Source organism: Equus asinus, chromosome 3, assembly GCF_041296235.1.
Source record: "Equus asinus isolate D_3611 breed Donkey chromosome 3, EquAss-T2T_v2, whole genome shotgun sequence".
NCBI lineage: Eukaryota > Metazoa > Chordata > Mammalia > Perissodactyla > Equidae > Equus > Equus asinus.
The window spans coordinates 69,632,044-69,862,987 of NC_091792.1; the positions used below are offsets into that span (position 1 = coordinate 69,632,044).

General features: G+C 45.6%; 3 protein-coding genes across 10 annotated transcripts; 1 reads left to right on the forward strand and 2 right to left on the reverse strand.

Moving 5' to 3' along the window:
• Nucleotides 1–2,230: 2,230 nt before the first annotated feature.
• On the reverse strand, nucleotides 2,231–22,846 carry NPM2 (nucleophosmin/nucleoplasmin 2). Of its 3 annotated transcripts, none has more exons than XM_070505237.1 (9): nucleotides 22,729–22,846; nucleotides 22,404–22,496; nucleotides 22,201–22,286; nucleotides 21,944–22,069; nucleotides 4,814–4,907; nucleotides 3,727–3,902; nucleotides 3,526–3,560; nucleotides 2,609–2,642; nucleotides 2,231–2,499 (listed from the first exon to the last, which is right to left on the reverse strand). In XM_070505237.1, exons 2-9 carry the CDS (start codon nucleotides 22,459–22,461, stop codon nucleotides 2,455–2,457), a joined length of 654 nt encoding a protein of 217 aa, XP_070361338.1. In that variant the 5' UTR covers nucleotides 22,462–22,496; nucleotides 22,729–22,846; the 3' UTR covers nucleotides 2,231–2,454. The 3 variants fall into 3 exon arrangements, with proteins under 3 accessions (XP_070361338.1, XP_070361337.1, XP_070361339.1); XM_070505236.1 differs by having other exon boundaries at nucleotides 22,625–22,739; XM_070505238.1 differs by lacking the exons at nucleotides 22,201–22,286; nucleotides 22,729–22,846 and having other exon boundaries at nucleotides 22,404–22,493.
• Nucleotides 22,847–32,569: 9,723 nt separating this feature from the next.
• On the reverse strand, nucleotides 32,570–135,717 carry XPO7 (exportin 7). 4 transcript variants are annotated; one of them, XM_044766770.2, is made up of 29 exons: nucleotides 135,550–135,600; nucleotides 132,947–133,083; nucleotides 69,519–69,665; nucleotides 66,921–67,014; nucleotides 66,207–66,373; nucleotides 64,672–64,737; nucleotides 62,152–62,256; nucleotides 60,151–60,316; nucleotides 59,485–59,558; nucleotides 57,493–57,612; nucleotides 55,815–55,961; nucleotides 54,871–55,043; nucleotides 52,464–52,657; nucleotides 51,901–52,006; nucleotides 49,501–49,636; nucleotides 48,916–48,989; nucleotides 47,695–47,775; nucleotides 46,723–46,786; nucleotides 46,245–46,353; nucleotides 45,187–45,293; nucleotides 42,806–42,894; nucleotides 41,962–42,069; nucleotides 39,423–39,505; nucleotides 38,974–39,188; nucleotides 38,615–38,753; nucleotides 36,441–36,601; nucleotides 35,896–35,994; nucleotides 35,192–35,319; nucleotides 32,570–34,170 (listed from the first exon to the last, which is right to left on the reverse strand). In XM_044766770.2, the coding sequence occupies exons 2-29, from the start codon at nucleotides 132,995–132,997 to the stop codon at nucleotides 34,077–34,079; spliced, it is 3,297 nt and encodes a 1,098-aa protein (XP_044622705.1). In that variant the 5' UTR covers nucleotides 132,998–133,083; nucleotides 135,550–135,600; the 3' UTR covers nucleotides 32,570–34,076. The 4 variants fall into 4 exon arrangements, with proteins under 4 accessions (XP_044622705.1, XP_070361344.1, XP_070361342.1 ...); XM_070505243.1 differs by lacking the exon at nucleotides 132,947–133,083 and having other exon boundaries at nucleotides 135,550–135,717; XM_070505241.1 differs by lacking the exon at nucleotides 132,947–133,083 and having other exon boundaries at nucleotides 64,645–64,737; nucleotides 135,550–135,717.
• Nucleotides 134,936–146,659, forward strand: DOK2 (docking protein 2). 3 transcript variants are annotated; one of them, XM_044766780.2, is made up of 7 exons: nucleotides 134,936–135,134; nucleotides 136,547–136,621; nucleotides 141,278–141,346; nucleotides 143,301–143,582; nucleotides 143,824–143,911; nucleotides 144,837–145,021; nucleotides 145,513–146,659. In XM_044766780.2, exons 4-7 carry the CDS (start codon nucleotides 143,553–143,555, stop codon nucleotides 146,131–146,133), a joined length of 924 nt encoding a protein of 307 aa, XP_044622715.1. In that variant the 5' UTR covers nucleotides 134,936–135,134; nucleotides 136,547–136,621; nucleotides 141,278–141,346; nucleotides 143,301–143,552; the 3' UTR covers nucleotides 146,134–146,659. The 3 variants fall into 3 exon arrangements, with proteins under 3 accessions (XP_044622715.1, XP_044622709.1, XP_070361345.1); XM_044766774.2 differs by lacking the exons at nucleotides 134,936–135,134; nucleotides 136,547–136,621; nucleotides 141,278–141,346 and adding an exon at nucleotides 141,585–142,300; XM_070505244.1 differs by lacking the exons at nucleotides 134,936–135,134; nucleotides 136,547–136,621; nucleotides 141,278–141,346; nucleotides 143,301–143,582; nucleotides 143,824–143,911 and adding an exon at nucleotides 144,268–144,330.
• Nucleotides 146,660–230,944: the final 84,285 nt, after the last annotated feature.

Genomic DNA, 230,944 nt, shown 5'->3' on the forward strand with positions numbered 1-230,944 from the left:
CTAACAGCCCAGCTGGTGCAGACACAGCCCACAGAGCCCACCTGCAGACCTGCCACTTGTCACCACCTGCTTCGATCCCAGCCCATGGTTTCCTGCTAAGCAACAGAAGGGCTAGGGCTGGGGAGGGGGAGGGGAGGGCAGAGGGCAACGCGGCCATGCAGACAGACCCCATCTTTGCTGTTTGATCCCTACTGCCTGCCAGCACATGGAAGTCAAACTACCATGGGTTTAGCTACTGAGTGCCCTTATGTGCAGCCCGCGGCTGAGCCAAGGACCTGGGGCACTGCCTGGGGCTGGTAAGGGAAGAGGGGCCTGTGGAGTACGTGCTCTGCTACAACCAGGCTGTGGCGCTGCCCCTCCGGGCACTCCGGCCCACGGTGGAGTCAGTTCTAACTCCTGCCTCAGTTTACCAGACTTCCTAGCTCTCTGGTGCTGCTTCTCTCCCTCTCGCCCATAAAGTGGTTAAAAACAAGGGCTCTGGGGAGGAACCTGGCCCCTCCACCAGCTGTGTGCCCTTGGGGGCAAGCTGTTTAACCTCTCTGTGCCTCACTTTGCACATCGGAGTGATGGGGCTAATAACACCCACCTCAAGGCACAGCAGAGAGGATTGAAGGAGTGAGTCCACGGAAGGGATGGAGCAGCCCCAGCTGAGAGCTGTTATCACTGCAATCCTATCAGCCTTCTTTCTGTCCAAACCTCCCAGCTTGGTCTGCCTCAGGCCCTTCGCACTCTCTGCTCCTGCTCCTAGAAATGTCCTTCCAGCTCCTCATGTGCCCACCACCCACTTCTTGTCGACGCCTTCTCCAAGGGCCTTCTCCAATCTCCCAGCTGAACACACTTTCCCACCCTGGCGGTTAGCCAGTTTGCCTCCTCCAGAGCGCTCGACAGTAACCAAAATTCCTTGTTGGCTTTGGTGTCTCCATGAGACGGTAGGCGACTTGAAGGTGAGGAATTTGTCTTGTCCACCCTGTATCGTGTGGCGTGAAGCCATGGTAAATGCCAGCTGCCTACCTGGAGCCAGACCTGAACTGACGTGCCTCGTCACTCTCCAGGTGACCTGAGGTCAGTAGTTCTCATTTCTAGAGGTGGGACAACAGCCACCTCTGTCTCATGGGGTGTAGAAGCAAGCAGCCACGCCAGCCCTGCCCTCCTCTCCCTCTTCTGGCATCGAGAGAGGGTGACACTGAACAGGGAGACTCAGGCCTGGTTGCTGACCTTCCCATGCAGGTGTTCAAAGACCTCCCAACCTTCTGGGACCCATACCTGGGGGTCCTCAGGAGAGAGGGCAGGGCCAGCTCCCCAGTGGCCCACTTCAGGTCTGGCCAGTAGGAGTGCAGGGAGAAGCATGGCAGAGGCCCTGCAAGTATAACCCCAAGTGGGAGCCATCTGTGTGTCCCCATGGGTGAACCTGGCTCCACAGGGGCTCTGCAGGCCTGGGAGAGGGCAGGAGGCCAGAGCCGTGGGTCACTCACTCCTTCCCAACCCTCTACTGGCCTCACCCCAACAGCTTCCTGAGCCCTGTTGGTGTGGCTCTGAGTTGCCTTGGGGGAGCCGTAGCACCGGAGGTGAAAGTGTTCACCTGTTGGCCTCCTGTAAGAGACCCTCCAGTCTCCAGACAGCCTGCCTCTCCTCCCCACCTTGGGAGGGTTTCCTTGAAGGGGCGGGCATCTGGGCTCCTGCCTGACACAGATCTTCACGCGAGTGAGGTCCTTGTGAGCAGGAGCCCGCTGGAACAGGATGCCAGCCTGGCAGAGTTCCCATGGATGCAGACCCTCAGGCTGGTCCGCAGGGCCCGGGCCCTTCCTGGGTGGCGGCGGGGCGGGGGCCGCTGTAGTCCTTCAGTTCTGTACCTGGATTACCTGGAAATCCAGGCCCTGCCAGAAAGGAGTGTGGATGCAGGAAGACCCACGCCAGCTCCAGCTCCCTCCCTCAGGCCCGAGGACAGAAGGTGGAAGCTGGGCCAGGGGCTGAGCTACTTGGTTCTCCCCCACCCTACACCTCCCGACACACACCGGGGGTGGGAGGAATGCGGGCTGGGGGGTGGTGCCATGAGAAGAGAGGGAGATAAAGAGCAGAGCAGGACAGGCTGCCTGGCTGGGACACCACAGCCTGAGTCCGGGGCCGGCTGAGCCACCAGGTGGGCTGTACTGGCACATGGCCGCCCTCTGGCGGGCACACCGGGTTCACTGCAGCCAGCAGGAAGGACAGCTCCTGGGAAGAGACTTGGAAACCTGGTCCTGGCAAAGCAAACTTTATTGAGGCCCTGAGGTCAGGCTCTTCCCTCCAGGTCCTGCTGAACCGGAGAGCTGGGGTGAGGGGTGGCTGTGTTGCCTCCCAACCCCTCCATCACACTCAGACTCAGACTGAAGGTGGGGGGGTGCCCTGGGTCCGCAGCACACCTGAGGAAGCCCACTCGCATGGTGGTCTCACTGCGGCCAGGCCACTCCTGGCTCCTCATTTCCTGGATCCTGGCTTTTTAGGTCTGAGCGTGGCTTTGGCCTATGGAGAGACGGGAGGGCTCCAGTGTCCCACTGCCTCCCTATCCTGGCCCCTTTCCCAAGACTGCCTCCCTCTGCCAGGAAGACCAGCCCTTCTTCTCAGTACTCACCTTTCCCACAGGGCTTTTTTCTTGAAGACCGGGTCTGGAATAGGGGTGGGGTTGGGCAAGGAGCAGGGCGGGTAGGAAAGAGGGAGAGCTCAGCCTGACGCCAGGAGCCGGGCCTTCCTCGCCCCCACCCTGGAAAGCTGGGCCCTGGGTACTTTGGGAAGCAGGGAGCTATGACCTGGAGAAATGGAGGCTGCCGGTTCGCCCCTCCCCCTGTCACCTGCCAGGGACCACTCTGCCTCTTTCTCTTTTGAAATAAGATATTTTTTCTTTGGCTTCCATCTGCTTGCTTTTATTTGTGTATAAGACACAAATATTTCTCATTATAAAATTAATGTTAACACATTGCACAAAATATAGCAAATATAGAAAAGAATTACTTATAATTTTCTTTACCTCCCACCAATATTAACATTTTGGTGCCTTTCCTTACAGGACTTTTTTGTTTGTTTTCTTCTAAAAACATGTGAAATAAAATGAAAATGATTTAATAGCCTATTCTTTTCAATTTTATGAACACTTTCCAGGTTGCTCTGTTCTTCAAAGGCATTATGCAACATTCCATTGAGAAGATGTGACATAGTTCAATCAACTATTATATTGGTAGATATTTAGAATGCTTCCATTTTCACTATTATTTGAATAATCCAGCGGTAAGTTTCTTGCTACATATGATTTTCCCTCTATTTTGGATGGGATTCCTTGAAAGGAATTGCTGAAGTGGAATTAAGTCAGAACATAAGAACAGTTTAATGCTTTTCAAAAAGGCCGTGCCGGCCTACAGTGGCAGCACAGCTGTGTCCCCTTGTATACATACCTGTTTGCACACATGCACATAGGCCAGGTGTACCTACTCTTTTTAGCAGTATACATCTTACCTAAAGGATTTTGGCTAAGTTAATAGAAGGGGAAAGAGTTACCTCACTGCCTCCTCTTCTTTGTCCACTTTTTTTTTCTGGGAACCAAACACAAGCGTTATTGGGAGAGTTCGGGCCAGGCCCAGGGCCAGAGCAGACTCCCGCTGAGCAGCCAGCAGGAGGCAGGGCCTCGGCTCATCCTGCGCCCTCAACTCAGGAAGCCGGGCCCAGGTTTCTGAGGAGCCTGGGAGGGCCTCCCCTCACCTTGGCAACGCTCGTCTGCTTCTGGGGCACCAGCCTCTTGACGTGTTTGACAGGGGTCTCCTCCTCCAGGGACGCGTCACCATTGTCATCGTCATCATCCTCGTCATCATCGTCGTCGTCACCCTCCTCCTCCTCCTCCTCCAGCTCCTCCTCCTCCCAGGATAGGTCTGAAGTGTCTGTGAGAGAGTCATGGCATGAGAAAGGGAGCCGGGCCTCTGAGTGACAGAGCCTCTGCCTGGCTCCTGTTCCACGATCTGTCTCGCTCCAAGAGCGGCCCTGGGGAAGTCTGAGCGCCGAAGGTGAAGGTGTTCACCTGCCCACCTCCTGGAGACCCTTTCTGGTCTCCCTGACAAAGTGGAGGCCAGGGTGGGGGGAGGGCTCTGGGACAGCTCCAGAGGGCTGAGGGTGGGGAAGGAGGGCAGGAAAGTGGCAAGCTGGAGGGAAGTGGCTGAGCGAGAGGAGGAGTCACACTGGGAAGGAGTGGGGGACAAGGTGAGGGAGGGCGGGGTGTGTGAGGGAGGAGGGAGAGAGTGGGGAGGAACCTGAAACAGCAGCTAAGGAATTCAGACCTTGTCCTAAGGGAAGTGGACACTACCAGGGGTTTGGGGCCGGAGACTACCCTCATGAGAGAGGCACAATTGGACAGAGAAGGGGGCCTCCTAAAGGGTATTGGAAGAGTCAACAGCCCAGGGACTTGGTAGGACCCGTTACCGCCGCAGCTGCATGCTTCACAGCACCTACCGTCTTAAGCACACTCTAGTACGAGGCGTTATGTTCCTGCTTTTCCTGAACATCCCATTTATTCCTCATGATTTCTCTTTGAGGATGAAACCAACTATATCCCCACACTCGTGTTATAGGCAACTGGGCTGCGGCATACAGAGGACGTGGCAGGAAGGTAAAGGAGAGCTGGGATGAGGACCTGTGCCTGTGGCCTTCCAGTCCAGGCTACTGGCAACCATGCTGCCTCTGGGGATTTTCCTGAATAATTCAGGAATCCCTCAAGTGTTTGAGTACCTATTATATCCTTGGCCCTGTGCTAAGCACTGTACTTTCCAACGTGTTTCAGGTCCAAGCTTGGACTTACCATAACATTCCTGGCCACTGAGGAACACAGGTCCAGAGCCATTCCGGAGCCGAAAAGTGACTGGAGGAGAAAGCTCCAATCCCATCAGGACAGCCTGCAGGGAGAGGGATATGGGGGCGGGGGCAGGGACAACAGGGTTACTCAGGTCTGGCACCTGGCTGGGGCTGGCCTCCCACAGAGCACTCAGAATTTGTCCCCAAACCCCAACACACGCTCCACACTTCTCTGGACCTCACTGTGCGCTCAGCCCCTGGACCTTCCTGCTGAGCTGCACTCTGTGGGAGAAGGAGGTGAAGCTCATCATCTCATTCTTGCTAAGATCATAGATGGGCTTCCAGGCTGACGGGCATCTGTTAAATAGAGAAGTCTGCCTCCTACAGACTAAATTGGGTCCCCTGATTTTTATGTTGAACCCTAACCCCCAATGTGATGGTATCTGGAGGTGGGGCCTTGGAGAGGTGATTAGGATGAGAGGAGGCCGTGAAGGTGGGGCTCCCATGATGGGATTAGTGCCCTTATAAGAAGAGACACCAAGAGAGCTTGCTCGCTCGCTCTCCCTGCCAGGTGAGGACACAGAGATGGCAGCCATCTGCAAGCCTGGATGAGGGCCCTCCCCAAAACCTGACCCTGCAGGCATCCTGATCACAGCCTCCAGAGCTGTGGGAAAATAAAGGTCTGTTGTCTGAGGCCCTCGTTTTGCGGTCTTTTGTTATGGCAGCCAAGACACTGACCAGTGGAGAAGCAGAGGCAGAGTTGCCTGTGCACTGCTCTGTCTCATAAAGAACGTGCGAACGTACACACGCAGAAGCCTTAGAGATGGATTAAAGCATGATTTTCAGTGGATAGTATTTATTTTTTTTAGAAAATTTGGCAACTTTGGGAAAGTATAGAGTAACAACCATGGTACTCATATTTCTTGAATTCCTGGTACGTGCCAGGCTCCACTACTAAGCGTTTAACCTGCCTTATCTCATTAAAATGCTCACAATGAGCCCCTGAAGGAGGTGCTATTACTTTACAGAGGAGGAAACTGAGGCTTAGAGAGATTAATTTAGCTTCTGGTCCAGACAGGAAGCAGATAAGCAAAAACTGAAACTCTGCAGCTGCAAACACCTAGAATGGTGGATAAAATGTAATCCAATGTTTTTACCACATGGCTGAGTAGTAAGACAGAAAGAGTCATCCCCATGCATCAGAAATGAAGAGTGGCGTGTGCAAGAGCTGCTGCTGCAGCAGCTGAAGGGAACGGACTTGAAAACAGTGTGGGCTTTGGGTTTGAATACTCATGTGTGGCCAGGAGACAAGGCCTTGGGCACAAGAGAGGAGAGCTGTAGTGGAGTCCACTACATGGAGGGGGACCTTCAGAGGGCTGCCCCAGGGAGGGCTGGGGAGAGCAGTGAAGAACCCCTAACTGACAAAGTAGGAAACACGGGATAAAAGAAGTCTGCTGTGCAATTCTAAACCCACAGCCATACCTCTCACTTAGACGAAGTCTGGATTTACTTGGTAGGCACTGACAAGCCAAAAATTCTGTACAAAATCCCAGGCTTGTGACATTCCTGGGGCAAATGGCAGATACAAACACAAAACCACTCTCGAGACACCCTCAATTCTTTTCACATAGAATTCTTTCACAAAACCAAACCTGAAGAAGAGCTCACCACCTAAAATTACAAAACATGCAAGAAAGAATCCTGCTAGAGTCAGCAGACAGAAACAAAGTGACTGCAGCCCAGCACAACCTAGAGCCTGGGTTGAGAGAGGAACAATCCAGACAGCTAGGAAATATGTATGATTAAAACAAAATAAATATAGAAGTAGGCAGCAGAAATACAAGAGCAAGATATTATGAAAAATAAAAACAAATGCAACTTCTAGACATGAAAAATATAAGCATTGAAATAAACTGAACAAATGGCTAAAAAGTAGAATAAACCAGCTGATGCAAGAATTAATGAACTGGAATAGTGCTGTGAAGGAATTACCCAGTATGTAGCACAGAGAGCTAGATTAACAAAACAGGAAAGAAGCTGAGACACAGAGGACGGGACGGGAAGATCCAACACGCATCTAATTGGAGTAAAGGTACCAGAGAAAATGGAGTCAATATTCAAAGCGATAACCAAGAGTTTTCCAGAAATGTTCAAAGACACAGATCCTCATTTCCAGGAAACCTAAGTCCTGAACAAATAAAAATAAACCTACACCTGAGGATACTGTGGTGGAGTGGTGGGTAACAAGAACAAAGAGATCACTTCAAAATAAACCAGAGAGGAAAGACAGCATTTCCAAAAAACGAACAAGAACCAGACAGACTTCAGGTTTCAACAGCAACATCAGAAACTGGAGGAAGAGAACGACATCTTCAAACTTTTGAGGGAAGTTACCTCTCACTCTAGGAGCACAGCCAAACTGTCATGAAGGAATGAGGATAAAATAATTTCTGGCAAAGTCCAAGCAGGTTTACAACTCCCAGACAGTCTGAGAGATGGTCCAAAAAGATGGGAGTGAAACTGAGAGGGGAGAAGGGGGCACAAGGAGCAGCGTGAGCACACTGAGTGGAAGCAGAGAAACCCTGGCGAGCACAGCTGTAACGTGAGGTCATGCCAGGGACGACGCACGCTGAGCGCGCACAACAAGCCGGAGCAAAAACACTACATGATAACAACTTTGAAGTTAAGCAGCAGGTAACTAGAAAAGCTCCCTGGATTGTTTCGGAGGAATAAAATTAATTTTAGACTTTGATCATGCATAATTGTTAACAAATTAAGGAGAAACAATAAAGATTAGAATGGGATTCTATAGCTTCCAAATCAGCAGAAAAAAGGAGAAAAGAAACGTTAACTAATCTCATAAAAGATATGAAAAGGAGAAAAAAAGGATCAAAAAATAAAAAGCAAGAAAAGCCGAAGTATAAAGTCCACACGACAAGTCAACCCAAGTGCGTCAGCAACCACAGTCAGTACACACAGACTCTGCTGCCGGAGCGGGGAAAACAAAGTCCAACCACATGCTGCTTACAGGACACACACCTACACACGAGAACACGGGACTGTTGAAGCAAGAGATGGAAACACACATACCAGAGGTCTCAGAAGCTCCCAGTTGCTTATCGAACATCCATTCTTCCCTTCTTCCATCAAAACAGCAACCTGATATTATTCAAATATTGTACCCAGCCAAAGACTGTATTCCCCAGTTTCCTTCACAATTAGCTGTGACTGTGTTACTAACGTCTGGATCAATGAGTTGTAAGCAGAATCTCGGGGTGGTACTTGTGTGAATACTCCTTAAAAGGTGGACAAAAAACTGAGAAAAGCCTCCTTGGTCTTCCCTTGCTTCTTCTTTCTTATTACCTTAAATGTGGAAGTGTAGGCTGGAGCTGCAGCAGCCTTCCCGGACCTTAAAGTGATCGTGAGGATGGAGCTCTGCACCAAGGATAGGAGAAAGATAAGAGGAGACTTGGTCTTTGTGACCACTGAGCCTCCTCACCAGCCCTGGACTACCCATCTCTGGACTCCTATGCAAGAGAGAACTAAATCTCAAAGTTGTTTAAGCCCCTGTAGCTGGGTCTCTGCTACTGCAGCCATACATAATTACAATAAAAATGAAGCTAATTGCACTATCTGGTGAGTGACTTTTTTTTTTGGCAAGGAAGATTGGTCCTAAGCTAACATCTGTTGCCAATCTTCCTCTATTTTATGTGGGATGCCGCCAGAGTGGCCTGGCAAGTGGCGCTAGGTCCAGGATCCGAACCCACAAACCCCTGGCCTCCGAAGTAGATTGTAAACCTACCCACTACACTGTGAGGCTGGCCCCTAGTGGGTGACATTGCTAATGGGGGAGGCTATGTATGTGTGGGGAAGATAGGATATGGGAAGTCTCTGTACCTTCCTCTCAGTTTTATTGTAAACCTAAAACTGCTCTAAAAAAACAAGTCCTTAAAAAAATGAAGCTGACTGTATTTGTTAGGATTAGGTTTGGTACCAAGTGGCAGAAGATCCAGTAACAGTGGCTTACACAAGGTAGAAATTTGTTTCTTTGTCACACAAACTAAGTCCAGACATCTGCTGTCAGCTGCAGGTGCACTGCCCCGCAGCACTAGGGACCCAGGCTCTCTGTGCCGTGTTGCTCCCCCATCCTCGACACCTGGCTCCCACCTCGTGGTCAAGGAGGGCTGTTCAGGTTCTAGCCATCACTGTCCACATCCCAGCAGGGAGGCGGAGGGACAAACACGCTCACATGGTCTCTCTTTAAGGACACTTTGTGGATGCTGGAGATACTACTTCTGCTCACAGTCCATTGGCCAGAACGTCGCACCACGCCTAACTCTGAGGGAATATAGTTTTTATTCTCAGTAGCCTGTGGCCAGCTAAAAGTCACGAATTTCATTACTAAAGAATAAAAGAGGGGCCAGCCCCATGGCCAAGTGGTTCAGTTCGCGTGCTCTGCTTTGGCGGCCCAGGGTTTTGCTGGTTCAGATTCTGGGCACGGACATGGCGCCACTCATCAGGCCATGCTGAGGCAGCGTCCCACATGCCACAACTAGAAGGACCCACAACTAAAATATATACAACTATGTACTGGGGGGCTTTGGGGAGAAAAATAAAGTCTTTAAAAAAAAAAAAGAAGAAAATAATGTGGATTTTAAGGGACAACTAGGAAACAAATTAATATCAGATGATATAGGCTTTAAGTCAAAAAATACTTTAGGGATAACGAAGGTCACCACACAGTGATAAAAAGTTAGTTTACAAGGAAGAAATTCTGTAAATTACGTGCACCAACAACATAGTCTAAACATACATTAAACTAGAGCTACGGTAATCAAGACAGTGTGGTATTGAAGAGACAGACACATGGATCAGTGGAACAGAAGGCCAAGAAATAGGCCCGCACAAATATGTGCAGCTGATTTTTGACAAAGGTGCAAAATTGGTTAAACGGAGAAAGGACGGCTTTTCCAACAAGTGGTGCCGCAGCCGTGGAGGCCCACAGGCAAAGAAGCGGACCTTGACCTAAGCCTCGTGCTCACACAACCATTAACCCAAAATGGATCATGGACTGAAACGTAAGACAGAAAACTATAAGACTTCGGGACAAAAAACATAGAAAATCTACATGATCTCGGACTGGACTGAGAGTTCTTAGACTTACCACCAAAAGTCATAAAAGGGAAAATTAATAAGACTAAAAACTTTTGTTCTGTAAAAGCTCATGTGAAGAAGATGAAAAGACAAGTTATAGACTGGGGAGAAAATATTTGCAAATATTTGACAAAAGACTAGTATCTAGAATATATCAAGAATTAGCAAACTCAACAGTAATAAAACAATCCAATTAGAAAATGGGCAAAAGACATGAACAGACATTTTGCTGAATATACAGACGGCAAGTGAACACATGAAAAAATGCTCAACATCATTAGCCGTTAGGAAAATGCAAATTAAAAGCACAATGAGATATCACCACACACACACTATAACTAGTGACAATATGAAATGTCAGCGAGAAGGCAGAGAAACCCAATCACCGCTGCCTTGCTGGTGGAAATGTAAAATGGGGCAGCCACTTTAGAAAACAGTTTGGCAGTTTACGAAACTAAACATGCAACCACCATATGACCCAGCAATTGCACTCCTGGGCGTTTATCCCAGAGAAATGAAAACTTGTGCTTACACAAAAACCTTTACACAAATGTTCATAGCAGCTTTATTCAAAAGAGCTCCAGGGGCCGGCCGGCCCTGTGGCTGAGTGGTTAAGTTCGAGCGCTCCGCTGCAGGTGGCCCAGGGTTTCGTGGGTTCCACTCCTGGGCGAGGACATGGCACCACTCACCGAGCCATGCTGAGGCGGCGTCCCACATGCCACAACTAGAAGGACCCACAACTAAGAATACACAACTATGTACCTGGGGGCTTTGGGGAGAAAAAGGAAAAAAATAAAAATCTTAAAAAAAAACAAAGAAAAAAAAGAGCTCCAAACTGGAATCAGCCCAGTTTTCCCACAGATGAATGGCTGAACTATGGTACATCTATACCATGGAATTCTATTCAGCAATAAAAAGAATACACACAACTCGGATGAATCTTCAGGGAATTATGCTGAGTGAAAAAAAAGTCAGTTCCAAAAAAGGTACATACATATGATTCTAATTCTATGACCAAATTTTAGAATTGGAGGACAGATTGGTGGTTGCCAGGGGTTAGGGGTTGGGGAGGGAGGTGGGTGTCGTTATAAAAGAGCGACAGAGGTATCTCTGTGCTGTTTGAAGTGTTCAGCATCTTTGTTGTGATGGTGGATATATGAATTTAGGTGATAAACTGTATAGAACAAGATTCCTGGGTTGTATCAATGATAATATCCTGGTTTTGCTACTACAGTTTTGCAAAATGTTACCATTGGGGAAAACTGGGCAAAACGTACAGGGATCTCCCTTTATTATTTCTTACAGCTGCATGTGAATCTACAACTATCTTTTAAAAATTCAGTTAAAAAATAAACATACATAAAGCAAACAATAAAATTATAAGAAGAATTCACTGACAATCCACAATCATAATAGGAAATTTTAACACACTTCTTTTGGTAATTGATAGATCAAGGAGACAAAAAATATATAGGTTTGAACACAATAAGCTTAATTTAAAGGACACACATAGGGGTTGGCCCCATGGCCAAGTGGTTAAGTTTGTGGGCTCAGCTTGGGTGGCCCAGGGTTTCGCTGGTTTGGATCCTGGGTGCGGACATGGCACCGCTCGTCAGGCCATGCTGAGGCGGCAACCCACATAGCACAACCAGAGGCACTCACAACTAGAATCTACAACTATGTACTGGGGGCTTTGGGGAGAAGAATAAAAAAAAAAAAGGACACACATAGACTTCTATAATACTACCATGTAATAGTCCACAAATCAAGTCTCACAAAACACCAAAAAATTGATTACATATACGGATCACATTTTCTGTTGTAATTACACTATGAAAAAGAGTGATAAGCCAAGTCACCCATACCTTTGTGAATTAAAAAATTCTAAGTAAGTCATACATCAAATAAATCATAGTAGAAATTAGAAAATATTGAAAATGAAATAAAGTGAAAATACCACAAAACACAAATTGAGGGATGCAACTAAAAACATCCTTAGAGGGAAATTTATAGTATTCAACATAAATAAATGAAACTTACTTGGAAAAAATAATCTAGAACATGAATGGGCTAACGATCTAACTCAGGCAGTAAGAAAAAGGGGGAAAAAAGTAGAAAATATCAGATTAACCAGAGAAATTAATAAAACAGAAAATATGGAAATGGAAAATATCAATGAAACCAAAAGTTGGTTTCTGAAAAGAAAAAAAAAATAGACTAAACTCCAGTGATTGAAATGAAGGGAGGAAGAAAGGAAAGATGATATGCTACTGGGAATTTAAAATAGAGGGATATAATAACAGATATAGTCATGATGTAAAATATTATCAGCAAGTAGCACAACACAATATTTAGAAAAATATCAATGATCAAAGTTGACTCAGAGAAGACCTTTGGTTGAGGTCAAGAAAGTAAGAGGGACTGAATATGCCTTCCAACTTGAAATAATTAAGAAACAATGGCTCTCAAGGCCATCTCAAGGAGATGAGGTATAGCTCAAGAGTCAACAGTGGAGACAAAAAACAGCATCATGAGAAAGACTTACTTAATCCAAAAGAAGGACAGAAAAGAGGGAGAAAGGAACACAGAGGGACAAATGAGAAAACAAATAGCAAGATGACAGATTTAAACCCAATTTGTTGATAATTACATTAAATACTAATGGTCCAAATACTCTAATTAAAAGGCAAGAGGTTATCAGATTGGATAAAAAAGGAAGACTCGATTATATGCTGTCTAAAAGAAACCCACTTTATATATAAAGATCAGGGGTTAAAAGTAAAAGGATAAAATAAAAAACAGGAAAAATATACCACACAAACAGTCATCAAAAGAGAGCTGGATTGACTATATTCATCAGACTAAGCAGACTTCAGAATATTTACCAAGGATAAAGAGGAACACTTCATAATGATAAAGGGATCAATTAATCAAGAGAATACAGAAATTCTAGAAGTGTACGCATCTAGAAAAAGGGCTTCAAAATACATGAAGTAAAAACTGATAATTAAAAGAACTAGGAAAAGCCACAATTATTGTTAAAGACTTCAACATTCCTCTCTCAGTAACTAATCAATCGAGTAGACAGAAAACGAATACGGACATAGAATACTCAAACACAACTAGCACCCAACTTGATATAATTGACATTTATAGAGCAATACACCCAACAACAGGAGAACACACGTTTTTTATGCAGAAACAAAATATTCACCAAGACAGAACATATTATGGGTCATAAAACAGGTCACAACACAGTTTAGACTGAAATCATATAGAGCATGTTCTCAGACCACAATGGACTTACTAGAAAGCAGTTAAAGAAAGAATCTTAGAAAATCCCTAATTATTTAGAAATTTAAAAACACACATAATTCTGAATACCCCATGGACTGAAGAAGAAAATTATAAAATAATTTGAACTGAATGAAAATGAAAACAGTATTTATCAAAATTTTTGGATAAGGTTAGAAAGGTGCTTAGAAAGAAATCATAGCATGAAATGCTTGCATCAGAAAAAGAACAAAGGTCTAAAAAATCCCAATCATATAAGATTCTGCCTTAAACTAGAAAAAGGGAAAATTAAAACCAAAATAAATAGAAGAAAGAAAATAAAGAACAGACATCAATAAAATACAAAAGTGGGTAACCAACAGAGAAAACTAAATGAGACCAAAAGGAACCAAAAGCTGCTTCTTGAAAAGACTGACAAAACTATTAAACTTCTAGTGAGACTGAGCAAAGGAAAAAGGAGAGAAGACACAAATCAACGATATCAGGAAGAAAAGAGCAGACTTCAATACAGATAATACCGAAAAGGAACAGGGAATGTTCTGAATAACTTTGTGCCAATAAATTTGACAATTTAGATGAAATGGAAAAACTCCTTGAAAATCACAAAGCTCTCTCAAGAAAAGAGAAATAACCCAAATAGTCTTATATCCATTAAAAAAATTTAACTTGTAGTTGACCAGATTGCTCACAGATGAATTCTACCAAAACATTTAAGAAAAAAACACCAAATTTACATGAACTCTTACAGAAAACAGAAAAGGAGAGAACACCTTCTTTCTCATTTTATGAGGCCAGCATTCCCCTGATACTAAAAACCAGACAAAAATGTGACAAGAAAACTATAGACCAATATTGCTTATAAACATCATGATCAAATGGGGCTTATCCAAAAACGCACAGTGAGATTAAAATTTGAAAGGCCAATGAATGTTATTTGCCAGGTAACAGAATAAAGGAGAAAAAAAAAGTTACCTCAATAGAGGCAGAAAATAATTCTTTGACAAAATACAACACCCACTCATAATATATCTCAGCATATTAGAAACAGAAGGGAACATCCTCAACCTAATATAGGGCATCTACAAAAATCCTTCATCTGTCTTAAAAGACTGAATACTTTTCCTCTGGAAAAAGGCAAGAATAGTCCTGCTCTTACCACTTTTACTCGACACTGTACATGAGGTCCTAGTAAGTGAAGTTGGACAAGAAAAAGAAATGCAAGGCATACAGATTAAAAAAACCCGAAGAAGTTAAATTGACTTTATTCACAGATGACATGCATAAATACACAGCAAATTATAAGGAATCGACAAAAAGTTGCTAGCACTAATATTCAAATTTAGCAAGGTCAGCTAATATAAAAAACAATTATATAACTATATACAGGCATACTTCGGAAATATTGTGGATTCAGTTCCAGACCACTGCAATGACGTGAATATCACAATAAAGTGAGTCACATGAAGTTTTTGGTTTCCCTGTGCAGATAAAAATTACGTTTCTACTGTACTGTAGTCTATTAAGTGCACAATCGCATTATGTCTAAAAAAACAATGTATGTGCTTTAATTAAAAATATTTTACTGCTAAAAAATGCTAACCGCCATGTGAGCCTTCAGTGAGTCATAATCTTTGCTGGTGGAGGGGCTCGCCCTGCTGCTGGCGCAGCCGACTGACCAGGGTGGTGGTCGCCAAAGGTGGGGGTGGCTGTGGTAACAAGACAACACAACAATGAAGTTTGCCGCAGCGATTGCCTCTTCCCTTCAGGAACGGTTTCTCTGTAGCATGTGATGCTGTTTGACAGCACGTTACCCACAGTAGGACTTCCTTCAAAATGGGAGTCAGTCCTCTCAAACACTGCTGCGGCTTCGTCAACTAAGATTAGGTCATATTCTAAAAGCTTTGTCGTCATTTCAACAATCTTCACGGCATCTTCACCAGGAGTAGATTCCATCTCAAGAAGCCACTTTCTTTGCTCATCATTAAGAAGCAACTCCTCGTCCGTTAAAGGTTTGTCATGAGATTGCAGCAATTCCGTCCCATCTTCAGGCTCCACTTCTAATCCTAGTTCTCTTGCTCTTTCCAGCGCATCTGCAGTTACTTCCTCCACTGAAGCCTTGCACCCTCAAAGTCACCCACGAGGGTTGGAATCAACTTCTTTCAAACTCCTGTTAATGTTGATGTTTTGACCTCTTCCCATGAATCATGAATGTTCTTGATGGCATCTGGAGCAGTGAATCCTTTCCAGAAGGCTTTCAATTTATTTTTCCCAGATCCATCAGAGGAATCACTACCTATGGCAGCTATAGCCTTAAAAATGCATATCTTAAACGGGTAGACTTGAAGGTCCAAATTGCTCCTTGATCCGCGGGCTGCAGAACGGATGCCGTGCTAGCAGGCATGAAAACAACGTGAATCTCATTCTGCACCTCCACCAGAGCTCTTGGGTGCTTTGTCAACGAGCAGTAATATTTTGAAAGGAACCTTTTTTCTGAGCAGTAGGTCTCAACAGTGGGCTTAAAATGTTCAGTAAACCATATTGTAAACAAATGTGCTGTCATCCAGGCTTTGTTGTGCCATTTACAGGGCACAGAATAGATTTAGCATAATTTTTATGGGTTCTAGGATTTTCAGAATGGTGAATGAACACTGGCTTCAACTAATGTCACCAGCTGCATTAGCCCCTAACAAGAGAGTCAGCCTGTCCTTTGAAGCTTTGAAGCCAGGCATTGACTTCCCCCTAGCTATGCAAGTCCTAGATGGCATCTTCTTCCATCATAAGGCTGTTTCGTCTACACGGAAAATCTGTTGTTCGGTGCAGTCACCTTCATTAATGATCTCAGCTGGATCTTCTGGATAACCTGCTGCAGCTTCTCCATCAGCACCTGCTGCTTCCCCTTCCACTTTTATATTACGGAACGGGCTTCTTTCCTTAAACCTCATGAACCGACCTCTGCCAGCTTCAAACTTCTCTTCTGCAGCTCCCTCTTCTCTCTCAGCCTTCACAGAATTGAAGAGAGTTAGGGCCTTTCTCTGGATTAGGTTTTGGCTTAAGGGAATGTTGTGGCTTGTTTGATCTTCCATCCAGACCACTAAAACTTTCTCCATATCAGCAACACGGTTGTTTTGCTTTCTTATCCTTCATGTGTTCACTGGAGTAGCACTTTTAATTTCCTTCAAGAATCTTTCCTTTAAAAAATTCACAACTTGGCTGACTGGTGCAAGAAGCTGAGCTTTCGGCCCATCTCAGCTTTCGACATGCCTTCCTAAACTGAATTGTTTCTAGCTTTTGATTTAAAGTGAAAGACATGCCACTCTTCCTTTCACTTGGACACTTAGAGGTCATTGTAGGGTTATCAATTGACCTCATTTCAATATTGTGTCTGAGGGAATAGGGAGGCCTGAGGAGAGGGAGAGAGACAGGGCAACAGCCGGTCAGTGGAGCAGTCAGAACACACACAACATTTATCGATTAAGTTCCACTCTTACATGTGTGTGATTCATGGCGCCCTGAAACAATTACAATAGCAACACCAAAGATCAGTGATCACAGATGATCATAACAAATATAATAAAAATGAAAAAGTTTGAAATATTTTGAGAACTACCAAAATGTGACACAGAGACATGAAGTGAGCAAATGCTGTTGGAAAATGGCACCGATAAACTCATTGGACGCAGGGTTGCCACAAACCTTCAATTTGTAAAAAACGCAAAAGCATTTACAATAGCTAAAAGATAGAAACAGTCCAAATGGCCATCAACTGCTGAACAGATCGATGAAATGCGGTCCATCCATACAACGGAACATGATCCGGCAATAGGAAGGAAATACCAATACATGCAACGACATGGGTGAACCTGGAAAACGTCATGCCGAGTGAAAGAGGCCACTCACAAAAGACTACATATTTTATGAGTCCATTTATATGATTTGCCAGAATAGGCACATCTATAGAGACAGAAAGGGCTGGGGGTGAGTGGGTGTGGGAAATGGGAAGTGACTGCTCGAAGGCATGGAGTTTCTTTTGGGGGTGATAAAAATATTCTAAACTTAGACTGTGATGGTCGCATAACTCTGAATTTACTAAAAACCACTGAACTATACTTTAACGGGTGAAGCACACTGTATGTGAATTACCTTTCACTAAATTTTTTTTTAATTTTATTGTTTTGAGGAAGATTAGTCCTGAGCTAACATCTGCTGCCAATCCTCCTCTTTTTGCTGAGGAAGGCTGGCCCTGCGCTAACATCCGTGACCATCTTCCTCTACTTTATATGTGGGATGCCCGCCACAGCATGGCTTGACAAGCAGTACATTGGTTCGCATCCGGGATCTGAACCAGCGAACCCAGGGCCGCTGAAGTGCAGCATGTGAACTTAACTGCTGCGCCACCGGGTTGGCCCCCCCTCTAAATATGTTAATACCATTTTCAATACCACCCCAAATCATGACATAAGTACGGGTAAACTTTACCAAGTATGTAGGTGACCAGTACCCTGAAAACTCCAAAACATTTCTGGGAAAAGCTAAAGACCTAAACAAATGGAGAAACATATCATATTCAGTTTCTGATGACTCAGAATTGTTACAATGCCAATTCCCCCCAAATTAATCTATAGATTCATTACACTCTTAATCAAAACTCCAGCAGACTGGTTTTTAAAGAAAGCCAATTCTGAAATTTATATGGAAATGCTAAGGACTTAGAACTGCCAACAGAATTTTGGAAAAAAATAACAAAATTGGAGGATTTGCATTATCTAATTTTAAGACTTACTATAAAAGTACAATAATCAATCAGTCTATTATTGGAATAAGGGTAAACGAATCAATGAAACAGAAGACTGTATAGAAATATATGCACACATATATGGTTAATTGACTTTTGGCAAATGCCAAGGTCATTGTATGGTGAAAGGACAGTCTTTTCAGAAATGGTGTTGGAGCACTGGGTATCAATGTGGAAAAAAATGCTCTTCCACTCTTACTTCATATTATACAAGAAAATTATCTTGAAATCAATCATCGACTTAAATATAAGAGCTAAAATAGCATTTCTAGAAGAAAACCTTAGTGACTTTAGTTTAGGCAATAATTTCTTAGGACACCAAAAGAATGAACCGTAAGAGAAAAAATGTCAAATTGAACTTTATCAAAATTAAAAACTTGTGCTCTTCAAAAAACACTATTATGAAAACGCAAAGGCAAGGCACGCACTAGGAGAAAATGTTTGAAATAAATATTTTTGATAAAGAACTTGTATTCAAAATATATAAAGAACTCCTACAACTCAGGAATAATAATTCAATTTAAAAATGAGTAAAACATCTAAACAGGCATTTTGAAAAAGAAGATATGCAAACGACCAAAAAACAAATAAGAAGATAGTCAACATCACCAATCGTCAAGAAAAAATAAATAAAAACCATAATGAGATGCCACTATATAGGTACTAGAATGGCTACAATTAAGAAGATTGGCAAGGCCAAGTATTGGTGAGGATGGGGAGCAACCGGAATTCTCATACGTTGCTGGTAGGAATGCAAATGGTACAGCAATTTGGAAACCAGTGTGACAGCTTTGTATCAAGTTTACCACATGCTGACTATGTGATCCAGCAATTCCACTCCCAGGTATTTACTCAAGAGAAGTGAAAACATATGCCCATACAAATACTTACACTCCAATGTTCACAGCAGCTCTATATTCATAATAGTCTGAAACTGAAAACTAACCAAATGTCCATTAATAGGTGAATGAACAAATATACATATATTTGCAGAATGGGGGTGAAAAAAGCCAGGCAGAAGAGACTATGTATTGTATGATCCCATTCAAATGAAATTATAGAAAAAGCAAAACTACCGTGACAGAAAGTAGATCAATGGTTGCCAGAGGCAGTGGTAGGTGGAAGGGACTGACCGCAGAGGCATGAGGAAGTTTTGGGGGGGCGATGGAAATTTCCTCTACCTTGACTGTGGTGACCGTTAGACAATTATACACATTTGTCAAATGCATCAAGTTCAACACTTAAGATGGATGAATCTTATTGCATATAAATTATATCTCAAAAAAGCTGATGGAAAAACTGACTCAGAGAAATAGAAACGTGAGTACATTTCTAACTATTAAATAAATCACAATAGTTTAAAATCAAACCAGCCCCACATAGCTCATTCACTTCTTTACTCACTCATCCATTATATACTGAGTTCCCACAGCACACTAGGCACCATTGTACAGGCAGTACGGATCATGCAGCAAGCAAAATAGGCAAAGTCCTTGCTGTCTCGGGGCTTATATTCCGGTTGGGGAGAAAGACAATGCAGAAATGAAAACAAATGTCCGTGATAGGTCCTACTGGGGAAAAAGTGATTACAGGAGGGGTAGGAAGAGGGGACGCGGTTTGTGGTCAGGGAACACCTCTTCAATGAGACGACACTGGAACAAAGACTGGCTTGAAGTGGTGGGCAAGAGTGTCCCTGGCATGAGGAAGGGTAAATGCAAAGACTGCGAGGAGGCAGTACGTTTGGAGTTTTCAAGGTACAGTCAAGGAAGCCATTGTGGTTGGAGCAGCGTTAGGGAGGAGAGAGTAGCAGAGGCTGAGGTCAGAGACTTTGCCGAGGGCCAGAACATAAAGGATCTTGGATCTCATTCTAAATGAAATGGGAAGTCAGTGACCTAAGTGTTCTGGCAGAGAAGCAACATGATCTGAATTGCGTTTAAAAGGATCTTTCTGGCAGCTGTGTATGGAATAGACCAGAGGTCAGGAAACTTTTTCTGTAAAGGGCCAGATGGTAAATATTTTAGGCTTGTAAAACATGTGGTCTCTGTGGAAACTACTCAGCTCTGCCGTTACTGAGGGAAAGCAGCCGTGGATAATAAGTAAATGAGGGAGTGCGGCTGTGTTTCAGTAAAACTTTATTTACAAAAACGGCCAGTGCACTGGATTTTATCCTGTGGTTCACCACCCCTGGAATAGACTATAGGGGACCAAGGGTGAAGGCAGGTAGACGGATTAGGAGGCCCTGCAATAAAACTCAGCAAGGGCTGATGGTTGTGTGGAGCAGGGCGGTGGTGACATGTGGTCAGACTGCGGTATATTGTTAAGGTAGAGCCAAAAGGATTTGCTGGTGGATCAGATATGCGGTGTTAGAGAAAGAGGTTTTTGTCTTGACTAATGGAAGAGTAGCAATTTACCGGGAGAAGATCAGGTTTGGCTATGGGGGAAGAGGTTATAGATAAAAATCAAGAATTTGAATTTAGACATGTAAAGTTTGGAATGTCTGTTAGATATCTATTAAATATACTGAGTTGGACAGAGGGTCTGGAGCACAGAGAGGTTGGGTTTACAGAAATAAATTTCAGAGTTTTCATTTGTACAGATGATCTTTAAAACTATGGGAATGGATGGCATCTAGGGAGATCTCATAGGAAAAACAATAGGTTTGAGGGCAGTTTTACAGATCAGTCTCTCAAGATCTTCAAAGACAGATAATCCTAGTCTTCTATTCATTGTTCTACCACACAGAAGGGGGGAATACTCCATCCCTCAGTTCCTTAGGACGCTATGCCTTGAGACCGAAATAAGGAATTTATAGACCAACCTCACTTATAAGTTGATAGAGTCTTATATTTAACAAAGCACATCTAGAAGTTTACAATATGATCAAGTAGTGTTTATCCCAGGAATGCAAAGTTGGTTGAATATTATTGTATTAATATCACTTACCACATTAATAGATTAAAGAACCCATGATTGTATGACTAGAAAAGCGTTTGATAACCACTCATGATTTTTAAAAAGAAGAAAACCTGGGGCTGGCCCCGTGGCCGAGTGGTTAAGTTCGCGTGCTCCGCTGCAGGCGGCCCAGTGTTTTGTTGGTTCGAATCCTGTTTTGTTGGTTTGAATCCTGGGCACGGACATGGCACTACTCATCAAACCACGCTGAGGCAGAGTCCCACATGCCACAACTAGATGGACCCACAACAAAGAATATACAACTATGTACCTGGGGTCTTTGGGGAGAAAAAGGAAAAAAAAATAAAATCTTTAAAAAAAAAAAAAGAAGAAAGCCTAAATTTTCAAAGTAGAGTAAGATTAGATAGAGACTTCCTTAATCTGACAAAGGGTGTCTACCAAATGCTTCATACTTAACGGAGAGATATTCCTTTAAAAGCAGTGAGGAATGAAAGAAGGATATCTACCATTACCATTTATCCAATATTCTACTGCAGGACCTAGCCAGTGTAATAGGAGTCAAAAAAAAAAAAAAAAAGGACTCGAAGACTGCCATTATTCACAAACAAAAATGACTTGCATTAAAAACTCAAGATAAATTATTAGAAATAAGAGAATTTCTGGATCTACAATCTGGATCCACAATCAATATCATTAACAGCGTCCTGTCAGCAGCAGCAAACAGTTTAAAAATGTGATTTTGAAGAGAGGTTATTTAGCTTGACCAAGGTTACACAGCTGGTGAAGGGTGGGCGGGGCTGGAGCCCGGCTGTCTGCATCCGGAGCCTGGGCTTTCAGTGCTGGCTCGACCGGCTCTCCAGCACCGCTGCGCGTCTGCAGGGAAGTACGCCCTGTCTGTGTGCATCCCACCCAGGGGCGAGGGCAGAGGAGGGCTTCCCGGGGCCAGGGCACGCAGTGTTCCCAGGCCTGCAGGGCAAGGCTCACCATGGGTAGGACCGAGGCCTGCAGCGAGGCAATGGTGACAGGCTTTGTCTTCTTGTCCTCCCGGCCTGCTGGGGGCAGGACCTCCACGAGGTTCATCTCCTCCTTGGCATTCTCCCCCAGGCAAACCTGAGGGGTTGAAAGCAGGCGGGGCACCTCAGCACCTGAGGGCAGAGGAGGGGACCCTGCTCCACCTGCTCCTCTGTAGCTGTCCAAGGCCCCCCTGCGCCATCCTTCCTCCCGTCCTGGGGGACACCCACCGTACTAAGCGACAGCCTACAGTCCTGCTTCCCCTCCCTCTGGGGTTTGAAGGTCCAAGTCCTCTTCTCCTGGTTTAGCTCACAGCCTGTGAAGGGAGGGGGCGGGCCGGCTCGCGGGAGCTCCGCTTGTCTCCCCTGCAGCCCTGACCCCGGGGGCGCCCCGCCAGCGCCCGAGTGCCTCGAGACCGCCCCGTCTCACTCACCCCACAGCAGGGCTGTGGCCGCCTTTTCGGGCGCGCTGCTGGCGCTGCTGCGGTTCATGGCGCCGGGCGGGGGGCGCGGGCCGGGCCGGGCCGCTGCGAAGCGGGGGCGCCCGCCGTCAGGGGGGTCCGCCCTGCCCCCCGCCGCCGCCCGGTCCCGGTCCCCAACGCCCACCTCCGCCCCATGCCGCCCGGTCCCCGCCGCCCGCCTCCGCCCCCCGGACCTCTTCGCCCGCCGCCCGCCGGCTCGAGCCGCTGGGCCCGGGGCTGGTCCCAAAGCCCCAGCGGGCGGGGACCGGACCGTGCTGGAAGGGAGGACGATGCCTACATCGCCCGGAGCTGTAAGGCTGCTGAGATGCCCGGCGGCCCCGCTGGTCCTGCCCGCACCCTGCGGAGAGCGCTGGGCTGCGCCTGTCCTGGTCCCAGTCCCACTTGTCCCCGGGGGCCAGTCCCTCTCGCGACTCCTCCCCCCTCACCGCCCCTACTCCGTGGGCGCCCGTCACGCCATGGACCCTCCTCGGAGCGCTTCCTCTCAGGCTCCCTCACTCGGGCCTCCTCCGACCTCACCTGAGGGCCCACCGGCCCCAGGAGGCTGTTAATGAAGCCTGGGAAGGGGGAACCAGAGGTGCCTAATCAGCCTTAAAGAAAAAGGCCCTTCCCTCCCCTTTCTTCCATTCTTTCCTCCTCTTTGCGCCTCAGAAGCACCTGGAAGGCTTGTTAAAACATACGATGCTAGGTCCACCTCCATAGTTTCCGACTGAGAAGGTCTTGGTGGGGCCAAGAGAATTTGCCTAACAGGTTCCCAGGTGAGGTTGATGCTGCTGGTCCAGGACCACACGGCCAGAAGCACTGTCGTGGCCAAGGGGATTTACTGAGGCCCGCTGCCTGAGACCCGCCAGCTTAGAGATGCTCTACTAGGCAGCAGGAAGCAGCGGCATTCATGCCCCTTCCAGCTCATTGCTTCTCTCTCTGTCCTTTACCTATCCCCTAAGTGTGGGCCTTTTCCAAGGTCCAGAAAGCCTGTCCCCTAGGGTTGTGGTCCCCAGAAAGGCAGAGCCCTGTTTCCAGAAGGATGATCTCTCTCCTGTGGCAGGGAAGGTGGGGGGATGAGGACAGTGACTACAGAGGCAGCTGCAGCAACTGGTGAGGAATGGGACACAAAGGGTGACTTTACAGTCACTCATGACAGAGAGGGCCAGTCATTTAACAAACAGCAGTTCACATACTTAAATGTTTGGGTGGGGGTAGTGAACAGGTGACACATCAGCTGACACATCCCCTTCTGTCCTGCCCAGGAGACACCTCTTGAGAGTGAGATAACCAGGGATCTCTTTCATTGCATTCTTACCCTTTACTCCCATCAGGGAAACTTCTCACTTACATATAAGGTTCATTGATTTTCAACAAAATTGCCAAGGTAACTCAACAGGGGAAAGATAATCTTTTCCAAAAATGGTGCTGGAGGAACTGGATATATCTCTCTGGAACCCTGATTGGAGCTTCTGCTGTGCAGGAATTAGCTTTTTTTTCTTTTTAAAATATCAACTTTATTGAGAAAAAATGCAGTTATTCAAAGTGTATAATTTGATGAACTTTGACAAATGTATACACCTGTGCAGCCATCCCCACGGTCAAGTTATAGTTTCTTCCATCACTTCCCACATTTACTTGTTTCCCTTTGCAGTCATTCTCCGGCCCTTAATGCCTAACTGGTATTAGGCAAACACATATCTGCTTTCTGACACTATAGATTAGTATTGAGTGTTCTAGAATTTCATATAAGTAGAATCATACAGGGTCTTTTTGTCTGCCTTCTTTTATATGTTGGATTTATTTATCCATATCGTTGCTTGTATCAGTAGTTTGTTTCTGTTTGTCGTTGAGCAGTATTCCACAATTTGCATATCCAGTCACCTGCCAGTCAGTTTTATATGTCAGCTTGGCTAGGGTATCACACCCAGTTTTTGAATCAAACACTAATGTAGGGGTGGCTGTTGATGTAGGTGGGGCTCAGGACAGGCCACCCCAAAATATGCCACTTTGGGACATTGATTATTATTTTTTTTAAAGATTTTATTTTTTTTCCTTTTTCTCCCCAAAGCCCCCCAGCACACAGCCGTATATTCTTCGTTGTGGGTCCCTCTAGTTGTGGCATGTGGGACACCGCCCCAGCGTGGCCCAATGAGCAGTGCCATGTCCACGCCCAAGATTCGAACCAACGAAACACTGGGCCGCCTGCAGCGGAGCACACGAACCTAACCACTCGGCCACGGAGCCAGCCCCGGCACATTGATTATTTTAAACTAAAGTTACTTAAGAAACAGCTGGTGCAAGAACACTGGGATCCTCCACTGTCCCCCCTGAAAGCAGAAAATAAATCTCCCATGTGAAAGTCACGCTCCCTTCACCGGGAGCTACAGAAACATCTTACTGCCAGAGAGAGGGAAGTCAGGACCAAGAGGCCATGTAAACAAACTCTACTTAGTTTCTGCACTAATTAGTACCTAAGCCTAAGTTTCTTTGTCTTGTCAGTTCTTCACAAATTTATTGTTTCTTTGTCTAAAAGGCATAAAAGCTACCTGCTTTGGTCACTTCTTTGAGTTTTCACATTTCTATGAGCTCCCGTACGTATGTAATTAAATTTTTTCTCCTGTTAATCTGTCTTACGTCAATTTAATTATTAGGCCAGCCAAAGAACCTAGAAGGGTAGAGGAAAAATTTTTTCCTCCTCGACACTGTGAAGGTTTTTTATAGATGTAATTAACATCTGCAATCAATTGCCTTTATGTGAAGATTACCCTCAATAATGAGGGCAGGACTGATCCAATCTGTTGAAAGACCTTACCAGGAGGACTACGGTTTCCCTGAAGAGGTTCCGTCTGTGGACTGCAGCTTCAGCTCCTGCCACAGAGCTCCCAGCCTGCTTTTCCTGATGACCTGCCCTACAGATTTCAGACTTGTATAGCCAGCTCCCATAATTGCCTAAGCCAATTCCTTGTAATACATCCCTGACAGATACACCTGATGATGGATATTCGGGTAGTTTCCAGTTGTAGACTATTATGAATAAAAATGCTATGAACATTTGAGAGCAAGTCTTTACATGCACATATGCTTTAGTTTGTGCTGGATATACACCTAGGAGTGGAATTGCTGGATCATTTCGTAAGCATCTATTAAACTGTTTTTCAAACTTCTGTACCGGTTTGCATTTCTAGCAGCAACGTGAGAGTTCCAGTCACTCTACATCTTCACCAGCACTTGGCATCGTCAGTCTTAATTTTACCCCTTCTAGGGGATGTATATAGTGACATCTCTTGGGGGTTTTATTTGTATTTCTTTGGTGACAAATGATGTTGAGCATCTTTTCAAGTGTTTACTGGTCATTGTTGTATCTTCTCTTGCAAAATACCCATTCAAATATTTTGTCCATTTTAAAATTGGGCTATTTTGGGTTATTCTTCTTATTGAGTTGTAGGGCTTCTTTATACATTTTGGATACCTGTTTTGTGTCCAACATATGTGTTCCAAAGATTTTTCACTCCTGTCTATGGCTCGTCTTTTCATTTTTCAAAATGGTATCTTTTAAAGGGCAGGAATTTTAAAATTTGATGATGTCCAATAACTTTGTTTTCTTTTATGGCTCGTACTTTTGGTGTATTAAGAAATCTCTGCATAACCCAAGGTCACAAAAGTTTTCTCTTTTCTTCTAGAAGCCTTGTAGTTTTGGTTTTTACATTTACAGCTGTATTCCATTTGGAATTAAGTTTTGTGTATGGTGTTAGGTAAGGGTCGAGATTGATTTTTTTCCTCAAGTGAATATCCAGATCCTCTAGCATCATTTTTGGAAAAGACTATTCTTTCTCTACTGAATTACCTTGGCATTTCTGTCGAAAATCAGTTACCATATATGTCTATTTCTGGACTTTATTCTGCTCCCTTGCTCTGTCTACCCTAGTGCCAATACCACATTCTCTTGATTACTGTAGCATTACAGTAAATCTTGAAATCAGGTAACTGAGTCTTCCAACTCTGTTCTTCTATTTCAAAACTGTTTTGGCTATTCTAGATTCTTTGCATTTTCATATAAATTTTAGAATCGGCTTATCAGTTTCTACAAAAAAGCCCTTTGGGATTTTTACTAGGATTTTGTTGAATGCATAGTTCAATTTGGGTAGAGGGGACATCACAATTTTGGGTCATCCAATCCAGGGACATGTTATCATCTCTCCATCTATTTAGATCTTTAATGTTTGCAGCAATGTTTTATAGTGTACAGATGTGGCACATATCTTGTTAAATTTATTCCCATGTATTTCATGTTTTTGGATGCAATAGGAAATAGTATATATTTTTAAATTTCATCTAAGAGTTTATTTTTAGTATATAGAAATACAGTTGGCTTTTGTATTTTGACTTCATATTCTGTGATTTTGCTAAATTCACTTATTAGTTCTAGTAGCTTTTTTGTACCCCAAATCATGACATCTGTGAATAGTTTTACTTCTTTTTGATCTGTGTGCTTTTTCTTTCTCTCTTTTTTTTTTTTTTAAAGATTGGCACCTGAGCTAACAACTGTTGCAATCTTTTTTTCCTTCTTCTCCCCAAAGCCCCCCAGCACACAGTTGTAGCTTCTAGTTGTGAGTGCCTCTGGTGGTGCTACATGGGACGCTGCCTCAGCGTGGCCTGACAGTGGTGCCATGTCCACACCCAGGATCTGAACCCACGAAACCCTGGGCCCCCAACCCTGGGTGGAGTGTGCGAACTTAACCACTTGGCCATGGGGCCGGCCTCCTTTTCTTTCTTTTTTGTGCCTATAGGTATACCTCAGAGACATTGTGGGTTCAGTTCCAGACAACCACAGCCAAAATCATAATAAAGCAAGTCACACGAGTTTCTGGGTTTCCCAGTGCATATAAAAATTATGTTTACACTGTACAGTAGTCTATTAAGTGTGCAAAAGCATTATGTCTAAAAAAACAATGTACATACCTTGATTAAAAAATACTTTATTGCTAAAAAATGCTAACCATCATGTGAGCCTTAGTGAGTTGGAATCTTTCTGCTGGTGGAGGGTCTCGCAAAAACAGCTGTACCTGTGAAGTGCAATAAAGTGCAGTGCATTAAAATGAGCTATGCCTGCATTTGCCCTGGTGAGGACGTCAGGTACAGTGTTGGACAGAAGTAGTAAGAATGGGCATCCTTTCCCTGCTTTTGATCTTAGGGGAAACATTTAGTCTTTCCCCTTTAAGTATGCTGTTGTTCGTGGCTTTTTCATAGATGTCTTTTAACCCGTTAGGAAAGCTTCTATTCCTAGTTTGTGAGAATTTTTATTATGAATAGGTACCGAATTTTGTCATGTGTTATTGACCTATTGACACAATCTGATTTTTCTTGTCTATATGGTGAATTACATTTATTGAGTTTTTATGTTAAGGCAACCTCGCATTCCTAGGATCAATCCCACTTAGTTATGTTCTGGTACCCTTTTAATATATTTTTGAAGTTGATTCGCCTATATTTTGTTAAGGATTTTTGCAGTACTGTTCATGAGGGATTACCAGTCTAAAGGGTTTTTAAAAAAATGTCTTTGTCTGCTTTTGGTATCAAAGAAATGCTAGTTTCATAAAATGATTGGCACCTCCCTCCTCTTCTATTTTCGGATTTTTTTGTGCAATTTCAGGTGCTCTGCCTGCAAGAGCAGGGAAGTCTCCTTGGAGCACACTTCCATTCCGGGTCACCAAGCGCTCTGCCGACATGCTTCTTTTGCCTTGACTCAGCTGCTGTTCTATTCTGGAACCTGGGACTCATACTAGAATCTTCTTTCCTTTACCCTCCACATCCAACTGGTCATAAAGTCCTGTTGATTCCACCCCCCCCGCCCCCCCCCCCCCGCCCACCGATACTTCTCAACTCTCTCCTCACAGCCCTTGTTTTGGTTCAAATCCTTACTGCCCACTAGCTGGTGGGTTAAAGGAAGACTGGCCACCAGGCTGCTTTGCAAAGTGGCCTTCGGAAACTTAGGGCTTTTAGGATAAAACCCCAACCTCTTTTGCCCCGCCTCTCATCCAGACATGTATGGGGCCGCACTCCCCCTCCAGTCAGGCTATTTTTGCAACTCCTAGAAAGGTACAAAACGTCTCCAGCCCCGGTGCTGTGCACGCCCTGCGTGTCCCGCGCGGCCTTCTCCTGCCGGCTCCTTCCGCGGGGGCTCCTCCTCCGCGCTCCCAGAGCAGGTGGAGCGCGCCGCCACCATCCTTTCCAGCCGGGTCTTTGGACGGCGCCTCACGACTGCCACGGCGCACGCCGGGGTGCGGCCACGCGCGTGACCTCGAGCACCCGGGACCCGGCTCGGCGAGGGTCCGAGGGCCGCGGCAGCGCAACTCCCGCCTTCCAGGAATGCCCGGCACCTGGCGCGGCGGGCCGTGGGCGCGGGCAGGAGTCACGACTGCGCCTGCGCAGGGCGGCGGCGCGAGCCCGCGCGGAGATGCGTCCGGGAACGATCCTGCGCGCGCAGACGCGACGGGGGCGGCAGCCTGTTTGGGGAAGTCGAGCCGGGTCGGGTGCGCCCCTTTCCTCTTTCCTTCGTGGGTCAGGGGCATGGTGCCAGGGGCTTCTGCTCTTTTCTTTTTGGGAGAGGCCCAAGGCAACGTGCGCGTTTCTCCCGCCCAGACCAGGCAGCCGGGGCTCTGCACGGCTCTCACCAGGTCAGGTCCAGCCCATCACCTCCCCTACCATCTTCTGCACTCTGCCCACGCCCCAGATACACATCCTTCTCATTCATCAGGACCTTTTCCGTCTGGTCCAGGCTTTTAGGGAGCACATTTTGGTTGCTAAGATGGGGAAGAACTAGGGATAGGAATACCTCAAATAGAGTGTGAGTAGGTCCTAAGACTTAGGGGCAGGGACAGGAGCGGCGAGACCTGAGAGAGGGAGTGGGCCTCTCCCTTGAGTCTTGAGAAGGGCAGGTGGGCAGAAGGCATGGAAGTTTAGACTGAGAGGGAGGGTCTGCAGACCGGGAGAAGGCAGGAGGTAGGGCGGGGAAGCAGGGAGCAGTGGCCCGTGTCTAGCTGCATGGCAGGGTTCTGCTGCAGCGTCAGTAGCTTGGCTGGTAAAGGTTCTAACTTGATTTGCTTTGTGACACATGTCCCAGACTGCAAAGTGTTCAAGGGTGGGGAATTGGTTTTCTGATAAATAGAAATGATAATGGCCTGCTATATTCTCAAAATGAAAAGTGGTTTCATTTCCATTGATTTCCCAGATGAATTAATTCAGCCTTGAGAGGATGCTGTACCTTCACCGCCCAATGTACTCTTGAAGAGCTGAGGCAAGCTTGGGCTTTCTGACTTGGATACTACTGCTCCTACACGTCCCCACCATTTTACTCTAAGACTCTGTACGGTGGCCCCTCTGAGCTTTACATAAAGCCAGATCTATTGTCCTACTAATCAGTTTTTATCCTGAGTTTGGTTGTCCTCCAGACCTTGAATCCAGACATGCATGGACTGACTTAATTTGTTATCCAATAGCAGGTGTTGTAAGAGTCCCCATTTGTCATTTTTCATTTCTTTGTAACCTAATGGTGGTTTGGGCCATATGGGTAATGCTGTATGCTTAAGTCTGAGCTGTCCGTCTTCACGGTTATCAAGCAGAATGTAAAATATAATTGTGTATGGTGCTTGTATAAGTACTGTTCATTGTGTTTTGGAGTGAGTTTGTACTGTTGAGTGGCAATGAATTTGCCTTGCAAGTGATGATTTTTGGTTTTGAGTTTCCTTTTCTGTTGCTGACTGTCAAAAAGGTGTTTGGCCTATAGTGGATGCTAAGTATTTGACAAATGAACAGAGAGCAGCAGTCAGGCTGTCCTGTAGGGTTTGCTGAGGAAGAGGGATGATGTTCCAAGCTTGATTCCATTCTCCATTCTGATCATCTACCGTCTGGCAGCTGATTCGTTTAGCTGACCCACTGCTCCTGAAATACACCAAAGTGGCTGGCCAGTGCATTCCAGGCTATCTAAGAAACTCCAGATAGATGTAATGGACCCAGGAGACAGGTGACAGAGGCGAGAATCCTCTTAGACATTATCTAGCACCTAATTGGCAGTTGTGTTACTTATGGCTGGTGAGTATACTTTTATCCTGTCAAATTTATTTTAAAAATATTTAAATAGGCCTTTTAATTAGTCATAATCATTTACATTTTCAAGGCCTTGTTATCAGATTTATGACTTTTGCAGGTTGCCTGTAATTATTTTTGCTTTGGCACTTTGGTAGCATTAGATGGCAACTTAGGTTTGTTTGTAGATCAGGCAAAAACCTTGGGTGGGGGGAGGGTTGGCTGATGGCAAATAGGATATAGAGATGTGTTTTGTCTCTCTTCATGTCATCTCATGACCAAGAGTATTTTGGAAGATAGTCTGTTTCTGCACTTGGTTGAAATTTCATACGGTACTAGAACATCTTTCCATTTGGGGGAAAAAAACAAGGTCTTAAGAATAAGTTCATGTTTGCAGAATATAAAACTTATTGGACACTCGCGTTAAAGTCCTTACTTAAAATCTAAACAGCTGAAATTTGACCCTGGGCCAAATCCCTTCTTCTTTTGTCTGATTTATACTTTGGTGGGAATAGATAACCCTTATTTGGGCAGAGCCAACAAAACACACATACATACATAATGCAATTTAATAATCTGCAGTAAAGACTTTAGGTGTTCTGTCAATGTAAGGCACAGTATGTGTCAGGAAACACTGTCTAAATAGACACTTGACATGGTGACCACAGTGCCCAGGATACTCCAGAAACTAATAAACTCTTGTTTTAACTGAATACAACCTCCACATGACTTCCTGGGGAAATTCCAAGTTTAAAGATAACTGGCTTCCCAATTATTAGCTTGAATCATGTCAAATTGCTGATAATTAATCAGAAAAGATGGCTACTTTTTGGGTACCCCCCTTATAATCGTCAATTAAGAAAGGAACAGCTTCACTGGTTAACAAATTCGATGTGGCTGGGGAAGATTTTAACTGTGGCACTTTGTCAGGACTGGACTGCATGAGGAAGCACCACCTCTGGTGAGTTTCTTGCCTCTGAAGTTGTTTTTGAGGAAAGGCAGGGAGGGGGGTCTGGGGTTTTGCTTATCACTCAGCATCTCAGGATAGTTGGAGGACAGGAAATTCTTCAAGAACCTGTGAGAAAGTTATTTTTTGTCTTATTTACTACAGAATTAGAATTCAAGGTCACTGGAACATGTCACTGGAGTGTTTTGCATATTAATGAAGCCTAACCATTTTATATTTCTTTTAGGCTTAGAGACAGACCTGGCTAAGACGAATCAATTGTATTTGCCTTCTGGCCATTAGAATACAATTTTATGCCTTCGAAATGACTTGGGACCAAGAAGGTACCCAGAAGACTGAAACAGCAGACACAGGTAGCAGGACATCTCGGTAAGGTGGACAACAGCGGCCTCCAGAGCCTGTGATTCCCTGGATATGAGTGCTTTCCAATGTTCCTGACAATTAACTTCCCTTCCCTGGGTATTACATAGTATGGGAATGAGAAGCAGGCTCCGTTAACTGTAGTGTTCTTCATTCGATAATTCTGGCCCACTGAGTACAAAAAAAGTATGTTATGGGATAACATTTATCCTTAAACTTGTGAGGATCTAATGAATGAAGCCCAGCCACATTAGAGGAGCAGATGTCAGAACATTAACAAAACTAGGCTTTCTGCAGTTATTATTCCTCTGCTTGTTGCCATGTTCTTACCTGGAAGCTAGTAAGGGAGAGCGGCTTCACTTTTATAGTTGTGGGCAACAGCAAAAATCCTTTGCAGACCTCATGGGCCAGAATTATCAAATGAAGGATGCAACAGTTAATGGGGACTGCTTCTCATCCCCATACTATGTAGTATCCAGGAATAAGAGGACTTAATTGCCAGGAACACTGAAAAGTATTAAGGTACATATTTTGTTATCAACTAAACCAATCATACTTTTAAAAGAAATTGAGTCAGACTTAGTCCAATGAAAAACAAGCTAATTGGACAAGGTTGAGGGATTGCTGTCATCTACTGGCTTTTCAGAATCCATGGTTCGGACACCTTCATGTGTTCAGAGTGGGACATGTCCCTGTAGACACACTAGACTTGATTGCTGAAACCAGGTCAGTAGAAACCATTGAAGTTTATTGGCGGTCACAATGCTTACACTGTATGCAGCAAACACCCTTACAAGTCTATCCGCAACCTGATCACGCAAGAAAGGATTCACCACACAGTTGCCAGAGGAGAAGAAAAAAAAATTAACAGGCTTGTTTCTAGGGGTAGAGGAGAGAAAAAAATGTAAAACCTAATTGGTGAGTGTCCCATGGGCAAGAGCTGAACTAGAGATGCGTACAACTAGCAGCAGCAGTTGTGGAAAAAGTACAAGGCAAAGAGCTTTCTCCATTAATTTTCCTCTGTAGGTTAATTTTTTTAATATTCAAAACATTTATTATGGTTTTCATTTTATAAAAATGTATATTTTTAAAGGGGTGGGAGAATGTTAAATACTTCATGCCAGGCAGACCTTGTTATTAAGAACCCCTCCACTGTGGTAACAACGTCCTCCAGTTCATACATTCGCCAGTGCAGGGTCCATATATAAATATCCACACGCACACCTCCACACACACTGCCTCAACGGCTGGGGAAGACTCAAAGGTGTTGGCCACACGCAGTTCAGCCTCTGGTGGACTCATCCAGACTGCTCACCAGGAGAGCAACGGGTTCAACTCCTTCTCTCTGGTCTCCACCGTTACAGAGACCAAGAGCCCTAAATCAGAGAGTTACATCCAACTTTTAAAAGCAAGAGGCATCTGTCTGAGGTTGAGGGTAAGCAAAGTGGGAAAAAGGATGAAGCCAAGAACACCAAACACTTTTAGCTGGAGTTGTCTGTCACTGCAAGAGGCCAAAGGACCTAGGGCAGCATCTACGGCTGAAGGGGAGGGACGGTGCTCCACATGGCTTAGAGTTCCTAATAACAAGGGTAATACAGTAACAGGAAGTGGTAATTTTGGGGGCAAGGAAAGGGCAATAAGAAAAAATATACATTTGGAATTTTTACTTTTTTTTTTTTTGCCTCTCTACACTGTGTCACTAAATATATCTCTGCACGTTCACACATCCTCAGTCCAGTAAAGCTTCAGGCCACCAGAATACACATTTTTTCCTCATTCGCATACACAACCCCTCACATCAGCATTGGTGCACTAGACTCTGTAAAAATTTTTCAGTCACACTTTTTGTTTTTAAACTTGAGTCAATATAAACCTTGTTCAAAATGTTATGAAAAAATGTACATGTTTATACAAGGCAGGTTGTGGCAGGACACTGGGGGTTCTCCCTCCTTGGGTGGCCCCAGGAGGAGGGGGCTGGAATCTCACACATTTGTGTCTCTGTCTCCTCCCACCACCCTTCCCACCCAATCCCCCAAGAACCAGCAGCGCCCTGCCCCCTAGTGAGTGCACTCACACCCTTATTCCCTGGGGAAATAGCTAGTTGATCTTTGCCATTCTCCCCACACCCCAGAAGAGGGAGCCAGGATCAGGCAGGCCCTCTCCCTTGTAATTGCTCGCCCCTCTGGGCCAGACCAAAGGGATGCTGCTCTGTACAGGTAGAGTCCAAGGAGGTGTCAGCTCATCATATCATTGCTATTCACGCCATAAGTGGAATTCTTCATCGAGTCGTTGACTTCTCGACGGAATGCGGACAGGTTCTGGGTGAACCTACAGAGAGGATGCATGTAGGTTGGGGGAGTAGGGTGGAAGGGAAGGTCTCTGCCTAAAATGCTTCTAGCAGACAAGGAGCTACCGAGAGACAGAATGTGTGGACTGATGGCTTCTGTTTTTAAGGTCAGCTCATGTCAGTTGTAAGACTTTAAGGGCAAGTTGGGCTAGTTCTGTGTTCCTTTTTACCTGACAACTTCATGGCAGGTCTTGAGATCTGCTCAAATCTGGGGCTTGAGGGCCACCATGGGCTCATGGCAGCACAAAAGGAATCTTACTGACAGAGGTGGGAGGTGACCGTCACAAAGTGAGGGCAGGAAGAGAGTGAAGCTGTCTCATTGCTTAATGCCAAGAGACCTGTGGTAGAGAGCTGTGCTGTCCAGCATGGTAGCCACTAGCCACATATGGCTACTGAGCACTTGAGTTGTGCCCAGTGCAACTGAGGAACTGAATCAAATTAAATTTAAAATTCAGTCCCCCAACCACACCTTAATTAATTTAAAATGCTATATTTTAAATTAACTAAAATTAAATTAAAAAATTAATTTAGAAAAACCTGACATTCAATTCAGTTACTGAACAACTTCTAAGTATGTTTGGAACAACTTGAGTATGGGAATCTACTTTGTTCATTGTAAATTTTAAGAAATCTAAATACAAATCAAGTTATTGCCAATGAAAATTTAGCATCTGAAGTGAGATGCCCCGTTAAGTGTAAAATACGCAGGATCTTGAAGACTTAGTACAATAAAAAGAATGTTAAAATCCTCAATTTTTAAATATTGATTACACATTGACATGAAAAAATTTTGGATACAGTAGGTTAAATGAATTTTGTCTCTTTCTACCTTTTTTAAAATGTGGTTACTGGAAAATTTAAAATTACTTACATGGCTTCCTTTTCCAGTGGACAGCACTGCTTTAGATGGCCTCTAAAAGATTTTCAAGGAATTTCCCTTGTTTCAATGATTTGAAAAATGACAATTGCCTAGGATTTCTTGGCAGGGCCCTCTACACTTACCTGTCTCTATTCTTTGTAAGAAGATTTCGCTCAATGCCTTCCATCAAGTTTTCAAAACATAGATGCATAGCCTGCTGCTTCTCTGGTGGCTGGCTGTTCACGATACTATTCCTTAGGTCAGAAAAATACTGTGGGGCAAGGAGTGAGACAGGGTAAGAAGAGAAGATGGGGAAAGGCAGATTAGCTCCCCATCATCTGCAGGGTTGAAGGAATTTTCTCCAAGAAGAAATGGAACACCCACTAACATTACATACCTGTTTTTTGATTCAAGCAAGTACTTGCAAGATAATATATCTTTATCTTACTTAAAAATCAAGAATTTTAAATCTCTAAACACTATAAGGGTTACCTGATCCAGATTCTTCTTTTAGAGCAATTTCTAGACTTACTTATGTTTCTGGCAGAGCTGGAACTAGAACTTAGATCTTAGCTGCTCTGATCTCCAGGTATATTCTCCCCTTGTAATACTTCCTCATCCTTTACCTTTGTCTGAACTGCCACATATGCTGACTTCTAACAGATAAGTGATTATGTGTTATTCAAAGCAATGAAAAGGACATGCTCAGAAAATGGGCCGTTTTCCCTCTGTTTTACCACTGTGGGGTGTTTCTTTAAGTATTTCACACAGTGCCCTGGAAAATGACAGGCAGACGCACACTTAGCCGTGCTTCTGGCTCTGGTCACCAGGGAGCTGGCTCGCTTACCTTTTCGTTAAGTAGTATCAAGCCAAGCAGCGGTCGGGACATAGACCACTGGTTTCTGCAGTCTTCAAAGATGATGATGTTCAGCACCGTCGACAGCATCTGGAAACGACACGGAGGCAGTGACCCGGGGTGCGGCTACCCAAGACAGAATGACAGATTCCAGACAGAGGGTTTTATCAGGTTGAAGGCTTTTTCTGTCTAGGATAAACCAGATGGATGCTGCTAGCTCATGTCCACTTACAGCAATGGGTGAGCAAAGTCGTTGTCATGGAAGGAGGACACTGGTCATGGGGCAGGCCCTGGGCATGCACGTTGGTGTGACACTCAAAAGAGCAATTCACAACCTGATTTTCCCCCCCAGATTTTCTGTATCCAATGATTACTCAGCAAACTCAAGATCCACTACAATTTTAAGGCATACACTTTACCTCGGCAGCATTAACCTGATGAGATGGTAGTCACTCATCTTGCTTCACCTACCCTCTCTGAGGGGTTCTTCCATTGTAGGACACCCCACACTGCCTCCTAACCTTCATGTTCCTTACCTGCTGTATCATCTCTGGATGCTGCTGCATAATATGCAGAAAGCGATCACTCTCCTGGTTCAGGGGTGTTGTCCTCTTCTTGGTGCTACGTGACAGCTGCTTGAAGAGGTATGTCACGATGTGGTCCAGGCAGGAGCAGCAGCCTGTGCACACCATGGTGTCTGGAAGAAGGAGGGGCAGGGGTAGAGCAGCTGGAATGCGTAGCTGTGGATGGTGACTGGGCAAACCTGGATCGCCCTGAGCTAAGATCCCAGAGGGACCCAGTCCGACTGGAATTGTGGCCAGTTCAGCCAGGGCCACTGCTTGGGATCCTTCCTGTTACCCTCTCATCCTCATCATATAGCAAGGTCCAATTCTAAGTTGGAAAGTGAGTGTGTAGTAATAGATAATATAAGGAAATAAATATTGAAATTATTGACTGGATGTGGTGTGCATGTATGTCTTTCGCTTCATTAAAAAACCCAAATAGTTTACATATAGTAAGTACTTCTATTGTGTCAGAGATTGTGCTAAAGTCTTTACAGGTATTATCTTATTTATCCTCTCGAAAACTCTAGGAGGTAGGTGTTCATTTTACAAATGACTAAAGCAAAGTTTGAAGAAGTTACGTGACTTGCCTCCAGATCGCTCTGCTACTAACTGGAAGAGCTGTGATTAGAATCCAGGAAGCCTGAGATGTGGCCTACACTCTGAGTTACCTGGGTGATGTCATTAAGCACAGCTTAATACAGCCTATCAACAGCTACAGTTTGTTGGAGTGGGCCACCATGTTCTTTATTCATCTCCAAAGCATTTCGGGGGGATCGAGGTAGGGGAGCTGCAGACTCGTCCGTGCATTTTACCCAGGGGACACTGTAGCACAGCCTGTGGACAGAGCTCTGACTAGGTGAAGCTCAGGCCACAGCACTAAGAGTAAATCATTCTGTTTCCATTTATGCAGAGGTCCCTCTATTTTTAAGAAGCTATAAAATAGTCTTCCAAAGCATGGTCTGATACTTTGACTAGATTGTCCTAGACATGGCTATGCACTTTGCTGAATGGAAGTAAATGCATACCAAAGAAGTGGCACGCAGATGCGGACAACTCACCACAGTAGACGACCCAGAAGCTCTTCTATGTGCATTTGCCCTAGATCATGATTATTTTACTTAATTGTCCTACTTATGTTTTGCTTAGCCCAACATAAAAATGTATTTTACTGGGGCCAGCCAAGTGGCTCAGCAGTTAAGTGCACACTTTCTGCTCCGGCCTGGGGTTTGCCGGTTTGGATCCTGGGTGCAGACATGGCACCGCTTGGCAAGCCATGCTGTGGTGGGCGTCCCACATAGAAAGTAGAGGAAGATGGGCACGGATGTTAGCTCAGGGCCAGGCTTCCTCAGCAAAAGGAGGAGGATTGGCAGCAGTTGTTAGCTCAGGGCTAATCTTCCTCAAAAAAAAAAAAAGGTATTTTATTTTCTGAACACACACATACCTACTAAGATCACTAGAAGGCAGTTTCTCCAGCCAGACAGGAACCAGCTGGAGCAGGATGAAAAAATATAGAGATAGCTGAGTAAAACCCTTCCACAGCTTCTACTGTCCTCCGGATGAACTCCAAACACCCTCATATGGCTTACAGGCCCCCTTCGTGATCTCCGGATTTCCTGTGCCTCCCTCTCTTTCCAGCTTCCCTTCATTCCTCTTCTGTAGGAGTGCACCAGCCACCTGGACTTCCCAACCCTTTCTTGCTCCTAGATGCTAGCACTTGGTGTTCCTGCTGTGAGGAAGCCTCCTCCACCGACCTGATAAGCCTGTTCAACTTTTAGCTTTATGCTTTCCTACCAATTCTTCTGGTCAGCCTTCCTTGCCCCCACCTCCTCAAAACCAGGAGCTGAGGTATTCTTCCTGACAGCTCCTACGGCACTTCGTACTCATGCCCACCGCAGTGTCTTAGTAGGTAAGCTGAGTCAACAGGCTGTTGTCTGTTTCACTACTGTATCCTTAGTGCCTGGCACAGCGCCTGGCCCTCAGGAGGGGATCAGTAAGTATTTGCTGAATGAGAATGTACCCATGAGTTATGTATTCTGTTGTTAGGGCCAATTCCCCAAAGCAGTATCCTTTTGGATACTGGGGCAAGATTCTCCCTTTTTGTTTAGTTAAGTGGCAAAAACAAACCAACAAACCCAGGGGCTTACCAAGTGCAGTAAGTCCTTCAGAAATGGAAGAGAGAATATACATGATGACATGAGGTTCCAGGCTTGCAATAAAGTTCATGTGGTCCTGGGTCAGGACTTCCAGTAGTGAATAGTAAGACTGGCTGAGCTTGGGGTAATCCTGTGGGAGAAGAAGATGAAAATCAGCTTAGGCACTGTGTACCTCAGCATACAGGCAGCAGGGTCTTAGATCAAATAGCTTAGTTCCCTTTGATGGGAAAAACGAAAGACCTAGTTGGAGCTGGCTTACAGTTCTCAAGAGAAACATTCAGTCATGGTCTCAGCAAAAAAAGAGAACATGATTAGGGCCTTGGATCCTGTCAATGAAGCTTAAGGCTTACCAGGAGATCACTGTGGGGAATGGAGAGGAGCAGCTTGATGAAGGTCTGTAGAGCATTGTCCAGGGCATCGTCTCCATAGAGACGGAAGACTCCAAAATTGACATAACTCCCACTGAGAGCAGCCTTTAGCATGGAGAAGCAGATGGAGACACCCTTTAGCTTCAGTGCATAGACCTGATCCTTTGGGACTTCTCCTAGTGTCAGGATGCGATTGCCTGAGTAGACATGTGATAGATAATGTATTTATTCAACGACATTATAGTTGATAGTTTATAAACCAACTCAACCCTCCTACTCCAAAGGTCCTTGGTGCCGGCTGGCACTGTAATACAAATGTTATGAGCAACATAGCACGCCTTGACAGTGCTGTCCCAGCTACTGCCAGGGTATTTGGTATGGTGACTGAGCTGGAATTCACTTCCAGGGTTCTGCTCCACTAACAAACTTACCATACATTGTTATCATCTTGCTGGTTTCTCTGAAGAGTAAGATGCCATTGGGGGAAGAAACATCAAACTGGAGTCGCTGGGATCTAAGCAGAGAACACAGGAGGAGAAAAAGTCAGAGGTATGTTGTTGGAAGATTGGGATACTTCAGGCGTTCATCTGGGTACCTCGGGTGATTCTTTTCGTCACTAAGATGTGCAAATTACCTAGCCTAATGTGAAATAACCAAGTTAATCAAAGATATTTAACCACTGATACAGCTTATATCTTGAAGATCAACATGCTAGATTCAAGTTCTGCTCAAACTGAAAACATTTGAAAGAAACAAAAAAATGAAGCAGCAGATAAAATTATTCTCTTAAAATTCTCAATTTTATTTGATTAGCATAGCTTCTGCCACAGTCACTTCTTGGTAGTACTAACTCACTGCCCTTTGGACACGAATCTGTATTTACCTTTATGGCTTCAGTGGCAGCTGAGGGAAGGGTACAAGCATTGTTACCGCTTTATCAGAAGAAAAGATACAAAGGGACTTTGAATGCTACAAGAGCAGACAGCTAGGAAAGGCAAACATTCTAAACAACTGGAGTTCTGAGTTCCTGACTGTTCCCTAGACCAGGGCATGTCTTCTTTGGTTTGCCCCACCTTTTAATGAGCTTCACTGATCTAGCTGGTGAGGCCTCAAACCCAGGAGTCCTTCATGACTCCCTCCCCACACTGAGCCCCTCAAGATTTCTCTCTACAATATGCCTGAATCCCTCCATGTCCTATATAGTCCTTCGACTTCCACCCTTGCCCCTACAGTCAGTCCCATTCTTCACCTTGTGGCTAGGGCGACACCTTTGAATCACGTAAATGAGGTAATTTCAATCCCCTGCTTGAAATACTTCCTTCAGTAGCTTCTCACTGTAACAAGAATATGTGCCCAGGCTCCACTGCTCTACTATGTTGCTCTAACATCTGGCCTCTTGCCTGCCTGTCTGACTCATAGCCTACTATGGCCTCCCCTCACTCACCACGCTGTAGCCAGTGGCATTTTTCTGTCTCAAGTCCCAGCAAGCTCCTCCTAACTTAAGACTTTTTGTAGGTGTTTTTTCTGTTTAGATTGCTTTTGCCCCTTCTCTTTGCATGGCTATCAGAAACTTAGATTCCCAACTTAAATCTCACCTTCTCTCACCCTCCTCTCCTTCAATTCCTGTTTTATTACATTATTTTATTTTATTTTATTTTTTTTAAAGATTTTATTTTTTCCTTTTTCTCCCCAAAGCCCCCCAGTACATAGTTGTGTATTCTTCATTGTGGGTTCTTCTAGTTGTGGCATGTGGGACGCTGCCTCAGCGTGGTCTGATGAGCAGTGCCATGTCCGCGCCCAGGATTCGAACTGACGAAACACTGGGCCGCCTGCAGCGGAGCGCGTGAACTTAACCACTCGGCCACGGGGCCAGCCCCTACATTATTTTATTTTTTCAGAGCACTTACCACTGTCTGAAATGATCTTCCATACTTATTTTACTGTCTTCCCCCTACAATGTAACATCTAAGAAAGCAGAAGTTTTGCCTGGCACAATAGCTGGGAAAGTGTGTGGCAAAGAGTAGATGCTCTCAAATATCTGCTTTATAAATGAATAATTCTTGAGCCAGCTATGATGGCCCAGTGGTTACAGTTCGGCGTGCTCTGCTTCTGTGGCCTGGGTTTGGTTCCAGCATTGGAACCACACTACGCATCTGTCAGTAGCCATGTTGTGGCAGCAGATAACACAGAAGAACTAGAAGGACCTACAACTAGAATATACAACTATGAACTGGGACTTTGGAGAGGAAAAAAAGAGAGGAAGACTGGCAAAAGATGTTAGCTCAGGGCAAATCTTAAAAAAAAAAATGACTAAACTCTTGACCATAAGCCTCGTGCGAGACTACAGCCTCTTTGAGTATTACCCACTCCCTCACAAAGGTAATCTTAAAAATGACTAATTCTCTAAGGAGGCCCACGAGACGCAGATGCACACACCTGAAATTCTAGTCAAGTCAAGGTGCTGGATTTTTCTTTTTCTCCATCTCTAAATTGTTGGGTAAATCTAAAATGTGATATTTTGGAAATCTTTCTTTTTAAGTAAATCTTTACTGATCCAGCTGTAATTTGCCTAAACAAATACCTTTCTTAAGAAAGAGCATTCGAGTGTGTCCTGCATCCCTCTCAACTGTCTCTACGGAGTGTGAACTATGAAAGTAGTAGGCATGGCGCCATTATTGAATGTTAACTCCGATGCGTTTGGGGAGCGAAATCAGAACCGTGCTTGCCAAACTCACTTCTCATGAGAATCTTGAGACTCTTTTTAAAGTGACTTCTTTCCTGCAAGCAGCTATGGCTTTGTATGGTTGGGGACACACTTCCTTCAAACAAACAAAGATAGACATGCATGAACTTTTAGAGGTTTTCACATTTCGATAGCAGTGAATCTTATCTGCCCATAACACAAGGTAGAGCAAATTCTTTTAGGGCTTTCTCAGATAAAAGTGCAGTTGTGCCCTGCTTCCTGCTTACCTGTTATGAACTAATTCAGCCATCAGCTTGAGCACAGGTGTGGTACAAGCTGGATCATGGTACCACAGCTCAATTGCCCGCTGGAGAATTGGCATGTAGGATGGATATCTGTAAATGAAAAGCTAAGGAGAAATTTCTGAATCCAGAAAGGTATATAGAATTTTAAATAATTTCTCAGCACTGGCTAAGTACAGTGCTGAAAATTTGAAGTGACAAATTACAGTTCTCTACTTTCCTGTCTCTTGCTTGTTAACCTTGGGGTCTTTCTAACCAGAAGGTGCTAAAGTGATTGTGTGTGCTTTAACTTGTAACAGGCATCTAATAATACACTGTAATTTACATAATGACTTTCTTTTGAAGAGCACAATGCATTTCATGTTGTTATTTTCTGTGATAGGAAAGGGAATCAGCTATTTCCATTACATAACTATTGGAGAAACAGAGGCACTCAGATTTGAAATTTGTTCAGGGTTATGAAGTCAGTAAGATCAGATTTTCTAATCCCTCGTAAAGCTGTCTCTTTTTCAGTAGACTAAATGTTTCTCTTTTCTAAGTGCAGCAAAATTCACATGCAACAGTTCCACAGTGGTATTATTCCATAGGTATTTATGTCTGGGACTCAAGAGAAACTGGGAAACTATCTCAATGCCAGAGCAGAAACCTTGCATCATTAGACCTCTATGGAATGGGAGCTTATAAGCTATATGGTAGGCCTTTTGGCTAACTCTTCACCTTCTTTGCCTCACCATTCCCTCATCACCCCTCCCTCCCCAATGACCTCCGTCACCCATTCACATTCCAGTTAAGGCTTGCTGTGCTACACTCCTAGTTTGCATTAGGATACATCCATTCAAACAGCATCATGAAGCTGGTCTTGGCATTGAAGGCGAAAGCTATCCCTCTCAGGTCTCTTACTAGGCCAACTAGAGTTCGCTGTGGTAGAAGGCAAAAATACGTTAAAACAGAAAAAAAACCAAACCTATAACCACCTGATGGGGATTTCACATATCTGTAATCAAATTCTTTCTCCCATCATTCAACAAATTCTCCTTCCCAAATATTCTAAATTGATCTCTTCCACACTATTCCATACAATGGAATCTTTTCACTTCAAAAATTTTAGAAGCTTGTTATACTAAGAAAAACGGATGGTTCCTGATCCATCACAGCAAAAATAGAGGCTGAAAAAGTTTTAAGACATTAATGTGATAAATCATATGTTAAAAAGGAGAAAAGCAAAAAAGTTTATTCAAGAGGTAGAAAAAAGAAAGAAGAGCAAAAAAGTCCATACAAGAAGAGGTAGAAGACCCATATAGCCTAAAGGTCTGGCACCACACCTAATTCTACAAAGGTGCCAGTACCATAGGAACACAAATGCAGACCCTGCCAGGAGGAAGACAAAGGAGTCTACATGATGCCTGGTCCTTTGGTTGGGGAGTCTGGAGATAAGACTGATATGTTGAACCTTGGAGCCATAACCATTAAAGTACTATGCTTTTACAGAAAAAGAGACTGAGGCCTAAAGAGGTCAAGTAACTTGCCCACAGTCATGGTGCTACGTGACAAGAGGCCCAGGCTTAGGACTCACAGCATGAAGCTCCAAATCCAATGCTTTCTTTCTCCATAGAACCTTTCCTCGTGTTCCTAAAAGCTAATACTCATCAGTAGGTTCAAGGAGGTAGCACACTTGGGTATCCTGACTGATATGTCAAAAACAACTGGACTTCTGCCAACAGCCTGCTTTAAGCAAACAGTTCTATTCCTAAACTGATACCATAGGCTCAATTTTCAAATCTAAGACATGGTCAATCTAAAAGACCTGTTATGCTGAGGTGTGACACAGATGTGGGTAACGGTTGTAGTTCACGGCCAAGGTGATTCTTTTTATTAATTTCATTTGCTTTGTATGGAACTAATGTGATGGGGAAAACGGACTGATATTCACTGGTATCCCTAAATGATCCTTGATATTGGTTGATACGCTAGCCGAAGTTACTGATTCCACACTAACTTTAGCTTTGAATGGTATCCATCTCAACTCCAAAACACTGTTAGAAAGAGGAGAAAGAGTTGGACAAAGTGGTGTTGCTCTCTGACCTCCCTGTTGATTTGGAGACAGACAACTAAGAGGTTTTCTAAAGATGAAAATGGAGAATTTTAGAATGTCAAGTAAAACCTGACATTTTTAGGTGCTCTGTAATTCAGCCTCAGTGTCACTACAAACACCACAAAAAAGCCCTACAAATATTATTAGCCCAGTGTCTTCTGGTTAGGTACAGAGATCTGTAGGTAAGGACAGCAGGTATGTGTGAAGTAAAAAGATGAAAAAAGCAAAAATCAACAACTGACAATTCTGGGAGCCAGAAATCAATAACTAAAGGGAACATTAGAATTCCATATACATGTAAATTCACAAACCCTTCTAAATGACTCGTGTCAAAGAAGAAATCTTAACAGAAATTAGAAAATACAAAGAAGAGAATGATAATGAAAAATGTGACATTAAAACTTGTGGATTCTGGGGACCTGTTTCACAGCAATGTAAATACACTTAATGCTACTGAACTGTACACTTAAAAATGGGTAAGATGGTAAATTTGATGTTATGTTTTTTACGACAATTAAAAAAAAAAAACTTGTGGAATAATATACCTAGAGGATAGTTCTAGTTTTAAATGATTACATTAGGAAAGAAGAAGGACTGAAAAGTTAAGAAGTTAGAACAACTCCAAGGAAAATAACGATTAAGAATAGAAATAAATAAAATAGAAAATATAAATAAAATAGAGCGAAAATAAGCCCCCCCATTTTTTTTTTTTTTACAAAGACTAATAAAATTAACAAATCTCTGAAAGGACTGATCTAGAAAAAAAGAGAGACAGCACTAGTAAGCAGTATTCAAAATAAAAAGGGGCATACCTAAAGATACAACAGAGATGAAAAAGGCAATGAGGAAACATAGAAAATAACTATGCTAATACATCTGAAAACTTAGACAAAAAATCCTAAGGGCTGCTTAAGAACACACTTTAACATAAAAATAAAGAGTTTATAAACCAAACTGGTTCTTCTATTTCAAAATCCCAGGAGTCTAAGAGATTAAATAAAAAGCTAAATTAGTGGACAATTTATGGATAAGCACAATTTTTCTACAGTGCTAGCTGAGCTAGTCTGTCAGGGGTGGCCTCAACCAGAAGCTGATCAATCAGTGGGTGAAGGACTCACCTTTGCCTCTTGCTCGTTGAAACTATTAGTGCTAAACATCTGGGCGACAGCCTCAAACGCTGCTGTGAGTGGCAGCATGAATTGCTCATACTGATCTTCATCCTCTCCTGTAAGGGAAACAACCCAGAGTGTGACCCCAATATAAAAAATTCAAAGCTGTATATGCCTGGAAAATAAAATGGTATAAAGAAGAGCAGACCCAAGGATAATTCAAAGGGGTCCCTTTACTATCCCAATAGGTATTAGTAGCAATTTCAGAATAAAATGTATATATAGAAACAATTTTTAAACTAGAAAATGGCAGAAATCATCTAGTTCAGTCATGTCCAAATTTTTTCCATACTGAGCCAAAATATCAAAGATTCATGAGTATAAGGTACTACATTATTTATTTTTCCTTAAGTGAGAACTACAGTCACTTGAGAAAGGACTGAGTCTGGTGTATGAGAACCAGATGAGACTCAAACTTGAATCAGGTGCTTGTGGAGGCTTTATTCACACTTCTTTTTAAACAGTCATCTCTCTTAAACCTAGAAGATTTTATAATGTCATTTTAGTAGGATGATATTTAAATTGCTCAAAATTATGATGATACCATTGAGCTTCAGTCATTAGTGGACCCCAGACTGCTAATAGCACAACTGGAGCTGGAAAGGTGCTGACACCCTCCTGGGTCACATGTGTTAGTGAACCAGCAACGAAAAGTGGTGTTGACTGTCTCAGGTGAGTTGCACTTCAGTGTGGGGTGCAGGGGTTATCTGGCCAATGAGATGCATTTAGGAATCTCAATTGCCTTATTTTACAAATGAGAAACATGAACAAAATGTTAAATCACTGCACATCAGATGAAAACTTCAGGCCATACTGTTACTGTCTTCCGGTTACAGGGACCGTGACAGCATGATCAGTTCTTGGTGAAATTACACTGTTATTTCAGATAGGTTTGTTGCTGTTGAGACAGCGGGAAAGACCTCCCCCACGTCTAGTTTTCTATCTTCAAGTAAAAATTCAGAACAATGCCAGATGCCCTCCTGAGCCTCTTGGATGTACTGCAGTACCTAAGTCCACCATGAGGAGACGCCCAAGCGCCGTGTAGAAGGTGGTCCGACACCGCATGTCTGTCAGGTTGGACTGATTGTTAATACCCAAAAACGAAAAGTGCTCGCTCTATTGAAGAAAAGAAAACAAGTTACAAGGATAAAAACAAGGGTTAGAGGCAGAATACCAGGCAGCAGTTTTAGAATTCCTGAGCCCTTTCACACTACTGGCTACATCATCATTTCCTTAAGGGTATGTGTTTTTCTTCTTATTATTACTGTTGTTGTTACCTACAACTGATTTATCTTAGTACGAGCACAAGTAGGTGACTTCAGCATCACTCAGATCACCTGGGTCCCAAAGAGCAGCTCTGATGGCAGTGAGTGTGGTCTGGCAGCATGGTGGACTCAGGGATTTGAACGTCCCCCCCGGATGCTGAGAGAGTGTGTGCGGGGTGGAGGGAGAGCAGAGCCAGGAGGAGGGGCTCCGACCACTCACCGTGTGATTGTTCAGCATGAACTGCACAGCACTAAGCTTCACTAGTTTCCGTACACTACTGTACGTAAAGACAAAGGAAGGAGGTCAAGGAAAGTGTGAGGCAAACTGAGAATCTTAATGCACAATGAAACTTTCTAGGATAAAATACAATTTCTTTCTTTACTATGAATTCTTTACTCAGAAATCTTATTTTTCTCAACCATGTGCACTGCCAAATGGGGAAAAAATGTGTTCTAAGCAGTATCTAACTGATCAATGAGAGAATACCAAACTCCTATCTGTAAGAAAATAAATAAAACTCAGTGGTTTCCCCAAGAATCATGAATATCCTAGAGGAGCTTTTCTCAAAGGGGCCTCTAAGAGAGAATTAAGCCCTAAAGCCTTGCCTAAGGCATCCACTGTGTGCGGTGAATTAACTTCTCTCCTATGCATTTAGAATGGTACTAGCTATGTAGAATCTTTGGGAGAAGTGCAAGAAAAGTCATTCAATTATTACAGGGTTGACTTGCAGACCCTCATTATGAAAGGCTGTCTTAGAGCAACTCAAACTTTACAGCATACACAGCCCAAGTCAAGAGGAAGTAGAGCCACTACTTTCACTGCAAAGCTTGTAATCAGGTCTAGCAACAGGCTGACAGACAATGAAGATGGACTTTGCTGCCGCTGAGGATGCTAAAATCTTGGCCACAAAGAATGTGTACCTATCAGACAGATCTACTGGGTATTTCTGGCTCTTAGAGATAGCAGGGATAAATCTGTAGTAAACTATTAGCTTGCGGGTTGGCTCACTTTTGGAGTCTGACATTGTTCCTGGATTCTGTGTGGGTATTGCCCTTGGCTCCAAGGAGAAGGGAAGATACTTGAGTACGCATAAAGCTAAATTAAAGTGGAAACAGCAGGAGGCCATGATTTCTCAGACTGTGGCATGCCACAGTTCCTGTTGTGCACAGAAGCTGGTTTAGAAAAGGATATCCAATGGAGAGGTCATTGAGAAGCTGTAGTGTCTTGGAGGTGATTGGTTCACAGCGGCCCCAGTACTTCAGGTTGGTGATGCTGGAGGACAAAAGAAAAAAAAAAAGCAGGAGACACTTTTGATATTTGACTCGTTTCCTTGAGGGTTGGGAGAAGAAGAAAATCATCCATCAAGAATCACCACACATCTGCATCACCAATTCACAGACATCACAACCACAAAAAATGGGTATAAAATCTCCGTACTTACATTTGGTTGACTAGAAAAATTATCCTTCAGATAATCTTCACTACTTGGTTCCAAAGCTACACTGGCCCATACCCAGGCCCTTGGAATTCTGGGGCACTCCAGGGCTGATTTCTGCAGCAAGGGTAAGAGATTTCTGCGGCAGTGATAACATGCAGTCGTATGCAATTCTGCACCTGCACATCCACTGTCAGCTGCAGAATTCTAGTAGCCCTTGCTTCTGGATTCTTGGCTGGCAGAGTCCTTTAGACCCCCTTTGGTTTTTTAATCTTAAATTATTAACCAGCACATGGATATGAGAGTTTAGGATTGGGATCGTTGGAAGGGGGCAAAATGTCACTTTGCACACAGCCCTGGGTAATATATTTGGCTCCTAGTGTGTGCTTTGATAAATTGAGGTCCTAAAAAGGGGAAAATGTAAATAAAGAGGCGTAACTTAAAAACAAAGACAAAACCAAAAAAGGGCCAATTAGGAGCTCCAACAGTTCAAACAATAGGGCTAGATTTTGGAGATTCAAAACTTTCAAAGGGTATGATGCTTCTTGAGAGGAATAGCCTGTTTTAAAGTGGGGCTCTCCTCCTGAGGGGCACACCTAGTGGAAATCAGCACCAGAAGTGAATGCTCACTCTGGGCATCCCTAGCAGCAAGGTGATTGGGTGAGAGGCTGAGCTCCAATCAATGGGGAGGGAGGTCCATTTCCTAATGCCACGACAGGGTTTCACCCGTGCTTCCAGAGGCTACAGATGAGAGTCCACATGAACAAAATTAAACCCTTGCCTATACAAGCCTGGAATGCTCTGGGGCCGGGCCATATCTCTAAGCACAGCTTGTCACACACTCAAATGCACAATTTTCTGACGCAAACGATCAATGCTGGAATACCAAGGCACTGGCAGCACAATGCCAAGATCACATGTTACAGTTGCAACAGGATTGCAAGGGACTCTTGCTGATGGCAAGCCAAAACACTTACATTTTTCCTATGAAGACACTTAGGACCATGGTCTCATCATTCAAGCCCAGAACTTCCGAGAGTCGGCGATATAACTGGTGTTGTGTTAAGGGATGAGAAAGTAACCGGAAAATATGGATTAGAAAAATCATATCCCAGTACTGTTTTTGTCCTCATTCAGGGGGTAAGATATGGGAAGAAAATCAACAACAATGCTGAGAAAGTCTTTATTGAAGAGGTGAGCTAGTTTCTAAGTATTACTCAACACCAGATAGATGCTGAGCTATCTTACTGGTCCCCTTCAACTCTGAAATAACACAAAGACTGTCAAAGCCTTCTGCTATTCTGAACATCAATTTATGTACAGAGATGAGAAGTGCCAATTCTGGGGAGACTAACATGTTTTGACTGGCCATTTGTTAAGCATATGTAGCACTACGAAAATGGACCCAATTCTTTGATGAGTCTCCCCAAATTCTACAGACTAAGAGGAGACATTTGGACTATGCTGATATGTGAAATCCAGAGATTGTATCTGAACTGTTACCTGCCGTTTCCCTCAAGCAGTGAGTGAGAACTAAATGAAGCCAATTGAGAGTCTGTTACCTTAGAGGATTTTTGCACCTGGTCCCCAATGTAGATCTTCCGAAACTGTTCAAAAAAGCTCAGCATGGCCAATTCTAGCTTCTCGTTACCCGCTTGAGCCAAGCGAGAATCTGTTAGGTTCATCAGCTGGAGCACCCTAGAGGAAGAAGAGCAACGATTCTCTCAAGAGCAGGATGTCCTGGTCACTCTAGCAAATCCAGCCTGCCCTGAAATAGTCATGTATGTCTCCTCTCCTTACTCATCAAATCTGAAAGGCATTCTCTGCAGGCTCTAAGTTCTGTTGACAGAACAAAATTCTCCATTTCTGCCCCACAGGAACCACAGCCAAGGAATAAATAAGAATGATAATTAGATATTTAAAATTTTGAATCTACTGAGGCTGTAGACTGAGGCAGAACTCATAATTGGCTTAAAAATAATGGAAAAAACAGTGGTACTGGAATAATAGTTCTTCTTTGAAACTTTTGTGAGACCTTGAATAAAGCAATTTATTTTCTGAGTGCCAGTTCCTTGTCTATACAATGAGGGAGAATGGAACTAAACCAGTGGTTCTCAACCTTTTTTCTCACATAGCCATGAAAGGAATGGAGACACCTGAAGAATGACATTCATAGGCAGGTGATGCTTCCAGGGACCAAGACAGACATGCTACCTGTGACTTCATCCCTTTTCCTTGCACCCACCCCTCCAAAAGAAAGCATATTGGAATGCAAGTGAGTGAATGCTGAATGAATAAGAATGATGTTATTACAAGTGAGTCATCTGACATTTTGATATCATGAGAACAGGTGTCAAACTATTTGTGACATATCATGAGTGAGTTAGGCTCAGTTATCACGCTGCAACACTTAAGTGGAGAACCAGTATACAAGACACTACCTAAACTTAATTTATATTATGACACACAGACAGTATCACACCAGGCTGCAGAGTCCAAAAGATACTAGATTTCCTCCTCATTAAATCTTTGCTCAACTCTTCAAAAAATGCCAATGTAAAATGCTATGGAGACTTCTGTCAGGATTAAGGCACCTAAGGGCAGATGGGCATCTGATAAACCAACTGGGTGGAAAGAGACAAATGGGGATTTTCAGAATCAGAATAAGAATTACAGACGGAAATGTCTGGGGCTAATAAATTCTAAGGCATCATGTTAAAATGAGTTGATCTCTAAGAAGAGCATCTGAAAGTTTAGAACTCTTTAGGGTAGCAGTTCTCTGCAAGGTCAAAAGATCATTTTCAGGGCCGGCCCCATAGCCTAGTGGTTAACTTTGGCAGGCTCCACTTCAGCAGTCTGGGTTTGGTTCCCAGGCATGGACCTATACCACTCGTCGGCGGCCATGCTGAGGTGGCGACCCACATACAATCTAGAGGAAGATTGACACAGATGTTAGCTTAGGGCCAATCTTCCTCACAAAACCAAAAAAACCAAAAATATTATCTGCCCTTTCACTCACATTCTCACGATGGAGTTTTCTAGAGACTACAAAATCTGTAATATCATGACTGATTGAACGCAGAAGCAGATATGAAAATCCAGCTGACTTCTACTATGTCAGACATTAAAACAAAGCCACTTTTCTCATTAATTTTTTGAAAACTAGTTCTTTAAAAACATATATTATTTATGTTGACATGTAATGGGCTTATTGTGATTTAAAAATGAATATTTAAAACATTTCTCAGTTTTACTTTCTAATACGATAAATACCAATAGATAGATATATCTCACAAAAACAGAAGCTCTTTGGAGGCTCTCGCTACTTTTTAACAGGGGAAATAATCCTGATGAAAAGGTTTGAGAACCTCTGCTGTAGGGTATTAAAAAATCCTGCCCTTTTATTTCTATGTTGGGTAAATTCTTAGAAACCAGTAAATGCTCATTTACAGATTTTTAGTAAGATGAGACTCACACAGATACAAAATAACCTGACGTCCCTTAGGTAGAAAAGTGTATGGCTGAGAGTTCTGAAAGGCTGTAGAAACTCTGTAATTCCTTCTTTGGGGATATTTGAAGAATCGCAGTTTCCTAACAGACTTACTCTGGTATGGTAAAGCAGTCCACATTTCATTAACTCTGAGATAGTGTCCTTAAACGGAACTGAAAACTACTCCCCATTTTGGTTTTCCTAATTCTGTATCCAGCATTTCCTTGCTGCATCACTGCAATGGTTTTTTAGTAAAGACTGTAGGCAGAATTCTTGCTGTACTTATAAAAGGTTTGAAGTTGGACCTGTACCAGTCCTTCATTTTCATGGGCAATCAGTTTCATGAGATTATGTTCTATAAATGGGGAGGAAAGCATAACAGAAGCATGTCAAGTTCCCATGGCCTAAGGACCAAAAAGGGGGTGGGGCGAGTCACAGGAGTGAAATGGGAAGCCTCTGTGGAAGCACTTACCGACAGACAAGCTCGCCATCCATAGCATCCTGCTCATCAGTGCTGGCAAAAGAGACACGGCCACCAATCACTGCACCAATGATGTAAACCAGCCATGTCAGCCTTCCTGCAACAGGAAGAAGACCCATTAGTGTCACCTCCAGTAATAATTTCATGAGGAAATTCCTTGCTCTGAGGTTCATTTCCTACTATGAGTTTCCTTAATCCTAGGAACACCATAGAGAAGACATAAAGTCCTACTCTTCTTACAGAGTGTAGCTACTACTCTGCTCTGGTAGGGTGATGCCAAGGGGGAAATTCATTAGATAACCAAGGTTCTCCTATCAGATGAGGTCATTATTTTCAGAGTGCACACCTTTCTTAAAGTTACATATACCCACTGCAGACAGGACTTCACTTCCTCTTCTCTAGTTCCCTGTGGCATTTATTCACAAATACTACTCTGTGTACATGGAGGTAATGGATGAAGGCAGAATCCTTTGAGGGGGAAGGTGGAAAGAGGTGGTAATGAGTAAAAGGGCACTGACAGCACTTCCTTCCGGCCCCGCCCACTGTCCACTCACCCTCCTGCACTGCAATATCCATGGGGCTTGCACTGGCGCTCTGCAGCAGCTCCTGATAGGACTGGGCTGACTGGTCAAACAGCTGCACGAGGAGTGCACATGTCTTCTCGTATTCACAACGCCCGATAGTAGACAGCTGGTCCAACTGCTGCTGGACCAGACCTGTATCCTCCAGAGGGTCCTCCAGTCCATCTCTACTCCCAAAGAAAGAAGGAAGGCAGCTCTCTTAAAACATGCCTACTCATTTCCCCACTGCAGCAGCTCTCTTTCTTCTTCATTTAGCCACTAGTTCCAACTGTAAATGCCCACATCCCAACACTACTTTTTATCAAGGAAGGAATATAAAAAAAGTTGGAAGGCAGATGCCTTCACCCTAGCATTAGCCTCCCCTACGTATATTCTGCTTTTTGGTCTCCAATCTTTCAATCTGAATTCCCCAGTCCTTTATCGTTTGTCTGCTTCGATCCTCTCAGTCCCATGTTTCTCACCCCTAGGTAGTCTTGGTTCTTAGCATCTCTCCTGCTCTTGACTATAGTAAACTTTGGGACTAGAAGTATCCTGTCCCTTGTGTGAGGCCACTGTGACCCAATACATTTTGGAATTCAGAAATCTTCAAATTTTAGGGAAGCAATGTGATGCGTCTACCATGTAATATGAACCCTCAGTGGGCTCTGCAGCATGTCAAATACAATATTCCTATAGCAAAATGTACAAATATTATCAGGAGTCATACTAAGCAGAGTTTTAAAATAAGACTATATGTAGTCTCGCATCAGCACATGTCAAGTTTTGCCACCCAATGAGTTTTGGTGCCAAACTGATGAGAAAATTTAGTCTTCACATCTTGGATTTCAGAATTGCAGTTGAGGCACTGTGGATCTATACCAGGTCTTGCCTTACCTACTGGTTCCTGGATTTAAAAATCCTGTCATATTACAAGCTCTCTGTCTACTGTTACATCATAGTATGACAATCCAGCAGCAGCAGCACCATCACTACACTAGCAGTTCACAGTTGTGTGTTTACCATGGTCCACACACTGGGCCAGGGCAGAGTAAGTTAATCCTCATAGTAACCTTGCTCAAGAGTACATAGCTATTAATTGTCTCTCTGGGCCCAGAGCCCACACATGCAATCGTTCCCCAACACAGCCTCACTGAAACCAGCTGAATCCTCAGGAACAGAAACGATGCGGCTAATAGAACAATTCCAGTGGGCTTCACAAATACTCAAGACTTCGAAATGATTCAGGTCATAAACAGTTGAGACTATAACTCTTATGACAAACACACTTGACTGAGCAAATTAAGAATCTGACTTAAAAAAGCCCCAGACCTTCAGAGTCCAAGTAAATTCGCCTCAGAAACAGCCAATAAAAGAATATACATGTAGATCTTAAAAGTTCTCGTGCAAGAAAAAAAAATTTTTGTAACTACATACGGTGACAAATGTTAACTAGATCTACTGTGATTTTGTAATATATACAAATACCAAATCATTATATTATACACGTGAAACTAACGTGACATGTCAATTATACCTCAATAATAATAAAAAAAAGGTTAAATGAAGTCGTAAGGGTGGGGTCCTAATCCAACAGGACTGGTGTCTTCATAAGAAGAAACAACAGAGAAATCCCTCTCTGTATGCACACAGAGAAAAGGCTGTGTGAGGACACAGTGAGGAGGTGGCCGTCTGCAAACCAAGGACAGAGGCCTCACCAGAAACCAAGCCCAACAGCACCCTGATCTTAGACTTCCAGCCAGAATGGTGAGAAAATACATATTTATTGTTTAAACAAAAAAAACCCCACCAAACAAGAAAGGTCCCCAAATAAAGAATAATTTCATTTTATATGGGTCATTTTTAAAAGGGTCTGACATTTTTCTTAGCTATAGGTTTCTGCTCCAGTTAACAGTCTAGATAGATACAAACCATGTGTGAATATAATGTTATCAGTGATCAGCTGCCTACAATTCTTACATCTTCTAGTAAGCTCTAGATTGTGTAATCTTATTTATCCACTTATTTCTTTAGGAGTTCACAATAAGCAGCTATAACTTACACATTATAATTCTCATCATCTATAGCCTACAAATGTTTCCCGCATGTTTACAGAAAATCAGTGGCAAGGACAAACATTATACTGATACACTTTGTATTCAAAGATACTGCTACAGACAATAATAAAGGGAGACACGAACAGGATGTTAAAGGGAAAGACTATTTTTTCATACTTTTTATGCTCTCATATGCTATTCTGCTGATATGAAAAAATGACCAGTAACAGTATTAGCTCCAGTAAGACTCCTATCAAGTATGCTTTTGCCAGTCGGGTCTGATTTCTGGCAAGTCTGACATCAGGGTACAGGTCGGGGAACAAGGGAGGCTGTCCCAGTTTCCGTACCTCAGTATGATGTGCACAGATTCCAAACGGGATGTGATGTAGGCTTTCGTGACCTCAGGAGTGTAAGTTTCCAGCATATGGGGCTCTGTGGCTTTCACATAGGGCACAGAGGCTGCCAGCCGCTGCCAAAGGCTCAGGAGATAATGCACACTATTTGGGGCAAATTCCCAGTGCTAAGGAAAACCAAAAGAGTAGGAGGCATATTTCTCATTTTTGTACACAATACATTAGTCCCATGCCACTTGACACACAAAAAAGACTTTTTTTTAAAAAAAAAGATAAAACTTTTATGAGCTTTGTTCTATGTCTGGCAAGTAGTCTAACACGTTTATTAGCATTTCAGAGATGAAGCATCGAATGAGAAGAGCTGTTCTACGTTGGTTGTGTAAACCTTTTCACAAGGAAAGCCTTGTGAAAGTTGTTCTCAAACATTATGTACGAGAATCACCTGGAGTACTTGTTAAAAATAGAGACGCCAAGGCTCCACCCTGGACCTAATGAACCAGAAATTATGGGGTTAAGACCTGAGCATCTGTATTTCTCATCAAGTTCTCCAGACGATTCTGATGCAAGCCATAAAATTTGAGAACCACTGGCCTATACTACATGACTAAGAAAAAGAGGGCACAAGTCTCTCTTTACTCTTCTGTATAGCTCTCTGTTCCACTCTTGCCTTTTCTGAGGTGATTATGAGTGGATTCTCTCTGTCCCGAATCTAAATATTATCCTTGCAATTCCCATGTGTTCCTCTAACCATACTCCTTGCACTTCTGAAATACAAAAAAGTAGGCTGCAATAGTAACTACTCTGCAGGGTTAACCCACACTTATATTCACCTTTGCCAAGAGGAAAAAAACCAGAATATTCTTATAAGGTTAAAAGCAATGAGCAAAAGAAGAGGTTCCAATGTTTAGGAAGAAAGAGACAAGCAATCAAAGACAAACCTGTAGGCTGGTCACTGTGAAGTTAGCTATTAATCGGATGACCTCAGGGTAGTTTTCCACCTTTACTAATTCTCCCAGTTGATAGTTACTCTTCAGTCGGGCCAGTAGTCTGCAAAACTCATGGTAATTGTTTGGGTCTGATAAACTCTGGCGACAGCACAGGAGGGAAATAAAATGTAAAATGTGACTCACTATACTTCCAGAATGACATCTGGGATGGGATGAAGAGAGGGGGGAGTCTACGTTAACTTCTGAGCTGTAGGTCATCATTCAGGATGACACATCTGCATAATGTTTAAAAACAATTTTTTTAAAAGTCACTTTTAAAAGAGACGGGCCCATCTATCATCTCACCTGTTCATAATAATCATCATCCCGTGAGATGGGATTATTAGCCTCAACTGAAAGAGTCTGAAACAGAAGTCCAGAAGATCACACTATTTGCTTAAGGTTGCAAAACTGATTACCAGCAGAGAAGAGGTGCGGTCTAAGGTGTGACTGGTCTGTTTGCCTTCCACCAATCAAAGGAAAGAGAATACCTATCAAATTTACCATTAAGCACAACTAAACTACAGTGGCAAAGTTACACAAATGTTTCATATATCTATATTATATCATCACTGCTATAATAAATTTATTTATTTCTATATTAGTATGCTTATATATTATATACTTATATAGCAAACACTTTTGATTTGTTTGCATATTATACCAGCAAATTTAAGTGTTGCCTTATACATATCTTCCTCTATTAGCATAGGAGGGCAGACTGTTTTGTTCACCATCATATCCTTGGTGCATGGAAGGCGTTCCATACAATTTGTTGAATGAATAAATGAACTTTAAAAAGGAAGGACAGAATTGAGTATATTTCAAATTGAACTGATTTTATGATATATCCTAGAGCAGAGAAGTGATACTTTAAAAAAAGGAGCTGTTGGCTAAAGCTCTGGGACTGAAAAAGACAAAAAGGGCAGTCGAGTTATAGAATGACTATTTTTTTTGAGGAAGATTAACCCTGAGCTAACATCTGTTGCCAATCCTCCTCTTTTTGCTGAGGAAGACTGGCCCTGAGCTAACATCCGTGCCCATCTTCCTCTATTTTACATGTGGCACGCCTGCCACAGCATGGCTTAATAAGTGGTGCATAGGCATGTGCCCGAGATCTGAACTGGCGAACCCTGGGCCACCAAAGTGGAGTGTGTGAATTTAACCACAGCACCACCAGGCTGGCCCCTAGAATGAATTTTTGAATGAGAAATACATACCTTCCCACCTAAAAGCAGCCCTATACACTTAGGTAAATAAAGTACATTCAAAAAAATGGAAACAAAAACCAAACTTTAGATTCTTAATTTCATGGGGGAAAATGACTAGCTCTATTCTTATTTTCCTGTATCAAAGTGATCCTTTCCCACAACTCCTGCATTCCTGAACCTAAAGGATACAAGTTCCTCTTTTAGGCAAACATTCTCAAGAATTTTCCTACAAATATACATTCACTTAAATCTTTTGAAGCATGACAGACTGAACTGTTTTCTGGGATTTCTGCTAAGTGTGGCCTCTAGATGTATTTCCTTCTGACTCATAACAGATACACATACACTAATCACACACACACACACACACACACAGTCATAAAAATATAGTCAAATGAAAATAAATTCTCAAATCTTACCTGTGGATTCTCCAGTATTCGTTTGACGCCATCGACAAGATGAGAGAGAAACTTGGCCCTCTCTGCATTGTTGAACAGGGATCTTCTGACGGAGGCAATCTGCACTAAGCAGGATAATACCTAAAAGCAGGTGCAACCCAAACACAAGTGATTAATCAGATGGTACAGGGGCTGGCCCGTGGCCAAGTGGTGAAGTTCCCGCGCTCCACTTCAGCAGCCAGGGCTGATGGGTTTGCATCTTGGGCATGGACATACACCGCTTGTCAGCCATGCTGAGACAGTGACCCGAATATAAAATAGAGGAAGAGTGGCACAGAGGTTAGCTCAGGGCTAATCTTTGTCACCAAAAAAATAAAATAAAAGAGATATTAAAAAGAAAAAAAGATGGTACAGCTATTTTCACAACCCTTTCCCCTCCTGGAATATTCTTCTTTACATGTGTGGCTAATTCTTCTTTAACACCTGCTACCATTACAATGATACAGAAAGATCAAAGAGGGTACAGTTTAGGGTATCTGAAACAGCTTCATTAAAAGAAGAAAGAAAAGAGCAGTAGATCCAAGTTGCTCACAACGAGTTCAATTCAGTTTGGAAATTCACTTAGGTATTATTCTTTGACCACTCCACAGCTTCTTTGATTCTTTTAAGATACATATTTAAGGCTAGAAAATATCAAGCAATTCATAGGTTAAATAAAGCTTAAGATTTACTTTTTTTCTGTTTTATTAAGCCCTTTTGGCTAATCAGGCTTTGCTATGTACTGTCATAATGAAACAACTAAGTCAGATCTGTGCCCTGAAAAATCAGCTTTTATAGTGAACACATTTTACCCTTTCTGCACTGTGCTGGATATTCATATTCTCTTTGCCCCTCCAGGTCTATTTTCTATCCTTCTCTACCCTACTCTGTTCCCTGGGAGCCTGACCTCTGTCAACTAACAAGAGCCAATCTCCCCTGCCTTCTTGCTTCTAGCTGGCTCCAACCATTGGAAAGTACCAGTAGGAGATGAAGAGCAGGAGGAAAGACATGCCCCCTCTCCAGCCCAGCCTGGGCCATGGTTGGCAGAGTTTCTCTACCTCTGCAGTGCAGCTCTCCCCTCAGCCACAGCTTCAGGGTGTCCTTCCCTTGCCCCGTGAGGCTCCCCTGATTGCTAGCCCCAGGGGGTGTACGTCAACACCCTTGTCGGATTCCCTTAATTTTGCCCACATCTTTACAAATAGTCCTTTCATTAATTACCCCCTTGAGTGCACAACCTTTCTCCTGCAGTAAACTGAATGATACAAACAACACTGAATTTATGTTTCTGTAAAAGCAAAGGTCCACATTAATTTGGAAAAGTACTACAATGAGCAGAAAAGTAGTCCACTGCAGAAACACTATGCAAAACACCCATCACTTTACTGTGTTTTCTTTGTATGTTTTGTACAACAGTATTTTATACCAACAATCTGAAATACTAAATCAACGTCTTTTAGGACCTGAATGAATTTTGAGATTTAAGGTGGTTAATCATTGCTTTAAAGGGGAAATGCACCACTCCCAAAAGCTTTCAACTATAATTCAGGATAAGTATGCAAATTTGCCTTCCCACTACAGCTCCCATTTATCACTTATGTAACATAAGCATGAGAGATTTTCACAAACTTTCTCAGTCAGGACAATCTTCAACTAGACAATATACGGTGAATTCCTACATTCTAGCCTGTGGCAATTTGAGGTATAGTATAAAGTCAGATACAAGATGAGACCAAAAGAACTTGGCATCTGCAGCAATTTGTCATTAGGCAGGAATAATTAAAAATAAATTAAGTTAAGACTTTATTGGGAGAAGCTTTAAAAGCTACAAGCTTAATCTCAAAAGGCTAGATAAATAACCCTAGGATTTCTATACTGTACTTCTATGATCTTGTATAACAAAATGAACTTAAGGCTCGTTCACTATTGTTACATTGTATAAATAGGTTTGCTTTAGAAACTGTGGTTCTGACTCACCAGAGGTGAAAATGAAGGAGGGATGGAATGATACAGGTCAAAAAACAGCTGCAGAGTTGAAGAATCTAAGAACGCTGAAAGAAAGACAACAGAGCACTTATATTGAGCACGTCTGCACACCACTCCCGGCACTACACGTTAGGGAGCACATCTTTCTGCTTTCTTATCTTATAGAAGGTTGGTTTGCTCTGAAAGTGGTTAAGCTAACAGGGGCTTTCTGTTTTCCTTTTTTTTAAAGCACTAGTTTTCAGCTCCTCTAAGAGACATGCATTCTTCTGATTCTCAGAGAACTTAAGACAATCAGAACTCTGTCACAGTAAGAATTTTTATCCTTAGGAACACAAAAGCAAACATTCTTTTGTTCGGTTTTGGTTTTAAAGCTAGACATTACCTCAAATGAACAACATGACAGTGAAGTCTCTGGATGATTGACACAAGAAGGTCAAATTCACGCCGTCAGTAACCAGTAATTGAAAGAGTTCTCCCAGACTAGGGGGATCTCTAAGATTCCTCCAACAACTTCCCCCTCACTTCATAAAGACAGATGCTGAAATTCCCAATTTTCTCCTGCAGCAAGCAAGGGACTGCCAGGAGTTCTTTAAGTCATTCTACAGACACTGTGTAGAGCGGGGCAGCAGCCTGTTTCAGATGGTGCGGGTCTGTTACCTGATCTCCAGCTCGTGGGAATCTGCACTGTGCACAGGTCATCTGAGGACTCATCAGTAGAAGTGCCGATGAAATCAAAGTTTAGGCAGTTATGAGTGAGTTTGAGCAGTTGCATGAGCAAACCATGCTGACTTTCATCGTTCAAGTTTAGATTCTTTCCTGAAGCCTGTAAAAATCACCACATAATGAGTCCCAAACAATCATTCCTCTCTTCTGAGCTCGCTCCAAGACTCATGAGAAGGCTGTTAACTGGAAAGAGGGCTATCTTTCAGCACAGTGCAGTGATGTTCCCCTCCAAAGATGCTGCACTTCTATCATCCTAACGCACTATAAAAATCCTACCTCCTTACTGACTGTCAAAACCTATTTATTGTAAAAACATGAAGCTGGTATTTAAAGAAACTCCCCATGGGGCCGGCCTGGTGGCGCAGCGGTTAAGTTCGCACATTCTGCTTCTGAGGCCTGGGGTTCGCTGGTTTGGATCCTGGGTGCAGACATGGCACCGCTTGGCAAGCTATGCTGTGGTAGGCATCCCACATATAAAGTGAGGAAGATGGGCATGATGTTAGCTCAAGGCCAGTCTTGTTCAGCAAAAAGAGGAGGATCGGCAGCAGATGTTAGCTCAGGGCTAATCTTCCTCAAAAAAAAAAGAAACTCCCTTTTGACACTTACTTTACATGCAGACATCGTGGCTACAGGGAATTCTGAAGCAACATGGAATGTGTGGTGACTTCACTTGCATGTGAGATTCTAGTTATTTCTAGACGGGGTAGGATTAAACTCTGGGAAGGAGTTTCAGTAAGTTTACACCCTGCCCTACTTTCCTTCCTCTTTTCAACATTACTATCACCAGCATCAACAAAGTCTTTCAAACCAGAATTAAAACAAAACCACCTTTGAATTTTATTTCTTCATGAGCAGTGTACCTGCCTGCAGTTCCATACTGGTCTGTAGCTACTGTGACTATCAGATTCAAAGTTCACATCAGCCAGGGCCTCAGTGACTGGCTGGCTAACTGTTTTTGACAGTATCAGCGAGGAAGATTCTGTCTCAAGTCTTCTCAAACGCTTTCCCCTCGAAAGGGGTACAATAGCTTTGGCTAGGCAGCTTGCCCATCGGAGGACTGTTTAGGAATTTGAGGTAAAACTAGGTAACTGAGGAAAAAGATGGACATCATTAACTGGGACAACAGAAAGAATCCAAACTTGCTTCTGAAACTAAAATTGGGACATAATGGAAAATGAGAACAAGAACAAGAATAAAAAACCCAAAACTCCCCAAATGAACAAAAAGCCAGAGGCTAATCCCATTTAGCTTTTTATAGGGACAAAGGATCCAAAGATCGTTATAAATGTGTAGAACTCACAGGTTAGAGTTGTTCAATTCTATCAATAAATGAATTGAAACACCAACTTTCTATTTTAAAACAGGTAATTTCCTTATGTGATACTGTCTACCCCTTCAGGTTATGAAATCTAAGTGGATGTTAAAAATTCTACTTTTCCTTACAGATGTTACTTGTTTATTTCCTGCTTTTAACTCAGCAGGGGACACGGGAGCCAGCCTAGTTTTAGTATGCTAACAATGTAGTCTGAACCTGCTTTCAGAGCACTCGAAGAATCCAAACACCATAAAGGTCACATGCTTTTACTCCATATAGGAAGATTTTATGTGGGTATAAAAAAAGTAAACAACAAAATCTCAAACTTTGTGGTAAACTACATTCCTCTAAGATAGAAGCATGGGATAAGTGGTTCACTTAGCTTTTTACCTAGGGGAACAGATCTGAAATAGGGAAATCACAATCCTTTCTCTAATGTTGGGGGTCAGTCTGCCAAGTTTCTTCAACATCCTGGATACAGGTATCATGCGAAAAAGGATGATGACTAAAGATGTGCATAAACTCTCATGGGGTCAGTTAAGAGCTGATATGTAACAAGTGTTCACTCATTCTTATCCTTTCAAAAGGAACTAGGAACAAGACTCAACCTACAATCTCACCTGTTTTAGTAAATTACAGGAAAGTGTGAAGATATCAAATAACGATGAATCTCGGAAAGAAGAGGCTATTTTTCTGTGCTTGGTTAAAGGATGGGTGGTGTCTGCCTGTGCAGAAAAATAAATCAATGCAAGTTTTAGAATTAATTGCAAAGAAAAAAAAATTTCATGGAGACTTCAAATAAACAAGAAGGATTTCCAATAAAAGCAACATAAACACAAAATACATTTTTAACATTTAAATTAATGTTAAATCATATACAGTGAGAGGATGCAAAGGACAATAAGTTACTAATAGCTAGCCAGAATATCACATCTCTGTAGCTTACAGAGGGAAGATGGAAGGAGGAATGAGCATCTTTCCTTCTTTTTAACAAAGTTTTAATCTCCTCTGCACTTAGGGAGGTAACATTTAACAAAGCTGTTGGCAGATATTGCCACTAACTATTATCATGCTGAACTGAGGCCTAGCCTCAAAAACATCAGCGCGGCTTAGGTCTTGGTAAACAACAGGCTCAGCGCTGAAGTTACTGCAGAATTCCTGAAACGGTCATGAACCAACAGCCATGAATTTAAGATAAGTGACAACAGCCTATTAATACTCTCTTCCTTCTCTAACCCATTTCAACATGTAGTCTACACCACAGAAGTGAGCACCTCAATTAAATGGTCATATCAGTCTCTCACTTATTCCTCTGTTCTTGTCTTTTCAGCCAAATTTTAAAGGTTTTTGTGGTTAATGACTAAGTCTTTAACTTCTTTAATATGCTCTCTATTCCTGACACACAGTAGGCACTCAGTAAGCGGAATAAAGGAATTTCAAGGTGGTTAAGGGTATTTTTAGTCTAACCACTTATTGAAAGCTTCAATTTCTTCTATATACTAACCAATTCATCTAACAGGGAGCTCACTTTGCTTCTGGCACATTAAAGAAAAGAATAATGCAGCAAGATTTCTGACAGACAACCAAGTTATGGACCCTCCTTGATTTTACTTCTAAGTTCAATAGAAATATTAACAGAAATATACTTCCTGATTTAAATTTGACAACCTAAAAACTAACAGGAAATTAAGTTATACAGAAATTAAAAATATTCCCCAATTCTAGCTTCAGTGTCACTGTGTTATCATAAATATCTTGGATAATAAGGTATTGCTAGATTACATATATTACATATAATCTGTTATGTTGATCATAATACAGAGAATAATTATATGTTAAATACGTTACACACATTTCTATTGTTTTCTTAAGAATGACAAGCAAAATTTTGAAAAGCTTTTTTTTCATACCAACATTGATGTATGTTGTGGGGCCAAGCTTCAAAGGGGAGAACATTAACCTCACAATCTCTGAACTTAGTTTAATACATGCTCTCCTACTCCGAAGGCAGTGGTGGTTAAATAATAAGGCAGTTGTTAAGAGCACAAGCACTGAATCGCCCTACGTGGGTCTGAATTCAGATACTGTTGCTTGCTAACTATGACACCTTTGGCAAATTATTTAACCTTTATGTGCTTCAGTTTTCTTATCTGGAAAAATGTGATAACCACAGTACCTATCTCACAGAAATATTGTGAGAATAAAATTAGTTAATATAAGTAAAGTGCTTAGAACAGTACCTGTCACATAGCAATCAGTCAAAAGTATACACATTATTATTCTGCTAACTACTGACCACAGTGGGGATTGCATGTGACAGAGAACACAATATGCATCCAGATTTTAATGGGCTATAAGCTAGTTCATTTAAAATAGTAGCAACTCAACAATTAAAATTTCTCAGGGTTAATAAAAATGTCTGCATAAATACGAGCAATAGCAACAGTGATGCCAATGTAATTAACAGCTGATAACTGAAGGGTGAGATGTTATAACTAATATTAATACTGGCCTGTTGAATAATTATAAAATTTTAGCTGGATACAAAGTAAATGACTGAAAAAAATAATAGCCAGAGCAAAAGAAAGCCACTGGTATTTCCTCTGTAGTAATCTGTGACATTGATCACTATTTAAAAAACTATTTGGTATTTAGTAGAATGCTTTATGCATTCTGAAAAGATCACCAGCAAACTCTTTCATAATAGCAAATGAAAACTGATTTTTTTAGTGATTATAAACATATATTAATATACGCAGAAGGGGTACATAAATGATGCTGGTCCCACTTTCATGATTCCTTTTTTGGACTCATTCTCTTTCACTGGCAAAGCAATTATTTCTTTAAAGTTTTGACTTATGACCACTGCTCTCATCTCTAACAATGAACGTTAACAGTGAGGAAAGCTGAGATGGGAGGATAAAATATTCTGGAGACAGAAGGGGATGAGGACAGTAAGAGTCAGGTAGACTGCTCTTACAGAGGAAAACCCAATGGAACTATTTTGTTTCAAAAGAGCATTAATCACTTACCGCAAAAGCACACAACTGCCAAAAAAGATCATCCCACACACAGCAGAAAACACCAATACTAAGAAAAAATATGGCACTTACTTCAAGGAGGAAGGCTGTAGCACTTACTTGATTAATTTCATTGGTTAGCTGAGATAAAATTGTGACGCCAATGATGCAGTATTCAACACTATCCTGGTAAAAACACGTAAGGCAGAAAGAGTTGGTGTGTGCAGGATGATTTCAGCACGTGGAATGCAGTCATACTTTTCCTTTTTGTGAGGAAGATTTGCCCCGAGCTAATATTTGTTGCCAATCTTCCTCTTTATTTTGCTTGAGGAAGATTAGCCCTGAGCTAACATCTCTGCCAATCTTCCTCTATTTTGTATGTGGGTCACTGCCACAGCATGGCTGATGAGTGGTGGAGGTCCGCACCCAGGATCCAAACCTGTGAACCTGGGCCACTGAAGCAGAGTGTGCCAAACTTAACCACTATGCCATGGGGCTGGCCCCTGGAATGCAGTCATGCTTTTAAAATGACAGAATCCTATGTCTCTATTAAAACTGCCTTGGGCCAGCCCTGGTGGCCTGGTGGTTAAGTTTGGCACGTTCTGCTTTGGGGTCCCGGGTTCGGTTCCCCAGGCATGGACCTACACTACTCGTCTGTCAGTAGCCATGCTATAGTGGTGGCTCACATAGAACAAGAGGAAGACTGGCAGTGGATGTCAGCTGAGGGTGAGTCTCCCTCTGCAAAAAAACTGCCTAGAGAAGGTAGCAAGGAATTACAGTTTAAAAAGCCGTTGTTATGCAGGACATAAAACCTAACTGCCATAAAGGTAGGCTGCTAAATCCGACTTCATCACAATGGAAACCTTTTGTATTTTAAAAATACCCATAAGTACTATACTATATACATGATAAAAGGAGAAACTGGCAAATCACATTTAAGATAAATGACAAATGAATGCATAAAATAATTTATAAAGAGACTATATACAACAATAAGAAAAAGGCAAAGAAGCCAATAAAAAAGGACACAAGACATAAATAGGAAGTTCACAGAAAAACAAAAATAAGTAGTGAATTTAACATATGGAAATTTGTTCCATCTCATGTGTTACTCAGATGCTGAGACGCCAATTCTTTTTACTGATTAAATTAGAAAAATTAAAAAGCTGAGCTCCCAGGATGGAGGTACAGGGAAACAGGAATTCTTTTTAATTGTTGGATTTTTGTTTGAGGGTAATTTGGAAGTATCCTTGAAAGCCAAAAATGCACCCATCCTTTTGACTGAATAATCCCAAGATCTGGAATTCACCTACAAACACACTTATTCAAAGTATGATAGGATTATATACTAGGATGTTCACTGAAGTATTTACCATCTAAAGTACAGGAACAAACGAAATGCCCACCTTTATTACAAGGGATTGGTGACATTACAGAATTTTAGACTGCAACAGTCTAGGCATTAGAAAGAAGGAAAGCAGGGTTTCATGTGCTGGCATGTAAACATGTAAAGCCAAGACACAGTAAGGATAAAAAAGATGGAAGATAATGTACCAAATAATTCCACTTTGTGTAATTTTTAAAAGGTAGATCAGTATATAAGTATATATATGTTGCTTCTCTCACTCCTATTACCTCAAATATGTACATCATACCTGTAAAAACCTTGTGACGTCTGTGATTGCATTTCTGAAGACATAGTCATCCTTCTGACAGTCAAACCAGCCCAGTTTTGTGATTCTGGCATATAACTGAATAAGTGCTTGTGTCACAAAAGTAGCCAACTTTGGCCGAGTGGCAAGGTAGTTGAGCACATAGTTCCCTATAAAACAAAAATACCCCACATAGTAGAAAGCTCTGCTAGGGAAGGGTGTACATCTTTAAATGTGCCACTGTCCAAGACATGGTAAATTTAGACTATTTACCCCAAACTCCCTTAATTCCTCACGCTACTGAGAAAAAGGATTTTGAATTCAAGATTAGTAGGCTTTCCAACTCAGAATTTTATACTTATCACAATGAAGACTCTGAAGTATGGCGTTGAATCTACTCCTAGAGTTAACTAACATGGTCTACACAGAATTAATAATCCTTACAATGTTTTTCTTAAGTTCCTAGTGACAGTAAAGACTGAATGAAAGAAACCTCCTGAAGACAAAAGGAATGACTCAGGCTTTATCTGGAAGCAATTAGATTGGACCCTCTTGACTTTCATAAGCCCAAAATTCTGGAAAAAACCGGATTCTAGATATTCTATAGGCTTAGCAATTTTAAAATGTTATCAAACAAGCAACATAAACTTAACTATTACTAGCAAATCATTAGACAAACTAATTTCTTTACGAGAGAACAGACAATTCTCTACTTACGAATATCTATCCGTTGTTCCAATGGTAGAGGGTTGTTTGTGCGTGATACAAGCTTTGTAAGGCAAGTAGCTGCCAGTAACTGGGAGTAAGATGACTGTGAAAAGAGGGGGGTAAAGGTCTTAGAATTCAATTTTACTGAGTTACTCAGTCATAAGATTTTTCACTTGGAAATCTGTGCTCAGATTCAAGAAAAAGTAACCAGTTTTGCTATATGTGATCCTCCAGATTTTAGGGGATCTATCATTCTAAGGAAAAATGAGTCCCACATAGCATATGTGCTCATTTAACTGATTTCAATCATGAACAGGGGCAGGATAAAGTCAATGGCCTGATCAAACAAAATCCAATACAGACATCTGCATCACTTTGAGGGGGCAGATGCCAGAGGGGATCTTTTCAGAAAGACATTAGGATCTCTAGAAGACAGATCTCTTCTGTCATTTAAACCAAGAAATCTTCTCCCTTCAATAGCCTTGTTACAGTGATGTTTCAAAAAGTTTTACCTCAGAATTCCTATAGTATAGTAGTAAAAATAAGAAAGGAAGTATTAGAGGGAACCATCACATTACACTGTATAGTTAATGCCCAAACTGTATCTTTCCATCAGCACAGCTATCAGTCAGCTACAGCTTTGGGGAACATATATGCCAGTTTTAAAGTAAATTCATAACAATTACTTATGAGAAAGGAAAATTATGCCCTAAGCAATGAAATAGCATTATCATATTCTCAAGTGTGGATTTTAATGAATTTTAACCTTACAGAGAATCAGAGTTCTCTATCTGATCATAACGTATAAGAAGGTGCTGTGTGGGAATTCTTCTGTGTGGCTATATTATATCATGTCATATAACAGGGAGAGATTCAGAACCATCAAAGTAATTTAATCAAGGGTCAAGGATAATCTTCCATCAAACTATAAATCCTTAAGACAGTAGGCCTATCCATAGGCATTATGTAATGCGACCAGTTATAAAAAAAATTTAAGCTTAGGGGCCTGCCTCGTGGCTGAGTGGTTGAGTTCACTTGCTCCACTTTGGCGGCCCAGGGTTTCACCGGTTTTGATCCTGGGCATGGATATGGCACCGCTCATCAAGCCATGCTGAGTTGGTGTCCCATACAGCACAACTAGAAGGACCTCCAACTAGAATATACAACTATATACTAGGTGACTTTGGGGAGAGAAGAAGAGGAGAAAAAAAAGGAAGACTGGCAACAGATGTTAGCTCAGGTGCCAATCTCATAAAAAAAAAATTAAGCTTAAGAAAAAATCTATGAAAGTGATTTGACATGTAATTTTTATTCAACACCCCTGAACATGGTTTAAACTGATTACAGCAGGTAAGTCAAATCACAAATAATGCAAGAAGGACTATACATATAGAACATAGTGCATAACTATACAATATATAACGCATAAATAGTTTTTACACATAATTCCAATAAATCTGTTAAGTCACTAAGAAGTCAACAGAGATTAAAAGGGAAGAACCTACTATAATTGAGTGTTTTTAGTATTGCACCAATCCTATTTTATTCCAGCCTGCTGACTGTCAACATGAGGAAGTGGAGTTAACAGTCAGGGATGATAGTGGGGCTCCAGTGGGAATCCACTGGAAGAGCTAGTGGTCTATCTCTGAAAGCACAAACGTAAGTGGATCAATTCTAAGACCGAGTGATTGAAAAGAAATATACCAACTACGTGCGAAAACAAACAGAGCAGCATACAATCTCTGGCCGTGACTCTGTAACCTTCAGATGCCTGGGAGAAGCGTTAGCTCCCTCAGCTACTAAGCGGCAATTCTGAGCCAAGTGTAATCTGTTCTATTTACTCCATAAACAGCGTAACACTACTAATGAAGACTTAACAGTGGAGCCATCTACAACTCCACCCTCTCAGCAAAGAACTGCTGTTCTTTCCACACGTCCCTCCAGAGCTCAGCACGGTGTTAGCTGCTAGTCTAGTCGCGATTCTGACTCTCTCGGTGCCCTGTCATGATACCCTGGTTGGAGTCTTACCCTTCCTAACACCCCCATCTTGCCAAAATATTAATTTAATCAAATTATGTCTCATTAAAAACATTATTTTGATCACTGCATTGCCATTTTTAAGCTAGAAGAGACTCTAATTCCATTTCTAAAACTATACTTCCTTTAATTTCATTGTCAAGATCATTTTTACCCTACATTTCTAAGGCACTAAGAAGCAGCTGTGGTACAGAGGGGGAAAAACAGAGAAGACTGGAGATCTTGTAGGGTGACACGGACTTTGTGGATAAGAAGTCATTTATATACAGCCCTGTCTTCTGTGCGAAGGATATGAAGTGGTACTTAAGTGTAGAACAGAGAAAGAGTCCCAGAAGTGTGATTCAAGATGAAAAATGACAGGACAAAATGTATGTTCAACAAGATTTTCCTGCTGAGGCTGTAGGTATTTTTTGCCAACCTCCCAGGTATGGTGCTTTTTTAAAAGTGAAATTAAGATGGCAGAGGCACCTAGAGGAACCAAGAACCAATCCCAGTCCACCCCTAAACTTAGAACCAGAAGACATTTTCCTAAGCCTCTGTTATCCTTCAGGGTTTTCAAATCTTACGTACACTTCCTCTTTCGAGGAGTAGCTGGCACTTGCTCAGGCAGTCAGGGCTGTTGGTGAATTCGACCAAGGCTTTCTCTGCCTGGAGTCGAGTGGCTGTGTCTGTTGTTTCATACAGCTGTTTGCACAGATTCTCTAGTTGGGCCAGGCTCTGGAAAAGATCAGTCCAGAAAGAAGTCAACTACACATGCAAGGTACTGTGCTCAAAATTAACGGACAAAGATAAATAATAATCAATGAAGACAGATTTGCTTCTCAACCTTAAGGGGAATCTGGGTAACCTTTATCTAATAACAACTCTTTATAGTTCTCTTTATTTGATGCTTTAGAAGACAAAATAATATTAATGCCTAAAATATCTATATACTTTCTCAGTCATTCCCTTAAAGATCAATCACAAATGATACATTTTTTGCTTGCAAATATCCATCCTCCAAAGCTTTTCCAAAAAGCTTTCAAATAAAAATTCAGAATTTACTTGTTCTGCCATCAATTTCAAAATTGTGGATACTAGAGGCACTGCTGTAAACTTAAGCACATAAACACATAATATAAATGTCACACACATCTTTATATAGTTTTAAATATTTTCCCTTCATCTAGTAATTATTAGCTTATAATTGAGTATACGAATAAAGATGGCCAGGCTCTGCGGGAAAGCTTGAATGCATGTACGCACCTTCCTCCCTGGGTCCCTCATGTCTCAAGTTCAGCAGGCTCTCTTCTCCTGTTGCACTTTAAACTCTTGCTTTGGTTCCAAATTTAAAACGAAAGGGTCAAAATAAATTCAACCCTAGCATATGCTCACACAGAGATAAGACAAGGGAAACGCCCCCAAACAAACCCTTCTCTCCAAATCTTGAACCAGTTCCAGGGAGGCAGGAAGGGGATGGGTGTGTCCTTTGGTCAAAACCCCAAAAGGATGCAAATCTACTTTTACTTAATGCCATGTTTAAAAGCAAAGAGGAAAGGAACTAGTAAGAGTTCATCTTTCACTGACTGGAAAGGAGGGCAAACATCTGTTAGTCTTTAAAGGAATGGTTTGGACTTTAAGAAGATATTCTGAGCCCATTTTCTATGGTAGCAAGCAAGATTTGATTTAAATGGTGTGAGGGATCCTACTATTAGAAACGACAATTCTGACAATAACAAAAATAATAATAATAATTAAACAAACCAACCTGCACAAATAGCCTAAGAAATATTATAGAGCCAGTCTGCCCAAGGCTTTTCATTATCACTTTATTTCATTTTGGTGTGACTTTATAAATCTCAGCTTTTCCACTAAACAGGAAAACCTCTAGGGCAGGATACCCATCTTACTCAACCTGATTAATAACTTTCAAACATTAACCTAAAGGAAACAAGAAAGACAAATACTGACACTCTAAGAGCATCCATTTCACTTCAGAGAGCCCCCAAAGAACAAAAACAACTCCCACTCCACAGCCGAACAAACGAACCGCCCTTCAAAACATGGTGGGACTCTGATTAGGCTCACATTGAATTTGTTCTCTCTGACTTCCAAGGATCCCACTTAATGCCTTCCTCAGTTCAAAACACAGAGAAAACTGCACTTACAAAGTCAGATCTCAAGTAACGATGTTCTATAAGCAGTACTTGATTCTTTCACACAGTTTATAAACACAAGGAATAGAGAATAAACCTAACTAATTACATATATCCATAAAAGACATGTGAAAGTCAGTGATATACTAGCCAATACTGGTCCAAGACCCTAATGACAAATGAATCCGTTTAATTATAAATCCCTACATTCCTAAGCAAGGGGTTAAATCTCCTTCACAAGGTTTTGTTTCAATCTAGCAGGCTGGTTTTCCCCTCCTCCTATATAAAGAGAGGGAACAAGTTTAAACAATACCTAGTGCATAAGACATCAACAGAAAGACACCCTAACTAAACTGAAAGATAGCTATAAAATCTGGTATTAGGGAGCAGCAGCAGCCTCATAACCCCCTTAGCCACCACACAACACACTGTGAGCTTTCCAATATCTTGAACAGATACTCCCTAAATAGTCATGCTGCTTAAAGTATAATGACTCTCCTTAAAGTCTGATCAATCAGTTCCAGTAGCTCCCCCAGTGCAACTCTTGTTTATGTTTATTCCAACAAAGCTGCTCACACAACAATGGCTAAGCATCTGTTACCAGTAGCTCCTTACCGCTAAAAACCTACATGCAGGTTATGGCGGGCTTTTTTGGTTGTTGTTTTGTTTTGATTTGGTTTAATTTAGCAGACAAAAACATACTGCAGGGTAAGTCTGGTAATGAGTTCTCAGCTCAGGAAACAAGATTGTTTAAAAAACAAAAAAGTAATTTGACCATTATACAAACAGTTTGAAGAACTATAGCTCTATTTCTTTGTTTCCAGAAGAACAAATGGAAACAATTTTGTTTTCCCAAACAATTAGTGGAAACATCTACCAACCACAGGTTGACAGTCACTTTATTTGGGTTGCCCACACTACCCATGGAAGGAGAGGGGAATGAGACATTTACGTTTACGTTCTTTAGGATCCAAGTGTTTCCAAAGCTCATCGAATAGCTAGATTATTTCGAATCACTTTGGGGGCCCAGAATAAAATAATTTATCCTATAATGATTTGATTAGCTATTAAAACTAGTACTTTACATTTAGAGTAGCAACACACACCACAGCATCTTCCCGCTTTGCAAAGTGATACCTATATTAAACCTGCTCCCATTCACTACTTCTTATTAAGAACATCTATTACGTGATGCTGGTTCAGTCACAGAAAAGCCTCCAGACAAGAACGTCTACTTTCTGTTCCTGAGGCTGCCAACCCTATCATGCACAGAGAAACTTCAATCTGGTACCACGGGAACAGAAAAGCACGTTTGGGTGAAATATTTCACAAAACTGGAAGGTGATCTTCAACCAGCAAAGTCCTGCTTTAGTACAAGAAACACAAGACAATCAACCCCACAAGACCACACCGATTTTACCAACAACAGTTACAATAAAGGTATTAAAAGAATTTATCTTCTTTATGTGGTGTGTATATATATATGTGTGTGTGTGTGTGTATATGTATATATATATATATACACACACACACCCCCAATGAAATACTACTCAGCCAGAAAAAAAGACAAATTCATCCCATTTGCGATAACATGGAAGGACCTAGAGGGAATTATGCTAAGCGAAATAAGCCAGTCCAAGAAAGACAAACACCAGATGATTTCACTCATGTGTGGAATATAAACAAGTACTGGGACAAAGAAAACAGTTCAGTGGTTACCAGGGGAAGGGGGTGGGGAGCCCTGGGGGAGAAGGGGAGCACTTACATGGTGACAGTCAAGAAATAATGTACAACTGAAATCTCACATTGATGTAAACTATTATGAACTCAATTAAAAAAAAGGAATTTATCTTCTTTAATATTTAGCAACAACATTATTTTATAGTCTTTTAAATCTAGATGGGGAAAATGTAGCTCAATTACTCTCATTTCAAAATAATAATTTATCCGAAGAATTGCTTCTAGATTAGAGGAAAAATGAAGATTTTGTTTGTACATTAGATGTTATACTACTCCACAAAACAGAATACCTTGGACTTTATTTTACTTTGTAAAACACTGTTTAAAAAGACTAATGGTATATACTTTTAAATTAGTCTCACTGCTTAAAAAAAAAAACCACCTGGAGATTTCCAGAGACTGGATATTCGCTTTTAGGAAAGATCTGATGACATTCCCATAATGCCGAGCACTGAACTAGAAAACAAGCACAACCCTTGAACGACCAGTGAGATACGCAAGTTCTCTGCAGAGCAGGCACAGCCTTCATCTGACAGCCACCCCAGCTGCCGGAAATGATCAGCAGGCATCATCCTATCCAAGTGTAAAGTGCAGGCTCAATCCAGAGAAGTTCTCAAGAAGAACAGAGGGGAATTACCAACTCAGTAGGGGAATTTCCATGGTTAGGATGACTTAAATATAAAAAGAACTGCTTAAAAATCAAGCCACTTTCAACCTGCTTATAAACTCCATTAATTTAGATCTTCCTTAGTTGGAATTCTTCTGTGTACTAGGAAAATACTCTGTTAGGTAAATTAAAAGATGCATACTGAATCTGCCAGAAAATGTACCATTTTAAAGATCTATAAGTAAAGTTAATAAAATTGATATACTAATTACATTTTTTTTCTTTTGAGGAAGAGTAGCCCTGAGCTACCATCCGCTGCCAATCCTCCTCTTTTTGCTGAGGAAGACTGGCCCTGAGCTCACATCCGTGCCCATCTTCTTCTACTTTATATGTGGGATGCCTGCCACAGCATGACTTGCCAAGCGGTGCCATGTCCACACCCGGGATCCGAACCAGTGAACGCTGGGTTGCCGAAGCAGAACGTGAGAACTTAACCGCTGTGCCACCGGGAGGCCCCTACTTTTTATTTTTTATCTATTCAACAAGGCATTCTTATTGTCAATAATGGGTATCTAATTATCATAGATAATTATTTTTTAAAACCTCCTAAAAATTCAGTAACAACAATTATTGTTAGGTTAAACAAGCAAGTGGCAAAACAGTACGTAGAGTATATCATTTGTGAAATATGTTAGCAAATTCAAAGAAGAAAATCTGGATGAATTCAAACCAAAAAATTATCTCTAGGAGGTGAGGTTATGGGAGACTTTCAATTTCTATGTTATATATTTCTATAACTTCTGAATTTTTGACCACAACCATATATTACTTGTAAGCAGGAAAAAAACCTCAACAACTGTATGGATAAAAATTATTTAAAAGGACAAATTTAAGCTACTTTCTTTTTCTAAATAAACTCTTCTAATTACTAACATATTACCAATTAGCAGCTGATACTGTTTCTAGTCAGAATTCACAAAACAAATTCATAAAACCAAAAAGGCAAAAGTCTATTCCAAACACTAATTTTTTAAAAAGTACATCTGTTTATTACTACTTTTCTTTTGTACTGATAATAAATGTTGATAGGTTAAATGGCCTGAAAAGAACATTCCATGCAAGGTTCCCTCTTGTTTATAAAGTTATCTAGAAGGCAATCTTGTGAGCCAAAGCTATTTTGGTTTTATACATATATCAGCAGATCTCTAAGATGTTTTTCACTGCAGCAGAGTCAATGGGGGGAAAATAGCTAGCTCTCTGAATGAAAATGTTTATATAAGCAAACTATTTATTTTTAAAAGTTAAAGGGAAAAAGTTTACAAAGACAGTGCAAAAGACATGAATCTGGACTTTATAAGAGGATATCCAAATGGCCAATAAGCAAATGAAAGGTGCTCAATCTCAATAATCATCAGGAAATGTAAATTCAAACCACAGTGAGATATATCCATTAGAATGACGGGGATGAAAAAGCCAAGATCAAGTGCTGGTTAGGATACGAAACAACTGGAAGCCATACACTGCTAGTGGAGTCTGAATTGGCTCAAACACATTGAAAAACTGGCAATATACAGATATCCTAGACCCAACCATTTCACTCCCAGGTATACACCCAACATGTACAAGAACATTCATGGCAGCACTAAATCTAATAGGTCTCAAATGGAAACCCAAATACCCATCAATAGTAGTATGAATAAATGTTTCATTTCTTAATCTGGGTGCTGGCTACACAGGCATGTTCATTTTGAGAAAATCCACTGAATTGTACATTTATAATGTGTGTATTTTTCTGTATGTACATTTCAATAAGAAGCTTTAAAAAAAGATGGATGAATGCCACAGTTCTCCCAAAATTCTCCAGGTATTTACTCTCATCTATTTTTTTCTGATACTAATGGGAAAGAAGTTCATCAGTAACTGCTAATTGTACTCTAGATTTAGAATGCTTTAGTTTTATATCAATTCATGTTTTAAGAACCGTAACTCCCATTATTTTCTTAGGAAATAAGGTAAGACTCTGGATGCATCTGGGGACATTCTATTGCTGAGAGTTCTAAGAGCACTGCAGATGCTGTGTAATGTCTACTGCCGTAAAGCAAGATAAAATACCTATTTTCAGCAAGTGATAATGCTATGAGAGCCTTGCATGCATTAGATAAGCGTAGCAAGTCTGCTAACATATGAGACTGCAAAATTCTACACATGACTTCAAAATACGAATCAATTCTAACTGGTAATAAACACATATGATCTATGTTTTGTGGGTAACATGCAGCCAAAACACATCTAAACAAATTATTTCATGAAATAAACAGCCAGACTAACTGTGCCTGGTGTATTTGTCTTATAAATTTAACTCAAGAGTTTTCATTTAACATATCACCAGAAAACTGGTCTTAGTTCCTTCTCAGAGTCACTAACGGCGCGACGGAATGAAAGCTGCACTGTAAGCTAAACCCTTTAAAGTACAGGCTCCAAACCGGTGGCCTCAAACTGGCCCTCAGACGCTTTTGTTTTATGTCTTACGGTGTCGTTTTAAAGTATGACATAGTTGTCAATATTTATAATAATATCTGCTTTTCTAGCATGAGAAGATCTGATAATACTGAACCTGCATTTTCAAGTGTCACTAATCAGATGACGTCAGGAGGGCAATGCTTCCCTGGGGCCGGCTCTCTCCACAGTTCCTACTGCTGGCCCCTGCAGACAGCTGAGTTTTCTTCCCCTGCTCGAAAGCAATTTTGTTTCATATCAGTGGTTCACTCCAAGAAGTTAAAGTTAAAAAGTAGTGAGCATGTGGTAGTACAATAGGTTTTGGCTTAACTTTGGGTACTAAATCTTTGCCACATTTGGTTAAAAGAATCTTTTGAGTACAAGGGGCTACATAAAACTTAAAGAATTAGATTGGGAGTTGTACAGTTTGGATACTGGCTTAGCAACTAACTGTGTGATTTTGGGCAAGTTAATTTCCTGGAGCTCTGGTTTTCTCCTGTGTAAAATAAGTGGATTTTATTATCTTATTTTTCAAAGGACTATCAATTCTATCATAGAATTTTATACTATCCTTCCTATTTTAATTACATAATTCAAAAATAATTCAGATTCAAAAGTAAGCAAATATTAAAATTAAAATGATCACAAAAACAAAAGCCAACGTAAATTTTTTAAAGAGAGAATTACACTTACAACATAAACCAGGTAGCACTCCCATACATCCCTCTCACTGCAGCACAGGAGCCTTACTCACAACTTCAGTAACCGACCCGTCAGCACAAGGATGCTTTTGGAGGGAGGCTCAGTCCAGGGTAACAGCAATGACCTCAGATGTCAGACAAATCCCTACTCCTCTACTGACTAGCTGTGAGGAGCACAAATAAGTGACTCCTGTCATTCAAACGAGTTTCCACTTCTTTTAAATAGAAATAACATCTGCTGCACAAGTTTGTAGAAGTCAATGAGGTAATGTATGTAAATTGTTAATGACTCAGGGTATTACTGGCTATTACTGATTACATTGGCCAGTAAAAACTCCAGACAACAACGGTTTTTACAAGCATATGCAAATCCACATAACATCCATATAACTCTAGAGGGGTTATAAAGGCCTTTCCTTGTTGGGCTAGGGGCATTAGGGATGTAACCACAGGACCAGGAACAGAATGTGCCACCCCAAAATATGCCTCTTTGGCATAAGGGCTATTCTGAGCTGATGATTATTAAAAAAAACAGCAGACATGGGAAAGGTCTGAAAACCTGGTAGAAGTTATCCTTTTGGAAGGGAAATTTAGATTTGTAAAAGAAATCTCCATTTGTAAGGCTGCCTCCCTCTCTGTGCCAAGAAGGGGAGGATGACTCTAAATCTCCAGAAACTTTTATTAATAGAGAAGGCAATAACTTAAATCTGCACAGCAACCTGCCCTTGTTCACTGTCATCTCCCCATCCCCCCCACCTCCCATAACTGACCTCAGCTTAACAACAGGACGTTAAAAGCCATTTTTCAGGAGCGGGGAGCCAGCCAGGAGCATGCGCAGAAGAAAAAATTTTGATCTGCCAATGGAACTCATCCTGCCAGCGCATACCAGCCTGCCCTCACTGATCCCTGAAACCTTACCCCATACCTTGGATCAGAAACAGAGTTCAGAGCCTGTCCTTCCATCTCCTTACCAACTGACTGCATAATAAACTGTTTCTTTTCTCAAAGACTGATGTACCACAGTATTGGCTTCTGTGCAAATGAGGGGATGAGCCCTTGCTCAGTGACAGGGATAATATAGACAATTGATCCTCATTATTTGTGTATTTAGTATTTGCAAATTTACCCACTTGCTAAAATTTATTAGTAACCCCCAAACCAATACTTGCAGCAATTTTGCAGTCACCTGCGTACACGCACAGAATGGGTCCCAGCTGAAGTGGAACAAGGGGACACCTTGCTTTCTTGTTTCAGCTCTCATACTGTAAAAAAGTGGAAAAGCCCTTTTTGTGGTTTATTTAGTGCCATGTTTTGCAGTTTTGTGTTGCTGATTTTATTGTTTAAAATGGCCCCCAAACAGTGCTAAAGTGCTGTCTAGTGTTCCTAGGCACAAGAAGGCTATGTGAAAATATGTGTCAGATAAGCTCCATTCAGGCATATTAAATAAGGTGTCTTTAAACAGAAACACAAATAAAACAAGGTTATAGGATGACTTGTTGACAAAAATGTTGTGACCAGAGGGTGGCAGGAACCTAACCCTATGATATCCTCTTGGAGCAATGGTTCAGTATCTGCGAATTCAGTGTTCTCGACGACTTGATAAAACATAAGTACCACAAGCAATAAGGATCAGCTGTATTACTGGCATCCATGGGTGGTATTCAGCACATATTTCCCCAGAGAAACAGAACTGTATTACCACTGTCATAGGCATTTGTTCAGAGGGATTTAACTTACACAACGTCCATATTAATGTCTGTAATACTCAAATCCTTCCACAAGTGATTCACATCTTTGTTTAAATGGCCATTTATAGTAATTATTTATGTATTGAGATTTTAGTTAACGAGCACCAATGCACACCCTACATGGAAAGGACAAGTGTCTGGCACACAGAAATAGCTTCATAAAAACGTCCTGCGTAAATGGGTAAGTCTAACTCTTAAAAGCTTTTAAAGGGACTTTGGGTTAAAATGGCAGATTGACCACACATCCAATTTTGCTCCTTCCCAAAACTCAACTAAAACAACACTAAAGGAATTTTTTAAAAAATCATAGTCCCACAAGGATTATGACTGGGAACAGGAGAGGGGACAATAGCAACAAAATTTTGCAATCCAGGAAAACTGGTGGTAACTGACTTCACTGACTCAAGAAACCAAATCCCTTGCCGGCAGGGAGAGGAGCTGAAAACCAAGCGATTTACACTCTGCACTTGACGCGAAGGTGAAGTGGGGTGGCCAAAGCAAGGAAGAAGAGGGCCAAAGTATTTCTGAGAAGTGAGGTTCCCAGTATCTTCCCTTACTCTACGCCTCTGAACGACTGCCCCACTTTCTCTGGACTGGGAGACATGCAGCCAGTCCAAAGCACGACTGAGAATCTGGCACCATGTAGCTGACAGGTTGATGGGGTGGCCACGTGGCACACTGAGTGCTGCTGAGTCCCTTCCAGCCAGAAATGCCAGCGACCAGACTGCGCTCTCTAGGCAGGAGGTAGGAAGATTTTCCCCTGAGAATCTTGTTAGTCACAAAGGAAATACCTAAAAATACACTAATATGGGGGTTAGCCAACAAATGGCACAGTCAGACTACCCCACTGCAATGCCTCAAGCAGACAAACCTCACCCCCACACGAAGAGCTTCTCATCAGCTCGGTTGTCTCTCCATCTCAATTATATGCAAATAAACAAGGATTACCAGAAATGTGAAGAAACTCTTTAACGTGGAAGATAGTGTTAAAAACAAGAGAACAGGGGCTGGCCCAGTGGCCGAGTGGTTAAGTTTACGTGCTCTGCTGCAGGCGGCCCAGTGTTTCGCTGGTTCGAATCCTGGGCGTGGACATGGCACTGCTCATCAAACCACGCTGAGGCAGCGTCCCACATGCCACAACTAGAAGGACCCACAACTAGAAGGACCCACAACAAAGAATATACAACTATGTACTGGGGGGCTTTGGGGAGAAAAAGGAAAAAAAATAAAATCTTTAAAAACAAGAGAACAGGCCCAAAATGGAGTCGCGTATGCTAAGCCTGTCACCAAACTGCAACTTAATTACAGTTTTGGCTCTCCCAGAAATGGAATCTTAAACTAGCCAATCAAGAATCACCTGATCAGCACCAGTTAAGTAACCTGCCTGATAGACCCCTACTGTCCTCTAAAGGAAAGCCACTTTGCAATAACCAATCCACTTTTTTGCCTAACATAACTTCCTTGTTCCTGCTCCCTTCCTGCCTACAAAAGTCTTGCATTTTGTACAGCTCCTTGGAGCTCCTTTCTATCTACCAGAGTGGATGTTGCCCAATTTGAATTGACTTTTGCTCAAATAAATTCTTAAAATTTTAATATGCCTCAGTTTCTCTAACAGTAGTGATCTAAACACACACACAAAAAGCAACCTGCAACGAACAGAAAGGGGGAGAAGGATACTTGAAAAAAAAGATAAAGCGGGAAAAATATTAAGCTCATCAAAGAGATAAAATATATTGCAACTATGTGATAAGAATAGGATGATCTAAAAAAGAAACATTCAAAATCATAAAAAGAGATTGTAGAAATTAAAAATACAATAGCAGAGGGGCTGGCCTGGTGGTGCAGTGGTTAAGTTCGCACGTTCTGCTTCAGTGGCCTTGGGTTTGCTGGTTCAGATCTCGGGTGTGGACCTATGCACCACTTGTCAAGCTGTGCTGTGGCAGGCATCCTATATATAAAGTAGAGGAAGATGGGCACGGATGTTAGCTCAGGGCCAGTCTTCCTCAGCAAAAAGAGGAGGATTGGCTGCAGATGTTAGCTCAGGGCTAATCTTCCCCAAAAAAAAAAAAAAAGAAAAAAGCCGAGACAAAAAATGTCAGAGGGTTGGAAAATAAAGTCTCTCAGAGAGTAGAACAAAAGGACAGTGATGGAAAAAAAGAGAGCAAAAATAAAATGAGAGGCTCACTCCCAGAGGTCCAATATCCAATTAACAGGAGTTCCAGAAAGAGAGAACAGACAATAGTGAAGGAAATGAAACTATCAACAAAATAATTCAACAAAACTTCCTAGAACCGAAGAACATCACTTGCCAGAATGAAAGGGTCTACCAAATGACCAGGATAATAAACGAAAATCAAGGCACATCCCGTGAAATCTCAGGAACCTGAGAACAAAAAGAGGATTCTATAAGCTGCCCCAGGGTTAGGGGGATGGGGATGGGGTGGGGACAAAAACAAAAATAAAACCCAAGCCAAGTAACACACAAATGATCAGACAGTTCTTGTCATCACAAAAGCAACACTGGAAACAAGCCAACAGAACAATGTCTGCAAGATTCCAAAGGGAAATGAGCAACCCAGACCACTATACCCAGACAAGTAACCAAGTGTGAGGGTAGAAAAAGCTATTTCAGGCATGGAAGGCCACAAGAATCTGTCACCCACACTCCTATTAAAGAAAGTGCTTCACACCAAAAGAAGAGCAATCCCATAAACAGGTAAGCAGGGGATGGAGGAAATGGGAACTCCAACACAGGAGAAGGATATCAAGGGAATCCTGGGAAGACGGTGATGGGAGAGCCTAGGATGACAAGTGTGCTCTAGCCATCCACAACAGCCAGGCCTTATTCAAGTAAAGTGGCTGAAGGGACAAGTCACGTTCAGGAAGTTGAGGGGGATCAGAATTGGCCACCCCAAAATGTGTCTCTTTGCCTTGCTTATTTTTAAGACAAGATTCTGAAAGAAACTTTGACCTTCCCCCTAACTACCTAAAAAGAATTTAAGATAGAAGGCTTGTTCCAGGAAGGACCTAATATGGTAAGATAACTATAGTATAACATAAACTAGGTGTGACAGAAAGGCACCAGCAAGCCCTTGTTTTTTTTGCTGAGGAAGACTGGCCCTGCGCTAATATGTGCCAATCTTCCTCTATTCTGTATGTGGGAGACAGCCACAGCATGGCTTCACAAATGGCACGTAGGTCTGCACCTGGGATGCAAACTGGTGAACCCTGGGCTGCTGAAGCAGAGCCTACGAACTTCACTACTACACCACCAGGCCAGCCCCACCAGCAAGCCCATTTTTATCAGTTTTGTCTCTCGGGTCACATTGTCTACAGACAGCAAACACTTGTTTATCAAACATTTGCATTTCCATCTCCATGTAAATTGCCTTCCTCCTCTTTGAAGTCCCAAAGCACTACCCCCAACATCCTCCTTTGTCTTTAGCTGAAGATGGTATTTAAGGTGGTGACTTCAGCCATTCTGGTGTGTTATTCAGTCTTCTGGGGTTTCTCCCACGTATACATGTTTTAAAACTTTGATTTTCTCCTGTTATTCTGTATCATGTATATTTCTTAGGCCAGCCAGAAGGACCTAGACAGTAGAGGAATTGTCTTCCTCCCCTACAAAGTCATCCCCAAGATCCCTGCTGCTATCAAGGATGGAATATCTGGGTGAGAATTCTTTATTTTTTTTTTTTTTACTTTTCCTTTTTCTCCCAAAGTCCCTGGGTACACAGTTGTGGGTCCTTCTAGTTGTGGCATGTGGGATGCCACCTCAGCATGGCTTGGCGAGCGGTGCCATGTCCACGACCAGGATTCAAACCGGCGAAACCCTGGGCTGCCGAAGCAGAGAGCGCGAACTTAACCACTGGGCCACAGGGCCGGCCCCTAGAGCTGTGTAATTATTTTAAACTACCATTCTAAGGACAAAGGCAGCTGTACAACATTAAAGGATGGCTTCGAAATTAATACTGCATGGTATGGTTACTTACAGCATTTAAAAGCTGTAACAGGCTTTAAGCATAAAAATTTTGCACTCTATGATTTATAAACGGAATTCCAATAAGAAAAAAAATACAGTTGGTTTTTCGCCATCTTCACTTCCTTTATAAAAAAGGTTGTATGGGGGCCGGCCTGGTGGTACAGGGGTTAAGTGCGCACATTCCGCTTCAGCGACCTGGGGTTTGCCAGTTTGGATCCTGGGTGTGGACATGGCACCGCTTGGCAAGCCATGCTATGGTAGGCGTCCCACATATAAAGTGGAGGAAGACGGGCATGGACGTTAGCTCAGTCTTCCTCACAAAAAGAGGAGGACTGGCAGCAGATGTTAGCTCAGGGCTAATCTTCCTCAAAAAAAAAAAAAAAAAAGGTTGTTTGCCTCTCAAATGCCTTTTAAGGAACTTGATTCTGCCATGCTGACAGTATTAAAAGACCAAAAAAATACACTTTGCCATGAAAATGGCTGAGTAAGAAAGTAGATTATACAGGCCAAGCAGATCACCTTAAGAAAGGAGGCAACACTCAGCCATTTGGGGAGCCCAAATTTGCAGTTTCAAACAATCACACATGTAAATAAATTTTTCTGCTATGTCACCACTTCCCTAAAACGTCGTTTTTAAAAGCAGGTCTATACAGGGAGAACAATCCCATAATAGTTCAATACTCCTGTTGAGAGTGTTAGACCACATTTCTAATTTAAATTTAAATTGGAATGAGACTGTCTACTGATATTATTAGATTTTTTCCTTATAAATTTAATAATGATTTTTACTACACAGCGGCATGGTCAAACAAGTGACTTCCAAAGGTCAGAAAGTGACAGCCTATTGGTTAAGTATTAAAGGAGCCAACATGCGAGAATTGTATAGACGTTCACTTCATTTAGTCTTGGTTTCCAAGAGTTATTTGTTTTTGAGTTCTTTATTATTTAAGTTACATGGTAGAGGGATACTGTTGGGCTACTATGCATTTATTATTTTAATGATATGTTCTTAATATCAATTTGGTATAAGAGTCAAACTTTAGAGTATTTGAGGGTATTTTATGCAGAATCATATTAAAATATTAAAAGTGCCATTTAAATACCAATTTGTATATAATAGAGGAAAGGAAGTGATCAGACACAATTACCAATTATCTGAGGTCACCAATCACCAAGCTTCATTATTACGTTTTACAATGACTAAATAAAAAGGATTTCAGAATCATGCACTTATACGTAGTTTCATTAATAGGCTAGCCAAATAAAAGCAACTGGCCTGGTGAGGATGCAAGGAAATTGAGAAATCTTAGGGTTTCCCCCCTTCTTTTTACGCTAAGTAGTTCTTCAAATTTCCAGCTGCTAGGAATTGTATTTACAAACAGAATCTCATTTGCTTAAGAGAAGAAAAAGATCAGCCACAGACTGGGAGAAGACCTTTGCAAGAGATAGATCTGAGAGAAGACTGGTATCCAAAATATACAAGAGTTCTTACAACTCGACAGTAACAACTCAATTAAAAATTTGGCAAAAGATCTGAACAGACACCTCACCAAAGAAGATACACAGATGGCAAAGAAGAGTATGAAGGGAAGCCTAACATCGTATGTTATCAGGGAACTGAAAATTAAAACAACAGTGTGATACCATTACACACCTATTTGAATGGCTAAAATCCAAAACACTGAAAACACCAAATGCTTGGCAAGGACATGGCGCAACAGGAACTCTTGTTCACCGCTGCTGAGAACGCTAAGTGGTACAGCCACCTTGGAAGACAGTTTGGCAGTTTCTTAAACAACTCAACATACTCTTACCATATGATCCAGCAATTGTGCTCCTTGGTATTTACCCAAATGAGCTGAAAACTTAAGTCCACACAAAAACCTGCACATGAGTGTTTACGGCAGGTTTATTCAGAATTGCCAACACTTGGAAGCAATCAAGATGTCCTTCAATAGGTCAATGGATCAACAAACTAAGGTACATCCAGAGAATGAAATACTATTCAGCGAAAAAAACAAATGAGCTACAGCCATAAAAAAGGATAAAATTGCCCCATTCACAACAACATGGGTGGACCTTGAGGGTATTAAGCGAAAAAAGCCAGATACAGAAAGACAAACGCTGTATGATTCCACTCATATGTGGAAGATAAACACATGGACAAAGAGAACAGATTAGTGGTTACCAGGGGAAAGGGGGGTGGAGGGTGGGCACTAAGGGTGAAGTGGTGCACCTATAATATGATTGACAAATAATAACATACAACTGAAATTTCATAAGGCTGTAAACTATCATAACCTAAATAATAATAATAATAAAAGAAATGAGCTATCAAACCACAAACAGACATGGAGGAACCTTAAATGCATATTACTAAGTGAAAGAAGCCAGTGTGAAAGGGCTACATACTGTATGATTTCAACTATATGACATTTAGGAAAAGGCGAAACTGTAGAAACAGTAAAAAGAGCAGTGGCTGCCAAGATGTGGGAGGAATGAGGGATGAAGAATAGATGGAGCCCAGGAGATGCTTAGAGCAATGAAACTATTCTCTACGATACTGTAATGATGGATACATGTCATTATACATTTCTCAAAAGCTACAGAATGTATAACACAAAGAGCAGACTTTAGTTAATAATAATCTATTAATATTGGCTCATCAACTGTAATATACCACAATAATGCAAGATATTAATACTGTAATAGGAGAACCTGTGTGTGGGGGATTAGGAGGTATGTGTGAACTCTGTACTTCCCACTCAATTTTTCTGTAAACCTAAAACTGCTCTAAAAAGTATACTAAAAAATAAAGCCTATTAAAACCAATCTAATTTGCCAGTTTAAAAAAAGTCCTACTCTTCCTCCCCAAATTTTATCTTAATATTGTCTGGTTTACTAACCAATGTTCTATAATAAAATATGACATTTTATATCCTAGCTTTCACCCCACTGGTCCATGTGACGGGGCAATAAAATAGTTAAAATTCTCTAGTTTAATACGTAGGCATTATAACACTGTCATTCATATTCAAAGATGATGTAATTGACAGTGGTTCTCTGCAGATCTAAATTAGAATTCATACTGTACCTATCTGATATAAAATATTCTTCTGCTAGAGGATCTACATAGGAAAAATCTTCAGACGTTAGATTTCTAAGGTCATTTCAAAGTAATGCTCATATTTAAATAACTTACTGTTATTTTTCTAAATTACCGCTTACCACCCAAATATAAGTGTATATGGGAAAGGTCAGCAAAATATATCTTGGTTTGCCTTATGGATCTTCTATCTTTTTTAGCACCTCTGGTGTCTGCTCTCCTTTCAAAACTTTGAATACAATTTTGGCACACTTTGACAACTGAAAATATTTCTAAGTTTCTACAGCTTAACTATGCATTTTTTTAAAAAAAGCACAACACACTTCACCTGACAAAAAGAATTTACAGTGCATCTTAGATTTGTTGCCACTAACAAAACGTGCAATTAAAAAGAAAACGGTAGTGTGTGCAACATACCAATAAACTTATTTTTGCACAGCCCTAATAAATGTTTTCATTCACAAACTTGTTGCAGGAAACGACCACAGGTATTTTACCATCTCTCTCATCTTAAACTGGTATATGTTTTTTGAGCTAAATTCTCACAAAAGAAATAGGCCAAAAGCATCTGATATCCTAGAAGACAAGAGAAGCGACATCTGCTAAACAGGTTGCTAATACCAAGGAGGAACTTTTCAACAATGTGGGGATGGTACTAGATGATTTTTATTTAAATTTGTTCAGACTGGGTTGGGCTATCGCCAGTCACTCCCATTTTGACTGTTATGGCTCCATCAACTCTAGGGACTCCTATTGCTCAAACAGCACGAGAATCTTCTCCTTCACAGTCAACCTAACTATGACTCATAATTAACTGTACACTATATACTCATAATTAACATACTCATAATTAACATAAAACCTTAATATAAGTTTCAGTACCATAAATACTCTTCAAAAGTAATTTTCCAAAACCACTGAGCTGAGACATGAGGCTCTGAAAAAACATTAGCAGTAGTTGGAGACGCTCAATAACAAACAGTTGATAACTCCCCTAAATGGCTACTGGCTTCTCCAGGTGTGACTAAATGCTGACAGGCTCCACCAATATTTAAACTAAATAGGCAAAATGCAGACTAATGAAAAGAACACTCCACTTGAAAGTTCAGACAGGAGGATTTTAATGGGTGGCTTTAAGTGCAGCTCTGCTTTAGACTATTTACATGACACTGGGACTTCTCTAACTCTTGAATGTCTCTATTCTATTACACAGGAAACAGGGGCCCTCATTCAACAACAAATATCTGAGTGCCTATTACTTGCCAAGCACCATTCTAAATGCTTGAGATGTCACCGTGAACAAAAACAAAGATCCCTGCCCTCGTGGAGCTGACATTACAGTGAGGAAAGACAAATCGTAACAAATCTAACACATAAGCTGTAGGGTATGCTAGAAGGTGAAAAATACTATGGAAAAAAATAGAGCAAGACAAGAACTGAGAGTACATGTGGGGATGGAGGTAGGAAGAGTTGCAGGCTGCAGTATTCAAAAGGTAGTTTTTCACAGAGGTGAAAAAACGAGCCAAACGTTTAGAAAGTGAGGGAGTCAACCAGAGTCAAGCACATCTACTTATGACTCCTAACAAGGATTCTCTAAGGATAAGACAATACACAGGAAGTCCTCGAAAGGGAAAGACTATCACTTTGCTGGGTACCTACTATATGTTAATCTCTGTGCTATGCAGTTGTATATGTCTCATTTTCCATACAAATTTAAGACAGAATATTAAAATCCCATTGGTAATCTTCATTTTTTTAAAAAAAATAGAAGACAAATATAAATTTTAAATGCATTTATTTAAAGAAAGGCTACCAAAAAAGAAATAGTAGTACATGTACACATACTATGATATATATGTAACATATTTAGTTCATCGAACTAATGCTGTTTGTGAAATTAACAACAGTCTGAGTTCATCCAAAGTCCATGCAACATTTGCAAGCTGACAAAGATAATCTGAAACTAAACTGACAAACTAGCAACTGAAATGAAAATATTAATAATTCCAGAAACAGACATCATGTGACCTGAACTTCTCAACATGACCTTGCTAACAAATCTTACTTATTTGATGGGGAGAACAATTTACCCTTCTCTTTTGGGGAACAAAAATCAGTTCCTATAGTTTAGGAACATGAAATATTTCTTCTAGGAACGGTACTGATGCTAATTAAACCTTCAGGCTAATGTTTCTTTGAAAATGTCCTTAAAAGCCTGTGAAACATGAGATTAATGAAACAACTTTGAAGAAAATGAAATAATTTTAGATCCACGTAGCTCAAATGGATACTGAAATATTTTAGTGTATGGCTGGGAGTTATGTCAAAAACACACCTATCTAATATGTATACTATTGTTTTGTTTAAACCTCAAACCAAACCAAACCAAACCAAACCTAGATATCAGTGAGAATGACCTTAAAAAACACATTCTGGAACTTAAACCTCTGTTCTACTTTGGTAATTAGGTTTAAAGCAAAGTTCTCATAACTATCTACATTTTATTCAGAAATTAAAGACTCCGAACTGCAATAAAGCTCTGTCTGAATTTCCCTACCAAAAATAATCAACAGTGTTCAGTAAAGTTTAGAACTGAACAATAAATAAGAGTGAGACTTGAAGACTGGGAGGTAGAATGCTTTTTTAAAACGGGGTCCTTAGCACGAGGGAGCTTTACCTGACTCCCGGAGGGTTAGAGCAGCAGCTACAACACCTTAGTTGTTACAAGGGGGAAAGAGAGGCAAGAAGCATTTTGCCTTCCAAGCTACAGTTAACACTACCTTTTTCACCACACTGCTTCCCGTCCCTCCCTGACACTGCTTTTAACCAATTATGGCACAATTAATGCACAAAAATAACTTTTTATTTGAGTGGTGATGATGGGAAGAGTATCACCATAGTAGGAATCTAATAGTTGCTTGACGTTGTTCATGTTATTCCGTATGCAGGCCTCAAGAAAGGCAGCTGTGCTAGTAATTGCCTCTGGGCAGGCAGTGAGCTGAGGACAATGTCTGGGTTGGCCTTTGACGGCTGCTGGAGAACAACTAAATCCCAAAGAGGTGGAGTTGGTTGAGCCAGGAAGATCTGTGCTAACCAAGGAAGAAAGTCACTTAATTATAAATGTGGAAACTAAACTTCACAGGGTGAGAATAAGAAGCTAATTTTGCCTATAATGTTAATTTCTGGAACTACTGTGTCAGTTTATGAGATTTTTCTGAAAAATGTAATTCAACAGTGAAACAGAAAACAGAAGCAGAGGGCATCTAGAGTTTTGAACAGAGATTTAGCAAAGCTGAAGAGAATTATTTTGAGTTGGGGAGACTTCATCTGTTCCCATCCCAGGACTCCTAACTTGCTACTGCTGCCAGAAGCTCGCAGGGCCAGGGAAGTATCTCCTGCTGATGACTCCAACATCCAAGGATGAGACCACATACCCAGATCCTTGGAGCAGCCAAACGGTCTCTTGGAAACAGTCTCACTTCTACTTTTAGTTTGAGAATGTGTCATTACCAAAGCCTGTGACGTCTTCTGGTGTGTAAAATATTAAACGAATTCAGGAAGATTTTGGCACAGATGCTTTTGATAGGATGTTGAATTATGAGCTACTAATACTAGTCTTTCTGCAGGAGGTGAATAGAAAAAAACCAACACAACCAGAAAAGCTCAATGTCTCACATTTTGTATGAGGTTGAGCTATATGAAAGTACCAAATAGCCAATCACTGTTGTCCTATAAAAAACAGCAATTTTACGTGGTTCAACCCAATATATAAAAATAACATTTTAAAACTCCTTCAAAATACTTTAAAATTTGTGTTCTGCTTCTAATTAAGGGTTGGATTTCACTTTTAGATCAATATATTAGGGTTAGATCTCTAACAAATTTGGTAAAAATCTGACTTCAAATCTACCTACTCTAAATTTACTTTCCCTTATTCCTCGATACGAACCCTCTGGTCTCTCTGGCTTTCAAACCCATCAGGTTCATTCTTCTGGGCTTACAGGACCTGCTTACCACTCTAGTGTTTTGTTTCTTGCCCATTTCTGTAGATGCTCCATGTGTGTTTAATTAGGATGTGTTTGTGTATGTCCATCAAATCCAACTTGTTAACTTGTGTTCAAATCTTCTGCAGCTTTATTCTTTTTGGCTCCTTGCCTTATCAATGAACTGAGTGATTTTTACTGTGATAGTGGATTTGCAGTTTTGCCGTACGCTTTTATCAGTTTTACATTATATATTGTGAAGCTATTTCATGAGGGGTATCCAAGTTTACGAGCGGAGTCTTTTGTTATTTAGCGACTCTTTTGATCTCTAAAAGCTTTTGCAAGTTATGTATTACAAATCTATCCTCGCACTCTGTAGATTCTTCTTGTAGTCTTAATGGGTGTCTTTCGATGAAGAGTTCTTCTTATAACTTTGCTACAGTCCAGTTTGTCATTATTTTCCTTTATGGTTGGTACTTTGCTTGTCCGGTTTGAGAATCGTTTCCTAAGATCATGAACACATCCTATACTGCCTTTTAACAGCTTTGTTTCTCTGCCCCCCTCAGATCTGGGCTGGAGGGGCTGCTTTGAAAAGCGTGTGTGCTGGGGCGGGGGGCAGGCTGTGCTTCTTCTCTAGGATTATCAATCCACTCGAACAAATTGGCTTAACTTCAAGGTTACTTAGTATCTGTCATTACTAATGGACTCATTCTTCCTTTTGCCTTTGTGATATATTTGTCCTAGTTTTCTCTCTGCTTCTTTTTCTTTCTGTGACCTTTTTTCTGAATTTTAAAAAATTTGGTTTGCTAGATTTTGAATTCTATTTTTCTCCCCAATACTAGTTACCACACTTTCTTTAAAAAGTCCAAAGTTGGCACTATTTTATGCCCCTCCTGAATAACACAATGGCCTGAGAACATGAACTAGAAACAGTTCTCCTGTGTTACACTCTGTTGTTGTCCACTATTTTGGTTTTGTCTTGTTAGCTCTAAAAATTAGACATTACTATTATTTCATACAACGTTTGTTTAGCTTTATGTTGACCAATTTCTTTGCTCACCTTTACTTTGCACATAACCAAATCCTTCTTCCACGGCATGTTCCTTCCTTTGGGTACATCCTTTACAGAAGTTCCTTAAGTAAAGATTTGCTGACGGTAAACTCAGTTTTTGTTTATCTAAAAATGACTGATAGTGCCTTCATTCTTAAAAGATTATTTTGTTGGGTACACAATTCTAAGTTGACATTTATTTTCCTCTTGTACAATCTTTTGGTTTCCAGGTTGCTGTTGTCTCTTTATAAGCCTGTTTTTATTTGTAGGTGATGCTTTTCTTTCTGGTTTTAAGAAGTTCTCTTTGTTTTTAGAGTTTATAGCTTTACCACAACATGTCTAGGTGTGATTTAAAATATCTTATCATTTGGTACATGCAGAGCACCTTTAACTTGAATTCACATTATTTCACTTCTAGAAAATTCTCAGCCAATGTCCTTCAAGTACTTGTCTCTTCCATTTTCTTTCTAGGTACATGGGGTATTCTAGCCTCTGTCTCTTACATCCTTTTCCTGTCCGTGTTTCCCTGTGCTGTATTCTGAACAATATCTTCATATCTTCTAGTTCTCTAATTTTCTTCCTCACTGGGTCTAATATTCTAACCTATTCATTGGGTTTAAAATGTCAACAATTATATTTTTAACTTATTTCTATTTGATTGTTTTCCAAATTTGCCTTTTTTTTTTTGAGGAAGATTAGCCCTGAGCTAACAGCCGCCACCAATCCTCCTCTTTTTGCTGAGGAAGACTGGCCCTGAACTCACATCCATGCCCATCTTCCTCTACTTTTTATATGTGGGATGCCTATCACAGCATGGCTTGCTAAGCGGTGCCATGTCTGCACCTGGGATCTGAACCAGAGAACCCCAGGCCGCTGAAGCAGAACTTGTACACTTAACCACTGCACCACCGGGCTGGCCTCTCAAGTATTTAATTCTTGACAAGCCTGGGAAAGCCATATTGTGTGCCAAATTCCTTAAAAACACAAGAAGTTACTTTCAAATCTTTCTCAAAAAATAACCAACATGAGTGCTAAATCTAACAGCCAGTGAGAATCCACAAAGTTCTCTATTCTCTAGTTCAATGGTTCACAAAGTATGGTCCATGGACCCCTGTGTCTCTCAGGAGGTCTGTAAGATCCAAACTATTTTCATAACCATACTAAGCCATTAATTGCCTTTTTCACTGTACTGACATTTGCACAAATAGTGCACCAATGGCACAAAGGCATTGGTAGAAAAAACTGCTGGTGCCTAAGCACAAACCAAGGCAGTGGCATCAAAGTGTACTAGCAATCATTGCATTCTCCACTGCCACACCCTTATTAAAAAAACAAAACGCCAGTTTCGCTTAAGAATGTCCTTGATGAAGGAAGCAGAAAAATCATTATTTTTTATTAAATCTCAACCTTGAGGACACGTCTTTTGAATATTCTATGTGACAAATGGGAAGTATGCATGAAACGCTTCTGCTGCATACCAGTGGGTTTTCATGTAACAGAGTGAGAAAAGTTCAGATCCAGTTTCAGATTCCACATCCCAACTAACCTCCATGGAACTGCTACTTGTCAAAGAAGCATCGAAGAAGAACATCCATAATTATATGAAAAGGTTATTTAAAGTATTCCTTCCTTTTCCAACGACATATCTGTACAAGGCTGGATTTTGCTCATACATTTCAATGAAAACAACATTTGGTAATGGATTGAATGCAAAAGTAAGTATGAGAATCCAGTTGTACTCTAATAAGCCACATATTAAAGAGATTTACAAAAAATGTAAAACAACGCTACTTCACTGAATTTTTGTGTTTTGTTTTGGAACATTCTTTTCATAAAAATGTTTTTAATGGGTTATGATTATTATTTTAAATGAACTAACCACATTCAAATTCTCTAGGGTCCTCAATAATATTAGACTGTAAAGGGATTTGTCCTGAGACCAAAAAGTCTAACCACTGTTGCTGTAGCTGATGAAAAACAGCACTTTGGGGAGCCCTGTTCCACTTTACACACAGCAGGACTTACAAACTACCTAATTTGTCTTATTTAGCAAGAAATACTTAGGAATACTATTTGCTACCTGTAAATCTTCTCCAATATTGCAATGTAGGACCTAATAAATTATTTATTTTTTAATTTTTTTGAGGAAGATTAGGCCTCAGCTAACTACTGTCAGTCCTCCTCTTTTTGTTGAGGAAGCCTGGCCCTGAGCTAACATCCGTGCACATCTTCCTTTACTTTATATGTGGGACGCCTACCACAGCATGGTGTGCCAAGCGGTGCCATGTCTGGACCCGGGATCTGAACCGGCGAACCCTGGGCCGCTGAGAAGAAGAAGGTGCACACCTAACCGCTGTGCCACCGGGCTGGCCCCTTTAATAAACTATTATAAGATGAACATCAGTCAAGTCCTGAAATAGAACTTTGCCAACCACCCCAGAAGCCTGTTCCAGTGCCCCATCCCAATCCTGACACCTCCCCTCTCTTGCTATTTAACCTGGACTTGTATAGTAGTCACTTTCTTGCCATTTTCTTGTTATGGCGTGCCTTCCTAGACACTGCAGTTTAGTGTTGCCTATTTAAAAAAACTGTGATGTCTTTTAGGCCTCTTTTAATACATGAGGTTCTCCAGCATCCCTTTCATTTCCCTATAAGTCACCTATTGAAGAACCCAGGCTGTTTGGCCTACAGAGTTCCCCAGATTTGGGTTTTGCTGATTGCATATTCTTGGTGCACTTCAGCATGTTCCTGTTTTTGGTATTTCCTACACATTGACAGATGGATCCAAAGATTGATCTAGACTCAGGTTCTGTCCCCCTTTACACAAGACTACAGGAGGCACAAAACGCCTGATTGTGTTTCTTTTTGGGATCTTAGGAGCCACTCATGCTCACTGCCTGTATCTATTCAGTCAGTCGGGACTATAAAATGGTGGTACTTTAATTCTAGAATGTTTTTCATTTATTAGTTGAAATACACTTAAAAGTGATTCTGCCTCTCATCTACTATTTGGTTATCTATTGGTTCAGTTTACACAGAAAAGGCAGGGGAAATACTTGATTCTTTTCCTTTACCAGTTTTCAAGGTAATGAATTGGTTTCCTATCATCCTCTGAAGGTGACCAATCATTTTTATTATTAGTTTTGAAATATCATTAAGAATTAATGGATTTAAACATATCTGACTAACCTCCCTGCCAAATTTTCAAACAGCACACTTTGGCCACCAAGGGCTAGATTTAACTACATTAGATTTAGCTGTGTAAAGATCAGCCTCACACCTGAAAAGGTACAACTCCATAAGCAAAGACATTTTAGTTGTGGAAAAGCTGATAACTAATCAGTTCTTAAATATATGACAAAATTCAGGGTAGATTAAAAAGTATGATTTTCTTAATAGATATGTTGAGACAATAAATTCAGATAAAATTAAAAAGACTAGCAAATGTTTGCTCTCTATATTTAAAAAAATTCTTCAATGACTTCCCCTTGGTTTTCAGAATAAAGTTAAACCTCATCAGTTCAGTTCATAAGGCATGTCATGATCTGGTTCCTTTTTTTTTTTAAGATTGGCACCTGAGCTCACATCTGTTGCCAATCTTCCTTTTTTTCCCCTTCTTCTCCCCCTCCAAAGCCCACCAGTACATAGTTGTATATTCTAGTTGTAGGTCCTTCTGGTTGTGATACACAGGATGCTGCCTCAGCATGGACTGACAAGCGGTGCCCAGGATCCGACCCAGTGAAACCCCGGGCCACCAAAGCAAAACACATCAACTCAACCACTCAGCCATGGGGCCAGCCCCATGATTTGGATTCTTTAGCATTTATTCTTGCCACCATGTCACACTTACCCTCTGATCTTTTGGGGTAATATAAATTAAAAAAAAAAAAAAGCTGTCTGTTTTGGTGATACTGTTTTCCTGATACAATGTTAAAAAAAACTACCCATAAAAATCTAGAGACACAGTTCATATTATAATTATTTTATAAGAATATAACTCAATTAACTATGGCATAAAAAACAAAACCATGACTCAGTTGTTTGAAGTAATTACAGTAGTCCCCCCTTATCTCCAAGGAACACATTCCAAGACCCCCAGTGGACGCCTGAAATCACAGATAGTACTGAGCCCTTTATACATTACGTTTTCCCTATAAGTACATATTGAGCGGTGACAGCAAAACTAGCATGAATTTCTTTGTCCTTCTTCACAACTTCACAGATAGGAGACTTGTTCTTATCATAGATCTTCGCAACCTCAGCACATGGTTTTTCTTTCCTTGTTAAGTTGAGAACTTTCATCTTTTCACGTAAAGGAAGCACTTCATGGCTTCTCTTTGGCATATCCAAGTTGCCAGCATCACTACTCTTGTCCTTTGGGGCCATTATTAAGTAAAATAAAGGTTATTTGAATATAAGTACTGTGATACTGCACCAATCAATCTGATAACCAAGACGACTACTAAGTGACTAAAGGGTGGGTAGGGTATACAGCGTGAATATACTGGACAAAGGGATGACTCACGTACTGGGCAGGGCTGAGTGTGAGGGCAAGAGATTTCATCACACTACTCACAAGAGTGTGCAATTTAAAACTTACGAATGGTTTCTTTCTGGAATTTTACATTTAATATTTTTGGAACATGGTTGATCGCAAGTAACTGAAACTGCGGAAAGTGAAAATGCAAATAAGGGTGGGCCTACTGTACTCTAAAGTAAGTTTAAAAATCCAAAAATTAGTTATTGCTTGAAAATCATAGGCACATTCTATAAGCAAAGCCTACATCCATTTTTAAATTACAAAGAATACATAAGAAACAAAATAAGAATAAAAGGGCTAAAAAGTAAATTATTTCATTTTACTATCAATTTGAAGTTTCGAAAATAGAGAAGTATTTTTCATGTTCCTACTGAAAAAAATTATGCAAATACAAATCTTGTTTTTACCTAAGTGAGATAGGAATAAGGTTTTCCCAAAAAGACATCTTCCACACTGCAGGACAATTATCCTAAAAATTTTAAAGTACAGTCATTTGTCACCTAACCACGGGCATACGTTCTGAGAAATGCATTGTTAGGAGATGTCATCATTGTGTGAACATCACAGAGTGCACTTACACAAACCTAGATGGTAAAGCCTACTACAGACCTAGGTTATATGGTACTAATCTTACGGCAACACTGTCCTACATGAAGTCCATGTTGACCGAAAAGTTGCTATGCAGCGCATGAGTGTATAACAAGAGATTTAAAATGCCCATGCTCTGCCTCATTCCAAATTAAGTACACATAAGACCTCCAGAATTATATTTAGACATCCTCACATATAGTCTCAGTGTTCCATCAGTTCTCTATGAGAATTTTACAATGATGTATTTTCATTTTTATGACTGTTTAAAAAATAATCTAACCGTATTTTGAATCATCTGGTTGGTGACCTTAATATCAAGTATTGCCTCATGATTTTGGTGCTCACATACCTACTCAGGGATATACTAGTGCCAAGCAGTTATACTTTAATAATTGAGGGCTAATAAAAGAGCAGCAGGGGTGAACTTGATACGTAAATGATACATTCTACCAACTGAAGGCAAGGTTACAGTATGAGGGAGAGTGTCCCAGTTCTTTGAATGCAGAAAAGTAGTGGGAGAATTAGGTCATCACATGGCACACCATAGTACTGGCATGCTGAACTTAAAAAGAACTTACAGAAACTTCTTAATGGCTATGAGGTTTCCTTTTGGGCTGATGATGGTGTTCTGGAAATACACAGTGCTGCTGATGGTTGCACAACACTGTGAATATACTGGAAGCCACTGAATTAGACACTTAAAATGGCGAATTTTATGTTATGTGAATTTTACAATGAAAAAGAATTTTTCAATAAAAAAGAATAGAACTTAGAGCATAGCAGTCAGTATTACAGGCATCATGACCTAGCATATTAAATGTACGTTGCCAATTTGAATGTAATTAATTTTGTGGTTTGTTTTAAATTTGTAAATTTATTTATAGTTGTGTAAGAGTGACAACTCTGTAGAATTTAAGCCTAGTTTTATGTTCGTTAATATCTATTACATTAAAACCAAAATAGGAGTGATGTCAGCATCATGGCGGAGTGAGCTTTCCCAGTAATCTTTCCCCTCCATGATACAAAGAAAAAGACATTCATACTCCAATGGAGGACATCCACACAACACAAAAGACGTCTGAGAGACGCACACAGCCACAGGTCAGGAGAGTAGAGAGGCTGGAGTCCCCCCTCGGAGGAGGAGGAATGAGGCAAGAGAAAACTTCGCTCTCTCCCCAAGACTGCAATCAAGGATTGCGGGCAGCCTCCAAGAGGGAAGGAAGGAGGGAAGGGACGTTTGTCCATGGGAACATCAAAGATCCTTGAGGGCCCTCACAGCCTAGAGGGAAGCCCTCTACCAGGGTGAAAGTTATCATGGTGGGGGGGGTGACCTCATCCAGCCAACACCCCAGTAGAGCAGACAGAGCAGAGCAAGAAAACCCTGAGAGCACACAGAAGAAAGAGCCCCAACCCCCACCTGCCCAGAGCCTGGGATCTTGACAGAATGCAGAGGGCTCAGAATATGTGGCTCTCAACCTCCATCCAGTGGCAATATGCGGTCACTGCAACCAAATAATACCACAATGTGCAAAAACAGAGCCATGGCCTCTAGCAGTATCAAAAATTATATTAAGTCTCCAGAGCAGAGAGAAAATGACAAGTAACCCAGAAATCAGTCCTGAGGATGCAGAAATATGTAACCTAAATGACAGAGAATTCAACATGGCTATCATCAAAAAACCCAACAAGTTAAAAGAGAACATAGAGAAACAATTCAATGAGTTCAGGAGCTACTTCACAAAATAGACTGAAACTATAAAGAGGAATCAATCAGAAATATTGGAAATGAAAGACACAATTGATGAGATAAAACAAAATACGATTGCCTGAACGCTTGAGCGGACATCATAGAGGAGCGAATCAGCATAATCGAGGAGAGACATGTTGAAATGCTCCAGATATAGGAGGTGAGAGAAATAAGACTAAAAAGAAATGAATCAAGTCTCAGAAATATCCAATTCAATTAGGAAATGCAACATAAGGATTATAGGTCCTCAAGAAGAAGAGGAGAATGGAGCAGAAAGCTTGTTCAAAGAAATAATAGCAGAGAACTTTCCAAACCTAGGGAAGCAGACAGAACTCCATGCAGAAGAGGCAACCAGACCTTCTAAATATGTCAATGTAAAAAGACCTACTGCATGGCGTATAGTAGCGAAACTGGCAAAAGTGAAAGACAAAGAAAAAATACTAAGGGCAGCAAGGCAGAAGAAGATAACCTACAAAGGAACCCCTAACAGGCTTTCAGTGGATTTCTCTGCAGAAAGCTTGCAGGCTAGGAGAGACTGGAATGACATATTCAAATATTTGAAGGAGAAAAACCTTGAGCCAAGAATACTCTATCCAGTGAAAAGATCCTTCAGATATGATGGAAAAAAGAAAACTTTCCCAGATAAACCAAAACAAAGGGAGTTCATAGCCACGAGATGTGCTCCCCCGCCCCAAGAAATCCTGAAGAAGGCCCTCATACCTGAAGAAAAAAAAAAGGGACAAGCTTGTTACAAAGCACAGAGTAAGGAGATAAATAGGTAGACAAAAATCAGAAAATTGTAGTCATACATCAGAATAGGTTAGCAAATACTTGAGTATGGCATTAAAGATAAAGGGAAGCAAAACACCAAAACACAAAGATAATCTTGTCATTTTAACCACAAACTCACAACACAAGATGGAATAAGATGTGAGAAAAACAACTTAGGAGGGGAAGAGGAAAGGAATGGAATCAGTTTAGTCTAAGGAAATAAGAGGCCATGAGAAAATGGACTATCGGGGCCGGCCTCATGTCCAAGTGGTTAAGTTCGTGTGCTCTGCTTCGGTGGCCCAGGGTTTCACCGGTTCGGATCCCGGGCATGGACAAGGCACCACTGATCAAGCCATGCTGAGGTGGCATCCCACACGCCACAACTAGATGGACCTATAACTAAAAATACACAACTATGTACTGGGAGGCTTTGAGGAGAAAAAGGAAAAAAAATAAAAATAAAATCTTTAGAAAAAGAAATGGACTATCTTATAACGAGGATTTGAATATGAACCTCATGGTAACCACTAAACAAAAAAGCAGAACAAAGATACAAATAATAAATAAGGAGAAAACAGAAACACAACATAAGAAACTACACAACTCAATTGGTAGACCAAATACACAGGACGAGCAACAAAGGAAATGCAGGTGAACCAGAAAACGAGTGATAAAATGGCAGCATCAAGCCCTCCCTAAAAGATGATATAATAATGACACAATAATATTAGCGGACCTCACCACTCGACTCGCACCAACAGATAGATCATACAGACAGAAAATCAACAAGGAAACAGTGGAGTTAAATGAAAAGGCAGACGAGTTGGACTTAAGAGACATATATGGAACATTCCATCCAAAAACAGCAAAATACCTTCATCTCAAGTGTACATGGAACATTCTCAAGGATAGATCATGTTGGGAAACAAGGCAAGCCTCAATAAATTTAAGAAGATTGAAATAATAAGAATCATCTTTTCCAATCACAATGCTATGGAGGTAAAAATTAATTACAAGCAAAAAGCTGAGAAAGGGACAAAGATGTGGAGACTAAATAACATGTTATTGAACAACCAATGGATCACTGAAGAAATTAAAGGAGAAATCAAAACATATCTGGAGACAAATGAAAATGAAAACATACCATACCAACTCATATGGATGCAGCAAAAGCCATATTAAGAGGGAAATTCATCGCAATACAGGCTCACCTTAACAAACAAGAAAAATCCCAAATAAGCAATCTCAAATTACACCTAACTGAAATAGATAAACAAGAACAAACAAAGCCCAAAGTCAGCAGGAGACAAATCATAAAAATCAGAGCAGAAATAAATGCAGTTGGAACAAAAAAGGCAGCAGAAAGGATCAATGAAACAAAGAGCTGGTTCTTTGAGAAGACAAACAAAATTGACAAACCTCTAGCCAGACTTACAAAGAAAAAGAGAAAACTGAGATAAATAAAATTAAAAACGAAAGAGGAGAATAACTATGGATACCAGAGAAATACAGCAGATTATAAGAGAATAGTACAAAAAGCTCTATGCCAACAAAATGGATAATCTAGAAGAAATTGATAAATTCTTAGACTCTTAAAGCCTCTCAAAGCTGAATCAAGAAGAAATAAATAACCTGAATAGACCAATCACAAGTAAAGAAATTGAAACAGTAAGCAAAAACATCTGAAAGAATAAAAGCCCAGAAACAGATCGCTTCCTTGGAGAATTCTACCAAACTTTCAGAGAGAATTTAATATCTATCCTTGTCAAGGTATTCCAAAAAATCAGGGAAGATGGAATGCTTCCTAACACATTCTACCAGGTCAACATTACTCTGATACTAAAGCCTGACAAGGACAACACAAAAAGGAAAACTACAGGCCAATATCACTGGTGAACACAGATGCAAAAATCCTCAACAAAACATTGGAAACCCAAATACAGCAATACATCAGAAAGATCATACATCATGATCAAGTGGGATGTATACCAGGGACACAGGGATGGTTCAACAATCACAAATCAATCAATGTGATACATCACATTAACAAAATAAGGAATAAAAACCACACGATAATCTCAAGAGATGCAGAGAAAGCGTTTGACAAGATCCAATAGCCATTTATGACAAAAACTCTTAACAAAATGGGGATAGAAGGAAATTACCTCAACATAATAAAGGCCAAATATGACAAATTCACAGCCAACATCATATCCATGGGCAAAAAGTGAACACCATCCCTCTGAGAACAGAAACAGGAGAAAGATGCCCACTATCACCACTCTTATTCAGCATGGCACTGGAGGTTTTGGCCAGAGCAATTAGGCAAGAGAAAGGAAGAAAAGGAATCCAAATAGGGAGTGAAGAAGTGAAACTTTCGCTGTTTGCAGGCAACACGATCTTATTATATACAGAAAATCCTAAAGAATCCATCGGAAAACTCTTAGAAATTATTAACAACTACAGTAAAGTTGCAGGGTACAAAACCAACTTAGAAACATCAGTTGCTTTTCTATACACTAACAACAAACTTACAGAAAGAGAACTCAAGAATACAATTCCATTTACAATCACAAGAAAAACAATAAAACATCTAAGAACAAATTTAACTAAGGAGGTGAAGGACTTATACAACGGAAACTGTAGGACATTACTGAAAGAAATTGATGACATGAAGGGATGGAAAGAGATTCCATGCACATGGATTGGAAGAATAAACATAGTTAAAATGGCCATACTACCCAAAGCAATCTACAGATTCAATGCAATCCCAATCAGAATCCCAATGACATTCTTCATGGAAATAGAAAAAAGAACCCTAAAATTCATACAGGGCAACCAAAGACCCTGAATTGCTAAAGCAATCCTGAGAAAAAAGAACAAAGCTGGAGGGATCACAATCCCTGACTTGAAAATGTACTACAATGACACAGTAATCAAAACAGCATGGTACTGGTACAAAAACAGGCACACGAATCAATGGAACAGAACTGAAAGCCCAGAAATAAAACCACACATCTACAGACAGCTAATCTTCCACAAAGGTGCCAAGAACACACAATGGAGAAAAGATAGCCTCTTTAATAAATGGTGTTGGGAAAACTGGACAACCACATGTAAAAGAATGAAAGCAGACCATTATCTCACACCATACACAAAAATAAACTCAAAATGGATTAAAGATTGGAAGTTAAGTCCTTAAACCATAAAACTTCTGGAAGATAATACAGGTAGTACACTCTCTGACACTGACTTTAAAAGGATCTTTTCGAATACCATGTCTTCTCAGATGAGGGAAACAAAAGAAAAAACTAAAAGAAGCGGGAGTTCATCAGACTACAAAGCTTCTGCAAGGCAAAAGAAACTAGGATAAAAAAAAGACAACTCACAAATTGGGAGAAAATATTTGCAAATCATATACCCTATATGGAGTTAATCTCCATAATATATACGGAACTCACATAACTGACCAACCAAAAAACAAACAGACTGATTAAAAAATGGGCAGAGGACATGAACAGACATTTTTCCAAAGAAGATATACAGATGGCCAATAAACACATGTTCAACATCACTAATCCTCAGGGAAATGCAGATCAAAACTACACTAAGACACTACCCTACACCTGTTAAAAATGTCTATAATCACTAAGACTAAAAATAACAAATGTTGGAGAGGGTGTGGAGAAAAGGAAACCCTCATACACTGCTGGTGGGAATGCAAACTCGTGTAGCCACTATGGAAAACAGTATGGTGACTCCTCAAAAAACTAAAAATAGAAACACCATGTGACCCAGCTGTCCCACTAATGGGTATCTACCCAAACAACTTGAAATCAACAATCCAAAGTAACATATGCACCCCTATGTTCACTGCAGCAGTATTCACAACAGCCAAAACATGGAAACAATCCAAATACCCATCAACCAACGATCGATTAAGATGATATGGTATATATATGCACTGGAATACTACTCCGCCATAAAAAGACAAAATCATCCCATTTGCAACAAGATGGATGGACCTGGGGGGAATTATGCTAAGCAAAATAAGCAAGACTGAAAGGGGCGGAGCAAAATGGCAGGGTGAGCTGACCTGGGACTCTCTCCCCTCCAAACTACAACAAAGGAGTGGAAAAACTGAATTTCAGATAATAAATCTAATGCCAACACGTCAGAGACCTACAGTACCAAGAAGACGGAGGAAGGTGAGCCTGCTGCCAGCCTCGGAGGAGCTGGAAGAGGTAGGAGAGAACTTCGCTCCCTCCCCTAGACACCGGGATCACTGCTGGGGGTGTGGGAAGGAGTGGGGCAGGGGCCGCACGCCTGCGGGATCATCCAGGACTCCCATCGCTGGTACAGTGGAAACCTGCTGATGGGGGAAAGCTTCCGTGTGTGGGGTCCCCATAAACCCAGGGCCCGGGGGGGCCAGAGAACAGAACTGATCCGAATCCCCATCAGCACGCCAGAAAAACATCCCCTCCCGCCCGGCAAAGCAAACTGGGCACCGCCATCTTGCCCAAAGGCAGAGCGCTCAGAACACGTGGCTCTTGACCCCCATCTAGTGGCGACAGGCTGTAACTGCAACCAAATTCTACCACCATGCGAAAAAACTGCTCCTCTAACATCCAGCAATTTATAAAAGCCCCAGACCATAAGGAAAACAATAAAAACACAGAATTAAGTCCTGAGGACTTGGAATTAGGTAAACTAACTGAAAATGAGCTCAGAGCAGCTATACTCAAAAAACTGAATGAGGTAGAGAAAAAGACAGAGAAACAAGCCGAGTTCTGGAGTTACTTCACAAAGAGATTGAAATTATAAAGAAGAATCAAACAGAATTACTAGAGATGAAAAACACAATGGACCAGATAAAACAGAATATGGATTCCCTCAATGCCCATGTAGAAACAACAGAAGAGCAAATTAACATAATAGAAGATACAGGCTGAATGGCTCCAGACAGAGGAAGAAAGAGAACGAAGAATTTAAAAAAATGAGGAAAATCTCCGAGAAATAGTGGATTCAATGAGGAGAAAGAACTTTAGGATCACAGGAATTCCCGAGAACGTGGAAAAGGAAAATGGAGCAGAAAGTGTGCTTAATGAAATTATAGAAGACAACTTCCCAAATCTAGGGATTGACGGAGAAATGTGTGTAGGGGAAGCTTCCAGATCTCCTAGATTTGTCAATGTAAAAAGACCTACTTCAAGGCACATAGTAGTACAAATGGCAAAAATGAAAGACAAAGAAAGAATACTCAGGGTAGCAAGACAGAAGAAAACAACCTACAAAGGAACTCCTATCAGACATTCAGCGGATTTCTCTACAGAAACCTTACAAGCTAGGAGAGAATGGAGTGACATATTCAAAGCTTTAAAAGATAAAAATCTTCAGCCAAGAATACTCTATCCAGCAAGAATATCCTTCAGATATGAGGGAGAAATGAAATCTTTTCCAGAGAAACAAAAGTTAAGGGAATTTGTAACTAAAAGTCTGCCACTACAAGAAATCCTCAAGAAGGCTCTCATACCTGAAAAAAAGAAAAAAAGGAGAAAGGGGTCACAAACCACAGAGTAGGGAGACAGATGGATAGAACCAGAACAGGATAACAAATATTCAACTATAGCATTAGGATAAAGGTAAAGAACTACCAAAGCAAAGACGATCTTACCACTCTAACTACAAATTCATAACATGAGTTGGAATAAGAAGTGAAAATAAGTATTTAGGAGGGGAAAAGGAAAGGGTCTAAATCAGTCTAGGCCAAGTAAGTAAGAGACCACCAGAGAAGAGGCTATTATACATGACATTCTAAATACAAACTTCAGGGTAGACACTAAACTAAAACACAGAACAGAGCCACAAAACATAAATAAGGAAAAATCTAAGAAACCCAGCATAAGAAATTGCAGGCTTAAATGGGTAGGCTAAAGCATACAGGAAAAGAAACGCAGGAAAGCCAGATAATGAGTGACAGATTGACAGCATTAAGTCCACATGCATCAATAGTCACTCTCAATGTAAACAGATTGAACTCTCCAATAAAAAGACACAGAGGTGGCAAAATGGATTAAAGAACAAGATCCAACAATTTGTTGCCTCCAGGAAACACACCTCAGCCAAGGACAAACACATGCTCAGAGTGAAGGGGTGGAGAACAATACTTCAAGCTAACAGCAAGCAAAAAAAGGGGCAGGTGTTGCAATTGATATATCAGACAAAGCGGATTTCAAAATAAGACAGGTAAAGATAGACACAGAGGAACAATATATAATGATCAAAGGGACACTTCATCAAGAAGAAATAATGCTTATAAATATCTATGCACCCAACATAGGAGCACCAAGATTCATAAAGCAACTATGAACAGACCTAAAGGAAGATGTTAAAAACAACACAATAATAGTAGAGGACCTCAACACCCCACTCACATCAATGGACAGATCATCCAGACAGAAAATCAACAAGGAAATAGTGGAGCTAAACGAAAAACTAAAACAATTGGACCTAATAGACATATATAGATCACTTCATCCTAAAACAGCAGAATACACATTCTTCTCAAGTGCGTATGGAACATTCTCAAGGATAGATCATATGTTGGGAAACAAGGCAAGCCTCTACAAATTTAAAAAAACTGAAATAATAACAAACATCTTCTCTGATCATAATGCTATAAGGCTAGAAATTAATTACAAGAAAAAAGCTGAGAAAGGCACAAAGATGTGGAGACTAAACAACACACTACTGAACAAGCAATGGATCCTTGAAGAAATTAAAGAAGAAATCAAAAAATACCTGGAAACAAATGAAAATGATAACATGCCATACCAACTCATATGGGATACAGCAAAAACTGTATTAAGAGGAAAATTCATCGCAATACAGGCACATCTTAACAAACAAGAAAAATCCCAAATAAGCAATCTTAAACTACACCTAACTGAACTAGAGAAAAAAGAACAAATAAAGCCCAAAGTCAGCAGAAGGAGAAATAATAAAAATCAGAGCAGAAATAAATACTATTGAAAAAGGCAGTAGAAAGGATCAATGAAACAAAGAGCTGGTTTTTTGAGAAGATAAATAAAATTGACAAACCACTAGCCAGACTTACAAAGAAAAAAAGAGAGAATGCTCAAATAAACAACATCAGAAATGAAAGAGGAGAAATAACAGACTCTGCAGAAATACAAACGATTATAAGAGAATATTACAAAAAACTATATGCCAACAGAATGGATAACCTAGAGGAAATGGATAAATTCTTGGACTCCTACAATCTCCCAAAGCTCACTCAAGAAGAGGCAGACAATTTGAACAGACCAATCACAAGGAAAGAGATTGAAACAGCAATCAAAAACATCCCAAAGAATAAAACCCCAGCACCAGACGGCTTTCCTGGGGAATTCTACCAAACTTTCCGAGAGGATTTAATACCTATCCTTTTCAAGCTATTGCAAAAAATTAGGGAGGATGGAACACTTCCCAACACATTCTATGAGGCCAACATCACTCTGATACCAAAGCCTGACAAGGACACCAAGAAAAAAGAGAACTACAGGCCAATATCACTGATGAACATAGATGCAAAAATTCTAAACAAAATTTTGGCAACCAGAATTCAGCAATTCAACCAAAGGATCATACATCATGATCAGGTGGGATTCATACCAGGGACACAGGGATGGGTCAACATCCGCAAATCAATCAACGTGATACACCACGTCAACAAACTGAGGAATAAAAACCACGTGATCATCTCAACAGATGCAGAGAAAGCATTTGACAAGATCCAACAGACATTTATGATAAAAACTCTGAACAAAATGGGCATAGAAGGGAACTACCTCAACATAATAAAGGCCATATATGACAAACCCACAGCCAACATCATACTCAATGGGCAAAAACTGCACGCCATCCCCCTGAAAACAGGAACGAGACAAGGATGCCCTCTATCACCACTCTTATTTAACATAGTACTGGAGGTCCTGGCCAGAGTAATCAGGCAAGAAAAAGGAATAAAAGGAATCCAAACAGAGAGGGAAGAAGTGAAACTCTTACTGTTTGCAGACGACATGATCTTATATATAGAAAACCCCAAAGAATCCACTGGAAAACTCTTAGAAGTAATCAACAACTACAGCAAAGTTGCAGGGTACAAAATCAATTTGCATAAATCAGTAGCATTTCTGTATTCTAATAACGAACTAACAGAAAAAGAACTTAAAAACACAATACCATTCACATCGCAACAAAAAGAATAAAATATCTCGGGGTAAATTTAACCAAGGAAGTGAAGGGCATATATAAAGAAAATTACAAAGGCTTTATGAGAGAATTGGATGACGACATAAGGAGATGGAAAGACATTCCATGTACATGGACTGGAAGAATAAACATAGTTAAAATGTCCGTTCTACCTAAAGCAATCTACAGATTCAACGCTATCCCAATCAGAATCCCAATGACATTCTTTACAGAAATAGAACAAAGAATCCTAAAATTCATATGGGGCAACAAAAGACCCCAAATTGCTACAGCAATCCTGAGGAAAAAAAGAGCAAAACGGGAGGCATCACAATCCCTGACTTCAAAACATACTACAAAGCTACAGTAATCAAAACAGCATGGTACTGGTACAAAAACAGGTGCACACATGAATTGGAACAGAATTCAAAGCCCAGAAATAAAACCACACATCTATGGACAGCTCATCTTCGACAAAGGAGCTGAGGGCATACAATGGAGAAAAGAAAGTCTTTTCAACAAATGGTGGTGGGAAAACTGGAAAGCCATATGTAAAAGAATGAAAATTGACCATTCTTTTTCACCATTCACCAAAATAAACTCAAAATGGATCAAAGACCTAAAGGTGAGACCTGAAACCATAAGGCTTCTGGAAGAAAACGTAGGCAGTACACTCTTTGACGTCAGTATTAAAAGGATCTTTTTGGACACCATGTCTTCTCAGAGAAGGGAAACAATAGAAAGAATAAACAAATGGGACTTCATCAGATTAAAGAGCTTCTTCAAGGCAAATGAAAACAGGATTGAAACAAAAAAAACAACCCACTAACTGGGAAAAAATATTTCCAAGTCATATATCTGACAAAGGCTTAATATCCAGAATAAATAAAGAACTCTCGCAACTCAGCAACAAAAAATCAAACAACCTGATCAAAAAATGGGCTGGAGACATGAAGAGACATTTCTCCAAAGAAGATATACGGATGGCCAATAGGCACATGAAAAGATGCTCATCATCGCTGATCATCAGGGAAATGCAAATCAAAACTACACTAAGATATCACCTTACACCCATTAGAATGACAAAAATACCTAAAACAAATAGTAACAAATGTTGGAGAGGTTGTGGAGAAAAAGGAACCCTCATACACTGCTGGTGGGAATGCAAACTGGTGCAGCCACTATGGAAAACAGTATGGAGATTCCTCAAAAAATTAAAAATAGAACTACCATACCATCCAGCCATTCCACTACTGGGTATTTATCCAAAGAGCTTGAAGTCAGCAATTCCAAAAGTCCTATGCACCCCAATGTTCACTGCAGCATTATTTACAATAGCCAAGACATGGAAGCAACCTAAGTGCCCATCAACAGATGAATGGATAAAGAAGATGTGGTACATATATACAATGGGATACTACTCAGCTGCAAAACAGAACAAAATCATTCCATTTGCAATGACATGGATGGACCTTGAGGGAATTATGTTAAGTGAAATAAGCCAGCTAGAGAAGGATAATCTGTGTATGACTCCACTCATATGAGGAATTTAAAAATGTGGACTAAGAGAACAGATTAGTAGATACCAGGGGAAACGTGGGGTGGGGGGTGGGCACAAAGGGTGAAGTGGTGCACCTACAACATGAATGACAAACATTAATGCACAACTGAAATTTCACAAGATTGTAACCTATCATTAACTCAACAACAAAAAAAAGCAAGACTGAGAAAGACAAACACCATATGACTTCACTCATGTGTGGAATATAAACAAACACCTGGACAAAGAAAACAGTTCAGCGGTTTCCAGGGGAAGGGGGGTTGGGGGTGGGCAGAGAGGGTGAAGGGGAGCACTTATGTGGTGACAGAGAAGTAGTAATGAACAACTGAAATTTCAGAATGATGTAAACTATTATGAACTCAATAAAAAGAAAAAAATAATTTAAATCAATACTGGAGATCTGTGAGACAACATTTGCCCCTTTAAAAGGCACTATATATTAGGGAAGTATGAAAAAATCTGATAATGAAAGACTCATAAACATTACCCACATTTCATTTCTCTCAAGCTTTAGTAACAAAAGTCTAATAAAAATGGGAACTTAATTCAAATTTATACCTTCTTTATACCTTACTCCAAGACCTTTGAAGATTCTCACGTACCCATATAACATTTCTACTTGTGAAAACTGAATACCAATTTGAACATAGTAGCTGCTCAACAAATATATGTTGCTTTAAAAAAGAGGAACAAAGATACCAAGAATCAGGCACTGACAAACAGAAATGTAGGTTTCCATGTTGGTCCAGGGTACTTCAGTTTTTGCTTGATCCTCCATAATTAAATAAAGTTCCCAGTCAGTAACTTGCAGTGATTTTAGTGAGCCTTTTAGTAATGAATAAACTCAAAAACAAAATGTCCTCCCCGTTCTGACAGTTGGTAGGCTCTATGCATAGGAATACTGGAGTGACAGGAACAGTGATGGGACTAGGACGCAAACAGTGAAGAGCCACTTCAGAACCCTAAGGAACTAGACAAGCACAGTTTGAAAAGTATACTAAGCTGAGCTCCTGTGGAGTCAGCCAGCAAAGCATGTTACAAGTCTTTCCTATTCCATGAGTACGAGGAAGTTTAATCTTTGTAGCAGAGATCAAAAGTGCTTTTACCTGAAACATAATAGATCAAGACGTTTTAAAAAACAGAGTTTAATGACCGAACTCAAGTGTGTTTTGGAAACAGATTTAATAAGCCCAAGCAAGAGTCTTCATTCACTCAATCAATATGAATCTGTGTATGCTTTATGGTGGTAATTTATAATCTACTAATGATTGTGTAAATTATAGATGCTACTCTAAAAGTTTTCCAGCCTTTTGAAAATTCCAGATGTGGAAGTCTGTAAATTTTTGAGCCTTTATTGTGCTAGGCATTTAAAAATACAGTACAATTTCGAAACTCACAGATGTGATTAGTCACAGTCTGAGTCTGTCAAGAGTGACCCAAACGTTGATGACAGATAAGTTTTTATTTTGCTGAGGCTGGCATGTAACAGCAAGGCACTTATGCAGGTAGTGAGCAGCCCAGTTAACCACTCAACATTTCTCTCTCAACTCCCATTTCATTCTCAAAACCACCCAATATGAAGTAGATATTACTTCTCTTTTTCAAATGAAAAAACATAAAATTTGATCTACAGAGCAGCGAATGTTTCACACTGGCTACTAACAGAATTACACAAATAAAAGACATTCCAGTTGGGGAACTGTCTAGTTAAACAAAGCAAAAATCATTTGTAAACCAAAGAACTTCTAAAAGTCCTTCAGTATGGCAATGTACTCCATGAATTTCTAAGAGAAAAGATACAGTATTAGTTTCCCAAATTCTAAGACCAAATAATCCTTGTGAGTGTATGGAACAGTTCATAGACCAATGAGCCATGAAATACTTCGGAAATGCTGCTGTTGTGGTCTCACAAAATTTGAAGATTAATCTTTTGAGAGCATCACAGAATATGAATGATCTAATCATTACAGTATCATTGGTTGGCATAGGCATCACACACAATCATTCTTTACAGGGCAGAAATCTAGTGACTGGATGTTATGAAAGATTGAAGATTCTGAGATTCAAACTGCCTCTGAAACAAAAGGGCAAAAATTGTTCTGCTGATTCTATCTTCTGGACAAAAAGAGAGGTCACGGTGGAAGAAATAATTACCAGTGATCCCTAAATGACTGCTAATCAGAAGCACCTGGGGGTGCTCTTAAAAAAGGTCAAATTGCCACAATCAGGATTCTGACTCAGCAGGTTGAGGTGGGGTCCCAGGTGATTCTGTTAGAGGCAGGTTTGGAAGACAGAGGGAAGAGACTGGAGAACATGGCTTTCAAGAGGATCAAACAGAAAGGCAGGCGCCGCCAGCTGCTGTCTTAGAAGAGTCAAGAACCAGTAAGTCATAGGTCACAACCATAAGAACTTGGAAACCAGATCTTTAGTGTATACTGCAGGACTGTATGACTGGAATAGTTCTGATTTGGGTTTGAATTCCTACTCTGTAATTTACTGTCTGTGTAAAACTGGGAGAGTTATTTAACCTCTCTGTGCCTCAGTTTCCCCATCTATGAAATGAAAATAGTAACATATACCTGATTGTGTTGTCATGAGGTTTAAATCTGATAATGTATATAAAGCACTTAGCAAAATGCCTGATACATGATAAGAGCTCAGTATACACTGTCCTTATCATTATTTCTGGTCAGTTTTCCAGTAGTGATTAGGAGTAAAAGTGTTAGAAAAAAAGGTCTGATGACACTGTTTCAGGAGGAAACATTCCATAAAAATATTTTGGAAAACAAAGTCCCAAAGGACAGAAGAAATAGGGGCAACTAACAAAAATGAGGAAAGCAGACTGAGCCCCTGGGATATGCAGAAACTGGAGAGAGGAGGAAAGATTCTGCCCATACGTACCCCTCTTCCTAGGGACTCTGCATGGGCATGACAGTCCATGGATTTAATTAGAAGAAGTTCCAATACCCCAGACAACACTTTACACATAAGAAAATTAAAGCTCTGAAGGTTAAAGCTGTTTGCCCAAGGTTACACTCCTAGTAAACAGATTAAAATTCAGATGACGTTTCAAATCCAATGCTCCTTCTACTAAACCATACTTTCTGAAAAAGTAAATTCCTCTTAAAGTCCTATCTATAAGAAAGAAGCAAAAGGACAAGTTATTTAGTGAAAACAAATATGCACACCCACAAATATGAGTCAAGTCTATTTGTATCTAGTGGAAAAGAGGGAGTACTGGCAAGAAACCTTAACTTGGAGCTTAATACTAGATTTTTTTTTTAAGATTGGTACCTGAGCTAACAACTGTTGCCAGTCTATTTTTTTTTCTTTCTGCTTTTTCTCCCCTAATCCCCCCAAGTACATAGTTGTATATTTTAGTTGTGGGTCCTTCTAGTTGTGGCACATGGGATGCTGCCTCAACGTGGCCTGATGAGCAAGGCCATGTCTGCGCCCAGGATCCGAACCCGAGAAACCCTGGGCTGCCGCGGCGGAGTGCGCGAACTTAACCACTCGGCCACAGAGCCAGCCCCAATACTAGAGTTTTAATCCTGGCTGTCATTTATTGTGTGACTTTGGGCAAAAAGCTTAATTTCCAATTAGTTTGCCAACCGGAGAGAAGCTTGCACCTAGACATAAAAATCAAAAGAAATAATGCATTTGAAAATACTTCGCAAATACTTTCAGACTTCAGAGCTTCAAACCTCCCTGACATAAACATCCAGAGCTACTATTTAAATAAGACAAAACTCTCCTTCTGAATGCATGGCTGCGGTAACTAAAGACAGGAGTAATCAACTAAAGCCCAAACCAGAGAGAGCTAAAAACCAGAGAAGCAAGCATAAACCTGTGACTGTCCTAGTGCAGATGGCGGGTGCTGGTGTTTGATCTTGGTCATCTGGGGGCTTACATTATTACATCTGTGCAAGGACAAGAGACGGTTTGGGCCTGCATTGGGTGAGGAGGTGGAACTGAGTCCCCAGGGGATTCTTGATTCAAACTAGAAAACACTTTCTATCTCAGAAAAAGGGTGAACTAAAAATAATAATAATGATACTAAAATGTAAGTTTAAAATCTGCCCACTGTATAGGGAAATAATAAGGAAGCTTGTCTATCTTAACCTTGAACTCTGGGTAGAGGGAAAAAAAAATCACCCAATAATTTGTAACTAGGGACCAGTATCACACTCCAGTTCTGGAAATCACAGGTCAAGAAACTATCATATAAATTGCCTCTGAGCCAATGATACTCTGTGCTAGGTGGAATTAAATGCAAAAACTCTGGAAGACAGCACCTCCAATCCAGACCCCATGAAATTCCCATAGATGAATCTCTATTCCAGTTTAGCTCCTATCTAAGAATGAAAACATACGAAGAGCAAGAATCAGCAGAGCAACAGCAGAATTAAACTCTGAGAAATTCACAGAAGGTAATGTGACAGAAAGGAGTGCAGATGTTGCAGTAATCAAAACCTTAAGAGAACAAGACACCATGAAAAAAAACCAGGCAGATTTGAATAAAGATAAAATAAAACTCGGAAAAATGGGAAATGAAGGTGATTAAAATAAAAAGACGTGTTAAATAGATGTGTTAAACAGCTGAATAATCACAGCTGAAGAATGAATTAGTGAACTAAAAGGGAAATCTGTTGAAATTATACTGAATAGAAAGAAAGACAGACACGAGACATGAGAAAGTGGTGAAGATATGCAGGAGACAGGACAAGAAGATCCTACATATGTCTAAAAAGGCTGCCAGAAGGAAGATAGAGAATGCAAAAGGCATTATTCAGAGAATCTTCCAGAACTGATGGAAAACTACAAACCCCCAATTTCAAGAAATACAACATACATTAAAAAGAATCAATAACAAGTCAATCCACCTCACTTGTAGTAAAACATAAAACAAAGAGAAGATCTTAAATAGAGTGCCCACATAATTTATTTTCCAAACTGGGACACTTTTCTCTGAGACAAATGCTAAACTACACGGGACCCCAAGAAAACAGGAGTGAAAATTGGGACTGTTCCAGATTATATGTCCCAGCCAAGACACATATTAATTTTACTAAAGAAATGACAGACTGACAGCAGAGTTACTGACAACAAAAGACAGAAGACAATGGAATAGCCTCTTCAATGGATGAGAAAAAAATGACAGTATTGTTTTTCTATATTTCTATATCCAGCTACATTATCTTTGAAAGTGAGAGCTACAGAAAAACATTTTCAGACAAAAAAAGACTGAATTTGAATTCTCAAATTCCTCAAACAATTCCTAAAGGACGCACATATCAGAAAGAAGGAAATTCATTCCAGAAAGACAGCAAAGAGATCAAAGAAATAATTCTATGACATTATGTCAACTAATTAGAAAACTTTGATGAAATGAAAATTTTTAGAAAATTACAACTTACCACAAATGACTCCAGAAAGAAAAGAAAACCTGAATAGACCTACTGCCTGACCTCCAAAAAAAAATGGGGAAAATTATAGGCCAATTTTCATTTATGAACAGTTAAGAAAATCCTAAGTAATATATTAGCAACCCGAAACCAATACAACAAATTTCACAAAGTGATCCTAAAATTTATATGGAAGAGAAAAAGGGCCAAGAATGGAGACCATTTGAAGAACAAGTCTGAGAGCACTTGTCTTACAAGAGACCAAAACATTATAAAGTTACATCAATTAAGACAGTATAATACAGGAAGAGGGACAGAGAAATAGACCAATGGAACAGAGAGGGCACCCAAAAGGAAACTTGTTATTTCACAGATACAGCAATACAGATAACATGGAGAAAGGCTCAGTGGACTACACAACAGGGAAAATCCATGTGGGAAAAAGTGAAATTACATCTCGACCCAAAATTGAATTTCAGTAGATAAAGTTGAAAATATGATAAAAATGTTTTTACTTTTTCACATAAATAGCAATATATTCAGAAGAGAATGATTTAACCAAAGGATGTCAAACATTCTTCAAGAAAACAGTTCGATTTTCTACAAATACTAGAATAATGTTCCAGCTAGTTGGAACTAAAATTACAGGTTACATATGTATAACACAACAAGGTATATACACACACACACACATACACATGACTAAAACACAACATTAAATGTATATATAACTAGCACAGTCCTTAGCAATAGCAAATTATCTTAGGGAAAAGGGTATTTTATTTAAAAGACAGCCTCCATTTATTAATGCATATGTTATTTTAGTCATATAATATCTCATGACATTATTCCAACAAATAGCCAAACTGAAAACATAGCAAGAAAAAAAAATCACTTGGATAATCACGACCTACTTTGTGGTGCACTTTCATCTTTTTTGCTATTACAACCTCTGCCTCTGCAACTGAAAATTAGAATCAAGATACTACATAAAGTTTCACTCCTTGCTTTTTCCACTTAATTTATGGAATGAGCATTTTAATAAATCATTCAGATCTCTGAAAATCTGGTTTAAATGCCTGCATAGCAATCCATCATATTCTAGCACCTGCTAACCTCTGTAGCTCCACCCCTCCTTTGGCTCACTAAGCTTCAGCCAGAATGGTCTCCTCCAGTTCTGTGAGAGGAGGTCTTCCTCACCCCAGGACCTTTAAACATGCCATTTCTTTTCGTCTGGTACACTGTCTCCTTCCTTCCCTTAATATCGCCGCCCAATAATAAAAATAATCAGCACTCTCAAAAGATTTCAGTACACCCTTTTTCTTCATATCACTTATCACAATTTGTAAATATGAAGTGAAAATACAATTAAAAAATGATTTTCTTGTCTAAACCTATTCTTGTCTAGATCTTCCTTAAGCATGTTTACTTGTACTTCTTTAATTGTGCTAACTGTATAACAAAATTAAGATTTTAATGGTTGGAAAAGTTAATATTCTTACATTATCGCTAAAAATCAATAACATACAGCTAGCTATCCTCCAAAAAGAGGGCATATGAATTTTCTCAGTTTTATCATCACACTCTAAGAATTCTTTCTAGCTTAAAAATTATGTGATTCTAATGCCATTTCATTAACCTGATAACAAACAGTATTATTGTGATTACCATGAACATGTAATACAATTATTGCATCCATAAATGAAACACTCTATTCAGTTGTGAATAAACAAAAACAGTATATTTGGTGGAGAAACATCAACTGGCTTTAAAATGCTTTCTTAATACACCCACATAAATAAATTACAATGTTAAACAGAAAGTAAGCAATTGTTTTACATCACTAAAATAGCTGTCTGTTTAAAAGCAGGGGTCAGGGCAGTACTTCAACTTTAAAACAAACCTGTGTATGTGACCAGGGAGCTAATGATCTATGCAGCCCTGAGACCTCGAGTCAGAGGCATTCTCAAACTGCAGCACATCATCTATTAAACAACGTAACAGTATCATAAACTCCAGCCAAAAGAGGAAGTTATTTCAATTGTTTCCTAAAACCTCAGAATAGGATGTACACACATAATCCTGGCAGTAAAGTGCCACAGTATACCACAGACCAATTATTATTTTCTTGCCCTATAGAAATGCATCCTTCACACTCTAAAAGAAGTCATTGTTTATACGAAATATACATTACAGTTCACTTTCCTTGAATGCCCCCACTTTGTATGTTATTTCTTTAGACCTGTATACAACAGGTATCAAGAACGACTAGCCTGTAGTTTCTGAATCTAGCTGAAATCTACTGTTCTGAGATATTAAGATAGTATATCCTCTGGCCTACTGACGTAGAGTCTAACTATTGATAATAAACATTTAAAAGTTTGTTAGTGAGAATGAAAGATTTAAGAGACAAAGGCATAAAGAGGACAGAGTTTTTTTCACTGGTTTAAAAATTCAGAAGAAAGCTTCTCAGCTTTCCTTATCTCTCTTCCCACGAGAAAATCCCAAACACTATATATAATTCTTTAAAAGACTCAACAAGAACAAGCATAAGAAATTGAAAACAGAACATTAAAAGAAAAAAGATAACAGCAATCACCCATACTTAATCTTCGAACTCTGAACTTTGATTCAGAGGAGCAAAGAATTCAGAGTTCCATATTAACCCTCTGAAAAAAAAAAAGTAAAAAATAGTATTAAGTAAATGTAAGTAAATGACACACACACATCATACATGCTGGTTTTCTGATTCTCTGGAATTCTAAATAATTTTTCCCTTAACAGTTTTGTAAAATATCAATTTGCCTTTCTAGTTTATACTACTATATGATCAATGAAAACCGCTGTTCAGGAGTTCATCATGTTGTCAAATAAAGAGGATCAGGCAAGCTGCAAAACAGGAGACTTAACAGAACCTTCTAATAGAAGACAAGGGAGATTTAAAAAGAGAAGTCTTTTCTAGATACCCCTCAAACGCTACTTATGATGGAGGATTAGAAAAACTAATGTGGTTTTCCAAAAGTTAAAAATGGGACGGGGAGACAAAGCAGATGAAGGGCAGATCAAGCAGATTTAGTTTCAGTTGCCTTAGCAATACAGAAACCTTTAACAGACATTGGTGGCTAGAGTAGCCAATCTTGTACGGTCTACTCAAACTCCTGAGGATACAACCCCTTCTTTTTTGTATTAAATGCATGCCAATTTCATCGCTGATTGTGAAAAGCATTTAACTCCTGCCACTGGTAACAGAATCTGAGGCCGTTTCAGCAAACAAACTACACTAAAATATCAGAGTTTCACTTAAGTTTTGCACTTGTCCTAAGAGTTAATAAGAAATAGGATAGGTTACATTGTCAGCAGCTAACATTTTAGATATTTACAACATCTAAAGGCTACTGAAATAGGCTTTCACTATGAAAATTTGAGTTCTAACCCACGTTGCTAACAGGTAAACAAGTGCTTACTGGACATCCACACTCAAATGTATACAAGCACCTCAAAATATGGATATTCAAGACTTACCTTACTAACTTGCTCAACATCCTGTTCATTCATTCACTCTCCACCTACCTGCCCAGAAAGGTGGGAGCCTGCCTTCTCACTTGACACAAAATCCCACCAAGTGTAACCTCCTTAACGTCAATCTCCATCCTCACAACCATTAGTCTCGTTCAAGTCCCAATTATTTCTTGCATAGACTACTGCTTCATCTCCTACCTTGTCCACATCCAAGCAATTTTCTATACCATCACCACAGTGATGTAATTATTCTGTCACTTCTACTTAAAAACCTTCAACTACACATCTACAGTACAAATTCCTTATTAAGATATAAGGTAGATATGAAGAGACATTTTTCCAAAGAAGATATATGGATGGCCAACAGGCACATGAAAAGATGTTCAATCTTCATCTTCTGGTCCCTTCCAACCATTACAGTCTCGTCTTGCACTTTACTCCTATTTCCTATACAGCAGCGATATTTAATTGCTTTCACTTTCCTGGAATGTTTCATGAACACATGTAGTTTTGCTTATGGTATCTGCTCTGCCTGGTATGCTCTGATCAACCTGGAAAACACCACATCTTTTAAGATCTGGCCTTAAGCATTCACCACTTTAAGAAGCTTTCTCTGGCTTTGCAAGGGAGGACTGACATCTGTGTCTCATTATGTTCTATGCATACGTGTGTCATATCACCTGTATCACTCTATATCCTTTACTGGTGCACAGTTCTAGCTATTGAAGTCTTTGAGCATAGATGACGTACCTCATTCACCTTTACATTTCCACTGACTAGCAACCTGGCACACAGCACACGATAAAAACAATATCAGCTGAATGAGGGAATGTGTACTGATAGTGTATTTCATTGCCATTTCTATTTCATAATCATCAAAAGGATGATACTTTCCAAACAATACTATTCTGTCAAATAAGCAAATAGGTGACATATTTAAGGTACGTATGAGACTTACAGGTCAATTTTGAGAATATGACCAGAACTGTGGTGGAAACCAGAAATGACAGAAGTTGTTTAAAAAAGGTACCTTTATGGAAACAGCTAAAATACCTATTTGTTACACATTTCCTTATATCTGTGTACAGCATCAACAGAACACCCATATGCCACTTTCTCTCAGTTTAGCTGGTGCATTTAGATTCCTATTTCAACAAAACATTTATTTTTAGGATAGATTATACTGACATGACCAATCAATCACCAAAAACTTAAAAACATCTCTATTTACGCAAAAAATAAGATAATTCATCAGGTAAAATAATTCCATATTTTTTTGCCAAGAAAAAGGACGATTATTTGATAGTATTAGTGATAATATACTTATTGACCTCTGTATCACATTCACAACCAGTTATGCCTGCCCCCAAGAGCAGAATCACACAAAACAGTTTTCAGTACCGTGAAGTCTTTAAACTCATTCTTTTTAAAAAGTTTTTTCTATTATTGTGTTGAGGTCATAGTGACTTATAACACTGTAAATTTCAGGTGTACATTATTGTATATCAGTTTCCATACAAACTGCATCATGTTCACCATCAATAGTCTAATTTTTATCCATCACCATACATATGTGCCTCTTTACCCCTTTCACCACCCCCCGCCACTCCCCTCCCCACTGCTAACCACTAACCTGTTCTCCTTATCCATGTGTTTATTTATCTTCCACATATGAATGAAACCACCCGGCGTCTGTCTTTCTCTGTCTAGCTTACTTCACTTAGCACAATAGCTGCAAGGTCCATCAATGTTATTGCAAATGGCATGACTTTGTCTTTTTTTATGGTTGAGTAGTATTCCACTGTGTGTGTGTATACACACACACACCCACCACATCTTCTTTATCCATTCATCTGTTAGTGGGCATTTGGGTTGCTTCCACCTCTTGGCTATTGTGAATAATGCTATGATGAACATAGGGGTGCATAAGTCTTTCCGAATTATTGATTTCATGTTCTTTGGATAAATACCCAGCAGTGGGATAGCTGAATCATATGGTATTTCTATTTTTAATTTTTTGAGACATCTCCATACTGTTTTTCATAGTGGCTGCACCAGTTTGTATTCCCACCAGCAGCGTATGAGGGTTCCTTTTTCTCCACATCCTCTCTAACACTTCTTATTTCTTGTCTTGTTAACTACAGCCATTCTGATGGGCGTGAGGTGATATCTCACTGCAGTTTTGATTCACATTTCCCTAAAAATTGGAGACATTGAACATCTTTTCATGTGCCTGTTGGCCATCCATATATCTTCTTTGGAAAAATGTCTGTTCATATCTACCGCCCATTTTTTGATTGGGTTGTTTATTCTTTTGCATGTGGCTATGTAGTTTTCCCAACACCATTTATTGAAGAGACTTTCCTTTCTCCCCTATAGGTTCATGGCTCCTTTGTTGAAGATTAGCTGTTCACAGATGTGTCATTTTATTTCTGGGCTTTCAATTCTGTTCCCTTGATCTGTGTGTCTGATTTGTGCCAGTACCATGCTGTTTTGATTACAATAGCTTTGTAGTATATTTTGAAATCAGGGATTTTGATTCCTCATTTTGTCAATGTGGTGTATCACATTGATTTGTGGATGTTGAACCATCCCTGCAATCCTGGAACAAATCCCACTTGATAACAGTGTATGATCCTTTTAAGGCACTGTTCTTTTTTCTCAGGATTGTTTTGGTTATTGGGGGTCTTTTGTTGTTCCATACAAATTTTAGGGTTCTTTTTCTATTTCCGTGAAGAATGTTACTGGGATCCTGATTGGGATTGCGTTGAATCTGTAGATTGGTTTAGGTAATATGGACACTATGTTTATTCTTCCAATCCGTGAACACGGAGTATCTTTCCATTTCTTGATGTCTTCTTCAATTTCTTTAAATAATGTCTTACAGTTTTCGGTGTATAGGTCTTTCACTTCCTTGGCTAAATTTATTCCTAGATATTTTATTCTTTTTGTTGCGATTGTAAATGGGGTTACATTTTGATTTCTCTTTCTGCTCGTTCTTTGCATATAGAAATGCAACTGATTATGTTGATTTTGTACCCTGCAACTCTGCTGTAGCTGTTGATAATATCTAATCGTTTCTGGAGAATTCTTTAGGGTTTTCTATATATAGAATCGTGTCATTTGCAAACAGTGAGACTTTTACCTCTTCCTTTCCAATTCGGCTCCCTTCTATTGCTTTTTCTTATGTAATTGCTCTGGCTAGAACTTCCAGTACTATGTCGAGTAAGAGTGGTGAGAATGTCTTCCTCCTGTTCTCAGAGGGATGGCTTTCAGTTTTTCATTGTTAAGTATGATGTTGGCTGTGGGTCTGTCATATATGGCCTTTATTATGTTAAGGTATTTTTCTGCTATACCCATTTTATTGAGAGTTTTTTTTTAACCATAAATGGTGTGGATCTTGTCAAATGCTTCCTCTGCATCTACTGAAATGATCATGTGATTTTTATTCCTCATTTTGTCCATGTGGTGTATCACATTGATTTGTGGATGTTGAACCATCCCTGCAATCCCGGAATACACCCCACTTGATAACGGTGTATGATCCTTTTAACGTATTGTACTCAATTTGCTGCTAATTTGCTGTAGATTTTTGCATGTATGTTCATCAGTGATATTGGCCTGTAATTTTCCTTCTTTGTGTTGTCCTTGTCTGGTTTGGTATCAGGACAATGTTGGCCTGGTAGTGAGTTAGGAAGTGTCCTGTCTTCTTCAATATTTTGGAATAGTTTGAGAAGGATAGGTATTAAATCTTCTTTGAATGTTTGGTAGAATTCACCATGGAAACCAACTCGTCCTGGACTTCTGTTTCTGGGGATTTTTTTTCTTTTTGTAAGGAAATAGGCCCTTAGCTAACATCTGTTGCCAATCTTGCTCCTTTTGCCGGAAGATTATCCCAGAAATAACATCTGTGGAGTTCTTCCTCTATTTTGCATGTGGGATGCCACCACAGCATGGCTTGATGAGTTGTACATAGGTCTGCACCTGGATCCAAACCAGCAAACCTTGGGCTGCTGAGGTGGAATGTGCAAACCTAACCACTACGCCACCACGTGGCCCTGGGAGGTTTTTGGTTACTGTTTCAATCTCCTTACTTGTAACTGGTCTATTCAGATCCTCTATCTCTTCTTGATTCAGTTCTGGGAGGTTGTATGATTCGAAGAATTTATCCATTTCTTCTAGGTCATCCAATTTGTTGGCATATAGCTTCCCATAGTATTCTCTTACAGTCTTTTGTATTTCTGTGCTATCCATTGTAATTTCTCCTCTTTCATTTCTAATTTTATTTATTTGAGTCTTCTTTTTTCCTGACTGAGTCTGGCTAAGAGGTTGTCAATTTTGTTTCTCTTCTCAAAGAACCAGATCTTAGTTTCATTGATTCTTTCCACTGTTTTTTAGTCTCTGTATCACTTATTTCTGCTCTGATTTTCATTATTTCCTTCCTTCTACTGACTTCGGGCTTTGTTTGTTCTTGGTTTTCTAGTTCTTTTCGGTGTAGGTTAAGATTACTTATTTCAGGGGGCCAGCCGAGTGGTTAGGTTCGTGCGCTCCACTTTGGCAGCCCAGCATTTCAGCAGTTTGAATCCTGGGTGAGGACATGGCACTGCTCATCAAGCCATGCTGAGGTGGCATCCCACATGCCACAACTAGAAGGACCCACAACTAAAAACACACAATGTACCGGGAGACTTTGGGGAGAAAAAAGAAAAAAAATAAAATCTTAAAAAAAAAAGATTACTTATTGAAATTTTTTTCTTTGTTGAGGTAGGCCTGTATTGCTATAAATTTCCCTCTTAGAATTGCTTTTGCTGTGTCCCACAAGAGTTGGTATGTAGTGTTTTCATTTTCCTTTGTATCCAGGTATGTTTTGATTCCTCTCTTGATTTCGTCATTGATCTAAAGGTTGATCAGTAGCATGTTTATTTAGTCTCCAGATACTTGTGACTTTCCCAGCTTTTTTCTTATGGTTGACTTCTAGTTTCACAGCATTGTGGTCGGAAAACATGCTTGATGTGATTTCAATCTTCTTAAATTTACTGAGGCTTGCCTTGTTTCCCAACATATGTATGGCCTATCATTGAGAATGTTCCATGTGCACTTGAGAAGAATGTCTATTATGCTGCTTTTGGATGGAATATTCTATATACATTTTATTAAGTCCATCTGGTCCAATGTTTCACTTAAGTCCACTGTTTCCTTGTTGACTGTCTAGATGATCTATCCATTGATGTTAACTGGAGTGTTGAGGTCCCTGACTATTACTGTTTTGCTGTCAATTTCTCCCTTTAGGTCTGTTAATAGTTGCTTTATGTACTTTGGTGCTCCTGTGTTAGGTGCATGTATATTCATAACAGTTATGTCCTCTTGGTGGAGTGTCCCTTTTATCATTATATACTGCCCCTCTTTGTCTGTGTTTTTTATCTTGAAGTTTGCTTTGTCTGATTTAAGTACGACAACACCTGCTTTCCTTTGCTTGCCGTTTGCTTGGAGTATTGCCTTCCATTCCTTCACTCTGAACCTGTGTCTGTCTTTATAGCTGAGATGTGATTCCTGGTGGCAGCATATTTTTGGGTCTTGTTTTTCAATCCATCCAGCCACTCTGTATCTTTTTATTGGTGAATTCAGTCCATTTACATTTAGAGTGATTATTGATATATGAGGTCCTAATATTGCCATTTTATCTAGTTTCTGGTAGTTCTATATTTCCATTGTTTCCTTTCCCTTGTATTTCTGAGGGCCATTTCAGTTTGATGTTTTCTGTGATAGTTTTCTCAATTTTCTCTTTATTTATGATCTGTGACTCTGCTCTGATTTTTTTGTATTGTGGCCACCATCAGGTTTTTATAAAAGATCTCATAGATAAGACAGTCCATTTTCTGATAGCTTCTTATCTCCATTAGCCTAAGCAGGTTCCATCCATCACCTCTTCCCCTTTTATGTTTTTGTTGTCACAAATTGTTTTTTTGTGATGTGAGTTTGTGACTAAATTGAAGTGTTCACAGTTATTTTTGATGCTTTCTTCCTCTTTAAATTTTGTTACAATCATTTTCAGCCTATTCTGATAGAGAGCTGCAATTTTCTGATTTTGTCTATTTATCTCCTTGCTCAAAGCTATGTAAGCCTTTGCCTTTTTGCATCACATAGAGGGCTCCCGTCATCATTTCTTGAAAGGCAAGTCTAGCAGCGATGAACTCTCTCAGCTGTCATTTATCTGGGAAAGCTTTTATTTGTCCATCATAAGTGAAGGATAATTTTGCTGGGTAGAGTATTCTTGGCTGAAAGTTTTTGTCTTTCAGTATTTTGAATATTTCATTCTATTCTCTCCTAGCCTGTATGGTTTCTGCTGAGAAAGACGCTGAAAGCCTGATGGGGGTTCTTTTGTAGGTTATTTTCTTTTCTCTTTTGATGCCCTTAATATTTTTCCTTTGTCATTGACTTTTGACAGTTTTAATATCAAATGCCTTGGAGGTCTCTTTGCATTGAGGTAATTAGGAGTTCTACTGGCTTCACATACTTGTATTTCAGTTCCTTCTGCAGGTTTGAGAAGTTCTCAGCTATTATTTCTCTGAACAAGTTCTCTGTTCCTTTCTCTCCCTCTAGGATACCTATAATCCTTATGTTACTTTTCCTAATTAAGTTGAATATTCCTTGAAGAATTTCTTCATTTTTTTTTTAAGTCTTAGTTCTCACTCCTCTGACAACTGAAGCATTTCTAGGTTTCCATCTTTGAGGTCACGAATTCTATGCTCCATAAGGTCTACTCTATTTTTTATGCTTTCCAAATTATTTTGTATCTCGTTAATTTGTGTTCTTCCTATCCAGAATTTCTATTTGTTTTTTTTTAAAGAGTTTCAATCTCTTTGGTGAAGTATTCCTTCTGTTCATTAATTTTATTCTTGGCCTCACTGAACTGCCTGAGTTTTCTTGTAACTCATTGAGTTTCTTTATGATAGCTATTTTGAATTCTCTGTCAGGTACACTGTAGTCTTCTGTGACTCCACGTTTGGTTTCTGGAGACTTGTCATCTTTCTTCTGCTCTGAGTGTTACTGTAGCTCTTCATGGTGTTTGATGAACTGATCCTTTGCTCGTGCACTTGTGGTAGTAACCAGCTCTTCTTTTTTGGGTACAGCTTTGGTTACTCTGGTTGTGGTCACCTGGGTCTCATGTTCCTCCACTGGCTTCCCGTGGGCTCGGCTGCTGCTGTCCCACGCACCACCTGTGCTGCTGTTCCTGGGTTGTCTTGCGGTGGTGGTGGCACTGCTGCCAGGGGTGCTGGGTTCATGGGTGTCACTGTCACTTGCTGGGGCTTGGGGACCCGGGCACTTATATACAGCCTCTGCTGCTAGTGGAGCTGGTGTTGGGGTTGCTGTCACTCGGGGCTGAGTCACTGGTTCTGCTGTGGTTGCTGTTGATTCTGGTTGCAGATTCCCCCTGCCGCTGTTGTGGAGGGCAGCAGCTGTTTTTTCTGTTCCTGCCCCAACTGCTTGTAGTTGTGCAGGTTGGACGCTCTGTGTTTGTGTGGGCTGGGCTGCCACACTCACTCAGCAGGCAGGTTGCACTCACATGGATGGGGCGACTGTGGCACCGTGTGTGCTCCCACCAGCCAGACTCCACTCACAGTCACGGTGGCCACTGTGTGAGGATGCAAGTGTCGGACTGCTGCCTCCCGGGAGGGAGGGGGGCAGCTCCCTGACTTCCACTGCTTCCTGGGGGTCCAGTCCACCCACCTTCAGATGTATAGCTGCATGGATCTCTCAGGCGTCCTGTTGTGCTGTGTAGGGAATCCTCTCCTGGTTAATGGATCTCCGCTTAGTTGTAACTTAGAGGGGAGAGACAAAGGGAACAACTCACTCCGCCATGATGCTGACATCACTTGAAACTCATTCTTAAAATAGGCCATCTTAACCATTTTAACTTAGAATACTTATGGGTTATTTTCAAAGCCAATGCTTTGAATCATCACAAAAACCTTATTATTAAGATCAGTAATAAGGCTTGTTTTTGCAACGTCCTTTGAGGAAGAATATATTTAGGATTTTTTTTTTTTTAAGTCTTTAAACCACTACTTCCTATCAGCAAAATTCTGAATTTCTTTTATGAGTTGACTGCTTCATCTCATTCACTCAGCAAGAGAACAGAACACATCATAGGCTCAGGGTGGGAACAGTCAGTAACCTTAAATATTCTAATGTATCCATTTGCATTCACATACCTGGGAGAGTGAGGACCTAGCTTATTTTTACAGGCACCCAGGAAAGCAATCCTATAACGTTTGTTCCACTCTGCTTCCTTTAGTTCAGTGGCAAGTTTCTCTTATTCTAGACTAGCACTGTCCAGCAGAAATTTCCATGGTGAAGGGAATATTTTATATCTGCACTATGAAATGTGGTAGTCACCAGCCACGTCACCACTGAGCACTTGAAATGTGGTCAGCATGACTGAAGAACTTAATTTTAATTTAACTTAATTTAACTTAAACTTAAATAGTAACACGTGGTTAGTAGTTACCATTTTGGACAATGCAAGTAGAGATCCTAGAATGCTACAGTCAACAAAATGTATCAAGTCTAATCTGGTCATCCTGTAAAAGTGGGCTGGGCTTGGGTTAGAATCATACTGCGTCAGCCCCCTCCCCACCCAAAAGTCAGGCAATAGATCTGAAGAGACATACCCCCAGGAGTCTGCAAATTTTTTCTGTAAAGGACCAGAGAGTAAATATTTTAGGCTTTATGGGCCAGTAGGCCGAAAGGTCTCTGATGCAACTATTGAACCCTGCCATGGTAGCACAAAAGTAGCCAGGACAATTTGTAAAGGAACTTGTGTAGCTGTGTTCCAATAAAACTTTTATTTATGAACACTGAAATTAGAATTTTATAGAATTATCATGTGTCCTGGAGTACACCTTAGATTTTTTTCAACTAATTAAAAATGTAAAAACTGTTCTTAGTTCTGAGGCCATACAAAAACAGGCTGTGGGGCCAAACCACCAGCCTGGTTTGCAAATCTCTGAAATACACAAAAGGTGAGTAAGCACAAGAAGAGACAGTCAACACCATTAGTCATCAAGGAAATGCAAACTGCAACCACACTACAATCCCACTAGAACGGTGATACAAAAAGCTGGAGAAGATATGGAGCACTTGGAACTCTTATACACTGCTGGTGAGAAAGTAAAATGGTACAATCACTTTGGAGAATTGAATTTTCCTAAAAAGTTAAAATATACCATAGGACCCAGTACACCTAGATACTTAACTCAAGAGAAATGAAAATTTATAACCACACAAAGACATGCATATGCATATTCACAGTCCCTTTATTCACCATGACTAAAATCTGGAAACAACTCAAATACCCCCAAGGGGCAAATGGATACATAAAATGTGGAATGGAATACTACTAAGCAATAAAATGTAACCACCACCGATAGTATTCAACAACCTGAATGAATCTCAAAATCACTGTGTTGAGTGAAAGAAGTTAAAAACAAGAGTTCACAGCAAGTTGATTATATAAAACTCCAGGAAATGAAAGCTAATTTATAGTGACAGAAAGCAGATCAGGGTTGCCTGGGGCTGAGGGCTGAGAGAGACGACAGAGTTAGGAGGAAACATTCTGTATTTTGATAGCGGTGGAGTCACAGATGTATACTTGTCAAATTGTACACTTTAAATGGATGCAATTTACTGTACACATAAAGATGGTTTAAAGAAAGTCTTAATTCCATTGGCAACAGATTTACCCATAGCAATCTCTATGAACGGATACATTCACTTTCAGAAGTGCTATTTAAATGTGAGGGGATGGGTAAGGGAGGGGTAGATAAGAAGTTAGTCTGAAATCTCACACTACCACTGCTGATGGGAAATGTGCCTCGGGGACTTCTAGGCACATTCACAGTAACCCAAATCAGAGCTTTCCATAGACAGGTTTTAGGAATTCTGTGAACTGACAACTTTCCTGTTCACAATATTCTGATCTCCCTGTTTGGAAGGTGGATTTTAAGTTAGACTAAAACGTACAATTTCAAGAATTAGTAACTAATCCTTTACGTTATAACGAGTTTTCATTTGCATCACCTTTGGGATAATGTCTTTATTTTATATACCCTGTTGCTTAGGTTCAATTTAAGAATATTTTGCTATAGGTCTTATGAAGGCTTGAAGAAACTTGCTCAGCTCTAGAACAACATTATCAGTTCAAAATATTAAGAGTAAGGGAAAAAGGTCCTATTTTCCAATAATGTTTGAATTACTCCTTAAATTCTTGGGTATGCCCCAAAGTAGTTTTTGAAGACCTTACAAGGATTCTTCAGATGGGTTAATGACAAGCTGATGATAAAAAAAAAAAAGAAAAAAATCACCCACTAACACAAAACAAATAATACTCTAGATAATTTGTGCCTATATATTGGGCAAAACTGGGGTGAACATTTTTCAATCAAGTACAGATACATGAAATATTCATCTGGCTTCCCCGGTTCTTTTCTGAGCAAATTATGTTTTAGGTTCCAGAAGTCAAATTAAATTTCATGCTTGACTTTAGACAATGTCCTTTTGGAAGAGAAAAATAAAACACCAAAATTCAGGAGTCAGCAGAGGTGAATGAATCGGGGGAAAAAAAATCCTAAAAAAAAACCCCCGCTTTTCCTTTTTTTAATTCATAAATACATCCCTTTTAATCATACAACTGACTCAAACTTTAGGGGAAATACCTAGCATAACTCTCAATTCTTTCTGAGACTACACACTTCATGTATCATAATTTCTTATCATACAAAGTACAAATGAGATCAGCATTTGTTTCCAACACAATTTCATACACTTAAAAATTAAAATGTCACCACAGCTATAAGATCACAACTTCCTGAAGTAGCACAAGGGATATTTTATAAACTTAATTGTTTTCAGAGCTATTTATAGGAAAGCATTTTGATTGTTTTCCAGGGACTTTTCAGTGAGAATCATATTCTAGTCTACCAGCATCAACATCTGACTAATAATGTCAATTTCTTGTACCATAAGAAATGTCTTGGGGCCGCCCCATGCCCCAGTGGTTAAGTTCACGCACTCCACTTTGGTGGCCCAGGGTTTCGCTGGTTTGGATCCTGGGCATGGACATGGCACCGCTCATGAGGCCATGCTGAGGCAGTGTCCCACATGCCACAACTAGAAGGAGCCACAACTAAAAATACACAAGTATGTACTGGGGGGCTTTGGGAGAAAAAGGAAAAATAAAATTTTTTTTTTTTTAAAAAAAGAAATGTCATTCACTGCTTATTGTGCAAATAAGAGAACTCTTTACTTACTATTTGGGGCATAACAGAGCTCAATTTGTGAGAAGTGGTACAGATTATTAGATCTTAATTTTTTAAACTCTGGGAGTTTAAGAAATTGGGAGGAGGGGTAGAGGAAGGCATATTTAAGAGAGATGAAATGGAAATATTAGTACAAGCATAAATATTTTAGGAAAATGTATAACATACATACGAATTGAGAACACAGTAGTTTATTTGGGAGAACGGTAACGATGACAATTGGAAATCCCAGCCAGAATGTTGGAAGTATAAGGGACTTCACAGATCACCTAACCCAGGCTCAAAAAGACTAAAAGAGTTGCCCAGTTAAATGGTCTAACACATATAAAAGGGCCCAGTATGGTGCCTGGCTAACAGATGCTCAATAAATGTTGGTATCTCCTTTTCCCCTACCCCAACCAAGGTCCTATGCCAGTAAGTTTTACAATAACCACCACCACAATCATCACCTAAATCAACGGTTCTCCAGTCTTCCAGAGACACCAGATCCTTTCATCAGCCTATTTCAAGTAAAATTCCATTACTGTTATCTCAGTAATACCTACCTTACAGAGCTACTGTGAGCATTAAACGAAATCATGTAAAGTGACAAGCAGCTAAGTCCAATAAATGCTGGCATGAAGTTTTGAATTCTGCCTTCTTTCAAAAACACCCTTTCCATTTATGGTAGGAGCGTGGGTGTGTGTCTTTGTATGCTCACAAATGTGTATGAGGGGGTGAGGAGCCAGGGATGCAAATATCATACATACTTAGGATCCAGTTTTTGACAATTTCCCTCCTTTCCCCAAGATTTTGATATGCCCCCTGGGTGCCAGTCTCATTCCATTGAGAAGTCCCTGCTACAGTGAATCACTACAAATGTGAGGCATGAACTCGGATGTACTGGAATGGGGAAAAAGGTAAAGGGAGTAACAGGCCCCTCATTCAGGGATATGTTGAGAAAACCACAGTCTCATTACAAATTACAACTCAATAACCAGGCTTGGGATTAACTAAAATGCACGGACCTGAAAACAGGACATCACATCTTATACTTCCTTCCCTGTACCTGCACAGCACCAAAACCAGGACATTAGTACATGCCTAATAGTCACTACTAATCATTCTCAAGGATTCAGTATTTAAAAGTTCAGGGCCGGTCCCATGGCCTAGTGGTTAAGTTTGGCGCACTTCACTTCAGCAGCCTGGGTTTGGTTCCTGGGTGTGGACCTACATCATTCGTCAGTGCTCATGCTGTGGCGGCAACTCACATACAAAATAGGGGAAGACTGGCACAGATGTTAGCTCAAGGACTATCTCCTTCAAACAAAAAAATAAAAATTCAGTCTGCATATAACCCTCCAGGAAGACATAACGCGACCCCAAATTAGCCTTTCACATAGGTCAAAAGAGAAACATTTGTAAATCAGTTTCTCCATAAAATGCGGTGAGCATTTTCATCTAAAAAGGAATATATCTTTTTTTTTTAAAGATATTATTTTTTTCCTTTTCCTGCCCCCCCGGTACATAGTTGTATCTTCTTAGTTGTGGGTCCTTCTAGTTGTGGCATGTGGGACACCGCCTCAGCATGGTTTGATGAGCAGTGCCATGTCCGCACCCAGGATCCGAACCGACGAACCACTGGGCCGCCTGCAGCGGAGCGTGTGAACTTAACCACTCGGCCACAGGGCCGACCCCAGGAATATAAAACTCCAGTTCTAAAGTTCATGAATGGCCTGAAATTGTAGGCAAATTTTTGTATAGGTACACTTTTGCTCCCTGGAGTGCACAAAGATTTCATCACATTCTGAAACAAAACAAAACAAACTCCCCAAAAGCTGAAGAACCACTGCTTTATATTGCTTCTCCCTCTGGCTTTGAAGTTCAAGCTCTCACAGATAGTCCTTCCTCAGCTTGACTTCTAAAAGCATATTAAAAATCAAATGATGGGGCTGGCCCAGTGGTGTAGTGGTTAAGTTTGCACACATTGCTTCGGCAGCCTGGGCAGCCCAGGATTCGCAGGTTTGGATCCTGCGTGCGGACCTAGCACCGCTCGTCAAGCCATGCTGTGGCAGCATCCCACATAAAACAGAGGAAGATGGGCACAGATGTTAGCTGAGGGGCCATCTTTCTCAAGCAGAAAGGGGAAGATTGGCAATAGATGTTAGCTCAGGGCCAATCTTCCTCTCACACACACACACAAATTCAAATAACAAGATAGTAGTTGCCCTTAGGAGAAAGGATGTATGGGTAGTTGCTGAGGGGGGCATTAGAGGGACTTTTGAGGCACTGATAATATTGTGGATTTGGATGCTGGTTACAAAACGGCGTTCACTTTGCAAAAATTCATCAAACTGAACACTTTTGATTTTTGTATCTGTCTGAAGATATACTTCAATAAGAGACTTAAAAAAAAAAACAGTAACAAAGATGGGTCACTTATACAAAGCAAACATCATTGTGTAATGTAAAAAACAAGCCCTTAAAAACAATCATGTACTAGGAGAGGCCCATGTGGTGAAGAGCTGAAACCCCTGGACAATGCCACTGAGGCACTGAGGCCCTCAGTCCTGCAAGTAACTGACCGAGGCTTGCCAATGACCACGTTGAGTCAGTGTGAGGAACAGATTCTCCATGCTCAGTTAAGCTAAGACTGCAAACGAAAGACCCTGCACTGGGACCGTCAGGTTAAGCCACTCCCAGGTCCTCGACCGGAGAAAAGCTGTGAGATAATATGTCTGGTGTTTTAAAAAAAGACGCAATTTCTAAACACTCCCTTCCTTACATGTATTGAAGTGAGCAAAGAAGCCTCAGTAGTTGTACCTGCAGAGACATCAGCTTATTGGTTTAAACTGGCAACTTTCCCTTTTCGAAAGGCTGTAGTACAATACTACTTTCAAAACTGAACCAGGAAAAAAGAAAGATACAGCTGGTGACTATGAACATCAGTTGCTGGATCAACGGGAAGTAAATTCTCTCTAACAAACACAAGAGGGATCGCCTCATGCCTCTTTCTCCTACCTCCATCGAAACTAGAGATTCCATTACAGTATATTTTGGTGCTTTATTGCATAAGTGTTTGAATACCACACGCATATACACATCCCTTAATTTTTCTGAAGGCTTTTCTCACAAGAGGAAATATACTAATGCCAGAGTTATCAAGTAAATACAAACATTTTCTTTTATTTTTTTTAGATTGGCACCTGAGCTAACAACTGTCGCCACATCTTTTTTTCGCTTGTTCTTCTCCCCAAAGCCCCCCAGCACACAGTCATACACTCTAGTTGTGAGTGCCTCCAGTTGTGCCATGTGGGACACCACCCCAATGTGGCCTGATGAGCGGTGCCACGTCTGCGCCCAGGATCCGAACCAGCGAAACCCCGGGCCGCCGAAGCAGAGTGCACGAACTTAACCACTCGGCCATGTTCTTTTAAAATACAGATATATTTGTATAAATCCACAAAACAGGTAGATGGGGGGATGTAGCTATTCCAGTATCATCCAACACAAATGTAGTATGTTTTGAAATCAATGTATTAGTTCTCTGATCTGTCTGTGCTTCTGAAGCCTGCCCAGAGAGAGCATCAGAACGTAGATGTCAGCAGGGTCTTTCTCAACACGGGATCCTCTGCAGTGCCCGGCACGGCAAAGGGCTTTACACACATTAAGCATTACAGTACTAGTTTAACTAAAAAAAAGTTACGAAAGTTACTGGGTTTTTTCCATTTAAGGTTCTTAACAGTTGTACAGAACTCTCTTCTCAAAATGGACTACTAAGAGCTCCTATCATTTCCTTGCATATTTTTAAAAGCTGAAAAGACAACTATTAATTTTGCTATAATCAGGCTAAACTTTTGTACTCTGTTAAACTTTAACCTGCCAGTAGTAATGATTCTTCATGACTCCCCAGAGTTAGACTGGTGGTCAATATTTAATTACTGCACCTTAAATTTAAAACAAAAGATGATTATTTGAAAATACTATTTTATTACATAGTAATAATGTAGAGCCTAGTAAATAATACTTTATTATATATTCTTTCCTTTTCCCCTCAAGATCCTGAACACCAGCTAGCACTATTATAGCTAATATCTGGGGCCGGTCCTGTGGCCGAGTGGTTAAGTTCTCGAGCTCTGTTTCGGTGGCCCAGGGTTTCACCGATTCAAATCCTGGGCGCAGACATGGCCCTGCTCATCAAGCCACGCTGAGGCGGCGTCCCACAACTAGAAAGACCTACCACTAAAAATACACAACTAGGGGCCTGCCTGGTGGTGCAGCGGTTAAGTGTGCACGTTCCGCTTTGGCAGCCCGAGGTTCAGTGGTTCAGATCCCGGGTGTGGACATGGCACCGCTTGGCAAGCCATGCTGTGGTAGGCATCCCACGTATCAAGTAGAGGAAGATGGGCATGGAATGCTAGCTCAGGGCCAGTCTTCCTCAGCAAAAAGAGGACTGGTGGCAGATGTTAGCTCAGGGTTAATCATCTTCAAAAACAAAAACAAAAAAACCCACATGCCTATGTACCAGGGGGCTTTGGGGAGAAAAAGGAAAAACGAAAATCTTTAAAAAAACCTAACATCTGATTCTTCTTAATCTTTTTCATTGCCACTGTACACTAAGAATAGTCTTCATCTGTGTGCAATGACTTATCAGCAAGAGAAGGTACTGAATCCTCATTATCTCCAGCTAACTAGATATTAAAATAAAACAGGAAGGAAGAGCAACTAAAGATAAATAGAAATGAGTATGATTTTTTTTTCTTACAGTTAATGCTCTATAACCACTGCTTCCAGGGCAGGCATGAGATAAGGTCATCTAAATCCAAGAATAAGAAATCCATCACAATAAGGAGCTGCTTACAGCCATTCTTCTAAAGAGGCTTGACTATGACATCAACAGAGCTAAAAGACAAATCAAGTATTACAATTTTTCTATTACTAACGTTTGTGACACTTAAATCTTCCATAAAACACATATCAGAAAACAGGCTCAGGACTTCAGCCTGAGAATCATGACATTTGCTTAGTGTCAAAAAAAAAAAAAAAAAAAAAAAAACTGCTCACCCTAGTGGTTCAGAAAAGTACTAGATACATATGACTCAACTATTTACTACTACACACGAAACTCAATCACTGTCTTGAATCTGTAATAGACTCCTTTTTCAACTTCATGCTCCAACAGTGTTATGAGAAAAGTACTCCTCAACACAATTCGGGTTTGTCTTTCATCCTTTCATTTATTTACTCATTCCATAGGGGAGGGGAGACTACCTTGTTCTTGGAAAGGTTTTCTGCTACAATATAAAGTACCAAGTTAAAGTCTGTGAGTATCCATCTTCAAAGTAATTTAGCGGTCCAACAAAGAAAAGCAATATGCTTCATTCTATCCAAAGAGAAAAAAATTCTCTCACAAACTTATCCTGTTGATATAAAGACCACTAATTTAGAGAGTAACATACTACAACTCTTAAAACTAAAACAAAATATTGACTGGCATACTCCTCTTTGTTTTGAGAAGTTAATAAATTCTAACTTCAGTAGATTTTTTATTTTGGGTGGGTGGGAGAAAAATATCACCTTACTAAAAACAAGGTAAACCCCCCTTCGAGCCAAAAATCCTATGAAGATTATTTGAAGCATCCTAACTTTCATCTGGTGAGGAATGACATTTTTGGTTCAAAATGTGGGAGAGGTCACGTTAAGGATACTTCTTTACAGGAGATAGAACAGATGTACGTTCATAAAAGCACAGTGACTTCCTTTGCTTTCCAAAGCATCATTCAGAAAGGCTGTCTATTCAAACCATGTTCTGAAATGCTCACGGACACTATTTTTTTCCCCAGTAGATAAGAGCACTGGACCCAAAGTCAAAAGCCTCTGGTCCACTTACCCTTAACTTAAGTAAATCTCCTATCAGTTCTGCGCTTTGGTTTGTTCCTTTAAAAAATGACAGAAGTAATTCTTGCCTACCTACTCTTTTAAGATGGAAGAATTTTTTTTAAAATCACATAAAATCCTTCACATTTCTTAGAAATGGCTGCTTTAAAACTCAAGGTGCTACACTATTATTATTATCACCTTGTATCAACTTTTACTGCTACTTCTGACCTAGACCATGATACTGGTTTTAAAACACAAACCTTGTGGTCTCCCACCTGTAGTCACAATTTTTGATACAAGTCTGTCCCGATAACTTGTTCCTCACACTCCAAACATACTGTACTGATCCCTGGCCTGAAAATTTCTTTAGTCCCTTCTCTCCGGAAAAAAACTGGTAGAAGTCATACCACTCCAGCTTCTTGTAGACAACATATTAGGATGAAGATCATTCTTTTTACTCAAGGAATGATACTATATAGTATACAAAATAAGGCGACACTTCTTATGCTCTCTACTTTTTACTACCCACAACACAAAACTGTGCGATTACCTAGAAAATTCGAAGGTTTTGACAATAGATTTGTATCAATAACTGTCATAAAAATATCTGATAGAAGGCATAGAGATTAAAGACTTGATCGAGTTTGCAAGCAACGACTGCACTCCTCCAGCTCCTGTTAGGTTTGGCAGGGGCTGTCGCTTCCCAGGGCCTGTGCTATGGCTTTGAAGAAGAGTGGCCTGGGCCCAAAGCAGGCCGGGGCAGCTCTTGAGCTGGATCGAGACCCTCCAGAGCGACGTCTGCCCCCAACGGTGCGTCTCTCATTTCAGACACACCCCCCTCCACCCGCGTCCCCGAGGAGGTGTGGGCGCCTAACTCCTTCGGGGCGGACAGGGGGCCGGAGGGAGGACGGGCCAGGCCCGAGCACCCATTTTGGAGGCCCGGGAGCTCGGCCCTGCAGGCTGCGGATCAGGAGTGTGGCAGGGACGGGCGCATCCGTCGGGGGAGGCGGCCCGAGGGGTCTCCTGTGTCGGGGGCGTGCAGACGGAGGCGGCGGGAGACTCGTGCGCGCCAGGTGTGTCGGCGTGGGGTCCTCTTTTTGTTACGTGTTTAGGGCCGGGGGGCAGAGGCGAAGTCCCCCCGGGACGCGGTCGCACGGGGTCCCCTCCTTCCCCGGCGGGGGGCTGAGGACTTGCGGAGGCCTCCCTGCGGCGGGAAGGCAGGGGCCGAGGGGCGACGGAGGCGTGCGCACCGGGCCGCCAGCTGCCGCCCCTCCGGCCCGAGCGAGGGGCGAGCGGCCGGGTGGGAGGGATGGAGGAGGCCCCCGGCCCGAGGCGGGAGAGGCCCGGAGCCCGGACGGGCGGCGGCCCCGGAGCCCCGAGCGGCGGCGGCGCGGGCCTGGCGAGCCCCGAGCCGGCTCGAGCCCTCGGGGCCGCGCGCGCCCCCACGCCCCGCTCCCCGCGGCCGCCCCCTCCCCGCGGCGCCCTCACCTGCACATGATCCGCCATTTTGCTCCATTCATGCTCCTCGCCGGCCCCCTCCCCCCCGGCGCGCACCTCGGCCGGGGCCGCCGCCGCCGCCGCCGCCGTCGCCGCTGCGCCTGCGCGCTGGGGGCTCGTCGCGCTGCGCCCGCGGCGTATGGCCGCTCGGCTGCGCAGGCCCCGCGCCCGGCGCCGCGGTTGGAGAATGCGCAGCGCCGCTGGGACGGCGTAAGGGCGCGGGCAACGTCAGCGGCCGGCGGCGCGGGGGCGGGGGCGGAGCGCGCCCGGAGCGCCGAGGGGGGGCCGGCGAACAAAGCTTTGTTTACATGGGTTTTAAAGGGGCCGCGCGCTCGGGCGGGCAGGCGGGCGGGCGCTGGCGCTGCCGTTGCTCGTTGGCGTGGAGAGGCTTCCTGGAGGGGGACCGGGACCTGTCCCCGCCCAGAACCCGCACCTGGTGGAGTCCTGTCTCCCGAGTGTACTTCCCACTGGCTCTGGCCACCCTCGCTGCCCACCCGCGGCCGCACGACTGCTGCAGCACCACACGCTCGAGGGACCTTCCGACGCGCCCGCTACCGATGGCCCCCCTCAGGATGCTGGCATTCTTTACTTTCCAAAACGCTGCCGCCGGCCCCCGTATTGATGTTAGTGTCTTTCCAGCTTTCCGCTTCAGTGGACAAGGACCATTGCTCTTGTCCCAAATAGTGACTCCTTGTTTTCATGTCTAACCTTTTCTTCTCCATAAACATTCATGGAAATAGCCGCCAAATAGTGGTGGTGATGGAAACATGTAGAAGGCACAGTTCCAATCTTGCCAAATAGGTTGCTACCTTAACCAGTACTCTAGGCTGCCTCCTGAGAGGGGTCAGATGCTGGGAGAGGTGGCCGTGGTGGGGAGAGGTAAAGGGGTTTTAGGACCCCTGGGCTCAGTCGGAGTGGGAAAGCCATCCCTCTGGGTCAGATGAGGTCAGTCCTTCCCTGCTAAGGCCAATTCCCTCTTTCCCACCAGGAATTGCCGTTGTTAGATAATGCCGGTTCCTGTTTTCCATTGGATTCCACTCTGGCTTCTAATCAAGGCCCCCAGGTTAGATTTTCGCTGATTCTGAGAGTATTGGTTGTTTGAAGTTTGCATTGACTGGGGGTTACCATGTGCGATGGAAATGAAATGGTAGTGAATTACACACTTTCTGTTATGAATGGAGTGGACTGGTGCTCAACATTCGTTTCAACCTCCTTCCCCCTCCTAGCGTGTCTTCCTGGTTTGCAGAGGTAGGACACCTAAAAACTACATTACCCAGACTTCCTTGCAGCTGAGGTTTTGTAATCAAAGTCAGCTCTGCCGGTTAGGTTCACTCAAAGCAGATTTTTGAGGCAGAAGCTTTTGACTGTTGTTTCTGCAAGCCCAGACCTGGAGATGTTGTGGTTTTCTTGGTTTTGTCATGTTTGTTTTTTCTAACAACCCTTCAGTGTCCAATCATTCGCTCCCTGAGTGTATGGAGCAGAGACGGTGGGTCAGGGACATCCTGAGTGGCATAGCAGCTACAGTGGGAGAATCTCGGAGTCACAATTGCAGTGGCAGTCTTCCCATTCCCTGCTTGCCTGATTGGGTAGAGGTAACAGCTTCCTGTGGGCCAGGCCGAGATCCACAGCCCAAAAATCCTCCTCCCCACACTTGTGTCTCCGTGTATCTTCCCCTTCTCAGTAAATGGTACCACCATTTACCCAGTTGCTCAAACTAAAAACCTAGGAGTTATCTTGACTCCTCATGTCTCAACAGTCCCCCACATCCAGTCCACCTGCAAGTTCCATTTAATCCAAATCTAATACACACCCAAATCTGGCCACCTCGTTTCATCTCCGCTGCTAACACCCTGGACCAAACCACTGTTGACGCAAATAATCTGTAATTCACCTATAAATCAAAATTGGAGTGAGTTTATTATGACCCAGAGTGAGGATTATGACCTGGGGAGGCCTTAGAAGGCATTCCGGAGAAGCTTGAGTTTCAGTACAGTCTTATATCTTTTTAGAACAAAGAACATACGTTGAACACACCCAGGATACATTTCCATCAAAATTTCAAAGAGGGGGCCGGCCCAATGGCTGTGGCAGGCGTCCCACATATGAAGTAGAGGAAGATGGGCACGGATGTTAGCTCAGGGCCAGTCTTCCTCAGCAAAAAGAGGAGGATTGGCAGCAGATGTTAGCTCAGGGCTAATCTTCCTAAAAAAAAATAATTTCAAAGAGATATTCAGTTGCAAATTAGCAGGTCAACCTTGATGTCAGGAAAGGGACTAATCCGGATGTTACCAATAGGGCATTACAGATACTGGCATAGGAGGGGAAGTTTGCATTCCTATCTGAAGAGAGTGCATTCTTTACTTTAATGGTTAAGCAGATGGACCATGTGTGTTTCATAGACCTCAAGTCAGGCTTGTTAGTTCAAGCTGAATCAGCTTTGAACTTCAATAGTTACCCCATGTACCTCAATGTGTGACAGTCTCTGGTCACCACCATCACATTTCTCCTGGGCTCTGGAAATAGCTTCCTAACTAGTTTCCTTGCTTCCTATATTGCCCTTCAATAATCTCTTCTCCATACAAGTGCAGAACATTCTTTTAAAATCATAAATCAGATCATGTATGCCCCCGCTTAAAAACCTTTAAGTGGCCTCCCATTGCATTTATTTATTTATTTATCTGTTTATTTTTTTAAAGATTGGCACCTGAGCTAACAACTATTGCCAATCTTTTTTTTCTTTTTCCTGCTTTTTCTCCCCATATCCCCCCAGTACGTAGTTGTATATTTTTATTTGTGGGTCTTTCTAGTTGTGGCATGTGGGACGCTGCCTCAGTGTGGCCTGACCAGCGGTGCCATGCCTGAGCCCGGAATCTGAACCAGCGAAACCCTGGGCCGCCAAACCAGTGCGTGAGAACTTAACCACTGGGCCACAGCGCTGGCCCCTCCCACTGCATTTAGAATACACTCCAAATCTTGCTGTGGCCCAAGAGGCCATGTGATCTGACCTCATCTCTACCATGCTTCCCTCTTGCTCACAATGCTCTGGTCATTCTGGCCTTCTTGCACTTCCTCACATCCAAGGTCATCCTGCCTCAGGGCCTTTGCACTTGAAGTAACTTGTGCCTGGAATATTTTTCCCTCAGAGCTTTAAGTGGCTGTTTCCCTGCTGTCATTGACTTCTTCTTCTAATTTTTTTTTTTTTCTGGGGAAGATTAGCCCTGGGCTAACATCTGCTGCCTATCCTCCTCTTTTTGCTAAGACTGGCCCTGAGCTAACATCTGTGTCCATTTCCTCTACTTTATGTGTGGGATGCCTGCCACAGCATGGCTTGACAAGTGGTGCCCTGTCTGCACCTGGGATCCGAACCGATGAACCCTGGGTTGCCGAAGCAGAACGCGTGAACTTAACCGCTGCGCTGCTGGGCTGGCCCCGTCATTGACTTCTTAGTTCTGGCGTTATCTCCTCAGACAGGCTTTTCTTACCACTGTCATACTTATAGCATTGATCACTGTCCAAAACTATTTACTACATATTTACTCTTTTCATTGTCAGAGTCTCCAACTAAAAGTAACCAGAATAAAACAGGGATTCTGTCTGTCTTGTTTATGCCATGTCCCTACTGCCTCCGCACAGAGTAGATGCTCAACAAATAATTTTTGAGTTAATTAACTTCTTCATATCTCAGTCTCATTCTAGGGTGCACGTGGGGCTCATATGAGAGCATAAAGCATTTGAAGTGTTATGTCAATGTTAAGGAGCATAATTATGATGTTATATTATAAGCCCTTTCTCTCTGAGAGTTTCCAGAACTGGGTTCTCTTTTTACTTGGTACCGGGAGAAGTGATACACTTAATGGAGAATGGATGAGGACTAGGAATGAAACTCAAGAGACTGGTGGTGTCGTCCCTCTCCTACAGTCAGCAACCACTGTACAGGGGCCGGCCGGGATGGGATCTTTTCTGACCCCGCTTGCTGATTTCTTTGTTCAGTCCTTGATCCTTCTCAGGCCCATGCCGGCTCCTAGCCCATTCTATATCTTCTTTCCTGTGGTGTGCCCAGAGCTGCCCTTTGGGTAGCTGCCCCCAACTGTCCATCGTTTGGGGGTTACTTAATCTCCACGCTTGCCCAAGGAATCAGACACAGTCTCTTTTTTTTGCCCCCCGAGCAATCTCACAAGCCCTTTTATGTTAAGGATGTAGTTGCTAATCCCTGGTGAGAGTGGTAACAAAAAGTTGTAAAGTTCTGGGATCTGTGGTCTCTGGTCTGTATGGTTCCTAACTTCTGCTGAGAGAAACCATTTTAATGGAAAGGATCTTGGTGGCTTCTATTGAGGCACAAGCGGGGTGTGGGGTGTCCCTTCCCTTCCAATAAAAGCAAAGAGAAGGCAAAGGGCACCCCACACCCGACTTGTGCCTCAGCATAAACCACTGAGACTCTCCTTTATGTTTTCTCTTCCCATCATTGGTGCTGGGTAACCCAAGGGCCTGTGAATCTCTACCCCTCTGCTGTGTCTTGGAACTTTGTCTTCTGGGTCCCAGCTCACAGGGTTCACCTGTGGCCAGGCAGAAGGTACTGGGGTTAGTACCTCCACTGCAGGGACCCCACAAGTCCTGCCAGGGAAAGTGGGAGGTGCCTTGAAGGGTGTCGCCCATAGTACACTCCTGCTGCCGTATCTTCTGCAGACAACAGCCGCAGGAGGAGAACTTCTCCTGCTACCACAGGCAAAGGTTGGTATGGGGGTGTTTGGAATACTGGGGCCCAGGCCTCCAGGTTTAAACAGCTTTCAAGTAATCTGGTAAGCTCGGGTGCCCCCCTGTGGTTCCAAGTGGAATGTGCCTAGTTTCCCTTAGGGGAAAGGCATCAGAGTGTGGGGGGAACTTCCTTTATTTCAAAGTGAGGTCTGGCCCGCCCATCAGCAGTATCAGCATTTCAGGTCCCGCTCCAAACGCACTGTATCAAAATCTGAACTTTGAACAAGATCTGTACATTAAAGTTTGAAAGGCATTGCTCTGGCAGCCCCTTCTCTTTTCATTCTGTAAGGAGATGCTAATGTTGGCCAAAGACCACACAGCTTCCAACATTGCCTCTCCTTAGGAACTAGAGAGATGGGATAGGCTGCATCCCATGTCCATACTCCTAACCATTTCCCAAGGAGTTTTTCCCACACCAGCATCCTTGGTTTTCCCTTCGTCTCTGGATCATCTTGTTCCGATCCAGGCAGCAGGGCTGAGGGCCGTGACTCAGCCTTCTCCTCCCAGAGCTCGTAACATGCATCTTTTAAAGTTGTGTTGGTAAAGCACAGGGCATGTACAGCAGAAAGGCTGATTGATGCACTGCCCTGCTCTCCTTCCCAAGACACCCAAAGCCCGGTGGTGGAGGAAACTGCCCGGTTACATAAGCACCCATTGTGGGGTTACCCCGAGAGTGCTGGTCTGATTCTCTGGTTCCCCCAACATTCTGCACCATGCCTCCATCAGATTCTCTCAGTTCTTCTCTAAACCTTCTGGCTTTAAGTTCCCTATTCTCTGAGGAACCTAGATTTCCCCAAATCAATGGATCTTCTCGCATGGAGTCTGGATTCCACTTAGGTGCCAACAACACAAAGACTGTTGAATTGAAGATAAGGAGCCCTGGTACTTCCCCCTTTGCCCCTACCAGCCCTTCAGCCTCAGGGGAGTGGCAGCCAGGTGCATTCATACCTGCCCTTCTTTCTTCCAGAGATAGATGGTGTGGCTGGTGACAATGTGTGCCTGGAAACTCTGATCACTATGAAGCACTTTTGTTTTGGTAACTATGAAACTTTTTTTTCAAATATAAGAGATTGCTATTGAAAAGATAATCTCCAGATGAGACTCAAGTGTCTTTATAATGCTCACAGGGCTGCAAAGGAGGAGAACCCCAAAGGTTTAAATGTGTTCTAGGAGCATAGTACGTTTAGTGTGAGGATGTTCGTGTTTCTAGAATCTCAAGGAGGTGATGTAAGTGTCTGTTGTCGTCAGGGGCAGGGCGTGCTCCTGCCAGCGGAACAGTTGCAGCAGTGTGTGTGAAAGTGGTGAGCTCTGTCTGCTGTGTCCTGTGTGCTGGGCCAGTGTGTGTGGCTCAACTCTTACTGAGCTGAGAGACCTAGGTTCGAGTTTGGTGGCTTTGAATATGTTCCTCAGACCTTTCTGAGCCTCAGTCTCTTCATTTTTAAATTAGGGAGCTGAGCTGGTTGATTTTTAAGTTCTCTTCCAGCTGTGTCATGCTAAGCATCCAGTGTGAGCATGGGGGCCTTTTGCTATTGGTTTTACTGTTGAATTTGGTTACCGGGTCTCTTTGTTCCTGTGGCTCAGCCATTCTTTGTAGGTGACTCCTTAGCCAGCTTCTGACCTGAATTGTTTCTCACTGAGGAGCTGGAATTTGCCTTTTTGTAAATTATCTCTTACTCACTGAAAATGCAGGAAGCTTGAGTGTGAAACTCACTCATCAAACACACACACACACACACACACACACACACACAGAGCAAGAAACCACAGGGCCTATCGGCCTGTCGTCATCAAGCAGACTAGAATAGTGCAGAAAACTCTGGGCAGAGAGGAAATGAACTTGAGAGAAGGGGGAACACACGGCAGAGAGGAGAGAAGGAGGGCAGGAGGGGCAGGAGAGAGCTGTGGTGCGGGCCGCGATGGTGAGAGGATGGGAGAGGCGGCCGTGAAGCAGGGCTGCCTGTTCCTCCAGCAGCAGCAGACCTTCGGAAAGGTAGGAAGAGCGAGGCTGCGCAGGGCTGGGCCGAGGGGCTGGGGCTGCAAGAAATTCCTGAGGAGGAGGAGAGGAGTGTCCCCCGCATGTTTCAAAACTCTTATGGGATGGCGGGCATTGGGACATCCATCAGGTTAGACCCAGAGCTCTGGCTTGGGAGGGCTCTTTGCGCAGCAGCCATGGGCCTGGGCCTGCCGGGCAGGCCCCACACTGTGCTCTGTGCTGACAGCTCTTCCCCTGGGAGGGGGCCTGTCTCTTGCCTCTCTTGCTCTGCGGTAACTTCTTCTCATGGGATGCCCTGGAAGGGAATGGAAGGAGCAGTGGAGGGGACAATTTGGGGTTGTGGTGGAGGTTCCTTCTCTCCTGCCCTGGTGGGGTGCGTCAGCCTGGTGTTAAACTTGAGCTGGAGTCTCCCGGAGCCAGGGCCCCAGCGTGTCCAAACTCCTCTTCCTCCTCAGCCTCTGAATGAGGAAGTCCCCCTTCCCTCAGCTGGCCCGGACCAGCGCTCCTCTCTCCCTTTCTCTCATGGCCCAACCTGTCAAGGGGTGAGGTGGAAGGTTCAGGAAGGTCGACCGAAGCTCCTGGAGACAGGGCCTTCTGTGGGCCCACACACAGAACAAGAGTGAGGGTCTCCAGCTGGGCCCCCCGCTGCCCTCCTCAGCCCTCCGCTGGGCTGCAGGGGCTCAGGCTCTTGGCCTCTCCTCTTCTGTCTCGTGAGTCAGGCTGGCTTCTGTGGGGCCTGGTCGGGCCTCCTCTTCTGCCGTTGGCAAGCTCTGTGCTGTCAGCGCGGCCTCGGGCTGGGTTGCCTGCAGCTGACCTCAGTTATTTCTAATTATTCTGTCTGCCTCCTTGGGTCTCCTGTGATCTTTACCTCTTTCTCCACCCCCGGGTTGCTGCCGCAGTCCCTCTCTCATGGTCCCTGCTCTCCCCTTTGCTCCCCGTGTCCCGATTTCTGGGCGGCTGCCTCTCGGCACCCTGTCTGCCGTACACCTGGGCTCAGAAGTGGCGCCGGTTCGGGGCTGTGCTGTATGGAGGGTCGGGCTGCGCTTTGGCCCGGCTGGAGCTCCAGGAAGGCTCGGAGAAGCTACGCCGGGGAGAGGCCGCCCGGAGGGTGATCCGCCTCAGTGACTGCCTGCGGGTGGCCGAGGCTGGTGGGGAGGCCAGCAGCCCCCGGGACACCAGCGCCTTCTTCCTGGAGACCAAGGAGCGCCTGTACCTGCTGGCAGCCCCTGCTGCAGAGCGTGGCGAATGGATGCAGGCCATCTGCCTCCTGGCCTTCCCTGTGAGTCATCCTCGGGTGCAGAAAGGGCGAGGGGGGGTGGGGGAGTGGGGGCACTAGATACTTCCTGTGGGCAGGTGTTATAAGAGCCAAGGTCTGGATGCTGGGCGTGGTTCGCTGGTGGGGGGATCCCAATCCAGAATGCAGACAGGGGACGCAGGCTGAGTGTGCCCTGAAAGAAACCCTGGGCCAGAGGTGGGGCTTGGGATTGGTGACAGTGCTGAGAGCGGGGCCTCTTCCTCAGGGCCAGAGGAAGGAGCTGTCGGGGCCAGAGGGGAAGGGCAGCCAGCCCTGCATGGAGGAGAACGAATTGTACAGCAGCGCGACCACAGGTGAGGGGGGCTGCCTGTTCTGCCGGTGTGCTCTCCCCAGGGCGTGGTGGGGAAGAGGTGTGGGCCAGCCAGCTGCTGGCCGAGTCTTCCTGCCTTGCGGTTGCCCCCAGCCTTGGCCAGCCGCCTTATCAGCTGCTCTGCATCACTTCCGGGCACGGCCCAAGGTAGGGGAGCCTGGCCTACCTTGAGTGTCAGTCCTTCACCCTTGGCTCACTCCCTCTTGCCCTGGCCCTGCTGGTGGGAGAGGGTGAGGCTGTGGGGTCCGGGCGAAGGTGCTGCTCCTGAACTCTCCCTTGTTGGGACCTGAGTAATTGTCTGAAAAAAGAGTGGTTTTCTTTCTGTCGATTTAAGGTGTCCTGTGGCAAAGGAGCTTTTTGCTGACGAGGCATCCCCCTCTTGCAATCTGTCTAGCCCTCTGGGTGCGTGCGTGTGTGTGCATGTGTGTGTGTGTGTGTGTGTGTGTGTAGCAGGTGGACACAGAGGGACATCTAAGCTCCACCTCTGGTGTGGAGGGCAACAGACAGCATCAGAGTGGGAGGGGAGGCTGTGAGCTGGGAGGCAGGGTCAGCGCACCTGCAGCTGTGACAGGGATTGGGAGGCGTCTGGTTGGGGTGAGAGATGAGATGGAGAAGAAAAGGCTGTGGCTCTGGCAACAGGGGCAGGAAGGATGTGGGCATGGGGTTGGGGTGCATGTGGCTAGGGCATGATGCCTACTAGGGTAGGGGGTGGAGGTACTTGGCATTTTGGGGAGTATAACCCAACACAGAGAAGCTCAGCCTTCAAGATGAAGGCTGCAGGGTCATGGGCACAAGCATGGCATGCAGAATTCTAGAGACTTCTGCACACTCATTTAGAGCAGGGTAGTTGACGCAGGCCAGCTGTTTCCCATTGACTACCTTCTCCTCCTCTCCCCTCTCCTCCCCAGTGGCCCCCCGCAAGGAGTTTGCTGTGACCATGAGACCCACAGAAGCAAGCGAGAGGTGCCGGCTTCGGGGATCTTATACTCTCCGTGCTGGGGAGAGTGCCCTGGAGCTGTGGGGCGGCCCTGAGCCGGGCACCCAGCTGTATGACTGGCCCTACAGATTCCTGCGGCGCTTCGGGCGTGACAAGGTGAGCAGGGGCCGCAGTGGGGCAGGTTGAGAGAAAGGAAGAGTTATGAGAGAAAAGAGATTGTCAGGGCAAGGGGGACCCCAAAGGAAGAGAGAATGGGAGGAGGAGGGAAAGCAGCCAGCCAAGGGGATGGAGAGAGACCCAGGGGAAGGAGAGTGAGAGCGTGTGAGAAGGGGAGAGAAGAGGGAGTGGAGGTGAGGAAGGAGGAGATGAGAAGAGGTAGAGAGAAGATAGAGGGGTAAAGAGCAGCTGACGTTGTTGAGGACGGACTATGTGCCAAGCTCCGAACTTGAGTGGATGGGAGTGAGAATGAAGGGAGAGAAGGGAGATGAGAGAGAACTTTGCTTGTAAGGAAGAAACATGGAGGGAGGGGAAATGGGTTCCCAGTGGAGGGAAGTTGGAGTTGATAGGTTTGTGGTTGGGAGCTGGGTCCGGGAGAAGCAACCCCGCCCTCTGGCCTGGCCAACATCTCCCTTTCCTCCTCCACACAGGTTACCTTTTCCTTTGAGGCAGGCCGGCGCTGCAGCTCAGGAGAGGGCAACTTTGAGTTCGAAACCCGGCAAGGCAATGAGATCTTCTTGGCCCTGGAAGAGGCCATCTCTGCCCAGAAGAATGCTGCCCCTCCTGGGCTCCAAACGCAGCCAACCACAGTCCCTATGGTGCTGCCCCGACCGGAGAGCCCCTACTCCCGGCCCCATGACTCACTGCCACCACCATCGCCCACCGTCCCACTGCCAGCGCCCCAGCCACGGGGCCCGGAGGGGGAATACGCAGTGCCCTTCGATGCGGTGGCCCGTAACCTGGGGAAGAGCTTGAGGGGCATCCTGGCGGTTCCTCCCCAGCCCCCCGTCGACCCTCTGTACGACAGCATTGAGGAGCACCCACCCCCGCAACCCGACCACATATATGATGAGCCTGAGGGAGTGGCTGCCCTGTCCCTGTATGACAGCCCAAGGGAGCCCCGGGGTAAGGCCTGGAGGAGGCAGGCCCAAGCTGATGGGGACCCCAGTGGCCTCAAGCATGTCTACCCAGCGGGGCAGGACTTTTCTTCCTCTGGCTGGCCACAGGGAACCGAGTATGACAATGTCATACTTAAGAAAGGCCCAAAGTGATGGTGAGGGGGCACTGAAGAGATGTGGACCTCATCAAATGCCAGTGCAGAGGGGGTCCAGTACACACGGGGAGGGAGTTAAAGGCTGGTGAGAGGAGTGGGAGCGGGAAGGCAGGTCTCCCATCTGGTTTCTGCTGGTGACCCCTCCTGCATGCCACGAACCTCCCTTTGCCCCTTCTGGCACCCTAGGCTTGGTTTGCCCTCATGTGGGGTCGAGGAACTGCCCCTCCCAAGCCTGCTGCATGAGTCACCATCCCAAAGCAGGAAGAGTGCCCCAGGAGACCCACCCTCCTCCTGCTCCTTTTCCACTTCCTCTTCTTTCTTTCCTCGGCCAAAAGGGAACCTTGGGCGTTGAGAGCCCAGGACAAAAGGAAGTCAGCAAAGCACCCTGGTTCCCTGGCTCCTGCAGGCCTCCTGCCCCATGACATCCCCTGAAGGGGACAGCCCTGGCTCCTGGCACCCAGGAGGCGGGCTGCAGCTTTCTGCAGGTTTGGGACTTCTCTGTGGCATTAAACATTTCTGAAATATTCTTGTGTGGTGTGAGTGCTGTGGGGGTGGGGATGGACAGCTACAGCCCTGCTGAGGGTGAACGCTCCAACTGACACCGCCTCAGACAACTGACAACGCTGACACCTCCTCTCCCAGCAGCAAGGTCCTATCTGGGCCTAGGCTGGGTCCCAAGCATCTGTCCACAGAGTTGGAGGTCTGTGGAAGTCAGGACACCCCAGGAAAGATGTTCAAGTGTCTCTAACCCTTTGTTAGTGTAGGGTCAACTCCAGAAAAATAGTAGGGCAGCCGTGTGTGTGTGTGTGTGTGTGTGAAATGCTGGACTGGAAGAGAGGAAAGAGTTGGCAGTAACTGAACCTCCTGTGCCCTAGAAATGGGACCAATCCCACTCAGTCCCTTGCCTTCCCTGAGACTTGCCCTCTCTGTACGAGGGAGTTCCACCATGTGGGCTCTGAGAACGCTTCCGGCTTTGTAACCCTCCGGAGGCCCTTGTGTCTGTTTCCCCCAGGCCAGGCTCTGTGCCCTGTGCTCTCTCCTCTCATCAAAACCTGCTTTCATGGGAAGGTACATCAACGCATCTCTGCTATCAGCCAGTTCGGCTGATACTACAGAGTGCTGTTCTCAAGGCTCCAGATGCCCTGGCCTCAGGATGCTCCCAGCCAGAAGGGGCTGAGACGAGGGCACCGATGTCTACCATGAGAAGGGGACAGAAGTGCCACCAGAGGTGAATCAGGATGCTGGAGTTCAGAGGAGATAATTGTTCACTGGGGGCTGGAGAAAGGCTTCATACTGAAGGTGGCTTTTAAGGTGGACCTTCAAGGGTGGGGAGGAATTCCTGAAGACTAAGGGGGAGTGAAGAGAACATCTGGGAGGAAGACAGTGTGTGAGTGGAGGTGTGGGGGAGGGTGTCGTGCTCAGGCAAGAGCTTTGCGTTCAAAGTGGAAGGAACGTGGGGAGCCTTGTTGGGAAGGCAGATTCCAACCATGGTGTGGAGGAATTTGTACCTAATTAGAAGAGAAGGAGCAGCAAGGCTTTTGAGAGGAGAGTCCCTAAGAGCTGAGCATTAGGGCAACAACCCCGACAGCACTGTGGAAAGGGACGGGGAAAGGGCGGGTCAGGGGCCCAGTTGGAAGGGGGTGTTCAGAAGAGACCTTGTAGAGATAGGGCCTGCAGATCTTGGAGTTGTACTGGATGTGAAACAGAGAGAAACAGGGTTTCTAGAGAGACTCAGCTTTGGGGAAGAGGGTGAGCTGAGTTCCTGACGTGTCGAGATGAAGATGGCTTTGCTCTGGCCAGCCAGAGGAGTCCTAAAAGCCGCCCTCTGGAGCTCGCGAGGGAGGGGATGAGGTAAGGCCTATCGATGCGCAATCTGTGCTGTGATGGAGCTTCTATCTTGTACAGTGCCTTTACCCTTATTAACGGAGTTTGAGGCGACGAGTGAGCAGGCTAGAGGGGGCGGGGGGGCTTCTAGGAACACTGCCTCTTTTGTCTGGGCCATAGGGCTGCCCTTGCTGCCACCATCAGTCCCAGCCCCAAAATACACTGGAGGCAGGAAGGCCTAAGGCCTCTGAGGTTTCAATCCTTCCCCTCTCCAGGTGAGAGGTGGCAGCTGGGGGACTCTTAGGCCAAGATGCCACATTTCTGATTTCTGTCAGCAGTGCCTGAGGTGGACGTCCCAGCCCAGCCCAGCAGGGGGCAGTGTTAGGCTGTGGAAAAGGCCGCTGGGGGCTTCGCCACTGCCGGGTTTGGGGGCTTGGCTCTGAAGAAGGCAACTGAAATGCTTACAATCCAAAAGAATGGAGGATAATTTGAGGAACGTGCATTTCAGAGCTTGTCCCTTCGGATCCCCAGAAGCCTGCTAGGAGATCTGTGGACCCTAAGCTGAAAATTGCTCCTCTCCTCCCTTCTCTCCTCCCGCTGGAGATCCAGGGACTTCTAAGTTCTTGGTTCTGATGTTAAGTTTGCTGGAAAGTGGAAGTGGTAGATTGGGGCCTTAGGGAAAGGTGGGGTGAGGGCTAGTGGGGAGGGGAAGTGGAACATTTGGGGAAGTGGGGAGGGGTAATGAAAGTCCTTGAGACAGTTGTCGAGGATGCTGACCATGCTATCAGAGTCCCTCAAGAAGACATGACCGGGCGCGTGGGTCATCCTGCACAGAACTGTCAGCCAGTGCCAGCGCAGCCAGCCTCAACCACACCATCACCTGCAACATGTGCATCGTTCCTTGGTTCACATGGTGTACCAGCCCCACCAGAGCTGGGGGCCAGGAGGAATGACACAGACCTGTACCCACCTCATGGAGCTCACATGCATGTAGATGTTTACTGAATGGATTCACGAAGATGTGAGTCTTGAGATCAAGCTCCTCAAACAGAAACAGAGGCAAAGCTCCCTTTGAAGTGTTTCTATGCCACCCTGCCTGTCAAGGGGCAAATTCATAGGTAAGGAAACAGACTGGTCTCAAAGGGGACAGGGCAGTTGTAAGCTCAAGTGACAGTTCCACCAAAAAGGGGTCTTTCGGCTCCAGGGTCTGCTACTTGGCAGCTGTTGACACCACAACATGCTCTGCTGTGACCAGGACACTTAGAACTGCTGTTATTTGCTAATTATTATGGAGAGGTGACATCAAGGCGGGTGAGAGCGACGTTATGACGGTGGCCAGCATGGAGATGTGTGCATGGTTCATATGACTGAGTGGTGCACACGCAGCACACTATTTCATTCTTCCTGCTGCTTCTCTCCTCTCTCTTGCCTCCCTTTGTATTCTCCTTTTCCAGAGCATATGAGTGTGTGTATGTGTGTATGTGTGTGTGTTGGCCTGTGGTCCACCCTTATAAGCTGCTCCCAGGCTTATGGCGGGGTGGCCAGGGCCCCCTGGTGAGTTCCCTCTGTAGAGCGTCAGAATATAATAAGGCCCAGATTGCCTGGCCTCTCTGCTCACTCAGATTCCTCCCTGATGGCTGCACTCAAGCTGTTGCTGCCACCACCTTTCAGCCGTGATGCTAACCAGCCTTCTGCCTCTTGCCTCATGGGCGCTGATTCAATTAGCCAAGGTGCCTACCTCCTGCAAGGGCCATTTATAAAATCAACTGGGCAGCTGGAGGCCTCAGGAAGGGCGGGGCTGGGAAGCAAGGGGGGAGGTCAGTGAGCTGGGAGGGGGAGGTAGAGGAATGGGGGTCTGGGAGGGGTATCTGATCCGATCAGCCATCGGGCTGGCTTCCCGCTGGCAGGCAGCTGTCCATCACTGCCCTGCTCCAATCCTCAGCTCCCAGGCTGATCTGATGCTGGCCAGCATGGAGCAGGGCCCATCCATCTCCAGGCTCTGGCTAGGCCTGCCTCTCTCCTCCTTGCCTCCCTCCCACGTCGGGAGCCCTCTTGACACCGGCTCCTGAATCCCGGAGCCAGAGGTAGTTGGTGTGTTTGGGAGGGGAGTGGATGGGAGAGCACTGTGTTCTGAGGGCTTCGCTGGGGAGCTGGAGTCCCAGAGCTGGCTTAAGTGATCCTGTGACTTGCACCCCAGGGCAGGTTCGGCCAGGGCTTTCAGGCGTCTGGTCAGAGAGGGCTGGGCGGGGCTGGAGTGAAGGCGTGCCTGAGGGGCAGCAGTGGCTAGGAGAATAAGAATGTCCTGGAGTTTGCACAAACTGCTTGGGGGCAGTTCAGTGGGCACACAGATTGTAAACTGACTACCTGGGTTCAAATTCTGGTTCTGTTACTTGCCAGCTGTGTCTTTGGGCAGCTGCTCTGTGCATCTGTTTCCACGTCTGTAAAATGAAGATAATAATAATATGTTTCTCAGAGGCTTGTGGTGAAGACTAAGTGAGTGAATAAACGCACAGCTCCTAGAACGATGCCAGGCACACACAGAGCCCTGGCGTCATCCACCCTCTCATTTTACCTCCTGACAGCTCCGCAAGGCTGCAGGGCGAGGCGCCCATTTTATAAGTAGGGGATGGAGGCATGCAGAAGTGGAGTCCCGTATCTTTGGGGGTGAACATAGGCTCTGTGGCAGTGGGAGGACCTGGTTGGGAAGGAGAGGTAGGATTTTGGTAAGAAGAAAGAAAAATGGAGGAGCATTCAAGGAGAGATGAGGGAGCAATATCAATGGCCTTTCAGCCACTGGGTGGGAGGCTCCTGGCTGGGGGGCTCTGCCCTGGGCAGAGCAGCGCTTGCATGCCTATTACGCCCAGAAATGAGAGCGTTTGGAAGAGAAGCTGCTTCAATGACAAGAAGGCCTTTGGCTGGAGGCAAGGCCGGAGCACAGAAGCCACAGGGGAGATTTCCTCCTTTCATCTGAGCTGCCACATCCACTTGTGGCCTGGCAGCCGGTGCTCCAGGGCACGGGTCAGGCTCCCTGCTGGGTAGGAGCACCTGCTGCTCCAGCTGGCATGGCCTGCCAACTTGTGTGATCAACAGACACCCCTAGGGCGACTGCAGCCAGCAGAGGGACTCTGGGAGGAGGAGGGTGGCCAGGAGGTGAACCGATAGGAGTGCAGAGAACACTCTAGGGGAGGTTTGCCACCTCCCTACTGGACTGCAGGTGTCCTTAGGGCGGGTTCATTCTCTACCAAATTCAGTGGTGTTCCCCCGGCACCTGACGCAGTGCCTGGCACAAGGTGGGCACAGGTAACTATCTCTTGATGGAAAGAATAAATGAAGCCCACTTTACCTGGGGGGGGACACCGGTGCTGCCCAGCGTGGGATGATTTGCGGAGCGCTGGGAGGACTCCCCCTCCAGAAACATTTCCCCCACTGACTCCAGGAATCACATCATTAGCTTGTGGGGTCTCCATTCCTCTCCTAGCAGGCCACTTTCACAATGCAAATGCCCTGGGGCAGGGCATCACCAGGGTGACTAGCAGTCCTTGGGAGAAGATGAGTGGGATAGGAGCAGGTGGGAGGCCCCCGTGGGGGCAGGAGGGAGAGGCTGAGATGAGAAGGGCCCCACCTGAGTCTGGAGTCGGGGTTGCTTGGTGCTACCCCTCTGATGCACCTTAAAAACCTGGCAGCCAGGCCTCCAGGTGCAGGAACCCAGGCAGGACCCTGGCCCAGGCACACTTCTGAGCTGGCTGACCTCTGAGGAGAACGGTGCATTGGCAGGCTTCCCCTGTTGACGGCTGCCTGTCTTCCCATGCTGTCTCCACTGCGCAGCCCACTCCTGCACAGCCAGGGCCCCGGGCTGGGGCTGAGCAAGCCCTCTCCCAACACTTCAAGGGCAGAATGTCTGAGCCGGAAGGGACCTCAGCAGCCCTCTCACCTGAGTCCTTACTTCCCACTGAAGGAAACTCAGGCCAAGTCAATTTTTTAATCCCTCTCAGATGTATTTACATTTTATTAGAATTTGTTTACAGTTGTGCTTAATGCAAAGGAACAAATCACTGATGCAGAGGCATGCAACACCCACAGCGACATCACCTCAGCCTCTTAGGTGACAGGAGAGGGACAGATGGTGCGGGGCAGCCCGAGACAACTCCTTCTTCGTACCCCCCCATCTCTGAGCAGGGCTTTCATCCCTTCCCCCATGTTGCCGCTGCAAGTCCCCGAGCAAATTCCCAGGGGTGTGAGCCAGAGGCCGAGGCTAGCTACGGGCAGCTAAGACAAAGGCTGCTCCTTTGCTGCTGGGCACCTCACTGAACCAAACAGGAAGGAATGCTGCGTGTCCTGTTCCCTTTCCATTTCCCTCCGGGAACTACCCCCAAGTCTCCTGCCCATGTTATCCTTGACCCTAATCCGCGGCACAGCCTGCCTCAGCAGGCGACTCCAAAGCAGGGGGCAATGGCCACCCTCTGGCTCCCATCTTCCTGCTTCCACCTGCAGACAGGGGTGACTTGGTCTCTGCGTGTGTGTGAGGCAAGGGCAGGCGAGGGCTGGTGGAGAGGCGCATGGGATAAGTCTGGTTGTACGGGAAGGTGTGGACACAAGAAGGAATGAACTGAGATGGTGGCTGGGTGAGGACCTAGAGGCTCCAGCAGGATGGGGGAGTCACCCCGGGGAGTCACCCAGGGGAGCCTGGGAGAGAGCAGCTGGGACAAGAACTCCCCACCTGGTCACAGAGCAAGGAAAAGCCTCAAGAGGTTGGTGTGTGCGAGAAGCAGAGTGGTTACCAAAGCCAGGTGCCAGAGCTGCCACGTGGCTTGGGGGTTGGTGGGTCCAAGCTGGGGTTACGCCTGGGAACCAGCAAGAAGGATCCTGCATGTCTGAAGGACTGTCGGCTGAGAAGGAGCAGGTGCCTGGCCGGCTCTGGGGGTGGGAGGTGGAGCTGGAGGAGGGGTTGTGGGGTTGGGGAGCATGGCCAGCCAGGGTGGGCAGGGCTGGGCTGGTCCCTGGCTGTAGAGCCCTCAGCAGAATTTTGTGGACAGAGGCCTGGAAGGCTAGAGGGGCACACATGGGAAGGAAGAACGGCCCTCGGAGCCACGGGGCCGGCTGGACCGAACTGACCAGCCAGCCCAGCCTGAACCTAAGGCAGAGGCTGGGCTAGCTCCCTGCAGGACATTTGGACCTTCAGGCTTCGTCAGGTCCCAACAGCCAAGCTGCGCTCTCCGGGTCCTGCCATCTAGCTCAGCTGACTCAGCACAGGTTCCTGCTTCCCAGGAGACAAAACAGAGCCGCCTCCTTAAAAAGGCCTTTTGACTCCTTTGATGGTGAAGGCAGAGACCAGTGCAGTGCAGAGCGCTTTGGGCTGGGGGCCCCTTTGCATATTCAGCAGCTCTGTGCCCTCAACCTCCACATGTCTGTGAGGAGGGACAATATGGGAACCAGACAGAGCCCTGAACTAGGAGCTCCAAGCCCTGCTCTGCCACTTACTGGCTGTGGGACTTTGGGCAAGTCACTTCCCCTCTCTGGGCCTTATTTTGCCATCTGCAAAATGGGAGAGCTGAGTTAGAACTTCAAAGTCCCCAGTAACTCTACAGACTTTTGTTTTGGGAAAATTGCAGGACAGCAAGGTAGCAGGAATGACTGCCAAGAGGGAGAGTGGAAAATAGGGGTTGAAAGTCTTAATTTACGTATAGAGTGGGGACCACTGGTGGGACTCAGACTTGTCTGGAGAACTGGTAAGGTGGGTCCCACACTGTGAAGGATAGAGGAACTTTCTAGGATAGAATTTAGCCTAAATGAAGGAGATGGCATTGCAAAATCTCTGTGCGTGGCTGTGCAGGTTGAGCAATGAACCGTACTAGGGGCACCATTCATAATGAAGGTCATCTGAGCATCTAGGAGGCCTTGGACTGAGAGCAATGGGAAGAGGACACAGGATGGCCCCAGGGAGGGGCTGGGGGATAGGAAACTCTTAGATCTATCTGTTCTTGGCTTGGTGGGCTCTCTCTGGAGCTTGCCAGAGGCAGCACAAACAGCCAAACCCTGTGTAAAGGTCCTGGGGCAGAGGGATGCTTTAGCACCTGTGGGCAACTGACAGAGCACCTGACAGTTGGTTGGGCTTGGCTCCTTTAAGAGGCTGCCTTTTCCTGCTGTTCCAGGCAAGTGGACAGATGATGGATGGCCTGAGGAGGAGGGGATTGGAGCCACAAGAAGAACTAGAGTGAAGGACTGACCAGTTGGCAAAATCTCCAGCAGATTAATGGAGACCATCTGGATGGAGGCGCTGCACTTAGGGGCCCGGTGGCGAGGGCCGGGCTCCCCAAAGGCCTGTGCCGTGCTGCCTTGCCCCCAGAGAAGACAGCAGTTCTGGTTGGAGTTCTAGTGTCCGAGAGCTGAGAGAGGGTGTGGTCTCGACCCGAGCGAGCACCCCTGCAGTTCCAGATGTGCTGCCCATACCGCTGAGCAGAGGACCGAAGGGGTGCATGTCTATCATCTACCGCAGTGTCTGGATGCAGCTGCATTCTGAGTGTCCCCAGCTTGTCACTGCTGGTATCTGTGGGCACCTTAGGTCACCGCTGGCTGGGGCCTTCAGGGCCTCCTCCGGCTCAGAAGGTTGCTCCATCAGCTCCTCCTCCAGGAGTCTGGACCCAAGACGGGCCCCTGTTCAGAGCACCCCCAAGAGGGGTGGTCAAATTGGCTCAGCAGGCTGGGGTCCCCTGATGGGCAAGGTCGGACACCACCCACCCGGGGGGATCCTCCTAAGTGGAGGGACAGTCTGAGGGACTACTTCTGTTTTCAGGAGTCCTCCAAGGCTGGGCTCCGGACTGGCTCTCCTGAAGCAGCCCAAGCCCTGGCCAGATCAGAGCCGATGGGGGCGCTGAGGGGGAGGAGACAGTGACCTGTGGCACAGGACGTTCTTCTCCCTGGAGCCTGAGCCAGGCTTCGCACACGAGATGCGTCGTGAGGAGGGCTTCATTAGCTGGATCACTGACCCTGCACTCTGTGGGGTCTCCTGCTTCATTCACAAATGTTCTGGCCTTTGCTGTGGGGTCTGAAGCACAGGGTGTCAGCATTGTCTGGGCACCTGAGCTTCCCAGCCTAGCTACACCTAACTGAAATGCCCGGGAGCCTCTGGGAGCTGCCGGCAGGGCCCCTGGCCCTGGTGGGAACCCCGGCTTTGGGGAGCAGTAATCCCCTGAACTCTGACTCCACGCCTGGCAGCCTGGACAGGGACAAACAGGAGGCCTCATGCGGGGGCTTCAGGGGGCTCGGTGCTGGCTGTGGGATTTGGGGGCCTGACTCTCCTGCATGTACTCATTTGTTTTGAGACACTCAGAGCAGGGCAAGGGGGCCGCAAAATATCTCCCCATATAATTCCCCCATTCTAGCCTCACTCCTGCTCATGAGAGATTTTATTATTTGTAGAGCCTCCTTCTAAAATGCAGACACCTCTGTAAAGTGGTCCTTAAGGTCGTTACTGCTTTGTACCTACTGATTGCATTTTAGTGGGACACGGGTGACATCACGAGCTGATCTGGAGTGTCAGCGCGTGTGTGCCAGTGGATGGTGGGAGACGCATTTTCCATTCATGCAACAAATGTTCATGGAGTGCCAGTGACGTGCCAAACAGGGGTTTTGGCACTGGGGATGCAGAATGACCAGCAGAGAGGGAAATCTTTGCCCTTGTGGCCTTTACATTTTGGGGGAGGAGGGGACAATGAACAAAAAAAAAACGGATAAAATGTACGGGGTGTCAGACAGCAGTCTGTGCTTTGGGGAAGAATCAGGCAAGGGGAGGGTAGGACGGAGGCTGGAGGACCCACAGCCCTGTGTGGGGCCAGGGGTGTGGCTATGAGGGAATGACTAGCCTCTTAGCCTCTGCAAGCAGTGGGACTAGAAGGGGCACTTACTCTGGGCATGCAAGTACCCTGGGACCTGCCTCGGTCCCTGCCTGCCTCCTCCCCCGCTCGAATCCCAAGAGCCACAGAGCTCTTGGGTCCCAGCAGAGGGGACCGAGGGGATGGTGGGGAGCCCACCCTCTGTCAGGCCACTAGCTGGAAATATTCCCTGGGCTGGCAGGGGGAGGGGGTGGGCTGGCAAGCTCTAGGCCCGGCTGCCGAGGTCACTGAGGAGTATGGTGCTGGCTCACCTCACATGGCGCATTGCCCAGCCCTAATCCGACGATTTCTCTCTTGCCTCACACTGAGATTTGGGGGAAGCAGTGAAACCCTGTGGAGTGACAGGGGTTGCTCTGCAGCAGGAAGTCAGGATTTGGGATGACATTGTGCGGGGATGAGAGGGTGTGTGTGGGGAGGGGAGGGCTCACGGGGAGGGAAGGGTGTGTGTGGCGGGGAGGGTGTGTGGGGAGGGGAGGGCGCGCAGGGAGCGGGCACCATGTAGCTGGGCAAGGCCTGTGTCAGAGGTGCCTGGCCCCCTTCCCTCCTTCCCGTCCCCTTTCCTCCACCCACTTCTCCCTGGTTCCAGTGTTGAGGGTCCCCTCTGACCTGGTAAGAGGTAGAGAAGAAAAGGACACATTCTGCCTCAAGGAGTCTCGTGGGGAGCTGGGCGTGGTGTGTTGAGTGCTCAGGGTCTGCAGACATGGCACTGGAGTGTGGGCGCCCGGCTCTAGGAAGGAGGCCTGGCTCTGCCTGGCATAAGGGAAGTCTTCCCAGGGGAGCTGCTGCAGCAACTGCACGCTAAACTAGGGGAGGAGGAAAGGGCGCTCCAGGCTGAGAGACTCGTGGCTTTGGTCACTGTAGAGAGAGGGCTGGCTCAGAACCTAAAGGACCCCCTGTGAGGCAGGGAACCTGAAGCAGGCACAGGGGGTCCAGCGGGCATTCCTCTGAGAGCTGCGTTCATCACCGGCAGACCCAACAGGATGGAGGGACGCAGGCCCTGTAGAAGGGGAGGTTGTCTGGGCCCAGCCCGTCCTGTACAGAGGACACGGCCTAGAGGGGACAGGAGAGCTGTGCGGGTCCGGCAGCTGGAGACAGGGAGGCTCCCTCCCAGCCCTCTCTTCCAGCCGGCTTGCCCACAGACACCTAAAAGAGCAACGACAACAGCCAGCGTGAGCCGCTCATTCACTGTGCCAGGTGCTGTGCCAACAGCTTCCTGTGGATTAACTCATCCGTCTTCATAAAAACCCCCTTGAGGCAGGTGCATGGTTATTACTTCCCCATTTTTCAGATGAGGAACATGAGGCAGAGCGGTTAAGCAACCTATTCAAGGTCACACGGCTAGTTCATGGGAGCAGGGATTTGAACCCCACAGTGCACTCTAGGCTCCTCGCTCTGACCCCTGGAGGTGAGGTGGAGGGTGGGGGTTGAGTGACTCCTGACTGGCTGAGTCTGCCCCCGTGTGAGCACTGCGCTGGCGCTGGTGAGCTCATCTCAGTCCCAGAACCCTCCAGACTCCCTGGGAGGCTTCTCAACTCCCCAGTCTGCTGGATGCTTGCGATGTTTGCAGATCCTCCAGCAGAGACGTGGTGGTGGTGGATGTCGAACACCGGGCCCTGGGCGTGGGGATGCGGATGCTGTCATTTGCAGCATTTGCTGATTTCCATGGCATAAATATTCCCACCATGGCCGCTTTCAGGCTCTCAGTTTGACTTGTGAAACTGCTGAAGATCTCCCCCTCAGCTGGGCGGTGGCCCTCCTCCAGGCGCGCCAGCGCTTTTCCCGCCCCGGCCTCTGATTAGATGAGGTTCACGTAAATGGCTGTGATTTGAAAGTTCTTATCTTGGGAGGTTTGAAAACTGTTTTATTTCCTCTGCTCAAAAAGAAATAATAATAAAAGATTCATGGAGTGCTTCCCTCTATAATCACTTCCTGGAAGGTACCTTGGTGATTTCGTTCAAATCTTGGTTTTACAGATATGGAAAGTCTGCTCAACACTGGCGGTTCTGGCCCAAAGGCACACAGCCCATTACTCTCGAGCCATGGCAGAAGCCAGGTGGGATTCCGGGTCCCCTGGCTCTTTTTCCACTGCATCTCAGCTGCTCCAGGTCCAGTGGGGAGACTCGAGGCAGACGAGAGAAAAATGCAAGATGGAGTCTGGTTTGCCACACTTCAGCCTATGGCTTTGCGCCAGTATCTTAAATGCTTGGAGTCATAGCTTTATCATTTTAAAATGCAGATCTTATTAATACTTGCTTCCGTATCTCACAGGGGTGTTGTGAAGACCGAAGGAGATAAATGGGTGGCAGAGCACATCTCAGGGAAGGAAATACAAATGGGTCTTAGACGTATACAACGATGTTCAATCTCACTCAAAATAAGAGAAATGTAAATTAAAACTACACTGATAAATAATGTTTTGACCTATCGAATTGGCGAGAGTCCAGAAGTTTGCTAACATGTTCTAATGGTGAAGCCGAGAGACAGGCGCTCTCATCCCCCTAGTGAGGAGATGAGTGGGATGGCCTCCCGGGAGGGTGGTGTGGTGGACCTATCAACATTATAAATACACATACCTTCTAACCCCACTATTCCACTTCTGGGAATTTATCCTACAAATATATTTGCGTAAGAGCCAAGAGTCTGTGTTTATGGTTATTTGTTGCAGTGTTCTTCGTGATGGGAAAAGCTTTGAAACAATGTAAATGTCCATTAGGAGGGGTCTTTTTAAGAGACTGTGGTTCACCCATGTGATGGAGTACTATGCAGCTGCAAAAAGGAAAGAGAAAGAAAGCTTTGTACTTATGTATAAGACATATTGCCAAGTGAAGACAAGCAAGGTATAGAGCAGTATGTAGAGAATGCTACATTTTGTGTTTTAAAAAGGAACAAATAGAAATAGTTGCTGGTGCCTACATAATGAAACTCCAGAGGATCTCTGAGGAGCAGTGGTCAACTGTGGGGGTTGAGGCTGGGATCTGGAAGGATAGGAAATGGGAATAACAGGGAAAAGCTTCACTGTTTGTCTTTTAATATATATTTTTAAGTTTTTGAACCGTGTGAATATATGAACAATTCAAAAATGTAAATTAAAAATGGCTTTGTAAACTGTTAAGCACTGTGCAGGTGCTAGTTACCTGGGCTGTTACTAACAGAAAAATGAGCTAAACTGTGTGACTAGGACTAAGGTCGACGGGAGGGCACAAGGAGAATGCTTGGGGGTTCCGGAGAGGGCAGGAACAATTGGAGTGGGGGTCCCGAAGGAGAAGCGTTCCTCCCTGTTTTATTGGAAAGCGGTTGGTCAGCACCACACAGCGGGCCCGGACGTGGCAGTGAGCACCGCCGTTCCTGCTCAGATTGACCGAATTGGTGGTTGTCCCTCGTAGCTGGGCTGTCTCATACATGATGCGCAGGTCATTTGGGTGACGGCACCAAGGCTCCAAGGTGTGCTCCGGAGTTCTGGCTTCAAAGCTATGGCAGAGAGAGGCATGCTGGGCTGGAGAGGGCGCTTCCTTGTCGAGCTCCTCCAGTGAGTTGGGCGTGAGTGTGCACGCATTGCCTGCCTTGGCCCCTTTAGTCCTCTCACCGTGCTTCCAGCTGGGTACATGATTGTCTTCATTTTACAGAAGACGCAGCTGAGGCACAGAAAGGCGGGGCACTTGATCCAAGGTGCAGCGCCGGTGGGGCGGGGCTGTGAGTCCAGGCGGTCTGGCTCTGGGGCGGTCCTCCCGACCACTGTGGGACACCGCCTCTCTGGGGAGGCCTGGGCTTCCGCCTCCTCCTTAGTGTTGACCCTCTCGCTCTCTTTGTCCCTTCTCCCCCGTGCCTGGATTAGAACACTATCACTGGGTTGGAAAGGAGCCCCCTGATTTTCTTTCGAGGGTGATAAACTTCACGAGTCGGGAGGGCCCTTTGTTCCTGCTGGATCTCGCGGAGGGCCGCACGGAGTGGGCACTGTCCATGTGGCTGCTCAGCCCCATGTCCTCTTGGAGGGGCATTGGAGTGGGACTGGGGGGCATTAGAGCACCCGCCTTGCGTCTCTGACATCCCAGAAACAAATCCCCGCAGAGTTGTCAATTAGATCTGGGCCGGGGCCGTGCTGTCTGTGGAGGGATCTTGGGGAGAGGCGGGGCTGCCCAGCAGAGTGAGAGCATCATGTCTCCAATTAAAGTTGTAAGGATTCATCTTCAAACTCAGCCCCCCGCAGAAATTGACATTTATTAGGTTGTCAAAGCTGATTTTTCTCCCTGGCCCTTTCCTGCACCCAGCTCTGTGTGTGTGTGTGTGTGTGTGTTTGTGTGTGTATGTGTGTGTATGAACATGCATGTAAATAAATACACATATTTTACTTTTTAAAAATTAAAAATGCAATATTCAGCCCTGTTGGAGATTTGGCTTCTTGATTCCTGATAGAATGGAAGGCAGCGACCCAAGGGGGCAGGGCAGGCCCGTAGAGGCGGTGGGGGTCTGGGATGAAGGTAGACCTGTCACCTGGAGGGCCAGGCCAGCCTCTTGTAGATCCAGGTTGTCTACTGTGTGATGCGAAAGATGTCCCACCCACCCCCCTGAAAACCTCTCTCCTCCATGTGCCACTGGACCTGGACTTCCTCTAGTGGGGGATCACTCCTGTGAACTTATTCATCTCTTTCCTGGGGGCTCTTTGAAAGTGAAACATGAGTCCCTAAGAGGGGAATGTATTCCACCACTAACAGCCCCGAAGCATAGAATTCAGAGCTACAAGAGATCATGAAGGTAGTTTTATCTTCTCTCATAGAGGGAACCTGAAGTCTGGGAAGACTAAGGGATTTGCCCAAGGTCACTCATCATGTCAGTGACAGTGGTGTGGCTATCACACAGACCCTCTGACTCCTAGCTCAGTGGGACCTAGTTTATCAGATCAGTTTTCTTCAGTGGCAAGAGGGAACCTGGCAGTATGTAGACCCTGTCCTCAAACGAGGGAAGGCCAACAAGAGGGGTGGGGACGGAGTGTGATGGAGAAAATGTGTAGAAAGGCAAGACCGAAGTGAAGGCAATTCTGCCTACGTCGTTTTTTTTCTGTGTGTTGTCGTTGTCATTTTATCTATTTGCATTATGACTCAGGCCATCAAAGGCAGCTATATAGTGGCTAGCTGGTCTCGGTGTTCCTTAAGATGACATACGCCAAACTTCACTCACCATCACCCCCTGTGCTATTTTTGCCATATTTTTATGCCACTTTTATTAATATGATACAATATTTTCTTTGTTAACTTTTTTAGTTTTAATTTTAATTTTTAAAATTTTATTTATTTTTTTCATATTTTATTGAAGTCGTACTGTCTTATAACATTGTGTAAATTTCAGGTGTACATTATTATGTTTCAGTTTCTGTATTCAGTTCACCGCCAAGTCGAGTTTTTCTCTGTCACCATACATACGTGCCCCTTTCCCCTTTCACCCACCCCGCACCCCTTCCTCTCTTGTAACCACTAATCTGTTCTCCTTCTCCAAATGTTTATCCTCCACATATGAGTGAAATCATACGGTGTTTGTCTTTCTCTGTCTGTCTTATTTCGCTTAACATAATACCCTCAAGTTCCATCCATGTTGTCGCAAATAGCACGATTGTGTCTTTTTCTGTGGCTGAGTAGTGTTCCGTTGTATATATACCGCATCGTCTTTATCCATTCATCCGTTCATGGGCACTTGGGTTGCTTCCAAGTCTTGGCTGTTGTGAATAATGCTGTGATGAACATACGGGTGCATATGTCTTTTTGTATTAGTGATTTCATATTCTTTGAATAAATACCCAGTAGGAGAATAACTGGTTCATATGGTATTTCAATTTTTAATTTTTTGAGAAATCTCCAAACTGTTTTCCATAATGGCTGCACCAGTTTGCATTCCCGCCAGCAATGTATGTGTGTTCCCTTTTCTCCACATCCTCTCCAACACTTGTCTTTTCTTGTCTTGTTAATTATAGCCATTCTATTGGGTGTGAGGTGATATCTCATTGTAGTTTTGATTTGAATTTACCTAATAATTAGTGATGTTGAATGTCTTTTCATGTGCGTGTTGGTTATCTGTATATCTTCTTTGCAAAAATGTCTGTTCAGATCCTCTGCCCATTTTTTTATCGGGTTTTTTGGGTTTTTTTTGTTGTTGTTGAGTTGTATGAGTTCTTTATATATTTTGGAAATTAACCCCTTGTTGGATATATGATTTGCAAATATTTTCTCCCACTTGGTGGGTTGTCTTTTTGTTTCATTCATGGTTTCCTTTGTCTTGCAGAAGCTTTTTAGTCTGATGTAGTCCCACTTATTTATTTTTTCTTTTGTTTCCCTTGCCTGAGTAAACATGGTATTCAAAAAGATACTGCTAAGACTGATGTCAAAGAGTGTACTGCCTATGTTTTCTTCTAGGAGTTTTATGGTTTCAGGTCTTACATTCAAGTCTTTAATCCATTTTGAGTTAATTTTTGTGTATGGTGTAAGATAATGGTCTACTTTCATTCTTTTGCATGTGGCTGTCTAGTTTTCCCGACACCATTTACTGAAGAGACTTTCCTTTCTCCATCGTATGTTCTTGGCTCCTTTGTCGAAGATTTGCTGTCCATGGATGTGTGGTTTTATTTCTGGTCTCTCTCTCCATTGATCTGTGTGTTTTGTTTTTCTGCCAGTACCATGCTGTTTTGATTATTGTAACTTTGTAGTGTATTTTGAATTCAGGGAGTGTGATACCTCCAACTTTATTGTTTTCTTTCAGGATTGTTTTGGCTATTTGGGATCTTTTGTTGTTCCATATTAATTTGAGGATTCTTTGTTCAATTTCCATGAAGAATGTCATTGGGATTCTGATTGGGATTATATTGAATCTGTAGATTGCTTTGGGTAATATGGACATTTCAACTGTGTTTATTCTTCCAACCCATGAGCATGGACTATCTTTCCATTTCTTTGTATCTTCTTCAATTTCTTTCAATAATATAGTTTTCCGTGTGTAGGTGTTTCACCTCCTTGGTTAAATTTATTCCTAGATATTCTATTCTTTTCGTTGCAATCGTAAATGGGATTATATTCTGGATTTCTCTTTCCACTAGTTCATAATTAGTGTATAAAAATGCAACGGATTTCTGTAAGTTGGTTTTGTACCCTGCTACTTTACTGTATTTGTTAATTATTTCTAACAGTTCTTTGGGGGATTCTTTAGAGTTTTCTAGATATAGGATCATGTCGTCCACAAACAACGTTAGTTTTACTTCTTCCTTTCCAATTTGGATGCCTTTTGTTTCTTTTTCTTGCCTAATTGCTCTGGCTAAAACTTCCAGTACTATGTTGAATAAGAGTGGCGAGAGTGGGCATCCTTGTCTTGTTCCTGTTCTTAGAGGGGTGGCTTTCAGCTTTTCATTGTTGAGTATGATGCTGGCTGTGGGTTTGTCATATATGGCCTTTGTTATGTTGAGGGACTTTCCTTCTATACCCATTTCATTGAGAGGTTTTTTTTTTTTATCATAAATAGATGTTGGATCTTGTCAAATGCTTTCTCTGTATCTATTGAGATGATCATGTGATTTTTATTCCTCATTTTATTAATGTGGTGTATCACATCGATTGATTTCAACTCATTTTTAACTTAATCTGTTTACTTAAAAATGAAACTTTCACTATTGTGCAAGGAAAACCAGTTATCACTTGCCAGAAATAGATGGTAATCATAAAAATAAAAATAATGAGATCAAAACAAGGTTATTAATTAGTGAGGTGCCTTTCCTGCCAAAAGCTCTTAGCCTGAGGACTTGTTTTCTTTGTAAAACGGAAAAATAGCAAGTGTTGGAAAGGCATTAAAAACTTGCCAGCCCTTCAATGAGACTTTCTCCAGTCATCGGATCTGTTTAGTTTCCCGGGGCTGCTACCAACCGGGTGGCTTAAAGAAGAGACATTTGTTGTCTTACACTTCTGGAGACTAGAAGTCTGAAAGCAAGATGCCAGCAGGGCCCTGCTCCCTCTGAAAACTGTAGGGGAGAATTCCTCCTTGCCGCTTCTAGCTTCTGGTGGTTGCTGGCAGTCCTTTTCATTCCTTGGTTTGTGGCTGCATCGCTGCAATCTCTGCCTTCATCGTTACACTGTCTTCTCCCAGTGTCTCTATCTCATGTAGCCATCTTCTCGTCAAGACAATAGTTATGTTGGGTCAGGGGCCCACCCTACTCCAATGCGACCTCATCTTAACTAATTATATCTGCAACAACTCTATTTCCAAATAAGGCCACATTCTGAGGTACTGAGGGTTAGGACTTCAATATATCTTTTTTAGGGGGCACAATTCACCCCACACCAGGGTCTTTGAAAGAGAATCAAAAAGGGAGAATTTTTTCATCGTGTTGTCAATGCTGTCGAAAGCCTGTCCAAGTGCCAGCAGCAGGACTTAAGGGCTGGGAAGGCTGTGAGGTCCCCACTGCCTCTCCATCTGGGCCGAGGAGTGTGGCGATCCCCTTAGCTATCAGGAGCAGGTGGTGTTCTTGAGGCCTGAATGGGCCTTTGGTAACTCAGCTCTGGGGCTGGTAGGTGACCCCAGGGCTGGGGTGGGTTGATTCACCAGGACACTCAGCCTCCCTCAGATCACAAAATCAGCATCACAGAGGCCTCTTTGCAGGCAGCCAATGTTTACCTCTCAGGTACAAAGGACTGTGGGTTCCCGGATATTGCTATGGAGTATCTTGTCTCATGGGCCCACCAGGGGCAGTGCCAGGAAGAAGGACAGGTGGAAAAGGCCAAATGGTGGGCAAGGTGGTGGGGGTGGGGAGGAGTAGGAGTTGCTGTGACTTCTGGGACACAGAGGCAGTGGCAGCTCCAGGAGGATTTTCTTAGAGCATGAGTAGGAGGACTTCAGTGAGCACTGCCATGGCTGGAATGAAGAAAGGGGAGGAGGACTTCAGTGAGCACTGCCATGACTGGAGTGGAGAAAGGGTAGGAGGACATGAGTGAGCACTGCCATGGCTGGAGTGGAGAAAGGGGAGGAGGACTTCAGTGAGCACTGCCATGGCTGGAGTGGAGAAAGGGTAGGAGGACATGAGTGAGCACTGCCATGGCTGGAGTGGAGAAAGGGTAGGAGGACATGAGTGAGCACTGCCATGGCTGGAGTGGAGAAAGGGGAGGAGGACATGAGTGAGCACTGCCATGACTGGAGTGGAGAAAGGGTAGGAGGACATGAGTGAGCACTGCCATGGCTGGAGTGGAGAAAGGGGAGGAGGACTTCAGTGAGCACTGCCATGGCTGGAGTGGAGAAAGTCCCTGCTTTCCAGAAGCTCTACTGAGGTTGGGGGAGGGGGAGACAGACAGCTGATAGGCCTGGTGTTGATAGTGCTAAGGAGAAAAGTCAAGCAGGCTAAGAGGACAAGGAAGAACTTTCCTGGCAGAGGGAGCAACAAACATGAAGGCGGGAGTGCAACAGCAGAGACCTCTGGGGCTGGAGCAGAAGTGAGCGGGAAGAAAGAGGCAGGAAGGGAAGGTAGAGAGCTGGTGGGGTGCCAGGTCTTGGGGGTCCTGGTAATTCCATGTGGGTAAGGATGTTGTATTTTATCCTAAGTGTCAATGTAGGATTTTGAGCAGAGAAGTCAGTAATCTGACAATTATAAACACCTTACCCTACTGCTGTACTGAGCGTAGACTCTGAGAGGCAAGAGCAGAAGCAGCGAGAGACTCTTGCAGTAATCCAGATGAGGTGATGGTGGTTTAGACCAGGGCGACAGCAGGGAAGGTGGTGGGTGGGGAGAAATGACCAGATTCTGGTTAGTCTTTGAGAGTGGATCCAGTGAGATTTACCGATTGGATGAGCTGTGAGAGAGAAGGGTCAACGTTGACTCCAAGGTTTCGGCTTGAGCAGCTGCAGGGATGGAGTTGCCATTTACTGGGATGGGGCAGGCTGCAGCGGGTGCAGATCTGGAGGGAAGATCAAGGGTTCCCAGTGGGGTAGGTTAAGGTTAAGACGTGACATTCAAGTGAAGATGGTGGGTGGGCAGTGCATATAGGAGCCTGGAACTTAGGGGAGAGTCTGGGCTGGAGATAGAAATGCATGATTTAGTTAGTAGAGTTCAGGTGGTATTTTAAACCATGAGACAGAATGAGCTCATTTTGAAAGCAAGTGTTTGTAAAAAAAGATGAGAAGTCAAAGGATTGATCCCTGGGGCCCTGCCATCAGTAAGGCTATGAGGACAGATCAGTGAAGACAGCAGAGAGGGTGACATGAGAGAAGAACAGGAGAGAGGGTGGTCGTCCTGGGAGCCATAGGAAGAAAGTATTTTGAGGAGGAGGGGGTGATCCACCCTGGTAATGAAATGTTGCTGGTAGGTCCCTGTCATGGGAGAGAAAGGCAGGATGGCAGATCCAGCGGCGGGAGCCCATGGCACTCTCTTCTGACTGCCTCTCTTTTCCCAGTGAGATGAGAATCACAGGCTGCAGGTGAGGGTTAGGAAGGAGGTGTTGGAAATTTAAGAGAGAAGAGGAGAGAAAGTGGACTCAGGAAATGTGGCTATTGTTGAGTGGCACAGAGGGCCCGCTTGACCAGTGGAACTCCAGAATTTCTATATTTGAAGGACTGGGGCACAGGTCTGGTGAGAAAGGGAGCTTGACAGTGAACCTGCAAAACCCTCACATAAGGCTGAGAGACTTCAGTCATCCATAGCATAGAGAAGAGGAACTGAGAGGGGGACCCCTCCCCAGGGTAGGTCTTACCTAAGTAAGGAGAGGGGGAGAGAGCCTTCCAGGCGGGTTGAAGCCTACAGCCGAGAGCCAAGCCACAAGCCGTCCCCTCTGTCACCAGCTGTGTGCAGTCACCAGAAATGCAGACAGGGGGATGAGAAGGAAGGTGCAGGACTAGATAGGAGGACACCAGGTGACATGGTGGCTGCGCTCCCTCATCTGTCAGGAAAGGAAACTGCAGTGACACCTTCATCTTGCTCCCTCCTTTCTCAAAGTACTAGGTCAGACATTTAGGCAGATCTTTCTAAGAGTGTATCCTGTACCTCTAAAGTACCTTGGCTAAGTAAACACACACACACACACACACACACACACACACAAGTTCAAACACTGAAGTAATCATCCTGGGCCATGAACTTATTGCAAAGATGTTGCCATAGCACAAAATATTCCTGGAACTCCTTTTGGGGAAATCCAACTGAGCATGAGACACACTCTCTGTTCTCTGTGGGGGTCACTCTTTGCATTTCATGGGTAGATTTGATTTCTGGAAACAGCCTAAAGTCATTTAGAGCCAAGTGTGATGACTAACATTAGGGATTAGAGATTTTTGTGGCCACTGGTGAGGTCTGATACAGATAGAATAAAACTAGCTTTGTCTTGTTTCAAAGGGGACAATACTTCTTTTACAAGATTTAATAAGGTATAGTGTGTAAAGTACCTGGTGTAGTTTTTGATCCATAGCAGGCGTTTCATAATTAGTAATTATTAATATTCCTAAACCAGAGATCCTGAAAAGAATGGAAGTATCATGGAAATAAGTGATTCGTCTCCCAAGGTGATGGCTTTGAAGGGACAGACTTTATCTAGAATGACAAATTTTGTCAAGTCTGTTAAAAAAGCAGATTCATGACTTTATCATCTGTTAATCTCTTTATCAGTCCTGGAAGTAGGACATAGGGCTCCACACCAGAGAAAGGAGCAGCTGGTGGAGATGACAGGCAGAAGAACAATGCCAACCTCTCTGTCACCCCTTGGGATCACCAGTGTACTGGTGCGACCTGGTTACCCAGCACTAGACAGAGTGAGTCGCCAGGTACCAAAGAGGCCAAATGTGTTTCCCCTCCCCCACTGTCACCCTCAAGGTTTCTCTGCTGGTTTGCTGACGCCAGGGGAAAATGCTCAGATGAGAAATTCTTGTCTCTGGCTTAAACTTTCAATCTTTCAGTACAAGAACAAATCATCAGGAAGGGGATGGCATGAGAGTAATTTACAGCTTTGTGGGAAGAAAGCTTCTAGCTGCTTTCCTGAAACCAGGTCTTGCTGGTGGGAGAGCAGAGCTGGCAGAAGAGCTGCAGGTGCGCCTGCAAAAGCAGCAGGGGAGGGGGCATCGTGGGAGTCAGAGGCGCTGGAGCAACTGCCTAACGTCTGGTCTCCTGCAGAGCCACATTAGCTCCGTGCTCCCCTCCCCGAGGGGCACGTGAGGGAGATGCCCGGGGCAGGGCTTGCATGGGGAAGGCTCCCAGCGCCACTTTGCTGCCACGGGGAGCAGACAGAGGCCTGGCCCTGGTCCAGACTCAGCTCTAGCCAGGCCAGCAACTTTGCTTGCTCCCTCTTTGGGCCTCAGTTCTCCATGAAAGAAAATGGCGGCTTGGGGCTATGTCAGTGTTTCCCAGACTTCTTGTTTTTCATCCTTGATCTACTGTGAGAAATACGTTTTACACTGAGATGCAGTTTGTGTATTCATATTGTGTGTATATAGGCATGTGTATATATGTATGTGATAGGTTAATTTCATATGTCAACTTGACTGGTCATAGGGTGCCCAGATTAAACATTATTTTAGGTGTGTCTGTGAGGGTGTTTCTGGATGAGATCAGCATTTGAATCAGCAGACTCAGTATAGTAAATTGCCCTCCCAGTGTGCGTGGGTGCCATTTAATCCCTTGAGGGCCTGAATGGAACAGAAGGCAGAGGAGGGAGGAATTCGCCCCTTTTTCCTCCTCACCGCTTGAGCTGGGACATCTCATCTGGTCTTCTGCCCTCGGACTGGGATTCACACCATCGGCTCCCCCGGTTCTCAGGTCTTTGAACTCAGATTGAATTACACCACCAGCTGTGCTGAGTCTCAGCTTGAGGCCGGCAGATCCTGGGACTTCTCAGCCTCCATGATTGCATATGCCAATTCCTCATAACGCATAACTCTCTCTCTCTCTAATATATGTGTATGTGTATGTATATCTCCCACTGTTCCGTTCCTCTGGAGAACCCTGACTAATACACATACACACATATACACTTGTGTTTACATATTTGTGTGCACATTTATCTCTATCTCTATCATCTATCTATCTATCTAACTGGACAAAAATTGTAAGACTTGCAGTTTGAAAAACATAAGAGTACGTGGTCAATAATGCCCTTTCCAATTCTGCTATTTTAAGCTTATTTCTATGTCAGTTCTTGGTCCATGGGTTGAATATGCAGTTAGCAGTTTCAGGGGTCCATGTAGAGCCTTAGTGTGTGTCCCGTGCCTGTTGGCTGTCACTTGTACTCTCATTGCCTACATTGGCTTCAGCACCCTGGGGACCCCACTTCACTCTCCCGGTAGGCTCTTCCCTTCAGGTGCTTCTCCTTTCCTGCCATGACCTGTAATTTGTGCTTGTGAGATCATTTCTTTTTTCCCTCAGTTTTACTGAGGTGTAATTTAGAAATAAAATTGCAATATGTTTAAAGTGTACAACGTGATGATCTGATGTATGTATACACTGTGAAATGATTCTCATAATCAAGTTAATTAACACATCCATAACTTCACATAGTTACCTTTTTTTTTTGGTGAGAATGCTTAAGCTCCACTCTCTTCGAGTATTTCGAGTATTCAATGCAGTATTATTAAGCATAGTCACCATGCTGTGCATTAGAACCTCAGAACTTAGTCATCTCTAAGTGGAAGTTTGTATGCTTTTACCAACCTCTCCCCATTTCCCCCGCGCCCCAGCCCCTGCCAACCACCATTCTACTCTGTTGCTATGAGTTTGACTTTTTTTTATTCCATATATCAGTGATATCATACAGTATTTGTCTTTCTCTGTCTGACTTATTTCACTTAGCATAATGCCTGTCAGTTTCATGTTGTTGCAAATGGCGGGATTTCCTTATTTTTTAAGGCTGAATAATATTCCTAAATACACATATATATCAATCACATTTTCTTTATTCATTCATCTGTTGATAGAGACTTAGGTTGTTTCCTTATCTTGGCTATTGTGAGTAACGCAGCAATGGACATGGGAGTACAGATACCTGAGATAATTTCTTTAGAGCTTTATCTGTAAGAATTCTTTGATGTCTAAGTTTGAATTATATGCCTCCAGAAGTGTCTGTGTGCTTGCTTTTTTCAAGAAAAATCACTTTAAAACAATTTTTTGTTGTGGTGTCGTACAACTGGGACGAGTTTTAGCCCCAAATCCACATAAGAGCTATTTTTTGCTGAGGAATTTTTGGGGAGGCTGCCTAGAGTGGAGGCAGGCGGGTGTCCACCATGTCCAGGTGTTGGGGGGCTTCTTCAGGGTGTAGAGGTGTCCTGGCTTTGGATCAGGTCTGTCAACTGCCTCCTACTCTTCTTGAGCCCAGACTTTGTCTCCTGAGCTCCTTCCCTTCATGTTGATCCATTAAAACCCGAGTTCCAGGTGAACAAGGACCATCTGATCACACCTCGCCCCACCCCAGCTTCAGGGGGCACTTGCCTCTTCAGATTGGGCTTTCTAATGATTTTTGGCCTTTGAGGATTTTTCTTTTTCTTTCCCCCAACTCAGCTAGGCCTTTATGAAATTAATTTATTTTTATTCAGCATTCTTATGGTGTTTTTCCCTGGGAGAATTTTGTGGACGTCTAAACTGTCATGTTACCTGAAATGAAAGGTCCTACTGGTATTTCTCAACAGAGAAATCCCATACCACAGAGACCACTTCTCTTACAGTGGGGAAAGAAGGATGCAAATCTGGGGTTTATGAAATGCCACCTCCACCAGGCTGGGTGGCAAAGTTCTTCCTTTGGGGTATGGTGGGGCATGGGAGTAAATTGGGCAACTTGAAGCAGCACCTTGATTAAGAGTGTGGCTGCTTGGATTCCCTGTCATTTATGAACTGTGACAGTTAATTCCGACATTCATTGTGTGAATTTGGGCTGACGGCTTAATCTCTGTAGCCCCATCTGTCCAGTGGAGACCATTTGGATCACCCGATAGGGCTTTTGGAAGGTGAGATGCACTAAGTGCCTGCTGTGGTGCTGGGCACGTCCCGAGCACTCAATAAATATTGGCCGCTACAGCGCCGCTTCTTTTCTTCGTCGGCTGCCTTGAGGCCACAGTACTCCCCATCACCTGGAAAGGCTGCAGTCTCTGCGGTGGGTGTCTGGGGACCCAGGTCACTGTCTAGCTGTGCGAATTAGGGCACGTGACTCCATCTTGCGATTGCTAGTCTCTCACATGTAAACATTTTCCTCGTCTGTGAGAGGAGCAGGTGGACTAAGTGATTTCTAGGGATCTTCTCACCCTCACAGTCTGTGATTCTGGTAAGAGCGGTGTGAAAAGTAAAATGCACCCCACGAAAGACAGCATTTTTGCAGGCGGTCCTCAGCATATTAGCAGGCTGTACTTCCTGGAGCTGATCTGTAAAGTTTGGGTCTTTGGAATTTGGCGTGTATTTTCCCACAGGAGTAGTTTTTAAGTGGTGGCTAGCTTCCAGGGCCAGCTCATAAAACCCAGCTGAATCCACAGTGAAGCAGAAGCACTGTGCATTCACGTTGGAAATCGTAGAAAACAATACTGTCACAATACTAGCAATTAAACAAAACAGAAAAACAATTCCATTGAATAAGAACTCATTTTTTATTCATCCAGAATTCTGTTGCTGGAGGGAAGCAGGTGAATTGAGAAGAGGAGATCCGAGGAGACGTGTCGGGGAGTCGCCAGTGGTTCTTCTGGGCTCTCTCAATGGGTTTAGACTGAGGCTGATGGCACAAGTTCTTTAAATGTCTGATTTTGGTTAAAAATTCAAGCATTCCTTCTATAGCACTTTATCTTTTCCTTGGCTAGCACTGACCTAAGTTCTTCTCTCCTAACAGCCATTGTAACTGTTTGGGTTTAAATGGAAAGTGGAGAGGGAGAGAGAAGAAAGGAAAATAGGAGACAAGAGGCAAGAAGGAGCCCAGCCTCACAAACTGGTGACCCTCAGGCATGTTTTGTTGGGGCTTTGCCGTGCTGGCCCACACAGCAATTATTTTTATATTTAAAAAAATTCTATTGTATTTTTCCATCTTTACTGAGTATAATTGACAAATAAAAATTGTATATATTAAGATGTGTGAAGCTGGTTTGATTTAGTATACATTGTAAAATAAGCCCCATAATCAAGCTAATTAACATATTCATCAGCTGGCATAGTTACCTTTTTTTTTGTCATGAGAAACTTAAGATCTACTCTTAGCAAATTTCAGCTATACAATACAATTTCCACATAGCATTTCAAAGCTTTAAAAAGTTATCTGCCAGGGGGCTGGCCCCGTGGCCGAGTGGTTAAGTTCGCACGCTCCGCTGCAGGCGGCCCAGTGTTTCATTGGTTCGAATCCTGGGCGCGGACATGGCACTGCTCGTCAGACCACGCTGAGGCAGCGTCCCACATGCCACAACTAGAAGAACCCACAACGAAGAATACACAACTATGTACCGGGGGGCTTTGGGGAGAAAAAGGAAAAAATAAAATCTTTAAAAAAAAAAAAAAGTTATCTGCCGTGATATTAAAGTGTCACTAAAAAGTATCCAGATTTCTGGCTGTGGGAAGCCCTAGCAACCTGGCCCCGTGGCACCAGACTTCCACAGGGTGACAGTAGACTTGTGCTCACCAGACCAGGTCCTCTCCATGTAATGAAAATACTTTCTGTTTGGCCCCTGTAGGCACTTGAGTGTGAAAACCTCAAGTGATATAATCTAATAAAGGGAAGCCAATTAAAAAGAATGTGAGTGGGATTGCATAAAAGAGGTGATCTGAGTCAACTGAAAGAAGTAACAAAAGATAGAAAGAGAAAAGGGAGGCTGGGGTCCATCAGCACTGAAAGCCCGGACCAGGGCCGGGGACAGGGGGTCAGGTCAGACAGTTCCTCCTGTGGCCACCAGGTGGCCTCACAGCCCCAGCACAGCTTGGTTGCCCTTTGAGGGGACTTCTACATGGCTGGCAGAGGGAGTATGCAAATGTTCAGTATATTTCTACACACATGAGGTTTCCAAGTTAAGAATCAGGATTTCCACACTTGGCTGGTTATTACTATTCTCTGAGCCAAATCCTGTAGCCCCCAAAGAAAAGGGTGTGCCTCTATTTCTGATATAAGGGCAACGTGGCTGTGGTGCTGGCACTCTCTTGATCACCAGGGTGGACTCAGCTGACCTTGATGAATGAGTGGGGTCCCCTTTGCCCTCACTGTTCCCGGTGAGACTGTCCATAAGCCCAGTGCTGGTCACAGGTGGAGGACTTCCTCCTCTACCCAGGGCACCATTGGTGCTCCCTGTCCCCATGTCACGTGGTAGTTTCCGAGTTGCTACAGCAGACCAGACTCCTCTGGGGCACCGTTCTCAGGGTTTGGAGTGCACCAGTTCCACCCCAGGAGCTTGTTAACATGCTGGGGTCCAGCCAAACACAACAAAACAGACTCTCAGGGCGTGGGGCTTAGGAATCTTCCTTTAAAACAAGCAGCCCATAGGAGCTTCTGACCTGAACGCCCTTAGCCTGCACTTGGAGAAACACCACTCTGGAGGCTGGCTGGAAGACGTTTGGATTGTGAGTTCACAAAAGCCAGCGGTGTATAGCGCGGGGACTAGTTATAGCTTGGGCAAACCCCTGTCCTCAGTTTTCCTATTTGCAAAATGAGGGACCCGGGTGGGCCTGTCTCTGGGTTCTCTGCCAGCTCTGCGTGGTGGACTTGATGGCGCTGCCTCAGTTTGGATGATTCCTCCGTTGTGCATATTCATTCCTCCCCTTCTAGGGTCTGCTTCTCAGAAGGCCATGCAGTTGTAGCAGGTCACCTAGGGGCTCCGAGGGCTACTTCCCACTGCCCCTGGACCAGGTGTACCCCCAGCCCTGTCTACAGGTGCTGGGGAAGGGCCAAGCGAGAAGGCTCCTGGGTGCCAGGGAAGGGTCTGTGTCTCAGCCTTCTTCGATTCTGACAGCCTCTCTCCTCTAGGAGCACATGCTGCAAGCCTCTGGTGCAGAAGGAAGCTGTGTCCAAGACGTGCTGCATCTGAGACCCTGCAGGGGCTGTTCCTGGGGTGAACGACATGCAGCTTTTTGTGGGTTTCTATGTTCCCACGTCCCAGAGCTTGCCTCCAGCTCATAGTATGGAGGTCTTATGGACTGACTGTGTCTCCCCCAAATTTATATTGAAACCCTAACCCCCAATGTGACTGTAATTGGAGACGGGGCCTTTCAGGAGGTGATTAAGGTTGAACGAGGTCATAAGTGTGGGGCCCTGATCTGATGGAACTGGTGTCTTTATAAGAAGAGGAAGAGGTGCTAGAGGGTTCTCTGTCTTTGCGTGAGCACAGAGGAAAGGCCAGGTGGACACAGGGAGCGGGTGGCTGTCTGTGAGCCAGCGAGAGAGGCCTCACCAGAAACCAACCTGCTGACACCTTCGTCTCAGACTTCCAGCCTCCAGCACTGTGAGAAAATAGTGTCTATTGTTCAAGCCACTCAGCACGTGGTGTTCTGTCACAGTGGCCTGAGCTAAGACGTGAGGGAATAGTCGTTCATTCATTTACTCATTCATTCAAGCAGATAGTATATTCAAACATAATGGACTGCCTCTAAGGAATCTCCACATTTGTCTGGGCTTCGGGTGATCACAACAATGTCCCTGTGGGTCAAGTTTTTCCTATCTTGGTCCAAATGTCTCCAGAAGTCTCATATCCAGCCTAGCATTTCAGGGCACAAGGGACAGTCCCTCAATCCCTGTTTTGACCGTTTAATGCTCCCCCCAAATTACTACTCTTTGGCATCAAAAGAGAAAAGTCCAGAGGTCAGGTGCCATTCTGAGGTGTTGTTTGGGTGTGTGCACAGACATGGAGCTGTCTCTGGTGCGGGTCTGTGTGAGTGCTGTGTAAGCGTCACATGCGACCTGCAAAGAGGCCGTGGGTGTGCCCGGAGGTCCAACTCCCAGGCACATTTATTCACATGTACAAGACTAGATTTGGAGTCTGAAACCCTGTGTTGAAACTAAGTTTTTGCTTATCAGTTACATCATCTTAGGCAAGATACTTAACTCTTGGGCCTCAGTTTCTTCCTCTGTGAAACAGAGAGAATGGAGATGTTTCTCAGAGGGGAGTTATGAGGACTCCAGGGGAGTGAGTGTGGAAAAACCCTGTAAGCTGGACAGCTGCTCACAGGTGTGAGGGTCCCAGATGCTCTTCTCCCCTGAGGCTGTGTGGACCCCTCCTCGGATGGTCCCTCCCTGTGGCTTGTTAATTCTGGTGCCCCAGGGAGGAGGCGTGGCCACAGACTGGGTGTCCTCTGCCAGGTCTGGTCCCCCCAGGGCTGTTGGTTTTCTCTTCTTCCCCTGTGTGCCTGACCCTGGCTCATACTAGGTATTCAAGAATTATTTTGAGAGGCTGGCCCTGTGGCTGAGTGGTTAAGTTCGCACGTTCTGCTTCAGTGGCCCAGGGTTTCGCTGGTTTGGATCCTGGGCGGGGACATGGCACCGCTCATCAGGCCACATTGAGGCGGTGTCCCACATGCCACAACTAGAAGGACCCACAACTAAAAAAATACACAACTATGTACCAGGGGGCTTTGGGGAGAAAAAGGAAAAATTAAATCTTAAAAAAAAAAGAATTATTTTGAATACATAAATGAATGAATGGGACATTGTAGACACTCAATATCCAGTTACTGAATGGAATGAGGTATCTCGTGGGACCTGGCAAAGCAATCTACCTAGGTTCTTGTCAGCTGGAGCAGAGATTGGACGATAAAGACGAAACTAACATTTCTTAAGCGGCTATCTGCTGAGAATAATGCTAAACTGCCCGCACTGTCTGGGGAGCAGAGGAAGGGCAAGGAAGCTCTCTGAGGATGTGTGCGAGCTTGCTAGAGTGCCCGGTGCCAATAGGGAGAGAGCAGAGGGTGGGAACACTGTCGTCTCTCTGCTACATGGTCCCTAATAGCATCTGTTTATGGAACAACTACTTTGTGCCAGCACCATGCCGGGTTCTAGGGTGAAAACCATGATCCAGACTGACCATTAATTATCTCACAAAAGACCAGTGTCTTATTTAATCTTTGGAACAGCTGTGCTGGGACCAGATGACATATTGCACAGGAAAAGAGTATATAAACTGTAGAGTGCTTTAAAATGTCAGGGATTGTTACGAGGATGATTAGTTTCCCTCCCCCACCTCCGCAGCTTGCCCAGCAGCTTCCTGGGGCAGGGTTGGCGCCCACCTTGCCTGTCTCCTTCCAGGCTAATTGGGGAGGCTCTCCAGCCTGATTTATGCGGACACTCACACGTTCTCCCACCAAACATTATTCTAATCAGACACCTCATTATTGGAAGCCTGCCTCCTTGGCTGCCTGGACAGGTTATTACAGGATATTATACAGACCATTTGCATGGCCACCTTCAGGTCATTTCCATCACTTTCAGCTACTTACAGGCCCATTTTCTTCCCCACAATATTTGCCTAATTCGATTACTCTGCAGCCTCAGCTGTCTCAAAATGGAATCAGAAGTTACACCTGCGAGCAAAGTCCACTGGCTCCTGACACGCCCTCAGCACTCCGGGGCCTTTCTGGTCCTAGGTGACTGCTAACCCAACCATGCTTCCAGATCCGAGGGGCTCCTGAGCCTGGGGAGGAGGGAGCTGCGGTGGGGAGAGAGCAACTTGTTGGAGAGGCCGGTACTGTAGTTCAAGATGATACAAAGTATCCTTTTTCAGTCCCCGAGTTCATCTTTTGTAAATTCAGGCAGATCCCCCTGTATTTCTCCGTCATAACCCTTGACACACTCTATTGCAATTGCTTGTGTAATATCTGTTTTCCTGCTGGAGAGTAAGCTATGTGAGGGCCAGGACTCTGCTTATCTTCTCAATCTTTGTGTCCCCAACGTCTAGCATAGCACCCAGTGTATAATCCAGAAAGAGACGCTTATTTGTTGATTGACTGAATGAACGAGTCCTTACCTCCTTTTAACCATCTCTGCTGGGAATGTGTGTGTCTGTGACTGTGCAGAAGTTAGTCTTGACTTGGGTCACAGCCCCTCATCCTCCTCTGTGGTTTGCACTCCTCTGGTGTCTAGTTCTGAAGAGCCCAGTCTAAGACCACTGCTCGCGTCCCCACACTGCACTGGGCGAGAAGCCTGCGGCACAGGACTTGAGAGCAACTGGAGGTGGCTCGCCTCCCAGGATGCTTTGGGCAATGTCTGCAGACGTTTCTGGTTGTCACGACTGAGGGAATACTACTGGCCTGGAGTGGCAGGCCAGGGATGCTGCTAAACTTCCTACAGTGCACAGACAGCCCCTGCAAGAAGGAATGATTCCATCCACACTGTCAATAATGCCACAGCTGAGAAAACTTGCCCCAGAGTCAGCCTGGCATGTTGAACAGGAGGATGGACCTGCGGCCAGCTGGACTCCTGTGGTGTTTGAAGTGTCGACGAAAATAATCCATAACCAATCTACAAATGAAAATTTGGGTGAGTTTATTCTGAGCTTAAATTTTAGGATTATAACCCGGGAGAGTCTTTCCACAAAGGAACAGAGCACTCCAAAGAAGTGGGGGTGCACAGGGTGGTTATATACCCTCAAGGAGGGTGTTTCACATATGATTGAAATGTCCCTCCCACAATAGTCACAAGATTGCCCTGTTGGCACAGCACTTGATGGACACAGCAGGTAGTGGGTCTGCTGTCTTGGTGGGCGTAGCAGGAGGCAAGTCTATTGTCTCCAGCTGAGCGGCCACAGGTGAGCGCAGCAATCAGCTTCTAGCCTAAGGAATGATGCTTAATCTTTAAGGAGATGCCAACGTTGGGGGGGGAGGGAAGTTGCACCTTTATCTCAAGGGCCTTTGTTCTTGCCATAGGGAAAGTCTAAAGCAGATATACAATGCATGTTCAATGGCCTCCGTCAGGCCCTTTTGGAAAGACAAGGCCAGGCCGAATTAGGTTTACACCAAATGGCTTCCTCATATATCCCAATATATCCTATTACTTGCCATTTTTATTTGTCAGAAGCCATCTTTCTATGACACCTTCTCTTCCCTGCCTGAGTTCTGAACCACGAGTCAGGCAGAAGGTGATCAAAACACCTCCTTGATTGCTGAGAAACTGTTGGAGAACAGGGTTTTAGTCTGTTATTTGAGGGAGATCGCTGATTCCGCATGCCAGAATTGAACTTATTCATCTCCCTTGAAAACAGGCCACTGTATGGGGCCTGGAATGGCAGAGAGAGGAAGGGGCACTCACTTCTCTAGCCATGTGTGCGCAGGCCCTGTCCTCACTCTAATAAACTCTTCTTTGCCTAAAACCAGAGCAGCTCAGAGCCAGATGAGGTGAGAGCGGAAGGCCGGCTGAAAGACAATGACTCAGGGCCTCTCCCGCTGGGGTCTGGCCCGGGGCTCTTTGATTGTGCCATGAGGACCTGGAGTCAGGTAGGCGTGGTCTTCAGTCAATCTTTGAGCTTTGCTTTCCTAATCTGTAAATAAGGATTATAATAGGTATTGTTCAGTTTTGTTGTAAAAATCAAAAGAACCGTGATTGAAAAAGCACTTAATATTAGCATGGGACAGAGCCATGCTGAGCTCTGCAGTGACCACACAGGTGGGCAGGATGCTGAGCGCCACAGAAAGGTGAATGGCTGGCAGTCTAGCAAAGTCATAGCTCAGAAGTGACCACAGGCCAGACAGAGGAAGCATGGGAGCTGTCCAGCTGCCCAGGGCCTTCCAAGGAGAAAGGTCCGTGTACTCGGCACCAGGAAAAGGGGCTTCAGATTTGGGCCCAGAAGAATGGCAGAGATTTTGAAGGTTAATAACTTATTCTTTTTATTATTGCAAAAGTAGTATGTGTCCATTTTAGAAAACTGAGGAAACAGATAAATCAAAGAAAGTACAATCCCTTTATAATCCCGCTGCCCAGAGATAATCATTGGTAACATTGTCCAGCTTGGGGTAGAAATGTGGTCTCGTCAACCTCCCTCCTGTGTTAGTAAACCCAGTATCTCTCCCCTGGGCCTCCCCTCCTCCTGTCCCTGGGGGTTTACTCAGACTAAAAGGGTCGACCCAATCCCAAAGCCAAGCGGAGGACAACCGGAGGCCATGGCACAGGCTGCAGGTGTCCCTGCCTGGGCTCCAGGGCTGGAGGTCTTAGTTCACATACACACACACACACAGAGCCGTTGTATCAGTCTGCTCGGGCTGCCTCAACAAAATACACAGACTGGGGCTTAAACAACAGACATTTACTTCTTCACAGTTCTGGAGGCTGAAAGTCCAAGATCCAGGTGCCAGCAGAGTTGGTTTCTCCAGAGCCTCTCTCCTTGGTGTGCAGGTGGCCACCTTCTTGCTGGGTCCTCAAGTGGTCTTTTCTACATCTGCACATCCCTGATACCTCTTCCTCTTCTAATAAGGACACCAGTCTATTGGATTAGGGCCCCACTCATATGACCTTATTTAACCTTAATTAGCTCTTTAAAAGCCATCTCTCCAAACACAGTCCCACTGGGGGTGAGGGTTTCAACACACATATTTTGGGGGAACACAATTTAATAGCTGTTTTCCCCAAAACTCAACAATGCATCTGCGTAGGTATCCAAAGGGGCTTACGGCCCCCGTCTCATGCAGTTCTGGAGACTAACAAGGTGGGGGGAGGAGTGACTCAACCCTGGACTTGGCCTCCTGCAGTGGGGCTGGGGTAGCAGGTCACTGTGGGTCCCAGGGACCTGCACTGGACTCACACGGGGTCCTGGGAGATGGCTGGCCCTCTGATGGGGTGGCTTCTCGACACCAGGACACACGGTGAAGTGATGTAATCTTGGGAGCCCTTTCTCAGGCTGGCATGGAGCCAGTGTCTTTGGAAGGACCATGGCGGCTGGGACCATGGGCATTTCTGGTGCCATGATGGACTGAGGTTCAGTGCCTCTTCCCCCTTTTCTGGAATGTATAACCCTCCCAGAGCTTTAGAGTGATCTTCGAGAGGGAGAGGGGCCCTCTAAATCATGGCTAAGATTGAAATTTTTGCCAATCCTGGAGAGTGGGGGCCGGTAGCTAAGTTTAGTTGGATTTAGACAAATAAGTAATGTGACATTTCTTGCACCAGAGTGTTGTGGAACAAATTCATACCTGTTGTATTGGGGTGCATCACACATTTTAATCTTCGTCAATCTGGTAGGTAAAAACTGTGTTCTTCTCTGACACAACTAAGGGGAGAGGAAATTTATCAAAGGAGATACTGTGAGGTGCTGAAGACCAATGGGGACAATGATCAACAAGGGCCAGCCAGAGACAGAGGAAAGGAAGAGGACTGAGGGGAGCCACCCTCTCATCTGCCAGAATGGCCCCCATTCAGCCTGAGGCTTGAGTGTCATCCTGACCCCACCAGGCTTATAGGGTTGGTGCCTACCAGTGGAGGGACTTGGGCATACCCAAGCTTGTCCCAGCTTGTGGCCTCTTAGTTTATAACCTTTGCTCCTTAGCACACCTGTGCTACCCAACCGTTGTGCACCAACTCTCTTATTGCATTGTGTCTATGAAATATTTTAAGAATGCAAAAATGGAGGCTAATAATATAAGAAATATCCATTTGCCCACCACTCAGTTTTGCCAAATTTTAACCGTTGCCATATTTGCTTCAGATCTTTTTTTTAAATAGAATATTACAGATCCAACAAAAGCTCCCTGAAGACCCCTCCCCAGTCCCATTATCTCACTTTTTTCCCCAGAGGTAACCACTCTTCTGAATTTGGAGTTTATCATCCCACTCATAATTTTAAGCTTTTGCTAAATATGTATGTTTACACACACACACACACACATATTTGGATATTTAAGTTGTAACCTTGGTGCGCATTGCCTCCCCCATGAGCTTGTACGGGTCTTAAAAGTAGGTACAGGTGTCGCACTTCTCTGCTTCCATCCCGCAGACCTGCCCCTGTGCTAACTGACCCCCAGCCTGTTGTGCCAGCGGCTTGGAGGAGGGTCTTTCCTCCTTTAGGGGAGTGGGCTCTTTTTCGTCATTTCTCTCTGCAGCATGTTGCGCTTACTGGCCGGGACCAAGTCTCAGCTACACCTCCATTTTTGCAGTCCTCTCTCCCCTCTCTAGGCTGCTTTCAGGGGCAGTTTTCTGGAAACTGGCATAGTAGATGGCTCAGCACATTAGCGAGAGAATGTGCATCTTCAGGCTGGAAGGTGAGCCTGGAGCCGGCCGTGCTGAGTGGAGCCTCTAATTTCAGGAAGGCATGCATTGTGCCATAATTACGAGGGAGGGCTCATCCTTGGAAAAGGTTTGCAAAGAGGGTGTCTAATTGCAAGGGCATAGAATTAGTTTTAAGGCTTCTTGACTTTTGTGATAATCTCTAGGGCTTCTTTATCAATTTGTGTCCAGATGATGTTGCTCTCAAGTCGTAAGCAATTCAAATGGCTTATCAGTTCTCTCCGGCATCTTGTGGCTGAGCGCAGCCCGGAGGGGTTAGGTGAAGTGTCGCTGGTCAGAAATGGTGCATTGGGTTGATTATAATATCCCAGTGCGGACTTAGAGGTCCATAATTGCTTGACATTCCTGGAAGTGTCCTCAGGATGGTGAGTCCGACATCATGGGACATTTTCCTGGTAGGAGTTAAATTGGTTTTTAGATTGTTGCTTTTCAAGGAAGAAAAGAATCATAGAAATGAATTTGCCTCACAAAGGCTGGACGCTCTTCTCTTGTTTTGAGAACAAACACATTACGATTGTGCAGCTCCTGCCTTGAGGTGGGAGAGGCGAGGGTGTGGCTAACTGTGGCAGCAATATTGTGGGGTCTAAGAAGGTGGCAATAAGGTCCAACTTCACATTTCTCTTCTTGTCTCCAAGGAAACTTGATGTATGCAGAAGGTGTGCGGTTTCTTGAAAACCTCTATGAGTTTGTCTTCTGTAGATTTCGAGATCAGGGCAATATGAAAGTATGGTTCTCTGCCTGGCATTCGTGATGCATGGGGTGGTGGTAGGGCGCGCACATCCTACATTTTAAGATGCTTAACTCTGGATGTTCCTCAATGAGTGCCGATTATTTGCGGGTCCCCAGCAGTATTTCTACAGATTCCCTCTTGATGGGCTTGGGCAAGGTCCAGCAAGAAGGGGGAGGTGAATCTCTGCTGGGCTAGTGTATCCACGTCCTGCTGTATTCAATGCTTTGATCCTACTGTGTTAAATGGCACTGTGGTCTCCACAGTCTTATCACGTCGTTAGGCATTAGCAGCAGCAATGCTCATTGAGTTCATGGAATGTTTCCAGATCACCTTGATGTAATGATATCCCATGCTTTGTCTTTTCAAAGACACTTTAACATTTTGTATTCTAAACATATTTATTTATTCATTCATCAGACACGGGGGAGGTGCTGGGGATACAGCAAAGAACAATCAGCCATGGTCCCTGCTCTCATGGAGAAACAGTTGAGTGGGAAGGCAGATAGTCAACAATGAAGAGCAATGAGGGCTGTGAAAAGGAGAGGAGGAAACAGTGGGTGCCCACGGCAAGGTAGTCTTGGCCCTGATTTTCCTCACAAAGGCCCACCTCTCTGAGACTGAGGAAATCTGTTAGCACTGGCCTCCGGGTGCGCTGTTCTAATGCAAACCTAGGCCTCCAGCTCCTTTCCGAGGAGCTTTGGCCCTGCCTGCTTGGATTCTCCCGGGGGTCACGCTGCAGATCTCTGAGGCTGCTGTCGGCAGCAGGGGCAGCCTCAGCCTTGCAGTCCGGAAGGAGCTCACCGGGCCTCAATAGCCGTACCAAAGGGCACAAGGTGGGAGAGCTGGGGAGGGTGTGCTCCCTGGTTCTCCAGGGGCCCTGAGCCCAGCTGGTGGCCCCCTGGGAGCCACCCCACTGATGAGCAGGACTGGAAATGCTGCACAAGCTTCTCACGTGCACAACTCGCGGCTCCTTGACCAGTGAGAGTAAACGCCATGCTGTGTGAACTGTGCCCGTGAGCCATGTGCTTCCCTGGGGGGCCTGAAGGGTGGACGTTCTTAGAGTTGGGCTTACTCTGGAGGACTCTGCTCTCTGAGGCCCCCAGCTACAAGGAAAGATGCAGACATCTGGAGTGGGCTTTCCCGGGGTCCTGCTGCTAAGCCAGCAGCCACTGTCTGTACGCTGTCCTCGGGACAGGTTTTTATAGCAAGGCTACTCCTGGAGTGTCTCCGAGACGCGGCTATCATAAGAATAAAGCACATTTGTTGAGGACGTTTTGTGGGTTGAGCACTGTGCCAAAGCTTTCTATATGTCATCTCCTTTGATCCTAAAGTCCTTTGATGCAGGTACTGCCTGTTCCCTCCATTTTATGGAAGAGAACCTTGAGGTTCAGAGAGGGTAAGTTCTGTGCTGTAGGCCAAGCAGCCTGTGCACAGCTGAGCTGGGACGGATTGCAGCTCGTCAGCACCCAGAGCCCAGCTCCTTCTGCTGCTCATGTCGTGCTGCGTCCTGTGGTCTCCATGGCCGGAGGCTCTCCTTGGACCCCAGGAATGTCAAGCTTGATTTAGTTAAGAGGTGACAATGGAGGACTTTACTGTGAGTTCTGCATTCAAGGGGGATGGGCAATTATCAACCAGGAAATCCCGCAGCCTGCAGCGTGGAGACGGATGACATGGCTCTGAGATGAAGTGTGTGGTCTAAGCCAGGTGCCAGGCCCCTTCCTTCCAACAGGAGCCAGCTGCTGAGTCTGTCGCAACCGAGGACTTCAGTGGCTCTTCCACTGCCAGCATGTATGTCCTCGGTGAGTCCCTGGTGTCCCCAGGCGCCCATGAGCTCTGGCCTTCCTCCTGGCTTCATTGAGCATAGCTGGTATAGCAGTCTGGCTGTGGCAGTTTGGCTCCTCAGTCGGATGGAGCCTATCTGAATCCTAGTCATGTTGGCTGGAGCTCTGTCTCTCTGGCTGACTTTTGCCAGCTCTTATAGAAGCCAACACTGTTTTCTGCACCTCCAAGCATTGGCTAGGGTTTTGGTGAAACTAAGACAGACCTCTCTAAACTCAACATGGCCTCCTGCTGGGAGAGCGTAGCCACTGGGCTCAAGGATAGCAAGAGGAGCTTGAGTGGACTCAAATTGGGCCCAGGAGTCGGTGGGTCAACTCTACCCCTGAGTCCCTTCCCTTAGATTCTAAATTGTCTTCCTCTCCTTGCTGACGCACTGATGGGATTCTAACATGTCTTGTCATGATTCCATCCTGAGGTCCAAACTCCTATGCAGTGAGTGATGGTACCCAGGAGAAGCGTAATCTTAATCAAGCCTCAAAAGTTCATTGAACATCCTGGTCTTAGATAAGGTGGGGCTGGGAAGGTGATGGGAGAGGAAAGCTGTCCCAGCGAGCGTCTGGGACTCTCTGGTGGTCAGGAGTGCAGCCTGCTTCTGTTCTGACACTGTCATCTCGGAGTCTTTAAGGCAGTGGTTTTTAACTGGGTGGGATTTTGCCTCCCAGGGGAGATCTAGCAATGTCTGGAGACATTTTTGGTATCACAGCTGGGGACTTGCCATTGGCATCTAGTGGGTAGAGGCCAGGGATGCTTGCTAAACATCCTACAGTAGACAGGACTGCATCCTACAACAAAGAATTATCCTGTCCAAAACATCAATAGTGCCAAGTGCAAATGCTTCTTACAGTGATGGTGGAGCGTCTATGCTTTAGTCCAGAGACCAGCTTGAACCCAAGTCACTTGTGTGCAGAGGTGTCCCCTCTTGTTCTGATTTGTGGCATCTTGTTTTCAACTCAGCTTTGTCTGTTATTTACTCACTACTCCCATGCGCTTCAGCAGCTGTCCCCACCTAGACTATGCGCCTGCTCACAAACGTGGACTTGTGCTCCCAGCCTGGATGTGTAGGAGGCATGTCTCATTCACCTTTGTCCCTTAGCCTAGAGTAAATATATTTGTCGGACAGTCAGACAGAACTTAGTAGAGGTCTATCCTTGGGGGAGTGGTACTCTATTTTGCATGCATAAAGAGAAAATGAAAGCTTACCAGCTATACTGGGCTGAGCAGGGTCCCCCCCAAGTTCACGCCTACCTGGAACCTGTGATGTGACCTTAGTTGGATATGGGATCTTTGCAGATGTAAGCAAGTTAAGATGAGGTCCTACTGATATAGAGTTGGTCCTAACTCCAACGACTGGTGTCCTTACACAAAGAGGGAAATTTGGTCATGGAGACACACACACAGGGAAGATGACCACGTGAAGACGCACGCGGAAATTGGAGCGATGAGTCTACAAGCCAGGGAATGCCACGGACTGGTGGAAACCACCAGAAGTCAGGAGGAGGCAAGGAAGGATTCCTCCTTGGAGCCTTCAGAGGAATCATGATCTTGCTGATACCGTGATTTCAGACTTTTGGTCTCCAGAATAAATTTTCATTCTTTTAAGCCATCCAATTTGTGATAATTTGTTACGGCAGCTCTAGGGAATGAATATGGCAACTTATAAATTCCAGGGAGTTGGCAGACAGTCACAAAAACCTTCTTTGTGCCTCGTGCTATCATTTTAGGCAGAGGGCCTTTTCAGCTTCCTGGGTGAAGGTCACTGTGCCAGGATGGACTTGTTCTGCCATCATCTGGCCTTTTCCTTCATAAGCACCCGCTTTGGTGTCCAGATAATGTTGAACTTGAGTTGTAGTAACCAGGCAAATTCATCTCAAACCATTCTCAGAACAAAATAAAGGGATACAAATGAGCGTGCATAATGAGGTGTGCGTCCCCCCGGTTTCCAGCTCAAGGAGCTCTAATATGTCTTAGTCTTGTCGTAATTTCGGGTTGGGGGACCTTCCCTCTCCTGCCTCCTGGGCTTTCAGTGGTCCCCAGAGCTTATGAATACCCTACGTGCCCTTGCGCAACAACCAGAAGCTTAGCGGGCGAAGTGTGTGGTTGAGGGCCTGACAGGCTCCCCGTCCTGGTGGGCTGCCTACCCAGGGGCCCCCTAGCGAGTTGCAGGGTGGCCAGGTTCTCTGTTCCCACACTGGGCCAGGGAGCTTGCATGCTGTCCCTCCCTCAGTCCTCGGGGTCAAACAGACTGGGCATTTTTGGGCCACAGACCCACTCTAGAGCACTTTTGGGGATGGGACCTACGGTCCAAACCCTTCACCAGAGCCCCTTCTCCCAGATCCTACCCCTACGTCCTCCCCACTGCCCTGCCCACCTTTCTTTAGGCTGCATCCTCCAGTTCTCCTCCCATGATAGGATTTGAGAGCCAGACAGAAAGGACCCTGCCCTCAAGTCACTGAGAAAGCCCTGTTGACCCACTCTCCAGAAAGGCCCAGTTCTCAGAAAGAGAAAGGCCCATCCTCCCCTCTTTGAGGGAAAGCGAAATGCTTTCCATTCCTCCATGTGATGCAGAGAAGGATTTCTTGCTAAAGAAGCAAAAACTAAAACCAAACTCAAATTGAGTTCTCATGGGTCACCCACCAGCCAAGGGTTCAGTAGGGTTCTCTGCTTTACAAAAAAAGTAGGCTTCTGTGCTGGGCCTCAGACCATCAGGATCAAAGTCTTTACTCTGCATATGGGGAAGCTAAGGCCCAGAGAGGGTAAGTGACTTGCCCAAGGCCACCCAGGTGACTGGTGCTAGAGCCTGGACCAGAAGCCAAGTCTCCTGCTTCTGAGGCCACTTGGGGTTGACCCCACCACAAATCACTGGGTACGGGAACTCAAGAGGTAGGAAACATTAGAATGAATCCCAGCACACCTAATTGCTTTCAGAGGTGGGGAAGACACTTACCTTCTGACCCCAGCTCCCTGGTCGATCGCCTGCCCGGGAATAATGATGATAGGCCCCATTTGCACGGTACTTTATAAAGCCCTTTCACATCCATTATCTCATTTATCCTCCCTCACTCTGTGACAGAGGCAGGGCTAGGATCTCTGGTTCCTGCTTCACGGATAGTGAGACTGAGGTTCAAGAGGTTAAGTGACTGGCCCACGGTCACACATTGATTCCAGAAGGGGAATTAGAACCCAGGTCTTCCTATACAAAATTCCTGGAGCCTTTGCCTGCAAGTAGCCGGTGGACGGCTGCCTCTCTCTTCTTCTGCTCTGCACCCCTCTGGGGACACCAGGCAGACGCTGCTCTAGGCCCTTTTTCTTCCTATGACTTTCCTCCTCCTCCTCCTCTTCCATATCCATGACCGCCTTATTCTCTCCTCCAATTTCTTCCGTGTCCCTCTTCCCGGTCCTTTTATCCTCCAGGCCCCATCCTCCTACTGCCTGAGGCAGGCCTGGCCCCTTAGATGGGAGCTGAGTCATTTGCACACACAACTCTATATGGGGCTTGGGCTGCAGGCAGATTCCCAGGGAGCAGCAGAGAGGGCTCTGCATTCCCTCTGAGCTTTGGCACTGTGTTGCTTCTCTGCTCCCTACCTGGACACTTTCCATGGCTGGGTCGCAGTTTTCCCTTCTGCAGAATGGAGAGGGCTGCTCCCTGTCCCCTCAGCTTTGGGACTAATTCTGCCAAAAAAGGGGCCGGCCCAGTGGCATAGTGGTTAAGTTTGTGTGCTCTGCTTTGGTGGCCTGGGGTTTATGGGTTCAGATCCCAGGTGCAGACCTACATGCCGCTCATCAAGCCACACTGTGGTGGCTTCCCACATACAAAATAGAGGAAGATTGGCACAGATGTTAGCTCAGTGACAATCTTCCTCACCAAATATATATATATATATATATATATATATATATATATATATATATATACACACATACACACACACAACTGAGCTTAATCTGTACTGAGGCCTGCTGTGCTTATTTGCATATAAGCATCTCCTCTGCCCCCAGCCCTGGCAATTTGCATGTCATTATCCAGGTGTGTCCTTGGTGATTTCCCCTTAGGCTGGTTCTGCCCGGGTTCAGCTCTATCTCCTCTTTGGCCCTGAGTGCACTTCCCCAGCCCTCCTGGGCACAGAGGGGCTGTTAGCCTCAACCTGCCTCTGCAGTGCTGGCAGCAGGCTGCTTCCCAGGTGCCAGACTTTCTCTCTGTGGAGGAGTCTCCAGGGCCCAGCCAGGAAAACGGGGAGCCTGAAGTGCGGTCAGTGGGTGTGTGTGGAGTGGGAGGGGGCTGGGATGGGAAGAGGGGGTGGGTCTACCTGCCCATGTGAACATAAAAGGTCCAGAGTGTATTTGTATGTGCACACACACACACACACACACGGTGTGTGATACACACATTCCCCTGCCCTCATCCCAGGCCATCCTGGTGGAGCCTCTCTTTTGCTTTAAAACTTGAGCTTGATTTGGCTTTTATGTGACATCTCCCAGGTAAGTGTGGGGGGTGGGTAGGAGGGCAGTGACAGGTTTTGTGTTTTATCCCCCATCCCTGCACCCCGGGGGCAGACCCTGGGCCCTGGGTGCTCCCAGCACGGCCCTGCTCCTCCTAGCACCCGTGTCTCCCCAGGAAGCCAGTCCTGCAGCCACTCCTTCAGCCCTGCCCCCGAAAGCCTGGGCAATTGTAGTAGGGGCCAGACACAGATGGAGTTGACCATCAGTGGCCTGGAGGGAGGGGAAGACCCCTCCTGGAAGGTAGTCAAGGATCTTCCTGGGGCCACCATGTCAGGCTGGACTCCCTCTGCTCGATGGCTTGCCTGAGTAGCCAAATCAGAATGGGTTTTGCTAAGTGGAAAGTCGAGGAGAGGGAGCGATGAATGGTGGACAGGGAAGCAGGCCACGCATGCTGATCACTGAAAGGCAGTGGGTGGTGTCAGGCGGGGACACCTAGTCCTGTTCACTTACTGAGTGGATGGTCACAGAGCACCCACCAGGGGCAGGGTCTCATGTCATGTTCATCTGTGGATACAGCAATGAACAAGACAGACGCACGACTGCCACAGGAACTTGCAGCCTGGTGGCAACTCAGACCAGGAGGCCTGGCAGCATCAGAGGTAGGTGGAGAGGGGAAATTTCTGGTCTAGGATGGTTAATTCTATGTGTCAACCTGGTGAGGCCACGCTACACAGATACTGGTCAAACACCAGTCTAGATGTTGCTGTGAAGGAAGTTTTTACACGAGATTAATGGTTAAATCAGTGGACTTTGTGTAAAGCAGATTGCTCTTTAGAGTGTGGTGGGCCTCATCCAAGCAGTTGAAGGCCTGAAGAGATAAGACATGAGGTCCCCCAAAGGAGAGAGGTTTCTGCCAGCGGATGGCCTCAGATGTGAGCTGCAACATCAGCTCTTCCCTGGTCTCCACCCTGTCAGCCTACCCTGCAGATTTTGGACTTGCCAGCCTTGCACAAGCCAATTCCTCTGTTTCTCTGGAGAATGCTGACTAAGACAGCATCCTGTCGAGGTGCCTGGGAAGGGATTGGGGGCTTGGAAGCCTTCCTGGAGGAGGCAGGCTGGGCTATGACTTGTCTACAGTTAAGGAAGAGGAGGGAAGGATGTCTGAGGCCAGTGCACGAGAGGGAAGGAGTGGTGTAGTTTGAATAATGCCCGTGGCTCAGGCTGGCTGAGTCTAGAATGTGTGCAGTTACTGATGGCTTGGTGGTCGTGGGCAAGGGGCTTGACTTCCCTAAACTGCAATGACCTCCATTACGAAATGGGCATATGAACTCCAACAGCCTCCTTCAAGGACCTTGGGGAGGATGTGCATGAGATGGTGGAGGTGACCAGCACAGTAGATGGTGAGGAGGAGAGGAATGCGAGGGGCTGGGGCCCCTTTGAAGCTTGGCAGAGTGGGGTTGTGATGGTTGTGCAGGCAGAGAGCCTGGTGGCGCTTCCTTTAGGCCTGGAGCATGGGGCAGCAGTGGTGGCGCAAAGGGGTCTGCCTGGCTGAGGGGCGAAGGAAGGAGCGTCTTCCCTGGCTGGCTGCAGGGACCACCTGGGTCTCAGTGTCCTGTCCGCCACATGGTGGTGGACAGCCCTTTAGGGTTGCCTTGGGAAGCAAATGAGATAATGTGCTGAATGAGAACAGGTTGAAAGTGAATAAAGTGATAGAATGCAATGTATTATTGTTGTCTGTGATCAGGAGGAGGAAGAGATGAGCAGCGGTGGGCCGGGGCTGGGGCCAGGCAAGCGAGGCCCCTAGGGTGCCCTGCAGTTTTTGGCCCCCAGAGGGAGAGCCTCCTTAGCTGTCCTGCATAGGGGCCTCACTCACTTCTCTCTAGTCCAGGCCCTGGAGTTGTGGGCTGGCATTCATTCACGTAGGAAGGATGGGTAATTTGGTGGCCAGTTGGATTTTAATGTTCTTTGAAAGGCTTGATTGATGTTTTTGCAGGTGGAGCTCTGCCCAAGGTGACAACAACACCCTGGCTGGGGCGGTGAGTCCCTCTACTGCAGAGGTTCTCAGATTAGCACCCGGACCCGCAGCATCAACACCATTTCAGAACTTGCCAGAAATGTGGATTCTCGGCCCCACCTACACCCACTGAATCAGAAACAGGCTGGGGTCCATGAAGCTGGTTTGAAGCACTCCCCAGAGGGCTGTGATGCCGCCAGCGCGTGGGGACCACCGTGCTGGGGACGGGGCGCAGGGCAGCACAGGAGGGGCCTCTGTGGATTGACCAGAACAATTCACAATACGGAAAATGACTTTCTCCTTCTCAACTTCCTCCTCCGCCAGTTTTTCCCCTCCTTCTTTTCTGAAGCGTCTTCCTCTTACTTTCTCCCAGACATGAGATCAACCTTCACCAGAGGTGGTCCCAAGATTCCCTGCTCTCTGGCTCACCTTGAAGAGTGGGAGCCTATTTCCAACACCACTTCCCCCTCATAAAGAAAGACCACGTGACTGACAAGTATCTGAAGAGAGGTTCAAACGCTATGAATCCAAGAAACGTAAATTTAAGCAATTGAGATATGACTGCACTCTTCAGAATGGCCATGCTCAGAATGAGGGGACAACAAGGGGTGGCAAGGGCGTGCAAGGACAAGACCTCTTCCTAACCGAGTGGAGTGTAAGCTGGTACGCTTATTTTGGAAAGCAATCTGGCAAATTTAGTGTTACTTATTTTCTTTAATTAGTTTCATTGGACACACCTCACACACTGCTTACTGTGTTTTAGACACTGTTCTAGGCAACTTACAAATCCCAACTCAGGTAATTAGTAACTTAGGTAGTTGAGGATGTGTACGCTTTATGAGCCAGTGATCCTCTCCCAAGGGATGGATTCCGGAGCAGGTCTCCCACAGTCGATAAAGGGACATGTATAGAGTGTGGCGTTGGTGGCAGAGGGGGTGGAGGACCCTTGGTGTCCAGCCCCGGGGGTTGGAAACTGTGGTGTGCATCCCGTGGGATCCTATGCAGTGCTGGGATCATCTAACCAGACACCTACAGCATCAAGGACAGAGCTCAGAAAAACAGTGAAGACTGAAAAAAGTAGACCGCAGAATAACATTCGTAACTCAATACCATTTATGAAAAGTCAAAACACATACTCACAACTATGCTCCATACTTTGCAGGAATGTATGCATCTTTAAGGACACGTAGCAAACATATGGGAGCAGGTGCTTCTGTGGAGGAGATGGCTGGAGAGGGACGGTGGTGAAGGGGAGAGGAACTCTGGACACAGTCTGAGCAACGTGCTGTGCACCAACGAGCGTGGGGAACCCGACTGTCTGAGCCTGTGCCCAAAACACGGGAGAAAGATGAGGACGCCTTTCCCTGTCGATGGCTGACAGCTGAAGAAAAGCAGGCCTGAGGGCGGTGGGCTGCGCATGGGGCAGGTGTGGAGTTTGGCCAGAATTGGAATCTGGAACCAGTCACTTGATCTTGGTAAAAAGGGAACAATAATAACAGTAATAATAACAATAAAAGTAGTATGCAGCTGTGTCACATGTTCTAAAGCGATGGGCCCGTAGGAGGCACCCAGCAGCGACCTGCTTTCTCACAGGTATGCAAGGAGAGAGAATAGAATAACGACCCACCCCCCACCCAGGTTCAGCAGTTGTCAACATGTGGCCAACCTCAGGGCTTTGTTGAGACAAGGGACCATAGATAAGAACAGCCACCACGCCGCATGTTTGCACAGAATGCCATCGAGTCCTGGGTGTGAGTGTGCCTTACGTGGAGTACGCCATTCCGTTTTCACCACAACCCACGACGCGCACGTCATCATTCCCATTTTGGAGATGACAAGACTGAGGCCTGGTGTGGTGAAGCGACTGATCTGAGGCTGCTCTGCAGGGCGAACCTGGGCTGGCCCTGGAGCTCTGGCTCCCCTCCAGTCCTCTTCCCACGCTCCACGGACAGAGACACCGCGAGTAGGTGGTTAGTCCACCCTCACCACTCGTTAGTGGGGTGCTCTTAGGGGAGCCCCCCTTTCAGCTGGCCCTGAGAGGCCCTTCCTTGGCCTGGGGGATTTCTGTGCATTCCGCCCTGCCCGTTTTGGAGCTCAGGGCCCTCACTCCCTGGTGTGTCCTACTTAACGGGAAGTGGAGCGGTTTAGAAACAACCCAGACGGCAGAGAGAGGCAGCCACGCAGCCAGCCGTGCCGACCCCGGCGCCACTCCCGGCCACTGTTGGAGAGAGGAGCCCCCGGAGGTGGCTGGCGGTGGTGGTGGGTGGGCTGGGAGAGAGGCCCCGCTCCCTGGTCTCTCCCCAGAGCTCGGTTTGGCTGCCAGGGCCCGGAGAATGGAGGACTGGCGGCTCCCCAGAGGCCAGGGAGGAAACAGGGAGATCTCTGCAGCTCCCTCAGGTGCACTCAGCGATCAGCCAGCACTGAGACCAGCTTCCAGAAACAGATTCCTTCTTTTTTTAACCACTTGTTCCCCATGATGACCCACTTTCGTAGCTGAGGCCCCAAAGCACCCTGGCCACCTCTCTGAGTCCTTTTTCTGAAGGACAGGCTCCCTAGCCAGTCCTTGCTCCCTGCTCTGTGGTTGGGAGGTCCGAGGCAGGGACACCAGCATCTTCTGGGGTGGGGAGGGTCCCCCAGAGGCATAGGGCCAGGGAGCAAGTGCCCCAGGTTCCTGGGCCTACCGTTACTTCCTCCCATCCAGAGCCTGGCTTGGTTTCTGAGACACAAATGGGGACTTCTGCTCCTGAGTCCTCAGCTCCTTGGCTTGGTGCCTTTGGGAGGTGACTGTGGGTGGGAGAGGGAGTGATGGACAAGGAGGCCATGGTGCCGGCCAGAGATACAAGGTCCAAGGAGCATCCCACTCCCTAAACATCCAGCCTGGAGGACGCAGAGTGTAGCTCCCTCATGGAGCTGCGGGCATGGCAGGGGCTCCCTGGGGCTTGGGTGGGAGTGGGCGTTGCCCATGCGGCAGGTGTAGAGAGCTCCTGTTCTGTGACTGTGTGGACGAGGAATACTGAACACGTAGCAGGAACAGGGCCACCTTACTGCCCTCAGGGATTTACAATTTAGTCGTTTATGCACAGGCATGCACGCACACACACAGACACACCATACTCTTACACAGATAAAAATAAAGATGTACACACACACACACCCGCGACACAGGGATGTCACTGAAGAACAATTAAGCGCTTGGGTTGTGCTGCGTAATTGAGGAGCTCCGAGGAAAGGTTAGTCCAGTTGGGACAAATGAAGAAGTCTTCCGATGGGAGTAGCATTTGCATCTTATACTTAGGGATGTGTAAGGAGGGCGTTCCAGGCAGGGGGACGGCATGATCAAAGGGCTGGAGATGCACAGGAGCCTTGTTTGCTCAGAGGACCCCCAAGGAGACCCATCTGCCTGGCATGGGGGCGTCTGCTGTAGTCCTCGCCAGGTGGCTGCAGAGTGCCGGCGCAGAGGCCTGTCTGCTGACCCAGGGAGCCCGGGAGGCCCTTGCACTCTGGTTAGTCTGGGCAGGCAGGATGGTTCTGAAAGACCTAGTCAAACCCAGAGGTGCGAGCAGGTGTGGGAGGGAGACCAGGGCACTGTGGAGGCCTCGGGGGAAGCAGCAGGGCGGCTGCTGTTGACCCAACATGTCTCTTCCCCGCCCTGTCCCCTTCCCCACGCTCGTCAGCTCCTCCTGCTCCGTGGGGTGGGGTAGCGATGGCTGCGCCTCTGATGGCTGTGGGCAGGTTAAACCAGGAGGAGCCCGGCGCGCGGCCAGAGTGCGGCGGCGAGAGCTCTTCTGTTCCCGAGGCGCCCGCCTTAGTCTGGGTGATTCCTATGCTTCCGTTAAGCTCTGCGAGCCACCAGCTCCGGCCGGGGCCTCTGCCTCCCACCTGCCCTGGGCACACCTGTGACATAGCCCGAGGGTGATGCAGCCAGTGGCATCTGGTCTCCCCATGGGAGCAGGGACTGTGGCTTATTCGGTCTCCGTATCCCCAGCGCCCAGCGCCTGCCTCATGGGAGAGGCTCGGGAACATTTCTGAACGACCGAATGAGAAGGCCTAGTGGCTGGTAAATTGGTAAGAATTTACAAAAGTTAGTTAATCTGCTTCTCCAGAAAGTGAGCATTGGGCAAACACACGGTGAAGTAAACAGAGCCCGATTTCAGGCCAAGGCCAGCTTGGAGCCAGGCCTGCAGGACGGCTTGTGGTGGGGAGGGCTGGGCCACCGCAAGCACAGCCTCTGCTCTGCAGCCCCAGCCAGCTCCCCCGGCATCGCGGGAGGCAGCCTGCAGCAGCTACGCCTCCATCTTCCTTTCATGGGAAGTTTTTGTCCCCTGCTCATTTAATTATTTTGTCCTGATGATAAAATCAATCATTGTAAAACACTGAAACCTCAAACAAGAAGGAAATATTTAACACGAAAAGTAAAAAGTCCCTTCTTATCTATCCTTGTGCCCTGTGAGATAGCTAGAGGGTGTCCTTACAGATTTTTGCTGGTTTAATAACTTCATTCTTTTATTAATTTTAAAATTTATGCTACAAAACAGGACCCTGCTAAGCATACTTCTCCAACCTCCTTATATCACCTAGCAATGTGTTGTAGCTTTAAAAAAATCTACACGGCATTCTTTTTAACGGCCATGTAATATTCCGCAGTGTTCAGGAGGCACCACTTGTTTAACCAGTCCTCACCTGACGGATCTCGGGACTGTCCGAAATGGAAGGGCATTTGAGGGAGGCCTGATGCTGAGGGTGATGGGCCAACGCTTTCCTTCCTCCACCCGGGTACCTTTATGAGATGGCAAAACCACCTTGCTCCCACTCTGTCCCCTGCTCTTCTCCTGGGGGCGTGAGGGGACGCCTCAGGGCCCAAGCATGACCCCACCAACCTTTCTTCCTTTTACAGCATTGCCAACCTGATCCCGGGGTCTCTCTGTCTGCCCTCCTGCCGGGTCTGGCAGCCCACCGTCCTGGCTCAGACCTTCTTGTTGGCTCAGCTGGGCGGTGGTGGCAGAGGGTCCTGACAGGGACTGGGAGCCTTGTGGACGGGGTGGCTCAGGGCAGCGAAGGCCAGGGGAGATAAGGTGAGGGAGGTGGCGGGAGGCAGGAGTGATGGTGATTAGCTGGGCAGGTCACTCCCCTTCCAGGAGAGGGGCAGCCAGAGAGGACAGAGGCTGCTGTTTGTTGTGGCATTTGGGGAATTTTAACAGGCAAAGGAGGCCCCTGGTGACTATGAATATTCATTGGGAGCTCCCCTGTCTGGGCAGTGGGAATTCCTCCAGGCTTGCTAATGAACCTGGCAGGCAAAGGGTGGGATGTGGTCCTTCTTCACTCTGCCTTTCCTCTCTCCCACCCTCCTCTTGCCCCCTCCTGAGCTGTGCAGTGAGGCAGAGGCAGAAACTGGCTTCCATATTTGGTCCCCTGTTTGCGGGTTTCCATCTGACCTGTCTGAGTCTTGAATTCCTCTCTTGTCCATCTCTTCTCCCGTGAAAACTGTGACCAACGCCCCTTCTAGGAAGGATCCTGAGGCGGAAGCAGGGGAGAATCATAGGGAGCTGGATAGAATCCTGGGTCCTGTTTAAAGAGATGGGGAAACTGAGGTTAAAAATGTAGATGGCTTGCCCAAGTCATATGGCAATTAGGTGACGGAATCGGAGTTAAGCCCAGGCATTCAGACCCAGGGCCTTGACGTCTTACTTCCCTGCTCACCACTGAAGCCAGCTTGGCCGTTTGCTGGTTCGCCACATCCCCAGTCTAATCCCACCTTGGAATCTGTATGTACCTGGTTCTTCCACTTCTTCCATGAAGCCTGCCCTGTGCAGCCTAGCCTAGGGCCACCTCAGCCTCTCGGCTCCCCTGCGACCCTTCTGGGCTGAAATGCTCCCTCTGCACTTGCCGGGCCGTCCTGGCGGGGCGCTTGTCTTTTCAGGGGCAGCTGTTTCCTGGACTTTGGGGAGGGGCCACGTCTCACACGCCCAGCCAGAGGCGCGGGGCCCACCTCCTGAATCCAAATCAGGGCATGAGGCCTGGGTACTATGACAACTCATGGGGACACAGGAAAGGGGGTGTGACATCAGGACTGTGCAGGTTAGGGTGGCAGGAAAACTATATGTGCATGGACTGAATCACAGAGTGAGGCAGAGGAGGAAGGAATCGCGGACGTCATCTTTAGGCCGATGGATTTAAGCCTTTTCTTGTCTTTTTTCACAACCAACAAACCTTTTTTCCTATGAGATCTTACCCGAAGCCTTACAAATGAGAGAGACAAAAGCAGGGCTGCTCAGGTGCAGGGGGTGAGGGCCCTAGCCCCTCGCAGACTCCTCCCTGTCTCTTCAGCAACAACCCCCCCACCTCGCCCCCGGCGCCGTTCACTCGTTACACGGGGAACGAAACTGAGGCCCAGAGAGGGGCTGGGTTTGCTGGAAGTCGCACAGCTTGGTAGTAGCAGAAGCAGAATAAGAAATCGTGTCTCAGTTGCCCCTGGGGCCCAGCCCACCAGGCCCCGAGTTTTCAGGTGCCCCTCGGGTAAGTTCTGGGTCTGCCAGACGAGTGGGTCTCTGTTCCCTCCACCCGCCCAGGACAGTCAAAGCCTTTTGGGTACAGTGGGCTACCACTTTTGTCTCCGCTGACGTTTTTAAGAGTGGAATGGGAGAGGGAGAGGGTTAGAAGGAGGTGTGTGGGCAGGAAGAGAGGGAACTACCCCAGTGGAATTGATCTGGGTGACAGTGCTCAGCCTCTGGATCCCACTGGGTTCAGGTCGAGGGCGGGTGGAGAGCGGACCGTCCTGCCTTTTCGCCTCACCGAGGGACAGGACGGAATCAAGGAAAGCATTTTCAAGGAGCTTAAACCAGCCCTGCGCCTCTGCAGACCGTGACTTCTGTGCGGTGGGGACGGGGCCTCCTCGTTGTTCCTCTCCTACGCTCCCGACAGGCCCCTGGACGTTACAGGCTCTGATCGCGCCACCCTGCTGCCCACTCTGAGTCCCTCTGCTTCCCTCCCTGCGTCTTCCACGGCTCCTTCCCGGTGTGGGGGCCCTTCCCAGCCGCCCCACCTTCTCCCAGGGCTTTTGGAGGAATTCCACTTGAAGCTTTTTCAAGGGGCCCTTGAGCGCTCGGGGACAAAAATAAATGACTAGGAGGATGCGCAGCTAGAATAGGGGGAGCGAGGACAAGTGCTGTCTCTCCAGGAGGACCGCCTTCAGCTCAGCGCGCCTCTAGGGGCTGCTGAGAACCAGACGGAAGGCAGGGTTGGGTCCACTGGGACTGAGGGCTCCAGGAGTTCTGATGGCGCCTCTGTTTCCTGGTTAGCCTGGGCAAATTGCCCAGAGCTGCTCAGTGCCTCTGTTTCCCCACTGGAATAAGGGCAGTGTTCTCACCTTCCTTACCTGCCTTGCAAAAGTGTGGGAGGGTGACTCGCAATTTGGAATCCCATCATGGGGCCCAAATAAAGCACCAGCGTGTTTGGACAGACTGCCTGCGCCCCCTGGAGGCAAGGGCGGAGTACAACTGCAACACGAGCCGGGACCTAGGGCCGCCTGGGGTTGAGGGAGCCTCTGAAGACAGAGGCAAGTGGGGCAGATCAGAGTCCTTCCCAAGCAAGCCAAGATGGGGGGCTGCATGGGTCGACTAAGTGGGCTGCGCTGCCAAGCCCCTCTCGGGCTGGGCAAAGGTGCCGCAGGGAGAGGGTGCAGCCCTTCCATGCCCTGGGGCTTGGTGGCCAGTAGTCCTTGCTGTCCGGGGGCTTCCCTTGCAGTGCACTTTCCCATGGTCCCTCACAAAGGGTCTCCCAGCAGAGGCTCCTGTGCCTCAGGACACAGCGTTGAATATCATCTATTCACCCAAAATCACTTTGTTTCTGTAGAAACTGAGTGTCCAGAATCACCTAGCTGTGTGATATGGCATGCATTTTCTCTTCCTGAGTCTCAGTTTATTCATCTGCAAAATGAGAGGGTAGGGGCTATGCGAGGCTGGACCTCGTTATCTCTGTGGATGTCCCAGTTCAACGCTGATGTTTCAAGTCTAAGAATCCTTGCCACTGACTGAAGCAGCCCTCTCCTGCTCTGGTCATGTAGCTACTCTCCACCATTTAGATTCCAAGGCAGCCCCCACCATCACCTCTTTCCTAAGACTCTGCTGAGATGGTGCTGGCATCTGTGGTTCCTGGAGTGATGCTCAAACCCCACTCCCCAGAGCTGCATGGCCTTTCCCAACCTCCTTCACCCTCTCGTATGAGTATGGAGATGCCATACTCTTCTGTCATCCACCCACCCAACCACCCCCGCCTTCATCCACCCACTCGCTCATCCACCGACCTACTCGTCCATCCATCCTGAAAATGGTATTTGGAGTGTCCATCATGAATCCAGGGCTTTGCTGGGTGCTGGATATACAGAGACAAGAAGGCACAGCCCCTGCGTCAAGGAACTTAACTGCCCAAGAGGCCGCGAATGGGCGATATACAGCAACTATAATGCAAAGCACGGCAGGGTTTTGGAGTTAGCCTTAGATTTGCTTTCTGCCTCCAACACTCACTTAATAATTAGCTCTGTGACCCTCGGTGAATTACTTAACCTCTCTGAATCTGTTTCTTCATTCGTAAAGTGGAGATCATAATAACAGGCATATTGAAAATAGAGATGAATATCAATAAATGTTATTCTCCTCTCTCCATGAGAGGTACAAAAATTGTGGCATGACAGTACAGGACAGAGAGAGCTTCCTGAGGCCTGGGAGCTGATATCTGAGAGAGGCACTGAAAGGAAGGGGATTCCAGTGTGAGCCAAGACGAGAGAGTGTGGAGCATCACCACGCAGCACAGAGCAGGCTCGGTCGGGGATTTGTGGGGAGCAGTGGTGGGAGGCAAAAAGGAGAGTAGGTTGGAGCCAGGTGGGGAGAGCACTGACTGCCAGGCTCAGAGGGGCTGTGGTTCCGGAGGCCACGGAGGGTTTTGAGCAGGAGAGGAGATGTGGCTCTTGGCTCCAGGGCAGAGCTAGACTTCCAGCCTCTTGGTGACGAAGCCATGAGCTTCCTTTTGGGGCCGCCAGTCAGGATCTGATGATGAGACTGCCGCGGGAGGACCCCATCCAGTGTCGGGACAGCTGAGAGAACTTGGGTGAGTCCCTCCACCTGACGGGGTCCTTGCTGGTGAGAGTAGAGGCTTGGATGAAGTCACTCCTCGGCTTCGAGTTCCTTCGTCGGTGGCTCTTCTCCAGCCCCTTTCCTGCCTGTCTCTTCCCCCTCACCCTCCTGCTCTCTGAGCCTCTCCCCGGCCTTCTTTGCCAGGCCATTTCCTGTGCGCAGAGTGGACAGTTAATTTGCTCTCTGCCCTGCTGCGCCAGAGTGGAGCAGGTGGAGGGACGAGCACCTCCCTCCTGGGCACTGAGATCCCCGCGTGGCTGTTAGGAAACGGCTGCCCGGGGAACGTGAACCACCTCCTGGCCCTTCAGGGCTCCTTGTGGAGCTGCCTGTGAGCCGAAATGGGCGCCCTCTCCCTTCCCCACAGAGGGCTGGGAGAGTGTGCTGGGCGGGGCGGGGGGCCTCATCGGACCCTCATAGCCATCCGCCCAGGTCAGAGAGTGCCCAGCAGCTAGGCAGCTGGGGGTTGTCCCCGTCTGAAGCCCCCTGAACCCTGACGGAAGGCAGCCAGGGGGGACGGGGGAGCCCCTTTGGTGAGTGGGAGCCGTTGTCTGGGGGTCCCCACCAGAAGCAAAGTCCCTGCTTCTGGGGAGAAGTGGGTTGGTCTGGCCGGCAGAACTTTCCACACTGGTGCCGGTGGCTGAGAATTGTCCATGGAGGACGAGGGGACACAAAGGCAATAGGTGATAAGCATCCAGGTGTCTTTTCTCCCCACCTGGACAGAGCAGGTCACATAGCCAGAAGCGGCTTGAGTACGTAGAGGAGGAGCCTGCCCGTGATGGGTAACTAAGGGTACAGGGAACCCTGCCTGTGGCCCAAATGTCTCTCCTATTACACCTGAGTCCGCTATTAAAATTAACCAATCTTGGCCAAGGCTATGCTTTAAAATGACGTGATCCAGCTGAGAGTTGGAGAGGCCTATGTAGATGGTGAGGGGAAGCGCCAGGTCTCCGGAGAAGGAGGCAGAGACCAGGAAAGGTGATAAAGACAGTCCCTGGACCACACTCTGTGCCCGCAGCCACCAGGAAGTCCTCTGCATCCAGCCAGCCTGGAGAGCCACCGGCCTGGAACAGATTCCCCTGGAGCTGAACCAGGAGGGGCCGCCATTCGTGCAGTGGGGGCCAGGCCTGGGCTCACGTCTGGCTTCTTTGCTTGTAGCTGGGCGTCCTCGGGCAGGTGCCTTATTCTCTCCGGCCTCAGCTTCTCCATCTGTAAGACAGTGTGTTGGGGGATAAATGAGATAATGAGAGCATTTAGAACAGTGCCCATTACACTGTGAGGGCACAGAGGAACGAAGACTCTGGCTGTTACTGCAGAAGGCTCCAGACCCACGTTGCACAAAGCTCCTGTCTTCCTGTCTGCTTACTCTTCTGGCTGCCCATCATTCTATCTTTCTTACTAAGCTTCTCTTTATCTGCCCGTCTCCTTCCCCTCATCGCTCTGCTCATCTCTTTATCTCTGGCCGCTGTCATGTTATCTCCCCGCCTATCTTGCTCTCATCTCCCGCTCTCTGCCTGTCTTCACCCCTCCCCCATCCCCATCCTCCCCCCTCGCTCTGGCTATCTCCTTGCCATCTGTATGGCAGTCTGGCAAACACTCAGAGGCTCCCCACCGCTGCCGGCACTATCATCTCCTCCCCACTGCCCCCTGCCCTGGGACTTCCCTGGCTGAACCCTCCTCCCCCTGCCCATGGCCCTCTGCCCCCTCTTTCCCTTCAGCAGCCCTGGCGGGAGCCACTTCCTGGCAGGCGCCCCCAGCCCAGGTGGGTGGCTGTGGAGTGGAGCAATGCGGGCAGATGAGGGCGGAACGCAGTCTCCTGGGCGAGGGTCGGGCCTGCTAATTCCCCCGCTCTGGGTGGAGGACGCGGAGGCCTCATTCAATTATGTCACATCCACTCAGCCGCTCCACCCAGATGATCCAGAGCAGCCTGCTCGCCCTTCCCTGCCAGGACCTAATGGAGAGAGAGCTCCTTCGGCCTGGCTGACACAGGGCCCCTGGAACGAGGATGGCCGGCCGTCTGGCCTCGGGGTCTCAGCCTGCCATTATTCACTGCCCACCCTGATCACACCCAACAACTGGCCTCTGGAGTTTGCCCCTCTCGCTGTAATCTCAGTGGAACTGGACCTCAGGGCCTCTCATTCCATTACCGCACGCCGCCTTGGCCACTGCCTGCAGGAGCCAGGCTGGCCCTGCCTCTTCTCAGAGGTATGAGGTTAGGGGGCAAGTAGACAAGGGAGGTGACAGAGGGACCCAGGGGCTGGGTCCAGGCCCAGGCTCCCCCTCCAGTCTGAAATGCAGACCCCTGGGCACTGCTCTGGTGTTTACTGCAGGTCTTCACTGACGAAGGGCCATACCAGGCGCTGTGAGAGAGCCCAGAGAAGCCCCAAACCCTGTCTCTTTCCTCAAGAAGCTTAGCCAGGGGAGATGAGGCCAGCAGAACGAAACAGGTAAGGGCAGTGCGGACCACAAATAGACCTGGATTCAGAGAAGGAGGATCAAGAAGCTGGAAAACAAACGTTTATTGGGAGTTCACTGGGCGACGGACTCTTTCATGTGCGCTGCGCCATTTACTCCTCACCAATGTGTGACGAAGGGGTTGTCTCCCTGTTCAGGTGGGGAAACTGAGGCCTAGAGACGTTGAGAAGCTTGTCTGGCCTCAAGTAGTTGGTAAGTGACAGAGCCAGCACTCAGGGCCTTGGGGCCGAGTCCTTCCTTTCCCTCTGTCCCTCAGGGGCTGGGGTGCTGGGGGAGGCTCTGAGGCAGGACCCAGTGGCCAGAAGGAAGCAGGCAGGACACCTTGGGTTGAGGGAAGCTTGAGCAGAGTATAGTACCACGAATAAGGACACCAAGAAGGGGAGAGAGAGGACGGCCGTGGGGGCATGCCGTGGGGAACATGGGAAACGGGCAGGTAAGGAAGCTGGGGGCTTGATAACACACAGGACAGTCTGGACCTCAACATCTGGTTGAGGGGGTCATCCTCGAGGGAATGACCAGTAGACCAGTGTAGTGGGGTGAACAGTGTTCCCTTCAAAGATATGTCTAGTCCTGACCCCCTGTATCCAGGAATGTGAACTTATTTGGAAATGGGGTCTCTGTAGATTCAATTAGGGGTCTTGAGATAAGATCATCCTGGGCCCTAACTTCAGTAATTGGTGTCCTTATAAGAGAAAGGACAGGGAGACTTGAGACACAGGGACACAAGGGAAGGCCATGTGAAGATGGAGGCAGAGACCAGAGTGACGCTACCACAAACCAAGAAAGGCTAGGAGCCACCAGGAGCCGGGAGAAGCAAGGGAAACTTTCTCCTAGACCCTTCGGAGGGGGCGTGGTCCTGCTGACGCCTTGATTCTGGACTTCTAGCCTCCAGACTGTGCGAGAATAAAGCTGTTTTTCCTCCCAGTTGGAGGTAATCTGTTACGGCACCCACAGGAGACCAATACAGCCAGGAATTCCTCTGTCCAGCACAAGGACAGTGACAGTGGTGAAAGCTAGTGGGGAGCTGCTTCCCCACGGGCAGTTTGGGGCCCCCCACTCCTCCTGGAGACCCCTGAGGTCTAGCAGTCTCCGCCACAGTGGCTCATGGCAGCAGGACTGGCCAGAGAACTCAGTCTCTTGCCCCTTGCCCTTGGTGCTTTCATGCAGAGCGAGGGTCCCAGGGAGCCTGAGGGAGGCAGTTTCAGGTGCAGCGGAAAGCAAGCCCCGCTTCCACGGTGAGCTGTGAGTGCATGGAGCACCTCATCCTTGAGAAGAGGCCTGCTGGAGACACAGGGAGGTCTGCTCGGGGCTCGCCCCTCCGTGCGTGACGGCTCCATGGTGTGACACTGAAGGAAATGAAGGCTGTTTCAGGATGAGGGTGCACAACAGCAGCCACCCCAGCGTGTTCCCTCCCAGGAGTCACGCCTCGAGGCCACCTCCTGACGTAGAACCCGGGCTGGGGAAGCAGGGTTTCCCCTCCCATGGGAAATGCTCGGGTCCCGTAGAGTGGTAAACACGGGCAAGGTATTCTGTGAGAGTGAGGTGTTTGATTTTCCACCCCCCTCCCACCTCACGGGCCCCAGCTGGGGACTGGGGCTCATGTCTCCAAGTACCAGGACTGGTCTCCCCAGTGGCTCCTGGCCTGCGTTCCGTGGAGCCGTCCCATGTGGCTTAAAGAGCAGAATTCAACAAGATGGGCCTGAGCTTTGTTTCGAGAGAAGTTTGTGATGGATTGAGAAATCTCTGGGGAGGTCAATGCCGGACAGCAAGGCCTGGAATGAGTCCGGGAATTAAGGGAACAGAACCTTAGAACAAGCGGCAGCAGCCAGCAGCCCAGAGGTCCCGGCTGGAATTGCCCTGGGCGGCTGGCTCCTCCTCCCGGTGCTGGGTATATGGAAATGTACACCGAGGACGAGGCAATGAGGCGGCTGTGGGGCCATTTATTCGACCACAGGCCTCAATGCCCGGAATGTTCCTCTCTTTCCTCCCCGCTGATGGCAGCCCTGGTTGCAGCTTTCTCCTCTACAAAGGGTGAGACGCTTTCCAGCACACCCTCCATCTGAGCCATCTTCATTTACCACAGTCTTTGCCCTGCTGGTCAGTCAAAGTGGGAACCAGAAAGCTGTCAGCCCTGAGGCTTCCGTCTCACTTCCAGTTTGTTCCTTAAGAGAATGCAGTTACCGAGGGCTGCCTCAGTTTCTCTCCATAAATTGGGGAAAGTTATATAGCTTTGCACAGGACCAAAGCAGAACAGGGACTCTCTCTCCCTCTGTCATTTCCCTCTCTGTAGCTCTGTCTCATTGCCAAGCCCCTTCCCTCCTCCTCAGCTGGGAAGGCACAGTTAAGCCGTGTGTGTGTGTGTGTGTGTGTGTGCACACACACACACACACACACAAAGTGAGCTCAGCATCCTAAGCACATCCTCTGTCTGCCGGTGGACCCCATTTGCAAGATCACTGTCCTCCCCCCTTGCAGCACACCCTTATCAAGCTCTCAGAGCAACAAGCCACAGCAAGGGTTTCTGGGCTGCGTCCAACCAGTGCTCTCTCTTGCTCCCTCCAGCCCTCCCCCACATCTGCAGGCCCCTACAAGGCCCACATATGCTCAATCCCTTAGCCGCCCCTCCCAGAACATTACTGCTGAAAGGGCCTGGAAGGACTGGCCCAACCCTTGTGTTTCAGATGAGGATGCTGAGGCTGAGGAGGACGCAGCTGTCCAAGGTCACACAGCTGGTACTTGGCCCAGCTGGAGCCAGGCCCGGACCAGTGATGTGCACACCGGGCCCTCCATGTGTTTTGGTGCCCTCCAGACCGGCTTTGTGAATTATCTGTCCACACTGTTTCAGTGGGGCTGGAGTTGGTGCCCGAGAGGAGTGTTGTGTGTTCCTGTCCATTTCAGTGGCAGTGGGGATCCAGTTCCTGAAGAAGCTGAGTGTGGAGACCTGAGTTGTCAGGCCCCAGTTTACTTCCGTGTCCCATTGATGTTTTCGTGTCCTTTACAGACTCGCGCCCAGTTGATCTGCCCCTCAGTGCAGCCCGGTGGCGCGAGAACCCCAGGTCTTGACTCAGCTCTCAGTGCTCTTTCTCTGAACCTCCGTCTCACCTGGGCACCGGGACACTGTGCTGCAGGGACTCTTGTCTCCAGGAGACACCAAGATAACTCTGTGTTGTCTGAAAGCTCCCTTCCTAGGCCCTGTCACCTGGGTTTCCTCCTCTTCCGGTTGCTCCTCTCCCACCTCTCTTCTCTGCTCTGACATCTACCTCTTACAGCTCTCTGGCCTAGAATCTTCCATCATACTTTTTTCCTACTTGTGTCTCTAAAGCTCATTCCTCAGACCCACCCATTCCCAGAGGGGTGAAAATGACACCCACATCTAAGTCCCAGCCATATTTCCAGTTCCTCCACACTGACTCTCTGGCGCCAACACCTCCAGACCCCCACACTCCCCTCAAGTGGAACGTGTGGGATATGAGAGGGGCTGCCGTGCTTCTGCTCAGTGTGTCCCACTGCCTGAAGTCTCATGAGAGACTCATCTCTTTGGCTTAAATGCAAATACCCCTGGGAGTGGTTACACGCAAAGCCATAGCCAGCTCTGGTGTCTAGAAGGATAGGAAGGGCTTCGTTGGTGGAAATGAGAGGGCGTCCAGGTTCCCCTGTGAGCTCAGGCCCAGCAACAAGACAGTGAGGTATGGCGTCAGGGGGTCTGTAGCAAGTACAGATAGTCTAGGGCAGGGGGTGGCAAACTTTTCTGTAAAGGACCGCAAAGTAAATAGTCTACAGATATTAAAAGTCTGTCTGTCATAGTGCTTGTGGACCATGTGGTCACTGTTGCAACTGCAGCCATAGGCAATGTTATGGGCTGAACTGTGTCCTCAAAACTGTATGTTGATGCCCTAATCCCCAGCGCCTCCAAATGTGGCTGTGTTTGGAGACAGAGCCTTTAAAGAAGTGATTAAGGTACACTGAGGTCACCAGGGTGGCCCTAATCAAATAGGACTTTTATCCTTATAAGAAGAGATCAGGACACAGATACTCACAGAGGGAAGACCATGCGAGGACACAGGGAAAAGACGGCCATCTACAAACCAAGGAGAGAGGCCTCAGGAGAAACCAGCCTCGAGATCAGACTTCCAGCCTCCGGAACTGTGAGAGAGCACGCGTCTGCTGTGCCGGCGCCCCAGTCTGTGGTACTCTGTTATGGCAGCACTAGTAAACAAGTACAGGCACTGCGCAAACGAACGAGTGGGGTGTGTGCCAATGAACTGTATTTACGAACACTGAAATTTGAATCTTTCGATTTTTTTCATCACCATTTAAAAATGTAAAAACTACTATTAGCTTGTGGGCTGTACAAGAACAGGTGGTGAGCTGCGGTTGGCCTGTGGCTGTAGCCTGCTGACCCCTGGCCAGGGCATGGGATGCGGCGGGCTGCAAGTGGAGCCGAGGTGGGAGGGTAGGGCAGGTCCATGCTGGCCGGCAGTTCACAGTGAAAGAGGGAGCTATGGAACATTTTAGAGCTGGGGAGGGACGTGACTAAAACTGGATTTTCAGGGCAAAGATCATTCTCTGTGACACAGAAGAAGGTAGGAGCTTACTAATTCTGCTTTCTTGCTGAAGCCAGAGAGCTGTTAGTGCAGCCGAGATGGTTATTGTGTTCTTGAGACCTCTCTCTTCTCTTCCCCTGCTGGAACATTTAGCAATCACATAGTGAGCATCTTGTCTCCAGGAATTGCTACCCTCTTTACTGAGTTGTCTTTCCCTTTAGAGTCTCTGGTCACAGGACTGTGGCCACCTTTTCCCCAGATGTCTGGAAATTAGGCTCCCTAAAGTCACTGACATGTGTCTTTCTGGACCGCTGTTCTCCTTCTGGGCTACTCTGAGCTCTAAGACGACGTGCGCACTCCCACAGCTCCTGTCCCATCTGTCCATCTGTCTGTGGTTCTTCATTCCCGGTACTCAGTAACTTCTCGGTGGATCAGAATGAAGCCTGAGAGGGCTGCTGCCTTTGTTACCTTCTAAACCTTCTGGAGAAGAAATTGTGAACAAGGCGAGTCGAGAAGCTTTGGAACGCTCTGTTTTCAGCAGAGTGAGATTTATGTGCATTTGCATCATTGCTAACACGTCTGAGTCTGATTCTGTGCCGGGTTTGTGATCCATGTTGGGGAAGCGCCACTTGTTCTGATGTCTCAGTTGTGGAAGAAGAGTCCAGGGACACCTCCTGCATCCCTGGACCTGGCACGTGGTACCACTTGGCACTGATCTGGTCCTGAAAGGTAGGCTGGGGGGAAGCAGGGACAACGGTGACCCTCCCCACTTCATAGAGGGAAGAGAATCTGGCTCAGAGAGGAGGCAGCCTTCCCAAGGCTACACGGCCAGTCCTCAGCAGAGTCAGAAAGCAGTGCAGTCTCTGTCTCTGCAGAGTGTCCCAGCCGCCCACACCCCCAGAATCCCTGCAGGGCTGCAGGGTTCCAGGACCAGGAGGAAGTCCAGACTCCACCGCCAGCGCTGCTGCCTCGGACCAACAGGCTCCTCTCACGGGGTCTTCCCTATCAGCCTAGCGGCCCTCCACTCCAGGCGGACAGGTGGTCTTACTATTTCCTGTTCTCATCCTGTTTCTAGACCTTTGCAAATGCTGTTCTCTTGGCTTGGAAGGCCTCTCCCCTTCCTCCCATCCACCTAGATCGCATCAGTATTTGAGGCCCAGCACGAGTCCTGGCTCCTGCATGAAGCTCTCCCTGCCCCCCGAGGCTTTCCTCCCTCTGACTCAAAGCTCCTGTTGTCTGGAGCCCTCAGTGGTGCAACTGCACGTTGTCTCGCTACATCTGGTGCAGATATTCAGCATTTCATGAGTTCTCTGGCTTCCACCAAAAGATCCCAAGGGCAGGAGTTGAGTCTTATAGGTCTCTGTGTCCCCATTACATTCAGCACAGCCCTAGAATGTGGAGGCTGCTCCGTGAGCTCTGCGGGCAGCCAGGAAAGAAGGAAAGAGGGAAGGAGGGAAGGTAGAGAGGATGGAAGGAAGGCAAGAAGGAAAAATGCTCAGTGCTGAACACTTTCATGTCCTTGGACAGCAAAAGTGCTGTCTCTAGGAAAGGAAATGAGCAGGGAATTGGGGCTGGTGGTGGGTGGCCAGGAGGGATGGTGGCTCTAGATGGCATGGAACCTGGGGAGGACCAGCTCTGTTCTGGCAGTGACAGCACCTGAGTGAGTGTGAGGGGGAGGGGAGGGCGGGGCAGGAGGCTCCCTTCTCCAGTCACGGCCTTGCTGTGTTTCTCCCTTGCTGTGTTTCTCCCCATGCTGGTGAGCGGAGCTGGGGTGGGTGCAGGGGGTCGTATTGGTGCCTTTGGTGACAGGAGATAAATGAATCCATCCTAAAGAGCAGCTCCTTTTCTAGAAATTGAGCAGTTCAGCTCTTGACTTCACTGCCTTGGGGTTTTAATTAAATGTCAAATATAATTTAGGGCTGGAGTACTGATGGGTGTATGAACGCGAAGTCCAGCGCCTCATCTTTGTGGATCTCCCCAGTGTGTGCCTAATTTGGGGAGCTAATTGACCACTCTTTATTTGAAGGCTTTGCAAGAAAACATCTAATTTCCCTTCTCCCCTCATCCTTGGTTCTGAAACAATAGTTGGAAGAGTAAACAACAACAAAACCTTACATGTATGTTATGTGGAGAGAAAGAACCATATTGGGACCTGGGTAATTTGAGACCTACAGAAATATGTATATTTGATCTGCAGTTTTTCTTTCCTAAATCAGGCTTGTAGGGCATCAGCTACTGAGCCATTTTCTCGGCTCAGGCGTCCCACCAACTTCCCCTTCCTGTTTTGTGGGCGTAAAGAGGAGGGAGCCAGGACACCTCTCCTGGTTGCCGAGTGCAGTCAGTCACAGGACTGCTGCAGAAAGGGAGACGAAGTTCTACCTTTTCCTTTGCAGATGAGGATGCCGAGGCCCAGAGAGGGAAGTGACATGGCGAGGTCATCAGCTGACTTAGTGGCGGAGCCAGAGACACACCCACGACTTTTGCGAATCACTTTAACAGTTGATTGAAGCAGTGTGTGTCACCTGAAAATAATTAGGGTAACTTCATTTCAATCAGTTCAGCACGCATCACACGGCAACTGTGCTGAGGCTGTGGATCGTGCCGGACCGCGCGGGTCGCTGTCTGCAGGTCGTCGCAGCGGCTTTAGGGGTGACACTACTCCCTTTACAGGATTCTTGCAGTTATTTTTCTAAATCACAAATATGATCATCTTACTCCCTTGTTTGAAGCTCTGGAAACCTCTCCTTTCAACTCCTTTGCATGGCAACGTGGGCCTTTTATATTCTGTCCCCGACTTTCCCCTGCAGCCTCTTTCTCTCCAGTCACAGAGAGCCTCTCACCGGCCCCGGCACGACTTACTGCACAAAGGTCGCTCTGCCCGAAATCTCCCACTTGGGTTGCTTAGGATTGTGTTGGGCTGCAAGTAGAGGACACTGGAGTAAGAGGGGCTTAAATCTGTAGGACCTCATATTTCTCACATGACAAAAAGACAGGCAGCTGCCAGACCTGTGTGCCTGTTCAGTGATGCTATCAGAATTCCGGGTTCCTTCTCCCTTCCCACTCTGCCACCCTGAGCCTGTTGGCATTTTGTCCTCCTGCTCAACACCTGATGGTGGCGAGGTGGCTGCAGCCGTGTTAGGCATCACACCAGCATTCAGGGCAAGAGGGAAGGACAGGGCAGCAGCAAACCCGCCTGTTCTTTTGCTCAGGAAAGCAAATGCCACCTTAACGCCCTCCCCGGCGGGTCTCCTCTCACTCTCTCGGGCCAGAACAGGTTACATGGCCGCTGCTGGGGACAAAGGAGGCTGGAAAAGCAAGGCTCCGGCGAGGGTTGTGAGGAGTTCATGACTGGCCTATGGGAATGGGTGGATAAATACCTCAGCTGCCTCAGCTTAACCCTTGACTGGGGTTAATTTTGAAGTGTGCTTTGTACTGTTTCCTGGAGCCTCTCCATGGGATTGAGCTCCACACACCCACTGAGGTAGCTGGCTTAAAGAAAGGTGTCTACTGGATTGTCCATCCCCCGCCCTGCGCCTCCTAAGATGTGCGCTCTGGTCCTTGGCTCGGGGTCTGCTCCCAGGGGATCCAAATTAGGACAGTGTCTTAATCCTCTCTGTGTTCCCAGAGATCGGCACAGCGCTTACTTTAGAGTCGATCCCCGGAGTTCGGTGAAGAGCTGGGTAGCTGGGAGGTGAGGTGGACACACAGAGTCAGGCATAGTTAAGCAACGACACGGCCGTGCAGTGTTGTGAGAGAGACACTACTGCTCACCAAATGGCCATGTGCTTCTTTATATTTCCCATCCTCCTTGCAGTTAGGTGGGGGCTATGTGAGAAGACTTGGCCAAGCGCTGGGAGGGTAAGTGACAAGTGTCACCATGTGCAGCCCTCTAACTCTCCCTTCTGCATGGGTACCTGGAATCCATGCATTTAAGAGCATGCAGTGTGACGTGATGCAAGCAGCCTAGATTTCTGAGCTCCTGCATGGAGAAGAGCTAACCCAGAGTGGACCTTGTATCACGGGAAATAAACCATGGCAAGCCCTGGAGATTTTCTCCCTTGTTATCACAAAGTCATCTAACCTAACCTGTGCCATCCATTTACCAACACCTACTTTTGAACTCCTGCTATTCAGTTCTAGGCGCTGGGAGAGAGGGAAGCGTGGACGCTGAGACCCTGCCTCATGAACTTCTCGTCTCGTCACTCCTGCCAGGTGGTAAGGGGTGCTGACAGTGTTTCTCTCCCAGACTGTAGTAGCTCCATCTTGGCCCCCCTCCTCTCTTCTCCATGACCTCACTCCTGGCATCTTTGGTGGAGAAGTTGGGCAGATTATAGTTTCGCAGTATTGTTGAGGATGGAAGGCACTAATAGCCAATGTTTTCAAAAAGTTTTGATTGCAACTCACAGTAAGAAATGCATTTTGCATGCATCAGCATGCAACACATATATATGTATATAGGTATGCTGGGATCAATATTTATCACCGGCAATATATTTTGATATTTTGTATTCTATTCAATTTTGTTAAAGAATACTCATTGTGACCCACTGGATTGATTTCCATGACCCTCTAATGATACACAACCTGCAGCTTGAAAAAAAAAATCAGTCTATACAAGAGACACTTTAGGGAGCTAGAAAATGTTGGTAAACACTGTGGGCTAGGGATGGTCTAGGAGGGTTTCCTGTCGAAAAGCTCCTTGACCAGGGTCCGGGAGGATGGGCAGGAGCTGGACCAGTAGGGAAAGTCATTCTAGGAGGGAAGACCAAGCAAGACCTTGGAGGCTAAGCCTAGCTGTTTGGGGAATGGTGGTCAGCCTACTTGTAGGGGAGTGGGCATATCTGGATCATGGGAAATATGGAAACAGGCAGAGGTGACATTCAAAATAGCTAAGGCCCGGAACAGCTCTGACACCTAGAAGAACATGAGCTTTGACCAATCAGAACATGCACCACCGTGACTGCCCCTCCCACTCCCCCAGCAATAGTACCAGCGTAAGCCTGACCATCTTTCTGGAGGCAGGATACGCAAGGAAAGGGGTTAGTTGTGAACAAGGGTGGGAGGTGGAGCTGGGAATGGCAGGTTGGGTTCCAGAAGACTCTATGGAATGGAAAACATTTCTGCATTATGCTCCTTTTGAAAGAGCAGTCTATGATCTTTGCATACAATTCTAAACTCCTCAAGATTCTGAACATCTCATTCCCAGGCGAGGATCCTGTCTGGCTTCAGCCTGGGAGGGATGCAGGACTCAGCGAAGGTCAGGGGCAGGTCACAAATAGGAACCCTGTGCATGCTGGGGTGGACAGACAGCCAGGCTCCTGAGCCATCTGCGCTGAGTGTTGCTGGACTGACGGCTGAGAGAGGCCTCAGGGACCTGGCTTTAGGTCCAGACAACAAACTTCCTCTACCACGAGTTTCAGGATCTAATAAAGGAAGTGTAACAATGTCTACCCCACTGACCTCAGAATTATACTGAGAGCACATGATGAGGAGCAGTTAGAAACCGCCTTGAAATGAGATAGTGTTTTACGAGCAGAAGCACCGCCTTGGGGTGGCAGAGGGAGCACTTTTCTCCCAACTTGCCCGAGAAGGAAAATTTTTGTTTAAATAACACAAATGTAATAGAACTGTCCAAAGTACATGATTTCGGCAATAAAATTTGTGGCACCTAACTTGTGATTCTCTTAGCTTTATGACAGCATAAAAATAAGACATTTTTCATCAAGATAGAAATAAAAACAATAATAAAAATCTAACATTTATTGTGTGCTGATTATGCACCAGCAACTATACCAGGTACTTGGCATCTCATTTAATTCTCACAATCAACCTGTGTGGTGCATACTATTATCATCCTCATTTTGCAAAGAAAAACAATGAGAAAGTTGGTATAACTCAACTGACGATGATACGGCAATTCTTTCAGCTCACGGAGAAAGCTAAGAAAGCAGTCATGCCATGCCTAAATCCACAAAGACAAGGCTATGGGACTTGTCAACCCCTCTGCCCCATTCCCAAGTGGTGTGGGACTGTGTCTTCCACACAAACAGCCACCTTCTGCTCCCACCCCACACTCTGTCCCCTGATTGCTCTCTGCAAAGCTTCTTAACTTCGCAAGAACTTGGGTAGTGTGGTACACGGAGCCAGTGCTTCAGGAGCAAAATAATCCTGTAACTTTCTCTGAGGTCTGATCAATCCTCCTGTTAATCCACGGGTAGGGGGATGGAGAATGGGGAGGGATGGGCAGACATCTGTTAGCTAGATTGGGAGTCTGCGTCCCTTCTCTCTCCGGTATGCATAGCCACCAACACCCAAGGGAGGAGGCTTATGGGTCTTACTAGGTCCTCTTTGAAATTTCACGAATTCCAGGGAATTCCCTGCTTTCATCTGCCTCTCTAAATCCTCCTTTTTGTAGGTCAGCTTCCAGGTGCATCTTCTCCATGAACCCTTTCTCCATCTGTTATACTCAGGTGCGTCTTTCCTTCTTGGCACCATGTTTGTTGACATTTGGCCACACGTGGTCCTCGCTGTCTGAGCTGTGAAGGATGAGGTGGGTTCAGTGTCGTCGGTGGAGATGCACAGCTGGGACAGGCCAGTAGGTGGCTTTCAGGACTTCTGTTGGGACCCTCTCGTGTGTTCACAAATCCACTTAGACTTGCTTCTGCCTGCCCTTGATGGATATTCATGAGAAAGAATGGTGTAACGAGCTTGAGTTCCTCATCTACCGCTTTCTATCTGTCTGCCCTTGGGCAAATCACTCCTTTTTCTCAACCCAAACGTGGGGATAATGATACCTCAAAAGGTTGCTGTGAAAATTAGCAATAACTTATGTGCCCCCAGCACTGTGCCTGGCTTCCGTAAATGGCTCTGGGTAGTGGAATAAACCAGGTGTCAGGGGGATTGAGTCCTCCTTCTGGCTCTGTGACTGTTCAGCTGATACTTCTCTTTGGAGCCTTGGTTTCCTCATTTGTGGGATTTGAGGTATCTGAGGCCTCTTCCAGGTCCGACATTGTCTCAGGCCCAGCCTCTGGCCCCCACAAAGCCTGGAGGAACCAGCTCAGTTAGACTCAGCTGGCTCCCAAGAGCTGCATTTGAAGGTGCCTGTTTTTCCAGTTGGCCTCCCCTTTGTGACTGGGGAAGGTTGGGCCCTTGGCTGTCTGAGGCCTGGCTTGGAGAGAAGAGAAGGGGCACAAAGGAAAGAGGAAGGGCATCTGAGAGGAGGACAGAGTGAACTTGAAGTCGGAGCCCTGTCATCAGCTCAGAAATGACAGGTTTAGGAGGGACTCTGGCATGCTGCTCTCAACTTTAATTACTATAGTTCTGAGAAGACTTGAGTCTAAGCCTTAGAATTCCTCCGTGGAAAACTGTCTTTGCAGCGGCCACAGACAAGGACAACAGCGAAGTGGCAGTCAACGCTCCACCGACTCCCAAGGCAGGGAGGGCCGTGGCCGACAGATGGAAGTGCGTTTGCAGTGTGGGTCAGAGCCCACCTGGCACCTTCCTGTGCGTCTGGCTCCCCTCTCCTGGTGATCATATGGCTACTCAGCCACAGTCACAATGACAGAGCTATGAAGACATCTATTACCTCCCTGGGAGGGGTGGAGGTAGTGGAGAGAAAAGACAGTGATTCTGAATAAGGCAAAAAGAAGAAAAGATGCAGAAGAATCAGGGATGTTGACTGTGGGCGTCCTTGTGCTGGATGACGTGTCCTGTTAGATGGGGCAGGGTCCTCTGAGTGTAGTCCGGGAGCTGCCTCACGTGTGCACGGGCGTGGGTGTGCGGATCACACTGGGGGGTGAGCAGGGCAGGAACAGCTGGCAGGGCTTGGAGAAGCCTGGCTTTCATTTAGGATCTTACTCATTCATCAGGCCCTGGTAGCTGGGAACCTCTGCTGATTCTGGAAATGATCATTCACTAATTTCAATGTTGATTCTTGGGAAAATTCCAAAACAGAAGGCTGAAACTGAGGATTCATGGGTTCTTAGATAAGCAAGATGATTGCTAGCAGCCAGCACAAGTTCACCTAGAACAAAGCAGATCAGCACACCTTCTCCCCTTCTTTGACAGCTGTTAGAGGGGCAGCGTGGCAGGCACTTCTGCTCGGCAGGGGGTGGCTGAGGAGGTACTCTTCTCCTGATACTGTCCATGTGTACACAGATTTAGGTACGTGGGGTGGCCTTGTGGGGCATCCCTCTCTTATGTCTCTATTTTTACCCTGAACATACCCAGGAGTAGGCCAGGGAAGGGACCCCGTGCCACGTGGCTGTGTTGGATGGCTACGGCTGTGGCGAGCAGGCAGGAAGACACAGCGGGGCTCCACAGGGGCAAGGTCGCCAGTGGAGAAGGGCAGTCGGCCCGGGCCAGGCCTCTAGGACCATCGGTTCAGGATGTGGGGGCAGCTCGGGCACCCAGAGTGGCCCTGGACCAGCTTAGAACTCTGGTGGGCCTGGGGAAAAGCTTCATACATCCAATTACAGGTGCAATACTTGGGTCCTGGGTGGATCTGATGCCCTCCCTTTCACCTCAGAGAGCCATCGCAAAGCAGGCCAGGGAGTAGAGCTGGCCTCTGAGTTTTTGCTTCTTTGCAGGTAACGGCCAGGTAGCCTAAGGAGGGCTGAATCGTAGATAAGTATATACAGCCCTGTGTGTTCTTGGGAATATTTGGGAATCAGATCCTTGGTTAAGTGGGTGGGGACCCAAAGCCACTGTGACTTGGGTATGAAAGGAAATGTGAGTCCATTTTATGCTTGGACCCGATGAGCCTCGCTATGGGTGTGTCAGTCCTTGAGCAGGCAGTGTAAGATCGCTCACGGCAGCCTTGTGAGTACCTGGAAAACATGAAGCCCAGCTGATAGTCTGTTTGGGTGGATTGACAGCTGCCGAACAACTGTCCTGAAAGGGGATTGTTTAAATTTCAAACCTCAGTCTAGAAGGGGGGCTCCTAGTATTGTGCCATAGAACTCGATCCTGAACCCCCTTTGATCCAACGATTTCATCTATGACGTGGGTTGAGACACAGAGAACAGGATTATTAAATTTTAGATGACAGAAGGGATAATTGAGGTCCAGAGAGATAGCTAAGGGTTTGAAAACATCCTGATAAGCTGAAATGATGCCTGAAACAAACAAGATGAAATTTAACAGGGACGAGTATTAAGCCCTATATTTAGGTAATAAAAATGAATTATGTAGGCACAGTATAGGGAAACATGACTTGGGAGAATTTCAAATTAAAATCCTTGGGCCGGGACACTTTGAGTGGCAGGCGGCCTGATGGGAGCAGCAGAGAGCAGCTGCTCTGCAGAGCTCCCCGGGGGCGTGGGTCACCAGGGGAGGGGCTCCGTCCTGGGCAGCTGGAGTCAGGGATGCAGAATGGGACCGGAGTGATCAGGCAAGCCCAACATGGGCTGGTGAGGACTGGTTTGTGGCCCAAGGCTGCAGGTATGGGGATTGTCTGGATCCAAATGAGGCTGGACTCCTTGTGCCTTGGGCTACTTCTGTCCCGAGCCTGCCTGCTCCCGTCAGTCCTCTTCTCTGCTGGGGTCTGCCCAGTCTCTGAGATGGTTTTCAATGGCCACTAGCTCAGTGGGGGCAAAGACTGGAAATGACACACTAACAGGGATGGAAAACAGATTATCTACAGGTTGGGGCTGGGGAAAAGGGCAGGGGAGTGTTTGAGGGGAGGAGGAAGAGGCCACGACCTTCGACCTTCGTGGTGATGAAAGTGCTCTGTCTTGACTGAAGGGGCGGTTACATGAATCTACACCTGCGAGAAAAGGCACAGAACCACACAGACACGTTGTACCTTGTCAGTTTCCCGGTTCTGATGTTGTAGTATAGTTACTTAAATTGTAACCACTTGGGGAAGCTGCATGAAAGGTCTGGGAGACCCATGTGTACTATTTTTTTTACAACTTCCTGTGAATCTCTAATTATTTTTTAAGAAGACAAAACAAAACATACTTCAGCCAGCCTCTGCAATGAGCACCCTAGGGATGGGGGTGGAGGGCCAGGTCTCCACTCACTTGTGGAGAAAACTAGCTGTTAGGACAGCCTGTAGGGGGGCGAAGCTTCCTACGCAGGAGGTCCCCAGGGTCCCTGGCAGTGGAAGAGCTCACGGCAAGGGACCAGGGCCTTTGGGAATATGAAGCTTGAGCAAGAGGGACACATGGGCTGCTCCTCAAGCCCACCGAGCGCCCCAGGTGGCTGGGGGCCGGGGGAGACTCCACATCCTTGGGGCCTGGCTGTTGCATTTGGTTCGTGGTTGCCAGGGAGATATGCTTTGGGATTTAATCCTGGGAGGGGCATTCAACTGTCACTCCGATCCAGCCTGGGAAAATCTATTCCAAGTACTCTAAGAGCTGGAAAAACTGGAGAGTTAAGGTCTCCTGGCTGGGGAACTTAGAAGGGGTTAGAGACCTCAGTCGGGACCTCCTGCAGCACCGCTTGAGGTGAGGACCAGCTGTGAGGCCACCTCAGAGGGACACCAGCTCTGGCTTCTGTTCCAGGGAGGCATGAGGCAGAGAGTGCAGAGGGGTGCTTCCAGGAGCTGCGGGGCTCACAAGTTCTCCTTGTTGAGCTGAGCTGGTGAGAGACCATGGCTTGTTAATTCTGTGCCTACTTCACACCAAGTGATGGAGGATGCTCAGGGAGGATAAAAAATGTGCTCCACTTATCCCTAGGACAGTAGGAGAAGCAGCATCTGGGGGCTTAAGGCACCAGATGCTATCACCCAGGGCAGGGTCTGTCTGATCCTGGCAGAAGTGTGTTGCTGGGTGAGGGGTGCTCAGTTTGCATTCGCTGTTCCCCTACTCCCCTTCCAGAGCTGTGTCTCATACTAAAAAGCTCATACCCATCCCTGACACCAGTTAGGTTGCCCCAGGAAGCCCACTGCAAGGCTGCTGTTGACCAGGCAGGGGTTGCAAACTCACAAGCCGTTAGCATCCTGACGGCAACGTAGCCCGGAGTGTGCGGCAGGGGTGGGGGCCTGAGGGGCCCGGGGAGTCTGCACCTCAACTGAAGTCATTCAGATACAAATTGTTCAAAAACCCTGTGTCTCCGGAAGGAGATACATCTGCAGACAGAATCCGGCAGCTGCTGTGCAGACTTCTTCTCTTGCTCCTGCCCTCAGAAGGGACCTCTCTTGGTTCAGTTCCTCAGGGTTCCTCACACGCCAATCCAGTGACCCGAGGAAAGGGCGTGGAGTGTGAGTTAGGGCCCAGCTCATTAACTGGGTCCTTGTAAGAAGGTGGGCAAATACTTGGCCCTCTCTACCTTGCTTTACTCATCCGCCAAATGGGTATAACATCCTCCTTATCCACTTTAAAACATTGTTCTGAGGATGAAATAAGATAGCATAGCTTTAAAATCCATTCCTTGCTTCATTCCACAGCAGATTTGAGGAAGCTTCTAAAAATACCTGTGATATAAAGGGATAAAAATAAATAATATGTGGAATCATTTTGCAATTGTACCATAAGCACATTTGCCTTATCGTCACTGCGAGCAGTGTGAAAGTGATAATAGACAGATTATTTCCTGGACTCATTTTCAATTTAACCTTGGCCTTCAGTGCCTTAACTGAAGAGCAGGCTGGTGTGGGAACCTCAGACACTGAAGCCCCCATGTACTTGGCCCTGGGACTGCTTTTTGCCCCAGGGTGCTTGTTGGGGGCTGTAGTCAGTCCCGACTCTTCTGCACCTTGCTGCTCCGGGCAGAGGCTCTACCGGCAGCTGCATCATCGCCAGTGCCCAGCCTCCCTTGAGCACCGCTCCGAGCTACGCTGGGCCCGGGGCTCAGACACAAAGACAGTGACCGAGTCGTCCTCTAGGGGCTCACAGGGAAGGGGCCAGGAGCCAAAGCCACACACTGGGTTTGGCTCGCCTTGGGAAAGTTCACTGATTCCTTCTTATTTCAATTCTCTGTCCATAAGATGTACATCATAACCCTCCTCATCGTCCCTCACAGCGACGCCGGAAGGAGAAAGCGAGAACGTCCTCTGACAAGAAACTGCTACGCAAATGCAAAGAATCGTCATCTCTTTCCAGTGCTGCTCTCAAGTGATTTCAGAAACAACAGAGCTATTAGGACTTAGGAGCTGACGTGACCAAGAAGGTTTGCCTTACGTCCCCCACCATGGAATTTTTCAGGGATCTGTGCAGGACTGGGAACCCAGGCCAAAGGTGAGCTCCTCCTCCAGAGAAAACAGAAAGCCCATCAACTTGGGGGCACGTATGGAGTATTTAATATGAGCCCAGCACCGAGGTGGGTATTGTGGGGTGAGAAGTTATGGGCTAGATCACGTCCCACAAAATTCCTGCACTGAAGTCCCCACTTAGTGACTTATTTGAATGTGACTCTATTTGAAGATAAGATGATTAAAGAGGTAATTAAGTTAAAATGAGGTCGTCAACATGGGCCCTAGTGCACTCTTACAAGGGTGTCCTTATACGGAGAGGAAATTTGGACACAAAAGAGACACCGGGGCTGCTCGTGCACAGAGGAAGTGCCTTGTGAGGAGGACACGCGGAGAAGGCAGCCGTCTGCAAGCCAAGGAGAGAGGCCTCAGGAGAAGCCAACCCTGCCAACACCTTCGTCTTGGACTTCCAGCCTCCAGAACTGTGAGCAAATAAATTCCTGTTGTTTAAGCCCCCCAGCCTGTGTATTTTGTTATGGCAGCCTTAGCAAATGAGTACAGTTATATGAAAAGTATGAATTATTCACTCTTCAATAAATACGTATTGAGTTGGGCCCTATGCGGTAGAGGAGATACAAGGATGAACAAGAAAGATGTGATTTCTGCTCTCAGGAACTTAAAGTCCAACAGGGATAGTGTGGCTGCCTTGAAGATGGGGAGACAAGACCAGCACTCAGAGATAATATGATAGCATATCATAATATGTATATATGTGAAGTTTAAATTGAGTAGTGTTGATTTGAAGTGGTGGAAGCTCAGTGAAAATAAAAAGAAAAGGGAGTCATTAGGGGAGGTTTTGCTAGAGAGGGGTTTGAAATATTGGGGGAATGAAGACTTGGGCTGTCCTGGACGTTTGCAGGGAACTTATAGGCGCAGCAAGTGGTGCCCCTGCACCGTCGGTGCTGGCTTTCCTGGAAGGCAGTACTCCCTGGGGACGTCTCTGTGCTCTGGGTGACTGGCCAAGACAGGCTTCTCCCCTAGAAGCCACTGCCACCTGCCTCTCAGGCTGAAAGTCCTGCTCTCGAGTGGCTGGGGCTCGGCCAGCCCTTCTGTGCTCATTTGCTGCCATTTCTCCAGGCACATGAGGACTGCTGGCTCTTCACCAAGTTAGCAATTAACAAGTAATTCATTAGGTGCCTAATGAACAAATTATTAACCTGGCAAGGCATGTCCAGCCACCGCCCGGGGGGAGAAATGGCTATTAATAAGGTCTTGGAGAGGCAGCTGTGGTTTAGTGGTTAAGGCACGGGCTTGGCAACAGGAGACATGGGTTCTGGACTCTTGGGCCAAATCGCCTTACCTCTCTAGGACTTAGTTTGGCTGCTTATGTGGTGGGAGTAATAAAACCCTATTAGTGGGTAAATTAAGTGTCAGAAACAGTCTGTATAAATGTAGGGCATTGGGTTATATGACCTCCAAGGCCCCTTCATTCTAACTTCCTATGATTCCAGCTCCCCAAGCCAATATAAGGTCTAGCAGGGCCATCCCCATGGCCTCCGTACTTGCTAAGTCTCACTCGCAACTTAGTGTATGCCTGGAGCCCGAGCACTCGGAGAGGGCTGTGCTTGGGAGGGAGATGTGTGCAGTGTGTCCCGGCTCTCATGCGCTTATTGGTGGTGGATATCAGATATTCACATGCAGCAAACTAACTGGAGCACAAAGCAATTTGTGATCGGGCTGAGAGCTACAGCATTTCTGAGGAGAAAGACTGCAAGCTGGGGTGGGGGGCTGGCAGGAGGGCAGTGATTTGAAGCATGACTTCCTTGCATTTTTCTGATTATAAAAATAATACGTGCTCATTCTCCCAAATCTCCAAATAGAGAAAATTACCAAGAAGAGAATCTGTAACCTCATGAGCCAGAGATGACTGCTGTTGCCATTGCTGTGTGTGTCTGGGGAGGGTTTCGACAGGCAGAGACAGTGGCAGGCTACCCTAGGTGGAAGACACGTCTTGAGTGGAAGCTCTGGTGTGGGCAAGGCCGAGACCTGAGGTAGGTGCTCTGGGGATGGGGGTGTGGGTCAGGCAGGCTGGAGCGGGGGTCCTGGAGTAGAATGGAGTCGGGGGCCAGAGGAGGGGAAGGGGGCTGGAGAGGGCAGATGGGGGAGAGCATCGTGTGGAGGGGTGTGTGCGAGAGGGCACCTGGTTCATCAGACCAGAAGCCCAGCCAGCCAGCCAGCCACTGTGCTCTTCAGTCAGACTCAGGACGCAATGGAACTTATTGACGTCGCCATCCCACTTAGAAGAAATACCGCCAAAACCCATGGGGGAAAACACTCACATACAAAGCTGTGGCAGAGTTGCAAAGGGAGCGTGGGACCCGACAAAGAGGTGAGCAAGGGCTCCGTTCACGTCCAGCTATAGGTGACGGGGCTGTTCCAGGTGTGGCAGCAAGGCTCCTCAGGGGGTATGGCAGCTGTCCTGCCTTGGCCCCCATTCAGTGGTGTGACCTCCCTTCAGACCCTTGCCTCGCCCCTCGGGGATACCTAATCCACAGTTATTTTTTGTCATGTAACAGCAGAGAAGTTTATAGTTGACAAAAACTCTTTTCTATAAGACAATTCAAGGATAATCTTTTGATTCTCTCAACCATCCCATGAGGTAGACAGGAAATTGAGGTTCAGAGAGGTGAAGTGACTTACCCAAGGCCACATGGCCAGTGACAGAACCAGGCTGAGAATCCAGGTCTTGGGACTGCAAACCGTGTGTGTGTGAGTGTTAGTGTGTGTGTCATCAGTACTGTTGTGGGAGATAGTATAGCGTGGTGGTAAAGTGAATGGGTTTTGGAGACAGGGTAGTTCTGCATTCAATTTCCTGCTCCGTTATTTTCCTCACTGAAGCGTATGAAGAACCTTGGACTTCTTTATTGTCTTCATGTATCAATTGGGGCTAATGCCACCGTTTACCTCCCTGGGTTATTTCAAGGTTCAAATGGATCAATATAGGTGATATGGACTTAGCACATAGTAATGCTCAGTAAACATTAGCTATGATGATTATTGTTTTAACTCTGAGCTTATTTGAGTCACAGAAATAACTTGAATCTTGTGGTTGCTCCTTAGTGCTCTGCCATGGCCAGTCACCTTAGAGTTAGGAAGAATGCAGGTCCAGCCTGGTGCCTCCAAGATTGCTTGGCCCTCAGGGGACCAGATGCAGAGTTCCCTAAAGGACTCTGATTCGTAAAACACTCAAGTTTTGCAGGACGGAGAGAGTCCTATGGCCCCTGGGATAAAGACATTGATGCCCACCAGACATCCCATCTTTTTCCCCACATCTACCGGTCCCAATGCTGTTAGACAGGCCCTTGTAATTGGTTCTGGCCAATGACTGTGGGTGAAAGTGGCACATATCACTTTGGCCAGCTCTCTACACTCCAGCTCTCACTCCTCCTGCCTCAATGACTACAGAGGCCTTGTGTTCCAGGAGGTGGAAAATGACGGTGCATCAGTTAGCCTGGATCCCTGAATGACTGTGTGGAGCAGAGCCCCCAGCAAACCTATACTGAGCATGTTGCATGAAGAAGAAATAAACCTTTGCAGTATAACCCTTGGAGACTCTGCAGCTGTTTTTTGCTGTAGCATAACCCAGCTTGATTAATACACCATTTTGGTTGACTGAGGTCTGACATTTTACATTAATAGTAAAACGAATCCCTTACACTGGATGGCTTTCCATAGTTTACTATAGAGCAGGATCACATCTATTATCTTTTCTGATCCTCGGAACAATCACATACTTGGGAATGCCCCTGGTAAGAGCTCAGTAAATGCTCTTTCTTTAAAATTCTCTATGAGCATTCTGGGAGCACTTAGATGGGCTGCACAGGTGCAACAATGAGCCAGCCACACACAATATCACCTGCTTCTCTAAACCTCCCATTCCTACACATGTCTGTTTTCTTTCTTTTTTTTTTTTTTGAGGAAGATTAGCCCTGAGCTAACATCTGCCACCAATCCTCCTCTTTTTGCTGAGGGAGACTGGCCCTGAGCTAACATCTGTGCCCATCTTCTTCTACTTTTTATACGTGGGACGCCCGCCACAGCATGGCTTGACAAGCGGTGTATGGGTCTGCACCTGGGATCCGAACCAGTGAATCCCGGCCACCAAGCAGAGTGCATGAACTTAGCTGCTGCGCCACCGGGCTGGCCCCAACTAGTCCGTTTTCAAGTAGACCCTTTCCCCACTACCCTAATTCTACCTCTGTAGCTTCCAAACCTTGTTCACACATCTGCCTCCCCCACCCAGGGGAAGCTCCTTGATGCTGTCTTATTCAAGGCAGAGGCAGGGCTGTCGATTTTGGGTACCAGTGTTTATTGCAGCAGGTGTTTTAATGATGGCTGCGTGAACCACCAATTGTGTAAGGGGTGCAGGGCAGGCCCGCTGCCCCCATTTTGAGGCACATCGAGGTTAAAGAACTTGCCCAAGGTCATACAGCTGGTGAGTGGCAGAGCCGCAGGCCAGCCCCGCCTCTGACTGGAGAGCCAACTTGACAACGTGGCCTGTTTCCACAGGCAGTTTTGAGGGTCCAATGAGATGGCATGTGCCAGGCTGCTTTGTAAGGCATGTCTGTTACTTTTGCATTTCCTATTTCCAAAGGCTAGTAAGGAGTCCCTAACTGGCCTCGAAACTGGAGAAGGGCCTGGCTGGACTAAGGCAGTGTGTTGAGGAGAGGACTGGGACAGGGGCTCCCTTGGTGGGGGGGGCACTCCTTGTCTGCCACCCTTTTGGCAGCAGGATTGTGCTCAATCCAGTGTCCCCTGAACAAACGGGAAGGAGGAGGCAGGTGGAGTGAGGCAGGAAAGGGAGCTCTGACTAGAGTTCTGAGAGCTTGGGACTGTGACGGGGTGTACGGTGGGGAACACGCGCAGGCCCCCTTCCCCTCCCTATGCATCCCCTAGGGCCCACAGGGTGTCTGTCTCCTGCCCCTGTGCCCCCTTCCCGCCCTCCCTCCAGCTGTACGCATCCCCTAGGGCCCACACAGTGTCTGTCTCCTGCCCCTGTGGAAATGCCTGGCTGGGTCGGCTGCCAAGCAGGTGATATTGTGTGTAGGGGGCTCATTGTTGCACCCGTGCAGCCCACTTAAGTGTTCCCAGACTGCTCATTAGCAAACACATCAGCCGCACCCTCCAGCCTCCCTTACTCCTGGCTCCTGTGGTGGGGGCACTGAGGGGAGGCCCTTTCTCCTTCTCTAGAGGCCTGGGTCCAATCTGAGGAGCAGACGGATGGAGCATCTGGGTGTGGTGGTCCAGCAGGGGCTGTGAGCGGCACCCTGGGAAGAAACGCACCTCCCTGAGGGCTGGCAGGAGGTGGATGCCCTTCTGTAGCAGACATTTGTTTTAGTCATCAGATCTCAATAGGGGCTGACTGCTTTTCTTGGCACAATAGGTTTCCTCTAACAGACCCCTTTCCTGTTCTACTTTGGGGAGTGGGAAGCTCACTCTCTTGAAAAGCCTTTTAGACACCCCCATTGGATGCTCCTGGCATGGCTGGATACTCAGGGTCAGCCCACAGTGTGATCTGAAGGATGGAGGGGGCTGCTTCCCAGTCACCTCCCAGACCCCCAGATCTCAAACCTGGAGGACACTCAGAATTCAGCGAGCATTTGCAAATGGATTAGATGAACTTGTGTGCCCACTCCAAGTGACTGTTGTGGCTGCCTGGAGAAATCGTAGCTGTGCTTAATTAACACTATCTGCCATGGTTGGGGAGGGGAGTGGCACGTGAATGCAGCGGACAAACCTCAGATTTCGTTTGACTCCTGTCTCCTGATTTCTACTGTTGGAGAGTCATTACCTCACATTAAGACCTTGTCTCTCTGTTCACTTTTCTTTAAAACGCATGTGTCAGAGAAGGAGTAACCAGAGGATATTGAAGAATTCAGTGACTGATTGGGATTGATTGCAACAAAAAGACTTATCAGTTTTGTTAGTTCTGGAAAATGCAATGCACTGGCAACTCTTAAAATACATAGATTATCACTTGGCTTAGGATAGGTTTATCAGACTGCCTTCCAAAGTGGCAGGTGGCTGAGAGGAAACTGGAGAGCTGATCAGTTTGGTGGAAGGTAAGGTTGGAAACTCGAAGTCCCCCGCCCCAGGGTGCAGCCTGCAGTGGGGACCCAGGGGGCCAGAGGTATGGAGGCACTGACCACCTGTGGGAGGGCAGGAGATCTGCTCCACTCTTTCCTTTCTTTGGAAACTCCTTCTTGGGAGATCCCCGTGCTGTTGGCACTCTCGCCTGTTCTCTGTGGGCTGTGCCTCTGTCACCCTCTTCAGGGAGGTCGGGCTGGGCGAGGACCGAGGGTGCAGCTGCTTCATTTCTTCAGACTCAAAACTTATTGGGGTCACTGGGCCGGAGTGCAGGGGGTGGGGGACTACACGCTGACAAGTGTGAGCCAGGCAGTTCATGGTGTCGATGCGGAATTCTAACGAGTCCCACTCCGTTAATGTAGGAGGTCGTTATAGAATTAAACTTTAAAGGGAAGAGCATGAGCCAATCTAGTTTGAAGTAAAAGATCTTAAATGGCAAAAAAATCCTCTGGTCAGATTTATCAATTTTCCTAAGGAGAACAGAATGGGAGGGAAGAGAAGTGTTTATAGGTCAGTTAGACCCTTGTGCGTCCAGTCACAGGACAGCAGTCCCCGGCCGGGCCCCTGTGCTGAGGTTACCTCAGGGGAGAGGCAGCACGTGTTCATTCGTCATTCCAAAGCACTCACTGAGCGATTATCAAGTGCCAGCCTCTGACGCTGTGGGGATGAAGATGCAGGCCCTGTCCCCTCAGAGCTTTGAGTTGAGTGAGGAGGACAGATGACAACACGTGCGTTTTCTACAGAGCGCTCAGTGCTGCGCTCCGAGGCCTTGGCGCTCCCACCTGTGGGAGGAGAATGTTCCTCTTCACCGCGGAGCCCCAGTCACGGGAGCTAGAGAGCTGTCACGGGAGCTAGAGAGCTGTCCCGGGCAGTGCGCTGGGCGTGGGCTGCTCGGTCCTGGAGCAGGCAGGGAAGGATGGCCCCAGCACTCACCATGGGGTGCTCCCCCGGATGCCATGACGGCTCCTTGCGCTGCAGGGTCTCACACATTTCCCAGCACCGTCACTTTCAGCATCTCATTTGATGTCCCTTCTCCTCTGTGAGGCTGGCAGGATGGGAACTGTCATCCCAGAAGATCCAAGGTCACACGTGGAGCTGGGGGCAGAGCTGGGGGCTAGAACCCAAGTACACCTTGCTGGCTCATTCTATGGGGTGAACTGGGTGGAAGACGAATTGGGGATTAGGATGGAGCACGGAGACGAGGAGAGCACAGAGATTCTAACAGCACCCAAGTCTGTCCTTCCTTTCTTCTTGTCTTTCAACTAACACATCCTTACCGAGGGCTGACTATGCACTGTGCTACCCTAAAGAGCACTGAACTCTCTTCCTGCTGTCAGCAAGTCCAGGTCACAGCTGGCACTCGAACCCTGGTGGGGGCCTCCTTCCCAAATGCCACACTTGCCCATTGGGATGTTGCCCCAGGAGCCAGGTCGCAAGAATATGAAGAAATGGGACCGCTCCAGGGCTGGGAAGACTGCGGGATCCTGAAGGTCCCATCGAAGCCCCCATCAGCAGCCCGGACCCCTAGTGCAGCCAGCCCCAGCCCCCCTCGAGGAGCAAGGACTCACCCAATTTGGGGTTCTGGGGGCAGCAGGTCTTGGAGCCCTGGACATGGCCCAGCCTGGAGCCTGCTCTGTGGGTGTGGTGACTTCTTTCCCGTGGTGCTGGGGCTGGGTGGCAGCAGGGGCACCCATGCCTGACGCTGTGGCTGGGTGGCAGCAGCCTGTGCCTGCTCCGCTGAAGGCAAGCAGCAGCTGAGACAGGCCCGCGCCTGGATGCCGATGGGCAACGACACGGGCGCGTGCAGTCTGTGGCTCCTGGGAGACTCCCTGCACTGTCTGTCCTTGTGGACACGGGTCATGGGGAGGCAAAGTCCATCTTGGCATAAGGAAGAACTCAATTGTCCATGCTGTCTGAGACCACGGAATGCAGGGCCTGGGAGGAACACGCCTCCTTCAGGGGAACCGTTTCTGTGAAATTGTCTTAGTTTTTACCGTTGGAAGATATTTTATTTTACTGAACTGTTTAAGCGAAGGCCGTCTCGCAAACAGGGAATTTGGAATCAGATAGGACTGGGTTCAAGTCCTAGGTCAGCAACTCACTGCTTATGGGATTGCGGACAAGTCACTTGATGCCTCGACTTTAAGTTTTGTCCTCTGAAAAATGCCCACCTCAGAGGCTGTGTGGGAGGCCTAAGGGAGCCGAATTTAGAGAAAAAAATCTTTGTAAGCTGTGGAGTGCTATGCACTTGTTGGCTGTTTATTATTGCTGTCACGAAAGCTTCCTTCCAACCCTAAGAGCCTGAGGGCTGGGGATGAAATTCTACTATCAGTAGTTCATTCTGTGGGTTAGACATCGTCCCTCCTCCTGGGAGCAGCACCGGCTCCTACTTTCCTACCGGGGCAAGAGACAGAGGCTAGCAGGAAGGCACTAGAGCATGGGGACAGTGGGGGGAAGGAGAGAACATTCTGGGTGATGGGAAAAGTCCTCAGAACGAGAGGTCAGGCTGAGGGAGGTGGGCATGCAGGTAAATGTGCTCGTTCTGCCAAACTCCAGGTTGGGCCCTGGGAAGGCATGTCTGCTTAGAGAGGGGCACTCTGGTCCCCATCTTCTGTACAGAGCCCGCTGTGAGCTGCCTGCCAGCCCCTGGAGACCAAGCTGGGCCCTTCAAGTGACAGTCCATCTCAGACCTAGCTCTGGTGCTCCACCCGCCTTGCCAGGCTTGGCTAAATAAAGACATGGTCCCTGCAGGGAGCCGCTGGGCCTGAGAGCTCTCCTGGGGGGCTCCAGACAGCAGGAGCTGGCTCCCCACAGCTCAGCAAGAGCCATCACTGCCCCTCTCCCTGGACACTGCCTCTGACCTTGGGTAACCTGGCAGATCGTGCCTGCGAGCCTTGGGTGGGGGTGGGCAGGGTGCATGCTCAGGAGAGAGGCTGTGGGGTTGTTCCAGGCAGCCGGGGTCGCCAAGCACAGTGCCAAGGCATGGCAGGGACGGGGCCAACCCGGTGGAGTGCAGCATGGTCAGGCCAGTGGTGGGGGTGCTTGACAATGCACTGGGCTATTTTAAGCTGACAGCAGCTCACCAGAAGGGCCCTTTACCAGCTCAGCTCTTGCTGCCCTTAGGGAGCCATGAAGGGGGCAGGGGAGGAGTGGGGTTCAGGGTTTTCTCAGGACACCTGTGACTTCTGGTGAAAGAGGAGTTTAGAGAAACAGCCCCTCCTAGGCCTGTCCTGGCTGTCGGGTGCCTCCTCCCTCCCGCGTGGTCTCCGGTGAGGGGCAGAGCAGTGCGTGGAGCTTGGTTTCTGTGTTAGAAGGGAAAGCTGACTAGACCAGGCTGTGGAGGACCTACTTTTGAGCCCTGGCTCTGCCCCTTGCCGGCCATGTTGTGACCTTGGCCACGTCACGGGCCATCTTCAAGCCTGAGTTTGTTCATTTGGAGGGGAAGCTGATTCTGCCTGGTCCTCCTCCCAGGGATGTTGAAAGGGCTTCCAGGTCATGGCAGAATAAGTTGTGAAACTGTGAGGTGCTGTATCCACATAAGGTGGTTCTGATGGCTCCCTGCCTGGGTAGCTGCCCATTTGTCTTCCCGCAGCCCCGCTGCAGCACCAGCTGCCTCCGCTCTAATGGGCTCCCTGGGGCTGGGGGCTCCCTGGCATGGGTGGGGCTGCAGAGAGGCCTTGGAGGCCCTCGGGAGAGGCTAAGTAAAGCCAGATTCCCACCTCCTGCCAGTGGTGCCTACCTCTAAAGAGGAGGATGAGGCACGGAGAACGCCCTGACGGAAATCAACTAGAGAAATCAATGTCTGAGTGCAGCAGGTGGCCCTTCCCTCCCCGCTCCCCGCCGGCCCACATCACCCCCGCCCCCCGCCGCCCCAGCAGCCCTGTTCACCCTTTGGGAATCAGATGGTTTAAGGTAAACCCGTGCTGGTCTCCATACCTCGAGTGTTGGTGATGGGGTCAGCCTGCCATTCGGAGGGAGTCGGGCTGGAGCAGGGCTGGGAAAGCCCACCGCGAGCCGGGCACCATCAGCCGCGCCCTCTGGGTGGGATCCTTCCTGGGATGTAGACTTGCACTCTGAGGAGTCGGCCAAACAAACCCACAGGAAGGAGAAGAAACTCCAGTTCTCATGGCTTCCTCACACTGTTGCTGGACAGGGCAGGGAGAAAGGGCGCATTGAAGATGTTCTGAATCGGGGCATGAAAATTTATAGCCTGGAGAGCCACCACTTTGCTTATTTATTTAGGGCACAGAGGTTACCAGGGCGGGACCCTGGATCGCAACTGCCAGAGTTCAAATCCTCGTTCTGCCACTTAAAATATGAACTCAGGAACTTAAATCACTTCTCCTGCCTCACTTTTCTCATTTGTAAACGGGGCTGTAAATCAAGCCCACCCCACAGTCACTGTAAGGGCTAAAAGAATAGCAACATGCATTTGCCATAAGTTGGCTGCTTTATTTTTTCCAATGACAAGACTTGAGGAGTCAGGGCTGGTCACTTTATCCTGGCCTGGCCACTGTCGGAGTGGAAGGCACTTTCCCTCTTCCCTGTCCCCTCTGTTGAATCCATCACCAACATCTTGCTGATTCATCTTTATGATGCCCCTGACAACCACCGCCTCCTCCCCCTGCCCATGCCCACCGTCCCCTGCCTGTGCCCACCACCACCCCCTGTCCATGCCCACTACCTCCTCCTCCTGCCCGTGCCCACTACCAATCCTCCTGTCCGTGCCCACCATCACCTCTTCCTGTCTGTGCCCACCATCACCTCCTCATGCCTGTGCCCAACACCTCCTCCTCCTGTCCGTGCCCACCACCAATCCTCCTGTCTGTGCCCACCACTTCCTCTTCCTGCCCGTGCCCACCACCACTGTTCCTGTTCGTGCCTACCATCACCTCCTCCTGCCTGTGCCCATCACCCATCCTTCCGTCCGTGCCCACCACCTCCTCCTCCTGTCCATGCCAACCATCACCTCCTCCTGCCCATGCCCACCACCTCTGCCGCCTGTCTGTGCCCACCACCAATCCTCCTGTCCGTGCCCACCATCACCTCCTCATGCCTGTGCCCAACACCTCCTCCTCCTGTCTGTGACACCACCAATCCTCCTGTCTGTGCCCACCACTTCCTCTTCCTGCCCGTGCCCACCACCACTGCTCCTGTCCTTGCCTACCATCACCTCCTCCTGCCTGTGCCCACCACCTCCTCCTCCTGCCCATGCCCACCATCCATTCTCCTGTTTGTGCCCACCACTTCCTCTTCCTGCCTGTGCCTACCACCAATCCTCCTGTCTGTACCCACCATCACCTCCTCCAGCCTGTGGCCACCACTCATTCTCCTGTCCGTGCCCACCACTTCCTCCTCCTGCCCGTGCCCACACCTCCTCCTCCTGTCCATGCCACCACCTCCTCCTGTTTTGGACCCTCATTACCTCAGGCCAAGACATTATGATCGCCCCCTAACTGATCTCTTTCTCCATCCCTCATAGAGTCGTCAGATCAATCTTCCGGCAACACCATTTTTGTCATGTCACTCGCCTGTTCAAAAACCTTCAGTGGCTCCTAGGGGAGCAAGTCTGAAGCCTTCAATGCTTGGTCCTCCACTGTGCATCCCAACTGGACCTTCCAGATCTTCTCCCACCAGGCCCCTCCCCACCCGTGCGCTTGGTTCCTCCCGACTCTCAGACTATTCCTCAACCCTCCTTACTGCTGTGTTTTTGCCTGTGCTGCCCCTTCCCAGAGCACCCTCCTCTGTGTTCAGCCAAGTTCTACCAATCCTTCCAGGTCCGGCTCGAATCCCACCTCCCCCAGCAAATCCTCCCGAATCCAGTGGCACCCACTCTTCCTGTCTCTCACTTGACCCCAGTGTGCCTGCGGGGTGCTCACTAACTCCATCTGGAAATGCTTCCATGGCAGGGGCAGTCCTGCTCAAGACCATATTCCCCACAGCCCTCGGCACGTGCTGGGGCCAGAGAGGGGCTCCCATAAGTCTGTGCTGGTTGACGGACTGTGGGAGGCCTGGGTCAGCTGCTGTCCCGTGGTTGAGGGCACCTCTGCTTGGCAGCTCCGTGGTTCCTGACATGTCCGAGCCGGCACCTTCTATTTATTCCTGGTTGGTTTATATCTCTGGGGCAAGGGAACTCAGCCTTCCTGGCTCCGCCAAAGGGAAGGAAGGGATGAGATCTTGCTGGGAGCAGCACACATCAGTTGAGCTCTGCGGCTAATACCTGCGTGTGTACTGGGGTGGGGCTGCAGCCCTCTTGCCCTCCACTAGTCCTTTCCTCTCTCTCTTCTCTACTGCTTTTGCCCTCCAGGCAACTCACTCCACAAGAGGAGTAGGCCTAAAGAGAGGAGAGGGAAGAAATGAAGAGTCTCAGTGCTCCCTTCCCCTGCAGACGGTAGCTCCTGAGTCGGCCGTAGGCAGGAGGCTTATCTGCTGGGGAGCTCAGGAACAGCTGGGAGGGGCCGTGAAGGCCGCTGAAGGACACAGTACCTGCGGGTGGGTGGAAGCGTATCAGAGAAG

Bases quoted from the DNA above. Each gene is read 5' to 3' on its own strand.
- NPM2 (XM_070505237.1), bottom strand. From the start codon at position 22,461: ATGAACCGCAGCAGCGCCAGCAGCGCGCCCGAAAAGGCGGCCACAGCC. The intron at 22,287-22,403 runs GTGAGTGAGACG...CTCCCTTCACAG, and splicing joins GGCCACAGCCCTGCTGTGGG to GCTGTGAGCTAAACCAGGAG. The intron at 2,500-2,608 runs GTGAGTACTGAG...GTCTCTCCATAG, and splicing joins AAAAAAGCCCTGTGGGAAAG to GCCAAAGCCACGCTCAGACC.
- XPO7 (XM_044766769.2), bottom strand. From the start codon at position 132,997: ATGACCTTATCTCATGCCTGCCCTGGAAGCAGTGGTTATAGAGCATTA. The intron at 67,015-69,518 runs GTACGTAAGATT...CTCTTTTCACAG, and splicing joins TACTCCTCGAAAGAGGAAGT to TCATCTTACTCCCAGTTACT. The intron at 39,506-41,961 runs GTAAGCAGGAAG...TTCTCTGCTTAG, and splicing joins GCTGAATTAGTTCATAACAG to ATCCCAGCGACTCCAGTTTG.
- DOK2 (XM_044766774.2), top strand. From the start codon at position 142,142: ATGAACTTGAGAGAAGGGGGAACACACGGCAGAGAGGAGAGAAGGAGG. The intron at 143,583-143,823 runs GTGAGTCATCCT...CCTCTTCCTCAG, and splicing joins TCTGCCTCCTGGCCTTCCCT to GGCCAGAGGAAGGAGCTGTC. The intron at 143,912-144,836 runs GTGAGGGGGGCT...TCTCCTCCCCAG, and splicing joins GTACAGCAGCGCGACCACAG to TGGCCCCCCGCAAGGAGTTT.